Source organism: Passer domesticus, chromosome Z (assembly GCF_036417665.1).
Source record: "Passer domesticus isolate bPasDom1 chromosome Z, bPasDom1.hap1, whole genome shotgun sequence".
NCBI lineage: Eukaryota > Metazoa > Chordata > Aves > Passeriformes > Passeridae > Passer > Passer domesticus.
The window spans coordinates 34,388,609-34,676,966 of record NC_087512.1 but is presented as its reverse complement, the minus strand read 5'-3'; the positions used below and the strand labels follow the sequence as shown (position 1 = coordinate 34,676,966).

General features: G+C 38.9%; 4 protein-coding genes, 1 long non-coding RNA gene and 1 other non-coding gene across 14 annotated transcripts; 5 read left to right on the top strand and 1 right to left on the bottom strand.

Annotated features, from left to right (window-relative positions):
- Window positions 1-6,447: 6,447 nt before the first annotated feature.
- PLIN2 (perilipin 2) lies at window positions 6,448-33,844 on the top strand. 5 transcript variants are annotated; one of them, XM_064405408.1, is made up of 9 exons: window positions 6,448-7,144; window positions 22,376-22,432; window positions 22,513-22,708; window positions 23,347-23,429; window positions 23,931-24,216; window positions 24,539-24,729; window positions 25,487-25,621; window positions 26,273-26,563; window positions 32,623-33,844. In XM_064405408.1, exons 2-9 carry the CDS (start codon window positions 22,403-22,405, stop codon window positions 32,755-32,757), a joined length of 1,347 nt encoding a protein of 448 aa, XP_064261478.1. In that variant the 5' UTR covers window positions 6,448-7,144; window positions 22,376-22,402; the 3' UTR covers window positions 32,758-33,844. The 5 variants fall into 5 exon arrangements, with proteins under 5 accessions (XP_064261478.1, XP_064261476.1, XP_064261480.1 ...); XM_064405406.1 differs by lacking the exon at window positions 6,448-7,144 and adding an exon at window positions 20,361-20,511; XM_064405409.1 differs by lacking the exon at window positions 6,448-7,144 and adding an exon at window positions 20,362-20,511 and having other exon boundaries at window positions 24,545-24,729.
- A 382-nt stretch (window positions 33,845-34,226) lies between these two features.
- Window positions 34,227-54,707, top strand: HAUS6 (HAUS augmin like complex subunit 6). Its single transcript, XM_064405405.1, has 17 exons — window positions 34,227-34,393; window positions 35,489-35,584; window positions 36,355-36,427; window positions 37,406-37,538; window positions 38,113-38,260; window positions 41,497-41,562; window positions 41,686-41,737; window positions 41,920-42,093; window positions 42,699-42,880; window positions 43,478-43,607; window positions 44,264-44,333; window positions 46,104-46,194; window positions 47,431-47,491; window positions 48,161-48,340; window positions 49,177-49,312; window positions 49,652-50,561; window positions 53,903-54,707. The coding sequence occupies exons 1-16, from the start codon at window positions 34,254-34,256 to the stop codon at window positions 50,527-50,529; spliced, it is 2,610 nt and encodes an 869-aa protein (XP_064261475.1). The 5' UTR covers window positions 34,227-34,253; the 3' UTR covers window positions 50,530-50,561; window positions 53,903-54,707.
- On the top strand, window positions 47,214-47,344 carry LOC135291554 (small Cajal body-specific RNA 8). The gene has a single exon (XR_010354365.1). It is a non-coding gene; the product is annotated as a small Cajal body-specific RNA 8 (non-coding RNA).
- A 22,828-nt stretch (window positions 54,708-77,535) lies between the features above and the next one.
- On the top strand, window positions 77,536-80,093 carry SAXO1 (stabilizer of axonemal microtubules 1). Its single transcript, XM_064404340.1, is given in 4 exon segments — window positions 77,536-77,921; window positions 77,924-78,201; window positions 78,203-78,262; window positions 78,264-80,093. Coding segments are annotated over 4 exon segments (816 nt in total). The 5' UTR covers window positions 77,536-77,597; the 3' UTR covers window positions 78,418-80,093.
- Window positions 80,094-85,019: 4,926 nt separating this feature from the next.
- On the bottom strand, window positions 85,020-259,873 carry ADAMTSL1 (ADAMTS like 1). Of its 5 annotated transcripts, none has more exons than XM_064402840.1 (29): window positions 259,614-259,873; window positions 245,010-245,137; window positions 233,205-233,250; window positions 222,737-222,973; window positions 207,380-207,506; window positions 201,573-201,647; window positions 198,654-198,811; window positions 185,997-186,108; window positions 185,236-185,374; window positions 176,180-176,230; window positions 173,244-173,448; window positions 171,797-171,944; window positions 168,904-168,988; window positions 159,685-159,986; window positions 154,956-155,085; window positions 139,006-139,216; window positions 133,237-133,416; window positions 131,320-131,473; window positions 128,940-130,080; window positions 119,523-119,650; window positions 116,005-116,133; window positions 111,485-111,664; window positions 109,505-109,639; window positions 98,767-98,967; window positions 97,588-97,768; window positions 94,416-94,623; window positions 92,362-92,471; window positions 91,309-91,529; window positions 85,020-89,537 (listed from the first exon to the last, which is right to left on the bottom strand). In XM_064402840.1, exons 1-29 carry the CDS (start codon window positions 259,668-259,670, stop codon window positions 89,431-89,433), a joined length of 5,286 nt encoding a protein of 1,761 aa, XP_064258910.1. In that variant the 5' UTR covers window positions 259,671-259,873; the 3' UTR covers window positions 85,020-89,430. The 5 variants fall into 5 exon arrangements, with proteins under 5 accessions (XP_064258910.1, XP_064258912.1, XP_064258911.1 ...); XM_064402842.1 differs by lacking the exons at window positions 245,010-245,137; window positions 259,614-259,873 and adding exons at window positions 237,652-237,806; window positions 238,283-238,419; XM_064402841.1 differs by lacking the exon at window positions 176,180-176,230.
- On the top strand, window positions 217,407-229,837 carry LOC135289347 (uncharacterized). Its single transcript, XR_010352119.1, has 3 exons — window positions 217,407-217,500; window positions 220,482-220,551; window positions 229,717-229,837. It is a non-coding gene; the product is annotated as an uncharacterized LOC135289347 (long non-coding RNA).
- Window positions 259,874-288,358: the final 28,485 nt, after the last annotated feature.

Genomic DNA, 288,358 nt, shown 5'->3' with positions numbered 1-288,358 from the left:
TTTAGCTCATTTATTTTATGAAATAGGTCCACCCAATTGGTCTTTAATTGGTCCTCTGAGCACTGACTGGAAATGCATAACACTGAGCCAAATTAATTTGTCATTTTATCCACGCTTAACAGAAAGATAGAAGTTACACCTTGTCAATATGAATAGGATGTTCCTTGTTTCTTGTTGAACCTCAGAGATACTGCTGGAAATGGGCATGATCCTACCAAGCTGAATACATGAGAAATAGGACACGAGAAAAAGAATTGGAGGCAAGTAAACATAAACGTTATCATTCTATTGCTGTTATTGTTTAAGAATTAGAGAAGCAACAATTCTTACACTGGGGGAGTACAAAATGCTTTCTGGGAAGGGAGTAAGGATGTGGCTGGAGACTACTGTTGTGAAGATCTTTGGCTAAGAGCCCAGGTGTCTGGGAGCTACACAGCATCAGTTAACTCACTGGGAATACATGGGGGTGTTTCTTTCTGAGATTTAACCACAGGTCTCTGTTGCTTAACTGTAGCTTTCTCAATACTTCGTCCTCTGACTTTACCCCCCACCGCCCCCAGTGATTTCTTCCCTGTTAACTCCTGTTCTCTAAAGTGACAGCAGTATGTCCTCAGTCATCCAACTCCATGAGGACACATATGAGGGGGGAAATTCCGTCATATACAACATATGACAACATATACAACATCCTTGCTTATCCTATTAAGATATCAAGAATCCTTGACTGTATACTAATGAAGACTAGGTTTTCTGTGTCTGCAGAGACAGATGTCTTAATGCAATCTGAGACCTGTTAACTCAAGTTGTGATTCCACAAAAACTTCAAGCCTATGGAGGAGGCAAAAAAGCTCAGGTTTAGCTTTCTTGTGACTCTACAGATGCCACAAAGACATCAAAACAAAGGTTTTGTTGTCCTAGCAAAACAAAGACATCTGTAAGAACACCCCCTTGCCAAGCCACTCAGTCTGCTTAAAGAGTTCTTCAGAAATTACCTTTGAAAAGTGGTTGGAGACTCATAGTAGTTCTAGTCACAGTGGAAGCAGGTAAGTACTGTTTGATGTGTGGGGCAGCAGGTAGAGTTGCCTTATCCAGACAGTTTGAGTTTGTACAAAAAAAGCTTTCTATATTTGGTGTAAATGAACTTAAAAGCTAACTGGATTTAGTGAAGTCCGCTCTTAAGATTTTAATCCTGGAAACACTTATCTGAAACCCTATCTCAATGGGAAAAATCATCACTCAGTGTGACTAATGGAGTTTGGTCCCATGTTCCAGAGCATATGTAAATACAGCAAATGGGTGTGTGTATGTTTGGTTTTGTTTTTCCCTTTCACAGTTCCTTTTTCACTTATTAGGTGCCTTACAGGGGAAAGGATGGGAATTGAGATGGGACAATAGACAATAGACTATGTACAGAGGCTGGTTTGTATAAAGAAATAGAATATTTGATCCTATTGGAGTGTCCCAAAGTACAGAAGTGCAGGACTCTGCAGGTAAACAGTTAGCTACATGAATGCTGCTTAGCCCTTTTCGTTCCTGAGCTAATGGTGTTGTCATTTGAACACAAAATAATTCAGCATTCCCAGAGGTCTTTCTGTTCAAGTTTTCTATCTCCTGCTATCTCCAGAAAGCTGGAGGGAATAACCTTGTAACATATTTCTGGCATGAGTGAGATGAGTGAGAAATGAGGTTGGATATCTCCCTGCGCTACCATACCCATTGGCTCAGGAGTGACTCAGCCTTTCATCTTCCGAAGTAAATAAATAGAGCTCTCTGCAGCATACCATGGGTGGTGATTTCACTCATGACCTTAGAAGCTTGTATTCTCTTTGCTCCATGTATTTCTCTTCACTGTTTTCAGAAGAGTAACTGCTTATTGTACTTTTTCTTTTTCCTGAATCTTTGTTATAGTTCTCCACTTCTTTCCTAAATTTGTAACATATCGCATAACAAAGAGAAAGCCTAGGTGTATGATCAGTGCCATTTCATGGCAAAATGTGCAGTTAGGTTCCAGATGCATGCTGTTCATTTATAGCTTGTCAGGCAACAGGAAAATCTAGTAGCCAGAGCATATCACAAAGGCACAAGTAATACACACAGGCCCTGTATTTCCACATCTTCCCCCAGGATTTTTAACTACCTCTTATGAATTCCTTAATGTCTCTATGCTAATCATAATAGTATATAATTTATATTTTCTGTAGCATTGTGTGATATCAGGATAAAAACACATTAAAAATGTTAACTGTTGTTACAATTTTATGTTACGATTGACTAACTAAAAAACCTAGTACTCAAACAGAAAAATATTTTTCTGCTAGAACAATGTTTTCAGACTTCATTTAACTGTTCCATAGGTTTATAACTATGGAACATTACAAAGCCCTGTGAAAATTTTGTTTCAATTGGAGATAATCCAAGCACATACAAACAAGATTTTCCTCAAATTGTCCGAAAGCAAAAGTTATTTTACAAACAGAATGAGTAACAGCAAGAATAAACATATAGTTAGCACTGGGTGAAAAACACTCACATGAATTAGTTCCAAAACAGTTGCCTGATAAGGTAGTCAGCCTTGCTAACATGTTGCCCAAGCACAACTGGATGAAACTGAGATCATGGCCCATTAGGCTATAGTTTTAATTACTTTGACTATATTTAAAACAATAGAGTGACTAATACTTGATATAGAGCTTTAAAGGCTCATAACTGGATAATGTTGTATAGCAGCAGAAGCTGTTCCTCTGGTGTTTCACATTACAAGCATATATAAACAATTTAGTACGTGGATACTAATATTAATATCAGTCAATTTCAGAATAGCTGTGTACTGTAGCATAAAGTCTAAAATTGCTTATTCATACCCTAAAATACTACATTTCCAAAAAAAGTAAGCTTTCTTATTTGCAAAACTGTAGAAATAGAGAGTTCCTTACCATATTAAAAAAAAGGTGAAGGAGCTTGACTGTGATTAAAATCTGGATCACTGAATCACAAGTGTTTTAATAAGAAATCAGTATTGTATATTCCACAATTTCATGTATTTCTATTATAAGTTTACTGAGTCTTTCTAAGCATGACATTTTGCAGAATAGCCAATTTTTAAAGCAATGTTATAATAAAGTAAAAAATTGATAAAATAACAACAACAACAAAATAATAACATATTTTTCTTTTTAAATCTAATAAAAATTTAGTTGGAGTAGCTGATTTATGTACAGCAAGATTTCTTCTTAATTTTGAGCAAACTGGGAATTTTTAATGGCCTATGAAATGTAATTCTGTTAGGACATGTTAATGTACTTGTTTAGGGTCTGCTCATTCCTCTTGTCTATTTAATGTTGGTTTTCCTCTCATCTCTGTGGTTGTGGTGGTTTTGGGGGTTTTTTTTTGGTTGTTTTTTGGGGGTTTTTTTCATGTTTTTACACAAATTCCTTGGAATTTCCATTTCAGCTGTATTCTGGTATTCCATAGAAAATTTTTAGCTAAGACCAAATCTAAGTTACCACACTTGGTGACTTAGTGTGTAGAACCCGAAGGACATACCACAGGACTAAAAGGTATACTATTGAAGGTAATCTGTGTCTATATTAGTAAAGGTATGGATAATTTAGATGTTATAAGCCTGAGAACAGAATTATTTTTTGGAAAAAGACAAACCTTTACTTCAAACCTCCCTTAGTAATTTATGGTGTTTTGGGAAAAAATTTTGTAGCTTATTACATATTGCAGTATTCATACATTTATTTAAGCAGGACTACTTGCTATACGATCCTTCTTATCCAGCCTAAGGTACCTTCACATTGTTTTTGTCAAAATGTGGAAGAAAGGTGTTTTTAATTATATCCACTGGAGTAAATAGAGAATTTTTGCATGTCTACATGAAAAAAAGCTACCACCAACCTGATCTTAAGGATGTCAGTGAATTGATCTGATGGGCTGTGCTGCAGGTTCAAACCTAGTGAAAGAAAACCCCATACCTGCAAGTACCTAATGAATTAGCACATAGACCTTTGAGTGGCATGTGTGAAGGACTTTGATTTTATCTGGAGAATGCATGTTACATGAGTAATTGGTACAGTATGGAACAAAGCTTCAGCAAACAAAGCATGACATAAGATCTTCACCAGTAAGTTCAGGTGGCTCACTCAAGCGCCGTCAATCTTCACACACAAAGGACGATTCCCATTATTTAATGTACAAATGCAGCAATACTCATTCTCTGTGCTTTGGAAACTACTACGATGCTGATGAAACTACCATGATCTAGTCCCAAGGATAGCAAAAATCCACTAGCTGTTGAATGCATGAGGTAAAATTGTTCGTGTTTCTCAGTTATTGCTGCTGTACGTTCTACTTATAGTTTTATTTTGATAGATTTATGTTTGTTACTTTGATGCACTCAATTCAGTTGTGTCTCCAAACAGTGGTTGTGTAGCAAGTAGGCAGCATACAGAAAAACCTTTTCCTTTCTGACCATTAGGTGGAGCTAAAAATCTCTCATACAGGAAAGTTATTTGATTTCTTTCCATCAAATTGTCCCCACCTCTATTTCCTTTTTTTGTGTTTTCAGTTTTCCCTGACAGGGAGTGGCAGTATTGTATAATCTCCTTTCAGGAAATTTCAGACACTGGTGTTGTTGTTACTTAAAAAACTGACAATTTTCAAAAATTCAGCAATAATGAAGGCTTCCCTAATTATGGATGCTGTCAAGCTCTTAAGTTAAATGAATGTTTAAGCACTTTACTGGGTTGTGTCTTACATATTCGTTATATGTCTGGATTGCTGATCTAAAATATCTGGTTAAATAAGCCTGTTTATCACATTGACCCTAAATACCTAATTACTTATCTTTCTGATGTCAATTTTTAAAATTGTTAAAACCACCTAAAATTTGTGATCTGGGAGGTCCTGATACTTAAACATAATTTGAATGTGTTGTGTCCTGCTGCTGTTGTATGGACTTACTTTAGGCAGAGTGCTGCTACACACAGATACAATTAAAACTGGAGGGCAAATGTCTTAATTTTATTTGTAATTTTCACAGGGCACGCAGCTGTCCTGACCTGAGGGAGGAAGGTGACAACTTGTGGCTTATAGGATTTATTCTTCTTTGTAATGAAGGAGGGAAGCACAAGAAATTCTAAACATGTTAGCAATAGTGTGATTTTTTTGTAGGAAGAGGAGGAAAAGTATTCCAAATTATAGCTACTCCTTCTGAATGTCTGTAAATAAGTTTATGGTTATTATAAATAGACAGATCTTCTGTTTGCATTCTATTCTGTTTATTGAGATATTTTGAAGAATTCCTGCATGTTCCTTCATACTGTCCTTCACACTATATATAAGGTTCTGTAAAGACTTTGTAATTTTTTTTAATGATGTAGTATTTATAAGAAGGTTTTAAAAATTTTGGTTAGTAGTCTAGACTTTCATTTCTGCTGTGACACATGTTTCTTTTGAAATCTAATATAAAACGCAGAAGCCAGTATTCTTTTAGTTTGTTCAGTTAATGGTTTCCAGTTTTAAAAGTCTGTAAACTGCAAGCCATAGAATACTGTTAAATTGGCTAGATTATACTTGTAAGGCAGAAGCAAATCTTATAACTGGTTTTATGGAGGAGAAAACACTTTTTTTTTTTTTAGGAAATAAAATGGTATTTCTGTGGTATTTAAGGGACAGAGATCGTAACCCATCACTTGCCTAATACTGTCTTTGCTGAGAAGATAATTGCAAGCTTTAATGGTTGTCACTGATTTGGAGACAGATTCTCCTGAGTGAAATTGTCCTGGTTAATTGTCTCAGTTCATTGAAGGTTCTTGTAATGTATAAGAGACTTTTCTTGCCTCTTGTCTCAGTAAAATCTAGTGTGTTTGAGACGTATTGAAAAGTCAGGAGGAATTTTATGTGGTTTAGGTTGATGTTGGTTGACCTCTAAGAAAGGGTTTTCACAGTAGCCACGTGACTAGGGCTGGCCATCCTTTAGTATTTAATAAGAATAACAGTGTTTCTTAGATGAAAATTAGTAGTTACCAGAGAATGACATAATTTTTTTAAAAATTCATATGGTATGTTAATCATACTACTCAGCAGATTTGTATAAATGTAACAGGAATTAATTTTTCACTTCAATGATTACTTTTGTGCTGAACTGGGCAACATTTTTGTCATGTTACTATGGCTATGGGTTTCTTGTATGTCTCATGCAACATGGTATGCTTACTTCTGAACACTTTCTTCTAGAATGACTGTTTCACTCTTGTACAGCTAGTTTATATATTGTTGCATGTGGAATTGCACACCAGATGTCCTACTTTCCTATCTAACTGTGATTGGACTCCTGTTAGTGACAGGTTTTATCCTGTGTATCAGTACTGGGTTTGCCTGCAAGGTTTTGGTAGCAGGGGGTCTGCAGGGGGAGCTTGTCTTCTCTGATAAGCTCCTAAAAACTTCCTCAATGTCTGACAGAGCCAATGGCAGACGGCCCTGAGAGGAACTCAGCACTGGCCATAGCCAGTCCCATCAACAGTGGTGGAAACACCTCTGTGATAACGTATTAAAGGAGGTATTGAGCAGATGTAACAGCAGCTACAGAAGAGCAGGGAGAGAATATGTGAGAGGAACAACTCTGCAGTCACCAAGGTCACTGGAGAAGGAGGGGGAAGAGGCACTCCAGGCTCCAGACCTCAGATTCCCCTCCAACACATGGTGCAGACCATGGTGGGCAGCTTGCAGTCATTCTGCCACAAGTTACAATGACTGAAGATTGAGCAAAATCTGTGAAATTTGCTGGTCAACATGGTAAGGACAGCAGAACAGAACAGCATTTTACTCAGTTGATAAGGTCAGTAGAACAGAACAACATTTGCTCTTATCAAGGTCAGTAAAACACAACAGCACAACTTTGGAGAAATAAATAAAGGATGTAACCCAGGCAAACAGAAGTCATGAAAAACACAAGCAGGATGCCAGCTCAGCTCTACAAGGCTGGCAAAGTAGAAGTTGTGCAAAACAATGATATTGCACTCACTCAGAAGCAGAGGTCAAGGAACAGCCACATAGAAAAGACACTGGACACTGAAGACAGACCCCAAAGAATCAGATAAAGACTTCCACAAAGGGGTGTGATTGTGTCACATAAAGTCAAGTAAGTGGGGATAGCTAATGAATATATAATCAGTGTGTATGATAAAAACTCTGTTCAATCAATGCTCGGGACACTCAAATGGAGGAAGGGTCCCCTAGGTGACCAGCATGCTTTCTAATACTCAAAACTGTGTTAGAAATTATCTATCCAGTCATTATCAAACATACTGAGGAATTAGAAGAGCTTGGTGTTCCCAAGGATTTTGTAAATGCTTGCTTCTGGTCTTCAGAATATTTGTTTGCATCCAGTAATAGAGTTCAAAGTTAAATTCTAAATTACATGAAGTTATAGAGATGAAAATTACCAAAAATATACTCTGCTTTAAAACTATATATATAAAGTATAGATGTCTTTTTATTCCTGTTCTTATGATTGGCAAAGACATCTCAAGAGTTTGAGAAACTATAAATTTTACTTAAATACAGAAAAGTTCACCAATAACTTAGTCAGACAAAATTCATGGCCAACATCTACACTAAGTTCCTATTTTTTTAAAGTAGACATGGATTGCCATCTAATGCCCAAATCTATTTTTGTTTTTAAATATTTAGCATAGGATAATGCTTTCATAAATGATGTGGAATTTATTCAAGAATATGTTAGCTAAGTGTTTGTCCATGAGAAGATACCAAAATATTTTCATCAAAAAAATGAATGCATTGCTCACATCCAACTAAGAATTTAGTAAATACATATATAAAACTAAAAGTACTTACTTATGAATAGCCTTGGCTTGTGATAGATCCACTACCTAAACAATATTGCTAGCGATGGTAATTACAGGAACATTAAAAACGACTAGTGGAGGAAATTCAAGCGAAGTTACAACAGTAAGCAGAATTAAGAGGCCAACTGAATGAGGTTAAACATGGCAAGGTGCTAGGTCTTTCCCTTGGGGCACAACAACCCCGAATAACACCACAAGCTGTAGGGGACAGTGTGCCTGGAAAGCCTCCTGGTGGGAAAGGACCTGGCCGTGCTGGCGACAGCAGCTAAACACGAGCCAGCTGTGTCCAAGTGGCCAGGAAGGCCAATGACATCCTGGCCTGTGTCAGCCATTGTGTGGCCAGCAGGACCAGGGCAGTGATTGTCCCTCTGTGCTTGGCACTGGTGAGGCTGTGCCTCAAATCCTGTGCTCGGTTTTGGGCCTGTCACTCACTGTAGGACAGACACTGAGGGGCTGGAGCATGTCCAGAGGAGGGCAATGAGGCTGGTAAAAGGTATGGAGCACAAATTTCATGAGGAGCAGCTGAGGAAACTGGGGTTGTTAAACCTGGAGAAAAAAAGGCTCAGGTGAGACTTTATCACTATCTATGACTATCTGAAAGGGAGTTGCAGCAAGGTGGGAATTGGCCCCTTCCCCTAGGGCAGCTAGTGCAGGACAAGTAGAAATGGCCTTAAGTTGCACCAGAGGAGGTTCAGGTTAGACATGACAAGGAATTTCTACCTGAAATAGTTATCAAGCATTGGAATGAGCTGCCCAGAGAGGTGGTGGAGTCACCATCCCTGGAAGTGTTCAAGAAATGACTGGAATGGTTCTTAGTGCAATGGTTTAGTTGTCACAGTGGTGTTTGGTCAAAGGTTGGACTCCATGATCTTGGAGGTCTTTTCCACCCTTAATGGTTCTATGATTCTACATCAAAAAGCAAGAAAAGAAATTTAATCACATTGAATTATATATGTACTTTGAAGCTTTGTGAGAAAAGCTTGGAAGATCAGTTAAGGGTTAAGTTATGGGTTAAGACTATCAATAGAAAAATGCTGAAAAGCTGATAACGCCATAGCTGCTAAGAAGGAGGAAGATTAGTAGGCTTAAGAATTGTATACTTAGTGACCGTAACTGTCCACAGGTCACACCCACTCATTTTTTATTCAAATACAGATACTCTAGAGTTTGTCTAGAAGCCAGCAAACCTGAGCAGTTTAAGTTCGTAAGGGTTGTCTTTGAAAGAGGGAGGAGAAAGTAAGCATGAAAGTGAAGTCATTCTATGAAAGAAAATACAAGACTGTGAGGCTGTTCCACCTGAAGGAACAGAGTGCATCAATGCTATTAAGTTGCATGTACTCTCATGGTTTATACTGATGCTGAGCTTACAAATACCAGCCTTTTCACAGCATGACATTTTATTTTTGTATTTTGATTCAGATCTGAATGAACCATTTTCTGCCAATAACCTAAGAAAATAGGAATTTTTTTTTTGTCCGGAAAAGGACTGACATAGAAGAGTGGCCTCCAAACCCTGAGAGATTTATTCAGTGCCTGTTGGAACCTGTGTCTGATCATTAAGGGATATTAGACAGATCACTTGCATTCTAATCCAAAGTTTAGTGAAGTTAATAACAAGTTTCTGATGTATCTTTTAAGTCTGAGAATTAGGACTGTAAGAAGTGAAATGCTTGTTTAATAATAACAACAATTTTAAAAGGCCCTTTTGCTCCTAATTAAGTTCTTCTACACTTTATTAATTATTGGTGCAAAACCATTCTGAATATCATTATTATTTAGTGTTATTAGCATAATTTCCATAAGGAGAACCATGTTTTGTGCTTTAAATAGCGTATAATACATTTGAGAAGTTCATATGGTTTTGGAAAGTTACAATTTTTTTCCTTGGAATTACATTTTCAGATGTCACTGTTAGTGGTTCCAAAATTTTAAAGTTCTTATGAAACAATAGCACAGAGTGGGTTTTGTTTTGTTTGTTTGTGGGTTTTTTGTTTGGTTGTTTTTTGGGTTTTTTTTGGGGGGAGGGGGGTTGGGTTTTTGTTTTGTTTTGTTTTTTTCTTTTTTTTTCTTAGTTTCAGCTGCTATAAGAAATATTACATGTCTGGAAAGGAAGCCATGATGTCTGTTTACTGACAGAAGCTCCATAATTTTGCAGCTTTATCAGAAAGAGAGCTTTATAAATAGGCCATGCTAAAGAGATTTATCAAAAAGTGAGGTACTGACGTTAACTATTTAGAGGAATAAATTAATGGATTTCTGCTACCTGACTAGTTCTGTCCTTACTATTTGTGTAAATGTAGTTACTAATCAGAGGGATCAGCAAGTAAAAATAAAAATCAGGGAGGAGATACCCTAATTTGTGAATCTGTTGTCCTTCTTTATTTTTAAAATCAAGGGTGTTGGTTTTGATACAAAAGACTAGAAATGTACAAAAAGAAAGGAAAGAGAAACTAGAGGAAAGGTCAAAGATGAAGTATTTAGCAATTCTGGTAAATACATAGAGCAATCTGGCAATCTTTCTGTCTGTCTGACACATCCCACTGCTTTACAGAATAGAGGGGAAATAGGGACTGCTGACTTCACTCAGGAAGCTTTTTGTCTGCTGACTCGCTGACTCACTGTTCACTTTGAGAAAAAGTGGTTCCATATGAGAAGAAGACTTCACAATTAGCTGAATTGTTCTGAGGAAAGTCAAGCAAAAAGACACCATGATTTTGAGTGTAAAGGAATAGGTTTTATCTCCACATGATATGGTTTGGTTTTTTTTGGTTTTTTAAACGCAGCATAGCTAGAACAGAAATGATGACTAAGCCAAAAGCGTACCTGCTTAGTGCAAATAAAACCTGATTGTGATAAAGCAAGAAAAGTTAAAGAAACACAAGCTTTTGGTAGATATCAGGAAAAGACTAGACATTTTTGTAAGTAAAGCTTAAAGTAGATTTCTCTTGCTTAGGGTACTAAAGAGAGATACCTCCCTTATAGGGAGATGTCTGCAGATGTTCAGAAAGTAGTTACCGTGGAACTCTCCCATTGCTGGAGTAGGAAGGGCATGGCTATTCAAATGGCTCTTTACATGCCTTCAGATTCAGTGCCTGCTTCCTGGGATTTGAGTGAAAAATCACTTGTTGAGGTCTCTAGTTGTTCATTCTTATGTGATGCTAGCAGTAATTTAATGAAATAATTGTTAGTGGCTATCTGTCATAATTATTGTTTGAAAGAGCAGTTATATCCTTAGCACTATTTACTTACTAAGCAGCTAAATTGGGGTGAATTTATAAATCTATTGTCCTAATCTCTTGAAGGAAGAGACATACTGTTACCTTTTTTTAGAAGGCATGGAGTAACTTAGAGAATTAATTTCTGTTTTCTCTTTGTGTCATCCTTCTGCTTTTAAACTTAAATATAGAAATCTTAAGTATCTGGCAGAAAAAGGAAAAAAAAAACCTCAAAGAAATCTGGAAAGAGCAAGAAGTTGGCCTGACAGAAATAAGAAGAGCTCTCAGCTCTTGAGTTAGTTTTTTTTCTCTTCTCAGTTGTTGTTGGTTACTGGAGCTATGAAATACACTTGTTTAAAGGGCCCTGAGACCATCCCTCCTCCTGGAGGTTTGGCTTCCTCAGGGCTAATTTAAATCATTGAGGACTGTCCCTTCTCTCTGGTAAGCTTGGAGAGATCCCTCCAAGAGACATCCCTTGCAGACAGCACTGCAGAAAGTCCTTACCTTCCTGTGGGAATTGACCTAAGGTGCTTCTCTAGTGATTAGATCCTACCTGAGCTACAGGCGCTACTACATCACAATCCTGTCTATGCCTGGCCTTTAGCCTGCTAATCTGGGTCCAGACCCTTGGGCACTGGATGATGTCCCATCCTGACCTTGGACCTCCTCATCACTCTGGTCCTGTCTGGTGATCACTTATCTGGTTATCCTTACAGTGCCTGGTCCTAACTCTGAATTGCTGGCTTGTATTCCTGGCTTTCCCCAGCCCTGTTTCATTACCTTGACCTTGCCTATGTCCTGGGCTCTGGGCTAACTTCTGGGGTCTCCTTCAGCTCCCAGCTCCCCTCCCTAACAGAGTAGCTAGTCTGTGCAGCATGGTGACCTCAGACTTTCCTGAACTCACAGCCTAGTCAGCCTGTGAGGAGGGACACACTTACAGTACTTACACTGGCATACATTAGTGTGTCAGTTGACACAGGCAGGCAGAGGAAACAACCACAGACTTGTGACTTGAACACAAAGAGTGAATTAATTTCTGTTACCCTGTGAACTGGGGTATCCCCAAAGCAATATCTGCACAGAGGTATACAAGTGGACATGCACGCACTCTTAAACTCAGTCCATGCTAGAGGATCACTGGCCTGCTCTTCATATATGCTGTCCAGAATAATTCCCAGCTACAAAGTCATTTGAGCAGTTTACAATCCTCCTCTCCAGTCTTCTGCTTTTTAATCTATTTGCCACAGTAATCACACTAATTAGTGTGTAAAAATTGGACAATTATTTTGGCATTTGAAGCAGTCATACTGAATAGGTATCCTGGGGGAAAACTGTACTTGTGAGCATACCTAACAGTCAGCACAATGGAAGGTGTCTCCAGAAAATTAGGAACCAGATTTCAGTCTGGTTGTAGAAAACTGTTGCCCAAAGAAGGGAACTATAACAGTCTGTAACTGGCACAAAGGTACACGTGCACCAAAGGCACATATGCCTTCCAGGAACAGCCAGGATTATCTAAGAAAAGATATATTTTAAAAAAACCCATCAAAATAGTCAATTTTCAGTTTCACCTGGCATTAATATGCTCCACAAAAGAGCCCAATGGTCTTGGTAATTCCATTTCATTCTTCGCTTTTGTGTTGTACCCTGCTTTGTTCTTTACATGTTCCCTTGTAAGAATGGAAGATGTAGTTCTAACAAATGACCTTGTTCTGTACACATAATTCAAGCTAGCTTTACTTGAGTCCTGGAACCTTCTATGATCACAGTTTCACTGTCTTACTGCAGAGTTTTTCATAGACTCAGTACCTATTGTTCATTTGATTACAGAATAGGGCTTTACAAAGAGAGTATCAGGGTACTGTGCCAAGCCCTCATTCCAGCTGTTCCAAAATTAAATCCTGGGAGACCATGTATGAAATTATTCTTTGGTGAGAACGTCATTCTTCCAAGTTCTCTTCTGTGATGATTTTACTGCATGATTGCAATATTGTACAGGGGAGATACAGCTTCTTTTTGTTTCACCAATGCTGATGGAACAGATTGTTATCCTCTACTAAGTTACAAGGGTGTCAGATCTAGAGGTTGATCTTCTTGTGTAAATTATTCATTCATTAACCCACATGAGGCAATGTGAGATGAGTTAACAATGTTATTTAAGCTATCTGAAATAACCAGGTGTAATTTGATGGACATGGGTTGGGGAGAATTACACAATTCTCTCCTTTGGCAGATCTGGGAAGGTGTTGACTTCTCTATCTACAGAACAGGAGCCACCTGGGGAATGTTAAAGTAGCAATTTTTTCTCTATTTCTTTGTACCATTTTACCTCTGTATTTAACCTGCCAGGGCATCAGAGAAATAAGAACGTGGTCGTTTTGTTGACAAAAATGCCTTTCAGCTCCTCTTTAGTACACTTTGTACAGGCTTCAGAATATTGTCATCATATATCACCCTCAAACAAATATGCTCCTCTCCATAACAAGTGAGGCATTATTATCCAATTGTTGTGCTATCCAAATTCTGAAGGTTCATGAGTGATGGAATCCTGCCCTGGTGGGCACATGGGGAAGACCACATTTTTTAACCTTCAGAATATACTTAACAAAATAGTATAAATGCTAAATTTCTAACACTTTCAGAAATTCAACTAAGTTTATGGAGATACTATTTTTTTATCCTACATGCTTTTCTTCTCCTTCTGGACTCCATTTCAGTTTCTGATGCAGGTTTGGACCTTTGAGTATTTTCTGATGTCTGTTCTTCTGTTTTTTAAGAGGAAACAGAAGCAGGCAAAGAACAACCTTCAGCATCTGCCTGTTTTACTAGCTTTCCTTGAACTTCAGATGACAAAACATTGAGAAACATCATCCCACAACCTCATGCAAGTTGCTTGTTATCTGCCTTGAACCTGTCAAGGCAAGCTTAGCTAGACTTATCTTGCCAGAAGTAAATTAAGAAACACTCTCAGCAAGTCCTTTAAGGAAGAAGTAACCTCATATAGCAAAACAAAGATAAAGAGATTGGGAAAGAGTTTTCCACATGCTCTTAAAAAGGAAAGAAGTATTCTTAAATTTGCCTACTGATTGTACAGTCAATGAAGGTATAGTTTTCACACAAATTTACAGTTTAACTGTCAGGCTTCTTACACTATCCCACTGATATGAAATCTACAAATATATTTGCTTCATTAGGACTTTTGGTTAGTTAGTTCAGATGAAGAATGCTTTCTTACTCAGATTAAGAAAACTTTTCCCCCTCCAGTTGTAAGATAAAACTGTAAGAGTGCTAGATTAGATCCAGAGCATAATATCAGAGAATCATAGGATAGTTTGGGTTAGAAGGTGTAGTGCAATACAACAAGAAGGGACCTTAAAGATTATCTAGTTACAAAGATATAAGACTACAGATCAAAACTTTCCCAAAGACTGGAGGTCACTGTGTGCATTTCATATTTATTTGTTAATAACAAAGTGAACTCATAATTTTAATTTTACAGTTGGGAAAGTAGAAGCACTAAGAGAGCTAGAATCCAGCTTCTAAGGCAACCTGAATTTTGAATATCTGAATTGGACATGCCTTTCAGAGGTATTGAATATCCTGTTAGAGCTGAGGAAAATTTGCCCTTGTTCAAAGCTGTGTTAGCTACCAGCCCAGGCTTGCCAATTTGAAAGAAAACACTATTAGATTGCGAAGCATAGTAGGCTATGAATCTGAAACCAGTTACATTAACATTCCTGGTTTATTGAGTTCATTTTACTTCTAGTTTTGAGCACTGGAAGTGAGTGGCTCTGTTTCTGACTACAAGAATAGCATTCAGAAATAAGCAATTAAACAGAAGTAAGAATTTTTTGAGATTATATGGAGAAACAAAGTAAGTAGTTATAAATTCTCTAACTTAGGGTATGTCAACACTCATCTGTGAAAACAGATGACCTCTGTTTTCACAGCATTATGCTCCAGTCTGACAGGAAGCCATGTGCCCCTGTTAATAAAATTGTATACCAAAACTCTGCTTCTTACTGGAGCTGGTGAATTTGAAATGAATGGCATGCTACCATAGCAACAGAAACTTCCAGATCACCAGTTTTGTGTTTAGCAAGTATGGAATCTAGGGGAGACCCTCATTGTTACCAGTGGATTTTGAACCTAGATCTGCTGCTTTTCACTCCCCTGAATCACTGACCAGAATACATAATCTTGTGTACATGCATTGCGCAGCACCATTAAGCAAGAACCTAATGCCTGATGTAATAGTGTAAGACAGTGTTTGATTTAGCAGGTTGGTGAACTCTGTACTGAAAAAAAGATGTGGCAAAACAGCCAAGTGGGCCTTAACCAGGGCATGTGAACATTTCCATGTATGAGTTGCATATCAGTAGCACATATTCAAAGTAAGTATCTTGTCAAGAGGACCATTTCCAGTGCTACCCAGGAATGCTAAAATGCTTCTAAGAAAAAGACATTTTCCTTATTCAAGGAAAATAAACCACTAAGGCGAGGAGCTTGTGGAATACTTAGAGTATCAGGAGTATCCTCCACAAACATGGCAGAGTAACAGCAAGGCTCCCGTGGAATCCTCTTCGGGTTCAAAAGAAGAATGTCTTCCACACTGTCAAACCTGAGACTTGATTCTCTCTCCAAAGGCTTTTGCCACAGGATCTTTTGCAGCTAAATCAGAATAGAACCCAGGAAGTCAGTAACACCAAAATGATTTCCAGCAACTGTCTGGCCCTCTTTCCTCTTTTTGTATCAAGTCAAAGAAATGTAAGTAGAGAAAGCTTGGATGTTTTGTAGTGCATTCACCTTAGACTCTTATGTAGTATACAAGAATAAATATACATCTAGTAAGGAACTAGATTTTTTGGAACTTAATAAAGGAAACTCTCAGATCCATATAAAGAGAAATTATTAGTTGCTAATAAGTGACTTGTTGATAAAACATTAAAAAGAATGTGGTTTATTTAGACGGAGAGTAACATCAAGTATCTCAGGTTTTGTGGTGGGAAGGTCTTATAGTAGAGCCATTATAGTTTTAACAGCTACATTTTAATAGTTGCATTTTAATTAGTTATTAGTTATATTAATAGTCCTAGAACTGTTACTTAGTTCTAGAACAGGCCTGGACATTTTTGTTCTGTGCATTTTGTATCTACCAACAAAATCCTTATCCATACCTACATCTCCTGACTGTTAATGAAATACAATGAAACAGTTACAGGATCTTAGCATAAATACAGTACTTGGTGTATTGTTTAACTGATAGTACCTAGATAAAGGCTAAACAAGGACATTTTCTTTCTGATAGTAAGTTATGAAGTAATTTGTCTTTTAAAATAGACTGCTTTATTGATAAGTCCTGTTATGGCCTCATCTAGTGTGTTTTACTATGTAAAGGGTGAAAACCAAAGGGGTACACATGGGCTGATAGGATTTACATGTCACATGAGACATGAAGGCTTGCTGTTATCTTTCTGAAGTGCAGCATGACACCATAACAGGTTGCTGCCTAGCCTTCTGATGATATCTGGGAGGGTTACAGATGAACTGTAGTCAAATAAAAAAATCCTGTATAATATGTAAATATGTATAATTGACTCCCTGTCCTTATCAAGCCAGCATGAGTTAATTCCATTCCTCCTTCTTCTATCTTAATTACACACTGTGGGGGTGGGTTTATAGTGCCTGTCTGCCTGTAATTGATGATACTGTTGCTCACTTTTGCTTTTCTTTAAGTATTCAGAGGAGAACTAAGTTTGGCCCAGTTACTCTCTTTTGAATCAGATGTCAGGTTAATTCTGTTACAGCCAACAAAATATAAGACACACTGAAAGACACACCTTCCAGAAAAAAAAAAAAAAAGTTAAAGTACATAACTTTTATTTATGTTATAAAGAAAACCTGCATGTTGTGTTACTCAGAAACAAAAGGTGGAGTGCTTTACTTCTGGGCAGAGCAGAATAAGGATGCTATTCTTTCCAAGTACAATTAGTGTGCACTTACAAAAGGAGGATCAGGCCTCACAAATGTGACATCTTCTTCTGGAGACAGGAAAACTAAGTGAGTCACAGCAGGAAAACTATTGACATGATTAATCAAGACAAGGGAAAAGCTTTTCATACAGGAGCATACAAAAGGCTTAATCCCAAGCCCAGGGAGTAAGGCAAATAAACAGTTTAGGTGAATAAGAAGTTAGTTGCAAGTTCCAAAACAGAATGGTGTAAGACAGGATTACAAAGACTAGAAAGGAATTACTGTAAGACTGGAAATAAAGGGGAACGGTGAGAAAGATGAGAGAAAAGAGACTTTGACAATTGTGTCATTTCACAACAGTTTCAGGGTGTCCAACACAACTAAGTTGATTCCCAATTCAGTAGAATCACTTGCATCTCACATGACATCTCTAAACAAGTAAAAGAAAAATGTTCTTTGAATATTAGACATCATTAAGATCAAATGAATGGGTGTAATGAATTGAATTGATTATTTATGTTATGGACCCAGAACCATCCATCCTTCACAGCAGTAAACACCTTCTTTTCCTTTGTGTCCCTACAGCATTCCTGACTGCTGGGAATACTTCAGTGCTTGTGCTACTGGCAAGAACTTGAGGAAAAGAAGGCATGCCAGTTTTCTTGTGGCTCTAGCTCCCTACTGAGAGCCTCAAAAACTGTGTCTGGAGGCAGTCCTTCAAAGCCTGCCAGCTTCCTAGGGCTGTGAGTGGACATAATTTGTTGACAGCTCCAAAAGGCCACCCTTCTCTGCTCTCTGTGTGCAGGCCAAACAGATAGTTTTTGGATAGTTTCTCATTACATGATCAGGAGTATGACACTACTTCATTGTTTGAACAGTCATCCTAAAGACTGAGAAGAGGCTATGGCTAGCTATCTTGATGTGCAAGCATGACTACTTTCAAATAAAGTGACTTCAATCTGCGGGGATTCTCAGTCCCCCATTTTTTGAGTTCCCAAGACTTCCCTCCATCGACCAGTTGTGAGGTCCCTGTACAGGTGAAGATCCCTCTATCAGATCTGGTTAATACACTAGAACTCTTGCTGTCAGTCAGCCTTACATCCACCCACTAGACTACATCTTTTCCTAAAGGAATATTAGCAGACTACTCAGGTCCTTTCAAACTTAGCACTGCTCACCCCTTTGGCCTTTCTGTCACCTTGTTAGGGAACAGCTGATAATGTGGTCTCAAGACAAGTGGAAGTACCTGTCCCCTGCTGGATCTGTTGGTGAGGGCCTCGATGGCATGGACAGGGCTTACTGTCCCTGCCCAGCTCTCCCTAGAGCATTCCACATCCTGCCATTTCAGCTTCCCAGGGCTGCCAGCCCCTGCCCCAGTGATGCCACAGGAGGGATGCTCTCTGGCTTCCCTGAGCACTGCTAGACCCTGGGGTTGATGTTCCAGCAGCTCCTTCACTTGGCAGTACTATGATGGTAAGAAAAGCTGAAGGACCCAGTTATCTGTTGCTGCTATCTCTGTCAGAGCTGTGTTACAGAGATAGAAGACTGGAACCTGAAGGACATTAAAATAAGTTTAAAAGAGATGCATCAAAGGATAAATAGGTTTATTGTGTGATCAATTAACTCATATCTTAAATTTTTTTCTGCAGTTAAGGATCAGTAGGTGGAATTGTTTTCTAAAATGTTAATTAAATTGACTTGGATGGATGAATATACTGATGTATTACTGTGAGTTACTTCTTCAAAGAATGAAACTTAGATGCATTATGCGACTTTAAACACTTGCCCTTGCCTCATGGAAGAGAATGGTAGGGTATACTATTATTGCCTTCCTCTTTTAGGAAAGGCTGGTGTGTCATGCTTTTGTGTTATCTGTTACTACTGCTTTTCTTGATACTCTTCTGCCTTCCTCTTCATCAGTCTTGACATGGACCACACCACTGCTCTCTCTCTTTTATGATATTTGAGGAATTTGGTCAATCCAAGACGTAATGCCATCCTCTCCCCCTTCCTTCCCCCTGCCTTCTCCCTGTCTGCCTGCCTGTAACAAAGGCAATGTTCTCAAGAGGCATGTTTGTAGATTTTCAAAACTTCAGATATGTCACAGACATATTCTAGAAAAATACTTTTGCCAGGACCTTTTCTCCTAAGAAGCTGGGAAGCTTCAGCTTCTCCATGTTTTGCTGCTTTGGAATGTGATTTGGAGAACTCTTTACACAGCATGTGAAATTATTTTTACTTGATGACCAATGACAACCACCTGTATCGACGCTGTGAGCAGTCACAAATTTTGTTATTCATTCCCTTCTTTTCCTTTCCAGCCTTCTGATGGATCCCTTTTCTCTATTCTTTTTAGTATAGTTTTAGTATAACATTTTAATGTAATATCATAACATAGTCAATCAGCCTTCTGAAACATGGAGTCAGGATTCTCATCTCTTCCCTTGTCCTGGGACCCTCGAACACAACCATACAGATAAACCCCTCCAAGTTTATAAAATACTGAAGGGCACAGTTGTGAAGAAAACATGACCCCAATCTACATTCTTAGCTTGCCAAGGACTGTCGGAGGGTTGGTACTATCTCTAGTTACTGCATTCTGGCAGAGTGTGTCACTGGGCCGTGAGAGTCTTGGGTGTTTCTGTAGTACATAAAATGGTGCTACTTACAAGTAAATAAATCCCTGAAAAGGTCTAGAATTCTCAGTAGAGACCCTCATGACAAAGGGTGTTAATTTATTTTGTGGTAGCCACAGGCAAACTGAGTTGTTTACACTTGAGAAGCCACATGACTGGGAAAAGAAACAAAGACAGTTCTCAGATGACAACCATGTAATGAAAAGAGCAGAGTGCATGTGAGTGTTTGATATGCAGAGGTGTAATAAATCTGTTCAACTAAGTGAAAAATTCTGGTTTGTTCCACTTATTCTGCTCTGCTGCCAGGAGAGGTTTAGGTTTAATATTAGAAAAAGGTTGTTCACCCCTAGGCTGGCTGGACAGGTGAATAGGGAAGCTCCCTGCTCCCCAGGGCAGTGGTCACAGCAGCAGTGTGCCAGAGTTCAAGAAACGTTTGGACAGTGCTCTCAGGCACACGGTGCGACCCTTGGGGCTGCCCTGTGCAGGGCCAGCAGCTGGACTCGATGATCCCTGTGAGTCCCTTCCAACTCAGCATATTCTGCGCTTCAAGGAGCCGGCCGTGCGCAGGACCGGCGGCCCTGGAGCCGCCCTCAGCCGGGCGCGCCGGGCCGGGCCGGGCCGGGCAGTGCCCTCCCGCTGACCGCCGCCGCGCTCCCTACGTGTCCGGGCCCGCCCCGCGCCGGCGCTGACGCGCGGCGGCGGTGACGCCCCATAAATAGCGGGGCAGGCCGGCGCTCCCCACTCCGCGGCGGCGGCGCCCGTGCCCGCGACCCTGCCCGTGCTCTCGTCGGCGGCGGCTCCGGCTCCTCCTCCTCGGTGAGTACGGCCGGCCCGGTGCTCCGGCGCGACTCTCGGCGGCCGCGGCAGCGCCGGCCCGCCCGCGGGACTGACTCCGCAATATGGTGGAGCGGAGCGGGGCGGGCGGGGGCGCGCCCCGTGTGCGGCGCTGAGCGGCGGGCCGGCCACGCTGCCCCCGCGGCCCGGCGGGCTCCGCTGCGCTGGCCGAGGTTCTCCCGGGAGCCTCGACCGCCCCCGGAGCGGCGTTGGAATGCCCCATCCCGGAAGCGGCCCGTGGGGACACTTGGGAAGGTGGAGCGCTTTCCTGCTTTGGGTACCGCGGAGAGCCGGAGCAGGCGCCGCGGCTGCTGTGCGTGGCTCATCGCGCTGCTTTCCTGCGCTTCTTTCCATAGGGAGGGGCGAGAGTAGGAATGAAGTTTGTGATGTAGCGTGTGTGCTTTTCTCTCCAGAAACTGTTGCTGTCTCTGAAATATGCTTGGCCTTGGATTCCAGGCGTCTCACTCACCTGCTCCAGAGGATGGATCTGACATTTTCTAGGGCTGAGCACACTTTCAGGGGGTCTCTGAAAGCGTGCAAGATTCTAGTTATCTTTCTTGTCTTTAGGAGCAGGAATAACTTTACCAGCTAACTGGACAGGTTCATTGGCTAAAATTCAAATGCGTGGCCTGTATGGATTGATTTTATGAGACACACTACAAATATTGTATAATCCCTGTAGTAACAGCCCTTGGTAAATTAAATTAGAACTTCTTTGATGCCACCGTAACCATTGTCTGTTACTTGTTTTCCTTGTGTGTTCCACATACAGTGGTTAATCTCATTACCAGCATTACTTTATGGCACATGTATGTTAATATGTGCAAATATGCCTGCAAAATATTAACAGGATGCCTTTGTCCTCATTGCCTGTTATGTAATGGGGAAATGTTTTATTTTACCTCAGACTATTAACATGTTCCTTTTCTGCTGTCATACATATGAGACAGAAAACTGCTGTTGGCTCTTTGACAAACCTAGCAAACCAAACCTGGCAAACCTTGTAAACCACAATCCTTTTGAGCACGGACTCCTAGTTTACCTTTTTGTTGCCTTCATTCATGCAGATTCTTCTGGAACTTCAGCATTTTGTGAAAGCATTAATGGAAAATGTGCTTTTTGCAGATTTAGTTCAGCCTGCATCTGTACATAGGATGACAATGTGCTTCAGTGTGTTCTCCTTATGTAGTACTGCAATACCCTGCCCCTTCTATTGGGGTTCTTGTGGGGATTTTTTCCATGGAATATGTGTTGGAATGCATGTTGAGTACTGTAGATTTGTTGAATGACCAATGTTTGAAAGGTTTTTTCAGTGGGGAATGTGTAATGATTTAGTCCAAATTATCATAAAGGAGATTTATTTTCTGCAGTAGAGAAATCCAGTGCTCTCTGTGTCACAGGAATGCTAACTCCTTAGCAAGCAGAACACAGTGAGCCTTAGGTGGGCTCCCTAGAAGATCGAATCTGATTAAAGCTGTTGGTGGGGGGGGTTCTTTGTCTGACTTGGACATTCTAAACTAGATTTTCAGTAACTTGCAGTCTGGCTTTTGTTTGTCATGGCTCAACAGATAAGTCTGTCTTAATTCTTCTAGAAAAAAATGACCCAACCACCTGGTTATTCATCAGTGAATTGCTGTGCCTTAAAGCCTGTCTCGTGCATATGCTATACTTGCATTAACTAAACCAAGTTTTGGATTTGTAAATTGTTCCAATAAAATCTAATTCCTGTATGCATGAATCCTGATCCCAGTAAATGGGGTGGACCACAAGAAGGTTGTTGGTTTCGAAGTTTGGTGCTTAGATGAGGCAGATACGATGTCGTAACTCATATATGCTTCTTTCACAGGCTGTGTAAGGTTCAAGACCTGAAAAAATGGCATTGGCAGCAATTGATCCACAGCAGGTATGTCCAAGTTAGTCCGATAATTTCCTTGTCTAGGTCAGAAAATAGGAGTCAACTAATACCGTTCTCTTTTAAAACAGAACATTGTATCGAGGGTTGCCAACCTTCCTTTGGTGAGCTCCACCTATGATATGGTGTCCACAGCTTACATCACCACAAAGGATAACTATCCTTATCTGAAGTCAGTATGTGAGATAGCAGAGAAAGGAGTGAAGACGATTACTTCAGTAGCCATGACAAGTGCTATGCCTATCATTCAGAAACTGGAACCACAAAGTAAGGCAAAGGTTAAACTGTTGATAACTTTAGTTTAATTGATTGTTTTTTGTATCCAGATGCACTTACGGTTTAACATGGTCATGCTGGTCTTGAATGCCATTTCACGTAGCTGACTGAACCTGTTGCTCGACTTGCTGAGTTGAAAAGACTTTAAAAAAAAGAAGTAATAATCCAGAGTGAAAGCAGATTCCAGCTTTCATAATACTAAATTATTGAAGACTTTTATACATGAGACGATTACGCAATTTCTTGCTCAACGCCTTCCTCACCTTTCACCTAGTTTCAGATGCTACTTTTGTGCTTTCTTACACTGAGAACTGTTTAAATTTGGAAGCTGTGTCACAAGGGTGTTGTAACCAGAAGCCTGGTTTCATAGAATGGCAGAGGAACAGGTGTTTCAGATTCTGCCAGTTGCTTGTAAATTATCAAATGAATTTTCTTTGCCTGCAAGTGAGGATTTTTTTCCTGGCACTATAAATCTGCCTTTTTTTTTTGCTTTGCTGACTCAGATCTCGCTGAGAAGAGGAGAAAACTACTTCAAGGGTGTTGCATGAATTCTTTTTCAAGAGGAATTTTCAGTTTGATTTTTGCTAGGTGAAGAATAATTAAAACGACTCTTGTAATTTCTTTTATAGTTGTAGTTGCCAACAACTATGCCTGTATAGGTCTAGACAAAATTGAAGAGAGACTGCCTATACTGAATCAACCCACCGACAAGGTATGTTCTTTCCATTTATGTATGCTAAGCAGAAAAACTATAAACCCTTCTTTTCTATTATCACTAAAACCCAAGGGAGACACATTTCAAAAGGCTGTGCCTGAAGCACAGCTTGGAAGCAATAAGAAAGTCAAAGATTTATATGTAAAACTGTTTGTTGCCTTTGGGAGACCATTAAACTTTTTTAAAGTATTTTAAATTGCCCACTATGTGACAGCATTTCTCTACCAGTGCAGTTCACTGGTGGGTGTTGTTGTAAAACTTTAGTCTTTGTCTCTTTCTTGCGTGAAGTGCCTGGATTAAATTCACTGAAGTTTTTTGAAAATTTCAAAAGCTGTGTGGCAGTCATGTTCTTTTTTTCTCTTGTACTTATTTTTTTAGGGCAAATTTTCTCCTAGATAACCAATACTTGTACAAGCTTTAGCATATATTCATTATTCCTGGATTATGTAGCTCTCACTAGTTAATACTTTTAGTAAATGCACGTATGTCCTGCCACAGGTTGTTGCCAATGCCAAGGATGTAGTTGTTGGAGCCAGAGAAGCTGTAACAACCACTGTGACTGGTGCCAAGGAAACTGTTGCTCACACAATCACTGGAGTTGTGGGCAAGACCAAAGAAGCAGTGCAAGACAGTGTAGAAATGACCAAGTCAGTTGTCAATGGCAGCATTAACACTGTCCTGGGAAGTCGTGTGGTGCAAATGGTGAGCAGTGGTGTTGACAATGCTCTCACAAAATCAGAGACCCTTGTAGACCAGTATCTTCCACTTACAGAAGCAGAACTAGGTAAGTTCACTTGAAGGTTTGATTTTGTCGGAATGCTTATATTGGAGAGAAGTGAGCAATCATCACTTATGCTTACTCATAGTGGGGAAGGGGGCACGTGCTTCCCTGTCTTTTGCCTTGCTGATTGTAATAGCAGCATCTTCACAAGGAAGCAGAATGAAAGTAAGGATTTCTCTGTAAGGTTTCTCTGTATTTCTATCAGTCTAATCATGGTGCTAAAGGACTACTCAGTAAGCCTTGTATTCAGCTGTTACTAGGCAGATAAAATTGTCTCAGACCTCTTAATTTTTCCTCCAGTAATCGATTTGCTTCCTTTCTACATACCTAGAGAAAGAAGCTGCAAATGTTGAAGGCTTTGAAGTCGGAGTCCAAAAGCCAAGCTACTATGTTAGACTAGGATCCCTGTCTTCAAAGGTCCGCACACGTGCCTACCAACAAGCCTTAAACAAAGTTAGAGATGCTAAACAGAAAAGCCAGGAGACAATCTCTCAGCTCCACTACACTGTTAGTCTGGTAAGTAAACTTCCACTTGATATATAAAAACCATATGTTGGCTTTGGTTTAGAGTGAAGAAAACAGCTGGAAGAATTGCAGGAAAACTGGGATTACTCTCTGACTAAATGCATGAATACATTATTACATTAAATACAAAGCATTTGCCATGAAGTGATATTTGTCACCATTCAGGAGAGTTCCAAATCAGGCTAAGCTGTGAACTAATGAGCAATTGCTTGTAGCTGCAAGCACTGCAGAAACAAAAGTGACATTTTAAATTTACTGCCGTTTTGTAGTGCTGGTTTTGACACATACTTCATTCAATGAAGAAAGTATAATGCAATTTAGAAACACATCAGACCTTTAAATCCTTTTTATTAGTAAAGTTTCAACTTCTTTTGGGACTTGCTCTCTTGCTGCTTCTGTCTCTGAGCATTTCTGGTACTTCAGTAGGCTTACTGAAGTATTCCAGCAAATACCTTTATGTACATGACAAACTGCACATAGACATGTGGCCTTCTATACAGTTTCAATTCTTCCTGTAGGATGCCAGCAGGGGATAGGGAAATAGTCGAGGCAGAGGGGAACACTGCACAACATCTTAAAACTGCTTTCAGTTTTCAATTCTTTGATGAGACTAAACACACTCTTATACCCCCCAAAGTTGTTTATACTGAAGTGTTTTAAAAGGAGGTTACAAAACAGTCATGGTAGAGAAGCCCTAAAGGAATTGTTTGGACTCTTGGCTCTACTTCCTTATTTGGCTGTATTTCAGATCGAATATGCCAGAAAGAACGTGAATAGTGCCAATAAGAAACTTCTTGGTGCTCAGGAAAAGCTTTATCAATCCTGGATAGAATGGAAGAAAAATACAGGCCAAAATGATGGTGATGATCTGCGTAGTGCTGAGGTAAACAGCTGTAAATACACGCCAGAAATAAATGTATTTTATCCTACCAAGGTAATGCAAACTAACAGTCCCTAAAGTGTGTAACAGAGAGGCTGCATGCTGAAGCTAAGGACAGCTGACTTCTGAGAACTAGGGGACCTGAACTCTATAAATGAGTCTACTTGCTGCAAACACTCAGGTTCATTCTCAGCTCTTGAGAATGCTCATCCTGTTTAGCATGTGAACTCATGTTGGGATATCTGTATGAAGATTAGCTAGAAACCATTTATTGATGTGTGCAGACCAGAAATAACAATTTGTCAGCAGTCTTAGGCACAGACTCACTGAGTCCTACACATAGCTTTCAGGAGTAGTGCATTGTTTAGAAAGTACTAACGTGCTGTGACTTGTTACCCAGAGTTGAAACAAGAATCTGCTTGACTGTTGCTGGGTAGAAGCTATCAGTTTCTTTTCACAAAGTATTTGAGTGTTGAAGAAATACCAAGTACATCAAAGTCTTTGATGCTTCAGACTTAAAACCTGGTTTATTATCTGCTATGGCTTTATTTCACCTACATCCCCTTTGTTTTGCTTCTTTATGTATCTTGAACAACATAAAGCTGCTTCAGTCATAAAAAAACACTAATGTGCTGTTGTGTTTGTTCTTTCTAGCACATTGAGTCAAGAACTTTAGCTATTGCACGGAGCCTCACTCAGCAGCTTCAGACCACCTGCCTCACACTGGTCTCAAGCCTACAGGGGCTGCCACAGAATGTACAGGATCAGGTTTACAGTGTTGGGTCAATGGCAGGTGATGTCTACCAGAGCTTTCGGTCAGCATCCTCTTTCCAAGAATTATCAGACAGCTTTATTGCAGCTAGCAAAGGACAGCTGAAGAAAATGAAGGAGTCTCTGGATGATGTGATGGATTATCTTGTTAACAACACACCACTCAACTGGCTGGTAGGTCCCTTTTACCCACAACTGCCTGGCATTCAGCATGCTGAAAGCAAAGGTGAAGGGAAGGAGAGTTCCAGCCAGAAAGACAAACAGCCTGAACACACTACTGAACAAGCTGCATAGCAGGCATGTACTCTGCTGACTGAGCAAATGAGTGGCCTTACTAAGTGTAGCTGTCAAAAAAATACATTTTCACAATTTTTTGGTGAATAATTCATAAATACAGGAATAGGGGAATCTAGAGGCCAGGACACTTACACATGGGCTGTATTGTCCTGTGTAGTTAAGCCACTCTTAAAAATTCAAACGAGATTCAAGTGCCTAAGTATTGGCAGCTGACAGTTGTCAAGATGTCCTATTAGTCTGTCAAGCAACTCATTGTGCTTCAGTGGTGTTAATACCATTAGTCTAAATGAAACCCACCATAGCTTGCTTAATCTCTACCAGAATGATATAAAAGTCTTGCATACCGTGAAATGCATTTAACAACTCTACAGTCTAGCTATGTACACTTAAGTGCTATATTTACTGCAGCCCATTTGATAAATATGCATCTGATTATTTCAGATTATTCTATTGTTACATCATTCCTGACAAAAGTTCTGTGAGTGCAGAATGCCAAAGATGAAAGTAGGGTTTCTGAACGAGTCACCTGGAGTAAAATGCTGTGACAGTGTTAACATTAACTGTACAGATTTAATTATTGTATAACACAGTAACTTGACCACAGAATCATAGAATATCACAAGTTGGAATGAACCCTTAAGCATCATCAAGTTTGACTCCTGCTCCTTGCAGGACTACCTAAAAACTAAACCATATGATAAAGAGCATCATCTAGATGCTCCATGAACACTGTTCCAGTGATTGACCAAATAATTATCAACACGTTTTTTAATATGCAATATAAACACAAGATTCATGCTGTTTGTACCCAGGTGCCTGCTGTTGTGTGTGTGTGTTTTTGTAGCCATTGTTTTGTAACTCATTTTTTGTATGTTAGTAATAAATGCTTTAGTAGCCAAAGCCTGTCTCCTTTGTTTTAAAACAATGTAACTTGCTTTTCTGTGATGCTCTCAAACTGAGTCCAGCAGAAAGCAAGTTGATGTAGAATGCAAGTGATGTAGATGTGCATTGAAAACGTTTGATGGATAGGTAAGATACCACTGCAGCATTTCCTTGCTTTTGAATATGTCAGTCTTAGCTTTACTGCTGCTTTTGTTGATCCTTGCTGTTGTCATCTTTAAAGATGACCTAAGCTGTGAGCTGCTGATGTTCTAATATTGAAAAGAGATGGATATGGACAAAAGAACCCTCTTGTCCCTTCACAGTACATGTTGTACGTGCTTGGCCATCTACCAGCCTTGTCTTCTGACTCCCTCTAAACAGTGTTTGCTTCTCAGCTACATCACCAGTTTTAACTTAACTTTATTTTCCTCTTGAACTTGAGCATATATTAATCCTCAGCTACTTCAGTGAAATTGTTCTCGGTAAGTCCTGTGAACACCTCCACTGGAAAATAAGTAGTTAGTAAGAAGTAAGCTTTCTTGGGTTAGGGCTATCCAGGTAAGTTGTATTGTTTTTCCTGATGCATGCCCTATACAACTTTGAGTTGCAATCATCTAGTGTAGCAATGCCAGCCACCATTTTCAAAGAAGTCACCAAATACTGAGGCAAAAATGCAGTTCAAAGAAAACTTATCACATAGTCGCACATTGCTACATGGAACAAATACCTCCACCTGGTTTGATGTAGGAATAAAGCAGATTTAATGTGAAAAGGTTAGCTGTTAGATCGGGGTTGGCATAGAAGTGTGAGGAAGACTGTTTTAAGCACAGTATTAAATGAAACTGTAGCAAAACAGGATTGCAGGTAAAGATTCTGTAGCTTACAGTTTTTAATACTCAGTTTATATAAGGGTGGTGTTTAATGTTTAATATGAAATTAACATGAGATGGTGAGACTCCTTTCCAGCTGGGACCTGAGTTAAGACTTCTGGAGACATAGCGCTTTCAGGAATTAATTTATGTTTACTTTACTATTGCATAGATCCAGTAAGAATAGCGTCTTTATCTCCATTTGCAGTAATACTTTTAGAGTGCATCCACTATTGTAGATTGCTCAGAAACTGAATGGAACTAATTAGTGGTGGGAGCAATGGGCTGTTCAAAGAAGGGAATTCCCATTCTATGTGCACTTAGTTGCTCTGGGACTTCATTCTGATGTGATCAACCAAATAAAATATTCAAACTTTTCAATGTCTTTTAGGGACTGAGAAATAACATCATTTAGCATTAGTGCAGGAGCAGTCCATTGTATCTATTCTGTCTTGTGTTACTGATTTGTATTCTTGCATGGCTGTCCAGCTATACTAAATCTCAGCAAGCAGATGAAGTGAAAAGCAAGACCAGCCTAGACCTCCAAAGCATTTCTTCATTACCAGGCACTGTTGGGTGCCTTCTCTTCATGGCATCTGCCCTACAACTGGTGGCTGCAAACAGAGCAAGACCTGGCTTGTTAATGGTTGGGCTCCTCTGTCATGTTGTTGTGATAGGTGCTTGTTTTCTTGGATGCTGCCCACCCCCCAAATGTTTTAAAGTTTCTATTCACACACACACAACCCCCCCCACCCCCCATCAGAATTAGGAACTCTTCCTTAGTGGAAGAGACGGCTGAGTGTAGCAAATTGCTATGTTCCTGATTTCTTAAAATATAATAAAGTTCTGTGGTTAAGATTATTAGTCTCTGCTAATAAGGAGAGCATTGTATGTTTAAACTGATTTGCAACTGATTTTGCATGGGTATCTCACTGCATGTAATTTAGCATAGCATATTCCACACTCCAGTCTAACTGCTGCTCTACGACAGAACTTAGGATTTTTCTCTAGTGCGGCTAGAGAGAGACTGTTGACATGTCCACTGGAGGCAAGAATGATGCCTTCCAAAGTCTTGTCTTTTTGCCGCTGTTTTTGACTGAACCTGAGATGCTTCCTCACAAATAAAGAAGGGAAAGCTGAGATACTGCCATCTTACCTGTTTAACTCTATGTATTATATAGCTCAGCTGTACTGCACAGAAGCTTACTTCCTCTTAGTCCAAAAATCATGTTTGAGGATATAGCTTGGGAAAACTGTGAGGTTTCTCTTGAACCTTATAAAAAATGTAAGACCAGATGTGTTGAAAATTACAGGAAGTAGATTCAACAAGGCAGTTAAACTAGATTAAATGGAAGAATGTCAAAGGCTTCTAGGCACACAAACTTGGGATGGTAAAGGTTAGAATACTAACCTGATAAAAAGATCGTTATCACTTACAAGGTTCTTTAGGGTTTATGTAGAATTTAGAAAATTGCTTTTTCTCTTACAGAGATCACTCAAAAATTGTTCATGCTAGTTGACATTTCCCAGGTACATTTAACAGAGAACAATTATTCTGTCATTGCTGATAATTGTTTTTTTAGAAAAGCTTTCAATATAAGCATTTGTAAATAGCTCCCTATGGTATACAAGTTTTGCAGACATATTTATAGCATTGGTCAAAGCCAAATTACAAGATTTGTATGAGGCCTGGAGTTGCAGTTAGTTTGCCTCAATCTGAGGAAAGGTGTACAGGTTTGGAAATGTCTCCTTCAAGATTAATATTTTGCAATAATCTTTTCCAGATTTTAACTTAGGGTAATATTTTATACCTCGTAAAATAGGTGAAAGGATTTGGGAACAACTGATGAATTATTTCTCATTATTTAAAAAAAGCAGTAACTACCACCAAAAGGCTTTTTTAAACCCTCAAAAAGATGAAATGGAGCGGAACTTATTTTTAAGCATGTTTGGTTAGTAATTTGCATGATCAGAGAGTCTTACATGCATCAGCTTGCTGGAGGTATTATGCACGATGTTCGTAAGTGAAGCTATATTTGTTTATTGCTGATTCATGGCAATTTTATTTCTTTTGGATAATACAGTCTCTTGATGACTAAAAATAAGTGCTTGTTCTGAAAGCTCACAAAATGAGAATGCTGTGTCAAAATGCTAATGGCTCAGTTCTAAAAACTTAGCAAAAAACCAAGAGATTAAATGCTGATGTCAATACTAACAACTTCATGTATGAAGACAGCAAAATGCCATAGTATTTTTTTTACGCTGTTCTATGTAGGGATTTTGCAAGTGTTATATCTTTGTAAATGATTTACTGAATCATACAGAGAAATTGCGTGAAGAAGAGCTTTATCTGGTCTTACTCTTTTATTCAATAATTGATAGGATCTACATAGGCAATCCCATAACATCATGGGCATTGTTTTAGTTAGACTGGTGCAGATGTATTCTAATACACTCCAATTTGAAGTTCTCTCATGGCTATCAAAATCTTACTATTACGTTAAAGGAGTCAGGTTCTTCTACTGCATGCATTAAGGAGATGAAGAAAGCAGAAACTTAAATTTGAGCAATTACTCTGTTGTCACTAAGAACAAAACGGATGTAAGTAATAAAAACCTCTTAAATGCATGATAGAGAAAATTCTTACTGGTCAGACACACTTACTGAATATGACTGTGTCCTGATCAGTGTAAATACATAAAACTATCCATTTGGGCACATTCTTAAAAACTGCATATGGACTACTTAGTCTTTTTAGGACACCTGTGTTTGTACTGCAGTATGAAATACAAGATCATGTGCTGGTAATGGGGGAAGCCTGTTGCTTTCTCTAAGTGCAGTAATGAGAATTTTAGGAAAACTGCCGTAAGTAGAAAGATGCCAGATAACTCTTGCTGGTAGAAAGATGTGTTTCCCTAGTGCCTTTTGATCTTTTGGGAAACAAAAATTACTCATCTTATTTTGATCAAGCTTAAGTTCCCAAAGTGGTACATGCATTTCATGGTATTCACAGCAGTGCCTGGTTAGTCACATGCTGCTTAAGTTCTTCTAAAGATCAGTTTTAATAAATAATTAGTATTTCAAAGATCCCTGGTGTCCAATGACAACCTACTGTGTAAGACCAGTAAATTGCTGTGTAGTGCTTCTGTATTGTGTACATTGTACCTGGTAGCGGAAGCAGTAGTCCCTTTATTTGATATATTGTCTGCCCTTCTGACCTGTCATCATAGCAGGCATAGCACATATTTTTCTTCCTTACTGTCTTTCGTTAAAGTAAGTCATAAGGTGTTTTGCAGTTAGGGAATGCATTAAAATGCCTCTTTAGTCAGTGCTGAGTTTAAGTTACAGAAATACCTACAAGCTGCTGTTGCTTTGAACATGCAGAACCAAGGTCTTGTCAAAATGCAGCAGTAGTTATTTGCTGATGGTGTGTTTGTCTCCAAGTATGTCACATCACCAACATTAAAACTAACCATTAATCATATTACAGATGTGAGTATTTTTCACTGGGGGCAAAAAACTTAGGAGTAAATTGCTTCATTTTATCCCATTTTTCAGAAGTGCCTAAGTAATCTAAGTCCTACTAAGGGGACTTAAGGGTTGGGACTTAAGCTCCTAAGTGTCTTAGCCAACATTTTTAGAAGTCTGTTAACATCCACATATCCACTGATGTCTTTCTGGCAATTCCTGAAACCCTATGCTGCTTAGCAGTACAGAATACTCTACATGTAGTTAAAACAGAGACAAAGGTGAGATTGCAGTTCCAGGTATTTGTTTTGTCAGAAAAGGTTTGATGCAGTAGGCAAGCAGAGCAACACAGAAATCCGTATCAATCTCCTCAGGGCAGATTACTTTGTGCAGGGCATTGCTTCGGTGAAAAGAAGAAAGGCAAAATTAATTTGAAAACTTCCTTTCTTAATTTTCCAGTAACTAGTTTCACTACATTCAGCTCTTTTGCATCTCTACTATAAAATCTGACCTTCTTAGCAACTGATTTCCATTTTGTGTAGTATTTCTTAATGGTTCCTGTTTCCTTTCTGTCTGAGCATATTCCACTCTGTAATCAGGTGTTTGGTCTGATTTCTAGAGGTGCTGAGCACCTATGGGTCCTGTCTTCAGTGAAGGAGTAATGCAAAATTGGTTAAGTTTTACTTTTGAATTGATTGAAATTTTATTCCTACACAGGTTCCAGATTTCGCTATTACAGACCTGTCTTCAGAGTCAGATGATGTCCCAGACATTTTGGATTTGGATGAAGAGGATCAACAGGATTTTTCACGCACAAATGGTCCTTACACTACAGGGCAAAGAGCTGAATAGAGAAGCATGAAAATGTCTTTTTGATACCATGTACCTTTGCCATGTTTAATTTAGATTTCTCCTTTTTAAAGATGAACCTGCCTAGTTTAGGGATTATGGGGATACTTTTTTAAAAATCAGTACTGTTTCACTTAGCTGCATCAAAAATCTGGGTTTTTCAATGTAAGGAATGCACGCTACATTAATTGGTTATCACAGGTGTCAAGCTCCAGTTCTACAAGCCAGGTATAGCCTAACCAGTATATCCAACTAATCTGATTTTTATTGATGATTTGTTCTCCTGCTGGTAGCAGCCATGAGAACACCCCAGTGCTTTGCATACAGGGCTGCCAACAAGAGGAGTTGATGAGGATTTGCCCACTTTCAGTCTATGTGAAAAACAGTGCTGCATCTACCTCTTTGCTGCTGGAAGGGGTAAGATTTGTCTGTCTCAGATTTTCTCAGGTTCTTTTGTTAGGCTCTGCACCTACAGAGCTTAGACGCTTAGAGCTTTCCTTTGGCAAGAGTGCTTTATGCACAAAAGGACTTCCTTTCTTTCCACATGCCTTCTGTGTGCAGATATTATGGCGGGCATGATGCTATCAGTTGTGGCGCCTGAGACTAAATGGAGTAAATGCTTCAATATTAAAGTGTTTGGGGTATAAGAATAGCATTTAAATTAGAAAGGGGAAGAGACTGTAAAAAGAAAGGAAAACGGAGAGTAAAGAGATAAAGACTTTGGACAAAAGAAAATTTGAGGAAAAAAAAAGGGAATTGAATGTAAGGAGAGTTGTGGCAACAGTGATTTTTTAAAAAAAATTAATAAAATCTCAATCAGTTATTTGCTAAGGGCTGGTGAGTCTGCATTTGCTCGCACACAGTACTTTTTCTAGGAGTTGGGAAGGGGGGGAGCGGGACTGGAGGCGGACTTGCTAACATTTGTTCCGAGGAGCAGGCCGAGCCGCGGTGCAGCGAGCTCTCCGTGCGGTCGGTGTGCGGGCGGCGCGGGGCCGGCAGCCGCGGCCTGCTCCCGCCACACCGGGCCTGCTGGGCGCCCGCGGGCCTGCTCACTGAAATGCCTTGCAATAAAAGTGTGAACCGCACAGCACACTTCTCGGTGTGAGTTTTTCTTGTTAGGGTTTGGGTTTTTTGTGTTTTTCTTCCTTTTTTTTTTTTCCCTTAAATTTGTTTTGTATTGTTGGTTTGTTTTGGTATTGGGGTTTTTGTTTGTTTGGGGTTTTTGTTTTGTATTCTTTTTGGTTTTGGGGTTTTTTGCTTGTTTGGTTTGGGTTTGGTTTGGTTTGGTTTGGTCCCCACCCCCCCGCGTAAATTCTGCAATCCGATTATAAAAACGAAGGGCCCTCTGGAGGGATACGGCACCGGGACTACACCTCCCGTGAGGCAGCGCGTCCGGCTCGCCTCGACTTCGGGCGCCGGTGGCGGACGGGAGGTCTCGCGAGGGTAGGGGAGCGGTATGGGCGGGCCCGCGCGCGGGAGATTTTGGCGGGCTCGGGAAGATGGCGGCATCGCTGAGGCGTTTGGACCGCTCGGCGCTGAGCGCTGCCGCGAGCGCTCAGTGGGAGAGCGATCACCTCTGGATCTGTTTGCTGGCCTTGGGCTTCGACCCGAAACAGCACCGTGGCATAAAACTAGGGAGGTTAGTGCTAGGGAGAGCCGGGGAGGGCGGAGGCGGGGGGTCCGAGCGGGCCCCGGGTGCCACTCGGGAGCGCGAGGCGGGAGCGTCTCGCCATGGCCGCCGAGGGGCCCGGTGCCCCTGGCGACAAAGAGCGCCCGAGAGGTGCCCGCAGTGCCGCCACAGTCCACATTGTCTCAGACTTTCTGAAGAAATGAAGCCCAGGAACGGTGAGAGCTCCTGCTCCCCCTCACAGACCTGTGGGGAAGGCGAGGTGAGGGGCTTCCTAGCGCTGTGTTTTGAAAACTTGCCTTCAAAGATAACACTCTTGCCGGAATTGTTTCATAGCACCGTGACCACTGGGGGGCTGGAATGGACCTTAAAACATCACGCAGATCCACCCCTCCTCCATGGGCCAGGTTGCTCAAGGCCTTCCCCTGCCTGGCCTTAAACACTGCCAGAATCGGGGCATCTGCAGCCTCCCTGGGCAACCTGTTCTAGTGTCGCACTGCTGTCACAGTAAAGATTTTTTCCCAAATACCTATTTCATAGGCACGAATTTCTACCATATCTCTAACATACCTAACCTAAATTTTCCCTCTTTCAACTTGTATCCATTACTCCATTTCTTCCACTACAATTCTTGACGAAGAGTCCCTCTCCAGCTTCCCCGTAGGCCCCCTTCAGATACTGTAAGGTTGCTATAAGGTCTCGATGTAACCTTCTCTTCTCCTGAACTGCCCCAGCTCTCTCGTCTTTGTAGGGGAGGTGCTCCAGTCTGCTTTTCAACCTCGTGCCCCTTCTCTGGGTTTGATCCAACAGTCCTTGTTTAGCTGGGGGCACCACAGCTGAATGCAGCACTCCAGGTGGGGGGGTCTCACAAAAGCAGAACAGAGGGGCAGAATCGCCACCTTCGACCTGTTGACCACACTGTTTTGGTTGCAGCCCTGGATTTAACCGTGTTAAATAGGATGAAAGGTGTATACTTTTACATAGCAAATACAGCATTGAATTAATTGTTCTGTAATGTAACGCTGTTTTGTAGTCTTTAGCAGTCAGTAAAAGTGCTCTGTTAATTTGTTGCCATAACTACTTCTGATGTATTTATTTGTTTATTAGGAATATGTTTGCTAAATCGAACAGCAGAGCATTTTCTGTCCTTGCCCACTTCTTGTTTACCAAGCTGGATAAGAACCGTGCAAGACAAATTTTCAAGTAAGTGTTTGGCTTCTGAGGTTGCTGCTGTGCCCTTAATTAAGAATACATTTTATATAGTTGCTGGAGGGGAAGGAGGTGGTTTCTTGGGCAGTACTTTGGAAGAAAAGCATACAGGCAGAGAATTTGTTTTATTTTGATCAATCAATTTTGATCAGTCTGAAACCTTGCCTTAATTAGTTGTTTCTGTTACTTAGCAACTTTGATATAAATTTTAATAGCTGATAAATAATCTACTTCTCCCATTCTTTCTCACCAAACAGAAATTAACATTTGCCATTTATGGATTGTTTCCAGGACCTTCAACGTGGCAAGAACCTTGTGTACTTTAATAGTTTTTTTATTGTATGACAGAGCTGTTTCAGCTTATGCATTTGAATGCATAAGCTGAAACAGCTCTGTCACACAAAAAAACCCTGTTTCCATGCATGGCAGGAGGAAGACCAGTGATATGAAAAAGGTCAGGGTTCTGCCCTCTTTTTTTTTTTTCTCTTCTTCCTCTGTCCCAAGTTAGAAAAAGCTGCGGACAAACAATCTGAAATGATCTGTAATTAACTTATGGAAAGAAAACATTGTCATTTGACAAACCTTTATCTGTTCTTGGTCTAGGGTGTGTATACTCCTCATTTTCTGGCTTGGCATCAGTACGAAATCTGTGTCTTACTCTTGTTTTTACAGTGGTTAATTAGGAATCTGAATATTTGAATGTGTTTTGACATGGCTCTTTTTTTTTTTTTTTTTTTTCCTCCTCCTCCTTTTTAAATGAAAAGGAAATATGGAGTCACAAAACTATCAAGTCCTAGATGTAGGAAGCACTGCTCTCTGTGGCTAAAGGAAATTTCAGTGAGTATGATGAAATTATGCTCTACTAGTTTCTGTGACCTTATTCTTTTTTTGAGGGAACTGTTTTATATCAGAGTTTTAAATAAGGATTTTTTATCAAAGAATTCAGTTTTGCCTTGTATATTCTTTCATATAGTTTATCTTGGGCTTCCTTAAATAAAATATGTTGGTATTGGGGAATTTACAAGACAGAGACCTGGGTGGGTCCTAAAACTGCTGTGGCTTTCTTTTGGGTAACAGTATTTGATTAATGGAAGTCTAGAGAGTTCCTTAGCCCTGGGTGGGAATAAGTTTCTTCAGCTTGAGGGTTGTTTGTTTAAGTTGCCTGGGAAGGTGTTTCTTATTGTGAAAGCTGACTCAGATGCATGAAAAACTTAATTAATAGTGTTTCCTTGTATATGGGAAAGGGGCTACAATGTAAGGCAAGCTTTTTAAAGACAAAGCAAAAGCGTTTCAAGTATTGTTGGTTATTATGTTGCTTTCTTATGCTGCCTTTGTTTTAATGATTGTTCTAAAAATTTTGTCTTTATGCTCCTCAACACGTCACTATTTTAGTAACAGTGGGTAAGGTGAAAACCAATGATGCAATATCTTTAAATATGATTAGAGTACACTAATTAATGACTTCAGTAGAAAATAAGAAAGAAAACTTGAATGTGTTTTCAAAGGTAGGTGTTAACAATTAGGAATGAGGAGGGCACCAGTTTTTAATACTTATCCAACAGTAATTTCATTCTTTGCATTGAAACCATCTTGTGTACAGAACAGAGTGAGTGTTGGGAGCATTGGAAAAAGCTTTATACTCTTCTGCTGACTACAGCAGGTGTTAACAGGGGTGGACAAAGTCATTTAGCTTTGCATCAGGCTTGCTAATGGGTAATCTGCAGCATTTTGGTATGCAGACCAGTCGTTGATTGCTGTTGTTTATGCTTTACTTCTCAGATTAGTTTTGTGTTTGAAATTACTGTACTTTTCTAGCAGCAGAAGGAAGTAAGTCTCCCACAGATTGCTCCTTCCACACTGATTTGTCCTGGTGGTGCTAAATTTGTCCATGTGTTCCTCTGTTTTGCAAGATACGTAATGATTGAAAACATGAAAAAGCTCTTTGTAGGTAAGCTGTATGGGACAATAAAAATGCTTCGTATGTTGTGTTTGTAAATTTATCAAGTCTTTCATATGTGACAGGTGCTTTAAGAAGTTCTTAGTTGGATGCTCAGGTGAAAGTCTTTCATGGGGTTCTGTGTATTTGCATAGAGCTACTGCTGATAGAAAAATGCAGATGGTTTTACTCTCTCTTGCTTTATGGGTCTTGTTCCGGTCTTGTTCCAAGGTTCACCTGTGCAATGCTCTGCACCATTACCCACACAAGTATTGGTTTGGTCCAAAAGTATTGGACAGCTACACTATTTTCTTTCTTGGCACTTGAGGAAGTCTGAAGAATTAGGTCTGTCTGTTTCAGCATCTTGTATTATTGTAACCTAAAGAATGTAGAAAGGGAATGAGAGTGAGGGAATGAAGATGTGTGCAACAGAGAGAAAGGCAAAAGTGGCAGTACACTGCATGCTGTGTTTCAGTCCAGGTAAAAATTAGCATCTTGATTTGTGATTCTTGCAGTTTGATCTACGTAGATTAGGAAGTTGTCCATTTGCTAAAATAATGTAATCCAAACCCTGGCTTTTATTTAGGCACTGGTATATGTTTTGCTGAAGCTGTAATGCGGAGACCTCGGGATATGTACATGGCAAGAGCAAGACACAGAGTTGCATACAATAAACTGCTGCAAATTCTTCAAAGGGGAGACTTTGTTTTTCAAGAATACAGGAGAAAAGTACAGTAAGTAATTAAAAGAGAGTCTTTTCATAAAAGCTGACTTGTGTATGTGTTTTTAGCAGGATTTGAAAAATCTACATATGCTTTACATCACAGAACTCATTGTGTTGACCTCCTCCCGTATTTTCCCCCTTTGCTTTCTTTCATCAACAGTTCTGCTTGTAGATCTTTTATGAAGCATAGTAGTCTAAAGAAATGAATCATTTAGGAGATGCTGTATGTTACTTGGGCATTAAAATGGTTAGGGAATTCTGCATGTATAGGAGTATGATTTCTTCTGAACGGTCATATCCTAAAATAAAACATTCTGAAGATGAAACACTTGGTTTTGTTTATTGACTGTGAGACACATTTTATTTACTTAAACCTTAATTATTTCACCAAAAGTATGCCATTCTTAGTTCTTGTTTATGGCAAATACTCCCAGCTTGAGAAATGTTGTGAGCTGGAACTTCTTCTGCAAACATAGAGCTGTGTTTCAGCAGAATTTACAGAATTTGTGTAGGATAGTTTACATGACTGGAGCACTGTCGTGGACAGTTGTGAGTTGTTTGGTAAATGGCAGAAAAGGGCGAGGGGTTGCACTGTAGGTAAAAGAGCAGTGTCAGTAGTATATGTGCATGTAGTATAGCTCCATACAAGAGGACCGGTCATGTTTCATGCCTTTGGTTGAGGGTTTAGAATCCAGGGAGACCTTGTGGTGGCTTTCTGCTGACCTTGATTCTTACAGAGGACTTCAGCTTACCCAGGTATATACTGGGAAAGTGGTTCAGTGATGCATTAGCAATGTAAGAAGGGGAAGTACCTGGAGGATGACTTTGTGATGCAGTCACTAAGTGTGCTGAGTAGGAGTAGTACTCTCTTGAACTTGCTATGTGTAAATGAGAGAAACAACTTTGGAGACGTTACAGGGCTTTTATGGTCACTGCAGCCAAGACTGTAGAACTTTAAATGCAAAGGAATGCGAGGAAGATGAGGGAGACTGATGACACTGGCCTCATAATTTGAGTGTATTTCCACTGGCCTAGGCAACTGGAGGAGGTTTCTTGTGGAAAGCAGGAAAGCTCATGAGTGACAGGATGCTTTCAGAGATCCTTGCTGAAGCTCATGTGTGATCCATCTCCTTAAGTCAAAAAACAAACAGGTGTAACAAGGACCCAGCCTCATTAAGACAGCGTAGAAACCTACGGAATATAGAAAAGGGAACTGACTTAAAACACACAGAAATGTTTCGCAGGTGTGCAGTAATGTATCTAGGAAGGCCTAAGTTCAGCTAAAGCTCCAAGAGCCTGCTAAGAGCTTGAATAAAGAATCCTGTAGTATGTTAGTAGGAGGTGGAAGTGCATGGAGGATTTGGATCTGCTTCTGAGCACAATGGTAACTTGCAAGTCTCACAGGTTGGAATACCCAATATGTACCTTGCCTTGGGCTGTATGGGTAAGATCAGTAGCCCAGACTGTGCCAAGAAGCAACAAAACAACTGATAGCAGAACAGAGTAAAAGAAAGGTTTCATTGCTTTCATCCAGGGGTACAGGGATACTTACCTGACATTGTTTCAGACCTTATCTGACATATTTGGAAACACAGAAGGCTAGTTGAAGGGGTGAGCCCAAAGGGTGACAGTCCCTCAAAGTTGCTCAAGTAACTGGTCTATGAGTGGAGGTCCTATGAGGCTGGTGCTGTGTCTTCTTAAGGAGTATGGATGACAGGCTCGAATACAGACCCACCAAACTTGCAGATAGTGCCAGACTGTGAGGAAGGAAGATCCTGCAGTGGGGAAGCATTTCACAGTGAGACCTGCTGGGTCTGGAGACTTGCACAGCAAAAATAGTGTGGGGTTTAACAAAGACAAGTGTGAAGTCCTCCACCCGAGAGAGAGAATAGTCCCCAACAGCAGCACAGATTTGTGGGTGATTAGCTATGGAGCAGCTCTGCTAAGAAGAATCAGAAGTGAGAGTAGTGTGTGGCCACAAGCTGAGCATGAGTCAGTGTGTCCTGGTAATCAGGGTCAGCAGCATGCCATGTTGTATGGGAATGAGCACTGGTCAGCAAATGGTGAGCAATTGTATTATGCGTCACACATTTTTCTTCAGTTTTACTATTTTTTCTCTTTTTCCTTTACATCTGTGTTACAATATTTTTATTTCAGTTATTAAAGTCTTCTTATCTCAGCCCATAAATTTTACCATTTTCCAGATTCTTCCTATTCTGCTGGAGCTGGGGAGGTGGGAGGTGAGTGGGCAGCTATGTGGTACTTAGTTTTTGGCTGGAGGTGGTAATTCTAATGCCACATGTGGAATACTATGTTTAGTTTTGATCAGTCCACTTGAAGTTAGAGAATGAAAGATGGGAGAGATACTAGCAGAGGACTGCAGTGGATTAGAGGATTTCAGAGTGTGAAATGTGTGCATAAAAGCTGTAGAAATTTGGTTTGTTTAGCTTGAAAAAGGCAATGCTAGGGGTTTAATCAGAGTTTCGGTGTCTAAAAAGTAGTTGTAGAGAACATAAAGGTACTCTTCACAAAGATGTGTCCTGACAGGACTAAGCAGCAGGTATTTTGGGGAAAGCTCCATCTGGAGATTTTAAAAAATCTCTTGTGAGAACAATTAAACTTAAAAAGGTTGCCTTCAGAAGTGAAATATTGGAAATATTCAAGATTTGATCTTGGTTTGACAAGATCATGAGTAGCATAATTAAAGGCTCTGCTTTCAATGGAAGGCTCAAAAATACAATTTCCAGAGGACAAAGTCTCCTAAATGTCTCCAATTCCTGTAATTCTTTGTCTCCTATGACCTTGTTTGGGAAATATTACTACTGTTTACTCTTTGAGTGATACCCTTCAGAAATGTAATTCTTTATAGGTTTTTTTTTTCATTCTTGACAATGCATCTAAACTCTAAAGATCCGTTTGAATGCAGCATGATTTAGGCACACAATTTTTCTGAAAATCAGACTACTACATTTTTACATGCTTAAAATGTCAATAAAAGCTCTTTGACAAAAGAGCTTCTGTGGTCTATTGTGGGAAAGTCTAGCTGCTTGTACTCCAGTACAAGTATTCTGTTCTCTGGTCTTTTGAAAGTGGGGAATTTGGATGCTGTAGAATTGCTGAATATATTTGCAGTTCACATTGGTAATAGATACTTACAGTAATTATTGCTGCTGGGATGAGAAACAATTGGTTACTGACTGTAAGCAATTCTGATAAGCCTGTACTAGCTGTTGATTTTTTTCCTAGGGTTTTAATTAGAGAAATAAAGCGGACAAAGAAGAAATATGCAGTTGTGCAGAAGCAGTTTTGCAGGTAAGTGCAATTCCTTGTAACTAAGTTCGGATGTATGAAATAGATTAGATGCTCAGTTTTATGAAATATGAACTGTAATTTCACTGTAGTCTGCTTGAACTTGTGTTTTGCATGTGCATATAGGATGAAGCAAAATGACCAAAACAAAAATGACACAACTGAGAGAATTCAGAAGGTGAGCATTTTGTTCCTGCTGTGACAGTGTGTTGATTTCTGCAACACCTACTATCAGATATTTTCACTTGTCTGCCTGTGATTATGTTAGGACTTTCATCTGCCTTCATGCTGTTTTGATACTCTGTCATTTTAGGTGTTACAGCAAACATTTTAACAGTGTTTTTCTCCTTTCCTGTTAAGGTCCGAAGTATGTGGACACTCATAACAGAAATGCTTACATCTCTGAAAAAGGAAAAGGAAGTTGTGGATTCTGTACTTGAAGACTGCGTTAACCCATGTATTCTAGATGGAACTGATGTTGTTTTGAGTGTTCCAGCGTTGTTGATTTACAGAGTTGAAAGTAACATGTATGGTGTAAGTGGTTTTTGTCCTTCTTGCTGAATTGCTAAACTGCTTTCATTTTGTCCCCAGTGATGCAGCTAAGTACCTTAAAAAATTAGAAAAGTACTTAATGGATTATTAGAAGTAATTGCAGAAGGATGCATGAAAAACGTATAATTCATATGCAGAGATTTCTTATTATTACAGTGCTATTTTGTATTTGTTATTTCTAAGCCGTTAACTTTTTCAGTTTAGTAAATACATTAATAAGTCTGCTTGATTATAGTACTTGACTTTTTTATGGTTTGGACATTAAAATTATGTTGACTGTTTTAAATTGGTGATTCAACTAATTGGCTTTTTTTTCCATTTTGTAGTATATGGTGTTGTTCAGTTATGGCATTGGTGCTGTTTGGGCCATATCTTTTGGGGCAGCGGTCAAACAGAATACCTCATTGTTGGAGTTTTCTGGGCTTGTATTGCTTTAACTTAGAATGTATTTTTTGAAAAATGAAACTATCAGGACCTGAATCTAAGTAAAAAGTATACAGTGTCCTGGCTCTGACTGCAGGAGACATGACTTTCTGATATTGGTACTGTTCACTAATTATTTTTTTAATTGCTTGCTCTACTTCAAGTTTTGTACAGGAAATTTATATGAAGATGGAAATCTGAATTTCTTAACAGTTATTCAATTGCTAAATGAAGCCCTAATGACATTGAGAGATGAATCTTGTCCATGTGAATTAAAAGAACTTCACAGAATTGAGGATGTGGCTGCATTCTACAAGAATGCGCTACGGGCGTTGAACACGGCAAGGTAATTGTTGGGGGATTTTCTCTAATTACTTGTTCTTAAATGGTAGGATCATATCTACTGGAGTCTTTTCTAGAAAGATGTTACAGCAAAAACATGTTGGCTCAGTCTTTTTCTTATGCCTCTGGGAAAATTAGTGTTTATTCCAATTATTTATGTGACTTTTTATTGAGATTCTTCACTAGTTTGTTTCATCTTTCTGCCTTTGTTTCATTAATATTTTGGTCTTTGTTTCTGGGGATCTCATTTACTTGGTGATCTGATTTTTGCTTTTTTTTTTTGTCTTGTTGCATTAATAAGTTCTGAGATTTTTAAAACTTTCATCTGTAACTGGCTTAGGGAAATTTGAAGTGTTTATTGTGTATGTTTTAGTGTAGTTTTTCCAGTTTTGCTGTAAGAAATATGAAGACTGCCTAGCAGCAGCTTTTTTGGTTATGAATTTCAGTTCTTAGTGTTTGCATAAATGCATGAATAAATTGATATATATCAGAGGTTTGTCAAGATAAGGGAGAACATGTAATACTTTCCCTCTTTGTGTAGAATTGTTATCTCTACGAACCGGTAGAGATAACATTCATTTTCCATGTTTATATGTTACAGTCTAAGAAGAAAGCAAGAGCATTGTGAGCCAGAGCATCAGTCTCTTCCCAGAAAACAGGAAATCTGGGAATCAAAGTGGGAAACTATTCTTGGCCAGTGTCCTTTTAATTTAATCTTTAAAGATGATCTAGTAAGTAATATTTGTTTTATCTGATTCTGGGAAAGAGAAAAGGGTGAAGGTGAGAGAGGATGTAGGTCTAAACTAGTGTGTTCTGTTACAACACTTCAGCTTTATATGTAAGGTTAGGGGACTCATGTAGTGCAATATACCCGATTTTGCTTTAAGAAATACGGAGGGTGTTGTGGTGCACCAGTTTTAGTTGTTCTCTTGCACTGGGTGATGGGGAATTTGCACAGAATAGTTTTATATTGCACTGTATTCAAGAGAACACATGTTTCTTAAACAAAATACATTTGACTTTATTATAGTGATGTATTCACTGGAGATGCCAAGATGGTAGATCGGCATAAGAGTGAGCAGATTGGTTTTTGTTTCGTTCCTGTGGAAGCTGAGCATTTAGTATGTTCAGTCTGAATATTTGATGATTTCTGTTTTCCCTTTTAAAGCAATGTATTTGATGAAGGAACAGTAATTTCCATTTTGATGCTCACGCTGACAGAAGTTATACCCTTATGTAGCTACCCAGCAGGCAGAGGAGAAACTTCATGTTGAGTCTGACAGCTGGTTTACAGGAAAGTTGTTTTAAATAACTGTCTGTTAATTGCTGTTGATAAACTGACTTTTTCTAAGCCTACTTACATAAGTTTTTCTTTTCCTTTTGAAAGCAATCACCTCCATCACTTCAATCTTCTAGTTCTTCAGACGAAGATACTGTCTTTTATGAGTCATTTTCAGGTGGGTGAGCAGGAGAAACTTGTTTTCCTTCTTCCCCACCACCACAGTTGCTAAAAGTTATATGGAGTCTAAAAGGCTCCCTTCTTGCATTTGCAGTCTGTGGTAATTGGTTCTTTGCCAAAATTGCCTTGCATTTTTCAGCCTCATAGTATCTTGGAGATTCACTGAAGCTTGGCAAAAACCCAGTGCTGAGCTGTTTGATATTTTGTTGTTCTTGCAAAAAGGATGTCGAGACAGATGTCCATGTACAAAGGTTTATTCATGGGTTTGAGAGAATACATTCCGTCTAACTGTAAAGGTTACTTAGGGTTGGAGGAGTAATAAAGAGAGAAAGAGGGTAAAACTTTTGCCATTGACTATCTAGGAAAAGAAATTGAAGGAGTCCTCCCACGTAACTGTCTTTCCCTGGTGCACTCTGAAATACTTTATTCCTGAGTAACTGCCATTTGGTCAGGACTTCACTTGATTGGTGTTAGTTGCATTCAGTCATTAGGTTAGTAGTGTTGATCAGAGCTCACCTTGATCAGGCATGGTTGTTGCACATGCTAATTGGCTGATGATCTTGATGGTATTTTACTGTGTGACCTCATTTTACTTGTTGACCAAGTCTTGACTGTCACTAGTACAGAGTTACAAGTTAAAAGCTACAAAGCAAGGAGGAAGACTGCTTGAATCATATCATTTGGAGTTCCTTTTAGGAAAAATGGAAAAATGGCGTAGCAGAGGTGTATGGGAATTTCAAGATACAAAAAAAAATGGTGGGAAGATGCTTTTGGTTACAAAGGTGAAAGCACTGCTCCAGCCGTCTATGTGGGTATAAGGCTAGAATCTGCAGAGGAAAGGCTACAGAATTGGATTTGGAACATAGTTTGTCTTAAAAATTTAAAAGATTGAAGCAATGATGCTATGAGCTGGTAGAATCAGAAAGCTTGAGATAAATTGATTTCTCTGACATTCTCTCTGTGGTTGAGATGCATTGTCTGATAATACAGCCACTAAGAAAACTTAACTTCTGTCTGTTGATAGGGTCAATACCAAAAGCAAAATACTGACCTCAGCTAAGTACTGTAAGTGAGCTTGGATTTTTGATGCGTTGAGTTGAATATGACAGGAAATGCCATTTATCCCTGCAGAAGCTGAAATAGAGGATTTGTAGAGGTTAACTGAGGTTAAACTTTGGCTGTGTATTCAAGATGTGCCAGAGTTATTGCATTGTTCTAGACAGTCCATGACTGAGGTGTGTGCACTCCAATAATGTTCAAAGCATTTACTTCTGTAACATTTGCTTATGTAAAGTTTCGCCTTGCTTGGACTGAGGCAGCAAGACGGATGAGTATATGCACAGAGATATTTATTGATTAATGCAGTTGGGGTAAAAGGTGGGTGGAATTGTGCTTTGTGGAATTGATGTACTGTACAATTGAGGTGTGTGTGGAAAAGAGGGGATAATGATGATGCTGCTGGGACTGTGGAGGAAGGTAAAAAGTCTGATTGATATGTGCAGGGCAGCAGATAGACTCATGCTTCATGTGTTCAGGAGCAACAGAAAGAGGTGCTGGCTACTAGAGGCATGTGTTACTACAAGTACTGCCCGAGCAGAAGGATTGATAGTGCTGTCCTGCTGATGTATTTATTTTTCTTGAAATATAAAAGATGTAAAATCCATCCGGTGTGTAGTCTACAGAAGTAGTGTGAGTGAGCTTGTGTCACATCGGAAGCCTAAGTGAAAAAAATGGAAGCAATACTAAAACTTTTGGGTTGCTTTTCTAGGTAATTATGACTATCATCATGAAGAATGCAATGAGGAAAGTGATGGGCCTTTGGAAAACATGCTCCATACAACATTAGTACCCTCAAGATGGTATGCCTAATGAGAATTTGATAAAAAAGCAGTAGAAAAATTAGAAGTTTACTTATTGGACCCGAATATTTTGCATCTCTTGAGTCTTAATGAAATATTTCAGTAGCCCATTCCTTACATCACAACTGCTTGCTTTAGCAAGATAGTCCTAAAGTAACTGCTGCTTTTTCTAGCTGATGACAGATTGATCATCTGGTTGCTGCTCAGTAGAAGGAGTAGCAGTCAAATTGCAAAGTTTTTTTCTTGCTTTCCAGCTATGTTTGAAGATTTAAGAGACAGATAGAGAAAACAGAAGCTTCTTCTCTGCAAGGCTTTTTTCATTACTTTTCTTGAGAGTTACAGTCACATTGTTCTGTAGCTACTCTTCCTACAGTACCAGCAAAGGGTTAAACACAGAACAATGGTATCCTAGAAAGTTTTTTCCGTTTTGTCATTTGCTTAGTCCAAGAGTATTTCATGACCTTTTGAATAATGCTGTCTTTCATAATACGACTCCTACAAAGGTTTGAACATTACCTACTAAGAGACCAAGGGAGTTAGCAAAGGAATGCTATCCATTCTTAGACATCAATAGATGTAGTTGCATATAAGTCTCAGAGGCTCTCAAAGTAGTTAACAAATCCTGGGTTTCTTTCAGTGACTTCATACAGCATGGAGGCTTATCTGAGGCTAAGGACAGAGAACATCAAAAACATTTTAAGGTTTGGTTTTCCTACCAAGTGAGGACTGTGCAGTTTTGAGAGCTATGCAATTGGCACGAAACTTACTAGAAGTGATAAAGCTGAAGTTTTTGGTAGCCAGGTGATTGTTAAATTTCAAGTTTACATAGGAACAGACTTGTGAATGCCAGAAATGGTTCAGAAAAAGACTACATAGGAAAAATAATGTTGTCAAGTGCGCAGAAGACTTTCCAGTTATCTTTTATAGTAGAAGGTAGAAGACTTGTTTACAAGTGTTTTGAAAAATCCCTTATTTTTCTGTGTGCTAATCAATAGCAGAATTTATTAATTTACTGGTTTTGGGAGGCTGATACACAACTAGGGCTAAAGCTGCTCTAATTGTCACACTGTTCTCCCTATAGTAAAACTGCTTTCTGATGACCGGGACGAATTGAGGGAAATCGTAACGGACAGATACGGAGCACACAGTGTATAACAGCCTTCTAAGATTTGTGTTCCAATTGTTTAATTTGTCTCTAAAATTGTTGGGTTTTTTTTGTCTCTCTCCCTTCTTGAGGAGCTCATCGGTGCCATCGTCGTCAGAAGGATCTGAAAATGGAGACCTGTTAATTAAAAATGTATATATCTTTGAAATAAGTTAAACTTATGACATGTCCTTTTTATATTGATTGAAACTTAGACTTTGTGGAAAAGGGTTTTGGGGGTGGTTTTTTGGGGGCTTTGGTTTGTTTTATGAGGTTTTTGGGATGGTTTTTTGTTGTTTTTTGAGCAGTGTTTTTACACATTAGAGTTAGCTTTTACAATTTTCTCAGACTAACTCTCAGTGACTTCACTAAGCTTTAGGAAAGAACAATAGGAAGTAGGTGTCCTTGTATCTGACTTCCTGTATAACATACAGTGTGTGACTGATTCTCTGTTTGCTGAAACAGGCTTTTGATCTGGGCAGTGGTCAGACTTTGTTTCTTTAAGTTGTAAATTAAATTTAAGTGTGAAAATCTGGGGTAAAAGCAACTTGGATGTACAGTTGTCCAGTGCACAACTGTTCACTGTACTGTGATCAGGGTTGTTGCAAGTGAGTCATCTGTGTTGTATGTAACACCTATCCTAGTCACTACTTAGGCCCTACTTTGAATACAGTTGTAAAAATATTTTGTATTTAGTTAGAATTCAAGACTGAAATATTTTTGTTGACTAAATACACTGAGGCCATTGGAGTTCAGAAATTTTACAGCAGTTTATGCTTTCTTGATTTTAAAACTACTAATAATTCCTTTGCATTCCTGTAGAACTTGAATACTTGTGTAGGAAATGAAAAACCTGTGCCTCAAAAAAACTTAAAAAATGGAAAGGAAGAATTCCCTACTTCAGAAATGGAGGAGAATGCAAGTGAAAATGTTACCCAGCCAAAGTCTCCTGTGAAAAGAGATGAACTTCTTGAGAAAGCCAAAGATGAACTGGCAGAAGAGGTTAGGATGTATTTTTTTTTTGTTTTTAAGTAAATGATCACTAAGTTTGGAGAACAAATCACTAATTATGATAAAAAATGTCTCTAGTCCACATACATCGAAAGCTACCTTTTTGTGCTAGATAGTTATCAGTCACAGAGTTTTAGAGTGGACTGATAAAGTACACACTGAAAGCATGGAGTTTGTGCAGGTATCATACTTAAATCATGGTGAAGTGAATAGTATGTTCAGTAGAATCATGGTATGATTACACTTGAGTCTGTGAAGTACACTGCATATATTCAGAGACAAAAAACTGTTGAATTCTTAAGTTACACATGTTAAATATTTAACAGAGACTTGGTAATTTTAAGCAGGAATGTAAGTATTTTTTCTTTTAGGTATTCTATTTAATATTTGAGAAATTCCTTCACAAGGGTTACTGTAAAATGTGCCACTTCTTATTTTGGAAAGTAAATTGCGTTTTTAACTGAAATGGGAGTTGTTTTTCATCTGCTAAAATTTTTGAAATACATATCTCTGGTCTTCAGGCTTATGCAGTTCTTGGCTAATGTCTTAAATATATTCTATCTGAGCACACTTTCTTATTTGAAAGGTGGATTCATAGATGATGAGTGAGCTGAGAATGGAATCTGATTTCAGTCCCTTATCTTTGTTTTGTGTTTGTAACCTACTATGGTCATTGTAAACCTAAGTAGTAAATAACAGAAAAGTTAGAATATTCCAAATTCTCCAGATAATTTGGAGAATGAGATTTACTTTTAACTATAACTGACAGAAATGAAGAGGTTATAATTTTGATTTCTTAGAATTTGCTGTTCTCTGACATCCTACAGATTGCAAAGTCGGTGATGTCTGAGTCACCTCACAGTGGTGAAGAAAAAGGAATGACATTAGATGATCTCATTAGCTCACTGTGTTTTAACCCATTTATAACAAGGAATCAAATACCCCGAACTCCCGAAAATCTGTGTGAGTTTGAAATTCTGTTTTTATAATGTTTGTTGATAAAAAATGTGGTTAGTTCATTGACTTATCACAGAAGAAGAAAATGATAATTATTTCAATGATGTTGCATGTTTTTCTAATGGCTCTCTCTAATACAACACAGTAGACCTAATAAGATGTGAATACTTTGAATTCGATTTAAGAGATTTTTTTTCTTATATAAAATTCCCTTTGTGTTGGGGAAAGAAACAATATAAAGCAGCTATACATATTCCCTCTTGGATTGCTTATGTCACTGCGGGGACTGAAAAAAAACAGACTGATTGAAAGTACTAAAATTTTACTTTGGTTTGTTCCATTTAGTTACTGAAATCAGAAGTTCGTGGAGAAAAGCTATTCAGACTGAGGGCTCATTAGACCTAGAGCTGTCCTCAACTGGAGCGATGACGGAAAAATCTTCAATGAATGCTACACTCAGTATGCAGGAGGAGGTGGACTTTGTGTGCTCTAAGCCTCTGTCTCCTGTGTCTGACTTGGATCCTCCTGTATCAGAAAAGATGTCTCAATTAAATTCTACAGAATCTGGTTCTCAGTCTGGAATTCAAGAAAGTGAAAGAATTGAATCAGAGGAACTGGATTCTGGTTTGAGTGGAAGTTGTGTAGAAGATCAAAGCCAGACTTTTCAAAATGTAAAGAAGAGCATGAATACTCCAGATACTTGTTTGAAAGGTGGTAGTAGAACAAATACACTGCCTTCAGACCACTGTCGCAGTTTTCTGATGGATAAGATGCTGTGCTGGAATGTATCTGCATTAAATTCTGCTGACATGGGAATATTGGGTGAGACACTTCCACAATGTGATGATACGGATCCCAGCATATCTGCAGGCTCAGACTCCTTTTTCTTTACAATGGACAGTGAAAATTTAATGGATGACTCAGAAAATAATGAGGATATTAAAAAATTGGACCTAGATATACAGTCCCTGTCCAACTCACATGAAGTGCTAAAACAGACTGCATCTAAGAGTGAAGAGGAGCTGCATCAAACACATAATGGAGACAAATTTCAAAGTAGTAGAGCTAAACTAAGTATGATATCACAAGAAGGAGAGGAAAATGAGGATTATCCATCCATGGACGAAGAATTTACCAATATGCCATTGCCAAACTCTCCTGATGAGAGCAAACATTCCCTGTCATCTTTGCTGGTATCCTGTCAACAGATGGATGGTACATGAAGTCCCATTAGACTTAATACATAAATTGAAGGGTAAGTGTCTGTGTTTTTTATGCATCAAGATTTTGTCCATTCTGTCACTGGCTATACTACCATGAATAACCTCTGAGTAGTCGGATTGTGCTGTGGAAGTGGAGTGAAACAAATTATTTGTATGCTTGTTCCTCATGGAGGATGAGACATTAAAAATAAAGGAAATATGCTTCCTCTAGTTCTAGAGTTCTAGCAAACATCTTCCAAGTACAATAAAAGATGTTCATCTGACTTTCTGCTCTAATTTGGAGTGTTTTGTGGTTTTTTTTTTAAAAAAAAAAGCCTCAAAGTGCATTAACTGCAATCTGCAGTTAGATTTTGAATAATCTGAATTTAGATTTTTAGAATTCACAAAGATAGTTCGAAGCTTTGTGTTTACTCTGAACAAATTTGGCTATTCAGAAATGTGTCGTATGTCATTTAAACTTCTGTGAGTTCATTAAGGTGTTGATAGAACTCTCCTGCCTGCCTATCCCCTTATCCCATTTCCAACAGAAGTGTCAACTATTTAACCAGTATTGCAGTGTTTAGTTACATGTGAGCTTAAATCATTGAAGTGCATTGATAAAAATGAATTAGTAATGGAAGACTTCCATGAAAACATACGGTACGCAGGGATGTGATGAGGCAGGCCATCACCCACTTGGAATTGAGTCTGGCAAGGGATGTAAGTACATCAGGAGGAAAAGGAGGATTAGGGAAAGTGTGGGGCCATTGTTGAAGCAGACAGGTGTCCTGGTGATGGAAGACACAGTGAAGGTGGAATTAGTGAATGCCTTCTTTGCCTTTAGTCTTTACTGCTGAGGCTGTCCTTCAGGAATCCCAGATCTCAGAGGTAAGGGAGGAAGGCTGGAGAAAGGAGGACTTGCTCCTGGTCATAGAGGGTTCAGTTAAAGTTCAGCTAGATAGACTTAATGCCCGTTAGTCCACAGACTCCAATGGGATGCTCCCATGGATGCTGAGGTAGCTGGCATATACTGTTGCTAAGCCATTCTCCATTATCCTTGACAAATGGAGAACAGGAGGTGCCTGATGAGTGGATAAAAGCCAACATTACATCCATCTTCCAAAAGGGCAACAAGGAGGAACCAGGAAACCACTGGCCAGTCAGCCTCACCATCATCCCTGGAAAAGTGGTGGAACTGATTATTCAGAAGATCATGACCAAGCATGTAGAAGAAATTGTCATCATATCAGGATGGATTTACCATGTAGTCAGGATGGCCATTGGGAGTAGACAGGTGCAAATCATACTTTACCAATAGCCTTCTGAGATGACATGGTAGAATGGGTTGGCTAGGGGAGAGCAGTGGATATTGTTTGCTGTTAAAGAAACTTCCCAGTCTGGCCATTCATGAGACTCCCTGGCAGTGACATTCCCAACGTCAGAGACTTTCACTGTTGGGAGTGAAGCCCCTTCACAGTGGGTTGCTCCAGTGAGCTGATGGGTGCCCTGCTTGACTCCTCACCCAGCCTACCCTCACATGCAGTCAGACCAGTTTCCTTACGGGTTTCCCATGGCAGTGTCTCAGATGTCTCAGTCCACAACGCCATTTATTCACAGTGCAGTAACACAGAAACAGCTCGAGCTGGTGCTTCTGAGCAGGACCCCCAGCGAAGGAACCCCAGATCTTTTACACCCTCAGTCTCCCCACATGCAAGGCTTCCTCTTCCTCCTGAGTCTTCAGCTTCTGTCCCCACTCTCTGTGTCAATCCACCTAGATGGTGTCACCAGTCTTCATCTCCTTTGTTATCCAAAAGGTAGGCAATTCCCAGCTCCTGATGTGTCTGTCAGCATCCATTCACCTGGCTGCTGTCATCCATATTCATACTCATTATCCTGAAGTTTGGCAGTTCGAAGGCTCCCACCCAGAGCTCAGATTACAGCTCAGTCATCAGCTTGTGTGTCCATCTGCCTGGATCAGATGGTACCAGCACTACCTTAATTTCAGGAAGGGTTTTGATGCTGTCCTCCATTACATCCTCATAGGTAGGCTCAGGAAATGTTGGTTAAAGGAATGGACAATGAAGTGAATCAAGTACTGGCTGAATGGCAGAACTCAGAGAGTCATGATAAGTGGAGTCCAGGAGGAGGCTTGCAGACAGTAGTATTCCCAAGGATCAATACTGGGACCAATCTTATTCAACTTTTTTATCAGTGACCTGGAGGAAGGAATCAAATGCATCCTCAGCAGGTTTGCTGGTGACTCCAAACTGGAGTGCTGATCTACCTGAAAGCTCTGCTGCCATTCAGTGGGACCTTGATCAGCTGGAGGGTTGGGCAGAGAGAAACCTGGTGAGGCTCAACAAGGGCAGGTGCCAGGTCCTGCACGTGGGGAGGAGCAGCCCCAAGTGCCAGCACAGGCTGGGGCTGACCTCCTGCAGAGCAGCTCTGTGGAAAAGGACCTGGGGCTCCTGGTGGATCACGAGCTGTCCATGAGCCAGCAATGCCCCGGTGGCCAGGAGGGCCAATGCCATCCTGGGGTGCATTGGCAAGAGTGTGGCCAGCAGGCCGAGGGAGGTGATCCTCCCCCTCTCCTCAGCCCTAGTGAGGCCACACCTGGAGTGCTGTGTCCAGCTCTGGGCTCCCCAGCACAAGGGAGACAAGGAGCTACTGGAGAGGGTCCAGTGGAGGGCCACAAGGATGATCAGGGGTCTGGAGCTTCTCTCTCATGAGGAGAGACTCTGGGAGCTGGGACTGTTTGGTCTGGAGAAGAGAAGACTGAGAGAGGATCTTACCAATACATAGGAATGTCTCAACGATGGGTGTCAGGAGGATGATGCCAGACTCCTTTCAGTGGTGCCCAAAAAAGAGGCAGTGCGCCTTGGCCACAAACTAAAGCACAAGAAGTTCCGCTGTAACTTGAGGCCGAAATTCTTTACGCTGAAGGTGGCAGTACACTGGAACCAGCTGCCTGGAGAGGTTGTGGAGTCTCCCTTTCTGGAGATACTCAAAACCTAACTGGACACAGAAATGTGTTCTAGGTGACCCTACCTTGGTGGGGGGGGGTTGGTCTGGATGATCACCAGATCATCCAGACCAACCCCTTTCTAATGCAACTCCTTTCTAATGCTAACTGTGCTGTGATTCTGTGATTTAATGAAGTACTTGGAATTTAATATAAACTAATCTCAAGGAGCAGTGAAACTTCATTCTTTGTGCAAGAAAGGTTTCATTTAGAACTGCAGCTGTGTTACTAGCAACTGATGGGAGCACTTATCAAATGGTTATTAGAGTACCATTTCATATATGCTTTATTAATACATGTGAAACAACTTCAGTATTTCTGTCTTAATAATTTAGTATTATAAAGTGCAAACTAGTATGTTTTCTCTTTCAGATAAGAACAGTTGAGTTGGAAGCTGGGTATGAATGAACCTTCATCAGGATCGAATTTGTAAAGCAGCAGCATAACCAGAGCAATGCATTTATGGTTTATGTAGCATCTTCTCCAAGCGTTGTCTGCGTTTGGAAGTTGCACTCCTTTTGATGTGCAAGGTGACTCTATTCCAGTCTCCTTGTTTAAGAGTGTCACTTGCCTGCTCTGACACTGCCAATATCATATCATTCACTGTGGCTTTCTGTATACTTTCTATATATTTCTATATTTATATACAGAACTGTACTTTCTTTTTGAAGCATATTTTGAACAGTAGATGTTGAGTAAATGGCATAACCCTAGAAAATGGAAAAATTAAATGTCAAAAGAGAAATAGTGCAATCTGTTAATTTGCTCCTAATCCACATCTCATACCCATCCCAACCCTCAACCCAAAAGACTGAAATTTTTCTTGGTGCTCTACATTCCATTGCATTCATCTCTCTTACTGAGATTTCTGGTCTATATTGCCATCAATTCTACTGTTGATAGAGGCTGTTCCCTTTTTCTAAGCTTCACTGGAGTGCATATTTCTTTAGCTATATTACCAAATAAATGCTTTACACTAAAGTTAAAAAAATGTGTTGCTTGTGGTAGTGTTACTACTTGATATTAATGTTATGTTGTGATGTAAAAGGTAATAAAGCCTGTGGTAATGGGAGAAAGTACAGCTCTAGATTCCAAGAGGTAAATTTATTGTTGTAAAAATACTGAATCCTAACCTCATGTGTTTAGAGGCATTGTTAAATATAGTTGTTTTTCTGTTCTGGATTGTCTTCCTCCTTTCTTCCAAAACAGTTACCTTGGGGTTAAGAAGAAGCTCTGCCTGTATTTGACATCTCCCTTGTAAAGAGAATTTGACAGGCTCTGTGAAAAGGCATGTGGGTGGTTGAGGAAGCTGTAATATGTATAATGGCTGTGTACATTAACAGATAAGAGGAAAGTGCTGCTTAGTAGCCAAAGGCCTTTTCAAACCTAAGTTCTGTGATCCTGTTACCACCTTAGCTACTGGCTGCCTGGAGCAGGCTCAGCTGTGTTCTGTCCACACCTGGACTCTAGAGCTTGGCACTGGTCACTTGTCAAACATTGCCCAGGTAGCTAGATGGGCTGTAGGCTAACTGCATGTCTTAAGTAAAGTTAAACTGCATTTTGTGTTGTTACTGATTGACAGTTTGGAATTTAAAAATGGCATTTAAAATTTTTGAGTTTCCTGTGAAGACCTGGCCTCACATTTTGAGTTATGTATAAAAGCAGAATCTTTCCTCCTTGCAGTTAAATGTAACATGATTTTTGTATTGTAAGTAGTTGCTCTCCTGTCCACTGGTTTGTGTTGGACACTTAGGAAATTTTTGGTTAGGCTTATATTGGAAATCCATCATAATTAATTTGAAATTCTAGGTAAAATTCTCATTTAAAGCAGTAATTTACTGATTAGTAAGTGAAATTGAGAACAGCAAGGTATTATGAGCAGCCAGAAATACAGCTCTCTCTGTATTTCCCTGACTTCTTTAAACATAGGTATTTGCTGAAGATTCCTGATGTACAGTGTTAAATATCTGAAGATACCTATCAGAAGTTCTTGCCCATTAAGCCTGGAGAAATTCAGTTTCTCATTAACTTCCTAATCAAAAGATTCCTTTGTTCAACTTCCTGAAAGGATGTAATTTGGGCTTCTGAAGTTAGATGCACTGTATCATCATTAGCTGAAATATGATGCGAGGTACAGTACCTTGCTTTCCTCTCCAGAGGGGGGTATGCTGCAATTTTGTGCAGCACTGCAGAGCAGCCAGTATTTCACACTTCTAGAGTCACCTATTATTACCAAGTGAGCTCCAAAAGGATAGCTTTAGGAATTTCTGTATTCCTTGGTCTCTTTTTTTTTTTTAACTTTGGAAGATTATACTTAGTTTTTCTTGCCAGAGCTTATATGCATTGCTCACAAGGTTTGATGAAGTGCCTGGAATATTTTTCCTCCAAGTTCTGTAGTATCTATTATATCATGAGCAATGTGATACATGGAGTTGGGCCTGTTCAGTCCCAAGAAGAATCAGCTGATAAGGGAGGTCATCATTGTCTGTGTCAGGGGAGGGTGTCAGTGCATGGATCCAGGCTCTGCTTGGTGGTGCTGAGCAATAGCAAAAGAGTCAACAAACTGATGTGCAGTTAGTTTTACCTGAACATGAGGAGGAACTTTACTGTGCAGTGACAGAGCACTGGAAAAGATTGCCCAGAGACGCTGTCGAGGTCTCCATTACTGGAAATACTCAAGACCCCATCTAGAATTGATCCTGTGCAGTGTGGTCTGTGATGACCTTGCCTCAGCAGGGAGGTTGGACCTGCTTCTTGTTTAAGCTGAGACCCCTTGTGTGAGGACACAAGGTTTGACTCCATTTTCATCAGAAGGCTGATTTATTATGTTGTATATTATATTAAAATACTACATTACAACTATACTAAAAGAACAGAGAGAAGAAGATCAGAAGGCTACAAAGACAAGAATAGAATAGGAATCAATAACAAAATCCTGTGACTGCTCACAGCCTTGGCATGGTGGCTGTGATTGGTCACTGATTGAAAACAATCCACATGGACCAATGACAGATGCACCTGTTGCATTCCACAGCAGCAGATAGTTATTGTTTACATTTCTTTCCTGAGGCTCCCAGCTCCTCAGGACGGGAAAAATCCTAGCAGAGGAATTTTCACTAAAATATCATGGCTACACCTGCTGTGTGGTTACTTGCAGTCTGACCCATTCTGTGATTGTATCGTCTTATGGTCTGGTAATAGCATATCCAATAATCAACTTGTAGCTGTGACAAAACATGAATTGCTCTAAAGTTGTATACAGGATGACACATAACTTTGCAGTCTGTGCTTTGTATGTTCTCTCTGTACTCAGCATACGTTAGTCTTTTTATTGAAAAGTAAAGCTGAAAGAACGTTTGAAATGTCACTAATTCACTGGGCATTGAAAAATGCAAGTACAGTCCTGTGAATTAATTTCTGCAAGTAATGGGAGAGAATCAGAAGGATGAAAACTACAAAATTAGTGGTTTGAGCCCCGTGCCAGGCACTGAACAAAATCAACTCTACCCCAGCCAAAACAGATTGGGGGAAGATGGGATGAATAGGGATTTATAATACAAGTACTTAGATTAATTTCAGGCAAAGAGTCTTTTAGCAAGCCTGAATTACATTAATGGCTTGACAGTTCTGATTCCGTCTTGTGTTACAAAAACTTTGGAGAAATTACTCTATTGATAGCGATGTCAAAACACTGTAGGAGAGCTCTGTCTTACCCCCTGCAGTGTTTAGGTTCAGCTGGGTTAACTCCAGTGGGGCGCTGTTTGGAGGTAGCTCTTCCCTATGGGAATGCTTTCAGACCACCCTCCCTGGAGATACATACTACACTCTGTGTGGAGTTGTTCAGCTGTGGCTGCTGGATTGTCCACGGGTTTACAGCTGGGGAATTCTGTGTGTAAGTGGCAAAAAGCACGACTGCAGAGTGTTTGCATACCTTTTTGTCCCTATTGTGGGCATTTTATCACTTCTAAATAAGATCTTACTTTGGATGGTGTTTTTTTGTGGCACAAACCCTAGTTTCTGATTATTTTATGTGTAGGCAGTCATCCCAAGGTGTGAATCTAATCCATAGTCACACATGGTTTTTATGTTTCTGTAATAGCCTCTCTATTACAGCTGTATACATTTTACTAGTTTGCATGTAGAAATACCAGTCAGAGAAAACTGCAGGAAAGTTTATCATATTTATTATAGAGTACTCCAGGAGGCAGGGACGCAATAATTTCACTGGTGTTGGGACATTATCAATTGTTTAAATAGTTGATTTACACACTGTCTTTTTTTTTTTTTTTAAAGGAGTTCAGTAATGACACAACAGTCATTGTCCCAAGAGGCTTTCAGACTAAAATCTAGTGAAGAATCCCACTGACCCATTTATTCATCCTGTTGAGATCCCTCTTGATGGCAACACACACAACAGGTGTATCAACGACTTCTCCCAGTTTTGTATTATTTGCAAACTGCCTGAAGGTGCCATGTATCCCATTATATATGTAATTTAAAAATATATAATAGCTTTTACCCTATTTGGGATCACAGTTGGTGGTGGCCCTCCGACTGAACTTTGTGCCGCTGATCACTACTTTTTGAGTCCAGCAGCTCAGAACATTATTTATTTTTGCCTCAGGGTCCGCTTACCAGGCCTGTGCTTCTGTCAGTTTGTTGATGAGGTTGTTGTGAGTGATAGTGACACAAACCTTACCAAACTCAAGACATGCAGTATCTACTGCTCTGTCCCTCATCCTACAGAAGACTGTACCAACCCAGTCTTCTTGTAGAAGGTTTTCAGTTTTGCCTAGGTATGATTTCCCTTTCATGCTGACTGCTCCAAATGATCTCCAGCTCACTTGACAGCCAGTGTCGGGAATTGATTTTCCAGGGTTATTTACTCAACCATCTTTACAAGACAGGTTGAAGTCTTTCTTGCCTTTCTTGAAGGCAGGAATGATGTTTACTTTCTCCTAGACACAAGGAACTTCTGGTTGTCACTACCTTTTAACGATAGAGAGAATTGCCTCAAATTTACATTACAATACTCCTGTATTGCTCGTACTGCTCCATGGACCCAAGTGTGCCATTTGTTTAAGTGCTTCCTAACCTGTTCCTCTTCCTTGACCCAGTCTTTTCCATTGATCTCAGGAACATGGGGTTGCTGAAAGCTAGCCAGTAGAGACCAGGGCTGAGACTGAGTCAGTGGTCACACATTCTCTTTTCAATGTATTTTGTGTAGTCAGGGAGCATGAACAGCCAGTTCTTGCAAATCAAAGCTGTTGGTCTTGAAGAATGATAAAAGCATTGGTGTGATCCAAGAATGGTTTCCAGGGGATTGACCAGCTGTGCTGGTTACAATTTTAGGCAGATTTTCTGCAGTAAGAGGAACAATCTATGTGTTAATACTGGTCAGGCAGGTAAACTTTACTCATCATTTATCTCTTAAGTGCTCTCCCTGCTGCTTAGAAGGTTTAGATTTGGAAGCCTGTATTAGTCATCAGTTAATATTTCTTGCAACCATTGTTTTTCAGTTAGTGGGAAGTGCTAGTGGTTAGAAAATTGTGACTATATCAGGGACTTACAGTTTAATGCTCTGACAGTAATCTTTTAGCTTACTGCTTAAGTAGGAGGCCTAAATTAGTGTCTTTCTACATGTTATTTCAAAATAGAATTTTTGAAAATATTTACTGAATAGAAAAATCAAAACTTACCTAATTGTAACACAAGTGGATTAAGAAAGGATGCTGAAGACACCTTGTCCATCTGACCGCCCAGGTTACTGCATGAATGGTAAAGGGTCACTTAAAGGGGACTTATGAAAGGGTTCCTTAATCCCTGTAGGATCAGTGACCTTCTTGTTCTCTCTGCATAATTACTCCACAAATAATATCACATTTTCTTCCTGTGGAATAAAAGTCCAAGATAATGGGAACAATTGTATTTGCTGTTGTTTAATATCCTGAACTTTTCACCAGAAGATGGCAGCAGGCTGATGTTAGTCACAAATACTTCTACTGCTTATTTTTGGATAGACGTGGAGATACTGTGCTAGATACTTGAAAACAAATAGCTTATCAGAGCTGACACCAAGAAACCCGGCATGGCAAAGTGTTGCATGTGAAGCCTTTTTGTGGGTTTCTAGCTCTGGCTGGCTGCCGGTCTGCAAGTCCTGGCCATTGCTCAGTGATGTCCTTTCAGCTGATAGTTTTTCAAGAGCATTTATTTATATTAAGAGAAAGCAGAGCAGGCAGAACTGTTGCTTTAAGAAGCTGGAATTGTTACATATTGCATTTCAGCTCAAAAAAAAATTTCATTCTGTTTCTAGAATTAACTTTTCTGTCAATAAACTTCAGTTAAATGTGAATGTATGTTTTCTGTGACAGAAACAGCAAAAGTGAAGAAAGGACTGGAGCTGATACTGGATGGTGCAGAAATAATTATTGTTTTCAGTGAAAAGCCTATGTAAATAATGTTAAAATATGTGGAATTCAGCAGCTCTAACAAGTGTTTTGTGGTATTTTTAGTGGAAAACAAGCCAGGTTAGCCAGAGAAACAAAGATGGCTTTTACCCTGTAGCCATAAGTTAATCTTTGCTATGGTATATGTTTAATATAGCCCAAATGCCAGAGTTAGATACACTTATAATTATTATATTTTTGATACATTTGAATATTGCAGAAAAAATTCACCATTGCAAATACATCCTGTCAAAGAATGCAGGATGTAGGCACAGGAAAATGCAGGTTTTTCTCTTAGAAGTAAAACAGCAAATCCAACCAGTGTGATCCATGGCACCATGGGTTGATGAAACTTACTGTCAAACCTTTGTATTTCCCTGTTGTATTTCCTAATTCACATCCAAAACAGTGATGTGCTTGCAGTTGTCTTTAATGACCTATTTACAGCAAAACATGGTAGCAGTTCCAAAAAACCCCAAGAAAAGTAAAAGATACAAATGCTTTTAAATTGTGGCTCTCAAGTGAATCTTCATCTGTGGAAAATTTGATGTTTGTTGTGTAAATTAAATTATACCATACTCCATATTGACAGCAGGTCTGGACTGATGTGCTACAGACAATCTTAATTTCTGTGATTTCTGAGCTGGGGGGAAACTGGTGGAATTTCTCACTGCTTTCATTCAAAGCACAGAGAGAGATAAGGACTCCAGTGCTCTCCGAGTTATTGGCTTTTGCAGAGAGGGAGAGAGGGAGTTTTTCTTTGCTTTTTTCGCTGGTTTTCCTTGTTAGCTATGGCAAGAAAGGTTTTTCTAGGACTTTCCAGGTCTTTTTTCTGGAACTGTTCAGCTTCTCTCTGGTCCAGAACCCCAGGCCAATCGCCAGAGGGGCTCCTGAACTGCTGTGGGCCCAAGCCCCAGAGGGACTGAGAGAGACTGAGTGAGCCAAACTGCACCCCATGGAAGGACTCTGAACTACCGAAGGACTTTCTGAATTTGCTACCTCTTCAGAGCAATGAGAGATTTAATCATTTATATTATTCATTTTTTTCACGCTTGTGAGTACTTTGCTTGTTAAATAAACAGTTTTTTTCCAATTTTCTCCAAGGAGATTTTTTTCTTGAACTGGCTGGGGGAGAGACTGCTGGAATTTGCTTTTAGAGGAGACACCTTCAGGAAGTTTTGTCCCAAATCTGTCCCAAAGGCTTATTGGGAAAATTAAATATGAAAACTTCATGTTTCATTATATGAGAAGAGCCTTTCCAAGCATATTTATTAAAAGGTAATCACAATGTCATTATCAAAATAGTCCTTTCAATATGCTAGATGTCATTAATTTGTGACATTTGGTTAGTTTAAGATATGCACTTGCATTCCCATTAAAGCCAGTGATGAGGTTTCATGTCTGATGAGCAATTTAGTGTAAGCCAAAAAGCAGGAATGAAGAATGTCAGATTTCAAATGTTCGTGTACATTTTTATTAAAAATATTTTCATGCACTCTACTTAGCGTTAAAAGGTTTCACATGGGTGTACTTCCAGTATGTTCTGTTTGTTTTTTAAAGGGGACAAGTACCTCTGGCTAGTGAGCTATCATGAGTTCATGCACCTGCAAGTAAGTGCAGTACTGTAAGGGTGTTTTAACAGGCCAAACACACAGTGTACATTTTGCCAGACTTTTCTACAATTAATGAAAGCTACCTAGTTATATAATCAAGTTGATCACTGAAAGCAAAATCCAGGTTTCCCAAGTAATGGTTCTTCCTAGTGTTACGATGCCACTTTTCCCTTCTCACACACTTCGTCCTTCCTCCTTAAGTCCTGGATGCCTCTCTGAGGGCTTTCCATAGTCCCCTCCTGTAGCAATGTGGCCCCTGTTGACAGAGTGACAAAACTACCCTTTGTCCCCTTAAAAAGGAAAGAAGCCCAGAAGTTTCTCTCCTCAATAAGGTGAAAAGACATCTCATAGGACCTGGGGACTTCGCCTCAAACTTAAGGATAGCTAATTGGACAGAAGCCAAAAAGTCCTGCCTGAGCAATTAACTAAAAAAAATAAGCGAACAAAGAAACTAATCGCTTTTGGGACGTGTTTTACCAACAGCATGAACCTTTTGTACCTGGCTCGGTTTTTCTCTGTAAGGAGTTTTGTTATTTTCTCTTTTATTAAAACTTTTTTTGTTTCCAACACTACCACAGAAGCCATCCTGCTGATTTTATGCCTTCTGTGATAGCTGAGCTATCTTGGGTGTGAAATGGATCTCCAAGAGCTTATGAGACCTGGCTTGAGGAGACCCCTATCTCACCCTCCAATATGTTCATGTCCTTTTACTTTATCTGTCCTCTTGTAAGGACAGAGACAGTGCCTTCAATGTTTCTCCCCAGCCTCCCTCTAAGCATATTTGCTCCTTCTAGTTTCTCCTAGAAGTTCCTCTTCTCTGCTTACAGCCTGATTCCTTGCACATACCTGATTCCTGTAGAGACTTTGCTGATGGGAAACTTGTGGGAACTGCATTTTAAAGTGAATGAACAAGGTATACCTTCTGAGATCCTAGCTGTCTGTCAAAAGGGCTGGAGGAGGTCCTAACTGGACTCACAAATTATTTACGTGCTTACATCCTGCTTCTTCAAAGCAGAAAAATCCTAGAGAAAAGCTCCCTTACATTTTCTAGTGTTTTCAGAAACGTCTTTGAGAATATCCATGTGGTTTGTTAATTACATTGTGTATCAGCTGTTCATATGAAGCATTGTGCCAGTGAGAGATATTATTCTACACTCTGGAGTTAGCCTAGGGATTCGATCAGAAATGCATGTATACTGCACTAAGACAGCAGTAACTGTGTAAAACTTTCTGAATCTAAATTTCCAGAATAATTTGAATTTTTCTTCATAGGAATGACTGTATGGAAAGCAGTGACAGAGATTAGGGAAATGAAAATCAAATAATTAAAATTCCCATCAGCAGTGTATGCCTGTAATACAAACCTTGGAAAGTTTTACATATGTATGTAGGAATAACAAAGAATACAAAACAGTGTGACCACATAAACACAAATAGCAGAGAGCATGGCTTTGCATGCATAGGCATAATACAGGTGACGCACCAGTTTTTTTGTAAAGACCATTGGGAACTTCTGCTAAAGGCAGCTGTAATGAAAGAATTGGATAAGTTGGCTGCCAGGACAGAACCACGCTGCTCAATGACAGAGTCTAGGACTTCATTACCATGCAGGATAAATGGATACAGGAAACAGTTCAACAGGAAATATGAATTCTTCCTAATGTATAACTTAGTTTAATGTTTTTTCTCATCAAAAGGGGTTTCTATACCTTAAGGACATCTGTCCTTCAAAAGTAAAGTGATTGTCTTTTAACAATTACCCAAAATTTGCATTCAATTCTCTAGCTACATAGAATCATAGAGAAGCCTGTGATCTGTCTATATGACGTTTATATTGTCAGAATGCACTGGACTTTTCCATAGCAGTTTTCCACAACAGTAAATTTGGAAGATTAAGTTATCATGAAGTTCATTTTTTAGGCACTGATGAGCACTATACATCTACAGATACTTTTCTCTTCCACTAAACTTTTGCCCAAAATTGCAGTGAACACTGCATACATGTAAATGGTTCAAACCTGCTCTCAACAGTTACTTATTAATTTGAAGGTGGCTGAACCATCTATTTTAACATGTGGTGGTGAAAGAAGTGATGTTTGGCATCCTGACTTCAACCTTCTGGTATGGCACAAGGAAAAAATTTTCTGAGTTGTGTGGGAATTACAGATAATGTTCCAAATGTTTCTGGTTAACATGCTTTTGTACTGGTATTGTCACAAGGGCTTCAAACTTCTTTCAAGGGAGATCCTTCTCTTACTGTACATTCACTATCTGTTTCAAATCTATTCACCATCTAAAAGCAGAACATTTTACTTTTCATATGCTCCTTTTGCTTCCATATTCAATATTTGTATGTGATATACATATAAATACGTATATATATACATAATATTTACACATGAATGATCCTCCCTTTGCAAGCATTTCATCTCTCATCTATTCTTCTGTAACTGGGTCAGGTAGCTGGGCCACTGACTGTGTCTCCAAGCTTAGAAGAGAAGGTATTTACAAAAATGAAGGTTCATCTTCAGTGATTTTCTTTGCAACCTAACTGTGGGCAATCAGTTCTTGTTGTTAGAGCCTGTTCCAATTCCCAATTCCCACATTTTTACATCCCTGTCTTGTTTTGAACAGCATCATCATGCCATCTAAACAAGAGATTTCTATGCTGTTTTTCAATCTGACCATTCACAGAAATTAGAGGTGGTACAAGAAGTAGATTACATGGTTAAGGAGAGGTTGCTTTTCCCTGTGATGGTTCATTTTAGCAAGGGAGAACTAAATTCTCCTGAATTACAGTTCAGCCATTTATGGGCTGCAGTTTTTTTCTCTCAACCAGTAGTACTATGGCATCCATGACCTCTGTGGACAGTAATTATCAATAGTAAGCCACATAGCAAATATCTGGAATTCTGGTTCTGAGCTGTGACTCCAGGGTGTCCTCCCTGGTTTAAACAAGTATTTAATTTAAGCTGAAAATTTATTCATGAGTTTCATCTCAGTTTCTGTTTAGATAAATGAAGAAGACCTGTACTCTTTTTACCCTCAAAGGGTCTGCTATTCTTCCTTAATTCTTAGTAAGCCTCCCCATCCTTATGTATTTGTTTTATCTTATTAGCAGTATTGTTGACAGACCTCAGTCAAGAAAATATGCAATTTGGAAAATCAGAAGACAGTGAAAATCAGAAAAATTAACAAAAGATCCCAACCCCATAGCTAAGCAAGGAAGCATAGCAGATGGCAAAATATAGGTATCATTAGTTTTTAGAAAAAAGGGGATGATTTGACAACTGCAACATCAAAATGCTTATACAGCAATTTTAACTGTTTAGCACTGACATTAATGTGCTGACTTGCTGCAGTCACAAAACAGTGCCTTCAGTCCTGATGAATCATGTAGTTATTTTATAAACATTTATCATGCCAGAAGGAGCAGTAAAGTGTAGCAAACCTCTAAGTCTAGTACTGTTCCACTCCTTGTTTTTAAGAGTCTTGCTCTTTTTCTCCCATTATTTTCCAGTCAAAAATATTTTCAGGCATGTCTGTGGGTGCAGAAGTAAAATTTTTATACTATCATATGTTGGTGCTGAATTACCACTGATGGTCCTCTGCTGCTTTTTGTCTATAATAGAGAGAGTATTACAGTAAAATCTGAGGGCATACATAATAATTTAGGGAAATTCAATAAAATTCATTCTGAAATTCACTGAAGAATGCAGAATTATGTACAAGAGGGAGGGGGAAATTCTTGAGGTGTAAAACCAATGGTGTTGCCAGATCATGCTGAAAACTTCATCATTGAGCAAAGACCACGGCAGCCTGGGGTTACTGCCATCTGCAGGCAATCCTAGCTTTTTTCCTGGGTTGCTGAGAAGTTCCCTACCATTCATAAGGCCAGGAATGTCTGCAAGGGGAAAAATGTAGGTTCTGGCAGCTGTTCCCTGCCTGCTCCTGTGGGGTGTTCCGAGAGGTTCCTGCACTGCACACCCTTGTCCTGCTGATTTGCAGGACCCCTCACCCTCCAGGTCCCAAACCCTGTCCCTCCAAATCCTATGCATACAGCCAAGATATAATGGAATACTAACTGAGGTATTAGTGAAGTGCCATTAATTTGCTCCTCATCAGCCATTTCTTCTTTGCAAAATGCTACTGCTGGCACTGGCTGTGCCATATGCAGGTCCATGATGAGCTAGGTAGCATAACTCTTTTCCCCGCTTAGGTCTCAGTGCAGTTTTATCATAAAAAGCTGACATAAGGGCTTCCTCAACACACTCCAGAACCAAGATGAAGACTGGCCTGCTGCATCATGGGCTTTAAGAGAGCAGGAGGACTAAAGCAATGTGAAACCAGCAGATTTGGAGCAGAAAGAATAGGCAGATAATTTTCCCTTGGAGAAAGATGAATAATTCCAAAGAATGCTGGAAGACCACAAGTGTGGCCAGAAGGTTTCAGTGCTGTGTTGGAAGGTTTGTGTCAAAAAATCCATTCCAAAAAGGTCACATGAACTAGCAAGAGTGAGCACATTCATTGTTTATACATCTTCCTGTTTGCCTCTCCTTCAGTTACATTAAAGTGGAAATTTTATAAAATTCTTAAGGAAGTGGCTCATCCTTTTTTATTCCTCTGAGATTTGCACTTCAAAGTGTTTTCTTCTAATGTTCTAATTGTCAGGGATTGTCTGTGTTCTGTCTTGTTCCCTGTAAGGACTTCCTTTTTCAAGTCCTGACTTAAAACTCCTCTGAGACAAAAATGTATCCACAAGGATTCCTCCTGATTTATGATTTCACAGAAGGAATTTTGATGCAAGTGAGAAAACTGTCTCCTAAAAAAGATGGTGAGCCTTATTTAAGCCCTCTGGGGCCTTCTTCCCCTATTGTGTTGTTTTGGAAAAAGATTCAGCATATGGAGGTATACCCTTAAATATAGACCAGAGGTTATCTGTACAAGTGTAGGCAGCCACCTGCTGGCCCTAAAGTGCCTACATTTTTATGTTTAATTTAACAGGAACTGTATTAAGTATAGAATTCCTCTCAAATTACTAATTCATATTTACTAAATGTCACACTGGAAGATATATATTCTTTAGGGAATACTGATTTTGCCAGGAATGATGTATGAGGTATAAAACCAGTCTCCTCCTCTCACTGTAACTCCTGTGGGCTGGCTCCTGAAGTCCTTAATCAGTAAATCACACTCACTGTAGAGTGTTTGACTCAAAGCAGAAAGGGACATAAACTTCTACAGCTCTGGGAAGAAACCCGAGGGTGGGATCCCAAGCCTCTTTTTGAGAGGATGAGCATTGACCACCCTGTTCTAGCCTGGTCCCAGTGTGTGGAAAAAAGGAAGTCACCAATGATAGACAGTCCATGATGGCATATTACCTTGATTAGTATGGAGATTACTCAAAAAATCAGTTTGTTCCCACTGTTCTCATTTTGCAGATGTAATGGAGATGGATGATTACCACAAATATCCTCTGAACAGAGAGAGACATAGTTCTCCCAGGGTTTTCCTGGGAAGCTGCGAGAAGCTGTGAGAAAGCTCAGAGAAAGAATTAAAACAATTATAATCTCAATCTCTACACCTGGCAGGCAATCTCTGTTTGCAAAAGTGTTTACAAGAAGGAGTTGTCCCTGCTTGACTGATAGGTGAGAGAAGATTCCTAAAAGCTAATCAGGTCTTAGGTCCACCATCGTTTCTATAAGAACAGTGGATTTCTAATAATAAAGTACTTTTTCATGCCTTCTGATGATAGAATCTCTGTATTACTTTTGTCTGTCCCTGACACCCTTCAGTGATAGTCTTGCACTACCCAAACTGAGCTGCTTTCAGAGACATCATAGAATGGGTTGAAAGGCAATTTAAAGATCATTTAGTTCCAACTCTGGTGCCATGGGCAGGAATGCCTTTCACTGGACCAGGTTGCTCAAAGCTCCCTTCAGCCTGGCCTTGAACATTCCTAGGGATGGGGCATACACAACTTCTTTGGGAAACCTGTACCAATGCCTCACCGCCCTCAAAAGTAAATAATTTTTTCCTAATACCTAATCTAAACCTGCTCTCTTTCAGTTTGAAGTCATCTCCCCTTGTCCTGTCACTACATGCTCTTGTAAAGAGTCTCTCTCTCTCTGTCTTTCTTCTAGGCTCTCTTCAGGCGCTGGAAGGTCACAATTAGGTCCTGAAGCTTCTCCTCTCCAGGCTGAACAACCCCATTTTTCTCAGCCTTTCCTCACAGGAGAGCTGCTCCATCCCTCTGATCATCTTATTGACTCTCCTCTGGATTCACTCCAACAGCTCCATGTCCTTCCTGTGCTGTGACCCCAGAGCTGATGCAGCCCTGCAGGTGGGCTCTCAGCAGAGCAGAGCAGAGGGGCAGAATCCCCTCCCTGGCCCTGCTGCCCACGCTGCTTTGGATGCAGCCTAGGACATGTTTGGCTTTCTGGGCTGGGAGTGCCCATGGCTGGATCATGTCCAGCCTCTCAGCCAGCAGCACCCCCAAGTTCTTCTCCCCAGAGCTGCTCTGATCTGTTAATCCATAGCCTGTGTTGGTACTGGGGGTTCCCCAACACAGGTGCAGTGCCTTGCACTCGGTCTTGGCAAACATTATGAGATTCCTGTGGGCCCAGTTCTCGAGCTTGTCCAGGTCCCCTTAAATGGCATCCTGCCCTTCAGATTTGTCAGCCACATCACTCAGCTTGGTGTCACTTACAAATTTGCTGAGAGTGCACTCGATCCCTTTGACTATGTCATTAATAATGATATTAAATAAAACCATTCCAAATACAGAGTGCTGAGGAACTCTACTTGTCACTGTTGGATTGCTGGGCTGTTTATTTTTCTCAGCTATGTTATTCCTCAGTCTTTATGTTTAGAAGAAGTCCTCATACTTACACTGTGTCCATTACCCTGATGGAATTCAGTTCTTAGGCTTTTCCCTGTTCCTCAGAGAATAATGTTCCAAGTATTTGTCCACAGAAGGAAGTCATGAATTCATAAGTAGAAATCTGATCCTTTAAAATGGATCTGAGAGCTTCCCTTTCCTCAAATGATGGCTGTTGCTTGATCTTGATGTTTACTTCCTGTGTCATCCAAGGCATAATCTTGAGTAATATCTCTGTTGTCTTTGTTGAATCAAAGCAGAGAATCTAAGAGAAGACAATGGCTATTGAAGTCTTACCAACTAACACCACCCATTTGTCCTCAGAGAATCCTTTAAGCTGGAAAAACCCCAGGAACATCAAGTCCAGCCATTAACTTAGCCAGATCTCCCAGTAAACCCTATTCCTAAGCACCATATCAACATGGATTTGAAATACTTCCAGGAGTGGGGAATTCAACCATGTCCCATGGACAGCATGTTCTAATCTTTTACAACCCTTTCTGTAGAGAAAATCTTCTTAATAACCATTCTAAACCTCCACTGGTGCAACTTGAGGTCATTTCTTGTCACCCTATCAAGGAGAAATGACCCACCCCCAGCTGGCCACACCCTCCTTGCAGGTAGTTATACAGAGTGATAGGGTAACCCCTAAGCCTCCTCTTCTCCAGTATAAACAACCCCAGCTCCCTGAGCCACTCGTGCTTCAGACTTTTCACCAGCTCTGTTGTCCTTCTCTGGACATGCTCCGGCAATTCAGTGTCTTTTCAGTAGTGAGTGACAGGCCCAAAAGTGAACACAGGGCAGCCTCATCAGTGATGAGCAAGGGCAGTGATCCCTTCCCTGGTCCTGCTGGCCACACGATTGCTGGTACAGGTCAGGATGCTGTTCGCCTTCTTGGCCACCTGGGCACATACTGGTTCATGCTCAGCCCATGTTGACCTGCATCCTTGAGTTCTTTGCCTCAGGAGCCTTTCCATACACTCACCCCCAGCCTGCAGCATTGCCTGGGGCTGTTGTAACATGCTGGGTCCCCAGAGAGCAGTCCTGCACCTCCTGCTCTGAGGGAGACCATGTTCGCAGCACTCATGGGCTGAATTACAGCAAAACAATGCCATGAAATTAATTAAAAAGCTTTATTTGTGGTAGAAACGATCTAAATCTTATGTAAGTTGAAAGGCCTTTGGCAGCAACTTTTTTTTTAACTAAAGATTTAAACTTTTCTGGACACCACGTGACAATGGTGATTTTTGAACAGCCTGCAGCAGCAGTGGTTCAAACTTTTAAGCAGAGGAAGGAAGAAAGAAGGAGAGTTAGGAAAATACATAGAGAAAACAGATCTGTGTTACCACCCAGGGCTCCATTACTGCCTCTGGTCTCTTTTCTCTGACTGGCAGGTGTATGGATGATGGATGCATACCCTCACCTCTCTCTCTGTTGTGCTATTTATAGACTAGTCCTTGCATCTGCATTGTGTTATTCTCAAACTTTTCAGAAGGGGTTGGATGGTCTCATGGTTTCAAATTTGTTCTTAAAGACAGTTACCCAAGATAAGGAAGCTGGTCCCGAGAAGCACTACGCTGCCTCTGCAAGACCCTCTTTTCTAACCACATCTTATCTAGTTGGCATGGTGACATTCCTTTTCTCTTCTGTCACATGTTTGAGACATTAGCTCTTTCAGGTTTACATTAAGTCTTTCAGGTTTTCAGTCCCTCACAGAGTTGAAGGGCAAGGCCTAGCGTTTGGCTTATTGAACCGCATGCCATTGGCCTTAGCCTGTAGATCCTGCCTGTCAGATCCCTCTGCAGAGCCTTCTGACCCGCTGGCAGATCAACACTCCTGCCCAGCTTGGTGTCATCTGCAAACTGAGTGAGGGTGCATGCAATTCCCTCATCCACACCATTGATAAAGACACCAAACAGGCCAACTCCAATACTGAGCCCTGGGGAGTACCACTGGTGGCTGGGCTCCAGCTGGATCTAACTTCTTTCACCAACACTCTTGGGACCCAGCCATCCAAGCAGCTCTTTACCCAGTAGAGAGAACACCTGTCCAAGCCAGGAGTATCCGGTTTCTCAGAAGAAAGCTTTGTGAGATGGCGTCAAAGGCATGACAAAAGTCCGGGTAGACACAGCCTTTCCTTCATCAACTAACCAGGTCACCTTGTTGTAGGAAACAATCAGGTTGGTCAAGCAGGACCTGGGACATGTGCTTCACAAACCCAGGCTGACTGGGTTTTGTCCTCACTCCAGATGATCTGTTTCATGATTCATCTGATTCATGACTCCCCTGACACTCCCCTGAGGTCAGGCTAACAGGCCTGTAGCTCCCCATATCCTCCTTCCAGCCTTTCTTATAGATGGGGGTAATATTTGCTAACCTCCAGTCTTTTGTGACCTCCTTGGTTAGCCAGGGCAGCTTGTAAATGATGGAGAGTGGCTTCTTTCAGCTCTCACAGTACCCATTCTGATGTAGAACTCACTGACTCCATCCCCTTCTTATACCTACTGCCAGAAAACCCTTCATCACTCTGGTAAAGTATTGCCTACCTGTGATCTGTTTCTTGGCTCTGGTACATATTGACTGCTTCAACATGGAACTGGGCAGTGATTAGCTTGGAAAAACCCTCTCTGTTACCAGGTTCTCCATGCTGCTGAGGACGCTAAATGTCTGTTGTGTTCCAGCTTATCTTTTCTTGACCCTTCTTAAAAACTACATTTGCTTCAGATTGCTGAAAACAGCATGCCAAGTGGCTGCAATGATGTTCTACATGATGTTCTACGTTATTTTTTACTTCTGAATTTCTGTTTTAACACTATACGTAATACTTTGCAATGTGAATTCTCTCTTCTTCTGCATTACACAGACTTTTGAGAGCCTTGTATATTTTGCTAAAAATGTATCACTAATACAGTGTATTCAGAGGCTCAGGCTTCTGCCCACTCAGCATCACCACTCCAGAAGCAAAGAGCAATATTAATACTTATAATAGCTCCTAAAATGCCTGTTTCTCCTGGCTGACTGCCAGTGGTCTAAACAGATCTGCACACCAGTGGAGAAGTACTTCTGATGTAAGAAAGCGAATTTGCTTGTGCCGGGCAGCAGACCCTGCCCTGTACCACAGGATTTGGGTAGTGAAATAGGTTCAGGATGTTGAATGTTGGATGGCCAAGTTTTCTTCTCAGTCTTGTGGTTCTGCAAGGTTGTCCTAGAGTTAAGTAACACTATTCCGGTATCTTAAGTAGCTCTTTTAAAGCAATAGCTGAGAAAAAGCTGACTATCTGGCCATGCGGATGTTTCTTTGCCCAATTGGTGTTTAGCTGTAAAACTGTTCTGATGTTACCTCCCCAGCCTGGGCTGAACTGGTGTCCAGCGTGTTGTCTGGGAAGGCTGCTCCCTCCTTTGTTTCCTATAAACACTAGCTAATGTGCTATAAGTATTGCCCTTTAAAAAGAGTTGTGTCTCCTGGTGTAATTCCACTGTAGAACAGAGTAAAGCCATTACTCTTGCTGAGTGGAAAGAAGGGGAAATCTGGAGTTATCAAGAGCTGCCTCTGTTCCTTTTGCATGTTTTAAAATGCAAAAGGCCAGTTAGTGTATTTCACTAACTGATTGTATCATATCCAAACTTCCTTATCTGGTGGAGGTAAGAGCAAGTATTCATTTCTTTGTGTGTCCTGAAAAAAGAGCATATTTTTTTCTGGAACAAAAAAGAAGTAATGAAATTATTCTTCACAGGAGAGATTACATAGCTCATGAAGTGTCGCCACAGAAACCTAAACCATTTGAAAAGCATGTCAAGAGACATGAGAATATGGATTTGACCTCCACTTACTTACCTCCTCCTACACTCTGTCTCAAGTATCTTCATGGCTCTCCTGGAGGATGAGGAGACATATCCCCAGGACCAAGATGGATAGAAGAACTACTTACACAGGTAAGCTGCCCTTGCAGCTTTGTTCAGGACTTCACAGATAATTTTAGTTTTTAAGAAGACAGATCAAAACATTGTATTCTTTCTCTATATGTATGCGAACACGCTGTGCAGGAATCATGCAGACAGAAATACGTAGTTGGTAATACAGCACAGCATTAATGGTAGCATTGAGATCTCTCTGGATTCATCTCCTTTCCATACCTAACAGGCCTACAGGAATCCTAGGTGGAAGCAGGGCCATGGGAATGTATGTATTCCTGTATGTTGATCCCACAACAGCATCTTTTGGATGTGCTGAACATATTCCTGGTACTGCATAGCTGATCCACACATTCAGTGGATGAGACACATCTAAAATATATGGAATTTCCTAGATCTGAGCAGTTCATGAAGCATGAGACCCTTTCTGTGTTTGCGGCGGAGTTATTTCATGAATATACAAGAGATGTATACAAGAAAAACAGACACAATGCACTCCAGCTCTATTGCTGGTAAAACAGGTGAGCTGTGCATCTAACTATGCCCTTGTTTCTCAATTTCACTAACTTGGTGGCTTGTCTTTGTGGGAGCTTTTCCCCCCTCCTCTGCAGCAGCACAAATTGTCTTCCCTGTGCACTGGGAAAAAATTTTCAGTTACACAGTTACAGCAACACTACTAGTTTTGGTATTAAGTCATAAGTAGAAAGTCAGAGGATTTTACCCCCCCTCTGCTCACCTTTCAGCTAGCTAACATGGATAGGCAGATAGTTTTTTGTGTTTCTGTATTTCATTTTATTATGCTGCGCAAATATAATAGCTTATGACTGGTGCTTATTATTGCAGATTTGTCCCAATGTACACAGACAATATTTTTCTTGGACGTGAAAATGATGAAAGAATTTGGGGAATAATGATGCATGTGAATGCATCATTAAAATTACCTGGCTGAAATGATTGAAAGTTTCACTTTATTGTAACTGCTGCATGTTTGCAACAGCATAAACTGCAATTTTTACATCAAACACACAGGAAATATCCATTTAGAATGACTTGAGTTGTGAAGATTGTGACCCACAGGTGCAAAATATCCATATCTACACATTTTTGAACACTTTATTTTGCATAGGCAATGTCACCAGATGGTATTCATTGGAATAAAGTTGGTGAAACCAATAAAAAAAGCTGCTATGTGCAAGGTATGGATCTGTCCTTCTGTGTTTAGATATCCTTAACTTCTCTGTATCTGAAACATATGTATATTTTGGTCTTTTTTCAGTGTTTAGGTCAGCACCTTAAGTGTAACTCCAGAGCTCTAACAAAAGGTATCACAGCCACATTTGGTTATAATTTACAGTATTTTTCCAAACACTGCAAATGGAAATCTTTGTCCAAGCCCTCTCAAAGATCGAGTTGCATACTGAATAAATTCTCTTAAAGGCCCAGATTCAACAAAAATTGCAAGTTTTCATTGTGCTATTCTCTAAGCATTGTTAGCTTTTAGTAATCCCTACTGTCATGGTTTAACCCCAAGCAGCAGCCAAGCCCCACGCGAGTGCTCGCTCACTCCCCTACCAGCTGGATGAGGGAGAGAATCAGAAGGGTAAAAGCTGGAAAACTTGTGGGTTGAGATAAAGACAGCTTAATAGGGAAAGGAAAAGCAGTGCACGAAAGCAAAGCAAACCAAATAATTAATTCAGTGCTTCCCATGGGCAGGCAGGTGTTCAGCCATCGACAGGAGAGCAGGGCCCCATCACAGGTGACAGTGATTTGGGAAGACAAACAGCATCACTCCAAATGCCTGGAGTCTCCTTCCCCCCACTTTACATACTGAGCATGATGCCATATGGTCTGGAATGTTCCTTCTTTGATCAGTTTTGGTCACCTCTCCTGGCTGTGTTTCCTCCAAACCTCTCAAGCACCCCCAACTTCCTGACCAGCATGGTGTATAAAAAAGCAGAAAAACGTCTTGGCTGTGTGTAAGCCCTGCTCAGCAATAACATAAATATCTCTGCGTTATCAACTCTCGTGTTCAGCACAAATCCAGTACATAGCACTATACCAGCCACTGTGAAGAAAGTTAACTCCACCTCAGCCAAAACCAGCACACCTACCCAAGTGTTTGGAACATTGTATTCAATTAATCATCATAACTAAAATATTGGAACTGCATCTAAAATAGTGCTGCTTTGGTATTAAGTTACCTTTCCTACTGTATTGACATGTTCTTTCCCACTGAACACATCATATAACAAAGGACATTGGAGGGTTAAAATGTTGCTGTTGCTTATCACAGCTCATGTCAGATGACTTTGCAACTTAAAGTTTCAAAATTCTCATCTCCTCCAGGCTACAAATGTAGCTGTTTCTGCCTATCTTCAGATATGTAATGTAATTTTAATTAAGTCTTGCTTGGTTATAGGGAGATGTGCCTAACCCTCCAACAACATATGGTTCATATCCTGCATTCCCTCCTGTACCCCTTAATGTTTTCAAGATTGTGCTACATGGGAAACTATTAATATCTATGGTTAAGAATTAGAGTTACAATAAAACTGTAACATATTTTGAAGGACTAGTAGCACTGCTGGCTTACACTAAGTAAAATAAATTCATAATGCCAATGAGGTCTCCAAACATGTAGAGCTTATAAACATAAAAAATTGAAGACAGATGGACTTGCTTATCATGTTTTGAATATTTTTCAAGAGCTGTGGTTACATCCAAAATGCACAGAGTGTTCTCCAAGAAAGATGATGGGAGAACCTGAAAAGTTTTTTGTAACTCTTGGTTGGCAGCTGAAATGTGAGATCTCTGAACAAACCTCCTCTTAGAGGTGGTCTGAATCTCATTAGCTACTCACTTTTAAAACTTTATTAATGCATTTCCTGTAAAAACACATCTGTATGTGTTACTGGTTCACCCTATTGGACTGTTTCTCCAGGAAAATTATGTACCCTAGGCATGATATACTGGTCAGCATCTCACCAGTGTAGTGGTGCCTGGACATCTCCTACTTCCCAAAGGAAACAGGAGTGCCAAATTCTGATTGGAATGAAGAATTCAAATATCCTAATACAAATACCCTAATTGCATAATTTACTCTATAGTACTTTGACATCTAGACTTCCTTCCTGTGCAGAATCAGCTGGAAGCTTGTTTGCTTTATGACTCTTAGTGTGGTTTGAAAGGAAGGAAAATTATAAAAAGAAAACAAAAAACACCCCTTGGGTTAGTTCCAAGACTATTTGGTTTCAACTTCCATCAGTAACTATAATGGTCTCTAGGGAAAGTTGCACAAAATTACTGGTAAGGGGAAAGAACTATGGTCTTCTGGCCTCAGCACTGGTCAGAGAGTTAAGCAGCTAGCAGCTTTGCAATAGATTCCTAGTGTGAAAACACAAATCTTTTCAGATTACAGGGCCTCATTTATTTCCCTGATATCCTGTCAAAAAAGGAACATATATATGTCCCTAAAATACCACCTAAAATATTTTCTTAGTCATAAATTTGGATAGCAGAATTTCTGGAATATGGGCTATTTCTGCAATATAATTCAGTGTTTCACATTAGTGCAGACTTATTCTGCAAATTTCAGCACAGTTTTTCTAATAAGGAAGAATTGTGACAGAGTTGCAAGTTCTTTCTCAGTTTCTGTTTGTTCTGACAGCAGGAGCACCACAGAGAGCAAAGCCAAGGGCCAAGGTGATGCCACACAGCACAGCTTGCTAACACCAAGATGAGCTGCAAGCCTCTGAACTTGGCAAACCATAGGCAGCGTTCCAGCTGTGCAGCTGAGGAATCGGGTCAGCCACCAGGCCAAGTGAGAAGGTAGGAAGAGGAAGGGTAGCATGGCAGCTCTGCCTTTAGAGTGGAATGGTGGACGTCTGGCTCTCCTTGTCCTGGAGATGCTGTGTGAGACACCCAAACAGCCTTCTGCAGACACAGGCATACTCTGTGCTCAGAGCCACAACCCAGCAGCAGGAAGGTGTTTGAAGTAGGTCAAAAGCACTGCCTTGATGCTACACCTCCATGATTCCTGGTTTACTGATATGGGATGGCACCCCCTCAGTTACCTGCAGAAGATGTCTCTGTGAGACTGCGAATCTTCCCTCATGGTATTTCATTGTCTCTGTAGGCATGAATGGGTACAGGCCTGTTTGATTCAACTTTCTGTGAAGATGCACAGTATCCAGGGCTTAACACAGTAGTGTGTAATGTATTCTACAGCTGCTCTTCGAATAAGATTTGTGAAACAATACACCATAAACAAATATTTATTGAAGTAGAAAATGTAATCATCATATTATTGATATATAGCTGAACTTGTCAAAGGATTTCAGTTGAGAATTTCAATTTGACTCCTCTTTTGTTTCAGATGACTGTGTGTTACAGAATGAACCAAGACAGAGCAGATCAGACCAAATAATAGGTTTGCCCCATCAAAAGAGAAATTTTACCACAGAACCATTGTCCAGAACAACTGTTTTTACAGGGGACAGGTTGCCACTTAAAGCTATAAACCTCTGAATCTGGGCTAGAAAAGCAAGGCTCCCTTTGAGTACATAATCAATTACAGAATGAATTATGGATGGGCAGAGTCCAATAAGTCCAATAAGTTTAACAAGTCCAAATGCCCAGTCCTGCATTTTGGCCACAATAACCCCCTGCAGCGTTACAGGCTGGGGACGGTGTGCCTGGGCAGTGCCGAGGCAGAAAGGGACCTGGGGGTGCTGGTGACAGCCGGCTGAACATGAGCCAGCAGTGAGCCCTGGTGGCCAAGAAGGCCAGTGGCATCCTGGCCTGGATCAGGAACAGTGTGGCCAGCAGGAGCAGGGAGGTCATCCTTCCCCTATACTCGGCACTGGTGAGGCCACACCTTGAGTGCTGTGTCCAGTTCTGGCCCCTGACTTTGGGAAGGACCTTGAGATGCTGGAGCACATCCAGGGGATGGCAACGAGGCTGGTGAGGGGCTTGGAGCACAAGCCCTGTGAGGAATGACTGAGGGAACTGGGAGTGTTTAGCCTGGAGAAAAGGAGACTCAGGGGTGACCTTGTAACTCTCTATAACTCCCTGAAGGGTGGCTGTAGTCAGGTGGTCTCTTCCTCCACACAGCAACTGACAGAACAAGAGGACCCAGTCTCAAGCAGCACCAAGGGAAATATAAATTAGATATTAGGAATTTTTTTTTTTTACAGAAAGAGTGATAAAATACTGGAATGGTCTGCCTGGGGAGGTGGTGGACTCACCATCCCTGGATGTGTTTAGAAAAGGTTGGATGTGGCACTTGGTGCCATGGTTTAGTTGAGGTATTAGGGCATGGGTTGGACTTGATGATCTTCAAGGTCTCTTCCAACCTTCTGATTCTGTTATTCTGTGATGTGCAACCTCCTCTGGTGAAACATTATGTCCATAAAATTCAGAAATACAAGGTCAATTATATTGCATTTGATGACCTCACTACACACAAATTTTCTTACCTGGGGTGAGCTGGTCAGCCAACCAAGCTTCCAAAACCATACCAGATAAAGCCAGTCCCTGTCTGCCTTTCTCCACTGCAACTGAATTTCAGGAAAAACACAAAGTTTGACTACAGCCTTCTGTATTCAGAAAACCTGTTGTATATCTTTCTTCTCTGGAGAAAATGGACCTTCACACCACTACTTGGACACATTGGAAGCACCCAAATGAAAAGCCAGCCAATATGTGTCAACCTTTGGCCTAGTTTAATAAAATTACTGAGCCATTTAATAACTCTTCTATAGTGAAGGAAGACTATAAGCCTTGGCTATGAAATAGACTAAAACCTATCACTCATGCTCCAGACTTTCCCAGCAAAACCAATAGATTTCTAGGCTACGTTTTGGACCCATCATGGGCCTCATTCTCACAGGTATGTAAACCTATAAACCTGTCTGGTCAGGCCCAAAGCATCACACTCTCCTAGTTGCTAAAACAACCTACACTGCCAGTTACACACCAAATGGCTTTGTTAGGTGCCTGGCCCCTTACAAAGACCTAGCTCAGTTACATCTTTGAGAACTGGTGCTGACAGCTTGATTTTGTTTGGTACGTTCTTTAAAACCAGTTGCTAGTTTCATATTTGGAGAACTCTTAAAATAAACTTAATTCCCTGGCACTGACTTTTTCTGGTTAATTTATACAAGAGAAGAACATAAAATCCAGGGAAATTTTTGTGTCTCTGTATTTTTATTTTTTTTTTTAGTTTTCCCACCTAACTCTTGCTTATTAATTGAGAGATGTCCTCCTCCTAAGGCAGTAGCAGAAAGATCTCTTAGTAATAAACTTTATTATTGATGTAAAGGGGGTTCAGCTATGTCCATAAAAACAGAGGTAAAACAGGTGAATTGCATGATATGAAGTCACACGTAAAAGTCATTGCTGGATAAAGTCTGAGATCTGGCCTTTTTCTGTATTCCCATCAAAGACACAAACAAGAGGTACAATTACTGTATAAATATTATTGAATATTGCACCTTCATGAATTGTGTCACTGTGCTGTCCTGAACTAGGCTATCAGATGGGAGGTTTTTGTGCCAAAGTTGCCACCCTAGGCTGACACCTCATAAGAGAACTTTTTCAGTAAAACCTCTTCCCTTCAAGGTCTTGATGGGCACCAGAAACATCAAAGAGTTGAAATTGTCATATATTGCTACAACTCAGCCAGCAGCTAGAGTTGCATTATGTTTTGAGTAAGGCCATTATTAAGCTTCTGACCCTAACTGTTCATTTCTTTGTCTAAAGTGCTTCTGTAGGCTTACAGTGTGTTCTATTAGTACTATGAAACTTCCTGACTTCTTAAGCACATTCTACTTTCCTAAATCCTCCTCTCCCTTACTCCTGGAAGCTCTGGCTGTTTCCCAAGTATTTAGCTCAAGTGCTAGCTAAAGTTGCTGCATGGTTGATGATTCTTGTGGGTCCCTTCCAACTCAGGGTATTCTATGTATATATGATTCTATGATCCTGTGAAAGGCTTCTGTTTGACCATCAAAGCAGCATTGAAAAAGGAAGATAATTTTCTGTGCAAAGGTATTTTAAAACTTTGGAAAAGCTTTGAAACCTGTTGGGATAGAAATTCTTCCTAAGTGCTGGCAAGTTAAAGCTAAACACATTCCATCTGAAAACAGGAATGCTTAACCCTGAGGATGGGAAGCCACTGGAACAATACCTTAGGGGCACAGTGGTTCTGCTTCACTTGGAGAACTTGAATCAGGCCTAGAGGCCTTTTCTAAACATATGTCTTAGTTCAATGAAAAATTATGTTCCTTACAACAGGAAAAACTAGGCAAATCTCTACAGATTGTGCTGTACGAATGGGCCAAACTATGCAGACATTGATGACTTCACACAGCCTTCAGAAATGCAGTAATATGTAACATATTCACTCACCTGTGGTGAGGTATTGACCTAGAGTAAGTTTGGCCATTTTTTTTCAGCTCCTCCTCTTTTACCAACCTCTTCATTTCTTTAATATTGAATTTCTACAAGAAAATACTTTTTCTTCCCCATCTCTTTTACATCAGTTGTTTTTCTGATTTTATTTACCAACCTGTAATGCTGCTAATTCTGAAATAGAATTTATATGAAAAAAACATCTGAGGTTTGTGACTGCAGAAAAGATTGTGCTTTTATGCATAAGAGCTCTCCAACTGTTCTTTCAGCTCTGATATGTGACTGGCAGAGAACACAGAGCAAGGACAGTCTAGTGTGTAAATTTATCTTTATTACAGATTTGTGTGGTTCTTTTTTGCTGGGTGGAAGTTAGTCTTATCAAGCTCAATAGCAATGCAATATGCCACTTAGCACTAGTAATTGTTGGGTCTTGAACATTAACAATGGGAATCTTGATTTTCCATGCAGTGGACCATCTCGCACCAGCATCAAGCAGACCTGACTGATTTAAATCCAACACTTGCAGAGCATGAAACCCAGGCTTGTGGGTTTTTTTTTTTTTCTCTTTTGTATTCCTGTGTGTCAAAAACTTATTAAAACCAATATATGATAACACCACAGAAAAAAAGTGATTTCTGTTTTGTGACTTAAGGTGTGGTTCCTTAAGTAAAGGCCGACTAAAACTTGGGCTGCTGCACTTTCACATTTTGTTCTCCTACAGCTGCATGGCTTCCCATTGTCCCTCTTTTGATAATAACATCAATGCTGTCTAACTGCATGATGGGCTAAATCAGAAGGCCTACCTGTCTGTGTGAAAATCAGTGTTTTAGTAAGATTAAAACCCATTTAATTAATTTCCCTGAATGAGTGGATGACACAGACATGCAGTTATCAACTTAGGTGCAGATGGTCAGTGAAGAATCACATGGATCTGGTAGCCCTGACTTGATTTGGCAGTCCTCCCTTGAGTCAGTAGTGCATTTAAAGTAAAGCAGTATTTTCTATGTCTAAAGTTTAACTTCGAATTAGGCAGTGTCATTAGAAAATCAGCATAAGAGAAATACAGACCATTATATAATTATACTTTGGGATAGAACTGAGATGTTTAACACAGAAAATAAAGTTGGGCTGCTCTAGAGTACACAGGATTTGGATGCAGAATGAATTAATGGATAATGATGAGAAGTTAATTTTACGTGATTTCATGCCAGGCACAGAAGAACTGTCTGAAATCCAACAAAGGCAAATGCAGGCTCCTGCACCTGGGGAGGAAGAACCCCAGGCAGCAGCACAGGCTGGGGCTGACCTGCTGGAAAGCAGCTCTGAGGAGAAGGACCTGGGGTTCCTGGTGGACAGCAAGCTCTCCATGAGCCAGCAGTGTGTCCTGGTGGCCAAGAAGGCCAATGGTGTCCTGGGGTGCATTGGGAAGAGCAGTGCCAGCAGGTGGGGGAGAGGTGATCCTGCTCCTCTACTCAGCCCTGGTGAGGCACATCTGGAGTGCTGTGTCCAGTTCTGGGCTCCTCAGGACCAGAGAGACACAGAGCTGCTGGAGCTGGTCCAGCAGAGGGTGACAAAGATGATGGGGGGATAGGAGCATCTCTCAGGAGGAAGGGCTGAGGGAGCTGGGCCTGCTCAGCCTCAAGCAGAGATGCCTGAGAGGGGCCCTCATCAGTGTCTGTGAGTATCTGAAGGGAGGGTGTCAGAGGATGGATCCAGGCTCTGCTCGGCGGTGCCAAGCAATAGAACAAAAAGCAACGGGCACAAACTGACACACAGGAAGCTCCACCTTAACATGAGGAAGAACTTTTTGCCTGTGCAATGACCAAGCACTGGAATAGATTGAACAGAAGGGTTGTGGAGTCTCCCTCACTGCGGATATTCCACAACTGTCTGGACACAATCCTGTGCCATGTGCTCTGGGATGACCCTGCTTGAGCAGGGAGGTTGGACCAGATGATCCTCTGTGGTCTCTACCAACCTGACCAGTCCTGTGGTTCTGTGACCTTGCACTCATGATACAGCACAATACAACACTTCTCACTCAGTGAACAAATGGGTGGAAAGAAGGAAACAGCTGTAGTCAACATCCTACTTTTGAAGAATGTATAATGACATCAATACCTAAACACTGGCTGAAGTACAAAGCCTACTATCAAAAAGTATCTCAAAGACCAAAATGAAAGGATGAAACAAAGGACCTTTGTCCTTAAAAAAGGTATCCAGGGTACTTACACCATGAAGTATGCAAAAAATAACAAGGAGGATTGTGCTAAGTAATAATGGATGAAAAACATCACTGTCAAAGTCAGTTACTACACTGTGACTGTAGTCAATGACAAATGTCACGTATGCACAGGAACAGTTTCATGTATGTACACTGCAGAGGCTGCTTGGAGGCATAGATTCTACCTGCATTCCTGAAAATACACAAGAGGTGTACTCACCAGCACTACTCTTCTCCAGTCAAAGCACAATCTGTTTGGCAAGCCTTAAGCACAAAAACTGAATTAAGGAGACATGTGCAAATTAAATTTTAGAAGCATAGCAGCTTAATAGAAGGTTATGAACATTTTCATAGCCAGGAGGAAGGCAGCACTACAGTTCCTCACCGGGAAAAAGCTGAGCAATATTATTTAATTTGTCTGTTCTCAGTGAGAAACAAAATGAAACAACTCCAGGAACTACCTGTAATAATGGGGGGAATAAATAATAATTCACTTTTGACTTGTATTATATATCAGCCTTTCAACCACCTGTGTCTGAAAGGACTACCAACCCCAGTGCCTTACATCTGCAGGAGGCATTTAATCTGGAGTTTTGCAGTTGGCAATAGTTAAGAGGTCAAAAAAATCAGTAAATTATGTACTTACAGTCTAGAAATATGAACCAGCAGCAAATTTGAGAAAACTTTAGCACAAATTCTAAAAAAGGCTTCACCCAACACTATAGATTACTAAGGAGAGTAAATTGTCGGCACCTCAAGTGTTTCAGGACTCGAAAGATAAGTGGTATGCTTCAGCAAGAACTGAGTGTGTTCGTATCACAGAGGGAAGCAATATAGATCTTGGGCATGATATTTGGGAGACAGGAAGCAGCTGAATTTAATGCGTGAAAAGCAAACCTTTTCTTTGAAAGACAAAGAAAGATCTTTCCTGAGGCATGGATATGATCTCCCTGAGGGATCTGTGTTATCTCAGCTGGAAAAAGACATTTAGGCAGAGAACAGAGTTCACTGGGATAGAAACTTCCATAACGAATATTCTGAAGAGAGGTCACTTTTGGCTGATCCCTCTAAAAATCAGTCTTCTCCCTTCTGTAGTAATGTCTCTATGTCTCCTTTCCTCTTTGGAAGCAGTGGTTTGATGACCTGTGCTCCTCTTCTGGTCTTTTGGGGACATACTGCTTTGGGGCAATATGATTTTCACTTCCCTGTGTGGTTGCATATCTGTCTCACAGAGGTTTTTGGCTGCGTTCAGAAGAGAAGGAATAGAGTAGCTCTAAAAATGGCAATGCTGTGTTCATCTCTGCATTCTCTGTTTCCACTAGCTCACTGGCTCTGTGCTTGCTGGTGTGAACTGTCCCCAGACTAGGGAGAAGGCTCATGTGGCACTACCAAATGCCATTACTCAGGCTCAAGCATACTGCTTTGCTGGGCAAGCAGGCCCCTGCTCTGCTTCACTCTCTGCTTAAAAAAAAAGAAAAAAAAAAAGTGCCTGTGAGATCCTCCCTGCACAGCTGGATTTGATTTTCTGTTATTTGTGTGTAGTGGGTTAACAGTGAGATTTTTCTTTTTTTGGTAATAAAATCACTAGGTTGTATGCCATTATTTGAAAACTGACTCCATGAATGTTTCAGAAGGTGAAGTGTTTTAACAAGCATCCACCAACATTATTGGCTATTTATTCAAACTAATAATTTATGCTTTAAAAAAACCCAAACCAACCAGCATGTTGAAAAGGGTGGGGGGAAGTCTGCATATAGCCCAAAATAAACTATTCCTCAGTTCAAACATTAAGCACTTCCTTAAGAAAAGAGAAATCTGTCCTGGCTCCTCACTCGGAGGGCAAGCTGTTCATGGCCTCTCTGGTCTGATCCTTCTGGTCCATTATTGTGCTTTCCCACTGTCTCTAGGGAGTTTTATACAAATAGAAGACTACTTTATAGTACTAAAGAGTGTAGTAGTAGTAGTAGTAGTGAGTGGTTTCCCATGCCCATGTCATCCTAAGCATGTGTGGATAACTACATGCTTGTTGTGGAATTGTTAACATCCTGCCACCGCTTTAAAAAAAAAAAAATTTTTATATGTAACCAGAGTCCAGCCCTCTGGTGTCCCTTTCCCTTTTAGCTGCATAAAACAGCACTCTTTAGCTGCATAAAACAGCATTTTATTTGTAGCTACACAAATACAAAACCTTTCTTTACAAAGGCTTTAAAGGCTGGACAAAATTCTTGCTTTTCCGTTTTTCCTTCTCCTGAGAGACAAGCATTGTGTTAGCAGGAAGGATAGAGAAGTGCAACCCAAACTTGCTCTGCTTGCAGAGAGGAGTCTCCTGCTCAATCTCTGTTCAGCTGAGGCCTCAGCTGATGTAGTCCTCCCTGCTGTGCTGCACCCCTCCTAAAATCCCACAGATTTTACCAAAATTATCCTGGTCTGTCAACAGATACCCTGGGTATTTGTGTCTGGGCAAGAGTGGAGGCACCCTGTGAGACTAGAAGGTTGCTTCTGGTAAAGGAACAAGTATTGTACTTCAGTGAAAAATCAGGTGAAAATATAAATGTTTCAGATTGAAAAGGAGCTGCTGATATGTCTCTTTTTCCCTTATAAATATGGATAATTTGGGTTGCAATTGCTGAAATACCTCAATGAAAAATTTATACGAAAAAAATATTAAAATGGCTATGTATATGACCAGACTTGAGATTTGATTCTGACTGACTGTAAAGGAATTGTTGGCTGGAGGTGATGAAAAGCAATGTAGGTGAAATAGTGACACACTGAGATATGCTTTGGTGTGAGAAATGTAAAAGATCAGTAGAAGAAGGAGATGTAGGAGATGTGATTTTTTCCTCCTTCAATTTTGTGCTAACTCAAGTATTTGACAGGCTTTTTGGTTTACTCTCTGCAAAACTGGACAGTTAATACAAAACACTGTTGATAAATATATATAGAGTTAGCATTAGGTTCCCATCTGCATACACTGCTGATCTGGGAGCAAACTTGACATTCAAAAGACTTTGAAAGCATCTCTGTTAAAACTTATGTAACTGAATGAATGAAACTTATCTACTCAACTACTAGCTCAAATGATCAGACACTTGCTGAAAGCATTAAAAACTTCTGGGGAAATTTATGGTTCTGAAAATTTGGAAAAGAGTAAGCTTTTGATTGACCGTCTTCTACAAACAGAGGTGTCAGTGACGCTGATCTAGAAGAATCAAATTTATTTATGAATCAATGTTGGTGCACCAAACAAATGGTAAGGCCTTTTTGTTTGATAGGTAGTTTGCAAGAAGAATCCTAACTTAAAAACTAAACAAGCTCCAACTGCAGTCCATATAACTACATCTAGAGAGCAGGAAAAGCTAGACATTACTTTGGAAAACTCTGGCTATGGCTTCTATTTATTGAGACACGGATGCCTGGAATTGTTCAGTTGTGCTTTCCTTGTCAATAAGAAGGGCTGGGAGTAGATCTTCTGTGGGGAACCTTTCTGTATCTTTCTTTTGGTCCAGAACTGTTTTTCTTTAGTGAGGAAAATTAGTCAGGAGAGTAAAACTGGAAGCTTGCTTTTAAGGTTGTGAGCACTTTTGGCCTTGAGCAGTAACTAAAGCCATAAGCATAAAAGACAATAACTATACTTTTGAGAACATATGCAAACCTGTTCATTTTACACACAAAACAGCTTCTACGCTTGTTTAACTGAAAATGAATGATGAAATTCCCATTGCCTTCAGTAGTGTTGCTTGGAAGTCTTAGGTCTGGTCATTGACTTGCTTGTCTGTGTGAGGTGTTACTTCTCTGCAGTATATATATAAAAAACATCTGCAGAAACATCATACAAGAGAAACTGTCAAAAAATCACAGCAAAATTGCTGTTCCATTTTAGCAGAGACATACTGTTTGTTTGAAAAGGGCAACAGCTTAGTTTTCAAAACTCTATTTTTTTCCTTGTTTAGAAGAAATGTTTATTAACTTTTTTCTTCTTTCCTTTCATAATTCAAACCATTACCACAATTCCTTCTGCACACACACTTCATGCTTCAGGTAGCTGGCAGGTCCATTACTGAAGGTGGCAGCTACCTATAAGGATAGACTGAATTAACAGGTGTTTATTCAAGCCATAGATTGCTGAGGAAAGTTATGTCTTGAAGCATTGCTACTTAAAAAAAGGAGTATACTTTTATTGATCTTCATGGTCCTTGGACCAGCTTTATACTTCTGCGAGAGCAATAAGGGTAAACCTTTAGCAAATAAGAACAACGCCAGGCAAATGGAGAATTAAAACATATCTCCAAGACAGGGTACAGAATCTTAATGGCTGGAGAGTTTTACAAAGGAGGTAAAACATCTCCTCTTTCCCCAAGGCAGGTACATCTTGTGTACTTCGTGTAGCAGGTGTGTGCTGCTATCATAATAAAGAATAAGGACAGGTTTGCTAATTTGGATTTTGTTTTTAAGATTAAAAAACAACACATCAGACAGTTGTAATTAAATATGTAAGCTGCATTACTTGTACAAAAAGTTATATAAATACAAGTTTGCTGTTTTGTTTTCTCTTTAGAGAAGGAAAGCATCCTTTTAAAAAATAACCAGTAATTCTTATATTACTGAGATGCTGCCAAGTCACAATTCAGAAGACAGACATGTGAAATTAAATCCACACTGTGCAGAGACAACACAGTGGCCCCACCAGATCAGATCCTTTGTGTTTATCCTGTGCACAGTTACACAGATACAATGGAACGTGATAGCTTGAACATATTTTGCTTTTACACAAAAGAAAATACTTCCCCATGCTGCACATTGTTAACTAATGTATCAAAAATATCCATCACAGCGTCATCATCATCATTGCTATTATTATGTTATTAAGGAATTGTCCTTCATTCCATGCATAATTATCATTTCACAAGTTAAAAACATCATCCCTCTCTCATGTCATAATCTATAAAGCACTCTGTGCACAGTGAAGCAGATCCCCAATTAAATGCAAGTGCTGTTAAAATTAAGAGAAATACACTATTACTGTTGACTTTAGAGGAACAAAATTCTGGGGAGATTAAAAAAAACCCAAAATAGTTTTATCTGGACAAAATAATGTACAGTTATTAATATTGCACTTTTTATACAAGAAATCCTAATAAATATACAGAAAAGATATACATTTACATACACAGAAAGTCATTATTCTTTTTTTTTTTTAAATAAAAAGTTACGCTGATGCTTATTTCTTGAAGACCCATTTCTACCAAGCGTGTTCACTCCCAGATGTGTTTTGAAGTAAGCCAATTTGAGACAGATTGATGTCATGAACCTGGCACTGACCTCAATAATGGACCCCCAGTTTTACTGAAAAATCCACATACCATGAAAGCTGTAGCTTAGCAGGACTTGAACAACATTTCATAAATATACCACAGGGCACTAGCCCCAACAGGAGTTATAGGAAAGGCACAACCAAACCTTTCATTTGGAGAAGGCCTTGAAGCAAAACTTGAGATCAGGTAGTTCTCCTTTAAAGTTTCACGATTCTCAAACCCTCTTCTTTGTAGATTTCCTCTAAATTTTTTTTTTTTTTCTTTTTTTTTTTTTTCTTTTCTTCTGAGCAGAGCAGAGAATGCCCAGGAACTAATATCAGGTAGCACTTCACTAGCTGAATATACACTGCAGCTGGTCAGGAGGATAGACTCATGGCCTGCTTGCAAAATCATGCTGTGAGTGTGATGTTTCAGTCTCATTTTTTAGACTGTACCTTCAAGGTGTAATACCTGGAGTTAAAGATCTGCTTTATAGCACCTGTTTTGTTGTGGGAGGCAGCTGGAGAGGAGCAAGTTTCTTACAAATTATTTGCATTAGTCCAATGGTGCTGATACTAAAGTGATTATATTTCAACTGAGTAGTAATAACTATGAAAATTCAGAATAAAGTTCTTTTCTACCAGTTATACAAAAGGCTTGTCTGCCAGGAAAGAAAAATTTCACATTAACAAAACAGAAAACCCTACTTCTTCAAGTTCTTTTCCAAAACCCCAGGTCTGAATGTACCAGAACTTTGGGAAGTAGTACCTCTTTTTTCTAAATAAATATTATAGGATGCAGTATGCAAAGTGTCTCCTGTTTATCACGTACAATTTCTATCTTTCCTGCCTACGCTCTCTATGGAACAGTGTTTGCAGGTTTGTACTTAAGTGTGTCACCCTACTTGTTCTCCTTTTGCTGGTTAATTATTTACATCACCTCCACACCTCTGTGCTGAGGACAACCCTTCAGTCCCCAATCCTCCCTCACAAGCTCAAACTGGAAACTTTTTCAAGTGTATTTTAGACCCACTTATGTTACACACCATTGTTGAACTTCTCCAGATCCTCAAAGATTACAAGGATGTCCCTTGTCTGGTATAGGAAGGAGAGAGGGGTTTAGAAATTAAAAAGGCTTCCAATCTTGGATGTAACAAATAAGCTTATAAAGCAAACTCATGTGCTCGCGTTCTCAAGGTAGTCTAAGAGAGATGAGAGCTGTTCAGCAGAAAGAGACCTGGGGGTGCTGGTCAACACCTAAATATGAGCTGACTAAATATCAGCCAGCAGTGCTCAGGTGCCTGAGGTGGCTGATGGCATCCTGGCCTGTACCAGCAACAGTGTGGCCAGCAGGGCCACGTCACTGATTGTCCCCCTGTACTTGTCACTGATGAGGCCACACCTCAAATCCTGTGCTCAGTTCTGGGCTCGTCACTGCAGGACAGACATTGAGGTGATAGAGCATATCCAGAGAAGGGTTAGGGAACTGGTGAAAGATCTTAAAGACACATCTTATAAGGAAAAACTGGGGCAGCTGGGGTTGTTTAGCTCTGAGGACGCTCAGGGGTGACCACATTGCTCTCTACAACTGCCTGAAAGGAGGTTGTAATGAGGTGGGGGTCAGCCTCTTCTGCCATGTTTCAAACAACAGGATGAGAAAAAAATGGCCTCAAATTAAGCTGGGGAGGCTCAGATTAGAGATTAAAAAACCCTGAAGGTCTCCCTGGACCTTGATGATTCTGTGATGCTGTAATATGATGCTAGGATTTGACTCTGATCCTCTTCCTCACCTGTCTCTTGGCGTGTCCTGCAGTCATGTACACAGATTGAGGGGAAGCCCCACTCCTCTCATACCCATTTCTTGGTGTCATGAGTCTCTCTAACTCTTTGTGGTCTACCCTCATGGCTATGTTTATCTGCATTCTGTCTCCCAGATTCATAGTAGGGAAAACTGGTCAAGTCCCTTTACAACAATGATTCGTCAAAGGCATTTTTTTTAAAGGGAAATAAATAAATAAAATGAAAAAGATTATTCCATCTGTCTGTATTTTCTGCAAAAGCCTTTGCTCAGTGAAGAAAAGGCTGTGATCCCCTTGTTCCTCCATTTTCATCTTGTCTGTCTTCAAGATTTTCCACAAGTCCCACAGCAACGTGACTTAAATTGGGTGAGCTGGCAGAGCTTGAGCTGCTTCACTTTCTCACAGTACCTTGTGGTGTCTCTGCACTCCACTGCCGAACAGGAAACAAGAAGAAGAAGAAATGGTGATGAAGTTATGAATGAAAGATTTCTTACTTGAGAACATATATCCTTGGGTGGCCAAGAGGAGAACCTTTGTGGTGGGAGGTCTTACTGTGAGCATGAGCTTGACTTGCTGCAAAGACCGAACGTGCACTGCAAGTCCACAGGATCAATGAAGAATTGGTAGGAAACATTTACTTTCAGAGCCTGGGGAAAGGGCTTCTGAAGCTGCTCCAACACTGTCAGCTTGTCATCTACCAGCATTTTAGAGAGACTCTAGGAGTTTCCTAACAGTTAAACCAAAGATGAATAACTAAATTAAAGTGGACACTTGTTTTAACAGCGTAGCTCAGAGACACTGTGGCCACACTCAAGGAGGCAGTGTATGGGAGTGTCACCCCAGCTGACTGGGAGTTGTCTTCAGTTTTTCACAGGTCAGAAACCGCCCACCATGAAGATGTTAAGACACCTTTTAAACTCCTCTAGGGCTTAGGTTCTGGTACCACTTGCACAGTTTTTGAGGCCCACAGACTCTTGCTTTTTAGTTTGGAAAACTGTCCAGTATCCATCCCTGCAAGACTCTGGAATCTGGGACATTTCTGTATAGCAGAAAGAGGCTGGAGTGTCAGCAAAGGTCCTGCTTGATATCTGTAATCTCCTTCATTGTTTCAACTTCCATTAGGACCCCACAAACTCAAGAGTTTGGACCTATGTAGTCCACTTTGCTGAGAAGTAGCATCAGAGCTGGTGTGAATAATGGCAAGCATATGTGGATTCTGCTACTGCATCTGCAACAATTGCAAAGCAACTAGCTGACAAGATAGACAATGCTAAACAAGCGCATTGTCTGTTCTCTTTAGTTAATTTTTTTTGAAATTAGTAACTTTTCTAGTTCTCTGGCAGGCCCAATTTGTTGCTTGTAATTTGAAAGAATGTAGTCTTGCCTACAGGATTTCCCATCATCTACCTACCTACTGGTTTTGGACTACAGCCATAAGTCTGGTTGTGATTCGTGTTTTTCTTTCTGTCTGTACCATTAACAGAAAGTTAATAATAGAATCATAGAATGGTTTGCACTGCAAGGGGACTTTGAAGATCATGTAGTTCCAAGCCTCCACCTGTAGACAGGGATGCCTTTCACTGAACCAGGTTGCTCAGAGTCCTATCCAACCTGTTCTTGAAAACCTTCAGGGATGGGATATCTACAGCTTCTTTGGGAACTTGTGCCACTGTCTCATCACCCCCACAGTAAAGAATTTCTTCCTAATATCTAAACTAAAACTACTCTGTTTCAATTTGAACCCGTTCCCCCTTGTTCTGTCACTACATGGCTTTGTAAATAGTCTTGCTCCATCTTTCTTGCAAGTTCCCTTCAGGCTCTGGAAGGCCACAAGTAGGTCACCTAAAAACAGGGCTATACAATCCCATTTCCCTCAGCCTTTTGTCATATGACAGGTGTTCCATCCCTCTGATTGACTTGGTGGCCTACTGTGAACTTGCCACAGAAGACTGCATGAATTATTTCTCATGCTGTTAGAAAGGAGACACAATCCCAGCACTAACACCATTGCCAAAAGCCTCCACAATGGGCAGCATTCCTCTCTGGGATGCTCAGCTTTAGACACTGGATTTTGCACAGGGCTGGGCTGGATGTTCCCCAGGATGCCCAGCTGCAAGTTCCAGTGCTGTGTTTCTGAGAGATGACTCTCCCTTCTCTCCTACTCCTGCACCAGTCAGCCTCCCCTCCTCTCAGCCAAGTACCGTTTTCACAGGGTGTGATGTTGCAGCGCTGCCAGTTTGCTGGTCGTGGCCTCCAGGAGCAGTGGTGCTCCATCACGGGCTTGTTGGTGCGGATGTGCACGCAGTCCACACGCCGTGACTGGAAGCCGTAGTTTCCGCACGTAGCCGTGCAGACGGTCCACAGGCTGACCCTCCAGTGCACACCACAGACATCAGTCCAGCAGTTCTGGGTGCTCAGTGGCCTGTGGGCAGGAGGGAGGGAGGGACAGCGAACATTACATTTCCCAAAGGTAATTCACTTAAATACTGTGTGGATCAGGTCTTCCAAAGCTGCCAGGTAAGTCCAGCAGTTTTGAACTGCTCTCAAGGACCAGATCCTCAGTGGGTGCACACTGGTATACCAACAGCAGGCTAAATGAACATTTGAACTGTTTGAGGATTTGGCTGAAATTCCATCTCCACAAAGGGCCAAACCAGAGATCTGCTGAAAAGTGAAATGAGTAGTGACCGGTGTGGTCCAGCAAGACTTCGTAATTTTTTTATGGCTTTACATCCAGTGGGAACAGAACCAATTCTCTGAAACCCTTATTTTTCTTTCAAGAGAGTCTCACAGAGGATGTATAGGCACATTTGGTTCATATCTCTTTGTCACACAGGCAGTGAAGAGGCATGAGTGAGAGCCAACAAGCCAATTACATTAATATTCAGTCATGATCATTCATAATTCATGACAGTGGAGTTTATCTCCAGGAAAACAAAACCTGCGGAGACCCTTTGTTTTCTGTTAGAGTTTGTGTTTAAATAAGTGAGAAGACTGGCAACTTAAGAAGATATAGCACAGCCTTGCAGTCAGGATTTGGCATGCATAGAAGATTTTCCAGTTTTTGACCAACTGGCCTGAAGCTCCTAGGAATAAATAGGGAAGTCCAGGATAAAAGCCTGATAAGTACAGGCTGCAGCATGACCTCTTTATCACATAGGGTAAACCCATAAGTTTTCAGTTTAGTCACTAGTCCACTGAATATCTCTGAAAAGGGTTGTGGGTTCAGACATAAGACATTTCTTGGCACCCACCTTGGTAAGGAACTGCACTGATGAGATGACACAGAAGTCCCATCTTTGGTCTGGCAAAATATCTGTCGGTGCTGTACAGCCAGTCGTGGTCCAATGCAAGGCCCATTACACTGCAAACACAGAAGATTCACTCGGGGGAGGTAAAAGACAGGACAAGTTCCATTTTTTATAAAACTGCTAGTGAAATAAAGTGCATACTGCCATTCAGAGCCTATTGAGATTTCAACTGCTTTCTGGACCTCTGCAAGCTTTGAAGGCTGACTGTGCAGCCATTTTCTGCTCTACCTTATTCTCCTGCAGCAGCACTTAAACTACATTTCTGCATCTGCTCTCTAGATTAATTAACTCTTCTCTTCAATAATTTAATCTTAAATATGTCTGTTAGGGGAAATAAAATGCTCTCATGCCACTAGCCAAGAGCCTATGACCCATACCGGAAATCTCAATACATTACTTTTACTGTGCATTTTGCAGCACATGAATTGGCCAAATAACTAAGAATGCAGTGAACCAAGGACATATTCCACTCCACTGAATAATATAAAAGGATTGAAGGACAATAAACAAAAGCAGGAAGCATGAGAAGCACAAAAGATATGCAAGCTTTCTCCAAAATTAAGGCCACCCTAACATATTCAAGCTTAACTATTACATTTCCGTTTGACTCTCCTAATCATCTTCTTTGATTAAAACATAACTTGGTATAGTATGAAGCATGTATTTCTGCTATTTTAAAATTACATCAACTATTAGGAAACTGTTTTTCTAAGCGTCTGGAAATTATATCAAAGAACAAACTGAAGGCTGAATGACGGGTCATTAGTGTGAATCACTAGCTTAAAAACACCATGGGATTACACAACGGAGAACAAAATTCCAGGAACATTAAATGAAGGAAAGGAACTAACTCTAGAGATAGGGGTAGAGCAGGTAGGCTGTTTATTTTCTTTGTGAACTGGTAAAGTTGATCGCTACACCTACGCAATGGGTGACCTGATACCCCATAATACTACCAAGCAACATACTACTGAACCAGTGGCACATTCCTAACTACGTGTAACAGTCTTCTGGCTTGGAGACTAGGCAGTATGCAACCATGTGGAACTTGAATTTTTTTACTGTAAGCTAGGTAGAATACGTATTATATCATAATGCACAGAGATGAGGTCTAAAATTCAGAAATTAATTCTGAACTATCTGATTGTCTCAGTTGAATATGATGTCATGGGGAGCAACATAGCCCATAATGGTTTTTGCAAGGATGATTCAGTCCTTTCCTTGAAATTTCATAGGGAGTGAAAATTTTCTTCTTTGATATAAAGTGATGATTCCAAGCTTAACTTGAAATACAATAACTCAGACACCTTTCAAAATTTAAACAAAGGTGTTTTCAAGCAGTGATCAATAACACGTTCTAGTAGCTGAAGGCACTTTTTGCTACCAACATTATAAAAAAAACCGCGATGCAATGCAATCTGCTAAGAGAAAATGTGAAGATCTGCAAAACAACAGGAAAATGCCTTTAGCCCTCCATTCTGCCTTTCATCATAAAGCAAGTCAAGAAAGCTCACACTTTTTTGTATTCTCAGGCAACATCAGCAACTTTGTAAATCTGAATTACTGCACAGTCCTCCTGCCTTGAACCTTATCACAATCATCAGTCCTGAATCCAGCCAGTCAAGACTGAAGCACTCTCACTGGCTGGTAAGGGGAATTAAGACTTGAAGAAGGCTATTTCCCAGAAGTGGCCTTAATCACTGTAACACGGAGCTATAGACCATTCTGCTGGAGGACACAGGGGTCTGCAGTAAAAGCCCTTTTCATGACTGTGCTCATGTTCATGTTCATTTCTAGTGACTGTGAGAAGCTACAAAAATCCAAGCATGCAGTGCATCATATACAGAAAGAAGGACGTGAACAAATTAGCATCTGCCTCAAAGCCTCAAAACCATAATCTAAAGATACTAGGCTGAAAAATCACTACTCTCATTTTATGTCTCTTTTTTCTAGCCCACACTATGGGACTGTCCTTGGAATGCTACTTTGTTCCTCACCTGGCCCCAGGAGGAAGCTGCCCACTCAACACAGGGCTGCCTGTTACAGCTCTGTGTGTCCACAGGGCGCTTGGACACCTGGGCACACGCCTCATTGGACATGGGGACAGAGCTGCCTTTCGCTGTCAGGCGCTGGCATGTCACTCTCCGCGTCTGCAGGCCTCCACCACAGCTCCGTGAGCAAGGAGACCAGGATGTTACCATCCACCTGTGAGAGAAAGGAGAACAGGTCAGGGAGCAGGCACGTGACACTGTCTGCAGGATCCTTGGCATGAACTGGTCTTTGGCTATTGGACCACAGACAGGCAACAGTGGGTTGGCTCGTTCAGGGTGTGATCCTGGAACATCTGAGTGTCTCAGCCTCCCACAGTTTTCACTGGAAACTGTTCAGAGGATGAAAGCTGAGACAACTGCAAATTTTTCATGAATTGATCTTTCTCAAGGCTCTTTAGGCCCAGAATTAATTTTCTTGCCCTTAAAGCTGTTTTTAGAGGCTTAGTAAATACTCGTAGCCCTGGCACAGGGGTTGTGAAAATCTGCTCTTACATCACAGTGCCACAGAGGCCTCGATCACAAACTGCAGTGCAATGCTAGGACTAGCCCAGTAGCACCCATTAGTAGGGAAAACTATCTCTGTGTAATTGCTGGAGTAGCTCACAGGCCACTTCAAACTTGTGAGGGAATAGCCAAAAGCCTGCTGGGTCCTGCTGGTGCCTGCCTCTTCTGTTGCACTCCTGACAGCTGGCATAATCCAGAAAAGCCTGAACATTGCTCAGGAACAGTTAGGCCAGGGAAGGAAGGACACTGCTCTTTCCTCTTAAGATCAGACCATGTATTTACCAGCTGAGGCTGAGGCTCTGAACCCCTGTGTACTGGCATTTAAAAAATCCAGTCCAACTAGCTAAAAGGGTGTAAATAACAGAAAATAATAGTTTAATGCATTTTGTCGTTGTAAGGATCATTAGGTGAAACGCTCATACAGTCAGGTTTGGGAAAGCGTTAGGTAGGAATAGGGAGAATGCAACTGATTGTTAGTTTTCTAAACAGTTTTATGGTCAAGCCAGCAGTTTGCTTCATTAAATTTCTGTACACTTGGCAGGATTTGTGTGGTTTTGGGAGTAAAATACTGCCTATCACATCCCTCACCAGCAGTGTTTATGATTACTTTACAAAATAGGCAACAGGCATTCTTCAGTCCCATGGAGAGACATCCGTTTCTATTTCTCTGCCTTCTGCGGGTGATTAACTGCAGTGGTCTCAGAAACAAGTATAAACAAACATATTCCCAACCTGGAAAACAAGAACACTGGTACTCTTATGCAGTTTGGTGAGGCTGAACCTGCAATTTCCGCACTGCTTATAAAGCTCTGGTCTGCATGTCAATCAACTTTTATTTCCAAGCTTACATCTCAGCAGTTTCTCAGGAGCTGAGGGAGGGCTTGGGGTTATGTTACAATTCAGGGAAAGTATAAAAAGACATAAACCATTCCCATGGAATTTATTGTCAACAGCAAGGAAAACTGCTGCTAATGAGCATGTTTCATATTTCATCAAATCTCTTTTGGTTTCTTTCTTATGGCTCAGCTGGAAACTCAGAAAACATTTGCCTGCAAAGAAGAATAGGAATATATTTTAAAAGGTAACTAAACAGAAACTTGGAATATGCCTAAGACACAGCAAGATTGGAGAATCTGGCCACTTCTCATCAGCTTGCTTAGTACCTCTCCTTGCCTCAGCTTAGACTGTCTTTTTTTAATAAAAGTCCTAAATCACTGTTGAATAAATGAATGTCCATTGAATGAGGGAAGTTGTACTAAATTTCTCTTGAGATGCTCACTACTTTTAAGCGTTTGTATACTGAACATAACACATCCACATTGGACATAAGGGAGAGGAGGGAGCATAACACTACACTGACTCCTGGATAAGCTCAAGACGTCCTCTTCTTTGCACCAAAGGGTGTCAAAAAAAAAAAAAAAGACTTCATGAGGGGTGGAGTCAGAGAATAATTTATGTTGGAAATTATTTTTATTATCATCAAGTTCAATCATTAACCCAGCAATGCCAAGTCCACCAAAAAACCATGCCCCTAAGCACCACATCTACACATCTTTTAAATATGTCCAAGGATGATGACTAAATCACTTCCCTGGGCCAACTGTTCCAATGCTTGACAACTCTTTCCATGATGAATTTTTCCCTAATAGCCAATCTGAACCTCTCCTGGTGCCGCTTGAGGCTGATTCTTTTTGTCTTGTAACTTGACACTTGGAAGAAGAGGCCAACCCCCAGCTTACTACAGCCTCCTTTCAGGCAGTTGTAGAGAGTGGTAAGGTCTCCTGGGCCCCATTTTCTCCAAAGTAAACAACCTCAGCTTCCTCAGGCACTTCTTATGGGACTTGTACTCCAGACCCTTTACCAGCTTCTCTGTCCTTTCTCGTAGTGAGGGGTCAGAAATTGGACACAGTAGCTGAGATGTGCCAGAGGATAACCTAGGTGTAGCCAGAAGTTTTTCAAGTTGTCCTGGCTCATTTGTATATAGCAGTAAGTGAAAACCAGAGGACTACAAGGGCAGAGAGTTACAATCCTAAAGCAATCACAAGCTAGCAAACTCCAAAAAGAGGCAGAATTCAGCCCCCTTCATGCCCACTAGATCTGATGAGATGTCCCCTTTTTACAAAAGATATTTTTACCTTGCTAAGGGAATACTTTGCAGCTGCAGCCATGGCTATACTCCTGCCTGTATTGATTTTAAAGCAACAAAAGAACTTATAATAAAATAATGAAATAGCTGCTAAACTTAGCTTCTTGTCTGTTATATTGTTGGGGCAAACTGATATGAAGCAAAAAAAAAAATTATTCTACAGGTCTTGGGTGACAAAATTTCCATGCATTCAGTGTTCAGAACAAGCATGAAATTTATAACCAACACAGGGTGTGACCCAAGACATTGCAAGCTGTGAATTATCTTTCTACCTTGTCCTGTCAAAGTTTTCCACTAATATTGCTACAAAATCCCAACTGTCTGGATTTAGCACTCAAAAACTCCCTTTTAGCCATGACTTTTCCAAACAGGCAACAGAGAAACTGCAGTGGTGTGATGACCTGCACAAAGAACTCTTCCAGCACATCTTAAATGCACGTAAGATATTTTCACATGCGACAGACGAACCGGGAAGGGCAGTCTCTTCTGTTGCACGCGATGGGCTGCAGAGATGGCTTGGGTGTCTCTCCACAGTAGGATGCGTTGACTTCCACTCCATCCAGAAGGCACCTCAGCTGGGGCAGCTGCAGCCCTCTGTGGCCGCAGGAAGCCGAACAAGCTGTCAGTTTGTCCACCGACCACTGGTACTCTGCCAGGAAGTGTGGGAGAGGCAGGTTAACACTGAAAAACTGACAGCGGGGGTTTAATTAGAATGGAGAGAGTTGAAGATGTTCTCCAGGATGAAATACAGGGATATGGTGAAAGGGAGATACCTACCCCTGCAAGGCACCTGATTCAAACCCCTGACTGCCTTTGGTGTAACAAACCCAGTTTTTTCGTGCTTAGAAGCATCAGGCATGGAAAGTTAATAACATAGTATGGCAGTTAGGTGAAGCCAGATACCACTGAGCATCTGAATTTTTAAAGGTGTGTTACTTAAATGAAGATACGGTTAGCAGTAGTTCCCAGCAGTATCTATGACTCTATGATCTTGAAACCCCGTGTCTTTTACCAGACAGTTCAGATAATTTGTCCTGAAGATAAATGTGGGAATAGCAACACACTCAAAATTTTATAGCAAAATTGAAGGAAAAGTTAAGTTCCTCACCTCTCCATCACTGACAATTGGAGCAATGAAAGCTGCATGTTTTGTCCCATCCCAGCTGCACCACTGTGTTCTTGTGGCTTTATCACCTTTCTTCTAGGAGATCACTAACAACAACAGCTCCAGAACTTTTACGAGTGAAGGGTTTTCAAGGAAGAAGAGACTGTGAGACACTGACCTTTGAGTATTAATAGAGGGGCTTCTGTTTTAAGAGGTTTAAACTCTGCCACCTCTGTCTTGAATTTCTGGACAAGAAAATTGTCCAAGCTCAATTGTAAGCATAGCTTGAATTGGGAAGGTGTGTTTTGTGCTCAGCAGGGCAGAAATATCTGGTGTCATTTTGGCAAAGTAAAATATAAGACACTGTAATGTACCCAGTAGTCCTGCAAATCTATATCCATGGCAAGAAACCATCAAGACATCTTTTTCCTGATATGCATGGTGATGATTTCAGAGGGGAGAAATTCAGGATGAGAAAGACAGTGCAGGGAAGTCCATGGCAAGAGCTTTCCAGGGTGAAATGACTGAAATGGAAGAGTTACCTTGTATAGCCAGGGTCATTACTTGTGTGAGTGAGCCAGCCTCATTCTGGGCAAGGCAGCTGAATTCACCATTAGTGAAATCACTGACATTGAGTATATGAAGGATTTGTCCTGCTGCCAGGAGTTGATGTTGTAGACTGAGAGGCTCACCAGAGTAAAGCCAGGTAATGTTTGGGGTTGGATGTCCATCGACGGCACAACCTAAAAAATAGGTACATGAGAAAAACTTGCTGATTACTAAACCAGGTATATGCTTTGAAGAGGTCAAAATTAGGAGAAATAGTTGATTTCATCCCATTTTCTCCTCACTTTCTCATAAGGATAAAAAGTAATTCTGTAATAAGGAATACCTTCTCATCATCCAGAATAAAATCCAAAAGACAGATAATCTGCAAATAGGAAAATCCAAAATAGTTTGGAATTATTTATATCAGACCTTCTAAGGTTCCCACTGTTTTCTGATTATCCTCATATTGGTATTGAAGAATGTGGGATAGGGGGGTTATAAACCTGGCATAAACTCAAGGACTATTCTTGAATGTGCAATACAAATGCAACCTGGTCTCCAAATTTTCTACATAACCTACAGGACCACCTTCTTCTTTCTCTTTCTTTTAAAAATATTTTTAAATGTTATTTATTGTTTCTGTTACATTAAATATCAGACATTTTTGTTACACAAAAAAATTTGTTGGAAAACCAGAGAGATAAAATTGAGCCTTTACAGGTTTTGTTGGGTTGTGGTTTGTTTGTTTGTTTGTTTTTTCTTTTTTGTCACACAAGAAACAGCAACTGAAAAAACCCTGATGTTCTAAAGCATTGTGTGAGATCTACGGATCAGCAGCACAGATGATGAGATTTAAATTTTCAGTGAGTTCTTTGCCGGTTGACCTGAAGGAAGTGTATCTACAAGACGCTTTTTGCTTTTTACTGTGGTTCTTATATCAGCTGAACACTTTGCCAATTTCATGATGAATTGCAGGAAATTTGTGAGACTGGTACAAATTGGGAAAGTCAGCTAAGTTGTTTTGCCTATTTCCTGGGGAGAAAATTAAGAACTAGTTGACTTCCATAGCATAACCCATTGCCACCAATTGCAGGGGTGGGAAGATGGAAATGCTGTATGTGAGGGATGGCATATTTCACTAGGACTGCTTCTGGTTTAGGTTTGTCCTCCTGCACTGATATGTATGTCACTGAGACATGAAAGGTCTCCAAGTTTCTGCAAATGTAATCTGCTTCCAAAATGTATATATAAAATATTAGCTAAAGGAACAGCCAGTAATCAGTAGTTTGGGGGAAAACTCTCCAAAGCTATTGCCTAGATATGCACTACCAGCGAGTGATTACTACTTAACAGTAAAACTTTACTAATACCTATTTCTCACATTTCACAAGTGACATCTACTATATATTTTCCACGTATGGATTCATAGGCTGTGGGATAATATTTTATGCATAGTAAGTGAGAGCTAGAGTACAATAAAATCTCGTGTTCCATCAATATCTCCTTATCTTCCAGGAACAATTTTAATATAATTTAATGCAGATTACTAATACTTTTTATTTCCCCAATCCCTATGGACATTGACTGTTTTATCCTTTCAAAGCTCAAACCCCATCCATATAATGCCTAAGAAGGAATAGCTGTTTTTGTTTCCAGACACCACAGCTATTGCAGAACTTTCAGGTGTTGGAACCCTTGGGAAGATGATCAGGGAACACACTTCTGGGACTGTTTGGAGCATTCAAAGCTCTGGCATGAGAGGGCCTTTCTCCTTCAGCCTTAAGCAGAGAAAGAAAATACTTCAGTCCTTAAGCAGAGAAAGAAAATACTGCCTTCATCCTCCCTTCCAAAGATTACTGGGACTCTGAATTCATTCAAAGCCAGGATGAACTACTGATGTGCAAAAGCTGGAGATAGAAACAAAAATCTAATAAAAATGACATCTTCTAGTAGGGAAAATGTTAACAAGGATAACAAGGGCATATTTGGAAAGGGAAGACTGATGTTCCACAACAACTCCCGCAGTTTCTCAAGAGGACAGAATAAATGCACACTCCAGGATAAATTTACCTTTGCACCACCAAATTCCCCATTACACTTTGCAACAATTTCTGAATGACTGTAGCTGCAGAAAGGCTCTGGGCTAACATGCTAAGACTAGGAGAAGAAAATACAAAACATACACCACCTTTGCACTTTCAGACCTGATAAAAACAAATGCAAAGGACGTTGATATTAGGATCCCTTTTCTTTTTGGCAGCACAGAAAACATCAAGTGAATAAAAATATAAAATAAAATATAAAATAAATATAAATAATATATAAAACTATATAAAAGTAGAAATAAAGATATATAAATATAAAAAAAAATAAAATAAAAATATAAAAATGTCAAGTGAATTTTGCAAGTGCTAAATACATTTGAAAATGTAAATTTAAAAAAACCAAACCAGCACTGCCTTTAAAATAGGTACCTACTCTTAAAATATAGATTATTTTCAAGTCTTCATATTTGTCTAACAAATAACACTCTAATTTACTGTTGACAGGATGATTAGCCCCAGGAAATGTTTCTAATATTTATTAAAGATGGAATCTGAGTGAAGACTTCAGGCCAAAATCTGGTAGTTTATTTGATTTTGTATTTCTGTTATTTTACTGACCTCTAACAGAAATCAGTTGTGGACCACAATAAATGGTATTAAAATAATAAATGTAATGCTGCTACAAGACTTGAAACTTGACAGTATTTCCACTCTAAACTCTACATTTAAGAAAAAAAGTATGCTTTCAAAACAGAAATCAGATAAAGGATGAAGCGAGGAGCAAAATGCTTTGAACAAACTGTGGAGAAGCCACATATCAATCTGAATAGAACAACATAGTTTGGTGCTGAACTACTATGATGTGGCTGAGACTGTGCTACTGTGTTCACACTGTGTAGGTGATTACTGGTAGTGAGAAACAGTTCCCCATTTTCCTCTCAGGGCTAATTTTCTCCTTAGCTGACTGAAATGATAAATGCACGTTAAATGGAACGGAGTTAAAATTCAATTCCACCTTGTATGTAGCATAAGGATAAAAATTGACAGGATGTATTCAACTTTTAAACCAGCTGGAAGTAGGTAAGATCATGTTTGAAAGTCACATGTGTGTAATACCTGTTTTGCTGAAGAGGTAAAACTAAGAGGCATGTCTTTGTAGTTTTTCTAATGGGGAAAGATCTTTCAATATACTATAAAGTGACAGACACAACTGTTTGCTATTATGAAAATTGTTTCTCATTGCTCTCACACACTGAATGAAATAAAATTTATAAAAAGCAATGGAATAACCCCCCCCCCCCAAAACAAAAGAAAGAATTAATATTTTTATAAATTCAACTTTTACTTATATTTTTAAGGCAATGCAAATAACATGAATTTATGCTAGACAAGGAAAACCATATATTTAGGAATCCTTGAAATAAGCCAATTGAGTTAATAACAGTAGCACTTGAAAAAAGAAAAAGAAAAAGAAAAAAAGAAGGCATTTAAAATAACTATTTATGGCTCCAAAGGTGCAGTTGAAACATACTATACTAAACATATGACATGGTTTTTAACAGTTCTCAAAACACCTCAACTGGTTACCCAATGTAACACATGCCACACATGTTGTCGTTATGAGACATCACTTACATAGCATTGCAAATATACATAGTATTCAACAAAAATTGAGTCAGGCTCATTCCCAGCCCCACAGTGGTTGTAAAAAATGTTCCCAAATACACAGACACATGGTGGAGCCATTAAAAAGAAAGGGAATTTTCAAGCTCTGGTAGTTAATACTGTTTCCTAAAACAGTCTGACAACAGAAATCCTACACACTGAGAATCACGTATTAATAAGGACTGAATACAATCTCCAATGGCAAATCAAAAATCAAACCCTACAGTAATGGATACAGCATTTTTAAATGACCACCTAAGGTAACTTTGATAGGTTTACTAAATTCATGACAAAAACAGAAAAGGAGTTAAACTGTAAACTTCTAACCCACCACTGCCACAGCTCCAGGTTAACTGTCCATTTATGGGAGAAAAATGGCAGTCAGATGAGACTCGTGGAACAAGCACTGAACAACAGTACAGCACAAGGAGTTCAACAAAAGACAGAGCAAGAGCTGGAACATAATGCAATTATCAAGTTGCAAATGTCAGTGCTGCTGCACTGAAATAAAAACGTTTTTCTTTATGTCATAACTCAATATAAACTTGCTACATTTTGAAACAGCATCTCAGGTGGCACTTGGAAAATAAAGAAATCAGAGCAGAGGAGGTAGAGAGCAGACAGTTTGGGAAAGGCAGTGATGCTGCTCCAAAGAGGCTGTAACTTCTGTCCTTCTGAGAGATGTGAGCATTATCATAGAGTGAGAGGTTGCTTCAAAACTTGTAATTGAGAAGTCCTTTAGTCAACATGTTGGAAATCCCACAGTGTTTCAAACTCCCTTAACACTTCAGAAGAATTCTCAATTTTGCAAGTCTAAAAGATTTTTTATGAAAAGGAAGCTAGCAGAATAGGAGATCTCCATATCAGGATACCCTCAGCAAGTCTAATACTTCTATTTAGCCACAATGATTTTTCTCAGTGGAAATCTGCATTACTTTCATTAGAAAAAAATCTGGGTCAATTATTCAGGTAAAGCTTAGAGACAAAAGTTCAAGAGCTGCAACTCTTACAACAAACTCAAAATTCAGCATATATTTCCCCAAAGGCCAGTGATATTATTTTATATGGAAGCATTTCTGACCACTACTATAGATCAGTGGTTGTCAGATTATATCATTCATGGCACAAAATAGCAGTCAGGAAAAAACTCAAAGCAGCAGATTGCCTGGAGGACAACACTCTTTTGACCCTGTGTACAGAGCTTGGCAGTGGCTGGACTAGTGTCTGATTGCATGAAAAACAAATACTGTTTTAATGTAGCCAAAATGTTCAACCATTCAGAGGTATCATCACGTAATTTTTAACCCAAAATGTATGCAGTGTGTATTTGCAAAAGAAAAGCCACACATTTCAATGCAATCCTACAGTGTAGTCTGACATAGTCTGCTGTAGTCTGGTGTAGAAGGAAGATGATGGAACACTCTATGAACTTTTTACAATATTTAGGATGTAATTAATGTGATAGTATGTGATCAGGCAATTAAAAGCAAAGATAATGGCACATTCTTGATCTTAATTTTAATTCTAGTCTTTACAGAAAGGTCATGTACCTACCTGGAAATTCTCACACATACAGTGATAAAGCAGACTTTTCACTGAGAAAATATTGAAAGACACAGATAACACAATTAAAAGGACAGGCTATTCCATGAATGTACCTGATACTTTATCCTCATCACACTAGACATAATGTTAATATCAAATAAAGTTGCTAAAAAATATTCTTAGAACTTATTTTCAAAGATGATGACCAATTTATTACAGAGAATGAGAAAAAAAAGATATGGAGCAAAATAACTTCTCAAATATTCATGATTTTATCTGAATCCTAATGCACAGCTTCTGCAGCTGTCTTCTTCCTTAAGGGGAGCACAGATACCAGTTTAGTTGTAATTACTCACAAATTTTCTTTTTGCTAGCTTTGTGCAGATTGCAAATTATTTTGCATTTCTGCTTCAGATTTTAATACAGCAATAATCCCCAAATACAGGAAAATTAAAACCAGGCTCATGGTAGAGATGGGAAGAGCAAAGGGGAGTTACAAGAAAACATACTTTCCAGAAGATATACCCTTGCTCTTGAGTATATCAGTAAACACTGAAGAAATTTGTACTGATGAGATAAGTTGTGTTCATTAGGATAATTTATTGCTTTTCACACTGATTTTTGAACAAGTGTCAGTGCTATGGGAGCCAGATGTTATGGCACAGTACTTAGCAGGCAATTGCAACATTAACTTGTCTGGCTCTGCTTGAAAGAGTTTGATCCTGACATTAGCCTATCTGATCTGGTTCTTCTCCTAAAGTAGTCAGCTGTACATTTGGCTCACTATAATGCACCCAAGAACATGCAAAAAACTCTAGATAAATTTTTCTCTCTGCTGTCATGTCTAGATAACCCTTAAACCTACTGGCGAGTACTAACTAGTCAGAGGCTTGAAGAGATCCCCTCTAAAATAATAAAAAAACCTGACCTCTACCCTGAACTTCGGGTTTTGGCTCCAAGGCACTTGAACCTTTTAAAAAAGTAATTTATTCAAACTCAGAAGGCTGGCCATTGCAAGCAAGGTGACTCTTTTTTGGTTCTGCTTTCTGGGTGGTCTTCCAAGAACCTAAGCAATTCTACTGGAAAATGAATCAGATATGCTACTGCTAGTAAAAGAAAAATGAGAATGAAATACAGTAAATTTGGTACAGAGAAATCCTTTGTACCTTTTAAGTGAAAAAGTTATCACTATGTGATAAAAATAACTGAATTTCAAATATAGATATTTGAAGAACAGGACTTCGCTGTGCAGCTGGTCATTCTCTGAAGCAGCAGTGAAATTGGCAGCAATGCCCTAATTCTATGGTCATTTGGGGTAATGAAAGCAGAAAGAAACCTGCTTTTTAGGACTATGTTTGCAGTGCTGATAGTTAAATCATGTTCTAATTTGTGAAGTGAGGAAATACAGAAGTAATCAAGGAGAACACAATAAATACGGTGCAGCAGTATTTACATTTTTTTTTTTACATTTGACTGTACTTTTCTGGTAATAGAAAAATACAGTTTGTGATCTAACTTCACTGTACTTTTCAGTATCCCTTACAAGTAAGGAGGGATGGGAACCAGACTTCAAATAATTGACTAGGCTCTTCTCCATTTATTCATATTATCAGATTCCCAAAAATACCATTTTCCTTCTGCCCTCTTTACTTCAGTCTGAAATTATACAGGGAGTACTCCATGTTCATATTCCTAGAAGTATTCGTTTCTGAAATTTCTTCCAATGTTCCTGCAAAAACTCTCACTTAACTATAACTAATGTATAGATGTCAAAGTTATTAAAGCTTCATCTTTCACTACACAACACAATTACAACACATTCAGTATTGTTCAGTGCTGAAACAAGGACATATTTTAAAATCATATTTTGTGTCTTTTGCCAAGTCTGCTAATTCTTAGTCTCCAATAATAATACAATATATACAAGAAGTTGCAGTGAATCTCCATGAGGATTTGTAAGATCCTCAATTTCCTACTGAATTATATTCAAATACAGGAAATAACAAGCTTGAACCCAAAGGAAAACAAATATTCTTGACCTAAAGCTTTTTCTGCAGGAGTGTTAGAAGTCAGGAACACTGGACCCTATAACCTTGATATCTGCCAATATTAACATTAACAAAGATGAAGACTCATGGAAATGTGTCCAAGGACTTGTGTAAAAAAAAAAAAAAATCATTGATACTTGTAGCATTGATAAACTACTGAAAATATACGAGCTTAGGATGTTTCTATAATTCCAAAAGATAACATCATGAAGTAATCAGAATTGACAGAGGTCAAATGGTCATGAATATTTTTAAAACCCAAAGAATTATTTTCAGGTGACCAACAAAATACATTTTCTGTGAAAAGAGTAGTGTTCCTTGTAATATTTTCATCACCAACATTCAGGACAAATATAATCAAAATTTGAAAAGTCCCAAAGACAGAAACATTAATAAGAGTAAGATCAAGATCTAATGTGAAAACTTTCCAGAGAAATGTAAATTTGTTTTACTTCAGAAATCAAATGTGTTTTATCTTACACATAATGTAAAGTCTTTCTGTGTGTCTGCCATGAACCAAGAACATCAGAATGTGCATGACAGTCTGTGGCTCGTCAGTGATTGCATAATTGCAATACCATAAACCCCAGAAATATTTCCAAACTCATGGGTGTTCTAGCTCTGCTTTGGAGATAATCCTGTCCTTCAGTTGTGTGATCTGCAGATAATAGACAAGTGTCTACTACACAATCTGACAATCAATGTGAGGACGAGGGAGGACTGTGTACTTCTGCACATATTTTCAACATTTGTGAAGGAGCAGGGCAAGCATCTATCTAAGCAAGCCACCATCTACATCATACTTTACAACTGGATGATGAGTTGGGCCTAGAAAGCTGTCTGTAATCTCAAAACTTTAGAAGCAAAAGTACATAAGATAAAAATGTTGCTGATTCTGTTGGGCAATGCATGGGTCTTTTAACAGGTAGTTTCCTCTGCTTTTATTGTGAAGGCACATAAATGCCTTCTCAATGACCCTTGCAATGAGAAGGAAAACCTCCAGACGAGATATCTGTGTGTTATGATACTGATCTCTATCTTCTGCAACACCCTGAAATTTAAGTAGAAAAAACCCATAGGAGATTATTCCAGACAGCAAGTTAATAATTTTACATGGTTGAAATGATGGTGGAAGCACTGCACAAATACACTTTGTAAAAGACAATGTATAGCATGTATAATAATCCAGAAGTTCTATTTATCTCCTTGCAACTCAGTTTATAAATTTTTTTTAATATTTGATACAGATGTTAATTTCCAAACAAGTTCTTCTCTGCCATGGACTTCCATTGCAGAAGTTTGCATTTTTTTTAACCCCCCAAGGCATGAAACCAGTAAACTGGTCATTGGTTAATGAAGTTTTGATTCCCATTTTTCTTAAACTCTGGCAAACCCATGCATGACTTTATCCAGATTTCAAACATAATTTTTCACGTTTGTTGTCTTTAACTCCTGTAAAAGAAAATGTTCACCCAGAGCTTACTTATCACTCCTTTTCTTCACATTTCACTCTGTTCCTTTGCACATATCCTGTTTTCCTTCACTACTCAACAATTCCTTATATGACTAGATTTCCAAAAATATGTCTAACTGAATACCTTTTGAGTCCCAAGAGATACTGGTGCCTAAAGTATCACAGACAAGGATCTCACACATAACAATTTATAGTTCTTCTATGGGACATCCAGAGGATGTACAGCCAACACCTTGACATAATAAATGATAAAAGACTTAGCAGGATTAAAGTTGATTGGGTGGGTAGTAGAATGGAAAGAATCAATGGACAATATTCTAATTGACTGGATAGCCCATTCCATGCCAATGTTTTGTTAGAAAAAAAAAATCACAGAAGATTTTCATAGGTTTGAATAATAACAAGGCTCAAATTCAAACGAGTAAAACTCCAGTGAAGTTGAGAGAACTGCCCCAAGAATTAAACTGGTTTGCTATTTTGCAATTACAGTCCACGGAATTTCCTTGCCCATGAAGTGAAACAGCAGGATACAGAGCGACATGGCCAAATGGGATTGATCTGGACGTGGTTGTACACAGACAGTGCAGAAAACCCTTTGTCATTCAATTACTTCTTTTAAATAATAAAAACTGCCTGAAACTCCTAAAGTCCTCTTTTTGGAAATCTGGGAGGAAATGGATGAAACAGGAGTATGACCCAGTCTTAAATCAGTGAACATAAAAAAACCTTACTCAAAATTATTTATTAAATGCTAATAAATACCTACAATATTTTCCTCACTGAGGACTATTTCAATGCAGTTTTTGTGCAAGCAGAAATGTAATCCAGAACTGCAGACTAAAAACCACTGCAAATGTATGCAGATATATGTAGATGCTTGGAAAAGGAAACCACAAAACTAAAAGCATAAATAGAATGTCTCCATTGTGAAAATAAAATCTTAAAATTGCTGTTAAATGTGAGGAAAGAATGTTTTGGAAAGTGTAGAGATGTATTAACACTCAGGACATTGCATCTGCAGAACCCTTGCTAAAAGTTTCAGACCCCTACCCCTAAAAGGAGAAAAGATAGCTCTGAAGTTGTAGAGCTTGACAAGTTTTCATGGTATGCAGTAATGTTTTTGTTAGGAAAGCTGTTTGCCTATCTGAGCCTGACAATTAATAGAGTTTTAAAGCAGCCTGTGAAACGAAATAATAAAATAAATATACCCTGAAATGTAGAAAATAATGAGAATCTCTTTGCAAACAAATCACACCCACAGATCTGAAAGGAGTTTAGAGAAGTTTACAGTTTACAAGAAGAACTTGCTGTGTAAAGAGGATAGAGCTATATGGAAGGCAAAAAAGGATGAAAAGAAGAAAAGCATTCCTTCAGGATGAATGATTCCTTATATGGCTTCATGCAAACACTGATTATGTGAAATAAGAAAGAGAAATAAAATGAACAACTTAAACCAGAGAGCATGCAAGGTCAAAACATGTAGAGAGGGATAGGCAAAACTGTGGGAAAGGCTCTAAAGAAGGATATACAACATGAGTAGCAGGCATATGGCAAAGCAACTACTCAAATATAAAAGAAAAATTAAAACAGAACCACTAACATCTCTTCTTTTAGATCAAGTAGCACTCCCATCTGCCATGTCTTTGTGTTGAATAATTGCCAGCCCCCCAGGGCAGGAACTGCTTCTTGTAGGGTGCTGTATATATATATAAAGGGTGGCACCATGCATTCAGCTTTCAACTAATTGAAGGACCTTTTATAAAAATGAATTTCTGAGGTCTAAAAAGTATTTGGCATTGATTATGACTCACAACAAACTATTGATTTGATGTCTTTTGTCTCAGTGCCCATGTCTAGATAACCAAATCCTTAATGTAAAGGTTAACTAGATGCGTAACTGTAATATAAACTCTAACGTCTTTAAAATTTAAAAATCTTAAAGCACTTGACTTACCTATGAGAGCAGAGCTCCCTGGACTGACAGTCAGTTTTGTTCCTGAAGGAGAAGTCAGCACTGAATGGGTGCTGGGCCCAGCACTGCTAAGCACTGCTGTCAAGTCTTCTAGGTAAGGAAGAGGTCGTGGAGGCTCTGGTAATAGATTGGGAGAATGAGCAACACTACAGCAGAAAACATCTTGGGATACAGATCCTGGTCCTCTTCTTCCCCCACCCCCCCCAACTCCCCAGATATTGCTGCAATTTTCACTGTGCTGCAACATTGCCATTTCTGAAGGGCAGATTAAGCAAATCTTTTCCTTGTGTTAGGTAAGGTGCTGGAGAAATTATTAAAATAACATCTGTATCAATGTGACCACAAACTTAAAGAAATAATCTTTGCAGGTTACCACAGCAATCTGGTAGCCCTTATTCATATATGACAAAGTTATATGGTATTAGGAGATACAGCAGCTTGGGAGAAAAAGCAAATGTATACAGCATAGAAGCCAAATCACATGTTCATGACAATTAATGAAAAACTTTTAGTGTCTGCTACAACCTGGATCAAGCCCTAATTAAATATGGTTATAATGCTGCCAGATCCTGTGGTATACTTAGGCAGAACTCCAAAGGACTAAGAGTTCAGAGCTCAAGAGGATCAGTCTATGCTGAGAACTGCAGGATTTAGTTGTTTACTAACCACAATGTTATTTTAAAAATTGAAGTAATGCCTAGCATTCCCAATTCTTCTTGTCATGAAAATGATGTGATATTTGATTGAAATGAATAGTGGCTTCATCCCCTTTCAATTAGATTACGGCACATATTACGCAAGTTTTCTACTGCTGATGCCATTCAGCGCCAGGAGTACAGGTCAAGGATGCCTGAACTGTTCTGTTCCATCAAGGAGCTAAAAATGTAATTTGCTTACAAACATAAGCAGCTTGCATAACTCACAGTAACTTACCATCTTTAAAAGCTAAGCCATCTATAATGATCAGAAAAGGATTTAGAGATCATCTGGGAGTCTTTATTTATAGGCTGAAACTCAGCTGATTTTTTTCCAGATTATTTTTTTAGACTGAGATGCTACAGTCAGTCTGGATTAGCAGGAGAAAAGTTTGAACCTTCATTTTAATATTGTCTGCAAAAATCTCACTGTTATACATCCTCTGGAAGCTCACTAGTTATGAAAGATGAGAGCTGTAGTGGATGCCCTAATGGTGTTGCCCCAGTTGTGGGGAATAGGTTTCAAAATTTGAGACATTACCAACAAATGCACTTCTAAAGAGCTGAAAATCTGTCTGGATCAGTCATCTGCCAGGCAGGCAGAAATTATAGAAGATGAGTTACTAGGAAAGGAAATGTCTTTCCCACAATTACCTTACCCACAATTCCAGATCCCACCAGGTACCACTTCCACTCACATTTCACAGCTGCCACCCTCTTTCAAATCACCCAGATGGGCTTTCTGTCCGGTGTTTAAAAACACAGGAAAAGTAAAATTCACCATTCACATGTGAATGTACATCACACAACTTGAGATGTACTTTTTAGAAGAGAACTGGTTTTACTGACCTTTGTGAAGTGGGTCAGTATCACACAATCTTGAATGGAAAGACTGCTCAGTGGAGACAGAGCACTTCACAGGGAAAAAGTGCCATCACTCTCATTTTAAGATAGTCACTTTAAGAAATGGTTAATAAATGCTTTTCTTACTTAGCAAGTCTGAAAGGGTTTAACTGAGTATCTTGGGACTGGAAGGTGTGATCTCTGTTTTTAGACATTTTCTCCTTATCCACTTTCCTTTTACCACCACCTTGCTTCAGCTGATGCTGCCCAGAGTACAAACAGAGATTGATGCTCCCTTTAGAACAGGGCTGCCTGCATGCCATTTCCTCTTTCCACAACAACCAGTTAGTTCTGCCATCTGGATGTGCCAGTAGCCACATTACTGTTGTTGCTAGTCCAAAATACCAAAATACACTGAACTTACCAAGAACCAACAGCTGGGAGCTTTCAGTTACTTCCCCGTGAAGATTGGATGCCTTGCAGGAGTATAACCCCTGATCTGATAGAGAAACATTTGCTATTAACAGCAACCCATTTTGCAGATGGTGAGCAGAGGACAGCTTCACCTTGTTCTTAAACCAAGTAACTTTTGCTTCAGGAACACCTGGGAAAACATTGGCAAAGTGTAACTAACACAAGTAAGTATTACAAGGCAAAAATAATTGTAAGGCAAATAGTGGAAGAAGAGATGAGGAGTACTAAGTGCAGGCTAAAGAAGAAGGGGAAAGGACAAGGAAGATTTCATATGGCCACAGTTCTTTAGAGCAGTGACTCAAATAAACAACTAAATAAATACAGAGACAGACACAATTAATACACTTCTTGCAGGCAGCTACTCAGATAGTCCTAGTCTAGAAAGGCAGATTCCTCTGCACTTCACTAGCAGCAGAAGAAACAGGGGTTAAAAGTGAGATCTCCTTAATGTTGAGGTATTGCTGTTGAGAAAGATGCACCCTGCCTACAAAATGTCCATCAATGCTACAAAAACTAATTGTATTCTACAAGCGTGCCCTTCCCCTTCTCCAATGTTTCCACACTAACAGGAGATTCGCAGGTACAGCTGTTCCTACAGTTTGTTTTGGGGAAGATAAGCAATTTATGCCAATGAGCAGCAGTTTTATTTTCTTTTGATCTCCCAAGTTCAGTGACACACACAGCCTCGAGACAGGAACAGGAGGCAGCCAGCACAGGGATGAGCAATCATGTCGCATCACTGCCACAAGGGGTAGCAAGAGCATTTCAATCGCCTTTGCTGGGTAACGACGGATGCCAGAGGACAGAGGGCTGAGTGATTCCCTTGCAGAAGTATCACAGAGACTCAGTCTGAGAGGTGCCAGCTGGAAACAGAACTCACTTTGCTGGGCAGGCAAGACTTTAGGTAGTGAGTAATTACCCGAGTCTATTCTTCTTCAGCTTTCCCCTCCATCATGTGCATGTATCCAGCACAAAAAGCCTACCTGGAATACTAGTAAGCAGAATTGTGTAAGCCAAGTGAGATAATTTTGCCAAACCAGTGGCTCTGGGAGAAAGGAATCATTGCAATACAAGTTTATAACAGTAGTGACTAGTTTCCAATGCCACAACATTCTTGAAATAGTGAATAATATTTCACAATCTGATATAGCTGATGAATAAAAATAGGCCATAAATCAAGGCAAGAACTAGAAAACAAAATCTTCAGCATGTAGGTGAAACACAGAGAAAAGAACTGTTTAGGAGAACTGAGAGAACTGAAAATTAGAACAACAAAGATACAAGGAGGTAAAGGACAGGGAGGTAACATGTTTTAAGCTATCCTTCCAAACCTGTTCTGACTCAACCGTCACTAATTGTACATGACATTTTGCAGAATGTCCTACAAACTAGATTCTTAAAACTGATTCCTTCTTACATGTCAAACTGTATTTTCAGTAACAGTCTGGGCCATATTGCTTGAAGCTTCTGGTATGCAAATGAATATCTGCACAATTTAAGTGCTGAAATCAACAGAAAGGTCTCTAGTGATGCTGATGAGATCCAAATTGCTCTCACATCCTATTTTTAAGTGAAATGGTGCACAGTAGTAAAGTTACCCACACCAAAAATGCTGCTGGCTTTCTGAAGCTTGGAGCAAATCCTCCAGCTGGCAGTCACAGGTATCTGCAAGACTCCTGAGTGACTTTTGGGTGGGAGTTCCCCTAGGATTAGTTTTGGAGAAGTCTGGAATTGACAACAATCACCTAACAATAGTTAAAAAATATATTCCTTCACCTCTATCAACAAAGAAATGATGTTATGTCAAGTGAAATAATGTTTGCTTTCAATCTTGATCAAAACCATTACACTGCCTTTGTGGTAAAAATGAAATAGAGCTTCATCTTGACATAAATCACATCAGGTGCCAATTAAACTCTAATGCATCCAGAATGATTATATTTCCCCTTATCCCTTAGTTAACATCTATAGATTTCAACTCAGAAGACCGACTTTGACAGTGCTTATGCCTGTCTTAAGAAGTTGAAAAGCAATATAAAATTACTCCCTAGGCTTTGATTGCATACTCTTCCATTGTCTCTTATTTTTAAGAAACCTTCTCCAGGTTTATCAACACATGTTGGCAGCAAGTGTATATTTCTGGACCTTGACAGAAAACGCAGCTTCAGAGAATACCATAACTGATCCTTAATATTTATCTTGTAAGTATTCTGCTGTCTTGCTGACTCTCAGTAAAAATGTGTCCTTACATGAGCTGAGATATCCAGATCCAATACACATATGGTCCTATGCCAGAGACTGTACAGCACAGTGATAGAAACACATCTTATATTAATGGGATAAACTGTCACTGAACTCTGACCTAAAACTCTCATTGGTTGGGCTGGCTCAGGACATCCTGACATGACTAGAAAGAAAGTAATAGAAGGAAAAAACTATAGCTTTACAAAACTGTGTGAAGAGCTGTTTTCATCCAGAAAAGTCTCCACATAATTTCTGGATATGCTAGTTTGCTTTCTAACTGTGTTAACTTTGCTCTCACGTACTAACTACTTTTTTATTGCCAGATGTTATTGCATTAACTGTTGCATGCTAATTTACTACAATTTAGTAGCCATTTCACTGTTAATGTTTTCTGGGGAGCTTTGGCAAACTAAACAGATGTAAAGTTTATCTACCTGAAAGGAATCACTAGGATATGACACATTTGATGACTGCAGAAGTAGTGCACGTTACTCTTATCCCTAGAATTGTTTGTTCTAAGGGTGATCAAAACTATATAAAAGGCTGAATAATCATAAAGCTGATGCTAAAACAAAATGTTTGTTCTTACATTAGAAGGAAAATTACATTTATTCTCATACTATGTTATAGGTTTTATGAGCTGGTTAATTTTTCAGGTGTAGGTGAGACAGCTGATAGAAATTACTGTTCTTGAATCATTCCTCGAGGTAGCTTTTTTGCAAGTGCTGTTGAATTATGAGCATTACTTTTACGAAATTAGAATTCTAGTGCCCATAAAACATATCTGTCCTCATTATTAACTCTCTCATCCCCTTTGCAACATAAAACCTCAGCTTGGGGTTTATGATTTTATGATAATTTCAAGGGCATTAATCTCTGGTGTCAAAATAGTTAATATTTTCTGCAGAGACAGTAGTAGAATTTTTTTTTTTTCACTCATGGAGAAAATTAGGATTTAAGAAAATTTCTTCAGTGTCACAGAAGATTCCAATATACAGGTAGTAGATAGAAAAAGCCTTCTCTTAGACGAGAAGACACAGTTAAAATTTTCCATTTTGGATGTTGTCATAGTGGGTGAGTTTCACAAAATTGCTAGAGATTATTTTCCTCTCAGAAAAGACTTTGAATCTGTGCCCCTGACCATTTTGTGTTTCTAGGAGTATAGTTTGCTGATATTATAAGTACTGTGGAAACTTTGTTTAGTCACATCGTGTTGTTTACATGGTGCTTTTGGTGAAGAGAAATGGCTACACTTAGATCTGCAATACCTGTCTGAATCTGTGGGTTATGTATCTGGGCAGCTGACAGAACCCAGAGAGAGAAATCCAAAATAATTCGTGTTAATATAATATTTAGTCTCTTTCATACAATGTCCATGCAGGTGAGCATGGTGAGGCCTGGGGGAAAAAAACCAGGTGTCATTTCCATCTTCTTCCTTGAAAGTCACTGGACACCAGTCTGATTGCAGGCGTGTGTTATACTATGCATAACAGTGTAACGAATCCATGGTATGGCCCCAGGTTTTCAGAGATTTCCCAGCTCCTCCTCCTGATCTCAACATCATTCCCACAAACAGCCATAGGACTGCCACACACAGATATGGTCAACCTATTTTAGTTACCACTGGAAAGAGGCAAACTGTCACTGTAAAACTGAGGGATATTCAGTCTCTGACCAGAAAATAATTTTAGGGAAAATCCCATTTCAGTAGAATTCCTCTGATCTCCTGCACTTCCAAGATGAAAAAAAAAGGAAAAAAAAAAACCAGAAAAAAAAGAGTTCTAACATGCCTTTAATATAAAATAAGTTTGGCAGAAAAATAAGAAACTAGCTGGAATGATTTTTAAAATCCCCATCAGTGACAAAATTAGTCAGTCCATGCTTGTATATTGTCACTGAACATACCCAACAGGTAGCCACGTGTATAAGTTTTGTTGCATCCGCACCATACCGTGTATCTCTTACAATGACGCCTGTGGCATTGACTCAGTTTTATTCTTTTTTGAGCCCAATTTTCTTAAGCCACTATATGTGTCTTGTTTGATATGGACAAGAAGAGGACAAGTTCTATGATAAGAATTAATAGAAACAATGAAGTATCCCCCAAGACCTAGGAAAACCTTGCAATTTCATTCAGCTGCAATTGGAGATACCAATTTAGCAAAGAATCCCACAGAAATTTATAGCCAAAGGCTATAAACTGCAAAGGAGAGAATAATTTTTTACCTGCAACCTGGCAGTTAATGCTAACATTTGCTTTCTGGATTGTTTTCAGCATGCTTCCAATATCAACAGTGACGGCAGGTGATTCGGTGTTGATCATGGTAGCTCTTGATGCCTTTATCAGTGGCTTTCCTGCATAAAAGAAGCATCACAGTTTATCATAACAAGAACATTGGAGTCACAATGGCATAGATAGGTTGGAACACTCTTTGTGAAAGTACATGCAACAGGCAGGCGGATAAGGGAAAATGAACTGTAAGGGCACCTGCTTTTTATAATATTTCAGTGTCACCAAATTCCATGGGTAATGCTGTCTTGAAAAAAGAAAAGGCATGCTTGAAGCAGAGGCAGAATAGCATTTGGACACATAGGAGGACCAGCTGAATCAATAACCAGCACAATAATCAACACCAGCACAACTGGAGCTGCAGTGAGATGCTTGCCTGGCACTGCAGCTGCACCACCACCCTTTAGTAAAGACCAAACCCAGGAGCCTGAGTGATGGCTACAAGCACAGTGGAGAAAGTCTAGAGTAACCTGCATGCTGTTTCTACAAAATGATCATGGTTTCCTTAACCTACAGGGGAAACAACAGGGTGGGGAAGACCAGATCAAAACCAGAAAGTTTTCTCATGATGGCCAGCAGAAGTAGATGAGGGATATAAACTGAATTAATGCTATACACCATTACTAGATGTTTTAGATAAAACAAAACAGGTTATCTGATAGGAAGCGGTTTGTCTGTAATACATCTACTGCTTTGCCCACAATAAAGTGTGCTTTTGACATTGGTGACAGCAAGTCAAGGTGTTTCACTGTTGCTGTCGTCTTTGTGGCATTACTTACAAAGTTATCCACCGTCAGTGGCTCAGGATGCCTTCTGCAAATCCTTTTGTAGAGCTACTGTAAAGGGATGCTTACAAAATAGGTCAGGGGTACCCAACCTTAGCTTTGAGAGAGAGGACTAATGCAGCAAAGCTTGACAAGAGCTGAATTAAGGCACTCCCCTGACTCAGAGAAAGTCATGATGTTGCAGGAATAGCAGAACATAACAGAATTACTGAATTGCTTTAAATCACAGGGGACTTGGGTGTTTTTGACTCAGTGTTGCATTTTCAAACACATAATTTTCCAAAAAGCTAAACCTTTTCTCCCCCATTTGAAATAAATGGTCAGATACAAAACCAGATATCCTCTTTGGCCTCCAAAAGCTGCAGCTTCAGGCTAATGTCTATCACTAGCTTTATTTGTATGCTAATTTGGTACTGACCAATGAAAAAGATGGATCTGAGAAAAAGAATTTGATTTCACTGAGTTCATGGAGAGTTCTGAAAATTTAAGTCAGTCTTAAATATTACTCTCTCCATATAGCTGTACTTCAAGGGCTTTTAAAAAATACCATTCATCTGTAACTCCTGTCATATCAGTTTAGTTTTTTTTTTGTACTTTACATTTTATTTTAGTTTGATCATTTTAATGTCCAAGAATAGCAAAGTGAAATACTATATTTTATTGTTTGAATACCTCCAAAAGTTTTGATACTTTTTGGCAAAGCCTAAAGAAAAGAAAAAAAAAATCTTCAGCTATCCATCAGCCTTTTATTTTCCTGATTGGTTTCCATAACGCCACCACAAGATTAAAAATCTTTAAGCTGTTCAACCCATAAATGAGTAGGAAACCATTGTGAAAACAAAAAGGAGCATATTCCACTGTCTTTTTTTTTCCATGCATGTGTTAAATGAATCAGAAAACTCTTCAATGAAATAAGCTTTTGTCCCCTCTCTTGATTCCTCTAAGATGATCTCAGCTTTCCATGTTTTTTGGAGAAAATACTTCCATTATGGCAAAAAGATTGTTACTTTGTTCCAAAAACTGCTCAGTATTTCACTTTGATATTTATGGCCTCATTTTGTTCAGCTCTTTGCTTTGGGTGTAGATGCAAAAGTATACCAGTTCCTAAGAGGAGTTCTGCTTGAGTCTGGGAAGTATGAATGTTAGTTCACCTAAAAGTTTAAATTATAACTTTGATAATTAATTATAATCAAAAAGCTTAAAGTCTTCCTGTGTCACATGTATACCTAGGGCTTTATTTTTACAGTGTCATACAAAATTATTGCCACAACATGTACAAAAACTATGGCTTTTACACTAACTGAACAACATGGACAGAATAGCAGTTTTGACTGATGATTTTTTAATCTCATGTTCAGCTTCATGCTGGTGCAGCATAAGAAGATAATTTGTACAGCTGCTTCTTCTAAAGTATGACACTACCCTAACAGCAGCACTACTGCCTTGCTGCCTGGAGTTCAGCAAAGCTATTTCTGATAGTAGTAGTAAAAAGGATCAGTCTCTTCAGTTTTGCCTACAGATAATTTGTAGCTCTGATGTAGATCTTTCTTTTTGCTTTGGAAGATTCATCCATTCTGCTAAAGGACAAGACGAAGTCTCTTTCTAGTTGATTTACTGATTTTCTAAGCTTCACTGTTATTCACTGTTGTCTTATTACATTTTATTTATGCTTTTCTTAACTGAAATTTTCTCTATGTTTGGTGTAATTTTTTTAAATTAAAGCTTACCAAATCCTATTCCTTTCTCTAGTCATACATGGATACAATGGCAGGTGATGGCTGCTGCCTATGCATTGGAAGCCTCCAAGCATTTCCACATGCTAAAGCAATGAAATGGATAAGTCTGCAGAATCAATATGCTTTTCAGTATTAGCATGTTTACTTTTGCCTTGGATAGATAAATAGGATCCTACTTCTGTAAAATGTCTCTGCCCTGTCACAGTTATTAGCTGTCATTGTCTGTTCTGTTCCTGTATCTTTCTCAGCAGCTCTTCATTCATGTTTGCTGCTCCACCCTTCTGCTAGTGCTGATGTGGTTGTGAGCCTGCTGACCATGTCTGCTAGAGAACCCTGAAGAAGCTGTATATATACTTCTAACTTCCTTTGCTTTTACCTGGATGAGTTTTTGTTAGAATTGAATTCTAAACCAGCACAGGATATTCAGTCTCTTTAGAACCTGTTACTAGAGGAATAGAAACATGGAATCTAATTTTTTGAGAACCTTTATTTGTTACAGTTGAAACAGTGTCAGTGATGCTTGTGAAAGATTCAGCTCTGGAAGTTTTCTTGTTTGCCTAATGTACACCTGAGTAACTTCGGCAATGCATCTGTTATACTTGAAGAGATCAGTGTCAGGTTTAAAATGAATCACAGAAGTTGGGAGGCTTGGACTGCACTGCCCCTACAGGCTGCAAATAACCAAGATAAGTGCTGTTTTAAGAGCATGTCAGATGCAAGTGAGAAAAGACATTGATGTCTTGCAAAGACAAATACACCTCACAAACTATCTATGAAAGCCTCAGGTTTTTGCAGAGCTCACAGCCCATGTTTTCACCAGTGTACTTCTGTTGATGCATTTTACACAGCTTTAGCAGCCCCCACAAACGACTTCTGTTCAGATTCACACAACTAAAATGGACCATCCTGCAATCATAGAGGTTAAACTTTTACCTGCTAGGGTGACAGCAATGGAGACAGAGTCAGATCCCAGGGCATTGGATGCATTGCAAGCATAGAAACCCACATCAGCTTCCACAGGTGCTAGAATCTGCAAGGAGTCGTCAGGCTGAAGGAGCAACCTGGCATAAAGAAGAAAGAAAGAAAGAAAGATGTAATAGTCCATGTGAACATGAACATATTTACTGGGAATTTGTAGGCTTAGGTAATATTTTTTATAGATCAGGCCTTTAGGTTAAATTTAAAAACATATGAAGAAATTTAAATTCTTACATTGAGACTGTAAGTTGTGATTATTTAAATTAAATTTTTGTCTCAATCCCAGTTCCTCTACTGCTGATATGTGTATTAAAGAAAGACTGCCAAAAAATTAGGACATCTGCCCAGTGAAACCTCCTCTGCATACCTCCTCTGTATCACTTCTGCATAATGCTGAATGAGTTTCCCAGCATTGCTGTCTTCCAGTTCTGCAGCATAGGAATAGCAATAGTAAGAAAAAGCCAAATTATCACAAGGGAAAAATAATGAAACATCCTGAAGCTATGCAGAAAGAAGTGAAGTGAACCATAGGGTCAGTATTAAAGCCTGAAATAGGTTCAGATTCTTTTATTCATGGGCAGCTTGTACAAACTCAGCAGTCTTGATTCTTCCCTAATAGTCAGTGAAGACAGAGAGGACTTCTCAGCTCCTCCTTGGGCTGAACCTACTGTTTCTTTCTTCTGCCAGTAAGAGGAGAGTACCATGAGCTCATTGTACTGCCTATGGCTAAATGGAATTAAAATGGTCTTAGTGCTCTTATGAACTGCTTATTTTTGCTGTCTGGTTTTGCAGTGGTGTAACTCATAAGGTCCTGATACGTGGTGCTGCATATTTGTTGTGATAATCCTTTTGATTATTGTTGTAATGTAGTCAATATGTTTGTATTCAATATGTTTGTATTCAATTGTTCATTCCTAGCAACACCCTCATAGCTGGTTTAGCCCAATGCTGTTTCCTCCCCTTTCCTGTCTGTTAGTGCAAATACCTACCCCAATTTCCCTGTCCTTCTATGTCTATCATTGTAACCCTGCCCCTCTGCCTTGTCATTTAAGTGACAAGTTAAGATCATTGAGGGTTCCCCTCAAGTAGCTGAGATGGACGCAGTTGTCAGGGTCTTTGAAAGATTCACAGAGCCAATCAACATTGTCACTGATTCAGCTTGCATTGTGGGGGTAGTATCTAGGACAGAGCACATAGTGCTGAGAGAGGTCTCGAACCCAGTGATTTTTAGGTTGCTCTCAAAACTTACACAGCTGGTTTCCCACTGAGAGCAACCATTTTACATAATGCATGCGAGATCACACTCTGACCTCCCCGGTTTCATCGCAGAGGGGAATCAAAGAGCTGATGCTCTGGCTATACCACCGCAGCTGGTTGGCCAACATAACATCTTCAATCAGGCCAAACTTAGCCATCAGCAATTCCATCAAAATATGTCTGGTCTGGTCCGTCAGTTCCATCTTAGGCGTGACCAGGCCAGAGCGATCGTGGCCACATGCCCCAACTGCCAGGAGTCCTCATTACCATCTATGGGAGCAGGGGTGAACCCTAGAGGACTCCAAAGTTGCGAGGTGTGGCAGACAGATGTCACCCACATTCCCCAATTTGGAAGACTTTAGTATGTGCATGTTTCGGTGGACACTTTCTCTGGTGTGGTCTACGCCTCAGCCCACAAGGAAGAGAAGGCCAGAGACGCACAGAATTACCTAGTGTAAGTCTTCTCCACCCCAGGGATCCCTACGGTAATTAAAACAGACAACGAGCTGGCCTATACCTACAGGGTGTTTGGTGATTTCCTGCTGGAATGGGAAGTTCAACATTGGACAGGGATTCCATACTCCCCTACTGGCCAGGCAATAATAGAACAAACTCAGCAGAATCTGAAGAAAATGTTAGAACATCAGAGAGAGGATGTTGAGATCATATCCCCATATATCAGGACCTTAAAGGTGCTGTTCACCATTAATTCCTTGAACTGCTCCTTTGAGAACCTGAATTCCCTAGTAATAAGACATTTCCATCAAAATAAGATGCTAGAATTCAGAGAGTGGCCACCAGTCATGGTAAAAGATTGAGAGACCTGTGAGACCAGAGGGCCTTTCGAATTATTATTATTATCCACACCTGGGGGTGTGGATACACTTGCGTGTCCACTCCCTTAGGCCTTAGGTGAATCCCATGCAAGTGTGTCAAGCCCCATATTCCATCCAGGGGCAAGGACAGCAACAAAACCACCCCTTGCCCTTCAAACAATCCCACTGACGTATCTGTGGCCTCAAATCATAAAAGGAAAAGGGAAGGGGAGGAATCATGAATTTTATGCTTTCGTTATATCATAATTACTGAAAGTTTATATTGAGTTGCTTGTTATGTTACTTTTCTCTTCTTTAAGCAACATCCATTGTGGTCATCAAAATGTGGAGACATCTGTGGCTCCTGATGCTGCTGGGCTAGTCCCCAGAGGTGTGGATTGTCCCACAGCCGAAGCAAAACATCTGGGTTACCCTTGCCCGTACACTTCAATGGGACCATCTGTCTGTCTATGGCTGCTGTGGATGACCCAGTGTCAGTGTGCCTGGTGTGGGGATTCCATTTTCCTTTAATCAGTATCCAACTCAGCTCTGGGCCCTCACTAATGAAATCAATAAAACTCCTGCTCTCATTTATTGTTATGCTCCTATTACAAACCTTTAGTGTTATGTCGTAAGTGGTCTTCTGAGTTACCTGAATTTGAGAAAGAGCCCACTGAATTTGAACTCCTTGGTTCCTCTGTTGGGCCCTATTATGTTCAATTCATTTTTAAACCCCGTTATTACCCTGAGTCTTATACTTTTGTTAAGATCCATAAAAAAGAGTTTAAGGCAGCAAAATGGTGTCAATCCATCACACACCTGAATATCCCATCAAGTGAAAATCAGTTACCGCTCAAGCTGCCAAAACACGTCTTTTTAATTTGTGGGCAAAGGGCCTGGGTAGGAATCCCCTCTCATCTAATAGGAGGCCCATGTACCATTGGACACCTGTCCCTGTTTTCGCCAAGCCAAACCCAAATTTTAAATTTGCAATCTAAATCTAACTATTTGGCAATCCAAAAACGTAGCATTAAAGAATTTGATGAACATTGTGACTATGAAAATGTCCACTGGTCACTTTCATAAAGAACTGCTGTCTCCATCTTTTTACTGTGGGTAGTGGCAGCAAAAGTGCTAGGTGAATTGGGCCACCTAGAGTGCTGAGTGGGTGAAACAGGCCAACTTGACCTCAGCTGCTCTCAGCAACCGCCTAGAGAATGAGGAAGCAACCAGGCGGGCCACACTACAAAATTGTGCAGCCCTAGACTTCAAACTCTTCTAGTGCACAGGCATGGCTGCGAAGAGTTTGAAGGATGCTGTTGCTTTAACATCACAGAGAAAAGCCAGAATATCCAGAATATCAATCAACAAAATTAAGGACATGATGCACACCATCAAGGAAGAGACCAGGGACTGGTTCCAAAACTTACTTAAGAACTGGGACCTATCCGGGCGGGTGTCCTCAATTGTGAAAGACGTTTTATGGGTTGTTTAGTTCTCCTTCATTCTGCAGTCGTTAACATCGCTAAAAGGGTTTTATCAAGAAAGACTGTCCACCACAGGTGTCTCCCGCCACAACAGCGGTGGGAAGAGAACCAAGTTTGAAGCCTACCACTCCTCCCCACAGCTTCTTAAAGAAAACTAAACAAAAAAGGGGGAGATGTGATGGTGCGTCTTCGTTGTGATAATCCTTTTGGTTATTGTTGTAATATAGTCAATATGTTTGAATGGTTCGTTCCTAGCAACCCCCTCACAGTTGGTTTAGCCCAATGTTTCCTCCCCTTTCCTGTCTGTTACTGCAAATACCTAACCCTAATTCCCTATCCTTCTATGTCTGTCATTGTAGCCGTGCCCCTCTGCCTTGTCATTTAAGTGGAATCCCAAGCTCTCCTTCTAGAACCCTCTGTGTCATCTATGTAATAATCCCTGGATTCCTATAGGTTCTGGAAGAGCGTTCTTCTCCCCATGTACGCCTGGTTGGTTCTGAGCAATGTGATCCCGCCTTGCACTCCTCCCCCATTCTCCCCTGGTTTGTTACTGTGTTGTCTCCTCCCCCGAGACCTCCTCCCTTTATAAGTTGTAACATTGCACTTTTCTTGGTTCTTTTGTCACTGTACCCTTTCAGCGGTACTTTGTCCCCTTCGGAATAAAGCCTCTTGGAGACGCATACAAAGGACCTTTCCCACTCCTTTATCTTGGCACTTGGCGCTCCAGTCCATCTGTCCGCAGTCAGAACTGTCGGTCGCCCTCTGGCTGCACCGCTACCCTTGCCTGTGGGTGACTGGGCAGGGAGCGGCCACTCGGCGGCACAGCCCCCAGGGAGAAAGTGAGCTAGCCCGGCTAAGCTTTCCCCTGAAATTGGACACTCTGTCACTGGTATACACCTATTTCAGCAAGAATTCAGTGCATTGTGCTTATGTACTCTTGTTTTCATCACACTGTGATCTGTGATTGTTTCTCTGAGTTTTCTTTTTAGCTGAAACTGTAGATAAAATCTAGTGTTCTCGTCAACAACTTTCAGTATTTGTCGCTTGTACACCCGTAACTGAGGCTATGATTGACAGTGGGTGGCAAGGATGAAACTGGGGGAGGAATATGCCTGTAAAACACATGCAATAGAAATCTGCTCACAGGTCCTGGAATTGATGAGTTTCTTTACACTCCCATCACCACAATAAAAACTGTTGTCTCATGGATGAATAAGCCACACTGTGGGTGGTAGATCTCTAAACCAAACCAGATTAGGGCCACCCAGCAAAATCTATTAGAGGAAAAAACCTCCAGAGTTAACATTATTTTTTTTACCCTTCTGTGAGTAATAACAAAAATAGTAATTACCAATAAAGAGATGCCTGTTTTTAAACAAGTTTTGTAGATGTTTAGAAAAATGCACATTTGCAAAACAAACATTAATACTTTTAAAATTGCATCTATGCTTTCACAGCTAAAAAAACACCAATGGCTGAAATAATTCCCTTCCCACTTTTGCTGTCAAGGATGTTTTTCTTACCTCTTAGTCATAACCAGGGCAGACTAGATAGTCACTGCTAAGAGTGACAGCAAATAACAGATTTTTTTTACTTGCAGAACTAATGTTAGTTAGTTTAACATTGTATGTATAATGTTAAACTAACTATAATCTTGATGTATAATCTTTATCTCACACATAAATTTTTAGTTTAACACTGACTACTTCAATCATTACATGGAATTAATTAAATCTTCAGAAGTTGTCCCAAATTATAACAACCTGTAACATTTAAGTTCTGTGTGTTCTGTCTGCATGTCTGCAGATATAGTATGTAGGTAGATCTTCAGTCTACTCCAAACTAATGCTTACAAGGCCCCTAAAATAGTTTTAATTAATGTTTCTGACATCTTCAGGCTGAGGAAAGATCTTGCCTAGTATTGCACCTTATAAAACACAAGGATGAATAATTTGTTATTAATCATCTCTCCTGACATAAAACTCTCTCTGACAGCTTAAGTCACCTAAAGATCCAGCACAAATATTTTAAAGATAGAGGTAGTCCTGGCAGATACTTGCATTTTAAAAAAAATGAACTCCAACATAGCTCAATTCTCCTATTCTCGCAGCCCAAGTTTTAATGTCCTTCTCCTCTTTTTTTTCAATAATTCTCTTATTTGTGCATCACAATTTGGCATAGCTGCTGTTTTTGAAAGCAGATCCTTTATCATTCCTCATTGTATAGAATTATTTTGGCTGAATTCCCTATGTGCTCATAGAAGGCTATTTTTGTTAGGTATTGAGTTGCTTGTCCGGGCTGGAAAAAAAACAACCAGCTGTAGCAATTATTTGTGTCACCAGCGTGTCTTCAGAATCTTATTTATGGACTGAAAATAATACAGCTTAATATTTAATCAGTGTCATCTCACTTGCTCCACACTGCATTGCCTCCAAGACAAAAACATATTTTACAGGACATATATCAATGACTAAATCAGACAAACACCTAACAAACACCTCGCAAACACCTAACTCCATACTACTTCCTGTTCACATGCTGCTTCATGTCCTTTTATAAAATTTATTTCTATTTTGGAGAAATGAATTATCAAGCACCAATGGATCCCCAGTGACAGAAATTGCAGCATACTTGCAAGGCTTATTAAACAGTGCATAAATTCCTCAAAGATTTTTCACTTTTAAAACTGATTCCTAAGGAATTTAATCTGAATTTTCTTTAAAACAAAACATTTAACAACATATACAGCAGTCAGAAAACTTTGGTATGGATTCTAGTAGGCTCTGAAATGGCATTTAGAACCCAAGTTGGTGTTAACTTGACTCTTTAACTTTAGGAGAGAATGTGGAATTTTCTGTAAATAAGTACTCAGGATGAATAGGCAGACATAAGCTGGGGATCTTTTACTGGAACCACAGATATTTTCAACTGTTGTAGCTATTTGTGCCATGTGTTTTCATTCTATTGTGTAACTAAAAATCAGCACTTTTGGGGGCCCTATGTTATATCTTTTCATGACTGTATCTAGACTAAAGTCAAAGAAAATTAATTGTTGCAAGAATTGCCATGCAGTAGAGTCATACTTTTAGGTGGATTAAACAGCTTATGGAATAGGGCAATGAGAATAGAGACATACATCAACCATCATTACTGGACATCACTGGCTCAGACAAAATCCACGGCCACAATGTGTAAAAGTGAATGCCTTTATGTCAGTGGTTTGTATATACAAAGCAGCCTAAGAATTGCAACACCCACCAAGTACTTCTGAAATCTCAGTATATTCAATAGAGTATAACCTGAGGAACTTCAGCATTACTCTCTGGCCATTCTCAGCAGAAGTGTCTCTCTCTGATACTGGTAGAGGAAAGCCCACCTCTATTTATTTCCTTATTCCCACTAAGACAGAGCTGGGCTGGAAAATTCTCTTCTCCATTCAATGGAGAATTGAATACAAAGAAAACAAACTGCAGAGCTGAAGGACAGTTCAAACATACCAGACACCACCACATGTTTACATCTGTGGCCTTGCAGTACAGCAGTACTCTCTAAGTCTGCTTAAACTGCAGCTTCCATTGACACAGCTGACTGACAGGCAGCAAGAGCATTCTGAGCCAAAACCAGAATACTGACGTTAAAGAACTCAGCAAAAAATCCAGAAAACAATTTTTTTACACACCACAATTTCTAAACTTCTGTTAGCTCCAAAGGTATAGGTGTTGAAGCTATACCTGAAGCTTCTTCCCCCACACACCAGCATGGGGGAACTATAAATGGTGAGTACAGAAGGAAGTTCATAAAGCAGAAACTGCCTCAATATTTAAAGAAGAGTTGTCAATGACTTATGCCACTAACTGGAAAAGAAATGATACTTTCCTCAGACTTTCTGATAGAAATTTTGAGCACACAACTGACTGATAATTCATAAAAAACCCACAACATTTAAGGCTATTTCAGCCAAACTGAATGAGAAAAAAATGAAAAGGAATTGTGAAATTATATATTAAAAAAATCGGAAATAAAACTTCAGGAATCATATAAGTGAGTCTTTCTTCAGCTAAATTAATCTACATGTTGTGATACCATGAGAGATTATAGGGTGTGAAATAAGTTTGCCAATTTCTCATGACTGTGATGTCCAGCATTCCTCATATGTCAACTTCATGTAACATCCCTTCCCTTTCATGGATGCCACAGAAGTAACAGTCATTTCAAACAGAGAAAAAGCCTCAATTTAATGGCCCAGTTCTGAAAGGATATAACTGCTAGATAAAAATTTATATATGAAACTTGTTTTGGAGGTGACCTAAAGATATTTTCACCGGAACATATCCAAATGAAGGGATTCTGTATGTCCAAGTCATGATTATGACTGTATGTGATCTCCACCAGAGGTACATTCTTGTTCTCAGTGACTTCTACCCCTTCAAAAATTATCTTTTTTTTTTTTTTGGTGTCAAATTTAATATACTTATTAGCCTTCAGACAGGGAGGCAAGAACCAGGAAACTCAGATCATTATAGAAAGCAATTACTTTTTCATTGATTCAATAGTCAAAATAAAGAAGGACCTAAGAAACTAATTTCATAACTGTATAGAAGCGTCAATTTTACCTAAATCAAGACTTTACTGGATGATCCAAGGGCACCACACTGGAAATTAATTTTTGTCTTGACTCCATAATTTCCCATGACCTTATGACTAAATGTATATGTCTTAGCTGAGGTCAGTATCTTGTGCAGAAGGAGTTGCTAGCAGATCCCAGGACAACTTTGTTGTACTGTGTTGCTCATTATCACTGTCTACTACAGTCTTTTCCTGTTCTTGTATAATGATTTCTCACAGAACAGAACCAAAATATAAAATCCCAAGCATACACATGAGAAGAACGTATGTTATCAACACAGTTAAACATATAATTTGTACTGAAAATAACCTCTTTCTGTGGGCTCTTCCACACCAACTAATAATGCGGAGGGATCAGAAAGTATAGGATGCCTGAAGAAAAAACAGCGTAATTTTTGTGGCATACTGATGAAAGCATTTTGTTATGTCAACTTCTCAGGTTACACCTGGTACCAGCATTCTGGAATTTAAAGAGGTGAGGATTCACCAACTCACATGGGAAGACAAATGCTAAATTATCCGTTGGTTGAGACGACAGCAAAGCTGCCAACAACCATGACGTGTGGTTCCACAATTTACAGCCTTCATCAGCACATACATAGTAAATGGTGATGGTAATGCCCTTTTAGGCTTATCCTGGGGCTGTTTAATGCCTGGATACATATGTGGAAGGCAAAAGCCACATCTCCTCCATCTTCTCTTACCATGTCTGTCAAGCCCTCCTGTAGCACTAGGAGAAATGCAAATTCAGCTCCAACAGAAGATAATAGCAACAATCATTGACCAATTTTCATATCTCTAAATCATTCTTCATAGCAAAAATCTCCACCTTCAGACTGGGAAATAAACTAATTTGACTCTCAGTCTCTGGATGCAGAGTGCTCTGTTGACTGTATTAGGCACTTATGTCCTTTAGTAATGTACAATCCCTTCCTTTTTACTTACTCAAACAGAAGTAAGGTTCCTGTCTGATACACCAGTCTGACCCAGCATCCAGACCTTGCTGAAGATTTACAGTGCTCTGTTTAACCCATTTACCAATTCACATGCACTTGCCCTTCTTTCTGTTATGAAATCAGACTACAGCAAAACATGGTTTTGTCCACGGGACTGACAAGCAGTAACACATGGAAAGTGACGAGTCAAAATATCACTTATTTTCTTAAAAGTTAAATAACATTCTTTACCTATCATTGTATTTCACTTCCTCTCCATTCTTAGCCCAGCTGATGGTGGGCTTTGGATTTCCCACTGCTTCACAGTGAAGCAACACACTCAGTGTGCCGCTTGCTAGGACCACAGTCTGTCCCAGGTGGGTGACAACCTCTGAAGCAGAAAGTTGTTGTGCTGCTGAAATCTTTCGGAGGATGGCAGGCTTTTGGTGAGGCCTGTGCAAGCGATTTGCTAGGTCTACAGAGGTGGGAATAAATGTTTCGGCAGATGATGCCCTCAAGGAGCTGGTAAATCCAGAAACACGTCTGTGGTAAGGGTACTCCACTGAGGTTGAATCCATTTTTTGCCTTGATGCTTTGAGGACAGATTCCTGGTGGTCCAAGTAGCTTTTGAAAACCTCATGAGCCAGGTGCACAACAAGATGCTCAGTGTAGGTATCTTTAAGCTCCTCAGGTTGTTGAGACAAATTCCTTATGATATCATCCAAGCGTTTCTGTTCTGTGACCATAGTAAATGGCAGGCTATGCTCCCGGCTCTGGTCCTCTTCAGAGGATGCATTTCTCTCCACAGACTCCTGGGCTTCCCAGGACTCCAAATTTTCTGCTGGCCAGCCCCTGAGCTGTAGCAGCCTTGAGACAATATTGTCATACCATCTGCTGGGGTTAGCAAGATGTCCTTGCTTTTCAGCCTTGCTACCATTGAAGAAAATCCCATTGAGATGTTTATCCTCTGTTCGCAAAGCATCATTTAAACCGGCCTTTCTCATGACTTCTTCCTCCCTAATACCAGCTGGTTGCCCAGCAATGATCTTCTTGTTGCTTCCAATCAGTTTAATTATGAAGTGCTCCCGGGCTGGCCCTGCTGTGCAGGTGTATGTCCCAGTGTCTGAAGGTTTCAGATGATGTATTTTCATGTATCCATAGGGTGCAATGGTGATGTGAGCTGAACTGACAAGCCTCTTGTCGTCCTTCTCCCAGGTAATCATTGATTTCCGGAACCTCCTTGTAGGGCATCGGAGAATAACAGAAGTTTTGGGCAGCAGGTAGGCATGTCCACCCACAATGAAGTGCAGTTTCTTCTGCTTCCTCGTCTGGATGTAAACTTGCTTTACAGCCATAATATGGGGGCTTTGCTTATGAGCTGGTCTGTTGCGTCCTGAAATACCATTATATAATTAGTATGTGATACCATTAAACAAAACAAGTAGTTTACATTGTTGTGGGAAGCATTTGACCCAATATAATGGAAGAAACTAGACACCAGTTGCTGGACATTAAACTAGAACAATCAAAATAAGAGGAATAATAAGACACACTTCAGGAATGTGAAAATAGCCTAGAGTATACGTAGAAACCAAACAGCTAGGGATAAAAGCTTTACGGGAGAGAGAAAACTTCAGTGGAAACATAGTTCTTGTTAAAGTACTTAAACAAAGACTGTTATTTAAGAAATGCACTGAATAGACAAGTGTTTATCATCCAAAGCTTCAAAGACAATGTGATCTTGCAGCTCACAACAGCAAGGAAGTATGAAAGTCTTGCTACCTCAAGGAGTAATGTTGTACAGAAAAAAACTCTCTGGGCTAGGCTTAAAAACATGGTAAATACTATTAAAGTTCACTAGTTCAGCATGTCCTTCTCTTTTCCTGATCTCTGTGTCTGAGATCTTTATTATGAAGCACTAAATTCAGCTGCATAGGCATATTATTAGTAAATACCATGCAAAATTTGGTCCTAGCTTTAGTTCCAAACATCAGATCTTCTTTTCTCCCTACATACCCAACATTCAGCAGTTTCAGAGGCAAGCTGAAGCTAGGTTGACTTTCACATATCCCGTTGGCTTACTGCAAACTGGGGAAGATTATACAGGGGAACTTATGATGGGCAGAAACAAATGCATGAACCACCAATATAAAATACATCTACTTCTGTTGCATGGTTCATTAGAAATCTCATGTCATAGAGGATTTGGAGTGACATAATGAAATAATACATTTCTAAATGATCGTCAGCAAAATCCCTTACCAACCATTTTCCTTGCAGCTGTTCTAGCAGACAGTTTATTTGCTCCAGCCCTCCAGCTGCTGCGCTGTATCTCTGAGCCTCTACATTCCAGCTGTGAATTTCAGATCTAGATTTTGGTCAGAATTTTGAGCCAGTTCTTCCAGAAACAAGTAGTTACCTTCCAGCACAATGGCTGATATCCAGTTCCATTAGTGAAATCTGTAGCACTCCTCCACTGGCTTGATTTATTTACAGACAGAAAAACCCACTCCACAAGACTGAGCAATACTAGTGTGAAAGCAGGCTGTGAAGCAGGAAATAGCATGGATTTCTTAGTGAAGCACTTCCAATCCCTTTTCCCCAGACCCTGCCAAACACCTTTTCCACTTACGTGCACAGGGGCCTAGTGAACAGGGCCTGATCAAGGCTGAGAATGGCAAAGGGAGGCAGAGTGAGGAATTGATGATAAGATAGTCCCCGGTTTTCAGCATCTTTCTGCAAGTAGCATTTCGACTCTGCGTGCCTTCTCCACAGCTCACTGAACACTAGGAACAGGATGAGAAACATTAGGAGAAATTAAAAAGGTGCTCCTTGTCACACACTCCTCAGCTCCCATGTCCACATTGCACACACACACCACAGGCCAGAGCATTTCAAAATGGATAGCGTTTTCAAAATGTTGCAGCAGAATAAAGCAGAGCAGCATCTGACCATGCAGCTACAAACAGTGCAGGCACAGTAAGGAGATGAAATACTTTTTATTTTCTGTCCTGTAAGGCTTAGTTTCTTTCCATGCTCCTGTTACCACATCTTTTCTGTCAGATAATGTCTCTTGTTTTAATGGTACTCTGCTACAGTTCAAAGCCAGTCTTTGAGCTTTGTTTCTAAGTGTTCGTGTCTGCTAGCTGGAAAAACTCCAGCTCATGTCCGAGAGCACACCTCATGGAGTTGAAGATCACAGTTGCATTCTGGGCCAGATAAAATCTGGCCTAAGCTTAATCTTTAAGATTTGCTGTTGCCAATCCATTTAGGAATAACAAAGGGATGAATATTTTAGTCACCAATTAATTACCTCAGCCTTGTATTTACTACACATGGCCTACACAGAATGGTATAAACCCTCTAATACCAGACTGCAGTGCTTGTTGCACAGGTGGACATGGTTTGATGGACTTCATCATGACTATTCAGTTTCATATTTATGCATATAGAATTGTGGAAAAAGAAATACAGTGTCTGTGCACTGGAACAAAGTCTGTAAAAAGAGCTAGAAAATGGGCAAAGCACTGTAATTGCCATCTTCACTGCCAGAATGGCTGTTTGTCTCCTGGTGGAAGACTTGATGAAAACATACACTAATTTCAGAAAAATTCCCAGACAGATCCCCAATAAAAAGGGCACAGGTGGGACAGCTCCGTAGGGTGACTGGCATTTCTTTTACAACTTCCACAAGACAATTTCCACTACCTTCCATGAAAGAGGACTGGAAGAGTGGTGGCAGAAACTGCAAGATGTGGAATAATTTTCATGCTTACTGCCATGAACCTTTGCCTTTGCTTTGACCTTATAAAGTAAAATTATATTATTATAATATCTCTCCCTTTCCCTTTCCCTTTCCCTTTCCCTTTCCCTTTCCCTTTCCCTTTCCCTTTCCCTTTCCCTTTCCCTTTCCCTTTCCCTTTCCCTTTCCCTTTCCCTTTCCCTTTCCCTTTCCCTTTCCCTTTCCCTTCCCCCTTCCCCTTCCCCTTCCCCTTCCCCTTCCCCTTCCCCTTCCCCTTCCCCTTCCCCTTCCCCTTCCCCTTCCCCTTCCCCTTCCCCTTCCCCTTCTCCTTCCTTCCTCTCTTGCTCCCTTCCTACCGCTTCTTTTCTATTTTCTTCGTCATAGGAAAGAGTTGGAGTGGCCCCAAGAGGAAAAGACCATAGAGATCAGAACAGCTAGGTTTTGGCAACAAAGAGCATGTAGCCTAGGGTAATAAAGATTACTCTTCATTGATGCCTTGGATGAAATAATAAGCATGGGCAGGGACAGAGGCAGGGATTTACTGTTTGGAGCATGACTTGTGTTAACACCAGAAGGGTCTTAAAAGGTTTGGTCAGATGGCTAAAGCACATCTGTGGAAGGGCACACCACAGAGGAACATGGAGCTAGTGATAACATCCCCAATCAGGATGATAAGGACAGATTACAGGACAAAACTGGGCATAACATGCTTTGTGGAGTCTGACCTTATTTGGGTTCTCTATCCCAAATGGCTAAGGAATTTAATCTCCAAGATCTGTACAATACTCATACAAACAAATAGTATACCTGTGTCCACTCAGAGAGAAGCCACTCATTGGGACAATCCTCATTTTTGCAGGCTTGTTGTGTAATTGTCCTTGGCATGGAGCAGAAGGTTTCTGGCAGCTCTAGCAAGCTTCCATCGGCCAGGCGCTGCTTACAAAGTGTATCTCGCTTCTGGACACCACCACCACAGGTCTGTGAGCACTGTGAGAAAAGAGAGACAGCTGCCTCACACCACACCCATACCACCCCACTTGCTGCAAAAATTACTTGTGAATTAGGGTAGAAATCAACACTTGGTCCTGACCAAATAGAAAACATAAAACAAAAATTTCAGAGATCTCAAAGTAGACTGCTTTTAAAAATGTCAAAATTATTTTGGAAAGGGGAAGCAGGTTAGTTTGCTAATATTTAGAAAAACTGTTTCAGTATTTCTGAAGTGTTCTGTTTTAAGGTGTTCTTTCAAAAGACATGGAAACAGTGGGTCAGCATTGCAGTATGGGAAGTCTGGGAGGTGGGAAATTTGTCCTCTCCACCTGGAAAATGAGACAATTTCATGTGATGTGGAGAATCTAAATAGTAACATCTGTGTCTGAGCTCTGACACTAATGGTGTCAGAAAGAGTGGAAAAGTTTTGTCCAGCAGTAGATAAGTAAATTGAGATTATTAATATCCAGAGAACATCTCCCCTCTGTCTTTTATGTAAATATCCCTCTCTACATCCATTTTTCTACTCAATCAGGGCAGGAATTTTTGAGTAAACAAATTTACTAGATTTCCTGAATATTTTTTAAAATATAAGTTGCTCAGCCCTTTTTCCTGAGGATCCTTTTTCTGAGGCTGGTAACAGGCTCCCAGTTCTGATCAGTTCAGCCAGCTCAACTCCTTTTCACCTTTCATCTAGCAAAGGAAAGCAGGAGCTTGCATTACATTGACATGACCAGGAGTTGCTTATAACTTGTGACATGGCAATTATTCAAGAGAAACAGACAATAATATGGAGAAGCATTAAAAAGTATACTTAAGCAGTTAAAAAGGGAGTGTTTTAAAAAATCTTGCAGTCATGAAAGGCCTTTGTCTCTGAGATAAAGAGCTGCATGAACTTTAATGCTAGCCTGAATATTTAGGATAAACATTTTCTTTGAAAGACAGAAAGGAAGTGCAGAAAGAAATTTTTATATTCGGTTTCTTTTAATGTGTAAAATTAGCTTTTGTCTTACTTATTTTGAATGTTACAAAGCTCAAAGGCTTCCCCAAAAAAAAAAAGCAAGAAAAACATTAGTTTTCAAAAGAAGAAAATGTCTATCAGCCTCTCATTTGAGGAAAATTCACTCCTGAGGAGGAAGAAAAATATGATTAAACGTATTATTCCAATATTGCCTACAGACTTTTATCATATACAAGATAACAAATGGTTTCCTCACTACAAATATCACAAAGTATGTCATTCAGTAAATCTCAGGAAGTTTCTTTGCCCTTCCAACTCTAAGACAAAATATATATTTTCTTGCTTCTTGGACTTTATTCACTTACATAGTGTTGTCCCTGTACGAGACATTCCCAAGAGTCACACCATGTGCCTGACAGCATTGTCCAAACACTTCTTGAACTCTGTCAGGCTGGGGCTGTGACCACTGCCCTGGGGAGTTGTTCCAGTGCCCAGCCACCCTCTGGGTGAAGAACCTTTTCTGAATACCCAACCTAAACCTCCCCTTGCACAGCTTCAGGCCATTCCCTCAGATCCTGTCACTGGTCACCGCAGAGAAAAGATCAGTGCCTGCCCCTCCTTCCCCACTCACAAGGAAACTGTAGACTGCAATGAGGGCTCCCCTCAGTGTCTTCCAGGCTGAACAGACCAGGTGACCTCAGCCACTGCTCACACAACTTCCCCTCAAGGCCCTTCACCCAAACCAGCCCCCAGCACTCGAGGTGAGGCTGCCCCAGCTCAGAGCAGAGCAGGACAATCCCCTCCCTTGCCTGGCTGGCAATGCTGGCAATGCTGGGCCTGGTGCCACCCAGGACAGGGCTGGCCCTCCTGGCTGCCAGGGCACTGCTGACCCATGTTCAACTTGCCATCAACCACGACTCCCAGGTCCCTTTCCATGGTCTCCCACGTGGTTTAATTTTGCACTGCTCTCTGTTCAAGAGAACACAATACAATCCTGTACCACAATACAGGATTTTCCTTACTGTAAAAAATTAATTCTCTGCTAAGATTCCACAGTAGGATAAAGCACCTGCAAAAGTAGTAAATTTTTTTTTTCTCATAAGGTCTCTCAGTTTCTTTTAAGGCCTGACACTTGGAGATTTAGAAGAGATATTTTATGGTATGGATTGGAAATAGAAAGGAAAATATAAGAAAATACTACCAATTTTCCCATGCTGACTTTGTTTTAAAGTCATTGTTCTAATTCACATTGAAGCAAAGACAGCACCCAAGATCACATAAAGAATGTTGGGACTGAAACTATAGCACTTATTCAGAATTAAAACAAAGGTGGATGAAGATTTACTAATGGATGTCTTCCATTCCAGGTATGCAGAAAAAATATTTATAGGACCTTGTAAAATGAAAACTTAAACTCTGCTCAAGAAGTGCTTCACTGAAAATTATAAAGATTCTAATGCATTTAATTAAGACACAGAAATATTTAAAAATAAATAGTCTGGAATATGTAAAGAGATGTTTTAAAAATTGTTTTTAATGTTACAACACTAATAATTATTGTGTGTTAATCTACAGACAATCCCTCCTTACAAACAGACAAGGCTTAGAAAAGAAATCACTGGTAATTGTGTTTGGGTTTTTTTTGTTTTTTTTTTTGTTTGTTTGTTTGGGGGTTTTGTGGGTTTTTTTTTCTTTTTTTTTTGGTGTGGGTTTTTTTTGTGTGTGTATTTTTTTGTTTTTTGGTTTTTTTTTTTTTTTTTTGGTATGTTTGCATTAAACCAGTGTGAGTGAGTGTTCTGAAAAGCACCACAAACTCCGCTGATGAGGCCAAAGAAATGTATTGAAATCAGGCTGTGTGGAGAACAGATTTTACACTTTCATCCTGGTGAAGCTTTAAGGTACCTTCCCTAGGGTGAGGAAGGCACCTTCCTGATGGGCCCTTCATCTCCCTGTGTGTGGGGAATTCTCTGAGGAGGCTGGGGAGATGGGAGGTGTTATGGGTCCCTTAAAGCAAGGAAAGAAATCCTTCTTCAGGTTTTCTTCTGCTGGAGCGATGTACAGCAGTTTTGCTTTCATGACTGGGGGTCACCTCCAGAAGTTGTCTCAGCCACTCCAATTGTTTTCTTTCCACATCTCAGAAGCTAACAGCTATAATAATCCCTAAGTGTAATACACAAGCCTTATGGTGCAGGTTTTTCAGATGGGAAACCTGCATGAGACTGAGCTTGCAAGGTCTGGCTTTCCTGCAGGGTGGAAATATCTGTAAAGATGATGGTGTTGCAAAGAAGGAACAGAGACACACTTTAAGAAATGAGAGAATGCAAATTGATTTTGATGGATTAGAGTTTTTTTTTTCTGGCACAGTACTCATCTGAACAAAAGCAGAAGACAGCAGGTAGAGAAGCACAATTTTTGTGCTGTTTTCCTCCAGGGAAAGGTAAGCACAGTAAATATTCAGTGCCCAGTCTCAAAAGTCTATGGAAGTAAGGCAGAAGAGCTACCACATGACCTTTGCTGAACTGAAGCAATGAATCACAGCACAGGTTCTCTCTTGGCCCATAGAAGATACCAGCTACCACAAGTGTGAACCTGTGAACAATTTGTTTTAATTTCTTATTAACGTAGTTGTTAAAGCTTTTATACTTAATCAAGCTTCCTCCTCACTAAGATCTGCTAAACCTTTCAAAGAGACAGCACTTGACAGCCCTTGAACAGCTGGAAAAATTACTTTAGACAGGTGACAGTATGCATGTTTAAACTGTTGAGGAAGATATTACAATCTTGAAAAATTTTGTTTGGACATAGCTCTAGCAGAAACAATTTGGTATCTTTCTAGTGTGGCCTATAGCTAATTGTCACTGTTAGCAGAAAATATTTTTTTTTCACATACTATAACATCTATCTCTTCTGATTGTTCACATATACTTATGGAAAATTGCTTTCTGTAAGGACTGTGGCCAATTGTGGGACTTTGACAAGCATAGGTGCTCCTTCTAGCATATCCTAATTTTAAAATGCTTGACTTCTGTTATTATGTTATGAACTAGTAGAATACTATTTGCTATTTGTAAATATAGCATCTATTACACCTATAGTTCAGAAATTTTTGAAAGTACAGCTAAGTATATACATGTGTGTGAGTATCAGCAGAGATTAAAGCATGAAATATCCCTGAATTGTTTTAAACAGAGGACTAAAGCCATAGGCTCATTACCTAGCTTTGACAGACTACCAGACTGGAATAGATATTTTTTACTGGATTGGTTGCCCAAACCCAAAGCTCTCCCAGCTTCATGGACTAAACAGTTCATCAGGTGAGTACATTAATATCTCCCTGGCTATTAAGTGAAGACCAGATTTTATATACAGACACTGAATGCATATATAAAATGCTAATAGTTTTCACATGGGATAGAATTAAAACTTGCACAAACCAAAAATGAAGATTTAACCAGGTGTTTTGCTTATACCTACACCACTCAGCAAATTTTTTCTTTAGTCTTGACAACAGTGCATGATCCTTTCTTCCTGCAATGGTATTACTAAAACTGTAATATTACAACCATTTAAAGAAACATCTTTAAGTCTTTTGAATTACAGAATTATTTTAATTTGTAACCAGACTTCAGCAAATTAAATCATTTCAGGGTGATTTCTAAAGATGGAAAGCCTTGTACAGACCCATTGTGTAGACAGGAATTTTTATAATTAGTGTAATAAAATATCCATCTCCCAAAGGGAAATGTTTAACGCACATTTCTTAACCTGAAGCATGAGGAATGTATCTTGTGCTAAACAAAATTATTATTTGAGAATATATTAAATACTCAAAATGCTTTAAATACTCTTTTATCCTTAATCCTTCTAGTTTAGTATTCCTAGAAACCTAGACATAGCTTACCCAAGTCCAGTCACTGCAGCTGACCAATATATTCCAGATATTTTTGTTTGAAATCTATAGCCAGCTGTTAAGATTTTCCAATAACTTTGCATTAGAAATAGCTACAGTCATTATTTACTTCTGGAAACATTGATGTGTTTTTTAAGAGCAAAAAATGCACACTTTGCAGTTTTTTAATGGCATGTCAGAGTGATTAATGATTCCTGTTGATGGGCTAAAGCAAAACCATAGAATCATAGCAAGGTTTGTGTTGGAAAGAACCTAAAAGTTCTTCTAGTTCCACCCCACCCCATCCCCCCTCTGTCCCCCACTAGGCAGGGACAGCTTCCATTAGATCAGGCTGCTCAAAGCTACATCCAGCCTGGCCTCGAACACATTCAGGAATGGGGCATCCACCATCTCCTCCGAGAAACCTGCTTCAGTGCCTCACTACCCTCACACCAAACCATTTTTTCCTAATATCTAAACCAAAGCTACCCTCTTTCAGTTAAAATCCATTACTCTTTGCCGCATCGCTAGATGTTCTTGTCAGAAGTCCCTCTTCAGCTTTCTTGAGGGCACACTTGGTAAACTGCAAGGCTGCTCTATGCTCTCCCTGGAGCCCTCTCTACTGCAGCTGACCAGCCTGTCTTCACAGGAGAGGTGCTCCAGCCCTCTGACCCCTGAAATGTGTGCAATGAGGACTTTAAGCAGACATAAAATGAGGTCACACATAAATTCTTACCTCTTGCCATTCTGTAGGGTACCAGGAGGGTGGGCAGTCAAAGCGATTACAGGCTTGCACGAGGGATGGCTTGGGTTTGGAGCACAATTCATCTGCCAAAATCACAGTCTCATTGGTCTCTCTTGATAGTAGATGGGAACAGAAGACATCTCGTGTCTGCAAACCAACCCCACAGGTAAGACTGCAAGTGCTCCAATTCCCAATCTCCCATCTGTGAAGGGGTCAGCAGAGAAAATCTTAAGCACAGAAAAAATTGACCTTAATTTTTCTCTTATTATAATGACAGATGAAGATACAGTAAATGAACAGGAGTTTTCCTTCTCTGATCAATGTCACTCTGGTAGCTGGAGAATGCGGCTAAGATGAATGTTTGCAGTTCTGCATTTTCATCTCTTTGTCAGAAGTTCTTGGACTACAAGTCTCTGGGATTCCTGCAATACCACAGGAAATGTTTTGTGGCCGACAGTAGGATTTTTTTTTGTCTATAGGAGCATGGACAATGTATTTCAAAATAGAGTAGATTTAATTAACTGGTTTTCTCCCCCTATCTTAAACAAAAAAAAGGAAGATATTAACAGAAGTTTAATTAAAAGAATGTAAACTGAAATGCTGAGCACAAATTTCTTTGGTATTCCTGACTGACTTTTCTAGGCTATTGAGATAAGAGGTACTAAAGCTTTGAGAGATGCAGTGGGAAAGCAGGGGATCATCTTTAACCCCTGGATGAACACCTGCCACTGAAGTAAGTCGTTGAACTAGCTATGTAAATCCTGCATCAACAGGATTGTTGATAACTGTATTTAGCATTCATCACCTTAAAACAAGATTTCTCCTATTTGAACTGTATGACCTCTAATTCTGTCTGCTAAACACAGAAAATTCCTTAAAATAGTAGGCCTTTCACTCATGTCTTAGCTCGAAAGCACTTCAGAGATATGTAGAAATGTATACACAAAAAAATCAGTCCTATATTCAGAAGGAAAATACAAGAAAATAGCCTCCCCAGCAAATTCACGCAAAACTCAATGCTGACCTGGATATAATACCATATCAAAAATGAAATCATGAAAGCCAGATAGTGCCATGTTTTCTAAATCTGAAGAGTAGCTTCATTTCCAGCATGACATTATTGAAACTGATTGCTGAGAGAATAAATTAAAAATTCAGGAAAAGGAATGCTCAGAAAGCCCATCTTTGAAGAAAGCAAATCCAGGCAGAAGCTTAAACAGCGTGATTATGAAGGAAGATACCCTCAGGCTCCAAACAGGATGGAGGCAGATAATGAAGAAAAGTTATGAACGACAGCAGAATGAAGCTGATTTTGTGGAAGAAGCAGAAAAAAACCCACTCTGATGTTCTGAGATCTGCAGCCAATGGCAATAGCTCGGTGCATATAAAACATACTATGTTAGCAAACACAGTACTCAAATAACCATTTAAGATTGTGCTACCCTACAATCACTGAACAATTCTAAGCTAATTTTATTTTATAATTTTATTTTTGAGCATGTTTCCTCCCTTTCAAGTAACACCCTTAACATATTTAAGCAGCTAGCAGGTAAAAAATTTTTTTCCTCCCTAGATGATATCCTGATGGACCAAAGGCACATTGCTCCCCTACTGTGCTCCATCTGCTGGTGACAATCTCTGATTTTATAAAAGTAGGCATCCTGGGCCTGACTGTAAGCACTAATCATGCTCTAGTTTGCTTTTAGACAATATTCTTGCTGTTAGTAGATTTTAGTAGCAATGACAACAATCTGTTTAACCCTTTCTAATAATAAATGCATTTTGCGTACTGAGTCAGAAGTTCCCGTGGTCACTTTCCAGGCCATAATACACTGAAGGACACTAATCTGTACATATGTACTGGGAGCTGTTTATAAGTGGAAAAGGAGTGACATACGGCAGCCAGTTAAGCTAAGCTGGAATATGTTCTCCATATGAATGAACTGGGGGAAGAGGTCTTCCCAGATTTTCCCATGAAATTGTCAGAATTAATGGAAATATCATCTACCCTTCAGTTTTGGCACAATCTAAAATAAGACATTTGAGTAGGTGGTGAAAAGAAGGCATTTTCTTTCTTTAGAATCTATTTTGATACATGGTTAGTTGCCAGAATTTTTTTTTTCAAGTGCTGGCAGTAGCTGTTGCTTCCAGCAATATTTTGTTTGTTATTGGTGTAAGTGCAAAATGTTTCTGTTGGCAATTCCCATCTCAGTGGCTAAGAAGCCACATAAACCCTTTGGACATCTTGGCTTGGTCAAAAGAGGGTGTCTGTTTCTTCTTCCAGAAAGAAATGCTGTGTTTCCATAAAGAGAAAGGATTTGTTTTTCCAGCATTTGAAATTTCTGAATGTTGCAGGTTGCATCTGTTACCCTTCCCACAACTAACATTGTTTTTTTCACAATTCTTTCCAGCTGCATTAAAGAGGAGTTTCTTTTGAGGAGCTCACGAACTGTGAAGTCAGATACTTCTTACTCTTGTACTTTCATGGTCCCAAGTGATTTTTATGGGCTTTACAGATGGCAAGTAAATAATGTAGAGTAAAACAGACATGTAAAGTGGAGTACGGATGTGCAAATAACTGAAGTCATAGATGACATACATGAATTACTTACTCACAGCTCCCCTGAATAAAAGAAAGGGAAAAACTTTGAAGCTCCATGGCCAAAAAAGGCTCAATACTTTGTAGTTACTACTACAGGATGATTATTATACTATTAATGTAAATCTAAAAGTGCTAGAGATTCCCTCACAAAGCAGTTTAACTATGCCATTTGTAATAGGGAAATGATCTTGACATAGTTAACAAAAATCTTTCCTGTGGACTTTGAATTAAACTTGGGCATTTGTTATCAGCTTAAGGCTCTTTGAAAAATTCCAACACATGGCATGAACATGTAAACCTGTAAAGGTCTAAACATCTAATTTTTAATTAGAAAGAAACTTTCCTTCTTTTTTTCAATAGGAATAAAAGGTATCAATATCATATTATACCCCAGCAGCTCAGGTGAAGAACTGGAGGATCAAGAGAGCAGGAACTTGTTCCTGGCTCTTTGCTGAATGACACCAGAACTGCTGAAACATGGGTTACCCTGTGAGTATGGGTATATTCCCTCTAAGTCCAAAGGGAATTGTAAAGTGCTGGGCTGGATCATACCATTCTCCCACCTGTGTCTCAACTTCAAAATTCACAAAATACTTTTGCGTGGTATTTTTCCCTACCTGTGCTTTGTCCATGCTTCCTGCTTAGGTAGTAACCTTACAGCAGAGATGTTATCTTATTCTGTTTTTCTCTACTAGCTGGCACAATGGGAGTCTCAGCTTGACAGGAGCCTCAAGGCATTATTGCCTCATGAACAACAACAGGGACAATAGTGCACTGTTACCTCAGTTTTGAAATGTCCCTCTCACTGACACAAGAACTGGAGATCACACAATACTTCTGCTAGCTAGAGAGATCTTAAAGTGGCACTGGATAGTAAGCAGCTACTCATGGCAAGACAAGATGCTAGAATTAGTTTTTGCCCCAGCAGGGCTGCAAGCCTTCGGAACAAAACACTCTCTCAACCCCCATAATCAGTCTGGAAAAAATAAACGATGTAGGTAGAACTTGTAGTCTTGAGCCAAAGCTCTATGTAGGTGACAACTTTGGATTAGTTCCCACATGCACAACATATACGGTAAACCCCAAATCATTCTAAGGTGTTAGGTGTTATAAGAAAATTATCTAGGGATGTGGTTTAATGCTGACATGCTGGTAGCTGGTGCTGACGTGCTAATGCTGGTAGAGTCTCTTCTACCAGTGCCAAGACAATTGAACATTGCACAGGAAAAGTAAAGGTTTTCTAGACAAAGACCTCCCAAAGTAGTTAAAAAAATGAAATTATTGCCATTTTTACGTGGTTAAACCATATGAAAATTATACAAAAGAGCTCTTCTTATTTCTAAAATAAACCTTCATCAGTGTGGAGAAAGGAAGCATCTGACTTATCATCTGACACCTGCCTGCATAAAGACATTCCTCAGTGCACAAGGGCTGTGAGGCAGCTGTGTATATGTGCATACAACAGGCTAAGTAAATCACATATTATATCAATACTGGCTTTCTCCTGTCCTCTGACAACCTGTGCCTTCTCCATTTGGCCATGGAGACAGAGAAGTCTGCTCATAGCCAAATATCTCCTCCCTTCCTTTCCCCTAATGAACCTGGAACAGTGTTTGTGGTGAAGATTCCTGCTTCAGGTGAGAAAGACTTTCTTGAGGCTCATTTAAGAGATATATCTTTGATTGAGTAAATATGCTCAGTATCACATCTTAAATACTGTGTCAGAATGTGATCTTAGTCTCTGCACAGCAGGAAAATATACCATCCATACCATTTGTGTGGCATAGTTTCTTGCAGCGAAGCTACAGGTCTGAGATGAGAACTCCCAATTTATAATCAAAGAAGTCTCAAAGAAGGTGGCACAAAACCAAGACTTTAACTACAAGTTATCTTTCATCCAGATGTTAAATCACTCACAGTAAAATCCAAATGCTCATTTGAAATGAAGTATGAGAGCAAAGATCTCAACCCTAGTGTTCAAACACAGAACTGATTTCTCTAGGAAGGGATTTCCCTACTGCTGTGTTTCAATTTGTAGTAGACCAAGCATTACAAATACACATACAATATACACATACTTCAGAAGAAAAGTGAGATTTAACTAAGCTCTGAAAAAAATCAATTCTTATTAAAATATAAAAAAATGAAAATACAATGAAAGTACTTTTAAATCATCACCAGCAAAACAAGATAAAACAATTCATCCTTAGAGTTGCTCAGTCCCAGGCTCACAAAATCCATTGTACAATATCCATTGCACAGTGTCTCCACTGTGACAAGGAAACTGAACAGGCAGGAAAGGTTTCAGGGTAAGGTTGTGCTCAAGGGAGAATGAGGTGTTTCTTCAAAAAGTGTCTTCCTTGAAGTGAAGGAAGTCCATTAAAGATATGCAGACAACACACATAAGCAGATCAAAGGCTCAGTGAAAGTGCTCTGACAGAAGTGGCCTGCACTCTGTAAACTTACTGATATCAATTAACATTGCAGCTCATTACAGCTGATTGTGGCGGAGAGCCAGTATTTATACAACAGAGCCAAACAGAGGAACATAGAGAAGTAACTCAAAAGTCAGAGGGTAAAAGGAATATTCAGCAACTCTATAGCTGACAATTCTGATTGCTAGAGGAACCTTATGACATACTTCAAACAATATTTATAAGGTTCTGCACTTTAAAAAAGTCTTACTGTCCCTTGAGTCAGAGGTACAGAACATCAACTATCCAGGCAGGACAGAAAAGAGAGTTTGGGTTCCAATGTCAACATTTTGAACAGTGGGAGGTTGTGCAGTGGGTCTTCCAGGGGACTTTTGCAGATACAGATTGCACGAACCACACAGGAACATGAAAAGACAGCTTCAGGTAAGTGAACTGATTTGGCAGGGAACTTGCTTGAGGAATTAGCAGACATACTGTGTACTGAAAAGTGCCTCACACAAGACTTTTATTCTGGTTAGTAACTTCAGCATTGAGATAATAAATTGATAGCAATTGCAGGCTTCAATATAGCTACACAGACCAGGTTAGGTTTGAAAAGATAAATGAATACCAGTTCAGATTTGGCTTATGCTTAAAGCAGCAACTTGTAACAAGGATGTTGTTTCATTTATTATGTGAGATACAATGAAAATAGATCCTTGGTAAGTCTTTCAAGAATGAAGCAGTTAACAGGTAAGGAAAAAAAGTAAATCAGTGTAAAGGTGGAAAGCTGGTTAAGAAATAATATTGGGAGTTTTGAGGAATAGAACACAAATTGCACAAGTAGAACTCGTAACAGAAGATGGCAGAAGCTGAATGAGTCTGTGGAGGAAACACACTGGGAACTACACCAGGGTGAGTTTGAGCTTTATGTACATTGCCCTAAACCTACATTCAAGCAATGCAGAAACACAAGAACCACTAACTTATAAAATAAATTTTGCAGGTCAGTCTACACGATTCTTTCACAAAGAAACAAAGGAAAAAATATCCTGGTTTCTGCTCAGGAAGAATTAATTCCTTCACTGTAGTTGGTTGGATTCAGTATGAGAATAATGTTGATAACACACTGATATTTTATTTGCTGCTAAGTACTGTGTACACTAAGTTAAGGACTTTTTTAAAGTCTTGTAATCTGCCAATGATGAGGATCAATAAAAAAAACTGTGAAGGAGCATAGCCAGGACAGGTGACCCAAAGTGGCCAAATGGATATTGGACACTGCAGGATGTCATGCCTGATATATAAACTGGAGAAGTTACCTGGAAGGGGGGCTGTTTGGGGTGTAGAGATTGGGCTGAGCATTTGTCAGAAGGTGAGCAATAGTATTGTGCCCCTCTTGTTCTTCCTTTTCTTCCTCTCTTGTTATCATTCTCGTTATCATTCTCATTTTCATGATCTACTGTAATTATTATATATTATTTATGTTTCCTTTATTAAAATCTTACTCTCCCAACCTACAAGTTTTAGTTTTGATTCTCTTTCCCATTCCCCTGAGGTGTGAGGGGGTGAGTGCAAAACTTTGTGGTGCTGAGCTGCCATCTGGGCTTAAATCACAACAGACAGTTTAACACCTTGCTGCCCATGACAGAGCTGCTTTATGCTGAAAGCTCCCTAGCTCTTTCCACACTGGTGCTTTCCATGCAGGATAATGTCACAAGTCAACCTTTAGGCATACCTTTACAATATAAGGAAAATATTAAAAACCCCAGCTATTCCTGAGGTTACAGCAAGCTTACACACACCAGAAGGCAAACAAAGAAGAAGCTCCGCAGGTGAGAAAGATGTGCAGTTAACTGATGATTTTTAATCTGAAATTCCTTCAGAAACAAAACATTAAAAAAATTACATATGGATGTAGGCAGCACAGAAATAATATACAAAAAGCCTGACTTCCCAAATTGTAAGATCAATATTCATGAACCATGTGATTTTGTTCTACAGACTAAGGGGACTCTCCCTAAATCAAAAGAAGCCTTTCCTGAAATGATAAGGACAGGAAAGAAGTAAAGATGTCACTGGATTGAATGGACAAAGCAAGTATTTTCATGAATAAGAGAGTGTTCAGATAACAGTGACTGGGTTTCAGTAATTCTCTAGGAAATCCAAGTTTTATGAGCAGTATTGCCACAAAAACAGAAGATAACATGAGCTTCTTGCTGACCTGGCTGGCAGCATTACAGGGATAATATTTTCAACAGGATGAACTATTCCTGAACTATTTAACCAAGGAAGAAGATACAAACAGACTGTCTCTCAAACTGAGGCATACACAGTGTTCCTCTAGTTTTCTTTTAGTAGGAGAAAGAACTTAAGAATGTATCTATATAACTATATGGTATTGTAATTGAACTCAGAAAACTCACAATGTCTGCTTACATTTCATGTTCTGTTTTGAGCTCCCTTCAATGTCCTTCTGGCAATATAGTGCAAAAAAGGCAGTACAAGAATTTTGTTCCAAGGGTGTATCCAAAACCAGTATTTTATGCTGATTTTTATATTTTTATTTTATATTTATATTTTTATATTTACAACGAAAAATCTGGAAAAGATCAAAATATGGGTCCATGGGAATCTCATGCAGGGTCAGGGCAACCCCTGGTGTCAACACAGGCTGGTGAATGAACAGATGGAGAGCAGCCCTGCTGAGAAGGATTTGGGGGTGCTGGGGGCACCCCCAAGGAGGCTGGAAATGACCCAGCCATGGGCACTCCCAGCCCAGAAAGCCAAACACATCCTGGGCTGCATCCAAAGCAGCATGGGCAGCAAGGCCAGGGAGGGGATTCTGCCCCTCTGCTCTGCTGAGAGCCCACCTGCAGGGCTGCATCCAGCACAGGACGGACATGGACCTATTGGAGTATGTCCAGAGAAGGCCATGAAGATGATTGGAGGGATGCAAAAATTCTGCTGTGAGGAAAGGCTGAGAGGGTTGGGATTATTCAGAGAGGATAAGAGAGGGCTTTGGAGTGACCTAATTATGGCCTTCCAAGTACATGAAGGGAGCCTAGAAGAAAGATGGAGACAGACTGCTTACAAGAGCATATACTGACAGGACAAGGGTGAATGGCTTCAAACTGAGAGTAGATTTAGATTACATATTAGGAATGAAGTCTTCACTGTGAGAGTGGTGAGATACTGGCACAGCTTTCCTGGAGAAACTGTGGAAGCACAATCCCTGCAGGTGTTCAAGACCAGGTTGGATGGGACTCTGAGGAACTTGGTCTAGTGGAGATGTCCCTGCTCATGGCAGGGGTGTTAGAAATACATGATCTTTAAGATCCTTTCCAAACCATTCTATGATTCTATTCCTTTTTTACTTTATAGTTAGAGATCCTGAAACTGTGACCAATAATATATTTTGTAGTTCACTCACTGTTCCCTATTAAAAGATTTTTTTTTTTCACATTGACATTTAGAGACCAAAACATTCAGGTGCTCCTCACTTAGAGTGGGGAGGCTCTCAACTCATGTTATACACACAGACCATCAAAACCAACCATGTTAAAGTAGTCAGATTCATGGAAGTATTAAGTGATTCTGACTCAATGGAAGGAAAAAATCTATTCAAAGTGATGGTATCATAAAAGTTATGATGTACATAGGCAAATTTAAAGGCATTAAAACATGTCATATCTCCTCCTAATTGCTGTGTTTACATAGATTTTTGTGCTGAATCTACATACTACAGAATGACAACTTAATGCACTTCTCCAAATTTTCCTGAGTGAGAAACTGGCTTCTTAGATCTTGCAGAAGATAGTGACTTAGGACAATACAGTTTGCTTCCTCATAGGAAGGGAAATGTACTTGTCTTATGAACCTGAAAATCTGTTCAGACCTGAACAATGTAAGCATTACAATTAAACAAACAAACAAACAGACCTCCATAAAATACAGTTACAAAACTGTGGATCCATCCTAATTGCAAATCTGTAATTAGATGCATAGAACTCTGTATGAGTGCTCCAAGTGTCTCCTAAAGCTGGAATGAACTACTAACAGCTGGTTAGAATATACAATACATCAGCGCAGTCACAATTCTAATGGGTAATTGCACATTGAAGATGGGCACAAATAGGTCTTTATATGCTTCTGGAGAGTAACAGACCTCTTGGCAGATAGAGAATTCATAATTTCATCAGTCTGATTCCTTTAATAGGTACTTAATTCACCCCAAACTCAATGGAAGTGAGGACAGTTTCTCAATTTATTTAATGAGTGACTCTTTCTGACGAGTAACAATGTTACAGAACTATGCAATACATTTTCAAGAAATAGGGTCATATTTTAATTTTTTTTTTGCTTATCTTTTCATCCATAAAGGTTTATTGGTTTGAAAGTCTTGGGTAATCCTCAGACTCTTACAAATTTCTTCAGCAATACTGTAAGTGGAAGATATAATGGTGCTGTTCAGTTCACCCCCTTTTAAAGGAAGTGAAGATTGTAAAATCGACAATTTATCAGATCTTGTAGCTTGTTTCATACGTTAATGCTGAAGTAAAAAAGTTAATTCTGCTCATTATGCTACAAAATGTTTGAGTTCATATTTGGCACAAAAGAAAAGACATGGGTTTTTTTTGCTGCTGTTGGGAAAGCTTCTGGGGAATGAAATCCTGCTGCTGAAGCAGTAAATTAATACTCAAGAAGACTGAGAAAAAATTTAGAGAAAAAAAATGAGGAGCGGAAGCTAACATATGAAACACTGGAATAAAATCGTATTTGTTCAAAATACTGAAAGATATCAAGTGTCAGTGGATTCTAAATTCTAGCATAAGTGAAGAGAAAGGTTAGAAGAAATGGACTGTATTAAGGTGATGAAACCTAGAAAATTGACTGTGCAGGAAGAAAAAGAAGAGTAAGTCTGCTCTGTAGAGAAACTCAAAAAGTCCCTAGCATGAGTTAAATCTAATACTCATCACAAATGAAGCTATAACAAAACTGTGTTAGGGCATGATAAAATTGTTTTGACACAATGGTGTACTAACTTGGAGAAATTAGTGAACTGGAGATCTGTGTAGAGGAAAATAATCTATCTAAGTATACAGTGTTCTGATAAAGAAGTGTGATTTGTCATTCAAAGTAAGAAGGATATATGGTAGAAGCTACTAAAAAAAATTTGTAATTGCACTCTAATATTTTATGGAGATAGTAGTCTGATGGGAATGGAAGCTGAAATGAAGGAAAATGTCTCTTGATGTAATCCCATCTAATGAAGGAAGCATCATTTTTAAAAGCAAAATGGGGGAAGACCTCTGGAATTTTTAACTAGAAGAGCTGGAGGCAGGGTGTGATGGAGGCTCCAGAGGTCCAACTTGCAAGTTGCTTTGCTTCACATTTCAGTGGGACACACGTGGTTGAAAAGAGTCTCCTTGGGGACTTCACTGTAACTGCAGCTGAGTAAAGGACACTGAGGAGCCAGAGAGAACAACCAGAGAGTAAGGGGAAGGGCAGGCTGCCAGACACATCTTGGGCAATCTCTTGAGAGCCGGAAAGGCTGCAAAGCGGCAGATTATGTTATAGAAAAGGGAAGAGAAGAGACATGTTTTAGGTCACAGATTACTATGTTTTAAGGCCAGGGTTGTACGGGGGTAGTCATGCAGGTAATGCAGGTAAGAGCATAACAGAGCCACCTAGGGAGGGCAGCTTGTTTAGATGTCCCTATATAGGTTTGTGTTTAGCATTGTAAAGCTAGGGAATAAAGGACCTTGTGATTCCCTCACCAAGTCCATGGCTTCTCTCACCAAGTCTAAGATGTTTCTCAAACTGAAGGCATCAAAGAAGGGTGAATCTGTTCTGTGTGACAGTATATTCATTCTAATGTCTGATTTCCAACCTCTTCCACCACAGTCCAAGCTGTGGTCTGTGATCTCAGGAGGCTCTGTGGGCCACATCTTAAGAGGCTCTCAAAGCCATTCTCAGTGTGCTTCAGCTAAAAACAGACCTAAATGCATCACATTTAAAAAATACGTCACTTGTTTGTGAGGATTTGAAAACCTGTCTGTGTCACAAAGACACAGTAATATAATCTTTGCCTCATTAATGCTAATTCTAACTCACAACTCTGAAAAAAACCCCCCAAAAATGCAAGAACTGGTAGTTTTTGATAATAACAAGAACTGCTATCCCCTTCCAGTGAGGCTATAGTGCAATATCTGTAGATATAATGACTTGCAGACCTTTTAACCTTTTTAATGAACTAGATAGAGATGCTTTAACATTTCCCCCCACCAATGCAAAACACATCTGTATTGACACCCTTCCACACATAGGTCACCTTTAATAGATTAGAGAAAGCTCTGTCCCTTTCACCCATATTGAATTAATTTCAAATTGTTGATGGGAGCATGCCTTACACTAAGTCTGGCCTATCACCAATCTAATGTTTTGAAAAACATGTTGATTTTTTTAATCCTTTGTAGTTTAACTTCAGCTGGGAAACAGAGCAAAACAGATGACAATACCACATTTAGCAAATAAACATTAAAATAAGAACAGGTGATTCATCACACAAACATAAATCAAGCTAACAGAGAAGAAAAGAGAAAAAAAAATCAGGTAATGAGGTAGAGCCTAGGCTAACTCAGGCATGGTTTGCCCTTTTGGTTACATATCAGAGCTACTCAGATGGTTTCCTGTCTTTTCTTGCAAACCAACAGAGGGTTGAAGTGGTAAAGGGAGAGTGCTGGGATAAAATTTTGTGCTATTCCTAGAACCATCTGCTTTTTCTTCTTCATTTTTTTTTCTGCTCTTCATTTTGTGGAATTCAGCTGTTCTTTGTTGCACAGAAATAAAAGTTCAGTTGTGAAAATATTCATGAACAAAGCTGTAAAAATTGCCTGTAATTTTCTCCATTTTCAGCCATCTGGTTTTCATTGCTTTGATTCTCTCTTCACTACTCCATACATGTTTACCAAAACTTTTCAACACGCATTGACCAAATTATTGAGCAGTTATAATTAATAACAGTGTTACAACATTCTCTTTCACTCGTTTGAGTGAGCTTGTTGGCTCACCATGAGGTGCTCATGCTGTTGCTCTTATAAACAAGAGCAATTATATCTGATTAGATGATGACTGCCTCTGTAATTCAGGCTGTGGAGGCTGAGGAAAAGACACATTTTGGATGTGAGTAATTTTGTTGCTGAAAACAGCCAAGCTAACATTGAAACAGGGTTCTTCTATTTTTTTTTTTTTTTTTTTTTTTTGTAGTTTAGAATACTAACATAGCAATTAGCAAAACTGAGTGATCTCTTTTGGTTTTTTTTTCACTTACAAAAGAAACTTCTCTAGACACTGAACAGCTATTCTGAGTCTACTTCTGGAATACTGTGATCTGCTCAATTATTGCTATGTAATTCTTCAAGTGGTACAGTTTGACTGACACAAATTAAGTAACTGAATGACTGAATTAAAATTGTCATAGTCTTCATTCCTCTCTTTCCTGGAGAAAGCATGCTGGCTCTCCTAGTACATCCTTCTTCTAGAAATATTAAACTAAGTTAATGACAATAAATTTTACTCTGTAGCTATTGTGCTGGAAGTCAGTTATTAGCTCCCGACTTAGCAATCAGCTCTGCAGTGTTTCCCATTTTTTTAATTCAGTTCAAAATGGTAAATTTTTTTGCACTGCTTTCCAGGAGAAGAGGGTCTGGACTCTTTTTCTGCTATTGTTCTTGAAGCAATAAGCAAAAAAATCTCAACAAAATCTGAAACCCCAGGAGACTCAGTTGGGATTTGAATACGGAGGAAATCTTCCAATTTTTTTTTCTGTGCAGCTTTTCCTGATTCTTAATCTTTCTTCTGTAAGAATTGTAAGTATGGGATTTTTCTGACTCCATACAGCTGTGAGTATCTGAAGACAGATTTCTGTGGTTTAGTTTTTGTCTCTCTTCCATGTACTCAGAATAGTAATGTGCTAAGATATTAAGCCAGAATTCCAAAGAAAACTTCAAAGCATTCTCAGCTGCTGTACACGCACCATCATCTCTCAGTGTTTTCATAAATGTGAAGTATATTGCCAGTATATTCTACCTTTTACCATATTCTGTTCCAAGACAGACCAGGGCAATTACAGATTGAAAAGGATGACACTATAGGTTAATTTCAAGTATTAAGTGAGTAAGGAAGTTTTCTAATCTATACACATCTATTTTCAGTAAGGACCAAAATGAACAGTAACCCAGTTACTGTGCAGATCCTTTTAGAATCATTCTTCTAAAGTGTCCAAAAGTAAAAAAGATCAAAACCAGAATGAAATTACTCTTCATCTACTCCTTCTACAGTATCTTTCTTGAGGTCCATGCTTTCTGACCCTCCAGAAAGGCTGATGAGATTCTGTAGTTCAGTGGTTTTGTCTATATATAGTAAAACAGCTAAAACAATTGTTTACATCTTACATGACTAGCTCTTTGAGAGGCTATAGAGTAGCCTTACATGTAACCAAAAATGCCTGTAGCAGAAGCAGTATTAAGCTTTGAAGTTCTAACATTTAAATGTTCTCCCTCTACAGCTAAGCAAGATCTTTAACTGTACTAGATTTTAGACATAATCATTACATTCTAAGCATGCTGGGCTGCTTAGGTTCAAGAAGTGTCACTGGAATAATTTCTCTAAATATATAAGGAGAGAATGTTTATTCTCTTGGGCAAGGCTACTCAGCTTTTTCTTCATGCTGTGGACAGTATTTCCTTGCCTACCTAGACATTCATCACCATTTCAGTTGCCTTTTCAGTGGAATGCCTCCTCTACCCACAACAACTGCATACTCCAGCAGTCACTTGTACAAGAATATTTTAGGAAAGTGGTTTTTATAATTTTAGCTTCTGTTAATGCACTTAAGCAGCTGGAAAACAGAGCCAACACTACGAGACCAGCCAGTTCTCTCTATAAGTCATCAGCAAGAGCTCTGGGAAGTATCAATGGTTCACAGATTTTGGAAACTCCTGTAGGAGAGGTCTAAGTTCACAGCCACAGTGTATTATAATTTTTGGACTTGTCAGTGGGTAGAAATGCCTTCATCAGCATACCTAAGGACATGATTTTAGCCTAAATTTTCATCATACTCCTGGATTACAATTTCTTGAATTAGAATTCTGAAGTATTTTATGATTTAAACAAGGAGAAAATCTTCATTTAAATAAATAATCCTTTATTATTCCTTTAAAAAAAGTGTTAGAGTAAATAATGATTATAAAGCAAAAGTTTTTATACTTTCTCTCATTAATATACCCATTAATATACCATTGTATTTAACACAGTGACATTGCTAGGTGTAGCACTTCAGAAACATGAAGGAAATAAGGTAATTATCCCATCACAGCCTGCCTGGAGACACATCAACTTGCTTTGTTGCCTCTCTTTCCATTAGCCATGCTGCCTGCAGTCTGCAGGCCTACATGCTCTGACCAGAGGAACAGTTTTGCAGAACATGTGCTGTTCTTCATCCTGGGCCTGCAGACAGGCAATTTCCTCCGGACTGAGGGGGCTTCAGAAGAGAAGTTGTATATACAGGGGAGAGAGTGATTTCCCCTCTTCTCCGTTGCAGCCCCAGGGGTGGATTAAAGCTGCTTAATCTTCCCCCTCTGCAGGAATCCCCTTTCACCTTTGCTTCACAAGCTGATTCCCACCTACAGAATAATCCTCTTGTAATTCATGGAGGGAAATGCATACCTATGGCTGCTTTAAAGCAGCTCCATTCTGGTAGCAAGGTTACCACAGCTATGGATAATCATGCAGATTAATTCCAGGAGTATTCATTCAATTACTCAGATTACTTTTGTATATAAAAGTCACATAAGTACTGGCCAATAGGAGTGTGTTTTGTTTTTCCTTAACTACAGAGTACTTATTTTTCATGTCAGAATTGGTGGTTGATCAATCTTCTACCATGTACTTGAAACAGCACTGATGCTTCTTCCTATGAATTACCACAAGAGTTCCACCTACAAATTAATTTTCAAACATTTATATAAAATTTCTGTGTTATTTCCAGCAATTAAGACAATTTAAATAAAGTTAGGGTTGCAGTATCATCATAAGCAATACTTGTAAAGCTTTGGTAAATAAATTTAAATCTATTTGTGTCTGCTTGTCACAAATTCAAAATCCTGATTACTAACCAAACTGTTATTTATGTCCTTATTGTTATTTCATGCTGGCCATCTTTGATTTTTCATGTGAACCTTCTCTGTGTATCTCAAATCTACTATTATTCATAACAACATACCTCTCTATAGCCTGTTGTCTTGTAAATCATACATACACCTATCAATAAATGTTCTAAGGTATGTCTACCACCTGGACAGTGCTGAGTGTTTTAAATAGTCCAAAGTTATACATCAATGTATTGAAAATCTGCTGCAGTGTCACAGTGGAGCAAATGCACCTGTGTACAGCTGGGAAACAAGACAATATGTATACAGTACATCTTATAGTCTTGACAGGCCCTATTTAAATAAACCATAAGAATGTCATAACAGCTATTTTCCGTTGTCGAGGGTGCAGATGTGAATCTCTGCAGAGAAAGATCTGCTGTTTTAGGGTCATGATTGTGGAAACTGCCTGAGGCCAGGGACAAGCAGGTTCTGCAAAACTTTTTCTGAGAGGAGAGGTTGGAGAGGTCTCAAAAATTCACAAAACTCTGAGTAAAGTTAAGCCAATCCATAAACTGTTTACTTGAAGGACAGGAAGAGGCAAACAGTCTGAAGTTTGCCCTTTGGTCTTACTGCTGCTTTGTACTTCCTGGTCAATATGATTGTGGCAGGAAGACAGTGTAAGTCCCTGTAGCCTAAGAAAACCATGCCTGAGGCAGTGTTTCTCCAGACTGAAAGGCAATACAGTTTGGGGTCACTTAAAATTATGCCTACCTTGGGGGGCAAGGGTCCAGGCTACAGGACTTCAGCAGCTGTGGAGGGCGACGGCTGCTAACACACAGTGTTTCGTCTGCAATTTCCCTAGTTTGCTTGTTCAGACAGGTCACCACAGCCTCCTGGACACCTGCACACAACAAATAATGGTCACAACCAGCTCTCCGTACCTGCAGGGGCAGCCCAGGTCAGGGGTGGGCCCAACAGGACCAGCAAGGCTGCAGAACGTGGTGACACCCAGCCTCAGGCTGGCAGCTCTGGGGCTGCAGCCCCAGCTGCACACTTGTCATTGCTTTCAGTCTCACTGAAAGGTTTCTCAGTGCTGCTGTGAAAAGTCCATGGATTCATTCACTGCTCACCTCCCTGGACAGAAAATTGCCCAGTGCTCTCATTTTTTTTCCTTGAGGCATTTTATTTTTCAGGCCAAGCAGGCTAAGGTGTGAAGATGGCCATAGCTTTCATGTGGTATACTTTAACCAACAGTATGACTTGCAAAAACAAAGTAAAATGTGGTCAGACAATTCAGCTCTTCTCAGTTTACTCTTCTGCATCCATGGGCCTGTACCCCAACTAAAGATGCAAACCTGCAGAGTATATCTGAGAGCTGGGAAAGAATGGGATAGAGAGACCTGGGAAAGAACAGCAGCTATTGGGACTAAGAGGAACTGGAAGATTTGGTTATTATAGTTTAACTCAGAAATTCCTTGTTACAGCCAAAATCCCTGTGTAGCCTATGGCATACCAGTTACTCTCACTTTTTCTGTGATTAGGGGCATCACAGGCTTTTTGGTTCACAAGGTTAGAAAGCTAGAACAACAGGGACTGCAACATTACATGCCACAGGGAAGAGGAATGGATGAGAAAGGATATATTTTCCCATGGATAAAAGGGGTCTGAGAGCATCTGAGGATAATAATTGGCCTGAACTTCCTGAGAATCTAATCCACAGTGGTTCAAATACAATTAAAGTATGATTTTTACATTAATTCCTGAGACCTGAGTTAAGAAAATATTAGCTGAACTCCCAGCAATTACATTACAGTTTCAAAATCACCATTTTTCCAAAACATCTAATGGATTTTTTAAGATGCTAATGTGAAGGGAAAGAAACCCAAACCAAAACAAAGTGCTGTAAGACCTTAAAGACCTCCAAAAACTATCACAGAGTTAACAATATATTCTGGTGTTTCTAATGCCAGATCACGTGTCATTAGGCAAAAAATTATTTCATATCCTTCAAGAGGATCAAAGTGCTATATAGCTGATCACAGTCCTTGTATTCCTGACATTATTCACAAATTCATTCTCCTTAATCTCTGTATAGGCTGGGGCCCCCATTTTTTTGGCTGTTATGTGTGTGAGCCTATTAGGCCACGGCCATGACACAAGACTATGCAGTGTGTCTCCCGTATCCAAAAACAAGAAAGAAAATTTGACAGTTTTGGACATGTATACCAACATCAAAATTACTAAAGTCCCTGGAGTCAGCCAGTCCTGTTGGCAATTTCCTTCTTTACAAGGTGGCCCCACATTTTCAATTTTACTCAATCATCTCAGTCATCTCTCAAAAGACTTTAAACAATATTGTAAAAAGGTAGCCTAGTAAAAAGACAGAACTAATGACATTGATTTATATCTAGGAAAAGAAACTTACAAAACTTATATATATGGGAACAAGATGTTCACTGCCCTGTTCATTATTTTTCTAGCTCACTCATTTTTCTGTTGAGCTTGTAATCATATTGTATGCAGCAAGCACAGGTATGTGCTTTTACTCCAGAATGGAATGCTCCTGGCTGAAGAACAGAGGTGATTCTTTACCTAATGGGAAATGGCACTGTGTTCAAACTACTGGTCTCTATTTTGCATGGAACATCTGTTTAGGCCTGATATCAAGACCAATTTGATGAAGCCAGGAAAGAAGCGCTGCTAATCCAGAGGTATGGAAACCATGAAAGTATTTTTCCAGACTCTGTGGAAAGAAACCACAGATTCCTGCCACATGCTGGTTGACATGTTTCTGTTTGCTAGGCATACAGCTCACTCACCTTCTGTATGTCTTCTCATATAAAATTTTGTAAACTGAATGTCCTTCCACAGCTTCAGTTTTTCCTTTCTGAAGAGTGTCATCAATGAGCTCCTGAACAATTGTTATCAATTCAACATTTTCCACTGTCTGTTTCAATGTTGAATACTGAAAAGTGATGACTATGAGGTCTTGAATTCAACCTTTTCTCCATTTGTCATGCTGATGGTTTTTGTGTTATATAATTCATATAGCTAAGCTCTGATACTACTGTTCTTCAGTTTTCAGTATCCAACCAGCCCTAAACTTCACAGTAAATTCATTCCTCATGCTTATTTCTCTCACCTAAGTCATCTTGATTGCAATTCCAGTAATTCTTATCCATACTACAGGCATTCTAGTCTGTCTATTAAAATTTCTTTTTATCTTTGACAGATCCAGTAATCTTGCCTGAGAGTGTAGATATCAAAGAAAAAGGTTCCTGTCTGAATATGGTTGCTAGAATGTTTATTGACAATTTTTGGCTTTAATAGCTTGTGCCAGAAAAAAAACCAAACAAACCAAACAAAAAAACTCCTGAAACAAACCAAAAAATCCCTAAAAAACAAAGAAATTAATAAAAACAAACAAAAAAAAAAAAGGAGAGAGAGAAACAAAATCTGGCTTGCTCCATAGAAAAAAATGCGATCAGAATTACTTTCTTCAGCTTCCTCTTGAATTTCACTATAGTGTGTCTCAGCATAATGACAACAACTGTCCCTCTATTTTTGATAGGTCAATGTGCAAATGCTTATAACCTTTAAATTAGGATGGCTAATTGAACATTTAGAAAATATAAAAACTTTTGATCATAAATCAGAAGTTCCACAGCACAGAGATAATTTAAAAAGGTGTATGAATTTCAGGGAGTTCATTTGCCAAGTGATTGAATTCAAAATATTATTTATTGCACAATATGATTAGAACAAAAGCTGTCTGCTTTAAAATTGCTTTCTTTTGAAAAAAAAAAAAAGAAATCAGTTCTTGATAGGAAATCACAGTATAAAAATGAAGAATGGTGGGATCTAGGCAGTCTAAGTTCACTTTCAAAACACCATCAAATGAGAATTTCTATGTTTATATCTACCAGGATAGAATAATTGTTACATGATATTTGATGACAGCTCTGGGAAATGAAGCCACCAGCAGCAGACTATATGACTAAATAATTCCTTCTGGTTGCTGCTTCTGGGAGGTGAAAGGTTACTTCTGCATCTATCCAGTTTCTTCTCCCAGGACTCTAAAACCAATAAAATTAGTTTGACCAGTCTTGCACCTATAGCTACAAAAATATCTGACTTAGCATCGGCTAATCTGGAAAGTTTGGAGTTGATGTCAGACAAAAAGAAATCTTAGTTAAAACTTTTTGCTGACAATTGAAAGAGATTAACTTTATAAAGAAAAATGTCTCCTACAAATCAGTTCTGTGAGTTACATTTGAAAAACACTAGCATGAGCTCTATATTCTAAGAAATTACTTCATTTCAAGAGGATATTTCTAGGAACTGTTGAGGTTTTGGTAGTCACAGTAAAAGTGTGATTAATTGTTACTGCACACCAGTAACACCAACACATGACATATACTCTTGCAACATCAGTGTTTCTCAGCACTTAGCATATGCTAGTGTCTCTTTTTTTTTTTTTTTTTTTTTTTTTGTGTGTGTAGGAAAGAAAGCAAAAGTTTCAGTGGTCTGACAGCTATGAACTGCTCTAAATATTGACTACCATTAGCAAGCCAAAAACAAGCACAGAAAACCTTTGCACTATTTTCTACTAATTGTGGTTTTCAAGACTATAACTGATTATCTGTGAATCTGTACATATTATTAACTCATAAAATGCTGAGTTGTTTTCAGTTCTACAGTATATATTTTGCATTTTTCTATAGTAATCCTTTCTTAAATCACCTGAAAGTTGTAAAGTAAAAAGACAAGAGCAGGAAAAATCTAGGTTTAATTAAAAAAATACTGGACTGGACATATTTCTCAGAACTAGTTAGATAAAATGATGAGGAAAAAAAGGATATTGGAAATGTGTGTTAATGGTCTATAGCATGTGCAACCTGAGAATTTGATTTACTTTGACAAACTACAATTTCCAAGCCTGCTTGTTTCAGACATAATTAGTGCCATTTTGACAGAAGTTTTTTTGCACTGGGGTTGGAGCTGGTGTCCCTCATTGATAAGAGATAGGGAATGGCTGAGCCTTTAAAATATCACTTATTTATTTCATCTACTATGGGAGGACAATTTACTTCCACATGCTTTTGCTTGCACAGATCAAACCAAGAGATAAGAACTAAAAATGATATGTGATTGTTAGCATCTACCACCAGACCCTTTAACATTTAGCTTTTTTTGGTGATCGCCTTTGGGTGATCAGCTGATAAAGGAAACAGAAACATGTGATAAACTGAGCACTCTTTAGTGACAGTCTGAGAACAGATCTGGAAGTCCTGGGTTAAAATATGTTGTGCACATAGGATTTTTTGCATTTCTTATTTTGCATTTTCAAATATGTTTGGACTTAACAATCTTAAAATTTTATTTCCTTCCTAAATGATTCTCACTAGCCATAGCAAAGCAGCATGTCTATAGGTATTAAGTGCCAAGCACACACTTGAAGAAGGAAAGCAAATCCAGCAGAGAAACATTTTGCACCTACCTCCTCCGCAGGACTCTGAGCACTCTGTAAAGCCTTCATATTCCCAGTCATAGAGCTCATCAAACTCCTGCAAGCTGCCATACAGAAGCTGAGTCTCCTCTGGGGTGTATTCCGTTGCCTCCCCACTGCAGGGACCGCTGTAACAGGCTCTCTGAGACACAGGTTTGGGACCTTCACATTCATCGATGGGCAGATCAGCCACTGACTGAGAGAAAGAGAGGAGCACTTGGCATTTCACAAGCCGCATCTGGCTGCCTACTCCACAGGTGACACTGCAGGTGGACCAAGCCTCAGGAATAAACCTGTGAGAGGAAAAGAGCAAGGCAAGTTATGCCCACAAATTGCCAGGGAAGCAAAAGCAGGATTGCCCTATCCAGGTCAAAGTTTACTTAATGAAAAACAAGTACTTCATCTCATCATGCATTCATTAAAAACTACACACAGGAGGTTCTATTGACAGCTCAGTGGCAGGTCTCCTCTATATCCAAGAAGCAAGACAAACCCTTGTAATACCCACCCTGATCCTAAAACATCTCAGTGCAAGGCATCCAGCAATCTCCCAATGTGCCCAATGTACATGATGATCCCACTAGCTGCCTTTTTCAAGTATTCAACCTAGATAATATTTGTCTTAATTTTTTTATTTCACTAGTAAGTACAGAGCAGGCTGCTGTTTTGAGGTAAGTGCAAGACTACAAGGAAAACAATTTCAATTGTTTTTCTTGTGTCACTGGAACTGTTTTTAAGTCTTAATTTGAAGCTAGCATAATTTCTTAAGCTTATTTTTTGTTGTTTTATTTTTCTTTTAAAATTTATATACATAAAATTAAAAAAAAATTAAATAAATTAAATTTTTTTCCACAGGGCATTTACCTTTTTCTCATTAAAAAAAACCAAACCAAAACAAAAACAAAACCAAAAAAACCCCAAACAAACAAACAAACAAACAAAAAACCCAAATCCAACAGCATTTAATTTCTGTTGTGGATTTGTTTATCTGTTGCACTTGTCTTACTGATCAGTAACTCTTATATGCTCCAGATTTTTCCTTCTGGAAGTCCATAAATATTTTATAAAAACACTTTGCAGCTTTTATTGTAATTGTCATTACAATAAAACACACTGAATTCCATCTCTCATTATTTTCCTCAAAAATTGAATAATTTCTCTGTCACTGCTTTTTCCATGTCAGTACTATAACTGGACTAGCATTTTACTCATAGCTATCAAGCCTAAGATTCACATCCAACTCTATACCACATGATTACTACTTTGTTGCAGAAATGTAACACACCTTGTTTTGCTAAGATCATGTTGAACTAAACTGACTCCTAAATCTATGCAGAAACAATAGTTTCAAGGCACTCCATAAGCTGCAATACCTGCGCTTTGATACCTGATGTCACTGGCACTGGAGCACTGAAGTTATGAATACAGGGTAATTTAGATAGCTTTATCCGACTGTTCTTGCCTTCTCCATTGGCCATTCTCCAAAACCTTCTGCCACAGGCAAGTTCTGAGGCAAGAGTTGTAGATATACTTTAAGGACTAGAACAAATGAATGAATAGTTGGATCTGGCACTGGTCCTCACTGAACCTCACAAGAACAATCCCTGTTGATAACACTCCCTCATTAACAGTAAGTGTTTGGAATCTGTCTGCTTCTGCAAACTCAGTGTTTGGGATGTATATTTCATGGAAACCTGGCTGTCACTGACAATATTCATCTTTCTTTGGTCTTTATTTTGATAGGCCACACCAGAGTTGGACAGCTTTGCCCAGGGCTGAAGGCAATATACCTGTCTGTTTCTACTATGGTCTGGGGCTCTAGCAAACTCATTTATTACCTTGGGAATCCCATGAACAGTTTTATTGGAATAAAAGGGATATTTAGTTTTGGGATCAGCATATTTGAAGATATTTTTACACTTTTCTCCCTTTCATTCTCTGCCTTTCTCTCTTTGACAAAAGGACTTTCCCTTCATGCTGAAGTTTAAAAAAATCCAAAACCTAAAAGGGAAGCTAGTGTTTTCCCAGAATGCATATATCAGGAAACCTGACTGGAACATCACAGTCTTTTGGAGCAGGGAGTGTGCATCTCTTTACCTACTTTTTGTGGGTCTTTATAAAATCTTGTTATAAACCTGACATCCGCTACTAGCACTATACATGGAAAGTAACAGAAAGGAAAGAAATTAGTTGCAAATATTATTGTAAAATTTGGAAATATTTATTATGCTGCTACAAAGACTACAAGAATTCTTTTAGGAGCAAAGCTTATGGGAAACGAATGGTGCAAAATTGTTCATTTTCCTCCTCATTAGACATTTTAACTTAAAATATCAGTTGTGTTTCCAAGATGATATCTTTCATTTTGAGAGGGTTTTACACTTCAGGTGGACCACTCTACGACTGCAGCCACTGAAATTCTATTTTCATGCAGAAAATCTCCTGTCAGAGATTAAGCAGTTTGCATCAGCCACTCTGACTTAGGTATTTTGACTAGTTGAAATGTACAGCTTAATCTGGTAAACTGAAAGGTAGAAATGCTAACCAGATTATGGGGAAAAAAAAAAAAAAGGTCCTGGTCTTTATCAGAAGCTGTCTTTCTTATATTTTTAAACACTGTAAATTGTTCTGTAACTTTGCTTTGTTGAAGAACTGCTGTACTCCTAACCAAAAGGGAGGATATTCTTCAAGGTATTAAAATTATTAATGTAGAAAAACAGAGATGCTTCAAATACTTTGAATATTTACACATGATGTGCCTCATACATACAAACATGGGAAAAATGTTTGTAAAAAAGAAAATTAAGAACATTACTGAAGAAGATGATACTTTTTGAAATGAAGCTTGATCTATAAATGCCAGGTATTATATTATTTCACCTAAGTAAGCAACTCATAATGAAAATAATATAATACCTGCAGGAAATTGGGGGTTAATTTAGCTATCTAGGCCAAATTTCTACATTTTAAGTGCTAACATTGGAAATGCAATTTAATTCTAATATGACTGCTAGCTGGTAAAGAGAAAATTAGCCGAATCAAAAGAGTTAAAAGCAGAAAAAAGAGGGGAAACTCATTAAACCCTGCAAAGAAATCTCCATATAGTAATAGTCATTAAAAATGGAACATTTATGTAATGCGTATGTATAACATAAATATACAATGTTTCTGAATTTTCCACCATGCTAACACCAGAAAATTATAAAGACTTTCAAATATCTTTGTGTTGTCATTAATGACAAATGTTGCCAAATAGTGAGCACAAACCACAAAAAGTATATGAATAAAAAGGAGACAGTTCATGGATTTGAAGTTATTTGTCCAGCATATAGCTCTTATTCCACTGCTCAGCATTAGGCATTTTTGTATGCTAACCTCTGAGCTACCTGGAAAATGGAAGTCGTGGAATAGATATACTGAGAAGTAGTTTTTTAGAAAATGGGAAATGATTGAGGTGTTTCAGTTGTCATTCCATACAGTTTAATTAAATCCCAATGTAATAATCATCCCTCTAACAACAACCCTAATAAACAAGCCAAAGGCAATAACTCACTCCTTCAGCTAAGGACTGATGTATATTTCCCTCCATATAGAAACACATACGTAACCAGAGAAGTCAGAAGAGAATTCAGAAGACAATGTCAGTGCTCAGTGGTGGGAGACCTTTCACAGCAGCTCACAGTGGGTTCAGGGTGAGATCCACAGAGAGCTCTGCTGAGTGTTTCACAGATTTTCAAAACTCTTGATGTATGTAGCAACAGCCTCTTCTGTCTAGGACATGGTTTCCCACAATATGTTATGAAGAAAAACAAGTGCATACTTACTGGTGTGCTTTGAGTATGGAGAAAAGTAGCTAATTTTCTTCACTGCTACCTAATTACATATTGTTCTTAATTTTTATTGCTTAATTATTTTTTTGTTTGTTGCTTTTCCCCTCTTGATTTGTTTGTTTGTTTGCTTGTTTTAAAACACCATTGGTTAAATCCATGGGTTAGATAAAGTCTGAGGTTTTGAGACATGCACATACCAGTGGGACTGAATGTTCTAAGGTAGAGACATCCATTTATTAAGGTGTCTAAACTCAGATACTACTGGTGAAATGGAATGTTCAATGGTTTCTTTGAAGGCTTGCAAATTTTCTGTGATAGATCCAGAACCGAGCACAGACTTCCACATGCCTTGTCTTGACCTGAAATGCAAACCCTTCCTTTTCCTTCAGGAAACACCACCTTTTCACAGGTTTTAAGGCCTTGGTAACACCACAGCACTGGATAGCTGCTGGTGTCATTATTCAGAGACATGAAACAGTGGTCATTACCACTTATCAATAAAACATCAGGCTCCATCTCTAAGAGTATTAAAACTGGAGGCAGCTGCACAGGTCCAATTCCAATCAGAGTGATTCCATTATGTTCCTCTATAGTTTCTTTTAAGTTGCTTGAACATGATTTTTCATTCAGCTTTGTCTCTTTATTGGTTGGAGCTTTTCATTCACTGCCTTTCTCCACAGGGAATGATAACAGTTTCTGTCCTGTATTGTTGTTACACATAAATCTTAAGTAATTGTGACTGTGTGTAGTGGGTCCTTGAATGAGTAGATAGCAATCCTTAGCTAATGTGTGCTTTGATGACCTTCCTTTTGACCAGCCATATATATCATATCTTAATAAGAATATTCTTCTTTTTCACTATCTACTAATCTGGACAAACAATGGCTCAGTAGATAAAGCTATATTATGTCCTCACTATCTTTTATTTTTGTTGGCAATCCAACAATCAGGACATGCTCAATTTTTACAGTACAGCTGTAATAGGAAGCTTTAAACTTACTTCACTTACTAACCTGTGAACCCATGTATAAAGAACATGATGAAAACTGTTCAACAAGGAAAATCAAATTAAAACAGCTTATGTGTCTAGAAGCATAAATACCTACTGAAAAGTAAGAAAGTATTGGGTATGTCTGCGACACTGGTCTCTCGGTCCTTATTCAATTCCCTGTGGGCTTTGTCACCCCTGCTAATGCACGTCAGGAATTTCCCTTTGTTTTTTACTGAACTGGCCCCGTCATTAGGATGGTGCCATCTGGCATCCAGATATTATTGTTTGTCCACTCCCTCATCAATCTGCCAGCCCGCCCCCCACCTCTTTTTTGTATGGCTAGCACCAGGGTTGTTTATGGCAGTATGTAAAAAGCTGGACATGGTGTTAACATATAAAAGCATTTTTCAAAAGTTAGAAATCTTTTAAGAAAACCTCCACTACTCATAAAGCTAATCTCATCATACATAGAAAACCCCATTCTTTTTTAATCATGAGTGCTATTCTTTCTGGCTGTCACAATGCGCTGGTGTAGTGAAATCTAGAGGAAGAGGTCACACAGAAAGATACAGTGGCTCCTTCCTCAGATAATATTTCTAATGTCTGGTGAATGGTCACTTCAGGGATGGACAGCAATAGGAGAACAACATGTACCTCAACACAGGACAGCAAGGCCTTCTCACCTTAAACATTTGTGCTGAGAAAGATTACAGTACTTTGTTACCAACACGGAATATTTCATAATAGTTCTGCCAGCAATTAATTTTTAATTTATCCCATTTAGGGGTGCAGTAGGTCAGACAACACAAACATAACTATTCCCTCTAGACTTGAAGTGGCTGAATTGGTTGTGATTAATTCTTTGAGGAGCAGAACCAATAAAGAAATATTTAGCATGGATTTACATTTGAACGCTCAGTGCCCAAGTGGATACTTTGTTATCTTTTAAGGACTGAACTCCTTTAAAACCTTTCCTTCAACTGGGGAATTCTACTGAGTCTTTTATTTCAGGGACACGTACAGAAAGCTTCCACTGAATTTCCTGAAGAATATCAACCAAGTTTGACAGAGGAGTAAAATTCTCTATGATAATTTTATACCTCTGTCAGAATCACTTAATAGTAATACATTCAGACATTACTGAGAGGAGAGGAAAGCAACTGACAGACAGACATATACAGACAAAATTCAACTGTAAGACTTGTTTGCATTAGAAATTCCTGAAGATATAAATTATGGAAGGCATTATACACAGATGGAATAAAATTGCAGCATCTGGTGCTCTGGCAGCACATATCAGAGAATGATCACAAATTACAGGTAGAAGGATAATATGTGAGAAATATTGTAGCTTTATAAATCATAGCATGCAATTTCATAATAAAAATAATATTAAATAGAAAGTTACAAAAATCAGAAGATGGCAATACAGAGATTCAGAAATGTGAGAAATAAATTCATAGAAGAAATATGCTGAAAATTTTGGGGTTTAGCTTTTAAATTTCTAATCAAATATAAACTTTGAGAAAGAGAATAGAATTGCTTATAGCTGAAGTTTATTTCTTTGCCTGAAGAAGGATAAGGGAGAAATGATCACAGTGGTCAGGGAAGAGTGGTCTACTGGCTACAAAGAATGGCCCTGTCTGTAGAGGAGAAAGGGGGCAGTCAGAGACTTGGTGGCATAAGAAAGCTTGGCAAGAGAGCCTCAGATGAAGTAGGGGAAACAAATGAATCCTTGCTGATGTCTGCCCAAGTGGAGTAATGAAATTGGTAATTACTGCACCAACCCAGAGTGAATAGGAAAGTCATATGATCAGCCATAATAAGATCATTCATGAGCCAAAATACGTGGATGGTAGCCTGGCCTCTGTAAGGGTGGTGGGCCATGGAGTATTACATTGTGTCTCTGCCCAGCTGCAGAAGCTCTGCCCAAAAGGTGCGCTGTCAGGGAATACACCATGCTCTTGGTGTGTTTGAAATCCCTACACCTGAATGAAATGATGCTATAAAGCTGGCCCCAAAGTTGATTGTTCCTTGTATTTGGGTGTGTTCCAAACGTTTTGTCTCATTTTTTATATTGTTACATACAGTTTTTCAATCTAATAATCTGGACCTAAAACGAATAACTGTTTAAATTCAGACATTAATGAAAAACAATGTTAATAGTGAGGCACTATTTTAGGTGGAAGTTCACCGCTCAAGATTCCTGAAAGAGAGTAGATATTTTAGAACAATATGGATGCTACAGATGGATGTTAGAGTTTACAAATGGGGATTGCATGGATGGTTCTTGCAGCACAAATTTTCTAAGTTTTTATTTGGTTTTCCTATCTCATGCCTTATCACCAAAAATCATTCTAAAGGAAACTCAAGGCATTTCTGAGCTTTGGGAAAGTTTGTGTGCAGACCCTGACTTCATGCCCTTTATTCTTCCTCTTAGTCAATAGATATAACAATCTGTTCTTGAACTTACATTAACTATGCTTCGCATCAGCCTAAAATAAAGGTTAGAAATACTCCTAGAGATCTGCCTTGTGGGGAGAAAACAAGTGTAGTAAATGTCACCTCACGGCAGACTGAATCTAGTCTGGACTGTGGTCCACTGTCCAGAATGGGAATAGTATAGTATCCCACTGGCATGACTGGAGCCTTGCAGCAGATGCAGCAGTCTCTGCAGAAAATGGCCTCCAATGCAGCAGAGCAGTGACATGAAGTGTGGAGGGGTCATAACTGCACTTGAAAACAATTTGAAATTCTTAAATTCCTCTCCCTTAGATCTCTCAAGGACTGTTTTAGTATCACAAGTAATATACCTGTAAGGTTTTCTAAAATATTTAATTAAAATATGCATCATGACAAACAACAGGTTATGCCTATACTCAACAAATACCTTGTTAATACTTAAAGCTACATATACCCATATGTGTATATGCACATACACACACACGCACACACATATATACCTATACTCCTTTTCTGCAGTGCAATCAACATTGTTCACAAAACTGATAAAAAAATTTCTTAGTGTAACAAATTACTCACATAACAGCATATCAGTATTGTTCCTATTTTACGTATGTTCCCAAAATTTATTTACAGGTTGATAAATGCACATTTAGCTAAGTAATTTAGTATAGCCATAAGAAAAAACATAAGAAAATGCATTTTACTAATGAAAAATTAGTATGTCCATGAATATAAAATTTTCTAGGCTTTGACTATGAATTAATCAACCTATGGAGTCTGTGGAACTCTGGAAGCAGTTAAAGATCTCATACTATATTTGATAGCTGCTACAAATATCTATAAAGACATATGAATGTATATTTGTCTGGGTATGTGTGTATAAATGCTTCTGTATACATATATTTGTCTATATGTATGTATATATACATATATTTGTCTATATGTATGTATATATACATATGGCAACTGGATTTTTTTTTTTGTTTGTTTTGGAGGACTTATTACATATGTCTCCAGCTCACTGGTTCTCCAGTTTCTAATCACTTCAATTAAGATTAATCATGCCAGAGCTGCAATTACATTGTATAAAAATGTTTTGTAATCTAATACATAGTTACAATTGTAATAAAAAATGCCATGTGCTCAGACACAAGGAATTGAATATTGATTGATGCTGTGTACAGAAGTTGCAATTATAGCATGGATTTATCACAGTTTCAGGCAAAAGCATCTAAGTTTTTGTACTGATAATAAAAATATAAGAATACTTATAATTTCTCAGTCTCATTGCTCTAGGCTTATGTGGTATGCATCCCAGGTAAAATTTATACTTTTTTTTGCTGTTATTATGCTTTTCCTCGGGGAAAAAGGCAAGAGGGAATCATCACTGGCTGCTTTGTTTTGCTTCTTGCTTCACAGGGGTACTGATAAAATAAATAAAGCTGCCAAGCTGTGAAGATACAGCAGTAATAGAGAACATATTAATACATAGGTGGATGCACTTTTATTATAATACTCTTTTAATGATCTTACATAAAATGTGTATATTTGATTAAATTAAATCTGCATTTACCTCTTTGCAGGTAAGTATGATACAGCCTTAACACCATGGATTTCCACAGGGTTGGGCTCATCCTTTACACTCTATCAGAAGCCAAATTCATTCAAGAGATTGTGCTAGTTCTGCACAAGTCCCAGATTCCCACATGGAAACACAGAATCACAGAGGGCTTTGGATTGGAAACGACCTTAGAGATTCTCTAGTTCCCACTCCCCGTGCTTTGGGCAGGGACACCCTCCACCTAGACCAGGTTGCTCAGAGCCCCATCCAACCTGGCCTTGAACACCTCCAGGGAGAGAGCAACTACATCTTCTCAGGATCACATAACAAGAACCTGTTGTAAGCAAATTTTTGAGACTTACGAGGGTTCTTCAGAAACGGCTGTTCCTTCCTCCAGCTCTTGAGCCTGCTTATACCATGGCAACTTTGCTTCCACAGGAAGTTTCTCTACGAAGCAAACACAAGCATGTGAAAACAGAAAGCATGCAGTAACACTGCCACCTTCCCTGTGCTCACCAAGCATGAATGTGATGTATGGGTGCCCTCACACACATGGGGCCAAGCAGAAGGAGGGGAAAGAGGAGAAAGAGAAATGAGAACACAGGGGAGAGAAACAAACTTTTTCATCACCTGGACTATATAGTTTGCAAGGTTGTATGGCCAGATATTTCACCATTGCAGGTAGAAGGGCTATAGTGCCTTAAAGCCAGACAGGCAAATTGAAATTGCCACCTTTCAGACTATACAACTGGACTGTAAAAGTACTTTGAAAAGTACTTTTTTGAAGGGAAACTTGCAAGTGTAACAGGCCTGCATCACACAAGGCAAAATGTGTAACATGCCTGTATCTACTTTTAATTTCAGAATGTCAGAAGACATGTTGGGCTTGGCTTTGGTGGATTACAAAAATAAAGAAAATCCTGCTTTGATGAGTGATACAACAAACAGGAAAACTATAGTTAAATGGCCGAGCTATGCTTTTCAACTCTGTTTATCATCAGTTTATCATCATCCTATGTGGATTTAAAAAAATGAACCTGATTCTTTTTCTCTCATTCCTGATGGAAAACAGTGGAGCTGCTTTTCTCCCTCTCCAGGATGTGCGCACAGGGTAATGAGCTTCTCTGCTCTGGGGAATGCAGGGCCCATGCTGCTTTGCAAGCCAAACTCCACTTTAATGCAGGTTCAGAGCAGAGTAGTTGAGCTGAAGGCAGCAGAGCTGGTTTAGCTCTACAGGGGTATAAAGCAAGAGAAAATCTGGCTCAGCTAAAGGTTGAGAAGGAGCTCTGCACTTCAACAGAACATTCTGGGCTAGGACCAGGGGAAAACTATATAAAGTGCAGTGAGACTCTGACTACTGAGGAGAACTAGAGCCAAACCTATTTGCTACTCACAAATCACCTAAGCCTTTTGGGCTTGTGTAAGGATGGACATGTACTAGCCAATGGGAGCAGGTTAATGTAATTCAGAATAGTCAGGATTTTTCTGTGGCTCTATTGTGCAGAACATTTCACACATGCACATGAAATTTTCCATCTTTCAGTTGTATTACAGAGGAAAAATGACCTACAATTTGACTGCACAGCTACTGCAACTTGAGTCATGAAAATATCCTTGGAGAAAGTTATTAACTGAGGAAAAGAGGGACAATAATTGAATTACTATTCCTCTATCTTTAAAACAGCTTTCCAAGCTCTTCATCTAACATATTAGTGCCATTTAAGGATGAATGCCATCACAGCTCTTAATAATTAATCTGTATTTTAACAATCATCCAGAACATGTAGGAAATATTTCTATGTTCTACAGTTTATGAGTTTTTGAAAGTTGTGTCTTATGTGAGTTTTTTGCTTAGATACAAGTGCTTGTTAAAAGCAAAATTCTTGTCTACATAGCCTGATTTGTGACTTTTTACATAATCTTCCTTTTTTAACAGGTGTAGTTAATTAGCATCTACACTGTGAAATTTGTTAGAGGATTAGAAATGTTGATGTTATACAGTATGCTTTGAGAGAAAAATGAACAAAAAGCACTTCTAACATAAGCTAAGGAGAAAATTTTATCTTTGGACATTAAAGTAATTTTTTTTTAACACTTCCAGTAAAAACACTTATATTACATAGAAAGTTATATCAGATGAATATACATTCTGTATAAAAACTGAAAATCACTATTTAATCTTGTGGTATCCTATTTTTTCCCATTATTGGTGCAACATAAAGTGCCTTAGGTCTTGAATAAACTAAAATGAAAGAAATTATATGAGTAATTTGCCTTATTTTTCTTTTTTTGCAGAGTGTGTTAAGAGAAGAGAGACTTGCACATTTTTTGCCTTGCTGCTTCTGTCAGCTAGAAAGACTGTTTTCTGCTTTGTGTTAATGTAGCTGTTGAAAAAAAACAGTCTAGGACTAAAACATTCAATAGATGAGAGGTTCATTGCCCCTTCTGCCCTAAATTTCTCATTGTAGTTTTGTGACATAAAAAGGACAAATTTCTAGCCTAAAAATAGAATTGGATGGCACCTCTGGACACCATCTAGTCCAACACTCTTCTGAAACCACTGCTCAGACTTCAGATATACAGATATTCAAACATTACACCTTGCATTATGATGGGAAAACTGTGAGAGTGTTCCAGAACAAAGACGTGGAGGGAAACTAAACCCAGTTACACCAAGCTTTGCACAGGACTTTTCATTCCATGTGAAAAAATTGAAGAAGGAAGTAGCTCCCTACATTCAGAAATTAAGTGTGTACGTGCCTCAAAGGGCAGCACAAGATCTTATGCAAGAGATGTCATGCTTTTGCAAGGGTGGGCTTCCAGAAAGGAGTAATTTACTATGTTCCCTGATGACTCCCATTTGAAGACATTTCATGACAGACAGAGGTAAGCAAAGCTTTCCTAGCTGGCCTTGCATCCTTCTAAGCAGAAGTCAGTTTTGGATGGTTTGCAACACAAGATCTCTTTTGTGTCTTGCTGCATTTAGCTCGGATGTAAACAGTGAAAATACAGCCAAGTTTACATTTATATTGCTTAACTTTAACTTTATTAACTACAAATTAACTATGAAAAGTCCAAAGCTTGTAAGACAAAAGAGGTCAGCACTCACTCCAAGCTACTGGCAGGCAGGCAGGAACAGACAGGTGCAAAATCATAACTCAGGTGCAGGTGGAAACAGTGATGCCAGCAGCAAAACAAAACGGCTGAACATGAAAGAGCTCTAAAAAATTTATGAGAAACATTCTGCCTCATTACCTTTGGGCTTGTAGCAAGGAGTGGGTACAACACATTCTTCTTTTACGTGTGGCTTTGTTTTAGTACTACAGCCTCCTGTATGCATCCCTCTGTGGTCAATGCAGAGGACCACACGGTATCTGAGTCCTTGTCCACAGGTCACAGTGCACTGGATTATAAAAACAAAACATGAAAGGAGAAAATGAAAAGGAGAAAAAAAGGTCACACATAGCAATCATAAATAAATAAGGGGAATATGCAACATAAGAGAGGCAAACATGATGCAGAAACATCCAAACTTGAAAATAAAATAATTGTAATATTTGGTAATTAGGGATAAGGTATAAAATTGATAGGAACTTTTGCCTTTTTTCTCAGAACATATACTTGATTTGAACATTTTGCCCCTGGACTTCTTTTGCAGTGCCACTTTCGCAATGTTGCCTGCTTGGCTTGTAGCCATCTGTCCCATACTGGATAAGCTCAGTAACACGTTGTCAGTTTAATTTGGAGCCACTCTGTTTTGCTTGGACAAAGTACTGGGGCTCATGTGTCAACAGGCATTACACTCAGCTATTCTGGAAAAAAGCACCAAACAGAATGGGAAACTATCAGGCCTTTTCCCCTCAGACAGTTTTTAAAGGTTTTTTTTGTTTGGTTGGTTGTTTTGTTTTTTTAATTTTTTTATTTATTTTTACTCTGATTCATCAACTTTTACCCCCTGCACAGACTGTTTCAAAATTGGTTGCACAGGAGACGATCAATCAGGTGGAAGCACTATGGATGTTACCAATGCTGTTTTGCTCTTGGACAGCAGCTTTCATCTGAAAATCAGCAAACACTTTGCAATCAGTCAAGAACACCTCATCTGTATGTAACCTAGCCAAGCTTCTAAAGCACAATTTACTTGTTGAGAAACTGGGGTGGTGAGAAAATATATTCAAGCCAAGCCTTTATGTACTAAGTTAAAATATTTCATTACTTTTGTGGAAGGATATTTCCAAGACATTTACTTTCATAGAGATGGAAAGGCAAGTCAGAAACAGATGAATACAGGTATCAAAGAGCAGAGTCATATACAGATGTATGTGCTTCTTGAAACTTCTCAGTGATTTTAAGTTTCAATTTATGACTGAAATACTGTAATACAGAAATACCATTACATACTTATTGGGGTTTTTTTGCTGCATTTCAGTTATATTCCCAGTCTATTTTTAGTAGAAGGTCACAAAATAATGTTACAGAGCTGATTTATTTTTCCATCATTCTCCTTGCTCATGTTCATCTTATAAATATATTTTCCCTGAGTGGTTACTTTGCAGTTAGACAAATAGCATAATTTAAAATAGAGGTGTTGGTAATGAGAGAAAACAGTAAATGTTCTAACTCCGAAAAACTCACTGAAGTATGATTTAAGATATTTTCCCTAGTGTATTAAACACAAAACTAGCAAAACTAAATTGATTACCGGAGACCATTCTTGAGCAAGCCACTTTGGACAGTCAAATATATTGCAAGGCTGGACAACAGGCATCTTTGGAGTATACATGCATTTCCATTCATCTACGGGGCTGATGTGCCCCTGAATGTCTTCTTCCACACAGGAGACGCTGCGGCTTTGAATGCCCCCTCCACAGGATGAGGAACAGGCAGTCCAGGGTGTACTTTCCCATCTGGGAAAGCAAAGAAGCATCAGGAAACATGACCCTTCTTCTTCCCACTCCCACCTGTACCCCCAAAATGCATAAACTGCTATCTGTAGGGCTACTTGTTGGTATGAGGTTTTTTGTTTGGTTGTGGTTTGTTTTGTTTTGGTTTTGTTTGGTTTAGCTTGGCTCAGCTCGGTTTTTGGTTTTTTTTTTACCAGGGTAACATCAGTAAAAATTAATCATGTATCTATTTTCACAGGTGTCCACAGCAACAAAGCATGCTCATGGCTGGTGTCTTTTACACCACAGTTAATAATATGAAATCTCCTCTCTCCCACTAATCCAATTACTACTGCCACAGAAAAGCTAAATACTTTTTACTTAGGTTTTTTTTTTCATTTTTTTAATTGATGGGAGTATCAAGTTTTCATAATTTCTCATATTCTGAAGAATCTTTATCACAAATCACAGGTGTGCTATGAGGCTGATGTCCCTTTTTCAGAACATAAAGGGAAGGAGTGGTGTTTTTTCCAAGGAAGGAACTCAATAGAGAAAAAAGAAAGAAAGATGAGAGGAAATTACCAAAAAGAAAATGTGACTATACTTATAAGATACATGTCCTCTGATGGATAAACCAGGCGGATCTTGTCTCCTTACAGTTAAGGCACTGAAAAGCACTGAGAACCCATCTTTTCTCTACAAATGCCATTGAGAACGTGATGAAAAATCCTAAGAACAATATATGCATATTCTGAAAAGCTATGAATACTTATGAGAATCTGTTTTTTAGTCATGCATATGCTATAAGCTATGCATTACTTTATATATATACATGTCCTTCCACACAAAATAGTCTGGTATTGCCTCTGCTATATTCAAGCCTTTGTCACAGTTTGGATGTGGGACCATTCCCACGATCTAATGTGGATATTCCTGTATATTACTATGCATGACTTAAGCACAGAAGTATGTGTGTTCTGCCTACCTGGAAACATTTAATGAAATAATTTATTACCCCACAAGGCAATTATCTTTTTCATAATGACATTACAAATACTGTTTGAAACAACAATTTTAGTCAACAAAAGATTTCAGTTTTTGACCTCAAAGAACAGTTTTTCTAAAAAACACCCCAACTGTTTCCTCCTTCAGACAAAAAGTAAAAGAAGTGAAAGGTGAGGACTTTTATTGTCTCACTTAAAGGAAATATTTGTTAAGCAACAAATACAGGATCCCCAAGATTGTTGAGCAATATGAAAAATGCTTATCTTTCTCTCTAATTTTACATCATATCAGCCCACAATCTTCTCATCAGCTCCAGCATATCTAGCAATACCCTCACCTGGCTACTGTCCGGTAGCACCATAAAACTCAATGTGAAACAGCTAAAATTAAAAGTTGTTTACGAGTAGTAAAGCCACTGATTAATTCTGTGACTTACCACTAGGAGTGGTGGAACAATTTTTACACCATGCACAGCCATCATCGTGTGCTGATCATAAGCCACATATTTTACAAAGATGTAATTTTAGGTATACTTCTACTTCAGTGTGTTTCCTGTGGCTCTGCTGAACAAGTTTCCCAACATACAGCTAAGGTTTCTTATTATCACAAACAAGAGGCCCCAAACTGAAATCAGTGAACTGCAAAATTTGCTTGGCTCAAAATTTGATGGGTCAGCCCACCTGAGCCATCTTTTCCTAGCCTTAAAAAGTGATGCTACCAGGAAATTTCCTGAAGTCTTTGGGCCAAATTTCCAGGTGTCTTAGGCAACCTTAGCAATTTCAAGTAGCTTAAATATAGCAGAGAGTTTTGTTCTCAGTTGGAGGTTGGTCCATGTTTTGGCTGGAGACTGTGGAGTGTGAACACGCTGCATTTGTACACTGATGCTGAAACCTCTGTGCATCAGGCCTCAGTATAATTGGATGGAGGTTGTTTCATCACCTGGATGAGACTGTCAAGTTGTCTAAAGGGTTCTTTCCATGATTTCATGTGCATGACACAATAAATTAATAAAGAAGAAAACACAGCACAATACTTTTGCATGTCCAGGCAGTATTTCAAAACCTAGAGGTTATTATCCTTTAGCTATCAAAAATTTTTATCATCAACAGTCTTATTCACTGCTTTAAAAACAATGACTCATCTGATTATTGCCATGAGAATTTTGAGTCTTACATTAAAGACATTTTAATTGTGAGATAATGATAAAAATCAGGTCTTGATCCTATTTCTGCCCTGATCACCTATTTCTTAGAAAAACCAGTGAACTAATGCCCCTGGGAAAGTCATTAGCATGAGTTTTTAGGATCAGAAAACAACACTAATGTTGTCAAAACCCAAAAGCTCACAAATTATAGACATGTAAGAAACAGGAAATTGGGGGTGAGGGAGAGAAAATCTTGTGGTTCATGACAAAGCCACAGCTTATAGTTCTGCTCAGACAGGAGTAAAAGGCAAGAATAGGAAAGTTGTGAGAGAAAAGGGAAAGTGGGGTTGAGGAAGGGGAGAAAGAAAGGGATCACACACTTAACAAATCTGCACTTCTCCTTCAGATAGGCTATAATTTCAGTTCTGCATTGACAGAATTTATTACAACAGGTTAGGACTTGAACATCTCTACATTAGTCTGTTAGAGTCCAGAGAAGCAGGATCTGTTAATTTAGCCTGAGAATAAAGCAGAAGTACAGAGAAGAGCAAAATAAAAAGAAAATGGACTTGTTAAGCCTAGCATCTGGTTGACTGTTTTACATACCGAGGAAGGGGATGGTAGAGGTCATAGGGCATGATCTGCTTGTATCCATCACTGTTAGGAACAATAATGCCAACCCTCTGAGTAGAAGGTACACATAATAAAATAAACACTAGATGATTACATTATACAAGTTTTGTATTACAATATTGTATTACATTACACAACTTTTTGTATTACAGTATTATAAATCAACAAAAGGAAATATTTTACCTAAGATGTTATCCCATTAAAAAAAATACACTCCCATCCTACTTTTTCTGAGTAATTCAAAGAATAAATCAGTGGTTACTACTTTTTTCTTATAAATATTATTGTTTGACAAATAAGCAATCTATTGCTAAAAGTGACCCAAATATTATTTTAACTTACATTTTTATTATCTAGCATCAAAAAGAATGTTCCTATACTTGATACATTCTTGGAGCTTGGATCCAAAGTCACTGAGGACAATAGAGGAACTTCTATCTGCTGCAGACCTCTAAATAAAATCCTTTTAATAACTATTATATGGTTGTTTCTGCCCATCGAATAAAACCTCTGCTTTTACAGGTTACAGGATTAGAAATCTGGGTAATCACACTGCAAGAATTTGTATGCAATGCTTGTCTTTTCACGTTAAATGGTCCAGACCTGCATTTTTTTTTCCCTGAAAGAAAGAAGGAACCTGAGAAGAGATTAACATGTCAGGTAGAACTGTTTTGTTTGTCATAACTGGTTGGATTGCTTTGTTATTATTGGTGTGGTATCACAATGTAACACCTAAAAGTTATAGAAGGCAATAGCATACATCAAAATTAGGAGTTATCTGAAATATTATCTTGCCAGTTATGTGTGAGATGGATGGAATTTTTCTCATTGACAGCTACAGGGTCTCACTGAATTGCTGGTCTGTATTTTGTCTGCACTGTTTATAATTTTGGCTCAGAGTAATTTTAACCATGTTGTTTCCCAGTTATCAGACATATCTATTAAAACAAAACAGATGATTGTGGAGGACCTAATTTATCACCTTCATCAAGGCCACTTGGGTATTTGGATGGGGCAAGTGGACAGAAAAATCAAGAAGTGAACACTAATTACATTAAAATAAAAAGTGTGTCTCCATCCAAGTTACAGAGAGATGAAACTGAATGTCAAGAATAAAGGTGTTTTTTGGGAGCCTTTTACAGATGCGAGGTGGTAGGTATGCTGCTATGGATTTCTGCAAGGGGGAAGGAGTGAAGGAGGGGGAAGGGAGAAAGTAATCTCTATCCTCAACACAGCTCACTGAAAAATGCTGTGAGCATTCAAAGAGTCTTGTCAGGCCAGGCCAAAAGGGGTCTATTTTCCTTTTAGTCAACAGGGGTTTTATATGCATAACTTGTCCAAGATAGAAGAATAGATCCCATTGTGTTTCCACAGCAAGGAGTCAGTGGCAGGTCAGTGTGTTGGAATTTTCCAGCTAAAGCGCGGGAAGCAGCTGGAGCCCTGGAAGTGTGTGAGAGGGACTAGACAGTTCCCTCTAAGATTAGCAGCCACTGCAGTCACAGGAACCCTCTGCATGAGTGCACATATTTGCATTTTCGAAGAGCTGCCCATCTTCACAAAAATCTAAAAATCTAGGAGAAGTTGTTCTGGCACTGGGAAACTTTGGAAAAGACAAATGGGTCATTTAGAGTAAGGGCAATGAACAAATCTTTTCACACTTAGCCTGATGGGTACACATCTGTAGAATATGGAGGAATTGTGTACTAGTATTTTAAGAAGATGGAAGGAAACTTCTTGTGAGGGTTTTTTTGCCCCTGCCTTTGGGAATTTGCTGTTTTCCTGACTCTTCTACTACTGCTGTTGAAGTTCCACTCTGAAGCCCTCTGTTTGCACTTTCCAGCTCATCAGTTTGCTGAGAAGTGGTTGGGGAAAAAAGTTAACATAGTGAATTAAAAAATGAAAGAATTACATATAAAAGCATCTACTGCCTAAGAAAGAAGCAGATTTTTAAAAAAAATCTTATTCATTGCAGTGAAAAGTATTTTGTTTCTAATAAACATGATTGTCTATGCATAATCCAGGTCTACATTCTTTAGAATGCATTACTTCTAAGACTGTTCAGATAGAAATAACTGTACCATATTAAAGAACTGTTATGAATATTAAGTAACATTTACAAAGCCGTAGGTTAATATTGTAATTGGAAAGGTTTGACCCTCAAAAATTCTGCATGCAAAAATTGCATTTCTGTAAACAGTACTGAGCTTCACAGATTTATTGATTCGGTCTTTTTCCATATGTGAGGGGCTGTCAAGGGCTCTCATTCTGCAACTACAAGGAAATGAATCAGCACCATAAAGTCTTAGCAAGGAAAAAGACCCCCACAATAAAACACAATGGTTTAATTTATTACTTTAAAAATAATTGTCTTAAAGATAAAACAGAAGAGCAGATGGTCATCGTATCATTATGCCATCTGCACTTTTCTAGCTAGTCTTGTGTGAGGTTTTTTGTATGAGCTCCATAAAAAAATCCCTAAGACTAAGTTAACATTTAAAAAAAAGCTTAAGAGATTACTTTGGTGTATTCTTATTTTTTGATGGGACAAAGTGGTTTAAATTCCATTATTCTATCAGTCCATCATACTCCTATAAACAACATGGAAGAGATCTACTTTATGGGGTTTATTTACTGCACATTACCCGTACAATGCAAAGGGGATGGTGTGTTAAATGAGCAGAGGAAATAACAATTCCTTCACTGAAATATGTGCGAGTAGCTAACAGGAGTCATTCACAAAACATCAAGAGATTTGGCAGGAGCAGGAGCACAAAGCAAATTACTTTGCAGAGCTGTTCTGTTTTATATGTCTGCAATCTACCGTGCCTTTCAGACCAACAAGTCCTATCATATATTCTGCACATTGTTTTTTTTCCCTCCTGAGGGCTGGCAGTCTCAACACAATTGCTCTTCCAAGGCACGTGTATGGTTGGAATAGGAGCTGCCAGAGGTGAGAGTGCTGCAATCAGATCTGCCATCTCTGCAAACATTCAGCCTTCCCCTGGGATGAGTTTCCACAGCTGCATTCCTTGGAAGACAAGTTTGGTCAACTCCTCCCCAACTGTTCCTTTTCCTGCTTAACTGGATTTAGCACATATGACAAGCTTTAAGCTCAAGTGCCTTTCTCCTCTACCTCCCTGATGACTCCATCTTTCTGACAAGGCCAGCCCATCCCAGCTCTCTCTCCTGCATGCCGATGAGTCTCAGGTTAGAACCCGTTGAGCCAAGTGGGGGCATGGTTGCTAAAACTGAGAGAGGAGCCAGCAGGGAGAAAGGACATCTGCTCCCAAGGTGCCTCAGGGTGGCGTGACTCACATGGGGACAACCTGCCACTCCTGTGCTGATGTCCTGCACCCTTGCTGTGCTGCTGCCCAGCCTTTGCAGGATGCTCAAGTGCCTCTGGTTCACAGCCTCCACTTCTGCTGAGGGCTTTGTTTTGCCAGGGGTGTCCTACTGACAGGTGCAGGGCTGCCCATGCAATAACCCGGGTGACTGCACCCGTTATACCTCTTCCCTGATCAGACTTGCACGTGAAGACTTAAGCTTTCACTGAACTCTGTCAGACCTGAGAGTAAATATCTGCATGGCAGGGACTGTGCCATCCTATCAATAGAATATGTTTAAGACATTATGAGCTGTGAACAAATAATAATGAATTGTTAAAGTAGCTTGGGTTGGCTATGCTGGAAGACATGAAAGTGCTCACCACCAGAGACAACAGTTTAGCATCCAAGTCAACATCTCTGTGAAAGCCATGATTATCACTAGACAGACAACAATCTGGTGCAAAAGATTGCATTTTAACACTTCAAATCCTGACACTAAGGTGGTGCGTGTTACTGCACTTCAGTGATCTCTGAAGATGCCACACTGTGACATTATCTCGTGCTACAAGAACACTTTCTGTGTTGAGAAACAGTCAATGAGGCCTCAAACAGATGGTATCTCTTCAGAGCTGGGGTAGATAACACTAACACCAGGGGTATAGGCAACATTGGTTTCAGTGCCTACTTTTGCAGGCAGTGAAACAGTAATTCTCAGTTATGCTACCAGTGTGAGTCACCTTTCTGGTTTCTGGATGCTATCAATGTGAAACTGAACTACCGTGTACATGTCCTTTTATATGCTCTTAGCACTTTACAGATTGGCAAAAGCCAATGTCTGCTGCTTAAACATTTAAAAGTGGTATGTCAGTGGATACTTTAAAAACACTATTGAGAAAGCCATCCTTTTGTATCAGCATCCAAAAAACCTCTTGCTTTAAACAGAATGTCTGTTTGGCATGACAGTATCTTACCTTTATAAAAAATGTCTTGTTTATGGTGCAGAGATTTTAAATTCTAAGTGACATATGGTTTGTCATTGCCACAGACTGCTAAAACCCAATGTCTTCACAGTGTGTGAAAGAGATGTTTCCAGCAGCATGACTATAATGCTTCTAAACACCTCCTTTTTTAAATTCAGTTCAATATTTTATGGTGGTTTGGATGAGCAGTGTTTGATACAAAGAGGGAATGAGCCGATAAATAGTTAACAGTACTAAACTTTAACAACTGAATATCCAGTGAAAATCTCCATAAATTATTTGCTGCAGTTTTGGCATCTTCTAGCACTTAAACCAGACTAATTTTCCTGTAACTTCACTTTGGGCAGACAGATATGATGGTCATAGCAGTACATGGTATGTTTTTCCCACCTTACAGCTTGTTACTGGAAGTATCCTGGAAGCTCTTTTCTGCCTTTCTTTCCGTGTTTCATTAATATGTATTGTCCCCTCAGAGCTGAATTTGCAATGCTATTCACATCTTTGAAGTGCTTGACAAGTGCTTCCTAGCCCACCCCTTCTACCTATTTTGACAAAATTATTTTCTAGATTAATTTAGATTACTTTTGCCCTGTCCAAAAGTTCAAGGTTCCAACTGCTTTTATTGAGAAATGTATCTCTTTAGGCATTAGAATTATCTGCTGCTTGTCTTTACCCTGCTCTTGAACTCGGGTAACCCAGATTATTACTATGAGAACATTGCCATGGTACCAGCTCCTTTTCCATCTAGAATTCCACTTTCACATTGCCAAGTATATTATGGACTTCTCACTACTTAGAATCACTCTGAATGGTCATAGCATCCTGGTGTCTTTTGTATGCTTTTACTTGTACTTCAGTGCTCTTGCTATATTAGCTGAAAATGAACAACTGAAAACTACAATTTTATTAAAATTTAAATTTTATTTTAAATTTCTTTTTGGTAATTCCAAACCTCTGCCACCACCATATCAATATTTAAATGAAAATGCTAAAAAAAAAACTTTGATAAGCAGGAAAAGGAGTTTGCAATTTCTCTGGAAGACTCCATAAATAGGATATATCTAAGAGTTCTTCAGGTCTCTGGACACTGAAAACCTTGCTGGAATGAGAGATTCTACACCACCCCCCACCCCCCCCCCCCCAAATTTTCCACAGGTATAAACAATATTTCTAGTGGCAGGTTTACAGATTGAACTCCAAGAACTGAAGTGTTAAAATGAACACCTTATGCTAATACAAAATTTTTTAAACAGTTGCTTTATGAATTTAGAATCTTTGCTGAAGTTGTCTTTAGAAATCTTTATATGACATTGAAATCATTGAAATTTCCTGGTAAAAACATGAATAAACCTTTTGTGACTCAGAAACTCCCACATTAACATGTAGCAGCAATAGACAAAAAATATGGGAGATTAGTAAAAATGCAGAATGGCATGGCTGGGAATGCCACTTAAAAGCTGAAATCTAGCAATAATACTGAGGGTATCCTGGTGAGTGAGTGAATGATGGGTGGGGCAGCAGCCTTTTTCACATTTGGGTCAAAATTGGTTTTTGCAGGGAAACCTTGGAATTATGAAGCAAATTTATCTTCTGTTTATAGCACCTTGGAATTGTCCTAAACAAGTGTAGCATACCCAGTTAAATCAAATCTGAACAAACCTCTTCTCTAGCAAGAAAAAAAAAATACCCATTCACTTTTTATTAAAATTTACCAGAAAGGAGGATAAAGATGAAAGCTAAAAATTCCTTCCACTCTGTGAAGTTTTGGGTAGTTAGAAGATTTTCACTTAATTAAATAGGCAAAATACTAATGTTGGATTTTGCCCCATGGAAGGGGAGTGGACTAGATTGATTTGGCTGCTGTTTACATCAGTAGGTAATATGCATATAGACTTATTTTTGCCAGTCAAAGGCAGACTATAAAATCATAATGGACTGTAAACAAACAGATCTTTCCTTTTTACTTGTTGGTTATTATGAGCTGGATGCAAAACAGGTTTTATAAGAGAGGCCGAACGGAGCATTGTTATGTAGGGATTAAAAGGCACTCAGTGTCACCGTATATTGTGTTCTGTGACATGAATCACTGGCCTGACTTGGACGAACAGTGTATGTGGCTGCCTCTACCTAACCTGGAAAACGAGTATGTATAAGATATGTGTTTGATAAATAACCATCCACATACTTTCCCATGTTTATTGAGACTAAACTTTTTTGCTATTCATGAGGCCAGCAATACTGCTAATTATTGCCATAGTAAGCACAATGAAGTAAACATTTCTATGCACTAAACCTAAAGAGGCAACTTACTGCAGGCTCACACAATACTTGTGGTATTCATTTAAACTTTTCTTTCAGTTTTCTCTTTGCTGCAAATTTTAGTGTTTAGTGTTTAGAGCAACCACTCTCAGTTCCTTTATTCAGTGCCACTATGGTCTTCAATGATTATTTTCTGTAGCATTCATTAACACAACATAGGAACAGTCAGCAACCACTAATCAGCTATGCCTCACTGGAACTGGGTTTGCCAGGAAAAATTAACTTCTTGGTTTTATACTGGTGGAGCAGAGCAGCTTCCACACAGAAAAGACACTGTAGAGCCAATATGCCCTCCTTGTCCACGCTTCTGACCCCATGTTTCTGCTTCACCTACCCTCTTCCCTACTGCTAGAAATCATCAGAAGTTACCAGAATCTAGACGTTACCAAGGATTTCCTCTGTTCTTTTTTTCCCTCTGGGTTGTTGATTCTTGAATTCTTTACAAAGGCACTTTTGCAAATAGTAATTTGAAATTTGGCAGACTGTGAAGATGTTTTCAAAAAGCCAGTTCCTCGGGGATGGCATAGCTGTATTTCTACATAACTCTCCCTCCCCTCAGGGTCTTTATAACAACAACTTTGCCTTGTTATGTCTTATATAAAACAAAATTAGTTCCTGACATCTGCCCAGCTGTTATTTTTTTCCTATTTCCTCTCATATACCACACAGTCATCTGCATCACCAATTTGAGAATATGTTATTTAAAATCATTGAGAAAGTATGGAACACATCCACCACACAAATTCCAGAGGCAAATTACATACTTGACCCAGAAGAGTAGGTTTAAAAAATAGCATCTTACAATTAAAAAAAAAAAAATAAAGCAACTGCATAAAATTACTTTCTCATTGAGACTGTGATAGGGAACTCTAGAAGATAGGTTCCATATTGATTCATATTTTTCAACAATCCATTTCCTGAAACATTCCTGTTTTGGCCTTCTACCTGATCATACCTGACCTCTACTGGCATCTGCCTCTAATAAAAGGTGCTTACATGAGTAAAGGCATATAAACTGCAATACACTCTAGGTAAAGGTGTCTTCAATGACAAAGAAATCTGAGTGTTAACACAAAAAAAGGTCAGTGAACTTCAGCGAAAACTTCCTGTAAGAAATAAAACCTATCTTTGCCTTAAAGTGATTTGTTCTGCTATGATAATGCCTAGCTGCTCTAAAGCTGGTACAGCTGATTTGGGCAGCAGCCACCCTCAGTCAGGTGGATACACAGCCCTGCAGGTTTCTTAAGTATCCTTTTTCTCATCAGGACATCTTTTCTCTTTGACAACCTCCAGCAATCTGAAGCGACACAGCAACTTTTAGGTGACACTTGCTTGAACTCACAATATCAAAGTTGGTAAGAAACAAGCCTAGAGGAAAAGGAGCTGGTGACAGCATGGCTTTAGGGCATCCTTGTTATGTCTGCTGGGCAATGCTTAACTACCTTTTAGCAAAGCCATACAAGAAGACCAAAAGATTTAGATTGCACAAATAAATCTTAGCTGCCTATTGAGCGGCTGCAGATGGACTCCCACTGAAGTTCAGGACAATCAGTGCAACAAAGCATTGGCTCTTTTTTGTGGTTTTCTTTCTTTTCTTATACATGGAAAATCTGACTATCTGATCTTACTATTTTTACTGTTGCTCTTCTGAGGAAGAATGCACAGTAAGTTCTACCTTAACACCAGGAAGAATGTCTTTACTGTGCAGTTCCAGTGAACTGGCACAATCGCCCAGAGAGGTTGTGAAGTCTCTCTCACTGGGGAACTTCAAGAATTATCTGAACATGAGCCTGTGCCATGTGCTCTGGGATGACCCTGCCTGAGCAGGGAGGTTGAACCAGATTACCCGCTATGGTCCCTTCCAACCCGACCCATTCTGTGATTCTAGGGGCAGCAGAGATCAGACTTTCATGCAGGGCCAAAGGACATTGTTAACTAGAACAAAATCACTCATTCCATTTTACAAGCTTCCGTAAATGCAAGCAGGCTTTTCATTAAGGAGAAAATTAAAAAAAAAACAAACCAAACCTCATAGAACTAGTTCATCTAAATGTGATGACAATAATTTTCATGCAAAAAGAATTTTTTCCATCTCACTAACACTTAAGAGACATGTATTCAGCACATGCATTCAGAGCATGGGGGTGGTATCATGGACAATTTGTTTTCTCATACTTGGTAACAATTAATGAAGCAAAATACATTCTGAGGGGAAGAAACAACCATTTCAAATCAGTCTTTGCTCTGTGAAGGTGCTAAATAGGTGTTCTACACTGTGCACTTTTAGAATGAGAGGTTGAAGTATATATGATAAATGACACTGTGAGAAATAGCAACAGAATATTTTCCTATTTTATTTTACCCCTTTAGAGCTCAGTCTCCTTTAAAATTAAAGCCAACTGACCTTGCAGGACAAGGATCCAGATTACACTCTTGAAGTTTTGGCTTTGGCTTGATATTTTCAGGATAATAGTGACAGTATTGATCTGCTACTACCCGATTGCTTCTCAGATCAAAGCACTCAGCAGATGTCAATTGATAACCTGCGATACACAGAGGAATAAATAATATGAGATGTGATATTCTTCCTGTCTGGGTCTGAAAGGTATCTAAGTTTTAGTTTGGAAAAAGGAAACTAATTTCAGCTTGCTTCAGTGCTTTTGGACATAACAGCTGTTGTTTTACAGGCCAGATTGAAAGTAGCAATGAAAATCACATGTAGTAGGAAACAGAAGATAACCAGTATGGTCAAACAAAAATTTAGAAGTCTAGAAAAAACAAAGAAAAAACAAAGGCTGAGATTTTTTAGTTACCAAGAATTGTACCCTTGGTTTTAGTATAGAGAATAAACCTGGCAGGAAAAGGGACAAATGGAGACACCTTGTTTTACTAAATCCAGGCCCAAATCCCATCAGCACTTATGTCTGACAGCTATAGCATTAAATACAGATATGTAGTTATCAACATGTCCTTTATCAACAGAGTCTGGCACACTGCTGAAAATCTACATGCTACTATCGTGTTGCTAAATCCCTCCCTTCATTTAGTTGTAACTATTCAAATTTTTAGATCTTGCCTATTTTTAAGGTCCAAAACTCAGGGTAGCAGTTGGGACAGGTCATGTATGCAGATGACAGCTTCTGAAATACGGTGGTAATCCATTACCTCCACCACAGGATGCTGAACAAGGGAAAAAATCAGTTTCCCTCCATCTGTGAATGATTGGCTGGTAGAAGATGAACTGGACTGAACTGTCAGCAGCACCACCATAATGGATCTGAAAAAGAGATTATATCAAAGAGGGAACTTAACACAAATGCTGTGAAGAAGTATTCCACCAAAGCATCTTACAGATTGGAGACATCATGAAGCTTCATGAAATACCAGATATACTTTGCAAGAGGAAAACTAAATACAAAACCAAAGCATTGATTGGTGGCAAAATCTTGGGTTCAAAACACAGTCAAATAAATTTCTGGGCATAACCAGTGCCCATTTTGAGGCCACATTCTGAAATAATGAGTGCATGGCAAATGTATGATTAGTGCTACTGAGTAATCTCATAGGGACAGAGGATAGGGACTGATGTTTAATGAATCAGAAAATCACTTTCCTCTGTCTATTGTCCCTGACATATGGACATAGATTTTAGATCTTTAAAGTCTCTCAAAAAACAGTTACAATGTACTTGATAGTATGGAGTAAAACATGGGAGCCTGCACAGTGAAAAATAATAAACAGCATAAAACCTTTAATTCACCTTTTTTTTTGCTTCCTGAGGCGAGGTCTTTATTTCACTCTCCTTTGTGGCACTGTTATTACTATAAAGTTTGTTCTTCTGCTTACTTTATTTTGCTTGTAAAAATGCTTCCTTTGGTCATAGGCATGGAATCCTGGCTGGGGCTAAGTCCATGTCTGCAAAACTGTCCTCAGAGCCTACAAGCCACTTGAGCTTAAAAGCTAGCATGCTTTCAATACTAGGTGTGCTGAATGGACATTCCACATTAAAAAGTCTGTAGTGCAAGGACTGCAATAGGAGAGATCTTCACACTGGTAAAGCAGCATCACTTACACTCTGTCCAGTAAAAAAATCCTTCCTGTCTGATATCTATGCTGATTAATCCAGTTATGAGGACTTCAAAATCTCAGCAGGTTGTCCTTACCTTTATTCCTCTGCATGAACAGCTGGAAAGAACAAAAATCTGCTACTAAAAACCTCTACTATTTGTCCTAGAACACAGTGTTTCAGTGCTGCTTGAGCATCTCTGTGCCAGTGGCATGATGCTATCACAGTAGAGAAAACTGCCAAATAACATCTAAAAAGATGGACCCTTCTCCAAGACAGTAGTGCTGCTCTCAGGAGCAACCCTCCCTCCTTTTTTTTCAGACAGCTTAAAACTCTTTAACCACTGCCTCCTTTTCCTTTTTTTCTCTCGTGTTTCAAATTAGTCTCCCAGTTTTGGAAACACCATTTTTCCCTTACTCTTCTCTCTTTCCAAATACCAAAGAATGGTCTGTGAAATGGAAGCAAAAATATGACAAATTGAGATGAAGTTTGTAACTTGGGTTGTTTGTTTTGTTTCCCCTGTAGATGGACAGCAACATGATTACAAACCGAGATATATCTTGAAGAGCAGGAGGAGGGCAAGAATATTGATGTGCTCATGAGGTCTGGTCCACTGAGGCTAAGGCTGCCCTTTTCTAATTAAACAGTGATGTCAATTCTCAAAAGGAAAAAAACCCAAACCAGCTGTAGCAATACAACTGCTTCAGCAAATGGGAGGCCTTGTGCACAGATCAATATTGTTTGAATGTGTGTGTCAGAAACAAGATACTTAATTCCTTGTGTGGGGATGGTGCATTAATTACACACTTCAGAAGGGTCTTTCTGGGCTCATGAAAGCTTCAGGCACTTCTGGGAAAATTGTTCTGGAAGCCATCTGGGGAGGTCTATGATCTCAATGTGCAGGAAAGGCATTCTCTGGGGAGAATCTGCTTTTACTGTTGTTTTTTAAGGATCATCAGTGATTCCTAAACTCAGATCTACTCAGCAGTACAGTCTGCAGTGAATCGTGAAGAACAGACCAAGAGTTCACACATGGGCTACTATAAAATGAAGGGGAAGGAAAAGGAACTTACACTGAAAAAAATGTAAATCAGGAAGAAAGAAGATTTCTTCTCTCTCTGCAGACTATTCTTGCATGTTTGGAGATATCTGTCTGTTTCGACACAGAAAAGACAGACATACCATCCCTTCCAGTTTAATGTGGAAGTCACTAATACAGCCATCATAACAACATAGGTGGGGAAGAATTGCAATGAGCCACAGTCATAAGCTCAAATTATACAAAACAAGCAAATAAAAGAAGCATACAAAATATTGTGTATTTTTAAAGAGTATTGTAAGCAGAAGAGGAACAACAACATGTGATTCTATATAGCAAAACTTCTTGATTTTGTTTGACTGTTTGTTAGAGCTAAGATCTTTATCCAGGAAAAAACATCATTGGCTACTTGAGCCCTGAAAAATTCAGTGAGACTTGATAGTTAAATGCTGTAAGAAATGCCGTGGTTTGGCTGCACAGGGCCAGCTCCCACACATCGAAATACTCAGCTCTGTAGTATGATGAAATTTTTTACCCTTGCAGTATTAGTAACACCCTTGTAGCTATGAGAAATGCCAGAGATCCAAATAAAGATGGCCATCACGTGGGAATCTTAACCTAGTCCTCTAAATAACAACGAGTTTTGCACACTTAGGTAACTGAACTAAAAAAAGTAGCAATTGATAATTATATTTTCAAATAAAATCCTGTCTAAATTTATTAATAGCTGAAGTCCGAAGTACCCAGATCTTGCAGAGCACTCATCCCTGCATTTGTGCATGGCAACTCCCCAGATATAATCCTTGACTTTAACTTTCAGGGGAATTTGGAGCATTCCTAACATCAGAGTAGCCCTTACCACTTTCACAGAATCAGAGAATCACAGAATGAACTAGGCTGGAAAAGACCCTTGAGATCATCAAGCTCTACCTATGACTTAACGCCTCCTCATCAACTAAACCACGGCACCAAGTACCACATCCAGTCTTTTTATAAATACCTCCACAAAGAGTAATTCTACCACCTCTCTGAGCAGATTATTCCAAAGACTGATTCCCTTAATCACTCTTTTAATGAAGAGTGATAATGATTTTTTCCTAATGTTTAGGCTAAACTTCCCCTGGCACAGCTTAAGACTATGTCTTCTTGTTCTGTACTATTTGTCTGGGAGAAGAGGCTGACCCATACCTGGCTACATCCTCCTTTCAGGCAACTCCTGCTCCCTCAGTTCTTCCTCACAGAGTTTGTGTTCCAAGCCCCTCACCAGCCTCATTGAACTCCTCTGGACATGCTCAAGCACCTCAAGGTCCATCCCAAACTGAGGGGCCAGAACTGGACACAGTTCTGCAAGGTGCAGCTTCACCAGTGCCAAGTACAGGGGGAGAATGACCTCCCTGTTCCTGCTGGCCACACTATTCCCGATACAGGCCAGGATGGCACTGGCCTTCTTGGCCACCAGAGCACACTGCTGGCTCATGTTCAGTTGGCTGTAGACCCTAAAGAATAACACCAGTCTTCTAAGGAACTGGTTAAAACTAGAGTCTTCAGAATATCCACTGTCTAGCCTACAGTCACTATCAACGACTGTTGAAAGACCTTGGAAAAAAAATCTCTTTTAGACTTTTTTTTACACTTATTTTTCTAATGCCTGCCTAGGATGATGCAAGAGAAGCACAAACTGTTGCTCAGGTGAAGTTTGGAGTTGATAAAATGCAGATTTGGCTTGGGACATGTCACAGAAAGTCAAAAGAAAACAAGAAAAGAAAAATTTGAATACAAAAGGTGTGTAATACTTTTGATATATTCTGACCTGCTCTTTGAACAAGAGACTGCAATATCTGACTTCACCCTTGCACTGTGCCAGTTTTTCCTATAGCTCCAAAATTTTATTATTTCACATAAAACCAAACAAGTAAAGCTCCCAAAAGCCCAACCATTTCTTGCTTAATTTTGGCAGTGTATGCCTGAACCATTTCTTTTTGTTCTCTGAAGAACATATGGCCTGACCTACAAAACTGCAGCAGTTTACTTGGACAGTTTCAAAATTTAATCAGCACTTTATAACCAGCAGTCATAACTAAGTAATTACTAGTGTTACTTGTACAGCTGAGCCATGAAAAGTGTATTCAATAAAATGTTCTCATTTTATGCAGCTGGGGGTAGGTGAGGAGGAAAGACACCATTTCTTTCTTGTGCGTGTGTGTGTGTGTTCCAAAATGGGGACGGAGAAAGGGAATTATTATTTTGTACCTCAGAATCATAGAATCATGAAGGTTGGAAAGGCTTCCCAGATCACGGAGTCCAACCTTCAACAAACACCACCATGTAAACTAAACCACAGCACTAAGTACCATGTCCAATTGTTTCTGGAATATTTCTAGGGATGGTGAGTCCAACACCTTCCTGGGCAGATGATTTCAATCCTGACTACCCTTTCAGTGAAGTTCTGCCTGATGTTCAACCTGGACATCCTCCGGCGCAGCTTAAGCCTGTGTCCTCCTGTCCTGTCAGTGGTTGCCTGTGAGAAGAGACCAACCCCAACCTGGGTCCAGCCTCCTTTCAGGCAGTCACAGAGAGTGATAAGCCTCCTCCTCTCCAGGCTAAACAGGTCCCTCAGCCACTCCTTGTAGGACTTATTCTCTAGGCCGTTCACCAGCTTTGTTGTCCTCCTCTGGAAATGCTCCAGCAAATTTTGTCTTACACAACTTGATGTGGTCTGCAATGAGCTAGCTCCATGCCACCATGCTTATTAGAAAAATTCTAATGGATTCTACCATATTATTATTCTGGTTCTGATTCTGATCCTGAATGCATTCTGCAAGTTTCACATACCAAATCATCAGATTGATACTAATGAAAGTAATTAATGAGAAATCTGACAAATGTAATTTTGTGTTTCTCATGTCAGTATAAAAAATACTCTACCAAGAGTTCTTGAGTATTGCAGGTTGTATGTAGTGATATCTTGCACTGAAAAATAAAAGAGGATGTATGAGAGATTTGTTGCTATTAATAATTTGTTCTTGAAGGAAATAGAAGCCAGACATTGCCATGGGAAAACAAGTTTACAAGATTGTTTAAAATAACACAAAAAGTACACAAAATGTAAATAATGAGAGATGCTGAAGGCTTTCAAGTATATGTTTTAAGACAGAGCTACCCCATAACACCTCTGAGTTTGCCTTGTCATTCTCTTGGAATGCTGAAAGGATCTCTGCCCTCAAGGTCCAGGGATCATATCTGCAGTCCTCTTCTGCATTCACATCCCCTGACTGTGATAGTCCTGTGTTGGATCAGTTTGGTTTTAGGATTGTCCCTCTTATGAAATCAGCTCCATCTGTTGCTTGCCAATTTAAGCCTTTAAATCAGTGAGAGAAATCACCCTGAAATTACCCTGTCACTGATTTACATATTTTACAAAGTATCTCTGACTCAAACGTGCTCATCCTGCCTCAATCTTGGATTAAACAGTATTCCTTTAGGTGATAAATCTTTAAAAAACCTTTAGATTAATTCTCTCACAAAGCCAAAACAGAAAACTAGAAGGTTCAAGTATTTCACCAGTTCCATTATTCTGCCCAAAAGAAGAAAAAAAGAGACAATCACTGCAGTGGATTGGCTAGGATAGCCGGCAGTAATGGAACCAGCAGTAGCAGCTATAACAATTAACCACCTGCAGAGAATCCACTAGTAAGTACAACAAATATGGATGTTTCTCAAATGAGAAGACCAAAATTGTTCCATGGAACCAAATGCAACCCCAAATACACCAAACCAGATGTGCTGCGGTCTCTGCTTTGATACCAACATTCCAGTCATTGTGGAAAGACCATTTCAGCACCATCAACAACCCTGGTAACAGAAATCACCTTCAAACAAGCCAATTTAATCATCACTGCAGAATATTTATGAAATTTCATTTATTAATAACAATATCCAATAAATCAATGTAAAAAGAGGATCCTATTGTGACAGATACTGTATAAAAATAAAACTAACAAATTGAAAGGGCATTTTTTGCCATAGACACACAAATTATTAAAATTGTGGAAAATGAACAAGGTTGGCAACAAGATTTCACAGCACTAAATGTGACTGATTTTTGAGATATATAGGTAAACAAAAGTTACAGAATAAGAAAATAAAAAAAATTACAAATAGCACTTTTTCAGAGGAATAGCAAGTACATACCTAAGAAACTGTCTCCACTGCCTTAATACCTGCCAGTACGTTTCAGATCAGCAGTATTTCAAAGAAGTACATACAATTAATGGCAATACATCTTCAGATCCAAACAGCAGCCACCCGGTACTTTCAAATGATGTACTGGTTGAGCACAGGAACCACAAATATAAATCACATTTGATCATATTCAGTCTACTTACCTGCATAAAGTGTGTTTAAAACACATAAATATAGATAGAAATTTTTAACAGTTTTCAGAAGTCACTTCATGACTCATGAGAAAACTTCAGTCCAATATCTTCTAGCTCAGTTATTGGGTGAGTAGATAGAATGTAAAAAGAAAACACAATTTCAATAGTATTCTGAGAAAGATAATTTTCCTGAACACTTTGTTAAAAAAAAAAAGAAACAAACAAACCCATAAAGGTAGTTTCATTATTCTAGGTTTTTTTCTTGGTCCATCAACAAAGGTCCTAGACAGATCCTCCTAGAAGATCTTCCCACGAACTGATGACTGGGTAACAAATAACAGTCAAATAACCTGCTCTTGCAATGGATGAAGGATGTGGAATTTCTCAGGGATATGTGCTACAGCATGAGCTGTTAGCCAGATGCACAGATGAGCAGGATAAAGGCTCAATCATGAGCTTACCAAGTTTGCTAATGAAAAAGCTTATGGATGGTGCCTAAAATGGAAACCATCTGTGAAAGCACCCAAAGTTTTGACAGACTAAAATTTGAGTTCAGTAAAAAAAGAAATAATATCTATGGGAAGCCCCAGTTAATTATATATGCTAATTATATATTAAACTGTTGTCCAGATTAGCTTTTACTCTTCAGAATTATAATAGGGTTATTTTAGATATTCCTCTGAAAATATCAGCTCAGGTGCAGCATCAGTTAAAAATATCAATAGAATTTTGCAGAAAGGAAGAAAAATGGAGAGAAAAGTACACAGCCAGGTAAAATCCATTTGTCCTGATTATTATGTGTACAGAATCAAGCAACTATTAAGGTTAGAGAAGACCTCTAAGATCATCCAGTCCAACCACTAACTTGACACCACCAAGTTCACCACTACACCATGTCTCTAAGCACATTTACTCAGTTTTTGAACAATTCCAGTATGGGTACTTCCACTACTCCCCTGGGCAGCCTGTTCCAATACTTAATCAGCCTTTTGGTGATGAAATTTTTTCTAGTATTCAATCTATAGTTCCCCTGGCAGAACAGTAGGCCATTTCCTTCTGTCCTATTACTTGTTACATAGGAGAAGAGACTGACCCCCATCTCTTTTCAGGCTGGTCATTACTTGTGAGTTTATTACTAGAAATTATTACAAAAATTGTATATTTTTTGGATGTCAGGAGATCAGATTAGGTGATTTTTATGACTATTACTAGGAAAAGAAGCATTGAATGCAAACATAGGTTTATAAAACCCATTGATACAGACATGCTTCCAGCTAAATCCAATCTGCAGTGTGCCAAAATGACTTCAGGGAGACAGATATCTCAAGAGGTACTTCTGCTTTACAACAAATTGACAATATTCCATTGATCTCTTCTAGATACCCAAAAACTGAATCAGTTACATTAAACTTTAACTATTACTATTTCTGTCTACTCAGCCTTAATTCTATCTCATCAGTTTCCAGGAGCACCATCTTAACCCCAAGCTGTCAGTGCTTCCAAGATTCTTCACCACTTCCCACCTGATAGGAAGCCTTCTCCCAAATATGAGATACAATGTCTTATGGAAACCTCTGCCAGCATCAGAACTAAATTGCACAGAAGACCCTTACTGTCTTCACTTCCAATTCTAATATGATAATACCTCAAATATCCAACAATATGTGAACTATAAACAGTAGCTCTTTGCTGCTCGAGCAAATTTGCATCATTTGGCCTCTGCCTTAAAACAAGCGCTGAAATAAATTGTTTCATGCCACAAAGTAAATCACTGTGTGCTCCTTGCTCAAAGTAACATTTAATCCAATCCTGGCCCTAGACTGACAAGGTACATCAACTTCTCTGCCAGCTGGCTGCCTGTACATTCATTATCTCCTGCATGCCCTTGCAAGTCCCAGGAAGTGTAGACCAAGTCCCAACCTTATTTTCTTTTGCTAACCTGGACTATTATCAAATGCTTGTATCTCACCAGCACTTTCTTCCAGTGCTAGATTGCAGCTGAGCCAACAGCTGTCTGGCTAGCTCTAGAGTTCTGTAATTCAGCATCCACTTATGAGATGCATTTTATGACTTTTTGGACAATTGGTGGCCAAAGCCCTGAATTCAGCAGTAACTCTGCCCAAGCGAACCCAGTCCATTCCATTTCTTAATCAGCCAGCAGCACACCCCAGCCACCAGCACAAAAAAAAAGGACCAGACACTCTCCTGGCAGCAGCACTTAGCCAAGGCTTGTCAGTCCTAGCACTACAAAAAGACAACCAATACAATGCAATCCTAATCTAAATAGCTCTAAAAGCCTCCAGACAAACATTTGTGCATTTCAACTTTATGCACCCCTCATGCAAAGGACTTGGTCTGGGCAAACACTATGACTACCTCATCAATATATGGCATTTAAAACCAACATAAACATAGTCCAGCCTAGATCTAGGCCTACAATTATTTATCCTCCAAACCAAACCCAAGCCTAGATAATACCCTTCACTACACCTTGTTTTCAACCCACTGGTCTTTGCTGGCTCACACCTCAGCCACAGGATTAAGGTCCTTGCCATACAACAATCAGCTTGTGAAGCAGATCCCAACAGGCTGTGCTTTGCCAGCCCCACTCTTCACTGGCAGCTGCTACTGGTGGTTCCTGTAAGCCTGCCACTAATACATCTCATATTTACAGTCATCGGGTGATATCTGCTCTCATTATATGGCCAGCTGTAGACCCTGTCTTACAGTACTGCTTCATCCTGCTCAAAGGAGAGCAGATGCGTGACATGAACTGAGTACCCCAAGATTCTCTGTTTAGGGTCTGAAATGTACACTAACAGAGGAGATGTTTTAGCACAGACAAGTGAACAAACATAACACCAGCAACAGAGCAGGTCAGGGGCAGCTCTGGTGTAAAAGGCATGCCCCCCTGTGTTATATTACTGCTCTTATCTCTAGACCACAGAAACAGATTTCCAAATGAAAATGGACCTTCATTTATTCAGGATTATGTCAAACACAACACATTTTTCTTACAGGAAAGAGGCACTTCTATTCATGTGAACCAGAATTTTGTACTGAAAACATCAAAACAGAGAAATCATCAGAATTTAGGAAAAGCAGTTCTAGTGGGATTTAAGTTTACTGGCACATTTGCTAGGTCTTTTGCCTTTCAAAAATTAAAGTTTACAGTGGAGACTTATAATTCTCAAAATGATCAGTCTAAAAAATAAGAACATGAATAGCTTTGCAACTGCTTCAATTTTGTGATAACAACGTTTTCTTTTAAATACACTACTTTTCTTTTAAATACACTACTATTTACACATCTTGTGAAAAGATTGCAAAGTTTTGCACAGGAGGAATGTGTCATTGATTATTACACAGTAAAGCAATCCAGTAATTATACAACTCGGCTCCTCCAGGAACAGCATGAGGTTTCTTCTTGCAATTTTAATGCACTTTGTGTTAACAATAAAGAAAATTAAGTGTCAACTCTCACACTGAGTTTCTACTTCTGAATTATATCCAGGCGTCTAACCTGACCTGTCTGAATAAGAGCATTCAGGTTCAAGTGAAAAGGATTTCAAGAATAATTCTGGGAACAATGATTCTAAAACTGTATGTCCTGGGTTAACTATATGATGCTTTTATTGCCAATCGTCTTGTTCTGTTTATGCTGAATAATAAGTTACGCACCTTTAAGACTTGTTGCAGTGAGTTAAGAGGGGAGGGAAGAATCGTGCAGTTTGTTTTCAGACACTGCACTCATTCCTCCACATTCCTGTTCCTAGACTGTGTTGTTTGTGGATGGACAGACAGCGGGACACAGCTCTCCTTTCCTTTTAGTTAGTTTTAGCTAGCTGAGGCAGAGAAGTTCCCTGGACTGCTGTTTTTCTTTTTCTTGGACCTGTTCAAACCTGCTCTGGCCTGAACACCAGCAGAGCACCAGCAGCTCCACCTGTGGCCACGGGGCTGGGCCTGGGCCGCGGCGTCTCCAGCGCCAGAGGGACTGACCAGAGACTGAGTGAGCCGAGCTGCAGCCCAAGGAGGGGACTGTTCTGAGCTTGCCATCTCTTTTGGAGCAGCAAGAGGTTTTATTGTTTGATATTGTTTGGGTTTTATTGTTTAATAAACAGGTTTTATTCCACTTTTATCCAAAGAAGTCTTTCTCCCAAACCAGCTGGGGGAGGGGCCAATTGAATCTGCTTTTCTAGAGGAACCCATTTAGGGGTTCTCTCCCAAATTTGCCCTGAACCAGGACACTGTAGTTCTGCTACATCTTCAAATTCACTTAGATCTGTTTGCATAAAAATCTGCCTTGGCCCAGGAAAGCAAATCTTGACACCCAAAGAGATCCCACTTTGCAAGGAAAGCTTACTAATATCACAGAGAAATACTTAATGTGATTTTTTTCAAAGAAAAGTATTTTAACTTCAAAATCTGAAGGGGAAATCATCATGGATAAAGCAAGTATGAAAAACAATTTCCAAGCCTGATATAACTGAGAGGTAGCATCTTGGATTGCATGCAGTTGTACACGCATCTGTGCATGCTTTTATCTGGTAAAATCTAACAAAGTAAATATCCAGAAGAAAAAAAACCTTGTTAGAAAAATAATTTAATAGTTCAGAATAATATCTGTGTTGCATGAAGTACTAGCCAAAGAATCTTATATAGCTGTTGATTAAAAATGAGCTGTGACTCAAGAGAAGAGAATTTTTTAGTGCCTAATCCAATGCAAAATTTAATCCTAATCTTAGAAAAGATCTTACAACCATGAACAATGGGTTGGGTGTTTTGATGTATTTTTCTATATCCACAAAAGACAACAGATTTAACACCTAATGAGTCACGTTACTCTGACTTTCAAAGTTACAAACATATAGCAGAACTCAAAATAGTTTCACCTCAATTCAGCAGTCTGTTCTGCCCATGCCTAGCCAACTTATAGACTCATACTGGTCAGACTGTCATCATTTATACAGAGTACTTCTTTGATTTAATCATCACGTCTCACCTTGCTTTGATAGAGAAGAAAATGCAAGCACTAAGGGATAAAAGTATTTTCCCTGTCACAAAAGACAACAGTGGAAAGATAGGGAAGAGAGTACAACCCTCCTGTTGCCACTGCAGGACAACTGGTCTATGTAATTAGCTGTTTCCCACAAACATATTATAACTAGGCTGCCAGAAATTCACAGACAACAGAAATAAAACAAAGTGACAAATACGGTTTACATTGCACTGATGCTTGCCATCTCTGTATCATCTGTAAAAGAGGTAAATGAGTTTTAGATATTTTGCATTGAACAGTATCTATTTTAGCAAGGCATTTTTGTTCTGCCATTCAAAGAGGAAGGAACATATTCCTTAGTCCAGGCTTCTCCTTGTGAATGAGTTCTGAAAATTTTAATTTGCTTTTTCAGCTGCTAACATACCACGATGGACAGGGCACAGTCTACAAGACTGTACTACTTCCCAAAGTAACACATTCCAGCACAGCTCAGCTGAACTCAGGACAATCACTTAGGACGTTTTCCAGTTCACTGTTCAAACCTCTAGCTGCCATTAGCTTAAGGTTAAAGCAAATGTCATCTGCCTCTGGGGCTGAAAGTGAAAAATTTGCATGATCCTGGACATGATACAGGTTTTGCAGTTTTACAGCTGAAATCCTTCAGGTTCCTTGGACCTACTGGAAAAGGATTTATTTTATTGCAACTTCAAAATGTTCATTTTTGTATGTTTGTTCTCCCACAGAATGTATGCATTGCTTCCAGCAATATGTTTTATATTACCTGGAAAAATAGAAATGCTCTAATGGGAAGGAACAATTTTCCTCTCATTGCCAGTACCACAAAAAGTAGAACTTCAAGATGATGCCATGACTTCTCAAGCAAAGTTATCCCATTTATTTTAGAGCTTGGGGACTTTTCACTTTCTTTCAGTCTTCTGTGCAACTACATTAGTATACAGCCAACAAACTATGGGCCAAAGATGTATCTTTCTACTTATCACAGACAAAGATAACTGCATGTCATTGATTTATAAGTACCTCAGTAGTGCATGTAGAAAATAATCTGTCTTTCTTGAAATGAGTTCATCTTTTCTTTTTAGGGTATATATTGGCTATACCTTTCATGACATAAAGGCAGTCTTTCTCTCCTCAGAAGTTCCAGTGAGGTTTTCATCAGATATACCATAAAGAATTACATGTAGAGTTCAAGAGATAGCTTGCATTAGGCTTTGTGATAAACATCTACTAGAAAATGAAGATCTAGAAAAATCTCTTTCACCTTCCTAGTACATCTTGTCTTACTTTATGTTGCTCTAAGATGTCCATGACCAATGACCCTCACCTTGATAGTAAAGTCTGCAGAGAGAGGCCCAGATATTCTTAAGATCTCCTTGTCAGGAAACTTCTGGAAATCAATGCTAGAATTTTCTACAAGGAAGGAGCCAGTGGTGCTGAGGCTGTTTTCACTCTTCACACCTTGGAGAGTCTTAGTTTCCAAATCTGACAAGCAGGAAAAAAAAAGTCAGGAAACCAAAGCATTGCAATTTGAAGTGAGAGAAGAAAAAAAAACCCAAAAAACAACCCAAACCAGCAAAAATTAGTAATATTGCAACTCTTTTCCCATAGTTATTCACATTTGCACACTTTTCTTTTTTCTTCCATCTGCTTTTTTTCTCTGTTCAACCCCTGGATTTTTAGCTCACATTCCCTCCTCACCCATAGGTCATATTTTTACTCTCTTCCAGACATACTAATCCATTCCTTGTTAGGCATATTTGCTGTGGTTTAACTCACCCTCAGTAAGTCACGCTCCTGTGTGGAGCGTGACTCAGACCTTGGCCCGTGAGCACTGCTAAGTTGCTGTACCCTGTTTCAGTTCAAAGGTGGGTCACTAACCACATGTTGTTGTGGTAGACAATTAACTGAAAGCAGGATATCCAGGAAAGAAAGATCAGTATGGCAGCAATCCCATTTCCTCTCCAGAAGCAGTCTGACCCATCCCAGAGGAGTAGAAGGGGAAGGTGGGTGCTGAACCCTCCTGAGTTCTCCATCTGTCTCTCTCTGTATTCACAGTTCCCCAAAATGGCATTAATTCCGATATTGTTTTGTAGTAGCTACTTCTGATTGTCATATTAAAAGTAATGATAATTTCTTAAATACAAGTCAGCAGTCAGAAACTAAGTCTGTTTCACCATTCAGCTGGCCTCCCTACCAACTCCAGATTATGCTTTACAGCACATTCACCAGAAAATTGTTTCTGGTAGTTATTGAAAAACAACAGGGCCTTTCATCATGAAAGACTGGAAAGCTGCAAACCTTTCACATATATTTATGAATATAGGCAGAAAAACTCCAACACAATGAGGCAGCTAAGGCATACTATTAATCTATGATAGAGATATATTTTCAAAGACAAGTTAAAAAAAAAAGCTTTTATTTGCATCTATTGGGTTGCTAATTAGGGAACAAAAAATGTAATTGCAGCAATTAGACTGCTTTTCATTACGGATTAAGGGAACTAATTAAGGAAAGAAGTTGCCGAGGCAGTACACTAAGAATTTTCACTGTAATGATGAATTCTTTGGTTTTCAGTGAGACCAGTCTCCTCCTTTGTTATGCACTTGGCCATCTATTTGTTTTTGGCAAGGCTGCATGCATCAGGAATAAAGATGGTTTTAAGACTTGTGTATATATAATCAGCCTCCTGTTGACTTCTCCCACAACCAAAGTTCACAGGGGAAAATACTGCCTCCCCCTGAAACTGACTGTAGCTCATACATATATAAAATCCTTTGATGGGTGAACAGAAAGATTAATGGAGACATCTGAAACAAGAAAGAGATATATTTGGACTTATTCATATTTACACAGCACAGTTAATCTAAATCTCAACCAGTGACTGAGGCAGACCTTGCTGATTCAAATCTCTTTGTAATGAAATATGATATGGCCTGATTGAAGCTTTAGATCTATCTCTCCAGCTAAAATCTCATTTCTCTCTGAGCTCAATTTCACTGAAACAATAAGACAAGTACAACATTTTCTACCTTGGAAGAGAACGTCTATATTAGAAAAAAAAGACATGAAGGAAAGGAAGAGTGCATGTCATGTACTGGGAAAATAATATTAGCCATAACTGGAGCAGCTCAGGAATACCCAAAGGGCCACTTAAAGCTGAGGTACAGGCAGCATTTGAACTTTTAACAAAAACATATTTTTTCCTTGGTTTATAACCGGTAATTTGCTAGTCTTTATCCACTGCTTTAAATCTGAAGAATCCAGTGCTTTCTCAACACAAGTCCAATGCCGTAGTACAGGACTAGTAAGCCATCCCTTATTTTGATACCCTGTATAAAATTTTTGGGTGAAAGAAAATATGAAGGCAGTGAAACGATTTGGTGTTTCACATCTTTGCTGACACTCATGTTTGTACCTACACTGACAAACACAGAAGACATAAATGGTCTGTACTGCAGAAAATTCCTAAGGACTTTTGGAAAAAAGCAGCTTGTGAAGAGCCCCCTGCACTGGAAGATGAGAGAAAGGGGGTCCAGGAGATTCTATTAGTGGAATAAATTGATTTGCCTTCAGGTCTAGCACAATATTCTCAAAGCCTGAGACTCCTCCCAGAAAAAAGGGATATACAGCTGCTGGGTTACACAGACAAAGCAGGAAAGTGCTAAAGCTAAATGATGGGCTAGCAGAATTCCATGGCCTTAAATCCTTGGAGCAGTATCACTGCTAAAGAACAAGGTTTCATTTTTGTATGTGATTTCAGATCTTTAGAGAGTGATTTTGTGTGTGTGTTCATGTGCACACACATGGTGTGAGTGTATATGTGTATCTAGGGGAGAGAGAAAGATCATAACAGAAATGTGTTGAAGCCATGAGCAGCTTGGTGGCTGAGCTGAGCTGCAGGGAAGATTACACTTACTGTTCTCAATATTTCTTCACTCAGTGGTATGTACATTATTAATTTTAAACAAACGCACTTGACACCAACTGAGCCAGCCAAAGGACAAGCAAACAGAAATAACTGAAAAATTATGGAGGGCCAAAGAACTCTGCACTGTTGGCCAAGGTCTACTTTGAAAAAAATGTATCACTGAGATAACTGGGTCTGAGGGAACTTCTGAGAGCAAGACTCATCTGTGTGTTGAAATCAGTGATCTGAGAGAGTGAAACCAGACACCACAGTGTAAACAGAGCACTGCAGGTTACCAAAACTCTCTTAAATAAGGGTACACCAACTTGTACTTACATAAATGATCAGGTCCTTTCAGCACGAGGCGAATTTGTCTACTTCCATAGGGAATAGCAACCACTGTATCATCCACTGTGGGAATGCAAAAACACATGGAGTAAATAAGCAAGGAAATTCCCATCTGTTTTAAAATAAGCATAGAAATATGTGTTTACAAGGCAGTCAAAAGAAAAACCTTAGGGTCAATTAAAAATGCCAAGACTTATTACTAAAAATCTGAAAAAGGAACTTGTTAAATGTAGTAAGAACCTTCTGCTAGAAGAATCCAAACCTGTTGATTTTATTTATCCCCAACTCCTTCACAACTATTTATGGTTTTCATGAGTAACTAATAAGTTCTTATTTCATCACAACTCCACTTAAAACTCTCAAGTATTTTGAATCAGTGTTTGTGGCGAAGTACAGAAGCATAAGATTATTCTGATCTTTAATCAGAAGAGCTTTCCCATTTCTCACTTGACATTTTCCCTCTTAAACTCCACAGCTTCTCCATGTTATGTGATGGTCCCCTACTGCTCTCAGGTATCCCTTTCACACCTCTTATTTTCATGACCATAAGGGTTATAATTCTACTTCTTTTTCTACACTGCTAGCAGAAAGCCCCTGGAAAAGCAGAAGCCCATTAGACTGTCATGTAAATAGGCATTAAAGAAGGATCTTGCACCTATGAAGCCCTTGGAAGCTTTGCCAACTGCATTTAAACCGAGGTGTGAATTAACATATAGGTCATGTGCAGCTGTGAAAGTTACTTAGGTTTTCATTTTTAAAGAGGCAGTAACCTCAGTAATGTCCTGAAAGGAAACACAAAGACACAGAAAGACAACACAAAATATTATACTTAGGTTATGAAGTGGTCTGCCCAGAGAATGCTGACCTGGACAAATCAGCACATTTCATTCACCTTCCCCTGTCCTTTCTGCCTTCTTCCCATGTAACTGAAGTTGTGAAAGAAAAGGTATGCATGCCTAAAAAGATTTTTTTCTGGGTGAGTGAGAAAGTGGTAGATGTGAGAGGAAAATGTCTCTTTCACTGTTGAACTGCTCACATCTACGTTATGAAAGGCCTTCTAGCAGGAGCTACAGCTCTGCTCTCAAAACAGTGTTTTGCCTTGTCAGGTGAGGCCAACTCAGACAATAAAAGCATTTTATCTTTATCCACACAAGTATATGAGTTGGGGTCTTACACTTCTGCCCAGACCAAACTAGGAAAACTCTTGGAAACCAGTTAAACAGGATTGTCACTCACTAGCAAAATACTTGTTGATGTTGTCATTTTATATCAAAGGTAGAGAGCCAACAGAGAGAGGAAACACTACCAGAGAAACAGAAACTTTTAAGCAATATATTTATTCATCCCAACCTGTAATATCCCAAAAACTGTGAACTTTTAAATTTTGAATTCTGTAATGCAGCATAGGGATTCTTTATACTCTTATTTCAAAGCTTTATGGGATGAAACATTTATAATTTTGTTGCCTCTTACTACCCCAGAAGTGAGGTGGGAATGTAAGCAGTCCCTCTAAGTGCCACAAATTTGTGTGGACATAAAGACCAATCACATTTTCAGGAACTTTTGAACCATGTCCCATTTTCAAGTTCTGATTTGGTATTTTTTCTCAAACTATCCAAAATTTCAGTGTCTAAGTCTTTTGTGCCTGGGCTTAAACTCAACACATGTTTTGCTAATTCTCCGATATCTCACTGATTAGTAAAGCTAGGAATCCTTCATATCAATACATAATTAAAATTTTCTACTTGGCAAGACAAATATTCAATTTCTAAAAAATAATTAAATACTGATACTCTAATACTGCTTTCTTGGTACCATTATAGCATTAAGATTCAAGACACCCGGTAGGATAAATTATTTTATCCATTTTGGGGAACAAAATATGTGAGTATGACACATCATTTTGCAGTATATATGCAGCATTTTTTGGACTGAATTTGGAAAAACAGTAACTTCAATTAAAAAAAAACCCCTAATATTAATGGACTTTATACAAGCCTTATTTAAAGACAGTCCCATGCCATTATTGTATCTGACTGTCTCAGTTACACACTCTGTGCTGCAGAGCTACAACTCACTGACACGTCACCGAAAACCTGGACAGTTTAAAGCCCATGTGAGCTCATGTCCTCAGCCTGCACCTCCTACCCCAGGGTATTGCTAGGACTATATTTCACCTGATCTTGTACTTGCTCTCCATTTGAAATCCTAGCACGCTTTATGTGAAATGCAAAGCTCAGTGGGATTTATGCTTATCACAGTTCTTCCTGCTTTCACAAAGCAGAAGCAGTGGGGATTGAAGGATAATTTCCTGAGGTTAACAGTGATAAGGAGGAGACATTTCCTGTGAAGAGACGTGAGAGTAAGCAGGCTAACATTTAGTCACAGCTCTCCCCAACAATAATCAGAGAGACAGATTGTTGAGCAGCTGTGTGGAAAACACACAGAATGCTTTAACAGGTGGTTGGTTTTCTCTGGAGACTATGCATAGGGAAGCAAAGGAAGGTCCCGTATAACTGAGAGGACAGTGGCTCAGGGCTGAGAAGAAAGTGCAAGGTTTTAGGCAATAGTTAAATGTCATGTACATACATCAGACTCCCATGAGAGGGAAGTTTCTTCTGGTTTTGTATTTTTAATTTGGATTTTGGACAAATGGTTTGTCAGTTCTCATGATGAAAAATTGAGTTTTTTCTATCTCCAGATAACTACTGATACTCAGTGGAAATCTGGAACCACATATATTTTTGACAGCCATAACAGCAGTAATTAGGTGAATATCTACACAGCATTATAATTTCTACTAGTGGCTTTTAAACTACTCTGCTGGTAGATGTCAATCCTGTTTTAGAGAAATACCAACTTTGCACTGGGTGATTAGCAGAATGCATTCACGACTTATGGGACTAACTCTCTAGCTTCTTGGTGAATACAAAGAAGCCTACTTAAATGCATCTTATCTTCCTAGGAATAACATGCAGAGTTCCCTAAAGAGGATACTAAATAAAAAGAGAAAGATGTATTTTCTGCAGACTTCTAAAGAACCACCCAAGCCACCTAAGAAAAAAGAATGTTTCTGAAATGAATGAGGGTTTTTGTAGCTTTTTTTATTATTAGTCTTACAAAAGTACAGACACAGGTACTTTGTTTTTATTAGAAATGTAGGTTAGAGTTCAGCATCACACTAAATCCTGCCCTACTATGTTTCTGTCTCTGAGGCCACTGGAACTTGTGTACTACCCCTATAAATAGTGGAGAAGCTATTTCTGTAGGAAATTCTAAGTGTTTAAAAGGTCTGTGAATTTCTTTCTCTTATGCCTTTGCATGATATAAACAACAGGGATAAGGGAACCAGATGTGAGCACCAAGAGAAAATTACTTTAGTATGATGATCTCAAGACTGTGTTGAATAGTTTTGAGATACAAACAGCCTCAGAAACTATTGGGACAGCTCTGGAGTAAAGGTCAACTGTCCAACCCATAGAACAGTCCTCATGATTCAACACTACTCTTAGAGAAACAAAACTCCCAAACGAGGCTAGATAACTAGTCAGTGTTGATACTTACTTGCTGATGTACCTTTGTGTTTTTTCTAATGCTGCATGGCAGTCTGTCTTTTAATCCCTTGTTTAGACCACAGATTAAAATATACTTAATTCTAAAAAAACAGGATTATTTTATAAAGAAAACTTAAAATTTAGCTATCAACTAGTGATTCCAGTCATTAAATGACTGAGTAAATAAAATTAATAAGGCCCCGATCACAGATTTGCAAGTGTATTTATGTTTACAGTGACAAATAAGCAAGATCCTGACACACATGAAGTGTCAACAGAGCTAGGGAAGATAAATGCAGAAAATGAACACAATAGATTTTTGAAAGAATTTCAACAATTAAAATCTCAACTTTCCACAACATTTACATATATTTGAAGTCAACTGCAAAAAAAAAAAAAAAAAAAAATCATATTTATTCACACACGTGAAGGGGATTCATAACTATGTCTTTAAGATTTTTAAAAACCCAATTAAAAAATAGATTTACTATTCACAGATTCAAGGTTCACAGTGTTGCATATAAACATGTATGTTTATAGCAGGGAAGGAAATAATGCCACATTATAAAGACTGCACACAAAATCTACAATTTTCCTAGCTCTGCCTAACAATTATATACAGGCAAATGTGCCTGAGAAATCCATTCTCCAACTTTTTTTCACATTTATCTCAGATTAAGATTGTGCTCTCTGCCATCCGCTCTATTAACTATATAACATTTTTTACATTTAATAGCAAACCATTGGAAGTAGGCACTGTGTTTTACTAACATTTTAGTCCTGCGCGTAATATATTAGTGACTTTATCCTCAGTAGAGAAGAGATGAGCACCTTTTTACCACAAAGCAACTAAAAACTAATTAATTGCTCCCACAGAAAAAGACATTTGCCAAAAGGAATTCACAAACACTATTATGTCTCAAATGGCCTGTAGATTCCCAAATCTATTCCTGTCCATTGCGAAAAACTTAACAATGAGGTGAAATTCCATTCCTAAATCTTTGTGAATTATTTCCTTTGTCCTCTAATGTACAATTCTGCATCAGAACCCTCTTATGAGAATTATTCCTTTTTTCCTTCATACAAAATAGTTGCCCTTCCCTTCCCTTCCTGGAACTTCCCTTCCCTTTCCTCCTTTTTTTTGTCTTCTACTCTCTCTCTCACTCAGAAAACACAGAGCCACACCTGCACTTAGCTGTCAGCTGCTCTGTGTGCTGTGCTCCACACCAATGCAGTTACTCTTTGACATAGAGAAGCTGGAAAAAGCAGCTTTCCCTGTTACAGAACCCACAAGTATACACACACACACACACACACACACACACACACACAGTCTTCAACAGATATTATTGCACTGTTATTTGAATCTTTAAAGTCATGCGCTATGTAGCAATTGCAAAGTTGCTTCAGAATTGTAGAGCTGGTATGATTAAACTCTAAGGCTGGGGGCAGGTTTTTAGGCTAGCACATGTGATTCCTTAGGTGTGCCTACATAGGCATGAAAATACACCTACCTTTTAACCCTTCCTTCAAAGTGACAAGACACACTCTATCTCCCACCCCAAAAGTTTTATAGCTCCATCTGTGGTGCTATAAACAACTTGAAAAAATCTGTCTGGAGATAAACTAACCCCCTCACTGGGGCACACTAATGCTACTTTATCACTCTCAGTTAAAGCTGGGTCAGCATGCAGGAAAGGCCATGTTTTTCTGTAGGCAACTCTCTCAAGCTTGTGTGGGCACTCGCTGTCAAATTCAGTTCCTCAGTTCCCTGCAGAACTGGGTGACCATGCTGAGCATGCAGGCACACGTGATGCTAAGAGGCCTTGGAGACAGCACTCCACCAGGTTGGCACCACCAGCCCCCCAGGGCTTCCCTCTGCTGTAGAGCACCATAAACCATTCTGCTCAAAGCAGTGTGCACTAAGTCCTGTGCATAGCCAGCTAATACAGCCAGAGAGCTGTTGGAAGAGCCACCTCCTCCTGCTGTCCTGCTCCTCATAAGCAACCAGATAGCTGAGATGGGGAATATGCTGATGACAGCTTTCCACAAGCCTCTGTCCACCCCCACAACCTGACCAACAGTCTGAGCAAGGCTGCTTGAACCCAAGAGGCAAGCACCTGTGGGGACGACTAACTGAGCACAATTATTCAGGTAGCTGAGAAAGAGAAATCTAGCCTGCAAAAAATGAAACCTTCACTAAAAGGGGAAGGTGGCACTCGACCAGAAGGAACAGCTTACGTTTACTTGCGGAGAGCTGGGACTTATACTGGCCTCGAACCAGCCGGCAGGTGGACCCATCTCCATTGCAGACCCCACAGTTATCTTCCTTGACAGCACTTCCCAGCTGGTGGTCACAGCCAACAATCTGGCAAGAAAGAAAGATGTGCAGTTCAACGTGAGCACTTACCAACTGACTGCTCAATCCATCTCTGCAACTAATTACTCTAAATTTCTCTCTTAGAATCTCTAGAGGGCCATAAAGTACCTTAGCAGTGAAAGAGGTTGAGCAAATCTGGCTGCCAATGTGTACTGAAGTCAGGCGAGAGATAGAGAACAGGTTAGTACTCAATGGCTTTTGCAGTCCAGAGGAAGAAAAGAGTATTGTTGGAGGTTGTTATTTTAGGGCATTGTGAACATTTCTTGGTCAGAGTCCTATCAGAAATTTCCCTTCTTAGACTTTCACAAAGAAAAATGCCTGAAACAGACAAAAAGACAGATAGGAAGCAGAGAGATAGAGAAAAGTGAAGAGCAGCATGGATCAATAACAGCATGGCTCTGAAATTTTACCTGCTATGCAGCTGGGGAAGCCATGTGGTTTTAATTATGTTTGACAATAATCCCATCCCACACTGTCAATGCCTGTGTTCATAATTGCAAATGATCTGATAAAAAAGGCTGGAATGGTTGCAACAAAGGCATTGAGAGTCATTGCATGAATGTAATTACCTGCTCTGAAATTGGCTTCATTCCTACATGTAAATTGTTTGGTTAAACATTTTAAGAGTTGAACAGATCAACTAGGTTTCTCAGTTCGCAAAAACCTTGTTATTCTGAGAAGAAGCAATTACCAGTGTACAGTATAAAAATATTTATTCTGTTGAAATGCTGTGTTTCAAATGGAAGTATGAGGAAAGTGGAAGTATGGGGACCTTTGTAATTACTAACATTTCTGTGGTATGTGCAAAATGTATATTAACCTTACTGTATTTGGAAGTGTCTCAGATAACTTTATACAATTAAAAGTTTGATGAAATTAATTGAATATCCTATTTGTTCCCAAGGTCTCTGCAGACATTTTTCTGTACTGTGTTACATTATCTGTCTAAATAGATATGCAGAGCTCTGAAAATATGTATGAAATTTTCATAGAAAAAAACTTATGAGTGATTAACCAATGCCTGAAATAAAAAAAATTCCCAAGTTTATTCTTTTTTCCTTGTCTCTCCTTCTCTCTCCTTCTCCTTCTCCTTCTCCTTCTCCTTCTCCTTCTCCTTCTCCTTCTCCTTCTCCTTCTCCTTCTCCTTCTCCTTCTCCTTCTCCTTCTCCTTCTCCTTCTCCTTCTCCTTCTCCTTCTCCTCCTTTTAATTTCTCGTTACTTAGGGAAATTCTTCCATTTTTTGAAGGTGATTACAGGCACTAGAAAAGTTGCTAGTATTTGAAATGGAGTCACTGATGCTTTAAAATGAAACACACTACTCCCAATCTCTTATATGAGTTTTTAGTAGCTCTTACATGAAAACATTTTGCAGGCTGGACTTTTGTGACAGCAAAAGATCAGACAAGGAAATATTGAAGTGCTCCTGAAAAAATACACAGCTCATCAGAGCAATATCTTTTGTCTCTGAACAGAAGAAACAAAAGTTTAGCTGAGTTGAGAACATGTAATTTCCATAATATTATTTTCACTGTCCATCAAGGCTGCAGAAAACTCACTAAAAAAGGTTATGGAAGAGGTGAAAATATGTCACCACTCACCCAGAAATCTGCAAAGGGTTAACAAGGAACAGGAAGGCACAATTTTTTCTTTCAGCATTTACCCAGAAAGCACGAACAAAACACAGAGGGAATGTTTTAAAATGGCTATAATCAGGGATGTTGAAGATGCAAGATACTACGTGAGGCCAGCTACCAAAAACAGTAGACTGACTTGGTCTGCAGCACTAGAAAAGTCTGCCAAGACAATGTGTGGGTCTATTCACCTGACGAGAAGTGGCTGAGGATCTTGTCATAAAAATAAGCACCATGGAAGGCACTGCTTCATACCATGGTAAGCCAAGGAAATACCTTGTACCTCCGATCTACAGCTCATAGTAATGGTTTGGGGGACACAGTTTGAAACACCTTAATGACAATTTTGAATCATAAGTCTAGGCAATATTTCACTCTCCAAAAAGCTTTGAAATGTCAACTCCATGTCTTGGTTTGAAACTGGATCTAATGTTGAAATCCTGAAGTTTCTGTGGAATAGAAACTTCCCTTTCCAATGCATTCTAGTTCTGATCTCAATATATCCGTGGGGGTTTAGGGAGATGAGTCTTTTTCAATCCATAAAAGACTGGGAAGGAAGACTCCACTAGAAAGGAAAATGGATTACTACAACAAATTGTGCCTGGAAATGTTTTGAAGTAAGCAGTTTTCATACTCATTTCTATTACATGTTAAGCTTCCTCCCCTTAAAGCAGGGTAATGAAGCACAGACTTTCCACACTGAAATCTTTTGAGTTTCAAGTTGCTGAAGTGTGGTCAGAGGCTTGAACTGCACATTGTTACTCCACAAAATGTCAGAAGCAGCTCCATTAAGTTCCCTGACTATCTAATCCAAACTCCATTAAAATCAAGAACATGCACTTATAAGTTTGATAAGTTTTGGATGAAACTCTTATGTGTTTCTAAGGGTGCTTCTATGAAGCTCATTACTGTTGAGGTTAAATGCCCTTAAAGCAGTACAGCTAGATTTTGCAGAGCTCTGGATGGCTCTCAGAATATGGAAACTGTCAATCATGTAGTACCAGAGTGAGGAAATCACAGATGAGTACCAACTGCCTGCCCAGACCTTCTTCACAACCTCTAAAGTGAGCTGATTTTTTATTTTCCTTATGGGTTTAGCGTAGAAATTCCAGCAACAAAAAGCCAGAATAATAACAGCTAATCCCTAGTTGGCCAATCCTGTATTGTTTTCTGGCATAAGGTACCACAGTTCTACTCAGAGGTAAAGATTCCATATTATATTTTAGGCTGAAGTCCCAGACTTCATGCTGAGTTTGACTCTCCCCCCATCTTCCCCCCCCCAAGCCCCCCCTTACTCCACTTGACAGCCCATGGTTTGACAGAACAAAAATAACGATATTCCTGACTTTGAGACACATTGCAAAATAATTTTTACAGGATGCTGCAAGAAAAGAGATGACTATCAAGTTTGTAGATCAACTACTTGCATGTTACTTAAAAGCATCGGGCTAAAAGTCCCACAACAGGAGTTGGAACTAAATCATTGAGTGCGTGCATGAGTGTTATAAGTGCATGTGTTCCCCTTGTGGACTTGAACTCTGGCTCAGTTTAGCAGATTTTTCCAGAAATAAAACTGGACCAGCAATGACAGGTTCTGCTCCAGCCCTGCTAGTCTGGAAATGCCCTGAAGTAAGAAGTTTTCATAATAATTTCTATTCAGTATTAAGAAATCCTAGGCAGGAAATAATGTAATAAAGCAAGCTTGCAAATCCAGGCAATTATAAATAAATCTCTCTGTTTTTCAAGGGGCATGTCTGCAGTTCAAACGCAAGAAGTTCTGAGAATCTGAGAAAAACAAAGTTGCCCTTCACATAGATACTAATGTGGGGCTCAGTGTGGGACTTGTGTGGATTGTCACTGCTCAGTTGAAAAGGTTTTGGATTAGAGCCATCATTTCAACTGGATTCAAAATCCTGTTTTACAGAATCAGCATGAAGAGCTGCATTACTCTTCAATTTACTGGGGAGAGAACAAGCTTGAGCCTGTACAGCAAACTGGGTCTGTGTTGGTGTCTGTGACATGAGGACTTGCAGCTTCTGCTGATGAGGTATCTGCCCTTCAGCGCACTGATGCCTTTGCGATTACATTGTACAGCCCCAGCATTTTTCTGGCACAGCCTCATGACATTATCCCATCAAAGGCAATCTTGACCAGCACCAGGCACAAGGCATGACTCCCACAGGTCCCCAGGAATTCCAGTGGAGGTACACCACAATCCAACTACAATCAATGACCATAAGATGATTTCCACAATGGCAAGGTAATTTGTAACTATGCTGGTAACAGCAGGCCCAGTAGCATGTGCAATCAGTGTACTTGCTTGGTATTCAAGAGAAATATACCTTACAACTGTTCAGGCAGTGAGAAACAAACTTCAGTTACTTATGAGTACCCCAGTTGTTAAATACAGCCATTGAAGTGGCTAAGATACACCTTCCAACACATGAAACATGGCTGGCCAGATTGTAAATTTGTTGCTGCTGGTTGCCATATCTACCACTAATTCACTGCAACCAATCTGCAAATCCTGCTTGGTACCTGTCCCATCATTCTCAGGTAACCAGAGATCTCTGCTATTAATATATTTAAACAAAGACCCTTACATAGCCTCACTCAACCAGCAGAGCAGACACAATACTTTGGGAATCAATGGTTCAGCCAAAGCCCTAGAAGCAAACAGCAAACACCCAGCAGCAGAAGGAACTGAAGAGAAATTTCTATTTCTTATTTTTCTCTCAGAGAAAAATAAATATAAAGTTGCTCTGAAGCAACTTTATTAATTTAAAAAAATAGAAATTAAACTATTTTTAAAGGTGCCACTTCTAAATAAGGATTACAGATGGTCTAAAGTCTTGGATGTGGAGAAAAGTTTACTTGTTACATGCAAATTTAATTAGGAGGAATCTCCCAAGATAAAAAAAAAAAGATTGAATTTTTCAGGTTTAGTAATTTTTAACCAACCAGGTTTTTTTTGTGTGAGCCACCATAGGAGAGTCCACAGATGTATGAACAAAGCTCCCTGTAGTTCATCCTCTGATGATACAAAAGTCCAGAGGCTACTGCTGTGTAAGAAGCAACATTCAAACAGAACTAACTTCCAAGAGTTTATAAACAGGCAATAACAGGAAGAAAAGAAGCTTCTGTGATTATTCATATTCATTTACCATTTCATTTACACTTTGGTTTTCGCTGCATTTAGGTTTACATATTGATATTGAGTTGGAGTAAAAATTAGTTTCTCCTTTGTCCTTACATGTCCTTACGTGTATTTCTTGAAGAAGGAGAAAAGAACCCCTAACTTTGCTTTTTTAGCTACTTCTCTTTAGCAGATCATTACTGAAATACTTGTGTTTCTCCAGAAGAATCACATCTATTGTTCTGGATATCTTAGCAGTTGCAGGGGAAAGACTTGTCAGTTTTTGAAGAATATTAAAACACTACATCAGAAAGTGACTGCAAAGGCCAGTCTATCACAAAATTCATCAAGGCAGCTCTCCCTCAGGAGGTAGCAATGTCCTTGAGAAACCAAGAGAAAATTCTGCCTGCTGGACTTACTCTTTTCTCCTAGAACATGAAACACTAATTGTAAAAGCATTTAATTGACACTTGTGACACATTACATTTGACTGCGACTCTTTGTAAGCTCTGGTGACTTCACGACATGCTTGAAATTGCTATTCAGAACTCTCTTCTCTTGGGCTGTACAGGCTTCTTTTGTTGGCAGGAGTCAGTCCTCTGTTGGCTGGATCAATGGGGATCCAGCTGCCGAGCTTTGCTATACCAGTGCCAGCAAAGATTTTCTGGTGCTTTGACAGTCACATAATCTGTGTTATCAAGGAACAGATATCTTCCACAGTTCAAATACTTGAGAAATGCTACTTGTCCCCAGGCTACTGCTGAAACAGCTCAGCTAGTCTATATGGTACTCCGTGCTGCTGCTCAGTGTGTAAAAGGAATGTATGCAGGCCCCAGAAGACGTTTAGGATAACAGAGGAAACTATCTCTCATGCCTGCAACACACCTGTCCTGGGTCATCACAGTAACTGGACCCCTTGCCAAGGTTTTTAATGAGAATCACAAATCTGTTTTGCTGAGGACTCTAAAAACTGCTGCACCATTGCAGACATCTTGCCATCCTCATATAGCAATAAAGCCAGTGCACCACTCTAACAACTCAGGTTTTTAGGTGTGCTAGAGGAATACATGAAGAGAGATTATTTTCTGGTAACTGAAAGAGAAGCCTTAGAAGTCTCCAAGTTCTTCTTTTAAATTTCTTATTATTGTCAAGCCTCCAAATGACAATGTTCCTCCCTCTGCCACCAGCTAAGGGAGCTGCTCTGAGTGCTGCTGGTCAAAGACATGTGAGCAGTAGATAAGTTGGTCAGCATTGGAGAACAGGATTTGTTTCTGCTAAAAGACTAGAACAAAGTATCTCTGCAGATGTGCTAACCTCTGTTAGTCCAGAAAGTAAAAAGCTGGTAACTCAGAGCAAGGGAGTTCTAATAGTGCAACTGAGAATTCTTTCACACACAAAAGATAATCCCATTTCCCTTCTACTCTCCACCACAAAACTGTTCCTACCTGGCATGATGACAGCAATTTAAGCATTTGGCTACTATTATGAATCATGGTTCTCTACCCCACTCCTTTCTGTGTGCTGGAAAGACGTCACACTGGGGGAAAAGCTACTTTTTTGCCTCAGAAAAACTGAAATTCATCAACAAGAGAACAAAATTATGATGTGCTACCTGCAAAATATTCAAACAACAATTCAGTCATTCAGCCCAACACAGGTTCAAAACATATGACCAACAAATAAAGAATTCAGTACTTTCTGAAGTGTTATCTCCGCAAAAGACATCTAGGTTTCAATGGACTATAAAGAAAAAAAAAAAGGGTTACAAACAGGAGGCAGAAATAGCCAAACTACACAAGACTGAAGTCTCTGCACTACGTAAATACTTTGACATATTTTTCCACAAATAATTTTTTTTTATTACCTGATTTCTGTCATAGTTGTGGCAGAAGAAAAAGATTATTACTGGAAGTTGTCATGGGGGACAAAACACCTCTAAAATAATATGGGTTGGTGGAAATACAAATGATGTTTTTATTGAGAATTAATAAAACAAAGGCCATTCATTTCTCTATCTTGTCATCAAACAGGCAAATAATGGCACTTTCAGTCCTCCTGCATGTGCGAAAGACAGAAACACAGGTAAAAATCTCCTACTGGAAGTTACTGTCTCAGAGTATTCATAGTTAGATAAGGTCTAAGTGCAGACAAAAAGGGATCTTGAGAAAATCAGCACACAATCCTCCTTGATACCAGTGCTCAAGGAGGACAAGAACAGTCTCCACTATTAGAATAATAATGTTGCAGGGTGGAAAAATGCAGATCAGGGGTTAACATGGGGCAGGATAGACTCCTGGTGTTTTCATTCCCCAGAACTGGAGTTGACTTGAAAGCAAGGCATGCAAAGAAATCAGAACCCAAGCTAAGGAATGACTAGGAGCAGTCAATGGCCCAGCTGCAAATTCCTGCAGCTATATCCCAAGTGTATCCCACATGGACAGTCAGGGCCCAAGGCAGGCTTATAAGCCTTCAAGAGCCTGCTGAGGTGACCACCTAATCTTATTTTTACCTGTCTCATGCAGATTTACTGTGCCAATGAGTAAAATTTCCATACACCAGACTCCAAACATGCGACACTGTTATCCTGATTATCTCTGTATTTTGGGCTGAACTGGAAACAGGAGAGGATGCGTTCAGAAGAGAGAAGGAGAAAGTCATGACACACAGGACATACAGCACAGTTACCTATTTAAAGTGGAGCAGAATTTCCCAGTCTAGACACACAGACGCACATACACAGACAGAGTCATTTAAGTATTCGTGTATCTAGAACCACAAAATAGAGCCAAGGACTAGTTTGGGTTGTAAGGGACCTCTAAAGGTTATCTAGGTCAACCCCCCAGCTACTGGCTGAGCACAGAATCAAAAAAAAAACCTCCAAGATCACCAAGTCTGACTTCTGACCAGCTACAGGTAATTAAAGTTAGCTAAAGACAACTAAGCTTGTTAGCTAACTTGAATTCACTATGCAGCACAGTAAAATAAACTCTTAGAAATCAATAAATCAGATTTTTTAAAAAAACTACCTTCAGTATTATGTGAAAGTAGATCTTTAAAGAGAAATTTAATACTCTGTAAATAGTAAACATTATATTAATATAAACATTAATATATTATTATAATATTTCTGGGATTTAACAAATAACCTGTAAAATTAAGAGAATGTAAAGGAGAAAGTTATCCATTTTTGTGAGAAAACAAAAGGCTGGTTTTGGTCCTAAACAACTTTTTTGTAATAACAAATTTAGTTAACAGCCTTCTTAAAAAACCCCAGTTTTACAATCATTGGATCTGATCCTACAATTAGAGCTATAATATGATTCATCATGTTATTCTACCATATAGATTAAGTAATTTTATGGTCTTTAATAAAAAACCCCAGCAATAACAGTAATATTAATAATAATAATATTATTGATAATAATAATAACAACAACAACAATAACAATAATAATAATGATAATAATAATAATAATAATGAAAGCATTCATAGAATTAGAATTAGGCTTGGTTTATCAACAGAAGAATAGCTCTTCAAGTTTTATGTAGAAAGCAGAAAGAAAAATAGAACTCTTTTATCTTGCTTCTTCAGAGAAATTTAAGAAATTAATAGGTCTTACACTTCTACATAAACAAGAAATCAGTCTGTAAGTCTTCCCAAATACATTTCTCATCAATTTATTTGACTAGTATAACTGGTTTTGACTTTTCAGACAAATGGTGCTGTTAATTTTAGCATATTTTTTTTTTTTCCAGAATTTTCTGCTGAAGTTTATCTTTCATAGATCATGGCTACACTTTTTCCCTTTGATTGGAAACCTAACACTGTTTCATCCTTTCAGCAGATAGTTTAGTTATGGACATGTTCAGTGTCTAACCTATCAACATAAAAATGGTGCAGCTGTCATGATTTTTCTCAGAGAAGAACTGATGTTGTCCTGAGCAATGGCTGAAATGTTTAAAGCAAGCCCACAAATCATACACTTCACAGAAGCTTATGTCTCATGTGGTTCCCTGGGATCCCTGGGCTGGAGAGACTGAAAGGATAGCAGAAGGGTCTCTCTGGCTGTGTAAGCAAAAGAGGCTGCCCAGGCTGAAAACATCGTCTTCATGATTGTGACTTCAGGGGAGCAATACTCATTTACACGAGGTGAGGATTTGGCTATGATAGTGATGGGACATGCTTTTGGGAAAATACAGAATTTACTCTTTGGCCACATCTTTAATGAAACCCATAAAAATTACCCTGGATCTGGAGTTATACAGCAACACATAGATTCTGACATCTGTCCTGAAGATAGAAGCAGCCTTGAATAATCCTTGATCACCCATTAGAGGAAGCCAAGACTTTCTTGTTCTTCCTTGCCAGATGTAAGAAGAAGAACATTTTTCAGAATTCACACAAGCAGAAGGCAAAAATTATGTTGAGAGAGAACTAAATATGAAGACTACAATAACAGGAAGAAGTGAAAGGGATGAGGAAAATAGAAAAATAATGAAAATTAAAATAGAATATTTCCTTTGCATCAGAAAGACTAAGAGATTGTGACAGGGAAACCCAATAACACAAAGGAGATTTTGTCTACATTACTAAAAGGAAGGAAGGAAGTGGAAGAAGGAAGGAAGTGGAAGAAGGAAGAACAGAAGTGTGGGAAGGGAGGGAGGGAGGGAGGGAGGGAGGGAGGGAGGGAGGGAGGAAGGAAGGAAGGAAGGAAGGAAGGAAGGAAGGAAGGAAGGAAGGAAGGAAGGAAGGAAGGAAGGAAGGAAGGAAGGAAGGAAGGAAGGAAGGAAGGAAGGAAGGAAGGAAGGAAGGAAGGAAGGAAGGAAGGAAGGAAGGAAGGAAGGAAGGAAGGAAGGAAGGAAGGAAGGAAGGAAGGAAGGAAGGAAGGAAGGAAGGAAGGAAGGAAGGAAGGAAGGAAGGAAGGAAGGAAGGAAGGAAGGAAGGAAGGAAGGAAGGAAGGAAGGAAGGAAGGAAGGAAGGAAGGAAAATACCCATGTTACTTCCTTTTCAGAGAGACTGAACACAAGGTGTGAGCTGCATAAAACATAATGTATAAATCAGTATTCCAACACACACGCTCAGTGCTGCAATTTTCTTGGGTTTTTTTTTTCTTTTTCTTTTTTTTCTGTGATGATGTGAAGTGTGACGACAAAGAATGAGCTTGATTTCAAATAAAAGGAGGAGCAGGCTGTTCCTGAAGGATTGCACCCTGTGGTAAGTGACCCACTTTGGAGCAGTTTGTGAAGAGCTGTGGCTCGCAAGATAGACTTATGCTGAAGAAATTCATGGAGAACTCTCTCCCCTGGGAGGGATCCCACACTGGAGCAGGGGAATGATTCCTCTCCCTGAGCAGTGGCAGGGCAATGTGCGATGAACTGATTGTAACCTCTGCTCCCCATCTGCTTTTATTGCTCACAGGGAGGAGGAAGAGGAAAGGAGGGAGAGGTAGGGGGGAAGATGTTTTTTGAGATTTATTTTACTTCTCTTTATCTTCCTCTGATTTTTTATTGGCAATAAATTCAATTCATTTCCCAAGTCTGTTTTGCCCATGACAGTAATCAGTGAGTGACCTCTTCCATTCCTTATCTAAACCCATGACCATTCAGTTAAAATTTCTCTCCCCATGTGGTTGCAGAGAGCAGCTTTGGTGGGTACCTGGCATTCAACCAGGATCAACCCACCATTCTCCAACTTTGCAGCCTCAACTGTTGTATGCAGAAATTGCTTATACTCTCAAAACCATAAAAAAGGATTTGAAGTACAGGAATTGATTTTGCAAACAGGGAAAATTAAACTAGAAACTGGAAGTTTTAAATGTTTTGTCCTCAGCACATGCATTAATTCTATCTATCTATAAAGACATTTCATAATGTGGAACTTCAAATCACTATTTCCTTAAAGACCATTCTATTGATTTCAGCACTGAGGTTCAAGCCAGTTGTAATACACCAATGGGACATATTATTAGCTGAGGTAAACTCAAAATGAGACCCAAAGATCTGAGAAGTAATCTGTATTTCTTTAAAAAAAGGAGAAAGAAAGCACATCCAAATTACATGCAGGTCCACAGAGGAGGGAATGTAAAATGTTCAGGAGGAACAATAAGATTAGGAAGAAATAGAACATATAACAGTCTGAGTGGTTTTTTTTTGTTTGAAAAATGCTGTTGTTTGATCTGTGTCACAATGCATTTAAGAGTAAAACTACAGAGAAAAAAAAATTATGTTCCAATATTAATTTCTAAGATTTCTTAGGTGTTTCACACAAAGAACAAAGGCAAGTTATACATCTCTTCATGGGAAAAATGCATTTATATAATATGGAAAGATACATGTTTATATAATATGGAGACAGGCAAAATGCTCACAGCTAGCCCGATTTCTGAACTATCACAGTCATGGGTACTGGACTATGCCTTGGAATATATCTGAATCAGGTACTGAATAACTTCTCCAGCACTTTATCTCCCAAAATAAAATAAAAATATTTTAAAAATCTCTAACCTTACTCCTGGAGTCAAAGATTCAGGGATTCAGCTTGTTCTATACATAAATTTGGCTTTGCTTGCCCTGAATAGAATCAGACGTCTCTTCTGACTTTACTAAATGGCCAGCAGGCAAAACAAAGGCTTCAGTTCAAAATCTCATAATTAAACAAAGACTCATAAATATGCAGCTAAGGTACTGGTAGTCTTAAACCTCCAAACTGTAGGAAAAATAAAGGATAAATATGAGAGAAGGATGTTAAAATTTCCAAATATTGCACCTTTTTACAATTACATTCTTGTCAATGAGAGTGAAATCCATCACCTTTAAATCAGGAGTGAGTACTGAGGCACACAGAAGCACCTAACCTTTAATTTCAATAATATGAAGAACAGTTGGTGACCACACAATAAGCTATGGGTTGACCCAAGTCTTACACACAAAGAAATATATTCCTATGATTAGTTAAGATAATTAACACGGTTGTTTGACCTACTGGGAAAAATGGTCTATGTCTACGTAAGCATACACTGATCTTAACATCACTTTTACTAATCCAGGACTCTTGAACGTATTAAATAAAGATATGTTTTATGTATAATATTGTATCTCAAGAACATCTTGGTTGCTATAACACTTGGATCAATGCAAGCTGACCGGAGGGTAAACTTGAAGTTGCTTTCAGTAGTTTTGCTCTGAGCAATCCAGAAAACATATCTCGTCACCTTCAACACAGTGCAATTGTTGCAAAGGACCCATTATTATAGAATCATAGAATATGCTGAGTTGGAAAGGACCCATCTGGATCATCTAGTCCAACAGCTGTCCCTGTGCAGGACACTCCAAGTATCAGAACACATGCCTGAGAGCATTGTACAAATCTTCTTAAAGTCAAACAGGTTGCTGCTGCGACCACTTTGCTGGGGAGCCTATTACAGTGCCCAACAAACTCTGGGTGAAGAATCTCTTTTCTTATATCCAATTTAAACCTTCTCCTACTCAGCTTCATGCTATTTCCCAAAGTCCTGTCACTGGACATGTGAGTGAAGGGATGGGTACTTCCTTTTACCCTCATGAGCATGTAGAAGGCCACAAAGAGATTTCCCCTCAGTCTTCTCTTCTCCAGGCTGAGCAGAAAAAGTGACCTCAGCCACTCCTCATACGTCTTCCCCTCAAAGCCCTTCATGATCTTTGTGACCCTTTGGACACTCTCTAACAGTTTAATGTCTTTCTTTCATTGTAACATTCAAACCAGCCCCCAGCACTCGGGGTGAGGCTGCCCCAGCTCAGAGCAGAGCAGGACAATCCCTCCCTTGCCCGGCTGGCAATGCTGGGCCTGGTGCCACCCAGGACAGGGCTGGCCCTCCTGGCTGCCAGGGCACTGCTGACCCATGTTCAACTTGCCACTGACCAGGACCCCCAGGTCCCTTTCTGCAGGGCTGTTCTGCTGCATCTCATTCTCCAATCTGCATACAAAGCCAGGGTTACCCTGTACCAGGTGCAAAATCTAGCTCTTGCTGTTGTTAAACTACATAAGAAACATACTTCATTTTTTAATCTTCAGGACCTTACATATGGAAGATACATCTTAGGAGACTTCATTTTTTGCAGGTGTGACAAACCATATGTAGATTATTACAGTTGTCTGCTGCACTGCCCTAAATCATGCTGTTCCAGAGACATCTCATGAAAATGTTGGTTTTCTTCCAGGATCATTATGAACTCTCACAAACTACTGAGACCCAAGATTATCATGTTTACAGTATATCAACCACTTTAGGTAAGTGGTAGCCTGCAGCTCCTACTGCAAATGAATAGAAATAATTTCTAAAATCACATTTTATATTCTCTGAAGTTTACATTAATTCCCTATAACTAAAGAAATAAGTTTATTTTGCACAAATGTTACAGAGAAAGAATGCCCCACTGTTTTTTTTATAACAGTAGGGTTTCCCAATCTTTTAAAATAACCTTTATAGAAGCAACAGAAGATCATTGCTTTTAAATGAAGCTCACAATTTATTGTGGCAATTCCATACTCTTTACCATTCTGGACTACTTATGTAGGATGAACTATTGCTGTGATTGATGGCAAGGCAATTTCTCTCCTAAAGCATATAGTTAGGACAAATCTAATTATGGATTTTTTTAATGCAGTACCTTTACTGTCACAAAGATTTGGCAAGCTAACAGGGATACACTCAGATAATAATATTTTGAATTGATTTAAATTTAACACATCCATTTTTCACTGTGAGGAATCCAGGATGAGCATTTATAGTTTAATTTTTTTTTGTCGTCCTAAAAAATGCAGTAATTGTAAATATATGGCAAATTTGTTGAAGAAACTGAATGCTGAAGAACATGGTAAAATAAAGTAATTTATATATTAAAGTAATTTAAATATTAAAAATTATTATACCATTTTAGGGTATATAAGAAAAGAGTTAGTTTAACTAAAATTACTCAGGGACACTAGTGCTAGTATAATATATCTATTCTCAAGCCACAGAGAAATAACATCAGTGTTTATAGTTTTAGCATTGCAGCTACCTTCAGACTTACAAGAAAGAATGCCATGAGAATGCAAAAGAGTTTGTTTTAGATGCTTAGGAACTCTGTTTATAAGGGAAAGTTTTCTTGGGAAAAAGTATGCTTCATATTTGGACTAAGCCAGAAATCATCCTGCTCGTAAATCCTAGGCCACTATATGCAAAAAACTTTGAATCTTTTTCCCATCCAGATTTTTGTGCTTCCAGTCAAGCTTTTAAAAGATTTGAAAACAGAAAACAAGACTAAAAATAGTCCGTCTCATTAGGCAATCTAGAAATTTGAGAATGCCCTTGGTTTAGGTCAAGAGGTTTAGATGATTGCCTTCTTCAGATCACAAATGACAGTAACGCAGGAACTATCTACTCTATTTCATTTGCTTCAGGACTGCTTCTGGCTCAGAACAGAAAATCAAAGAGAAAAGAAATAGGGAGAAAACCTTCCCCCCAAAAAACCCAAAAGCAGTTGAAAAAATAGGGAGGAAACCTTCTCCAAAAAAACCCCAAAAGCAATTGAAAATACACCAGAAAGCCAAAACCACATCAAGTTTACATAGATTTGAAGGTCACCGTGCAATGAAACATGAATCTACACTCAACTGTTTTTGAGACTTAGGTGTGATCAAAACCTAACAGAGATGGTGAAAAAGTCCTTCCCTTCATCAACCAGTAGCCTACATGTAGTTTAGAAGAATAAAGTCTCATGTAGATAGAGTAAGTAATTTAAGAGGAGCAATGATAGAGCACCAATGTATAAATAAAAGCACAAAGGTAATAAAAATCCAAATTAAGATGTAAATAAATTGGCTGAATGACCAAGAGATCGCCACACACTGTGAAGGGTTGAAAAGTCCCCTTTTCTCCTTGTTAACAGATAAGGAATGCTAAGGTCCCAAGCGATGTAGCAGCTTGATTAATCCTACAGAAGGAATGGCAGGTTTTTCACTTTAGTGCCTCATCTACTGCCATGCAGGTTTCTGATTTACAGGGAAAAATAATCCTCAAAGGTAATGTAATTTGATTGACAGACGTTGAAAACTTTGATGTATCTAAATTAAAAGCTACAAAACTATTTTATACTTGGAGCTTCAAATCAGATATGCTACTGCAGCTAGCTGTAGAGAAAGGTTCAAAACCATATAATAAAATCCTTCAAAAGAGCCCCAAGGGAGCAGCATAAAGGGAGAAAATAATACTTGAGATTATACATCTCTCTCCCTTCTACCCCCTCCCCCCCAAAACAAATCCCAACAAAACAGCAGTAAAAGAAATTAATTCAAGTAAATGAAACCAGATCATTAAAATAAAGACCCTAAAATTGCACAAGTATGGAGGAGAAGAGGGAGTGAGCATGTGAGAGAGACCTGAGGAGGGGAGTCATGAGGAGAGGGGCTGAGGCAGGTCTTCTTTCCTTACTTGGCACAAGCCACTGATGCACATGTCCAGGGATTCAGTGTAGCACCGTGTCCCATCCAGAACTTTTGGTGCCAGCTCCACAACCAGAGCCGTTCCTCTGGCTTGGCACTTCAGTGAGCATGGGTTGTCAGGGTCATTAGACACAGGAAGCCACTCATACAACTGCCCCTGGTACTTGACATCGTTGTGAGCAGAGCACTGCTGGGCACGAAAATCACCTGCTTCTGGCGGGCAGTCCTGCAGAAAAGAAGGAGGAGAAGATCAGCTGGCCTATTCAGGACTGCCAGTTGCAGTATCATGCAGCTGGCGGTGTTCCACAGCTGCCAGATGGAGACAGTTTCTGTTTAGACAAAAAAGACACATTATGATTATACCTTTCTTTCTTCCCTCCATGAAAGTACTGAAAGAACACCAAGACCATATGTAAATGGGAAATGAGAAACGCACTGTACATGTTAACCACAGCCTTGTGGTTAAGCGAAAGAGGGTCACCATGCTCGTGCTGGATCACATTCTACCTGTGCACATATGTGGAAAAACATGTGTGTTCAGCCATTCTGTTCCAGACAGGTTTTACCCTTTGCTTGAGCAGAGAGAAAAAAGAACTATAAAGAAAGATGTGATTTAATTGTTTCTTTATTTAAGCTCTTGCCACTAGCTTTTTTTTTTTTTTCCCCTCAGTGACATAAATCAGTTGCTGTGGCAAAATGAATCAGAAGCATTTGATACATATTTGCACTTCTTTAAGTTAACATTTCATAGCTCACATAATTAGGGGCTTTCAACTGAGAAGACCTTAAAAAAAATCCCCTTTTTTAATTCTTCAGGAGATTTGTGAGACATATAAATCTAACTCTGACCTCAGTCTGCCGACATAAAAACCAAAGACCACTCCTACTGCATAAAGTACATTGTTGACAAGAATTTTAGGCTTTTCTTACCCACATATACTTTCATGCTGCCACTCAGCACTAAAGAACATTAGACAGGTTCTCAAGAGAGCAAGAAGGGCTTTAAAATCATGAGTCTTCAGGCAAAATAAACATGAGTTCTTTTTATTTCCTTTCCAGTATTTGATCCTTGAAGAATGATATTTGAAGTCTTCTTTTGCAAGCAACCACAAAAGCTAGGGATTCACTAGGGTTTTCTTAGAAGTAACTTGAATTTCTCGCATAATTACAGGAACATAGGAGCTAAGCTTTACAAAAAAACATTAAACATCTTAAGAACTGAGACCAAAAAAAAAAAGCAATATTCCTACCTCAGATTATTAAGATCGTGGAGTCCTCCACCTTACTGCCATAAGGAGATCTGCTCCTGGGCTATATCTGGTAAAGTACCAGATAAAATGAAAGTTGATCCCCCTCTGCTTGAGGGCTATAACATTTTTTAAATCCTAAATCATAGACAATCCTACATGTTGATGGTAGGTTTAGTTAGAAGTTTTTGATGTACACACAATCACGTAACTAGACAAAATACTTATAGGACTGTATTATAGATTTGTTGTATTTGCTGTTTACCATGAAACTACTTCTTCCTATTAGACAATCATTTATGACAACCTTACTCACAGACTACTTATGCTCCCACTCAAGAAAGTCTTATTGCTGTTGAGGGAAAATACATCTTCTTAGATTTAAATAATCACCTATGTTTCTGAGATATTTTCTTACCCCTTCATTCACTAACAGCTTTCTGCATTTTTTTAGAAGGGCAAACTATTACAGCTTTGGATATGAAAGGCATGAAGGCTGCATGTCACTTTGTGATATTAATGGATCATTTTTTATTATTAAAATTTAAAATAAAATCTGTGTTAAAAACTAAGTTTTCAAACCTCCTCTCAAAGGAACACGGCACAGTCTTGGCTATGAATTTGTCATTTGCAAGCCCTTGGCTTAAACCCAGGTTAGCCATTCTGGCCTCTCATTCAGTGTTGGAATCTGATTATGGCTATTTTGTTTGAATGTTGAATAATCTTGGATCACAACATTCCAATCCTTTCTTGTTGTCAACTATACACACATACAAGCTGTGGCCTTAGCCACAGATTGTCATCTAATTTTTTTTGTACCATGTGAACAACTTTTCAATTAATTCACTTTCTGTTTGAGTCTGATGCACCCCAAAAGTAAAGGGTAAAACTCCAGCCAAAAGTTCTGTGATCCAAGCAAAAGGTAATAGCTTTCCTGTTACAAAAAGTTCAATGGAGTTAGGCATAAGAGAAAAAAGGATGTGGATTAAATCTAGCTCTAGAAAAATATGTATCAAAGAGCAATAACCCAGAGCTAATTTTTCCTTTTTGAAAGTGGAGGTTGAAAGTCCAAGCCTGTAACTGGTATTTTACTGCCAGAGAACTCAGTTTTTCTGTCAATATATTACAGAAGATTAAAAAAAAAAGCTGCAAGTATTTCAGTTTGATTTTAAAATATAAAGAAAAACTGAGGGGCAATCAGGCTCTTTTTATGAGCTGGGCAAACTTTTGATACAAGACAAAGTTTGGACACTGAAGCAAGCAGAAAAATATGTGGGGAATTCATTATTGCTCTATAGCTCTGTAATTAGAGAAAAAGTGGTCTTTATGTTCTGCTCTTATACAAAGGGTGAACAATAAGACAGTTACAGCTTGACCCAAGATCTGCTTTAGTTCTATTTTCAAACAAGAAAAGAAGAACACAGTGGCCTTATTTCCTACCACAAAATCTTCTGGTGCCTACCCTTCTGTGAATTTTTCTGTCTGTAAATGAATACAGTCAGGTCTATTGGCTTGGCAGATACCCAAACCAAGGCTCAGTTGCAGAATCCAAGCCAACTCTCAAGTTTGGTTCAAGCTTGGCTCTACCTTCAGAACTTCCTGGCTTGTAACAGCTTTATTTTTACAAAGAGAAAAAGGCTCAATAAAGCACACGACACACAGAATTCATAATCCTGATTTGTAGAGAACTCAATACTATGTTTGTTTTGTTGGATTTTACTTCTTAATCAAAGAAATAAAAAATGTTCTTCAACATAACAAGCCTTCAGTACACAGCAGGTGACCAGGACTGATGTTAAATACTTCCAGTCTTTGATATTGTGGTCAAAATAAAACAATGGATTTAAATAGCAGAGCTTGTGTTTAACAAAGTTTTCACGTGAAGCTTGAAGCAATTAAGAATACATGCAAGCAGTCAGAAACACAGACACACATACTTATCTAGGCACACAGATGTGAAAAAGGGTCACAGCCTGGTACAGAAACTTTTCTCCGACTGAAATCCTGAATCCTAAATTTACCTGAAGGCATTGGAGATGTCTTTCCCTCAGGAAGTATCTTTTCTTCTGCTTAAAAAAGCACAAGTACTTGCACGTTCATGTATAATACCTTCACAAGCTGTATAATATTTTTTTATGACAAAATGGACAGTGTTGAGAAAATGTGCAGTCTGAATTCTGAACATTTCTCATTTTTAGAAGCAGGTCACTGAGACCAAAAATATAGGAACTGTACAAAACTTAGCACATCCATTTTTTTATCTTAAATTTACTATTTTTTGTTTGTATTACATGTCAGCGGAGATCAGAGCCTCTTTGTGCTGACATTTGGACAAACATATGATCAAAGCCCAATATAAGTTTTCAGCCTTTACATAAGTATTCTAGTTGCTGAAACAGAAGATAAGGTAAAACCAGTGGTTTTTTGCATATATTTTCAAACACTAAATTGCTATTTTCTTCTAAACACTTCCCACACCTTTTTTAGATAAGACCACTTGCTGTTTTGAGGCAGTCTTGCTGTGCCTTATTTATGCTGGCTCCTGGACAGGAGAAACTATAGACTAACTCCAAAATATCTTCTTGAAAAAAAATCAGCCTGCTTTTGGTACTTGCATGATGGTTTAGGGGAAGGGGACCTTCTGTGGCTGTCAGCTAGCACTGCTCCGTTGTCCTGAGTGAAGTTACATGTTGGTCCAGCTAAGGGTCTGATTCTGGGAGCTTTGTAACAGTATGCAGCTTGTCTACCTGCACAACAGATTGACAGACACTTTGAGACAGCCAGAAATCACAGGCCAAGTCAGTGTAGCAGTGAACATGAGGTAGTGCATCTCTGCATGGGCTATGTGGTTCTGTGAGGAATTTTGCTAACCATATCTGCATGGCCTGTGTTTGGCCTGGAGCATATAGCAGCCCTGGTATCTGGCCACAAAACTACTACAGTCCTGCTTCAGGTTATTCCAATTTTGGTACTATAGCCAAGTCTTACCAGTTTTGTTTTCTTTTGTTAATTATCTATGGGCCCCTGCAGATATGAGGAACTGCTGCCATTGTACTCCTTGAAGAATCAGAAAGAACTAATAAACTTGAAAGTTTCATCTAGGTCCATTTATCTTCAAACTTCCTATTCATGAAGACCTTTTAGGGATTAAAAAATTCCAATGAATAGGAAACAACTGTTCCTTCTTTAATTCTGTGAATCCTAGGTGGGTCTTTTATGGCTTTTATCTCATGAGGTCTCATGAGATATTACTGAAACACTGAGCCTGTGCTGGATACCTATAGTCTTATTCATTCTGTCAGGTCAAGATTTCCTGTACTGCAATAAAAATATATATAATTTTAAAGGTGATCAGAAACCCCTTTGATCTGTGAAACCCATTTTAAAATATACACAGGAGTTTCATCCTCACTTCTTAGGCATGTAATGTGGCCCATATTATTATGGCTTCATTTTCTTCCTCACATCGATTTTATTTTTTTTTTAACTTGACCTCCTATTTTACCCTATTGTAATTCATAAGGTCCATGGAGTTTTGCCATGTTTGAATCCCATTCAAAACAATTTCCATTAATCAACAATCCAGTGGAAAAGATAAGATGAATCCCAGATGTCCCTTGATGGTGATAGGTAGATCAGATTTCATGGGACAAAAGAGGGTCAGCCTTTTTAAAGTTTACTTAGTGGGTGAAATGTAGAAGATCCTATCTAAGCAGCAATAGGTGGAAACAGTTGAGGAACTTTAAAACAGTTTACAATATACGTGCTTGTATATTTGCAGAGGCCAAGAATGATTTACTATACCTGGAGCCCTTCCTCTGTACAAAAAATGACTAACAACTGGACTACTCTGTGCAGCATCTGACAGAACAGCTTATTGAACCAGTTCCATGAAGTACTCCGATGCTGCATCTGCACCAATTTCCCTACTGAGAAAGAAAACCTGAAGTCCTCAAGTACGGGCTTGTCTAAGACCAAATAAGAACTTTAAATAAAAACACAGAGACTTAGGAGTTCTAGGGATTTAGGAGAAACTTCACTCAGCCTTGAAGCCTTGTTGAGTGCCCTGCTTGAATTATCTTTCTTGCAGCCAGATTTTTCAACAGTTTACTCCCATGAACTTAGAAATAACGAAGGTTATACTTAGTAGCTTAGATTGAGAGGGGCTCATGCTAAAGGCTTTTCCTAAGAACCCCAAGACATTGCAATATGCAGAGATAAGTTGAGAAAAATAATAGGAACAAAGAAAATGGGGAAATACCAATAAATGTTCTCTGTGTTAAATAAACATGGCATAGAGAAGAGACCTAAAATTGTCAGTGAACTATAAATGCAAAGTTCCATTAATATTTGTCATTATAAATATTTATAAAGTAATTTTTTCAAAGAATATATTTTTTTGGAAGTATGTTCCTATTTTGGCAAATAGCTCAATATGCAGCCTTCAGTATAATTTAAATTTCTTTTTTTGTCCATCTCTTTTAAATATTAAAACAAGCATTTAAATTAGATACAGTGAGTTTAATTTCAGCATGAAAACTTCCAAGAACTTCAGTCAAAAACTTATAAAGTACATAATATTAAAGCACACTTTTCTAAAGGCATTGAGGGTGCCATATTATCAAACAGCTAAAAAACGAGCTATTCAAATAAAAAAAAATAATTGCCAGAAATACTGAATTTAAAACTCTCATTTACCCAGAGTCCTGACAAGTCATGAAATATTACTGTAAGGGAAGCAATTCAGGTGATTTGGGCAACAAAGTTTCTCTATACATTTACATTAACTGGACACATTGTGGGGTTTTCTGTTCTATTTCTTAATTGTCACAGATTCACAGTTCTGCTTGCTGAGAAGATTGCAAATCCAGATGTCCAGGCTTCTGTCATTTGCTAGATACTAAAAGCACTTGTTTCCAAGTATGAAGAAATAATTTCTAGGTGACACATTGAGATTTTAAAATGCAGCCAATCAGAAATAGGATGGAAGTTATTAAAATCTGGTAGTTTGAAGAAAAGACTGTAGTCATAATAAATTATCTGAGTTTAGAAGAATTTCCACATAAAAAGTAAATTTACATAGAATAAATTGTGTGTTAGTAAGGGGATATGTGGAGTGCCTATAATTAGTTTAATTTTTTTTTTAATATTGTACCACAAAATGTAAATTGGGAGGTTTGACTGCAAAATGGCATTTCTAATCACCACTGGGTAGAAAAATTAAACTCTGCTAATCATTCTTGTAGGTCTGATACTATCTACTTGGTGATGATACTTCTCGTACACATAAGCCAGTGCTTCTGAGAATTATGTACTTATATGGAAGTTTAGGTTTGACATTTTCCAGGCTGGGGTTTGGAGCATGGAAAGAAGATTGTGTTATTTTGTAGAAAGTAAGATGAACAACACTGGTACTGGTGTATACAAAATGCAGCATGAGCTGATAAGAAACAGGGATGGAAGTAGCTTGTCTGAATGCAAGCCAAAAAATGGGGGATGACATTACAGCTGGTACTTCAGCCAAGTGAAGAAAGTGAGGTATATATTCAAAAAGTTGCAGGTGGTGTTTACAAGCTTTAGTTGCCTGATTAATGGGATCTACAATCTACAAATTTTATCTTAGGCTTAACAGAAACCTTGTTGACAGAGCTAGTAATGTTGTGCAGCTTTAGTGTCAGTTTCATCTTTTTTTCTTTTTCTTTCTCTATTTTTTTTTATTCAGAAAGCAATGCAATGAAAGGAAAAATATCAGGGAAAATAAAAATGTTTTCAGTAACAAGAAGAATTCTGATAATTGAGAAGAAGGGCATAAAGACAGTACATATTCCAACAAACAACCTTCAGAGTGATTTTCATGTAAATGAAGGGAAGAGAAAGCAGAAGACAGCAGAGTGGCAGAAGGGCTAAAAAAGAGAAAGGGCATATGAGGTGGCATGACAGCCTGGTAGAAAAGCTGGAGAGCACCTGGCAACCAATAATGCACATAGAAGAAGGGAAAAAAGAGTGTGTTATCTTGGAGGAAAAAAAGAAAGGAAAGAGAATAAGTTAAAAAATCCTACCCAGAGTTTGGCATTATATTTGTTTATTTTGCATAATGTTCAGTACAATAACCCAGATAGTTGCAAAAACATGTTTTCATTGCATTCTGACTGATTTTCTAAAGGAAAACAAATTACTCCCTTTCTCCCTCCCATGATTATATTCTAAAATGGCTGGAAATATGCTTAAGTCCATGTGAATAATAATAAGAAAAAAAGCAGACGCAATTCAACCCTAAATCATCTTCAGATTCTCTCATTCCTTCTTTTACTATTTACACATGTGGCTTCGTACCCATAATCTTTCCAGTTTCTGATCATCAACAGGCAATGCAAGTGGCAAATATACTGAACTGGATTTACTCTTTTAAGCACTGTTCAGAAGCTTTATAGACAGCAGTATCAGTCTTTTCTACAATCATTATTATGCAAAATTATTCAGCATCTCTGGAATAATTAATATAGGTCAGTGGGAAACAGGCATGCCACTCTTTCCCCTTGCCTCTCTTTTTCTTTATCTCATTTTTCTCCCCTTCTGTAATTAATTTCGGGATGAATTAAAACCAGCTGTAACAAAATCTTGCAAATGATAGTGCCTATAAAACATGTTCATTGCCAGACTCCAAAACTATTCTTCCAATACTCCAATTTCACATTTCAAATAATTCGCTTTTAGTATATACGACTACCCATACTTTCCTGCAAGAGAATGGTCATTAAAAAAACACATCAGTTCATAGAAAGGCAGCTTGCGAAAAACAAAACCACTGGCTAATTTATGAACATCATTCCTCAAGCTATGCACAAGATAATGGTAATGAAAGCTAGGAATGGGGGGATTCATGCTCTTTTACCTTCAAAGACTGTCATGTAACAGATGAAAACATAGGTCTCATGGTCCTGTAATTTCCACTCTCTAAATTTTCAGTGTCTTTTTGGATGAAATATTGAAAGGCAAAATCTGAGTTAACAAAATACACACAATATTGTAGACCTTTTCTAATGCAGAATTTCGCAACAAGCTATGAGCTTAATGAACTGTTTTCAAGATCCAATTTGCGTGTATGCAGACAAAATTTGTGAAGGCAGATCCAATTTGTGTGTATGTGGAGACAAAAAAGTAGACTTCATTGATGGCAAAGTACATGATTTAATTTTTTGCTTTACTACTCTGAAAGAGACAAAGCGTATTTCAGAGTTACAGCTGCACAATTCAGTAATAGAAGAGATATTAGAGATGCAAGTCTGGGGTTCCTAAATGGCTTTAGATTTACAAGCCATTCTTTACAGTCTCCCCAAAAATGGTTTGGAATCACAGAAGCAGTCCTGGGTCTTCATATTTCAGAAGAAAAACTGCCACTGATTTCAGCATAGCAAAGCTGAAAGCTTGAAGCCTTCATTTTGGATTATTTGATATGAAATAATTGAGTTCTGCAGCTGTTTGCCTCACTGCTAGAGCCAGTATTGCCAAATAAAAGATATGTAAAGGAATTGCCTGACAAAACTATGCAAGGTTTTATTTTGAAGGAAAACTGTTCAGGTGCACATTTGCAAAGCAGAACCTAAGCTAAAAATAACATCTAAAAAATAACATCTAAAGTAATATTCCTTATCCTGAAAACTCATTGATTCTAAAATAAGGATTGCAACTCAACTAAAGCCCCAGCCTTTCATCAGAGTGATCCAGGAACCTAATGGCAGGAGAGCAGGATGTACTTTGTCTCACTGGTCTTAACATACACAAGAGCAGATCAGACACAGAAATATGCAATGCCTAACCAAAACAAAACAAATAGGTTTAGTTGTAGTCCAATTGGCCTGTAATTTGCCTTTAACAGTATCTCTTTGGGTGGGTTTTTTTTTTTTGTTTGTTTTTTTTTTTTTTTTTTTTTTTTTTTGTGTGTGTGTGTGTGTGTCATAGAGCAGAGCTATGGCGTGCAACTTGACTAGCACAAATCAAACTTCCCATTCCTTACACAGATGTGGTGTAGCCTAAATTCCTCAGATGAAAAATAGACTGCTAATCTGCCATCAAATCTATTTATTAACTACACCAATTGCTATCAGCAAGGGAAGCTGAAGGCTAGACTGATTAGACATTTCAGGAACTCAAATAATACAATCAGAAAAAATTTCAGAGGAATCAAACAATTATAGAATATTCTGAATTGGAAGGGGCTCACAGGCATTATCAAAGCCCAACTCCTAAAGAACTGAGAGAAATCTTCCTGCATAGGAGACTACAACTCAGACAGAAGCAGTTTCTTTCATTATGAACTGTGGTCTGTTGAAGAAAAGATAAGTTAAATATGAGCAAATATATTCCTTTTTTAAAGTTAAACTTTTAAACTTTCCAAACAAAGCTTGTATTGAAAGGCTTCTGAATATGCCCCTATCAGGCATGAGAAAGCTTGGCCCGGTGTACGTTTGATTTCATTTTCCATCTTTACTGGTAAAACTGACATTTCTCCATGTAACTTGAGAGCCTTTACTATTCTTGGCACCCAATAAAACTTTCCATATGAAAGCCTCTATTTCAATTTTCAACAGTGAAAACATACTTTCACTTTGTTGAGACAGAAGTTGAAGTTTCTTACTTTATTGTATTGAAAACTATGTTTGCCACATATTAAAAAAAAAACAGCAAGAGCCTTTGGAAATGCCAAAACACTGATACAGGCTATGTAAAATTGCTTTTCTAAGACACACAACAGAATTAAAATGCTGTGAGGGCACAAGTGAACAGAAATACACAGAATCATAGAATCACATATCTTCTACTACCTTGTCTTAAATTCTCAACAGTTTAATCCTCCAGCCTGACAGACTACCCAACATGAACCAGCTGGTTATCGAAGCACTAGTGGTAACACAAGATGCCTTGATTCTGCAAGAGAGGCTGTAAAGAGCAACTCTGAAGTTTCATTGACTCTTTATTTATAGTGGCTGTGAATGCAATCCCTTCCAGACAGTTTTAGCATCAGGCTACACAGTAATCTCTCCACATTTCAAGAAACTGGCAAGGTTTGCCTATGGTTCTGGGTTCTGTGATATGACAATAGTTTAGATAGCTACAAGATTCTCACTATCACTTCACCAAATTATTTGCAGTAATATGGACGTGAAATCATATGAGATGATTCGTATCACATCAGAGCTATACTTCACTTACCACATTGCTGCATGTCCTGTACCGGATGTTTCGCCCTTCACAGGTCCTGTGTCCAAAAATTAAAAACAAACCCAAAATCATTAATAGCTGAATATAAAAAGCCAACACATAATGTTTACTGTGTCATTAACTTCTCTATATGTATTTTTAATCACCTACACCCCTATCAACCCTTTTCCCCAAAGTAAAAGGTTATCTGTCCCTATTGAGGTATGAAGTCTACAACTCCTTAGTTTCCTACCTTTGGTTTAAAAATTACTTTCTAGGTAGCATCAGCTTGCATGAGATTAGAAGTGAGAATACAGACTTTAGCTGAAAAACAACATCTGAATGACATGAATAATATCTTGTGTCTCCATGCAATTCCTAATGATTTCACAATGGCATAGCTCTGTGTCTACCTTGTCACACACTGCAGCACTGGCCCAGTCTGAGCAGGCAGGCTTTGTCTTCTGGGGAACAGCTGGGCACTGGGATGAAGGAACTATGCCTGCAGCAGCATGAACTCAAAGTATAGTTTAGTTTCGAAGGGGCCATCTACTTCCAATCCCATTGCCATTGACAGGGACACCTTTCACTAGAACAGATTGCTCAGAGCTTCATTCAACCTGGCCTTGAGCACTTTCGGGGATGGAGGGATGGGACACCCAAAGCTTCTCCTGACAACTTGTTTCAATGCCTGACCACTCTCACATTAAAAAAAAAAAAACAAAATTAATTTAAACCTACTGTCATTCAGTTTAGATTTCCCTTCTTTCAGGCTAGTGTGACATAGCTTTTTCCCAATTTGATATGAGGGAAGAAGGAGAGCATAAAGCTTCTCCTCAATTCACTGGTGCAGAACAGCATTCAAAGAGCAGCTGGGCCCAGTGAGGCCAAGGAGAGCACATAGCCTGATGTGAGCTCTCCAAGGCTTTCCTCCTTTTGTCCCACAACAGACCCATACCAGCCCTGATGCTGGCAGGGCTCCCAAAAGAAAGGTCAACAGCCAGATACCTTTTTAGCACTCAGCAGCATGTACTCTGAGCATTTGACCTTAGGTGAAGCTTCACGTATTTTATGAGTTCAGACAGTACACTCTGCCAAGGCCCTCATGCAAATCACAATGCAGTTTGGCTTTTAAAATGTATCCTTCAAAAGAATAGAATTCCTAACATTTTTAATTTCTTAATTTCACAACTTTCCTCTCTTCCCCACTTTCTTTTTTTTGGCCATGACTTAATAAGCATACATTCCTTCAGGAATAAATGCTTGCCAAGCCTGATTTTTAAAATCCAAACCATTTTGAACTATCCAAGGGAAACGACAGCAGCATCTGAACTGATTTTTCTTCACTTTTTTTTAAAATTATTTTTAAAGCAGAGATATTTTTCCCATACTGAGTTAATTCTAAAATAAATGGAACAAGCTTTGTTTAAGTTACTGAAGTTATCCTTTCTGCCTTCATTATCCACAAGACTTAATTGTGAAATTCATCCAGTAATCATTTGCATACCACAGTTGTCTAAATGATCACAAGATGAGACAAACAATAAACCTCATTGGATTTTCAGAATAAATCTAAGTGGAAAGATAACACTTTCTGTTATATAGCACTTGGCTTATAAAAATTATATTAAAAGCGTAACAAAATATCACTTATCACTAATTCAGTGATTTTGTAGCATTATATATTTAACTCAAATGAATTCCGATCTCAACCATGCACAGAAGTGAAAAATGTGCACAGTGTACCTAACAGTAGAAAAAAATTGGCTTTGGCAGTACAATAACAAAAACTATATTCATAATAGACTATGAAATAAAAAACTCAACTAAAAGACCCAATAACAACAACAAAACACCTAAGCAACACCCCGTCCCACACACACTATTCCAGTCATTCCTAAGCAATATAGGCAAGCCTGGAAAAATACTGTGGAAACCTGTTTATATTGCATTCAACAAAGGTACTTTGCTAATGATAGATAGTAAATAAATAAATAAATAAATAATGCAAAATGTAGGCAGCCCTAGTGCAGGCCTCATTTACCACACTGAACAGCTTGTTCATCAGGCTTGGTACCTGCCCCATGTGTCTCTCAGAACTGTCACACAAACCATCAAACATTACTTTGCTTCACACAGACTTGCTATTAGCACAATTTAAATTACTGTAACTGATTAATCTTAGAACCACTGAACTTTCAGGAAAACTTTAGCTTCCTTTCTATCAGTTGCCTCTCAGTTTTTTCTGCTTTTCATGGTTTCTTCATATTATCTGTTTTGAAATAAAAAAAAACCAAAACACTTACTTTTCACTTATTCTCTGCATTAGGGAAAATAATAGGTTGTCTCATTAGATATATGAAAAAACAACTATTCCATTCTTTTCTTCCATTTTTCTTCTTCTGGCTATTGGCCAAGAATATTCAGATAAAATGAGCATAGTGCTCTTATGATTCATGAAGACTAGGAAACACACTTGGAAATTCCCCTTGTTTCCTCAGTAAGACCATACTTTAGAGTTTGGTTGTTTAAACTCATTAGTTTCCAGGTTATCACCCATCAGCCAAAAGCAGGTAACAGCTTTCAGCCTTACATTACATATTTTCAATAGATTTGCTTAGTAGTTTGTGTCTCAGATCTACCCTACCTCAGGACAGTATTTCAGATTCTCTTAAACACAAACACTTTTTTGGAATTCAAACATGAGATTTGCACATTTATCTCAGGACAGACACTTTGCAGAATTCCACAGCACTGAGCCCTTAGCATGCAAGGAGGGATCATGGCAGACTACTGAACCCATGTTTGGAGATATAGTCATCATTTAGCCTCTGATCACTTCAGGATATAAATGGCAACTCCTACCAACAAGGAGTACACACAGCCAGCAGGAAAACAGAAGTCAACCAATATGCCAAGTTCATCATGAAGAGCACAGAAAAAGTGGGAGAAGTAAGCAGTACTTCTAGCCATCTCTGTTATCTACACTGCAGGGGATTTTTCAGTGGAAAAAGGTAGCTGAGGGTTTGGCTTGACAGGGAATTATTATCATGTGAATATGAAAGAAAAGCAAGCTGTTGGGAATCATGTTTCGTTCCTTAAACTTAGTCACTTGTTTCCAGTAAAGTTTCTGAAAGAGGTTAACAACTTTTAATATATTAAAATATTCTCTTCTCTTAATGTAAACAACCCAAACCCCTGGTATTTATTTCTCCAGGCTCCAGTTTGTAGACAGACTTAGTTCAAGTCCCCCCCTCAAAGGCCTCAAGTAGATGTGTATTTGTGCTCAGCTAGAGTTAGAAGCCTTGCAAAAATCCATGCCAGAATGAACAGCAACCCCCTGCCAAAGCTGCCTTTATCACTAATTACCAAAGACTACGAAGAGATTTTCAGAGGAGGACCTCATCAACTCCTGCCACCCTCAGCAGTCATCCGAGTTTGAATTACTTTAGTTGAGAAACAAGCCTGCACATAAACAAGCAACTATGAGACATGGGTGGGTTATTTTTGTGCATATGAGTTTTGATGCAGCCATTCACTACAGGGTTTGGAATTTTATACAATGTTGAATAATCTCCACTATTTATTCTCACACCCCTTGATAGCCACTCTTCTGGGACAGATTCTGGTTTCTCCATTGTAGTTGTGAGATAAATATGCTGTGGGTCTGTCTTTTCCCATGAGATCTTAGTCTGGCTGTGGCATGAATCCAGGCTACACACATGGGGATAACACCATCTTGCATCTCCCTTTCTTCACTGTTGCTCTCAGCTCTTTCCCAAATTGGTACAGTGTTATGATCCCCTGTCATCCTCAACACAATTTCTGTGTTTGTGTTTCTCTGAGGAATAGTTAGTCTCTTTTACTCTTCCAGCACTCTTCTCTTTTACTCTTCTCTTTTACTCTTCCCTTTTGAGCACAAAATTGTTATGAGCAAGAAAGACTCATCAGGACTGCATTGACTTTAAGGAGTTTGCTTTTCAAAACTATTTGGTTGGGTCTGCTAATCTCATGTCTAAATCACTCAATTGACAATAATTTGTAAAGAATTTAAAAGATTTTTCCATACACTTTTTTTCACATGATGCCTTAAGTTTTAGCTTTCATATTTTCCAGATTCTTTATTGCATTAGTATATAACTCTGAACTTCATATAAAGTGTAAGCAAGTTCTCCTCACAGTTTAGTCAGACAAAATGATCCATTCTCAGCCTGAGAACCAAGGACCTTGCTACAGCCTCTGGCCCAAAAAGTGTCAACAACAGCAAATTGATGAGAGCAGTCTGGTAGATGGGACTTCATAACCTGAAGCTGTAATTGGACAACTAACCCAAATATGCAAATGGACCAAAACTTATAAAAGTGTGAAAACTCATGACCAGTTGTCCATCTTGGGTGTAGTCACGGCTGGGCTCTTGTAAGGCCCAAGGTGTATCCAAGGCTTTTTAATAAATACCTACTTTATTCCTCTAACACTGTCTAGCCTCTGTCCTAGGCAGCTTCTAAAGGCATCACACAAGAACCTTCCTGCCACTGTGGGTTGTTGGGATGCACTGGTATGTTTTGCTATGCATCTGTAGAAATGTTTCATTCTCTATGTTTAGAAAACTGTCTCCTGCATGTTGAAATTGAAATACCAGAAGAGTTACATAAATAGTTAACTTTGAGACAAGAAAAGTGGGCACGGATGAACAAGCCAAATTTCTCTAGCAGGTTTAGTTACTGATCATATAAATATTCTTACTTCTGCAATCAAAAAGACAAACAACCAGGAAAATACCAACTTCAGTCACTACACGCAGAAAACCAGCAAGGCAAATTAAAACATGTGTACTGATCTGGGGCCACTAAAGGCCAACTTTTTTCATAAATAAAGTTTTCCACAACCTTGGTATTAGGCAATCAATAATTCTGATGTAACTGCTGTTACTATACTTAGCATCAGTAACCCCATGTGCCCCTCAGCAAGGACAAGCACAAGATGCCGCATGGCAGCAATCTCCACTATAAGTACAGACTGAGTGGTGAATAGGCCAAGAGCAGAAAAGGGCTTGGGGATACTGGTGGATGAAGAATTAAATATCAGCTGACAATGTGCATTTGCAGTCCAGAAAGCCAATTTCATCCTGGGCTTCATAGAGGGAAGTGTGGCCACCAGGTCAAGGGAGATGATTCTCTCCCTCCACTATGCTCTCATGAGACCCCATCTGGAGTGTTGTGTTTGGGTCTGTGTCCCCAGCAACAGACAGAACCTGAGCTGTGTGAGCACATCCACGTCACAAAAACAATTAATGGAGTGAAACACCACTCCTATGAAGAAAGATAGGGAATGTGAATGGGTTCATAAGGGGAAAGTCGTGTTTAATAAATTTTCTTATATACCAAGGGCAGCCATCTCATTGACTAGTAGACATGTTTTTATTAGAATTTAGCAAAGCTTTTGATACAGTTTGCATGGTATCCACCTGGTAAATTTTTATTTTCAAGTTTTCCTTTGACTTATCCCAAGTCACTGAATATTGTTTTCTACGTAACAGTTGGCATTAAATAACATGCCCTAAAATCACAAAAATATGACTGGCTAGTCCACTTAAAATAACACAGATCCAATTTAAGAAAAAAATGGAAACTACAAAAAAAACCTGTCAAGGTGCTTTCAGGATACTGTTTATTTTCAGCAGTTATTCTCACATACGTTTTCATCACCACAGTATTTTTATTTTCTTAATAACATTTTAAGAAGTGTCTTTAACTTTAGATTTGCACATATAACATGTATTGCAGATATACAGAAAGCAATTACAGTTGTGAATGTTTTTCACGATGCAAGACAAGAAAGGCAGAAAAGCAAGAATTAAAAAAAAAAGCCTTTCAGCAAAACAAGGATGAGAAGTCTCTTCACAACCCAGGTGGAAAGAACTACAATATAAAATCTCACTTGCTGTGCTATATCACAAATATACCATATAGAACATAATGCAGGCTCAAAAGTACTAACATCCCAAATCTGAACATTCTAGTAATTGGAGCAGGATCCAGATTTTGCAGCTGGTCTTTATAAAACAAACATGCTGAACAGGATTGCAAGCTCTCCATTCTCTGAGGGAGTTTGCACCAACATCTAAATCATGTGTGTTATCCCACCTCCACTGAAATTTCTTATGTACAATCTAGTGCTTCAGTCTTTAGAGAATCACATCTTAAGTTTCTTACTGGAATTAAGGCTTACAAAAACTTGACATCATGCAATGGTCTGACTGATTTAATTCTTTTTGATTTAAGTTCAGGAAAGATTTATTGAAAGACTTATGAATAGCTGAGAGTTCTTCCAGTGAACCTGGACATATGAACATATCACCTGAGTGAGGACTTCACAGACATTCTTGTTTGTGGGCCATTTCTCAACAGAGATGCATTTATGGAGCCCATATCCATCACTCACCTGTAACTACAATGCTGAGTACTGTTCATTCTACTACACACTAGTTTTTCACCCAAAACACCAATACATAACATCTCTATGTCAGATCTAGCAAGGGATTCCATAGGAAAACTACACTAGGAAAGCATTTTCTACAATTTTAGATATTTCATTTAGGCACTGAAGCCAGCACAGTGTATCTAACTGGTTTTCTGAAGATCATCAGCAGTCACTCCACAGATTACAATGCTGATTTACATTGTGTGAAATTTTCAGCTTCTTATACTGCTGACATGTTGACTCAGATAGGTTGCTTGCTGCTTCTGCCATTAGAAAGAGTTAGAGCTGTAATCTCTTTCAAAAAATTTGGAATAATTTCTTCATCAAATGAAACTAGAAAATGGTTTCAAAATTCTCATAATTACGGATTTCACTAATGACACAGTATGAAGAATAATAAATTCCTTTTAAAATGCTGCTGGGGGGCACAGACTTAACTAGAAGCACTTACAAACTAAAGAAACTAAAAATTTCTTCCAGCTATTTGGAATCATACACTCTATCATGGAGGATGTCCTTCACAGAGTAAACTATTTAGAAGTATCAACTGAAGCAGAAAAAACCCAGCAATTCAGCATATATATATATATATATATATATATATACTAGCATACAGATACAGTTTTATACAAAGTAATGAGAAACATCCTCCTAAATAATTTCATAGTGCACATCACCGAAGAATTTTATGACATGGACTCTTCATGAGTGATGTGATACGCTTCAACAGAATGTCATTTATTTTTGGGGATGTATTGAAAAACTGGCAGCATTTGTGCACAAATATTTACTCTTTATTCCACAGACCTTAAACTAGAAAAGGGCTTATTCTCAAGTATTTAAACTGATCATTTTGACAGCAATAGGAACATTTAACAAATGTCTAAAAGCCTAATCAGGCTTATCTGGTAGTGCCAGGATAGAGCAGGCTGCATTTATATCATTACACAATTATTACAGTAATATATGCTAGCTTCTATCTGTTAAAGTAGAAACCCACAGTCAAACGACAATAAAGCTGAGAGTTATTTATGCAGATTTATTCTTTTCACTCTGCAGAATGCAACAGCATGGTGCTGAACAACCAAGCAAGTGAATCACTTAATCTAATTTAGCAGGCTGAGTTAGCAGAAATGCTATTTCATATTTGTGACTCACCTGGATGACCAAAAGGCAGTCATCAGGTGAAGAAAGAAAGAGAGGTATTTAAAGGGGAGAGAAAAATATGTTCCAGTAAATGACACAGACAGTATGAAGCATATGAACAATGCTGGGATTAACTCTCTCATGCTCGTTCCATCTTTTTTTTTTTTTAATTTGTGCTTTTCTTCATTTGTTTGTTTTGTCCTATTGATATCTTTGGGTTTTTTGGTTTTGGTTTTGGTTTTTTTGGGGATTTCTTTGTTTGTTTTTTGTTTTTTAAATCTTGGACACTTATACTGAGCAAAATTTGTCAGGAAAATGTTAATGCAGACTTTCTTCTGCTACTAAACATAAACCCTTCACTTAATGGAGGAAAACCTCCACTCTATTCAGAAGTTTACACGTTATTTCCCAGAGATAAGGGTGATGATCTCTAATTTTGGCCCTTTAGCTTAGATTCAGTAACCTTGAGACTCCATAACTATCTCAGCACTCTCCTGTATGCTCAAACTATTCTCTGCTTAATGTTTTTTCATTAAACAGAAGCAACATTAATGAAGGGTTTCTATACAGTTTAAAGAATAGACAACATATCTACTATAAGCAAAAACAGTTTTCAAATCTCTAGGACATGCTTATCTTTTGTTACATGCAGCCTAACTTTAAAAGAAAGAGCTGGTGAATTTGGAAGATGGTGGGAAAAATAATCACAATTATCTTCTTGCCAAGCTTAGACAGAGCAAATGGTATTGTTATTACTGCAGTACTCATCAATATGTAAAGTACAAATCCAGAAAACACAGAATATTTTTAGATCAGGATGAGTGAAAAAATGAAGAAGAGAATTTATAATTTCTTTTACAATTTGAAAATGTATCCTAGTACAGGAAATAAATACACATGAATTTCAGATATCTAATTCAGATATTTATTATTACTCTGTTTGAGTTTGCTTGAATCAATATGGACACATATTAAAACCTGGATGGAAGGTATTCAAGTTATTATCAATCTCTATGCTAGATGAAAAATCCCAGCAGTGCTGCATAATCAACTCTTACTTGCTGCAACAAATAAGGGCTGGATTCTAACCAAGAGGGCAAAGCCCATAATGCAGTGCCTCTCTACCTGTATTTCCATAATCTCTGTATCCAACAGCTAATAAAACTTGGTTCCCTATAGAAACTCAAGTGCTGGTAGTTTGGCCCTCAAGAAAAATAGGAGTGGTCTATGGTTCCCCTCTGTACAGGTTTTCGTGAGTAGCGCTGCATGGCAGGTCATTAAAAAAAAAGGGGAAAACATTCTAAAATTATAAAAATACTTACCTCTTCACCTAATATGTAATTAGACTAGGAGGTTCACCTTCAAGTGAGTTAAGGCAAAACCCAGTATCATGTAAAGGGGGTCTGTCCTTTTGTGTAAATAACAACAGTATCAGAAATTATAAAGAGTCAAGGTGAATAAATAGCATGAAAAGTATAATCCTTTGAGTTTTGGTAGTCTAATTAATAAAACTTTATTTTACTGGGATTTATTCTGCCCTTGGAGTGACCCAGTGCTTGCTGTCAGCATGAGGACATAAAATTGACTTGGGCTGACAACCCGTGTCTGCTTGTGTGACTGACATGGGTATTTATATCACTATCATAATGTCCTTAGCATAATCAGAACCAGTTCTTCTAATGAAATGTACTGCTAAACAGTCACTACCCTGAAATTTTTGCTATTTAAAACACAAGAATACAGAATTTTTCACTAACACTTTCCATTCTTTCATCACAGCTGTGAAAGACTAACACAAAACATGTTCCCAAAACAAACAACACAAGCACGAACATAACTTTGGCAAATAAAAGCTGGAAAGAAGGCTGGTTTCCTTTATTTAGCTATTTATGTTAATGGTGTTTAGGAATGGGCAATTAGTCTTTGTATTTTTTCAAAGCAGATGCACTAGGCTCTCTCTATTCATGGGATGCTCTGAAAGTCATCTCAAACAGAACTAAAAGATATAAGGCCTTATAAGCATTCCTCCCAGGATGAGAAATATTTAGGATTAATTTGTTCCAATTTGTTCTAAATGTGTTGCCAGTTTTCATTTGCTAGAAAAATCTACTATATTCCTTCAAGCTGCAGTGAAATTACACATGACAAATACATAAGATAAACTGTACTGACCAAGAAATTGTCCCTCAGAGATGGACATTTTGGTCAAGCCTTGACAGCTTTGAAGTACTCCTTTGAACAGGCTTATTTGGAAACCTTCGATGAATTTCTTTAGTCTGTTCCATCTCTGACTTAGCAGCTTAAAGTGCTTGCTTAGCAGAAAAATTAACCATTTAAATCCTTTACTTAATCAACAATTACAAATAGACTAGGAAAAATGAAAAACCGTTGCACATTTGATAGAGTGCTAATTCCAGCACAAATGTTACTGTTTATGATTTATTGCTACTGGCTACCAAAAGCCACACACCTAATTAACTCTCTGCATCCTATCCCACAAATTGGAGGATTCCATGTCTGAATGGGTCATAGTTTGCGGTTGGTTTCTTAAGGCAGGAAGCACTGCTTGTGTCCTGAAGAGACAGTAGTAAGGTAGTGTATGAAACCTAATTTCATGTGATTTATGTGGTTATTCCCTGTTCCACTTGGTAAGCTTCAAGATTGTCCTGAACAGCACAAGAGTCAAAGGGAATCAGAAGAAATGATTTATACTCTTATTGTCAATACCGTGACAACTACTACTACTACTGTTTGGAACTCCAAGATTTGCCCTCTAGAACCTACGGAGACAGCTCTCATGAGGGAGGGAAGAAAGCACCTATTGGTCAGATTCCCCAGATCTCCTGGTACATCTGGGTTCATGTTTACTTTAAAAAAACATATTGATGGTCATTTATTTTTTTTAAGTATGGAAAACTATATACTGTGATTAAAATTAATCTCCTGTCTCTGAAATTTCAGATTTTGAGGTGAATGCAGAATCACAACCGGCCATGAAACTAACAAGGTATTAGAATCTGGTCCACATTTAAAATATTTTTTTTAATCCATGGGAATGCAATAGCAAAGTACTGGTTTTCCACTTATTTCAACAGATGCCTTTGCTTATCTTTTCTTCTAGCAGATTTTTGCACACAGTCAACTCAATAAATGGGGCTACTAAGAGATTGTTCACAGATAAAGTTAAATACACAATATCCTATTCTGGTGTTATGGTTCAATGTCTTATGCTGTTTCCTGTCTTCACTAAACAACATCACATATTAAAGTGTCAGACAGAGGAAATTATTTGGACTGTATGGCCGCTGTTTGTTATATTAACATCAGTTTTATAAGCACATGAATAAAAATATGAAAGAAAGTATGCAGAATGGAAAATTGTATTAGATTTTTTTATTCTACAATATATAAGGTATAAGAAATGGCAATAAGCCAAAAAGGTTGGAGTTTTCCTTCATATTTTTTAACAGAAATCTGTTAATATTTATCACATATACCATATTTACTGCAGGTAAATTTCTTCCTAAAGTAGACAGAAATAATATTTGCTAGAAATATTTTGCAGGTAATACTTACATAAAGTACAGAGTGGAAAAGATGTCAAATGAGTTGTTCTTTTTCAATTGCAAGCTAGTAACTGTGTAGGAGTAAAATCCCAGATGCCTGACTGAGTAGCCAGAATTCACCTTTGTACCAGACCATTTTATCTCTGTCGGGTGGGACCTTGCTGGTATTGAATATTTCCTACCAGAAATTAGTAAGATATCCTTTGTAGTACTGTTACTCTTTCTAATATAGCTCAGGATGCCTCATTTCATTAATGTGTTGCTTTTATAGTCAGGGTAGCTGAGACTGTGGGGTGCTAAATGTAGTGAATTATCTGTATTCTGGTATGAGTGCATGACAACTCTTATTATTTAAATGGTGAAAGTGGAGGGAAGTTCAGCTTCAGGAGCTGGCAGCCTTTTATATCTCCAGGGGTTCCTGCTTTATTTTAAAGGGTGGTGCCTTATCAAGCACATTGGCTGCTTGCCCAAATTAAAGAAAAACAAAACATTACCATAATTTTTTGACAACGAGGTGGAAATTTCAATGTAGGTCAAGACTTCCACTGGTTACTTGTTATGGTCTAACGCATATAAGTAGGTTGAATTTTTCCATCAATAAAGTAAAAAACATGCAGCCACTCACTTGCTGCTCAGGCAGCGTCTCAGGGAATATGAAGCCCCTCCTCCACAGGTGCGTGAGCATTCGCTCCACGAACCCCAGGCGTCCCACAGGGAGTCTCGGTCTTCCTCCGAGCGAGCTGTTCTGGAGCTCTGAGGAGAGGGAAAAGGAAAAAAAAAATCCGGAAAAAACACTTAAGCATCAAAACTACTGCTGCTAGTTTAGCCTTTCTTTTTACTGGATATAGTCTTGGTTATTAAAAGTACCGAATAAATGTAATAAATGTGTTCCTCTCTGGCATGCCTACTGGTTTGACAACCAGTTCCTTAATAGTGAATGGTGTATGAATTCACTTTAATCTTTTGAATATCCTACTTCATCTCAGTTTGAGGCCAGTGAAGACTGCTCTTTGAACAACAGTGAGACAAAGGATCTCTCTTTTCTGATTAAGAAATGGAGTACTATAGACATCAGACATTGTGCTCTGAAGTTTTGCTGCTGTGTTAGAAGCTATGAAAAGGCATATTGAAATGAACCTTCCAAAATGCTCTTAAGGAAAAATCAATACACAACTTAGTGAATCAACAGGCAAAAAGGCATTCAATATAATCACTTTCATGCACTTACTATAAGGAATTTGAACTATCATTGCTACTCTGTCTAAAGATCTATGAAACTTGCTGGACAAAGTCTCCCTAATTGTTTCATCCCTACTGTTTGCTAGCTTAAAGAAGAAAATGCACATTCCCTGAAGAGCAGAAGTTACCAACATCAGAATGTTGGTAACCATGCTGTTGTTAATGCCAGTGCTATTGTTAATGCCAGTGACTGTGCTCAAACAACTTCACAGAGAAGCAGCACTGAAGGATGCAGAAATGCTCAGCTCTTTGAGGAATAAGTCATAAACATATAGCAGTACCTGTCTCAAATAAAGTAGTCACACCCTGTATTCAGCATTTCATTTTCTTTCATGCAAATGCAGCGCAGAAACATAGATTTGTAAGGATACAAATTATTTGACTATACAGATAGATATTGCCCCTAGTGAGCAATGTGGTTTTGCTGGAAAAACTGACTAATCTAGCAAAGGTTCCCCAATAATGCTTGTGTCTGATGGAAATAGGCAGTGTTCTCCTTCAAAACTTGTGCTGTGGACCAGCATCTGGTGAATAGTAGTTCTAACTACACTTGAAATTAATGAGAGCGAAAAACAACGATATAAGACTTTAAAGGTACACCTTAAACAGAGAAATACCAGCAAGCATCACTGCTGGCCCATGTTAAAGCAGTCAGCTTTAGCTTTCATAGCATCATAGAAGATACTGAGTTGGAAAACACGTATCAGAATCATCAAATCCAACTCCTGGTCTTGCACTGGACATCCCAAGAGTCACACCACATGCCTGACAGCATTGCCCAAACACTTGAATTCTGTCAGGCTGGTGCTGTGATCACTTCCTTAGGAAGCCTGTTAGAGTGCTCAAATATCCTCTCAGTGAAAACCTCTTCCTGATATCCAGCCCAAACCTACTCTCACACACCTCCAGGCCATTCCCTCAGGTGCTGTCACTGTCCCCACAGAGCAGAGATCAATGCCTGCCCCTTCTCTTCCCTCTCACAAGGAAGTTGTAACTGTGCTGAGATCTGTCCTCAGTACCCTGTTCTCCAGGCTGAACAGACCAAGTGACCTCAGCTGCTCCTCACATAGCTTCTCTTCAAGGCCCTTCACTATTTTTGTTGGACTCTACTGGAGCTCTCTAACAGTTTAATATCTTTCTCATATTGTGGCACCCAAAACCAGCCCCCAGCACTTGAGGTGAAGCTGTCCCAGCTCAGAGCAGAGCAGGACAATCCCCTTCCTTGCCCAGCTGGTGATGCTGTGCCATCAGGACCAGGACGTCCTGTTGGCAACATTAAGGGATTATTTAAGACAGAGAGATAGCTCAACACTGAAATAATTTCACTTTCAGTGAAGATGAGTAATAGTAATGAAATATGGTGAAACATACCAACCTTGAATAATTTTATTCATGAGTAAAAAAGAGAATTAATTCAGTCTGTGAGAGATAATTTTGGGCCTGTCTAATGAGTGTGTAACCATTACTTGACACACTCATTTTATCTTACCTTTATTAAAATTAAAAAAAAAAATCAAAAAACCCCCCAGAAATTGCCAGGGTAAATGTAAAAATTAAAGTTTCATAGGCAATCAGATTCTGATTATGACTACATGTGACTCAGTCTCCAGATTTACATTGGAGTTAGGAGAAGACATGACCAACTTACTGAGGTTATTTCACCCAAGCACTTTTTGAAGAGTAATTTTTATAAAATGAAAATGAATATTTGCAATTTTATTCTCTTAAAATAAAAATACATGTTTTTGCTTCCAGTTAATAGGAAAACAAATACCTTCAAACTGCAGATGGGTGCATAACCTGATCATTTACCCCTGGCTGAAAGCCCAAAGACATTATTTAAGACAGTTGCAAGGCAAACTCACATGAACCAAGTACTCTTACCCCACCATATGATAGGCATCAGCACAGCTAGACATTCTATGGGTCCAAATTTTTCTGACATAAATTGTGATCCCACCCAGAGGAGATCTGTGAGCCTATTACTTGCATTCCAGAATTTGCTTTAAGACCTATATATTCCCAGAAAACATGTGATTGCAACCTACAACAGGCTCCAAGTTTTCTTTTAACAAGTGGAATAAACATAATTCATCTCAACGCCATCCATGTTTAATGTTAAAGAAAGTAGAGTGTTTTCCTTCCTGTGAGTTAAGATTGAGCTTGAAATTCTAGCAATACCCAAAAAGTAATTTCAAATCAGAAGACAACTGCCTATTACGGATTTATTCTAGCTTCAAAGGATATATACACAATTACTAGCTAAGAATTCATTGTCTAGCATAGATTTTTTCCAAAGTAGTTTATACAGGTAGTTAATAATTCCTACCCACTATTGTCAAAATGAACTTTAAAGTAGCAGTCAAGAGTTCTGCAGTGCAAGAACTCCTACAATACTCCTTTAAAGCCCTGAAGTTCCTGTCATAAATAGTAAAGAAAAGGAACCAAAAATGACGTGGGGAGGAAATAGAGGGGAGTATATGCCCTTAAAGTTGAAAAGAGTAAAGCTGGCACCACTTAAATCTTTCTTTAAGTAGCTGTTCCATCACAGAAAAAGTCTTTTACTCTGCCAGAAGTGCTCCAGATTGGTGGTTCTCAAAATGCCAGTGTATGTCAATGAAGGAAAATGCAGTCATCAAGCCTCATTATACCCTGTTGCTGGTACCAGAGGCCCTTCCTCATCCCTTCTGCCAGTTCTAAGTGGATGTCAGTCTGAGCTTCCCAGAAAAATTCCATTTCTTTGTCCAGAAGAAATTCAGGATGCCCTGACATCAAAAGTTATCAAGTCAGAAATGCCGCCCTTACTATCTTAATATACACATGTTAATCTGAATGTGATACTGCATCTACCACCCCATACCTCAGCTCCTGTAGGAATGGGCAGGAGGACTCCCAAAAAGTTGTCCAGTAAGAAATATGAAGAACAGCTTGTGTTATTGGACCAGAAAGCAAAAAGGATAATGTGTAAAAAATTAAATCATTGTCAGTAGATAGGGTACTGAGGTGAAGATGCTTACAGAAGTAAAAAAAAAAAACCAAAAAAAACTTTGAACTACAAGTCAAACAAAGGAATTTTTGTGATACAAACAAAAGAAATAAGAAATCTGACATAATCAGATAAGAATAATAGAGATAGATATCCAACCTGATTCTTCAAAAAAATCCAACTTCAGTGTTTAATAGTAATTTCCGAATTTACTAAAGAGTTGTCAGGCATTCATGTTCTATTCAGTGGTGCTTCTTACACTTACCACTTACAGTACACAGAAATCATTTAGCCTATCTGGAATACAAGTGTCACATATCCTTAAATCACAACAGCTATCTGGACATCTAGGATCTGCATGCCTGATAAGAACCAGGTTTCTCTTAAAAGAATAAGTGTGCATATGTGTGTAGGTGCATAGAGGGAGAAAAATGAAGAGCAACAAGATGTCTCTTCATGTCCTGAAGTCGATAAAAGAAGTTCAGCCTTAAGAATATAAATCATAGTTGCATATTGTAATTGAATTTAAAATTTTGTTTGGAACAGTGTTATCCCTACAGAATCCAGCTATTTGTCAGTGCCACACAGAAGACTGTGTGTAAAAACACAGATCACATGGTTTACTTTCTCTTCTGGTTCTGAGGCATTCAGTTTTCCTCCTCTTTCAGTAAAATGCTGCTGAAGTCCTTTTTCAAGCACCCAGTGTGTTTCCTAGATTAAACAGCAATACAGATAGTGAAAAATGCAGTTAAACTCTTGTTGGACTACAGCATTGATACAGAATTTAGGCCAGTTATTTCCCAGATAATATGAACCACTGGTTTGGTTAATAAATTTATATCATCTGGTTCTTATCATATCCCCACTGTTTCAGGGTATGATGAAGTGTCAGTGACAATATGCAAGGCTCCTCTGAGGCCACTGCCTAAACTTGCCTTTAGCTACTGTAAAAATTATACTAGGGACAGAAAACTAGTATTTTTCTTCTGTAATGGTCTTTCTGCCCAGAATTTTCAGATAAGTTTAAAGCATCCCTATATGAATTCTTGCCAAGCCACACATTCTTCTTTGAGTAATCCTTGAGCATCCTTTGATGTTAGCTTGTCACTGAGATTAAATACATACTTCACACAGTACTGGAATGCTGTCTACAGCAAACCAGGAAGAAACTGCTATCAGCACTTCCCTAGGTGTGTAACAGCAGGGGACAAGGCCAGTGACCTCAACTCTTTATAAAAACCATTTATTTCAAAACTTCAACCAATGTAAATATATGGTTTATAAGATTTCATTTGCACAATGTTATGTATCTTTATTGCATTCCATCCAAGTTAACAGATGGATTAAAGCCCACGTGGGAAACTGTTTGGAAATTTCTGGCTTTTGAAAAAAGGCAAGGCAGAACAAATTCATAGCCAGTTGAATTGATATTGGTAATTGCCATAAGAAAAAACGTTAACATGAAGACATTTCTGACTAATTGTTGCAACTTTTCAAAGTGAGTATCTTGAAAATTCCATACATAAAATATTCTGACATATCAAGTTTCCAATGCACAAAAAGAAAATGTTTAATTTATTAAGGCAAAAAGTTGCACATCATTTTAAATGGTACTGTATGACCAAGGCGCACCTACTCTTCCAGAACAGCTCTACCATACTGAAAAAAGGACTTACAAAAGTAAGTCTTACAAAAGTCCTCCTTCTGAGGAGCATGGTTCCCTGGAAGCACTAGGATTTCCCATGACAATACTTCTTCAGTTCCAAGTAGGTATCCTTCCATTTCACACACCTCATGAAACCACAGCAACCAATGACTTCAACCTCTTTTCTTTTCCCAAAGGTTAGATTTAGGGTCAGGACAGATGAACACTGTTTAGCTGGTATGGTAAATATCTTGTTTTCCCACGTCTTGTCTGTATCCCATGTAAAAGCAAAACAAGAACTTATCCCACCAGACCTGCCACCCAGCCATCCTCCAGAAGGACCACACAAACCAAAACATCCTGCCTACCTGAAATGCTTATCAAAGTAATGGAAGTTCTGCTCTCATAGAAGTTAAAAGATGAAAAGAGCAAATGCCCTTTAACCCAATCTACCCAAATTGTTTACTGCACCTGAGATGCTGAGTGACTGCAAGCACTATTGCTGCCATGAACAACTGCATGTTGTTCCATATGGCCAGATCAAAAGGATGCCTACAGAAAGGTTCAAAATACTACTACAACACTGTATTCCCTGGCAAACAACCCGGAAAGAAGAGTAGCTGCAGCGAACATCAGACATCTTGAGGTGAAAGTGGCTATTCTTTGAACACTATCTCCCCAGTTCCCTAGAGGCTAGTGGCTCCCTTCTACTGGGAATGCAACTGTGAGCTGAACAGTAGCATCCACTTGCCCCAGGCTTCACAGTCTTGGAAATTAACTTAGGAATTTTTGCTTCCTTTTTACTTGCAAGTCAAAGCAAAAGACTTCTGAGGGGATCAAGAGAGTATTTCCTATGGAAAACCCCTGGCACAGGGAACCCTTCATCTGAGTGTCTCCAAACCCCAGAGGAAGGCACTGGCACAGGAGCACAGGCATGTGAACATGCATTCTGAATTTTGGGTAATTATGCTCAGATTTTTCTAGCGCAGATAAATGGGCCAGGATTTATTATTTCACTGTCTTAAAAAGGAATAAAGAAAAAAAATCCAAATCTCTTTCTCAATAGTTTTAAATTTACTCTTTCTTCTTGCCCCAAATAATCCATCACTGAAAATAAACAGGGGAAGACACCTTGATGAGGATTGAAGGAAACCTCACCAAGATACACTTGCAGTTTCCCAGTACTTAGTCTGCTCCTGTGAACAAAGGGAAAGAATACTAGGTGGATTTCTCTCTACCCTAAAGGAAAACACCTGATGCACATAGAGCTAGCTCAGTTCAGGGACATTAGTAAAAATTTGCTGTGTTAGTCCTTTTCAGTGCTGTGTTTCTTTTTGTCCTCTTATTCTTAACAGCAATACAAACTCATTACTAAGGGGACAGAAATGATAAATATAGGATGTTTTCCTTTTGCACAGGAAAACAAAGGTTTATTGAGAGGGCACTAATCTCACATCCCTTCACAACCATGACTTGATATGGCAATTGCACAAGTAATGGGACAAAGTGTCCCACTGAGCTCCTGAAAACACTGTGTCTGTGTTGTACACAGTTGTATCCTCTTACATCAGTATCTCCACACACCAATTCATCTCAGAAAGATAAGAACATTGCCAGTGATGTCCTCATAGTCACAAGGGATTTCCAATGCCCCGCAGCAAACCATATAGCTGCGCTGTGTATATGGGAGGACACAGCTTCCAGTGTGCAACAACAGAGCTAGGAATCGATTAACAGCCATCTCAGGACATTAGGAGCTAAACAGCTATTCCTAAACCTGGACTGGAAGTTGTATCCCAGGAGAAATGTGCCAAATGTGAGCTCATTTCTTCTCACAGAAGGGCAGCAGCCAGCTGGAGGGGCGGGGAAGGGGGTTGCTGGCAGAGAATGGAGCTGACACCATATCACTTCAACGTGTGCACACTGAGCTCTGTGTAACATTTTATAACAGTACCTTATAAACCTCAGATGAGTCCTATCTCTCGTCCCTCTCACCCACATGAAAAAACACATCAGCAGAGCAATGTGAATGAAAAAGTTTTCTTTCTTGCTCTCACAGACAGAAGTTACAACATTTTGTTGTATTTAAATCCTGCCGTGCTGGTGTAAACACCAGGCATGGGTGATCCAACAGCAAGTCCAAGCTGGCTCAGCCTCAGACTTGTCGCCTTATTGACTCGGGGTTTTTAAGGCTAGGGCTGGTTCAGATGCAGGATAGGTGAAATCACTTTTCAGAATTCGGAACCCACCCAAAGGCAGGAGTTCAAAAGTGCATCTTGCACTCCAGGACTTTAGGTTTGTTTTCCACGTAGCAAGAACTGTGGTCAGGGAAAAAGCACACAAGGCACACAGCAAGGAGATGAGAAAAAAGTAAAATTGTAACCTGTCATGGGGCCTATTGCATGCCAAGTGTTTTCTAAGTGGTGAGAAATGAAAGTATGTGCTGGCTGTGCTGTGCTCAACAGCTTTAAGAAAAAACAGCCAATATACACCTGACACTGAAAGCTCCACCGTGTCTCCAAGGAAGAAGATATTTACATAGAAGAAATTTATATTGGCTATTTTCCTTTTCAGTAAACTGACCTTAATCTTCATATGTTCACCTTCCTAACCTAACCTTTGGTAGAGATCACAATGTTCCACAGTGAGTCCCCTCACAAAACACCATTTTATCTGGGTTTAAAAACCCTGATTCTGACAGTCTGAACTTGAAGACATTGTTGTATCAGCACAGATTTTGATCAGCATAGTTTTTACTCAGACCTAGGACATCCCAGCCTCTGGAGCAGATCACAGCACTAAGTAAAGGTGACACAGATTGCAACAGGCAGATGACACCCTGGTCAGGAGGCATTTCAGACAAAGGAAGAGAACATTCCAAAGACTTGTGCAATTTCAGACAACATCCACAATTATGACCTTTATTCCAAACAAATGAAGCCTCCTGTTCTTCCAATGGTCTGTCATCTCCCTCAGTTATGTCATGGAGATGCATATATGCTTATCTTAACAACAAGGGGCCATATAAAGGGTTGAAGCATTAAGCCTTGGTGGAGGCATGAAAACCAAAAGGGAAATATTTATGTTAAAAATAGGTAGGGATGAAGGCAGGAATGCATGCAGGCAGAAGGCAGGAAGACAGGCAGGAAGGTAGGCAGGAAGACAGGAAGGAAGGCAGGAAGGAAGATTTGTTTGGGTTTTTTTCCCCATGAATTTACATTGAACTGCCAACATGGAAGTGACTAAATGCTGACAGGACATAAGCTGCTGCTACTCCTCTAATGCTGCCCTCTAATCACATGTGATGAAAATTTTTTGCTGTACCCAAAAACCACACACCCACATTTTGAACCCGTTTGCTAGAGAAAGGATATGCATTTCTCTCCAAGTCTTCAGCTTATCACAAGGTGGTCAAACAATGGTGATGAGACACTCCCTCTTGACTGGTGTTTACCAGCACTGATGGGTGAATGAGCTCGTTAGAGAATGACAAGACTTTTAACATTTGGAGGGGCAGAATATTACAATTAAAGACATAGCAACCCAAGTTTTTGTTTCACATGTTTCTGTTACAATACTTCCCTTCAGCTAATTCAGATCTTCCATTTTTAAAACATGGCTGGACCTTTAAAGAACATATAAGGGACATACCACGGGAACTTGAAAACCCTCTCTCTTTTAAAAATTACAGGAAATATGAAAATGTCTTACCCTAAGGACATTTACAATGAAAGAAAACAGCCTTGGGCTTGTTAAGGGCCGTTATATTTGCCCTGAGCAACTCATGCTTTTAACAATTCAGACTGAAAGAAATACAGAATTTCAATAAACTAGTAAGTAAGTAAATAAATAAATAATTCACCCATCTGATGCCAGCATCAAAACAGTAGGAAACCTTATTAGTTCCTTTATTTCCTTTCATATCTGGCTCTGTTGATACAGCACAGAATGTGAACAACATACTAGCAAACTTCAAACAGGGACTGAGATTATATCCAACAAAGCTAGAAGGGGAAATTCAACACCCACACAGTATATTCATAAGGAAACAAAACAAATATATTTACTTTATGTGACAGTTTGAATTTATTATAAGTTGCATATAATTTCCTGCCTCATTTCTTGAGGACTCTTATAATTTATTTCAGGAGGTCTTTCATTACCACACAACCCTTCCCTCTACCCTGACACCCTCTCTGCTGAACCTCCTCTATGAGAAGTCCTTGAGCAGCAGAAATTTTAAAGGATGAAGCTTTGGAAGAGATTTCATAAACACAGTGAAAACAAAAGTGGAAACAATGTGAAAATTAATGTACAGTAGAATCAATGGACATATCACTAATTTCTCTGCCAGCTAGAAGGACTGCCCCTATAAGAAGTGACCAAAAAATCCACAGGTGGCAAAACTAATAAGATTTCTACATATGCTGGTTTTGTTAGAAAATTAAATCTCACAAATACACACACTGCTTCCTCTCCCCTTCCAATGTGACACAACTTGAGCTGCTTTTATAAGAAGTTTAGAAAAGGTCAGTTATTACAGACAAAAAAAAAGGTGGTCATATATGGAATTAAATTATAGAGAGGATACTTAAAAGGTGGATGATAGATTAAAATCTCAGACCTGTGATGAAATTATTCATATTCCCTGAGATAGAAGGACATCTAAGTGGTCAGATTTTGCTAAGCTTTGACTTTTAGTGGCCTGTGTTCACAGACTGTGTTCACACAAGGTTAACAGACTAAGAGAAGATCTCACTCCATGAAATGTATATGCCTTGCTAACTTCCCCTATTTTGCCTATATATACATCTAAGAATTAGAACATGTTGTAACACCTTGAGTATGCAAAACTGGTCAGTCATCTGTTAAGACAAGCTTACTGTCCATAAGGTGATGCAAAAAGCTGGAGAAACCCACAGAAAAAATTAGCCTTTTCAAGGGTTAGGAAGAAGTTTTGGTTCAAAGCCAAGTACAATATTCTGATGAAATAAACACTTCATGCCAATTTTTGGATTAGTTGTTGTCTACCAGATGAGAAGACTTATTTTAGAACTGTCCTTGGCTTGGGCTGAGACAAATAATTTATTTTTCTTTTTCCTGATCCCCATCATGTTATTATAGCACCTGGTGATTGGCATGTTTTCCCTTTTTCCTTCCAATACCTTTAGCTTTTTAATTTTTTCCATAAGGATGATCTTACCATTCTTTTTTCTTCCTCAGACTGCAATTTACCATTTTACCCCCTTGTAATTATTTCCCATACAATTCTGATTTTCTTACAAAGTTAAGAAAATAGCTACAGAAAAGAAATGGAACCAACACTGCTGTTTGCAGATTTGACAATACAAAAGAAACCATCAGGTTTTATCTGGACACCTAATGACACAGTTATAAGGGATTAAGATTTTATTTTCTTCAATGAAAATTTAGTCATGCAGAAACTGATACTCCTCTTCTAATGAATTATTTGTCTGGTCATGTGGCCTTGTCAGACTTTATAATGATCATGAACCTTCTGAACATTGAAGGTGTTAATTGTCCAGCTGACAGATCCATGACTACAGGTAACCACATTCAAATCTTCAGACTTCAGTGTTCTATGTCACACCTTCTTTTATTATTCTTTTGCAGCCCTATGAATCTAGCAAAGTCATTAAAAGAACATGTTAAACTTTAGTGACACTGGTGAAGCAGACCAGTAACTCAACAGTCTACATTAAGTACTGACCTCTTTTCACTAAAATTCAAAACCAAAAAAATTTTCACCACATAAACTTAGTTTAGCTCATGCAGCTTCTGCTCTCGGTAGAAGAAGAAATAAGTTTGAAGTTTTATACTTCAAGAATCTGAAGGAAGAGGTTAGTAAAATATGTCCCAATATAGAATTCTAGAGTAAATAGCAAGAAATTATAATCATACATATTTAGTAGCATCTAGTCCTTCCTATAAGAAGTGGTTTTGTTTTATAGACATGACATATCTGAAGTACGGCAGCATGGGTCACAAACCACAATGGTGAGATATTTTCACTTTGTAACATGAATAGATCTCAGCTCTGTATAGCTGAACTCTGCATTTCAGTTCATCCTCACCCAACTGATCTGAGCAAATGCTAGTTTGTACATGATCTATACATGATCCCGCATGAAAATACATTTGTGTTCTTTGGACCTCACACTGGAAAACACCCCTTTAATATACCTACAATTTTTGAGACAGACGAGCTGACACAGCAGTAGGTAGACCTATCTACACATGAAAGGAAAAACCGTCAAGCTTTATACATTCAGATGTAAACAAGAAACATATTCATTTCACTGCCTAATTGCGCTTGTGGTCATCCAAGACAGAGCCAGTTAGATAATAGGGGAGTGTAATGCCAAAGAGCCTGGAAGGAATGGGCTATTGTATTTGACTATTTTCCATGTACAAATTAGCACAGCAAAAGAAAGAAATCCTGCAGAAAAACACATGTACATTATTATACTCTAGAGTGTTACTTCTGTAAGTATCACAACAGCAACAAAGAGCTGAAAAATGCTGCTGAAAAGATGCAAATAAAAAATGCAAATGTGTTTAAATGTCCTCCTGACATGACGTGATTTGACTTCCAGTTCAGCTGAGCTCATGGCTGGTTTTGGTTTGGCCACATTCCTTTGAGTTAGACAACTGTGATTTGCTTGTGCTAGGCTTTTATTTTTAAACTAACAGAAAGTAAAATCTCTGGAACAAAATGCCTGCTTTCTTTTGTTGCTCTTAGAAGTAGTATTTCCTTAGCATGAAAAGTTCATGGAGCAATAAGCAAAATTCTACAAATATCTGGTCTTTCTCTGGAAAGAGAAACTGCATTTTCATACTACTTTTTCAAGACAAGCACCTTAGTGTTATGGCTCAGATTCTTAAGAGTAGCTGTGAAAATACTTAGTTCAGGTAAATGCTAGAGAAACTGGTTCTCTGAGTATGGAGCAAGTTTTAGGACAGTTGACAAAATACGCTAGGGACCCCCAGTGACCTGCACTCAACTGAAAATGAATACAATTTCTTCTGAAGAAGGTTAAGAACCCCAATGGAGTAGTGAGCAGCACTCACTACGACATCACTCCAGGCAGCTGATAGTGAGAGAAAGAGGAGGGGTTATTGCTGTTGCTGCCTGTGGACTTGTCACAGCCTGCGAGGCTGCTAAGGCTCAATTGCCTTAGCATCACATGTACAGAGGTTGTACATGTGCCTGGGCTCTGCAACCTCCTTCCTGAGGCGAGGATGCTCAACAAAGAATTTATGTGCTACTTCGCTCTACTGTGTTGTACTGAAAATTTAGGAACGTGTGATAAATTATTCTAAGAGCAATCCTGTAAGCATTTATTGAATAACCTTAGTGCTTGCAACTGTGAACCTTTGCTAATGAAGTGCCACATGACAAGAAGCTGCGGGTAATTGTTATCATGGGAAAGATAGGGCCTTTAGAAGAGATACAAGGTGATACACATAAATCCAAATGTTGATTGTCATAGATTTCAAACTCATTCTGTCTACCTGGCTAAAGGCTAACATCTAGGATGCTAACAGCCAGGTCACAGCCTGATTTAATGACTTCTTGTTTTTCTGTCAAAAAAGATCTATGAGCTTTCTACCATGCCTTTGGTGAAACCATGCTGCAATAAACTGCAGTAGGAATGGGTGTACCAAGGTATCCTACAACTTATCCCTATCTCTAGCCAAGCTGTAAGTCAAACACTGGAATGTTTACCTAATCTCCTGCTGAAAGCAAGAGAGAAATTTTCTGAACTATGGAAGGAGCAAAAGAATGGCTTGATTGAAAAAGGAAAGTTAAGCTTGCTTCACATCACTATTCTTAAGGTACAAAGAGATTTGCGGGGAGGGGAAATCTCTTGAGGCAGGGTAAGTCATACAAATAAAAACTAGTATAATGTGGAATATAATGCATAATATTTGGCACCAGAATGCATTATTTATTTTCTTGAATCAGGGACTGAGAACTTAATTCACAAGCAGCAGAGTGATATACAAATATTATGAGTATGAGCTTAACATGGGGCCAAATCCCCCAGTCTTCACACATTCTTGTTGAGTCATATCTCCTGTTGATCTTTCTTAAATGAGTCCTGCAGGATTGTCTCTGTCATTACTGACTTATTACAGTCATCAAGTAATAAACATCTCATTTTCAAACATGAAAGAGAATCTATGCTGACTTTATGCCATTTTGTGCAAATTCAGTATTATAAATGGAAAACAGCCTTTTAAACAAAGTAAGACTTTTATATCAGTACAGACAGCATTCTTATTTCTAGCGCTCAAATAGTATTTAGTGACTCTATCCAAAAAGCTGTTTCTTCTTTTTTTTTAATAATACAGTCATTTAAAAGAAGTATTTTGAACAGGGTTATCCTAATGGTTAGCTCTCCATATGGCTACTAAAAATTGTGTTAAGATTAGTTTACAATGATTACTATGGGTTGGTGGACACAGATAAATAAGATGGAAGCTGCTATAAAATTAATGTATTTCTTAACTTAATGGTGTTTTGCTATTTTAACTACTATATTCAATCAAATTCTAGGAAAACAGCAATATGCATATGCCAAAATGACTCTGGCATCAAAAGCATATATATATATATATATATCAAATATGTATATTAATATCCTTTCTGCAGATTTTCTGATTGCCAACACACTGCTCATAAAATTAAGTATGAGTCAAAATAGAACATATAATGTCAATCAAACAGCATAGGTACATCTCTCAGCTGTAAGCATCCTATCAGGAAAATGAGGGGAAGTATGCAGGAAAATAATATAGCAATGATCAAATTTACTGCCCCGAAGTATACCAGATATCACAGAATGTATCTCTCAAAGGTTGGTATAAACTTGACTCTGTAATGAGGTATAGAAATAATAAGAGCTCATTTAAGTTGGTTTCAGGAAAAAGTTCAGTACATGCTGTACCTGTTTTCTCTGCATGTGCAAAACTTTTTTTTTTTTTTTGGAAGAAAATTCCAGGAACATTACAGCACGATACAGTTTGATTTAAAGAGCAGAGAAACAGCTCCTCTCTGAATCCCAAGCAGTTAAATCACCATTTACAGGTCATTTAGAAGTTTAGAAAGCTGATGCCAACATCAACTTCTTGGTTCTACCTGCAGCAACCCATAATATCGAGCCTCCAAGTCTGCAGGGCTGTAGACAGCATAAAACTTACATGACTTGTTCGAAACAAACTCTCTCCAACCGCTATCTTAAGAGATTAAAAACATACCCACCCGCATATATGCACGCAGATACAGACTCAGCTAGAGGCGGTACGCATTTTAGGAAAGAAATGGCATTTACCAGGATGAGGGAAGCTAGAAGCAGGGTGCCGGCGGCTGTCCAGCGGCAGCACTCCATTGTCGGGTGGGTGCCGGCCCTGCGGTCAGACAGGCGAGCTCCGTCCCCGCAGCCCGGTGCCAGCCTTCAGCCCCGCTTCCCCGCCTCCATCGGCTCCTCCGCGCCCGGCGTGCGTGAGCGGGCTGGCCGAGCTGCGGGGAAGCGCTTGGCCAAGCCCCCTCCTCCTGCTCAGACGTGCAGCACAACAAAGCCAAGAGGTCTGGGGAAAGCGTAGCAGCTACAGCGGGGAAGGAAAAAGAGAGCGGGAGAGGAGGAGTAGTAGGAGGAGAGAGGCAGAATGGCAGAGGTCTGCCTGCAGCTCCCGGAGCGCCGCTTCACCACTTGCCGTGAGCTGTTCGCGCTTACTGCTGGGTCAGTAGCTCTCCTGAGCGTGCATTGTTCCAGACAGGAGGGAAACTCAATCTGTGTCAATGCAGAACGTATGCCATAAAAAACACCAATAGGAAAATGCTTACATCCTCTAGGGAGAATGCACAGTTTGCTAAAGCCTCGATTCTTTACAGAAAAATGCTCTCTTTTACACCATTTGCTCAGCAATAAAGAGCTCTGCATCTGCTTTAAAATTGTGAAGCAAAAATGTTTTCAACAGGACTGGGTGACAGTCTTTCTGTAACTACATTTTTATTCTTTGGGGAAATTTAAAACCTAACCCATTGGAAGGAAAGTGGGATTACTGGAGGAAGAATTTTGCACAGAAAGTCAAAGACTCACACACCTCAGAAAAGGTGGGAACTCTGCCTTTTAAGTATTAATTTGACAGATAGGAGTTTCAAACAACTGGTAACTGGTCTCTGTCTGTTCAGAGTTCATTTAATTTGCCTGCCTATGCTTCTGCATTGCCTGAATTCTCCAGCTTTTTTTTTTCTTTTTTTTTTCTTTTTTTTTTTTTTTTTTACTGTCCTTTTATTTTATTTTCTGAAGGAGAAATTTCAAACTGGATCCAAGAATTTTCTAAAAGCAGTAGACAATCGCCCACATTGGACTGAGCTGGATGCCTTGCAGTTACAACATTTTGGTGCTGTAGGGCACATCACGTCCATATGGGCATATAGACAGCCCAGTAAAGTCATGATTCTGGCTCATCAGCAAGCTCAGACAATGGAGAAAAATAAGGTACATGTGTGTTAGGGGTGGAGAATAGTATGCTATGCTTAAAAGTCTTAGTCTTAAAAGTGACTGAAGTCAGAAGCTAGCAAAGGAAAAGGAAACTCTGCCAAGGGCCAGGAGTGGGGACAGAAAGGAAAAAGGAGCAAGGGTAGACCACAGACTGTTTAAGAGAACTTCACATCAGTAGAAATTAAAATCTGCCTGGAGGAAAAGCTGGATGAACAGATGGAAATTGATACAGACTTTGTAAAACAAAAGGAACTGGGTGGAAAAATGAAAAAGAGTCATAGATGAGAAGTCAGGAGGACAGAAGTGTGTGGCTTTGTATAACAGGAACAGAAACATAAACACTGAAGTTATCTGAAGGCCAAAATAGAAAAGATATCAACTAGATGGAGATAGGCTTTAGGAAACAAGGCTGAAGAATAAATTTAAAATAAGAAATTAAAGTAATTAGGAACAGTGGGAGAAATAGATTTCAGCCTTCACTGCCCAGCAGTCATTCGGTTTGGAATTGGCAGGTGAAGAAGCAGGGCCAGAAAGACTGAAAAGGCTCAGTAGGGAGGTGCTATGATGGAAAATGCAGTAGCTGGACTGAACATATCAGGGATGAGAAAAGGTTTGAAACAGGTTCCAAGATTCCTATAGTACATCTTTATGTATCCACATAGAGATACAGCAACTTCAGTGACTTCTTCGTGGAGGAAAGGAGAGGGATGGACCACTTTGCACCACCAGAAGTGAGGAAGCAACTATAGGATGACATCAACAGACAAATTTTGACTTCTTCTATTGCCCTTTAAAACTCAGGAAACTCAACATATAAATCCACTAAAAATCTAGTTTACCTTTTACAAATAACACCATTATCCCCCTGAAGTAAAGCCCTCGTACTTTTCTTCACCAGCAGTGTCAACACATACACCGAGTTCTGCACAAAAGGATTTTGTCCATACATCTCCTAGCTATTGTTGTATGTTTTCCACCTTACACTTTTCCTTCTCTACAAGACTAATTGGAGTAATTGGAGCATACTTAACAGTAGTTCCTGGAATTCCTGTAAATGAAATTCTCAAGACAAACTTTTAAATGTAAACAGCAAGATTTGTAATATTGAATAAATGAATCATGGCTGCTTTATTGTTAAGAAAAAAACTGCTGCAATTATGATTACATGACTTACAATGGATGGAACAACAGACAAAGATGTTTTCATAACCATGTGTTTGGGTTTATTTGTATGGTTTATTTATTTTTTTCTTTCTCTTAGTCTTGACTTTAAACTGGAGATGTTGCACTAACATACAAACTCATTTCTGAATACCTCATTTTAGGTATTTCTTGTTCAACTTTGGAAAATGTGGCTTTTTTAGAAGGAAGTATAGGATATTATTCTTATCTGTACAGAAGCCCCAATAGACAATTGTATCATCTAAGATGGAGTAATATTTTTGGAATTATATTGATATTCAATGTCAGTTTTCTGATCATGGAACTCCATCACAGCTGATGGGAATGCTGCATGATGAATGATGGTGGGAGACAGGACTTTATTATACAATAGAATGATAGAATCATTAGGTTGGATAAAACCTTTAAGATCACCAAGTCCAAATGTTACTTTAACACTGCCAATTCTACCAATAAACAATGCCCCCAAGCACCACATCTACACATCTTTTGAATACCTCCAGGGATGGTGACTCAACCACTTCCCTTGACAGCCTGACAACCACCTCAGTTCCCAATATTTCATCTAAACATCTGCTGTTTCAGCTTGAGGTTGTTTCTTCTTCTCCTACTACTTGTTCATTGGGAGAAGTGACTGACCACCAACTCAGAGTTGTAGACAGTGACCAGGTGTCCCCCCAGTCTTCTTTTCTCCAGGCTCAATGCCCCAGTTCCCTCAGCCACTCCTCACAGGATGTGTGCTCTTCACCAGCTCCCTTGCTCTTTTTTGGATGTGCTCCAGAACTTCAATTTCTTTCTTGTAGTGAGTTGAATGTCTTACAGTAATGCCACAAAATTATGTAGTCTGCAATGTTCAGACATGTCAAAAAGGTGACTTTAAAGAGCTTTCTTTATTCAAGATATGTGTTTAATCACTAGCACAGCAGCATGATATTCATAATAGTATTACAATACGCCTGAAATTCACCATGACTGATACTCTGTTGCACATTTAAAATTTAGACCAGAGTCTAAAATGCAGCTTGAATTTTGTTTTCACAACGAACTCATGCAAACCATGTAATTTTTTCATGAAACCACATAAATATTCTTAATAAAAACCACTATAAATAAAAACCCACATTCTTCCAACAGTTTGGCTTTCAGTTTTCTGCACATAGTTGAACTTAGAAATCAAAGTGAAATTCAGGGAATGGAAACATATGAATCAAGTCCAAGGGAAAGGTCTACTCAAATTCTTGCCTATAGCTTTAATGAGCAGTCATGCCCAATATCTGCCAATTTCTACAGAACTGTATTGGATCTACCTTAAGGCTCATTTGAGTTATTCCTAACTGGAAAAAAAAAGAAAAAAAAAACTGAAAGAAAAGAAAGAAAAGAAAGAAAAGAAAGAAAAGAAAGAAAAGAAAGAAAAGAAAGGAAGGCAAGAAAGAAAAGAAGAAAGAGAGAAAGAAAGAAAGAAAGAAAGAAAGAAAGAAAGAAAGAAAGAAAGAAAGAAAGAAAGAAAGAAAGAGAAAGAGAGAAAGAAAAGAAAGAAGAAAAGAAAGAAAAGAAAGAAAAGAAAGAAAGAAAGAAAGAAAGAAAGAAAGAAAGAAAGAAAGAAAGAAAGAAAGAAAGAAAGAAAGAAAGAAAGAAAGAAAGAAAGAAAGAAAGAAAGAAAGAGTAGATTTACTGAAAAATTACATTAAAGCATCAACTATCTGTGAGGGCTCTAAAGCCTATCTCCATGTCCTGCTGTTTAGGCCCAGGATTTTATTATACTGCATATATGCATTTGTATGGAGTTAATTTATTTGTTTTGCTGACATTTCATTCTATATATGGAACACTATTTTGGGATTATGGAGTGTGGTATTTCTTCTTTGGATGCACATATATATATATATATAAAATAAAGCCTACACTACAAAGGAAAAGACGCTCTAAACAAAGTAACATTGCCTGAAGAGTGCAAAAACTTGGACCCTGTTCATATCCAAATTTTCTCTGTCATATACCCCAAGTGAATACAAGAATTCAGAACAATAAGAGTGCTATCTGAAGCCGAAGTAATAGCTGAAACTTTAAGGGATATGTTAGCCAGTGTGGATGGTGCCTAATCTGCCCAGCACTGTTGTTTTCCCCGTAAGACAGAGGTGGTTTTTAGCAAAATCTTAAAGCTACAGATGAATTCCTGAGACACTAAAAATAATTTTCAAAACCTAGTAATGGAGATTGGTGAATCTAGGATTGCATTCAGCACCACTTTCTGAGTACACATATGCAAATATGTCACCCTCCAAACCCTTACAAATACATGCCTTTCACCATCTCAAGGGAGATTGCACAAATACTTGCTACTCTGTGTTCTGAAAATTACACCTTCCACTTTCTGAAGTGGTTATTTATTCCAGTTTTCCTTCACCTCTTACAGGTGTTTGTTAAATTAAATCTGTTTGCATCTGTTTGAAAGAAACAGAATTCATAATCGACACTGTACTATACCTATTAGAGATTATATGAAATGGAAGTAGAAGCCAAGGTGGGTGTCTGAAGCAGTATTTTAAGCTTTACAGATTTAACAATACTTAATTTGAAAAACACACATGCAGGCAGGAAAAACCTGTTAACATCCATATACTTTCTAGCAGGAAAGAGTGAACTCAGCTTTGGAGCTGATCTCCCTGGTGAGAATATGCTACCATTGTCACTCAGAAGACACCTGTCTCTTCCTGGTATCTGGACCTCTTTTTTGCCATACAGTCTGTAGCAAATGGAATTTTTAAATTTTTTCTACTTTTTCAGTTAGCATTAGTTCTTAGATTTTTTTTTCTATTATAAACCTGGATTGATTTCTGGGAATGTGGAAGCTTGTGCAAATATAGAAAGTGAGAAGTAGAAGGGAGCCAGTGCTTTATAAGTGGATATGGGCAGGATTTGCATTTACATGTATGTGTATCACTGTGTGCCTTCCAAGGCTGTGAAAGAAACTAGAATGAAAGATATAAGGACTGTAATATTCTGGAGTGTCTAGGTACAGCTCATTTAGATATACATGATGCATGATTATGAAAGCACTTTTCCTTAAAGTTTAAGGTGCTGATGCATACAAACCTTTAGCTAGACACTCCAGCTTGAGATAAGACTCAAAAGTATGATAGGAGGAACAATACAGCTCTGAGCAGTAAGAAATTCCTTATTCATGCCTAGCAGGGAAATAGATACATAGTTCAGCCTTCAGATTCACCAGGTCTTTACTCTTTACGAGAGACTGGTTGCCATGAGCACTGGGGTGAAATGCTGTCACTTTGGGACAGGTGCACTGTGATCTCTCTGTGTTCAACACTCACATTTAATGTGAAGCGAGGTCTCAAGAAAGGGAAGATAGGTAACATTGCATAATCCATTTTGTTTGAACAGAAATCACACCTATGAGATGCTTCCACATGAAACATTTTAAGCTTCCAGTATTGAAGCTGAACAGTTCCCTCTTCCATGGGAATAATGGAAAAAAGTTGGAGTGAATTCCTATATAGGACTGCTTCTTGAAATTCAACTGTACTTATTGAAGTAGTGAGCTATAGAGAACTCTCCCCTTCTTTGCTAGTTGTTACCATTTACCTTATGAATGATGATATCTGTTGTATTTCAGTAATAGACCTAGACCTTTGCCAGAAGTAAAATCTAAACCAAAATTTCACCAAAATGTCTAAATGGTTATAGACTCCTCCAGGGTTTATCACAACAATTTAACACCATGTTCAATTTTTTCTTTGTAAGGGTGTGGCAGTTTAGTGGATGAGCCAAACATCTTGAACAGACATGCTTGAGAACCTAAGTTAAAACAACAAAAAAGGGAAATTCTGCAACAGGAGACACAAAATTACTTCCTCCTCCTGTTTTGACAGAGAATTCCAGGTGAACAAGGCAAGCACTTATATATCATTCTTCCAACATAATTTCTCTCTCAGGCTTATTTCTTCAGACAAGACAGTTTCCTCTATTGTTGTGCTGCTGTATGCTCCTTTTGAAGTCTACTTTCAGAAGATTTTTCAAGAAACCTTATTTATCTCCCCTCTTTCCATGCCTTTTGCCTCCCAGTCACTGCTGTATCTCAGCTTGCTCTCAAACTTGACTTGCCTTGCTTTTCCAGCAGCCCACAAAACACAGAAAACAATCAGTTTCTGTTTTAAAAACAGGGCACTGGAAGTACAGTAAGATTAAGTGAGATTAAGTAATTTACCCATGATTTTACATGAAGGCACTAACAGAGGACAGAATTGTACAACATTTCTGAAGTTGCAAACCAGCAGCCTTAGCTATATGGACCCATATGGTGCTTAAGTTCCATGAGAAATCACATGAAAGTAAATCTCACTTAAATATGTATGACAAAGTAACACTAATTGCAGAGCATTTCCATTGCCTTACAGAACATCCAGATCTTGCAATGAACTTCAAGTAAGAAACTTATTCTATAGCTCTTGAAAATCCATGAACAGTTTTATAGTCGTTGTGTTTTTAAATTATGGGCCTGACTTCAAATGCCAACTCAATATGTGAGTTTTGTTCTTCATGAAAGTCTCTAGGCATGCTGTTGGCAAAAATTCACCAGAAAAGAGATACTCAAAGAAGACACAAACAGGACTTATGTAATTAATGAGAAATCTCAATATTCAAACTATCAAGCCTGTGATTTTAGAGAGATTACACAGCAGCACTTGGGGCAGATGATACTGCTTTTGAATACTGCAGAAACAGAGCTTATATTTTTGTATCTGGAATTTTTTTGTATCAGTTGAGTTATAAATTTCTTTACTGATAAAACCAAACCCAAATCAAACAAAAAACCTCATAGGGTTTTCAACATCTAATTTAGACAAAAAAATTTGTCTCATTTTTCTTTCTATGGAAGTAAAGTATAGGTAATTATTTATATGGTCATTTGCAATGCAAATAGGATTCAATTACATTTCCATTTTCTTCTTATAAAAACTGAGATTCTATAAGCAGGCATAGACCATCATGAGTGAACCTAAATCATGTGAAACTGCCAAAATATAATGAAAGGAAGAATATGCAAGTTTTAATGATCTTACAAAGAAATGACACAAAAAAAAAAGACTAGGAAGTACATTTTGGATCCGAATTTGGAAAACCCCTAAGGTGGAGGTGGGATTTGTGTTTGCACCATTTGCAATACTCAGCTCTGTGTCTGTATTCAGCTTTCCAAAGTTTCCACAAGAGGAGGTGTGGAGGAAGGAGAGGAGTTGGATTCAAAGTCTTTGGGTTTTGGCCCATCTCTTGTGCTAGCAATTAATGAAAATTCCAGGACAGCACAAAGCATACTTTGAAATGTTCAGCCAGTGAGATATTTGAGCATTGGAGAAATCTTTCTTATTGAGAGGGTTTTGAATATCAAAACAATAGTGATGATGCTCCATGGTTGGAACACCCACTCAGTCACAATGTGTTTTTCTAAGCAAAAGACACAGACTGCTTACCCCCAAGTTGGCCAAGATAATAAAGTTTAGCAATGCAGATGAACAGCAAGGATTATTAGCACAAAGACACATAATGACATATTTGAAAGCTGGAATTGCTCTTGTGACAATTACAGAGATTGAGCAAATATGAAGGTCGATGTTGAGGAAAAGAAATCCTCAGGTTAGGAGACAAAAGACATTTTAAAATATAGAAAGATAAAGAATATGTTATAAATCATGAGAGTAAATGGTAGGATTTTGAAACAGCAGAGTACTCAAATGGCTGCAACATACACATAGGAGTGGAAAAAGGTATTCAGTAAAATATTTGAAACATATGGTTTTTGTTTATGTTTCTTGCAAATATTTGAGAAAAGAGAACAACTTCTACCTGTATACAATTGTGACCATGAATGCACTATTATGTTGTAACAAAAATGTATTTTTAAGCAACCACTAAAATACTGGAAGAGATTATAATGTTAATAACTAGGAGACTATCGTGTTCCATATTAAATTTCTCAGCATTGCAGCTCTCTGTGCAAAGAGCAGCAGTTTCTACTTGATGGATTAAACAGTTGCAAAATGGTAGAAATACAGGAAGCAGTGAAAAAAGACAGTATTTTCCTCTCAAGTGAGGCAGAAAATATTCTACTATCAGAAAAACAGGTGAAAAAACGAAATAATTTTTATTTTTTGGATTTACAGCTGGTAGGATCTGGTGACCTTCTAGTTTGAATGCATGATAGTTGGCAACTCAAAATTCAAATCCATATATGGACTGAATCATCACAGAAACACTTCTAAAAAACATTTGAAGAATGATTGTGTCTAGTAGATTTATCTGACTAGCTTGTACTGAGTCAGGCATGCAAGTAGATTATAGAATTTTAAGACACTCAATATTTTTCTTATTCAAGGAAGAAATCGGTAATAAAATTGGGAATAATAATGGAAAGGAACTCAGTAGGGTCTTTGACAACCCAAAACAGGTGAAAATAGAAGTAAGATCTTAATGGTATTTTGTCTGCATTATAATTTGTTTTAATGTGTAATGTGTGCTTACAGAATCTGAATTTCAAAAATAAAAGACTTTCATGTAGTGGTTGAAGATAAAGACAATCATGGCACTAAGAATGCAAATACCAAGGAACTGAAGAAAACTGTCTAGACTAAGAGAATTAAACCTTACCTATGAGAAAGATGTGATATTCCAGTCAAATCAACTGCTGCAGTAGACACAAATTTCTGAGCAATGGAAGGAGTATTTGCAAATAAACATCACCAGTTTTAGACATGGAAAACTAAACCCTTCACTCATACAAGAACTTCCTATCTGTCAGTTTTCATCAAATTGATCAATATATATTATCAAAATGTATTGAAGGACATGCTGAGAGGACAGCAGACAATGCTGCATGGATGAGCAAACAGGACTTTTGTGCCTGGGGTTACTCAAAGTCAGAAGTCAAATGCTCTAGTTCTGTAGCGTTTTGATTTATATTAATTTTGTCAGCATATCAGGACACAATTGATCTCTAACTGAATTTCAGACTAGATTATTTAGAACCATAATTTATTTACACAGTCACTGTGTCAAAGCCTGCTGCACTATCATTTTTACATGGGAAAAGCAGACAAGACTGAGTTCTGAATTACCTTCTGCAATTCGGAGCTTCAACCACAAAGGCTGTTTACCAGATGAATTCTCATGAGGATCTACTCTTTTCAGGTATCTTATTGCATCAGGCATATTTTAATCCCAATAATTATGAGAAATGTAAGACAATGAAAGGACTTCCTTTATCTGTACAAGAGAAGCATAAAGTCCCGTAATCTTTGCATGTCACAAATTCTCTGAGATCTTTTTGCAGTGTCTTTTTAGCTACCTCACTTGACAGTCCATGACAGACTGGCCTTTATTTTTGCACATCTTCTATCTTGCCTGAAGTCATAGCTATAACAAAGATATCTTCATATATATCCTTTAAAAAAACCTCTTGGAGCAATCATTATAGTTTGTATGTAACCAGATGCCATTTGTTTTATGTAAGCACTTTATCCACTGAAATGGGTATTTTATTTCATGCATTCTTATTTTCAAAGGCTAGTCCTTTGAATAATCTCTACTATATTTAGCTTATAAAGACTTTCATGGGGCTATCTTAATGCAGTTTTGTGTTAACCTTCTTTCTCTTATTTGAATCCTAATTTATAAAATCTGCTTTTATATATCTTTGACATTGGCAGTTGTTCCGACCACTTAGATTTGTAATTCTGTTTGTCTGCACCACATCACTGAAGATGATATGAAATATTTTTGTGTTGTACTGTGTCTTTGTGAAGTGAAAGTATAAGAGGGCTACTAGTTGGAATCCTTTGTTCTAGAAAAAAAATAATTTTGATATAATAAGAAAGAACTGTATCTAAATAATTAAAAATCATGGATGAGATCAGCTAATCAATTACTTACTGTGGTTATTATTTATGTGTTAAAATTTACATGTCCCTGCTAAACATTGCTTCTTCCTTCTCCTCACTTCCCTCCTGGCTTTGACCAAGTATATTGTCTTGTTCTTCTGTCAAAGTTCACAGTAAAAGATAAAGCAAAAGCAGCATGGTTGTATTATAGGTCTACATTGTATCTTTGTGAACTGAGACATCAATTTGGTTTCTTTTGTCATAATGTTTTAATATGTATGAACACAGGTCTTCTCTGCGTGGAGAAAGAAAATGGCATTGACTGCATTGTAGAACACTGTCAGCTTGTCAATAATTTCCTATGATTCCATCAACAATTCAAAACATAATGCAGGTAGGATGGAAGGAGCTAGAGCTTTCATACTGGCCGAGCTATACACTTTATGCTTAATAAAGTTTATTTTAATATAGATGTATCTATATGAAGATAAAGAAAGGCTCAGCTTTCATTAAAGGCTCAGCTTTCTAAAATCTATATGTAGGTGGAAATATATATGATACTTAAAAACCCCTTTCCTGGTGGGCAGAGGAAAACTCCTCAGAAATGCTATGCAACAGCAATGGGTAAGGTTAGTGATTTATAGTTTTGTAGTGTCACATAGCAGGAGAGGCTGTAACACCAGGAGTTTTGTCATAGATGCACTTCCTTCAGTGCCATCTATAATCATTAGGCTTTACATTTCTAAGGCCTTTCTGTTCAATAGAGCCTTCTTTCCACTGACTGACAGGCAGTCCTTGCTTGGTGTCTTCAAAATGCAGGTAGGGAAGCAAGCTGTGTGCCATTAATCCTCTTGTCCCAGAAATGCTCACAGTAGGACAGCCCTTCCTGAGACATCCACCCCTGTGACAAAGCTGCCACATACGACTGAGGTGTGCCTCATTTGTATAGGGTGAGTATAGGTGCATGTGTCAGGACCACTGTGCCATGTGTCCAACTAACTACAAAATTAGCCAGTTTCTTCTGTGTAAGTGACAGTAAACAGAGGTTTTGCAATTTATAAGCATGTCTGTCCACTAGCATAGTTATCACCACATGATTCAAAAGCATCTTTTATTTTCTGTATTCAGATGTGAGAATATGTGATACAGACAAGTGAGGTGCACGGTATAGACAATTACATGAAAGTTTATTGAAATTCTGGCCAACAATCACCAAACCATTCTCTGCCTAACTGGCTCAGAGGTAAATAAAGAAAATTTCTCTAAGCATATGCCCACACATCATGAGCTTTGTGCTTGAAGAAATGGTGCTCATGGCTGCTTTAATTAAACAACACTGATTACCTATTATTTGATGCCCAAGAAGGTAAAATCTACTAACCCTTCCTCTATAGTAACTGGATGTGGTGGGATAAAGCAAAACTAGTTAATATTTTGTATGTGTAACATGAAGGTATAATTTTGAGCCCTCTTCTCCCATCTTGTTAAGAGGCACCTAGAGCTTCCTTTAGGAAATCCAAGGATAGTATTTTAGCATTTATTAAAACACTTGTTACATTACTGGTTTGAATTTTCTCAGCTTTGGCTTTTTATATCCCTCTTCTGAATTACAAATACAGCAGTAGCTCCACTCTCACCACTTAAATTGTGAGAGACAGAGCTGACTTCAGGCTCCCTTATGCATTTTTGTGTTTTTAAAAGAGTTAAAAAGGAACCCTTTACCACATAATAAAAAACAGGTCTGGCCTGATCACCAGACTAGTCATTCCAGTAAGAATGGAGTGGGTGTTAAGGGCAGAGTCAAACTCTGCAGCTGAGTTTCAGTACTTGAGGAAAAAGACATCCTTTTCCAGCTACATTTTTCTTCTGTTCGTTGTATGTTTTCTTTTATTCTTCTGGGGAACACTGAGAATGAATATTTTACTATGGCATCACTCTGTAACCTGTGGCCTGTACTGCCACTGTTCCACAAAACACTGGCATCTACACAGCAGACAGCTTGCCATATCTGCAGTTTACATACTACTGTACTCCACGTCAAAAAATCTTACACATTCTTCAAGACTATTGGCAATTTAGGAGAAGATTCATTAGGGGAGAAATAATGATGAGTTTAAGTAAACAGTAGATATTTGGATTCTTAATAATATTTTGTACAAAATTTAATACTTTTATTTTCCATCTCTTAATAATTTCTTTTTGTTTCCATTACAATGAGCATTTTTCAAGCAGTGGTTCTAAATGAATCTGAGGTTCAGGAACATGAATGGTTGATTGCATTTCAGAAAATAATATTTTGATCCTAAGTAAGAAAAAAGACATAAGACTATGTCAAGGATAATTAACTGAAACAGCAGTTTGGGTAATTTTGACTGACCTGTTCTTGATCTCACTGGTCTCATGAAGAAAACACAAGAGGTAGAGCAGTACAGAGAGGATTCAGTTTCATGTAGCTGGCAACCAGAGAAAAATGCAACTTGGAATAAATAGTGCCAGATTTTCCAGCACTAGACACACAGTTACTGGCTTCTAAATCACAAGATTTTTGACATGCCTTGTAGAACTAAAAACTTGTCATGATATTTTTTTGAAAACCCATGAATACGTGCTCCCTCAATGTGTGTCATCACTGGCTGTGATTTATCCTGCTCCTTCCTGTATCGTGACTGGAGCAACTAATACTGTTTCAGGGAATATGGCAAGACATATTTCCCAAAAAGATCCTAAGTCATATTCCCCCAAAAGTCCTAAGCCAAAGATATAAAGCACATAAATAGTCAGAAACGTGTTTTTTTCTGACCCAGAGGAAATGCAAAATTTCTAAGCAGCATTATTCATTGGAGCACTTTTGCGAAAAGTGGATTTGTCAAGGGGCAATGGCCTTTGTTTGCACAATTTGTTTTTCACATTTACCTGACCTGTCTGCCTAAAAGCCTTGTGTAGGAGATAACTCTTCTGAAAACCCACTGAACTGCATTAGGATCAGACTTTATAAGGTTTCTATGCTCCTGCTAAGTATTTCCAGTTATAAGTATCTTTGGGAAGAATGTGTCATCTTTGAAAGACAGCCCCAGAGAAAATGAAAAAGTGGCTGCCTTCATAAATAGGATCCCATAGGCATTTTCATGACAGCATATTTACAGCCACAACAACTAGTAATTTGCAAACCAAACCGTTGGTATTTTTAGTGCCATCAAGCCTCCATATTAAACTTTGTGGGCAGAACAGTTTAAACCCAGACAGAATATTTAATGTATGCCTGTAAGAAACCACATTCCTCATTGACATTGAGGGGCCCAGAGAATGGGGCAGAGTTGTGGCAAGGAGTCATTATGGTGATTGCTTTTATAGTTTTTACAGTATTTGTTGTATTGTTGTGTAGAAATTACTGTTGCAACTAACTTCCTGAAATGTTATTGCATGCTCTCTGTTATACACGTTGGTCACACTTTTAGACATGATCACTGGTAGTTTATTTGTATAAATTTTGAATGATAAAGTCACTGCAGTTTGTCCTATACTCATTCATTCCCAAAATGATCTCAGAACAGACCACTAGAAGCCAGTCAGGGATAAATCCTGCACCTCTGCATGCCGGCATGTAAGTGCAGTTACATGAAGTCTATGCTAGAGGAAAGAGCAAGAATTTGATGATGGCGATAGACAGGTTTAGTACTCACATTAGTAGCTGACTGCTGCAGAGAGGTTAGTAGTGCAGCAGCCCCCTTTAGACTGTGCCTAAATGTTCAAGATGGGGCATAGCAGCAGTGTCAGAAACAACTTGGAGAGGATGTAAGGGAGAAAAACTAACAGACCAGCCAAGAATAAACCCACAAAATTCTATTGCATAGGAAGAAAAACACCCCTGCAAAAGGAGCACCACCAGATATGATGGCAGTCAAGGTCCACCACCCCCACAACACCCCCCCCCCCCATTAAATGTTTCCTTGGCAACCCAGGAAGGGCTAGGGCTGTCACAGAGCTGAAAGACAACCAGCAGTAGAAGTATCCCCACCACAGGAATGTGAAATTACCTATATTAATTTAATTTCACTCCAGCTGTTTGAAATGAGTAGCAAGTGGCTGTGCTAGCCCAGGTGGCTTTCTATATAAGGGTAGCATGTTTGTTTCCCCAGGTGAAAATAGCAAAGATGTTCAATAGACGGTAAAACTGCTCTAATGGCTCCTTAATGAACTCTCTTCTCCCACCCTTGTCATTTCTCAAAGAATTCAAGAATCCAGAGAAGGTGGTGAAGCACCCTAAAAATGACGTATGCCCCCTTCTCTGGGATAATAGCAAAAATAACACTGAGGGCATGCAATTTTCAATGGCAATTTTCAGTGCTGAGAGTAGCCTGTGTTCCACATGGATACTGCTTTCTAAGCAGCACTAAGCAACCCAAATGTCACATGGTCCTCTGGTATTTATTAACATGCTTCTCATTGCATTGTTAGATCAATAGCTATGTTTCTAATTAAAAGATTGCTTCTGAGAATAGCAATGAGAAGTACTATGTGCCACTTTATCAACCTTTCAACATAGGCTATTCACTTTTGTTCATGAAACTTCTCAATATCCAGGGAAAAAATAACTGTGTCAGATTCTCAGTATAGCACTACTAATTACGTCTTTTACAGGGTGGCACTTGAATTCAATTTGCTTTGAAAAGAACAAATAAGCAAGGTGCTCACATGAAGTTATACCAATAGAAAATAACGAACCTCCCTAGATGTTCTTCAAACTTACTCAAAGTAAGTACAGGACAGATACTAAAAGTCCCATTATTTAGCAAGATCATGCTAATAAATTCTGCAATATGCAATAGGCTAGAATTCTGCCTTCAAATGAACCTAAATAAGTCAAAAGGCAAAGGCACACAACACAGAGATTTGGTTTCAGCATAGATGGATAGAGTTATAGGATCATAGACTGGTTTGGGTTGGGAGGGGACCTTGAAGATCATCTAGTTCCAACCCCCTTGCTGTAGGGGATTGGAACTAGACCTGTTTGCTCAGAGTCCCCTCCAACCTGGCGTTGAACAGCTCTGAGGATGGGACATTCACAATTGTTCACCAGGCAACTTGTTCCAGCACCTTACCACCTTCACAGTTAAGACTTTCTTCCTAATATCTAACCAAAACCTACTCTCTTTCAATCTCAACCCATTCTTCCTTGTCCTGTCACTACATGCTTTTGTAAATAGTCTTGCCTCGTTTTTCCTGTAAATTCCCCTCAGGTACTGGACAGTCACAATTAGTTCTTTTCGAAGCCTTCTCTTTTACAGTCTGAGTGATTCCAATTCTATTAGCTCCAATAATGAGAAAATTACTTCCCTCACAGGAGAGGTGCTCTTTTCTCTCTGATCAACTTGATGGCATCCTGTGGACTCAGTCCAACAGGTCTCTGTCTGTCCTCTGCTGGATGCAGCCCTGCAGGTGGGGTCTCAGCGGAGCAGAGGGGCAGAATCCCCTCCCTGACCCTGCTGCCCACGCTGCTTTGGATACAGCCCAGGACACATTTGACTTCCTGGGTCATGTCCAGGCTCTCAGCCACCTGCACCCCCAAGTCCTTCTCCCCAGAGCTGCTGTGATCTGTTCATTCCCAGCCTGTGTTGGTGCTGGGGCTTTCCCCGACCCAGGTGCAGCACCTTGCACCCGGTCTTGGTAAGCCACCTGAGATTCCCATGGGCCCACTTCTTGAGCTTGTCCAGGTCCCCCTGGATGGCATCCCATCCTTCAGGTGTGTCAGCAGCACCACTCAGCTCATTGTCATTAAGCAAATTTGCTGAGGGTTCAAATTCACATTCAATCCCTCTATGTCATTAATGAAGACATTAAATAACATTGGTCCAAATATGGACTCCAAGACACCACTTGTCACTGATGTCCATTGGGACTCTGAGACATTATCACTGCCCTCTGGATGCAATTATCCAACCAATTCCTAATCTACTGATCTATTGAATCCATTGTTCTTCAATTTAGAGAGAAGGATGTTGTGGGGGGACTGTGTCAAAGGTTTTACAGAAGTCGAAATAGATGACATCTGTAGTTATTCCCTTGCCTACTGATGTAATCACTCCATCACAGAAAGTTAATTGGCTCGGCAAGCAGGACGTGCCCTTACTGAAGCCATGCTGGCTGTCTTGAATCAGCTCCCTGTCCTCCATGTGCCACAGCTTCTGTTCCATGATCTCCTCAGGCACAGAGGGGAGGCTGGCAGGGCTGTAGTTCCCAGAGTCTTCCTTTCTTCCCTTTGTAAAGATGGGTACAATGTTCCCCTTTTTCCAGTCCCCTGAGATTTTGCCTGACTGCCATGACTTTTCAAATATCACAGAGAGTGGCTTGGAAACTACATCAGTGGATTTCCTCAGAACTCTAGGATGCAGCTCATCAGGTCCCAAAGACTTGTGCAAATTCAAGTTCCTCAGGTGGTCAAGAACACTCTATTTACTTTCAACTGGGAGCACTTTGACATCCCAGTCCCATCCTGCTGTCCATCCCCTCAAGAGATGTGAAAAAGGAGCTGCCATTGAAAACAGGCATTGTGAGTACCTCAGCCTTCTCCTGAAAATTGTTACTTGTTCACAGTGTTACTTATCAGAGGCAGTACACCTTCCTTTTGAAATTTCTTTTCTGATTGACATATTTGTAGAAGCCCTTGTGATTCTTTGTGTCCCTTGTCATGTTCAGTTCCAGTTTTGCTTTGGTCTTCCTCTCCCACTCCCTACATAACCATGGTTCATGTCTGTACCCTCCTCAGGCTGTCTGGCCCTTTTTCCACTGTCTGCATTTGCTTCTCTTCCTTTAGTTTGACTGGCAGTTCCCTACTCAGTCATTCTGTCTCTTGCTTTCCTTGCCCATCTTCTTGCCCCTGAAGATTTCCAGCTGTTGTGCTCTGTGGAAGATTTCCCTAAATATCTGCCTGCTCTGTTCTGCTCCCTTGTTCCTAAGAGCTGTTTCCCTGGGGATCCCACTGACAATCTCCCTGAAGAGTTGGAAATCTGCCTTCCTAAAGTTCAGGGCCCAGGTTTGACTCCTTACCTGACCTATATTCCTCAAGACTGCAAACTCCATCAGTGTGTGATCACTGCAGCCCAGTGTGGTGGGGTATATACCTCCAATGTTGACATCCCTGATTAGTGCACTTATGTTGGTGACTATTGTATCTAGTACTGCATTCCCTCTGGTTAGTTTTTCTATCACTTGGCTTAGGAAGTTATCCCCATGCATTCCAGGAGTCTCCTGGACTGCCTACAGATTGCTGTGCTGCTTTTCAAGCAGATGTCTGTGTGGTTGAAGTCCCCCAGCAAAACAAGACCTGCATGCACATCAGAGAAGCAATTTTCCTGCTTACACACCCTCTTCTGTGAAGACCAAAGAGTTTGAAAATGTTTGCAGAATCAGGAAAAGCCTTTCTCACAGACATTTTGCCAGCTCTGATGGCTTACATACTGCAATTCATTGAGAGCTGAGGTACTGCATATCAAATGCTGTCTGGAGTAGAGACCACTTTTATTCTTTGCTGGCACTGTCAAGCATACAGACTGCAAGTTTACAGATTGCAGGCATTAACTGCAAATGAAAATTATACTGCTCAGGTTTTGTTTGAAATTTCTCAAAATGTCAGTTACAAAGGCATTACTGCAAAACATTTATCTTAATAAAAACAAACAGGGGACATGTATACTGACTGTCTAAACAATTTGACATTAAACAGTATGAGGGAAAAATGAAAATATAATCCAGACAAAAAATTTTAAAATTAAAGAATTTCCTTGTCTTCAGTGATGTGCAAGTCATCAGTTGTATTGATTTATGGCTGCTACTTACAACACTATAAATCAGAACTTCAATATTTTTTAAAGACAGATTTTAAGGTGAACATCCTTTCTCAATGTTTCCCCTCTTATGATAATTCAAAAAAAAAAGCCCAAAACTAGACTCTGTATTATTTTTTCCTTTTGACATATTTCCACACATTTGAGACTTCCACAGATAAAGGTCACTGGCCTTTAATTAAAAAAAAAGGAAAAAAGAAAAAAAAAATTAAATGTATGTTTTATCATTAGATGGCTTTTATTATGGCTACTTTCCTTACACCTTTTACTGAGTGTCAAGTTATAGAGATTTTATAACAATATTTTTACAGATACAGTAGAGTTAAGGGGTTTGAGAGAGTAACAGAGTGGCAGCTGAGGGAGAATGTGAAGAGGAGAAAAAAAAAGGGAGACAGTAAGGCATAGAGCCACTGACCTTTCACTGCCCTTTGCCCTGTAAGTGACCCAGGCTGGTTCCCCGTCTCCCTTTGCATCTTCCAGAAACCACCCAGCTGATTATCTCTCATGAGGTAGTCAAATTTTTCTGACATAACTCTGAGAAAAAAGTCATTCTGCCTTTAACCCTGAGAGGTGGAGGTGAATGGGAAGATAGAGTTTTGCGTTTGCTGCTGAGAGTCTGGAGCTAAATCTGGAAATAGCTAGAAAATTTATAAAACACCAGTACAATGACTGGTGTTTTATACATTCCTGCATATTTGAAAGACAGGGAAAAACATGTGAAAAGCAAGGGGTTTGACTCTCCAGGCCATCCATATGTGGAATTTCCATCCACATCAGCTGGAGTTCAGTATGTGAAAGCTCACAGAAGAAAATCCAAAAGGGCATGTAAAAGAAACAGATTTTTTTTTCCCCTGTGAAACCTGAAGCATTTAGCTTACTTTATGGAAGAGACAGCTACTCTGAAAGCTTCTGTAAGTGTGATTCAATTTTAATCAAAACAGTGACCAGAGAACTAGAAATCTAGAAATGTCATTTAATTTAAATTCATCACCTGCACTCCACCTCTCCCCCTCCTCCCCCCTTGCCCAATTCAACATCCCTTTTTCCTACCCCTGCCACATAAAAATTCCTCCAAAGGGAGAATGTAAACTGCTTTTTTGAAGATGGTAGAGATTTCTATTATACCACAATGTGGTCATTTATTAAGTAAGGAAAACAAAGTTTGTGCAAAAAGTAATATAATATGTGGTGTAATATAATAATTTACAGGTGGAAACTGTAAAACCCCTTAGGTCAAATTTAGAAAGTAAACTTGTGAATTTGAAGCACAGTTGTGTAATATCACCCAAAATAGTTCTGCACTCTAGCAGCAATGGCCACAAACTTTATCTACTCATGGGAAAATGAAAAAAAATTCTTCCAGTAAACTTGTTTATAATTTTATGAGATTAGAACTTGATGTGCAACACATACTAAGGAAAAAATATTGGCCAACCCCTAAATTCAATATACTGCTTCTGATTTATTTTGACAGAGTTTTAAGGCTCAAAGAAAAGCAAATTCTAGAGCTAGAAGAGAAAAAACAGTATCTGAATGATGAATTCTTTGCACTAATGTTTTCAGTTGTATTTGGAGGACTAACAGCAGGCACTGTGAGATTTCATATATTATATGCAACTACTAAGCCCAACCAAACAAATCTAAATATAACTCAGCAAAACATAACATAAAATAACATCATTTTATAAAAACCACTACAGTGCTGGAGCAGGGGGAAATGCATATACTGATATCTGGAAATTTATCAGTAAGAAAACACAGGAATATATCAGCTAAAAATATCTTCACCAGAAAAGTTGTATGCAGTCATGTACCAGTGATGGCCAGCTGGAACTTTGGTTCTGCTATCTTATCCCACAGACCACTCAGCAGCTTAGACTGAAAAAATATTGGCTTAGGGAAATTTCTGTCATCCACACCTGAGCATTGAAGATTTGGTAAAGCCTGACTCCAGACAGTCCCACCACAGGCACTGGCCTCAAATGGGGCCTTCTCACTTGCCCAAGAGTGACCCACAGGCTTCTTTCAACAGCTGTCCTAGCAGACCAAGGTAACAAAAAATATAGGTTAAAAAGGTTTAAAGTTTCCTGAGCATGTTCTAATTACCTCACCACGTAATTCTGAACAGCAATGAACTCAGTGGTGCTGAGAGAAAAGGCTATTGTCTAATAATTTTGGCAAATTTTTCTCTATTGATTTACTATTTTGTGGATGCCACTTACTTCATTATGACACATCATCTCTAATATGAATGTTATGTGCAAGACGTGCTGTAACATTTGGGAAATTCATCTATGACTTTGAATAAGTAAAATCCTGCATTTTTTGCCCACACATGGTGCTGTAAAATCATAAATATAAAACAGCACCCACTCTGCTCTTACATACAGCCTTAAAAGATTATGACAGATTAAGAGTGATGAATATTTCTTAGTTTATGTCTGCTTTGAAATGCCTTTTATCACTTGAGATACAGAATTGTTTGTCTTTTGAAAAAGAAGAACATGATATTCTCTGACAAATTATGACTGACTTATATCTGTCACATAAGGAAATATTATATTCATTTATCCAGATAATCCATTCAAATTCATGGGACTAAATTTCTCTAAGCAGTGTCACAAATCCAGATAGTTCTTCCACATGCAGTGTTTTATGTTTGCTCCCTTCCTTCAGCTTACACATTTGAAAAGACAAACAACAGTGTCTTATACACACATATGCTCATTAATTCACGTTATTTTTCCACATTTATGTTAGTTCAGGCATTATTGAGATAACATTTTTTTCTTGAAAACACTATAATAAATTTGATGTGCTTTCTTCCATAGTAGTTGCATCTACTTTAGTGATTGTTGTCTATCTTGACATCAAGCTCCACTGATAATAATGTCAAAAATGGTTGAGATGCAGGACATTCAGAAACCACATTAGAGCTTGGTATCATGTATCTAATAATTTACCTACATGAGAAAAAGTAGCAAATATGTGCTGGCAAAAGACTGCTTTCCATTTCTTTTAGAAGAAATTAAATTCACATCATTTCTCTGCATTGAAATGTTAGTGCTTCTTTCATCTTTTTGTGTTCCTTGAAGTCATAAGCACTTCCCAGTTCTCCAGCAGTTATGTTTGTTTTTAAATGTCAGTGCTATGTACCCAAACACTTTTTTAAAAGATAAGTTCATTCGTTGTGTATTTAAATACAACTCAGTTGCATAGGAAAAACAATTTTAAAATGAGCATACTTTACCTGAGAAGCACAGTAGGCTTTTGCTCACATATTATAAAGGCATACAGTTTCCACAGCCCCAAATCCTAAAAAGCAACTCACAGAGAAGTATTGTGTAATTCTTTGAATTGTGAACTTCACTTGTCTTCAGTTAAACATGATCCTACTGAAAATTTCTGAACTGTGCCCAACATTTCTGAAACAGCTAGGCTGATGTAGACTTCTTGTTACCCCATATTTCTCACCAACTCTTGAAGAAAAAGCTAAAAAAATATGTGCTCAGAGGGTACTCAAGTGTTACATGCAGTGTGAGGGAGAATTAATAATACAGGGCAAAAAGGATTAGACCTTGTTAGCCAGGGGATCCACAGGTTTTAACAAAATTACAAAATTTTAACTAAACATCTGCAAGAGTGGAGACTCATAAAATATAATAATTTTGATTGGAAAAGATGTTTAAGATAATCAAGATTAAGTCCAACCATTAGACCAGCGGTGCCAAGTCCACCATTAAACCACGACACACATCACATCTATGTGTCATTTACATGTGAAGCCTGTTTCAATGCCTGACCCTCATATCAGTTTTCCCAGTATTCAATCTAAACCTCCTCTGGCACAATTTGAGGCTGTTTCCTCTGTCCTATCACTTTTTACTTGGTAGAAAAGACCATCACCATCACCACACTACAGCCTTCTGACAGTGGCAGAGAGCAATAAAGCCTCCTTTGAGCCTCCTTTTCACCAGGATAAACCTTTGCAGATTCCTTAGCCACTTAAAAGATGTGTGCTCCTGACCAGCTCCATTGCCCTTCTCTGGACACGTTCCAACACCTCAATGTCTTTCTTGGAGTAAGAGTAAGAGGCCCAAAAGAAAATGCTTTCAAGATGTGGCCTCACTAGTGCTGAACACAGAGAAACAATCACTGCCACACGATTTCTGGCCAGGCGAGTGGCCAGGATGCCATTTGCCTTCTTGGCCACCTGGGCTCATGTTTGGCCAGCTGTTGACCAGCACCCCCTGATACTTTACTGCTCAGCATTTTTCCTGACACACTTCCTCAAGAGGATATTATAGGAATGCCCTTAAACCCTGTGTTTTAACAATTTTATTAAACTGCTAAATAAATTGTCTCAAAAAATATGACTGTACAGGCATGTAACAGATACAAAGATAGAACAATATAGTGGTGCACTGAGTGGCTTCAGAGACCCTACATGTTGTCTTTTCACTTAAGGCTGTGAAGCCTTCTCTTATGGAGCTGTTATTTGCCTCAGTAAAGCCAAAGCCAGCTGGTAAGTTGCATGCCTACGTAATGCTTTACTACTTCTCTTCTGGAGCTTATCCTCATATCCACACCCTGTCTGTGCGTTGCATTTTGTCATTTTAGCTCTGTCACAACTATTCTGCTTAGACAAATTGTTCTTTTGATACATCTGCATCCTGGGGCATAATGTTCTCGTGCTTGCAGGAGTCTGTCCTGCAAGCTTTCCTGAATTACTTTCTATGGGAATCCAACTTGCTTCCAAAGTGTGACCAGATCTGCTCTCTTTGAATAAAGGATCTGCTGCTATTTGTTTTCCTCACCCATAATGGGACCTACTCCTTCATGTTTTCTGCAACCAAAGCCCCATTACATCCTTGCATCCTTGCACATTTTTAGCTGTGTTCCTGGGCATCAAATTCTGGTCACCCTGACAGCTTCACCATGCCTGTACACAGTCTGTGACCAGTCTTCAGGTTAATTAAAAAATATTTTGCTGACTTCCTTACCCCAACCATAACATATTCCTCTCACCAGGTCACCTTTACTATGCCTAAAGATCTTCTGGAGCTATATTCATCCTGCTTGTGAAGAGAGTTTTCTCCTGGAAATCAGGCATGACTGATAGTGTTTTTTTATAGTGTTTTGTTCATTAGCATGCTTGGTCTTTTGACTGTAACTCCTTTTGTAACTGTTTTCTGCTTTTAATAGATGTTATTTTCAGAAAACTCTTCAGGTGTGGATTATTACTGTCATTAAGCTGGAGGAAGTGGAAATATAGGGCTCTTGACACTAACCCAAACCCATTAAGAGGACATAGGTTATACAGGGAGACTAAAATCTGCATTTTACTGGAAAAATTACTGGTTATTCAGAGAGCCAGGTAAAAGAAGATCAGATAATAGTGTGTTCAGAAAGAGCATGACAGAGGGAGAGAGCGCTGGGAAAAGGAAGGAAAGCCCTGCATTTTTCTGATGTCTCACCAACACAGTTCATCAAATGTCAGATCAGCATGTGAAGAAAGAACCAAAATTACCTCAAAAGGGTCAAGACAGTACAAAACAAAAAAAATCTTTTGTCTTTTGATATCACCTGTAGTCTTGCCTTGACATCCTGATTGACCTTCCACAAAGGACAGGAAAAAACATCTCCAGATCTGGGGACTTTCTTGCTAAATAAAAGAATCAGACTAAAAAGGAGGATAAGATCAGAAAAGGATATCACTGAGTTCACTTCAGTTGTTATTTAAAAGCTGTTTTCTTTGATATTATCTTGATTCTCCAGAATCAAAGCAGAAATGTGGATTCCTGTTTAAATTAAACAGAAAGCAATTTATCTCTATGAGGCAAAAAATTGGGCACATAGCCAGATTTTTTTTCTACAACACCAAATACCAGTGGACCTTCAAGAAGTAAGAGAAAAACCCTGGAGAAATTGGTAAAAGTGGTTTTCAGGAAGAACTGGGAAGCTGATACAGCTAGCCATCATGAAATAAGAGAGACAGAGTTCACTTATAAGGTACATACAGGTATGAGATGCTAAATGCTGGTGCTGGTGCTAAATGCTAAAACCAGCGCAAATGCTGGTTCGTTCATTAACCTTTATAACATGCAAGCAGTAGCATAACCAGTAACAGATAACTGGTACTTACCCTGCATTACCATTAGATACTTCCTGTCTTTTCTCAAAGAATACATTAACATTACTTAACTAACAATTTAAAAAAATTAAATTAAAAAATCAAGCCACTTATTTCTAACTGGGGCTTATAGGTACATTTTATCTATAAAAATCCTATATGATAATATTATTCATTTCCTATAATGGTTTATTTTAAATAAGGAGTAGTCTACTTACTGAAATATGAGAATGCACTGAGAAAAGAGATAAGAAGCTATATTTGAGCAGGTGAGTCAATAAATATGGGTAAAATATCAAGTTACAGGGGAATTGTCTTTCTGTAGAGAAGGGCAAAAGTTTACAGAATACTTATTTATCTGCCAGCCATGTTTTTCCTTTTTGTGAAGTGTGATACACAGAAATGTATCCCACCAGCCATGGGTACATGTTACATGTATCATAGTTGATGTTCCCTTTACCTTACAGGGATTAATTTTTGGGATAACATTTCCCCCCCCCCCTTTTAATATCAGGAAATTATTATACTTTTTTACTTACTCACTAACAACTGTTTAAAACATTACTTTCAAATATGACTAATTTAAGATATTTTTTAAATCCAAAATCAAAACATATGCTTGCATGGAATAAAAAAACCCCTACCTGAATTGAATTTTAAGTACTTTTGCCTTGGTTTGGCTATAATAAGAAAACACCACTTACAGTATCTTAGAAATGAAAATGATGGTTTCAAATTATAAGCTGCTGTTTATAAGTTACATTTTTCTGTAATGTTTCGAAAACATTACCCCCTCACAAGGGTATTTGTTCTGAATGTAAATTTAATCAAGTCATCAGTCCATTTGCAAAACAATAATGCACCAAATGCATGTGCATTTTTTCCCTATCTTTACCTTCATAATATGATTGCCTTTTTTTTTTAAAATCTACCTAGACATACAGTACTTTCTCAGCAGATTTGTTCCTTTAAGAATGCATTAAAATTATCTGGACCAAAAGAAATTCTTCTTCACTATTCTGCTTCCAAAACCAGCCAGTAGTGGCTGTCTAAAAGAGAAGATAAACACAGGAACAAATGGAAGTGTACATGTATGTGTCCCTTACCGAAGCATTCCACACATATAACTAGTACTCATAATCAATACAGATTATGAATATTTCAAATTTTCATTATAATGTAGCTTTCCTTGTTTTCTTCATCAACACAAAATTAAAACACAATTAAAATGTATTCAAGCTGTCTTTTTTTTCAGACCATATCTGAGCTGAAAAACTGACGCACAGAATTGTCGATAATCCAAATTTGTGACTTTTTGAAGAGACAGCAGAAAACACTATTTTTCAGTTTGGACATATCTAGTATGGACATTACTGACTAATTTATTTTGGTTGCAAGTCAGTGATTCTTGATATTTTTCATCTGATATTCTGCTCTTGTCTTCTTTATTCTTTTAATATATTCCTTCATGTTACAACCAAGAAGCCTTCTCAAAATGCCTGTGCAAATGCCAAAAATAATGTACAAATACCAAATTTAAAATGAGAACAAAAATAATAATATATTAGTTATACAGTTTATATTAGACATTAGATGCTTGACAGTGTTTCATTTTAATGTAGTTCTTATGGATATGGTTTATGAAAGAATTACAGATCTTGTTTCTCAGCATAAAGCAAAGAGTTGAAAGCTTCCAGTCACTGTAATGGACTGTAATATATACATTATATATATATATATATATATATATATATATATATATGTAAATAACCACCTACCTACCTACCTACCTACACGTAAGGGGAAGCAGTTATCAAGTGACAGCTTCAAACCTGTATAGGGGCTGAGTTTTACCTAAGTTTTATGGGAAAATGAATAGATTGGGTTTTAAGTGGCCTGAGTCTCAAAGAACATAACTGTACAAGACCGAACCATCAAATAATGCAAATCAGTCTATGCATATACACAAGATTGCATCAGCTGAACAGTGGATCTTGTTCCTAATCCTTAATTACTGCCTGCTCAAAAAAAAAAAAAAAAAAAAAAAGGAAAAAAAAACAACTACAAAAAAAGAAAAAGCTACATGTGAAGCAGGCTTGTTTGGTGACAAAGCATAATAGGAAAAGGTTCTTCACCTAGAGGCTGTTTGGGCACTGGAGTAGACTCCCCAGGGAGGTGGTCTTAACACCAGGCTGTCTGAACTCAAGAAGAATTTGGACTGCATTCTCAGGCACTTGGTATGACTTGAGGCATCCTGTGCAGGGCCAGGAGTTGGACTTGATTTTTGTGTGTCCCTTCCAACTCAGTTTATTCTATGATTCTGTCATTCCATGACTCTTAACTGGTCTTTGATTACACTGAAATGAACACATCATTTCAGAGTAAAAGCAAGAAGTTTAGCTTAGCCAAATTGCACCATACTAACATTAAATCCACCTTACCCCAACAGATAAATCTTCCTTTCAAAACTGATGTCCACCAGCTCTGAGTCAGGTACACTTTTGGGCAGCCTAGTGTGTGCAGCAGGATTGCTCAATTTACGGTGGTGGCTACCTCATGCTCCCTTTTCTGAACTCTTCTGCTTTTGTATGACAATGTGCTTCAATATTGTAGGTGAGCAGTGAATCCTACCTGCCAAAGAAACCAACACAACCCTTGAGGATTATTGAGCTGTGCATATGAGTACCAAATTATATGCTGAGAATAAACACCAAGAATCACCTTCCAAATTCAGAGGGCAAGCAGCAGCTAAGGAGATTCTAATCTTTTAAAGTACAAATTGCATTTTCCAAGCATGAAACAGAGTGGTTAGAAATTGAGTATCAACACGTTTCAAAACAAGATAGAAGGTAAGAGGGTTTCTGTTAGGCTTTTTTCAATTAAAAGTTCATTAGCAAACACACTTCCCAATAGTGAGATTTGCTACTCTTCAAGTATCACTGCTATTCCTAAAGTATTATTGCTCGTCTCTTGAAATCTGTATATTACAGAGTGTTGGCCCTAATTTTGAAGGAAAATTTAGTATTACTGAACAGTAACACATGACACAAGGAACAAAAGACCCCCAAACTAACTGTGGCACAAGTACATTCTCTGCCATATAGCTTTTGCCTGAAGAGAGAATGGATCAAATCGTGCCTTCTTAATCCCAAACAAAACAATCTTGAACACATAATCATCTACTAAAATCTCAGAAACAGAGGACAGGAATAGTCTTGTTTGCCTTGTTGTGTTCTTTGACTTTTCTCCAAATATGAAAAGGTTTTTTCCAAGAGGATAAACAGAAACATAGGCCAAGTTAATATTACATAAAATATAACAGACTGTACAATATGAGAAAGGGTCTAAGCCTCTATTCTGGAGAATGGGGTAGCATTTCTTATTTTTTATATCAAAACATGTAATCTTTCCATCAAATAATCTCCACTTTTTGTTATTAAAAATGGTAATAAATTTTCCCACCTACTTTTGAGAGAAGTTAAAATATTTGTCTATCAATTCAAGATTCCTGAGGAACAGAACCAGAGGAGGTTGAATTCTCATACAGAACACAAACAATCTATCCAAAGAATATCATGAGGCAGGGTGAAATAGTAGGCCTGTAAAGAACTAAAGGTGTAGTTAGGATCAAAATTAGATTTAGGATCAAAAGAAGTATGGGCAGAGAAAATGAAGCTGACACTCTCTGTTGAGAGGGTGCTTCCACCTGATGTCTTCTAGCACATGACTGTTCTGTGGATCTTTTTTATTAAACATCTTCTGTTCTGTTGCCAAAAATTACATGGGATGAGATTGACAAATTAAGTGATTTTTCTAGACCCTGCTTCCAAATGTGTGCTAACTCTATGTTTTGAATATCCAAAATCAGAAAAAAAAAAACTTAGTCAGAATGCACACTACGTGACCTTAAAGAAAGCATTCAACCATGACATATACTATAAGAACTGGAAAAGTTATTTCTGTTGAATCAGACAATCTGTAGCAGATATTACCTTGCTTACAAGTTTCAGTTATTCCCGGCTTCCTATTTTTTTAAATGTATACTAATTTAAAATATACATATGTTGCTTACTTGTTGTAGGAAAATGAATAATCAGGAAATAAAAGAAACCTTTGTTGTTACCTGTTTCAACAACAGTACAGGAGTATTTCTTTACATGCCCTTGAGTATTTGATTTCAAGTGTGATTACATTTATTTGAAACATGTGAACAAAAATCCATTATGACTGGGATCCTTTAAGAGCTTTCCAAATTACAGAAAGATTGGTGGGTGGGTATGTTCTGCATGCATATGTGAATTTAGGTACTTTTAATAGCACCTTTACATGAAAATCTATGCACACTGTGCAGTTTCTAGGAAGCTACTGCTGAAGAAGTGTTTTCTGTTCTTTGGCAAATGTCCTTTTCCTTCTACATCACAATATCTTTCTTAATAGGCATAAGATGTAATTGCTTATTTTAAATGCAAGATGCTTACTTTCTCTGCTTTGTCTGTCCCATCCTCCACAAACTGAACAATTCTATCATAT

Coding starts and splice junctions, on each gene's coding strand:
- PLIN2 (XM_064405408.1), top strand. CDS start 22,403: ATGGCATTGGCAGCAATTGATCCACAGCAG. Junction 22,433..22,512: donor CAGCAATTGATCCACAGCAG/GTATGTCCAAGT, acceptor CTTTTAAAACAG/AACATTGTATCGAGGGTTGC. Junction 22,709..23,346: donor TCAGAAACTGGAACCACAAA/GTAAGGCAAAGG, acceptor TTTCTTTTATAG/TTGTAGTTGCCAACAACTAT.
- HAUS6 (XM_064405405.1), top strand. CDS start 34,254: ATGGCGGCATCGCTGAGGCGTTTGGACCGCTCGGCGCTGAGCGCTGCC. Junction 37,539..38,112: donor CATGAAAAAGCTCTTTGTAG/GTAAGCTGTATG, acceptor GCTTTTATTTAG/GCACTGGTATATGTTTTGCT. Junction 41,738..41,919: donor CAACTGAGAGAATTCAGAAG/GTGAGCATTTTG, acceptor TTTCCTGTTAAG/GTCCGAAGTATGTGGACACT.
- ADAMTSL1 (XM_064402840.1), bottom strand. CDS start 259,670: ATGGAGTGCTGCCGCTGGACAGCCGCCGGCACCCTGCTTCTAGCTTCC. Junction 222,974..233,204: donor ACAGGACATGCAGCAATGTG/GTAAGTGAAGTA, acceptor TCTTTTCTGCAG/GACTGCCCGCCAGAAGCAGG. Junction 97,769..98,766: donor AATGACCCTGGCTATACAAG/GTAACTCTTCCA, acceptor ACTTCCTGGCAG/AGTACCAGTGGTCGGTGGAC.